We start from the raw sequence: 229,466 nt of genomic DNA on the forward strand, positions 1-229,466 counted from the left end.
TCTAGGTAGCCATAGGACCCTAGGCTGGCTAAACAGTTGCCTGATTCCTGAAAACACCTAGGTAGACATAGGATCCTGGGGCTGACTAAACATTTACCTGAGTACAGAAAACACCTGTGTAGAAATACAAACCTGGGTCTGGCTAAGCAGTTGCCTGATTCCTGACAATACACAGGTAGTCATAGGACCTGGGGCTGGCTAGGCATTTGACTGATACATGACAACACAGACATAACCATAAAACCCATGAGCAGGCTAAGCAGTTGCCTGATTCCTGACAATACATATATGAATATAGGACCCTGGGACTGGCTAGGCAGTTACATTTGGTACTGAAAACACCTGTGTAACCATAGGACAAAGGTGCTGGCTAGACATTTGCCTGATTCCTGATAACACATGTGTAGCCATAAGACCTTAGGGGCTGGCTGAACATTTGCCTGAGTCCTGACAACACATACATAGATATAGGATCTTGAGGTGGCTAAGCATTTGCCTGAGTATTGACAACCCATGTGTAGCCATAAAACACTGAGGATGGCTAGCTGTTTGCCTGATTCCCTATAACACATAGGTAGCCTTAGAACCCTGGAGCTGGATAGGCATTTGCCTGCATCCTGAAAACACATAGGTAGCCAGAGGACCCTGGGGCTGGCTAAACATTTGCCTGAGTTCTGACAACATATATGTAAACAGAGGACCCCGGGGATGTCTAGGCATTTGCCTGAGTCCTGACTAGACATAGGTAGTCATAGGACCCTGTGACTTGTTAAACATTTGCCTGAGTTCTAACAAAACATACATAGATATAGGTCCCTGCCCCTGGCTAGGCATTTACCTTTAGTACTGAAAACACCTGTGTAGCCTCAGGACACTGTGACTGGCTAGGTATTTGCCTAATTTCTGTAACACATTGGTAGCCAAAGGACCCATGTGCTGGCTAAACACTTGCCTTAGTTCTAACAAAACATAGGTAGATATAGGGACCCTGCGGCCGGGTAGGCATTTACCTGAATATTGACAACACATAGGTAGCCTTAGGACCCTGGAGCTGGCTAAGCATTTGCCTAGGTTCTGACAACACATGTGTAGCCATAGGACCTTAGGGGCTGGCTGAACATTTCCCTGAGTCCTGACAACACATACAGAGATGTAGTACCCTGGGGCTGAGTAAGCATTTGCCTGAGTAATGACAACCCAAGTATAGCCATAAAACCCTGAGATGGCTACGTGTTTGCCTGATTCCAGGATAGCACATAGGTAGCATTATACCCTGGAGCTGGCGAAGCATTTGCCTGCATCCTGAAAACACATAGGTAACCTGAGGACCCTGTGGCTAACTAAACATTTGCCTAGGTTCTGACAACACATGTGTAGCCATAGGACCTGAGGGGCTGGCTAATCATTTGCATGAATATTGACAACACATGTGTAGACATAGGACCCTGGGGATATCTAGGCATTTGCCTGAGTCCTGACAACACATAGGTAGTCATAGGACCCTGGAGATGGTTAGGCATTTTCCTGATTCGTGACAACACAGACGTAGCCATAGAACCTGTGGCCTGGCTAAGCATTTGCCTGAGTACTGACAACCAATGTGTAGCCATAAAACACTGAGGATGGCTAGCTGTTTGCCTGATTCCTTATAAAACATAGGTAGCCTTAGGACCCTGGAGCTGGCTAGGCATTTGCCTGCATCCTGAAAACACATAGGTAGCCAGAGGACCCTGGGGCTGGCTAAACATTTGCCTGAGTTCTTACAAGACATATGTAGACATAGGATCCTGGGGATGTCTAGGCATTTGCCCGAGTCCTGACAATACATATGTAGGCATAGGACCTTGTGATTTGTTAAATGTTTGCCTGAGTTCTAACAAAACATACATAGATATAGGTCCCTGCGGCTGGCTAGGCATTTACCTTTAGGACTGAAAACAACTGTGTAGCCTCAGGACACTGTGACTGGCTAGGCATTTGCCTGATTTCTGTAACACATTGGTAGTCAATGGACCCGTGGGCTGGCTAAACACTTGCCTTAGTTCTAACAAAACATACGTAGATATAGGCACCCTGGGGCTGGGTAGGCATTTGCCTGAATATTGAAAACACATTTGGAGACAGAGGACCCTGGTTATGTCTAGGCATTTGCCTGAGTCCTGACAACACAAAGGTAGTCATAGGACCCTGGAGCTGGATAGGCATTTGGCTGATTCCTCACAACACAGACATAGTAACAGAACCTGTGGGCTGGCTAAGCATTTGTCTGAGTACTGACAACCAATTTGTAGCCATAAAGCCCAAGGCTGGCTGGCTCTTTGCCTGATTCCCTATAAAACATAGGTGGCCTTAGGACCCTGGAGCTGGCTAGGCATTTGCCTGCATCCTGAAAACACATCGGTAGCCAGAGGAACCTGGAGTTGGCTAAACATTTGCCTTAATGCTGACAAGACATATGTAGACATAGGACCCTGGGGATGTCTAGGCATTTGCCTGAGTCTTGAAAACACATAGGTAGTCATAGGAACCTGTGACTTGTTAAACATTTGCCTGAGTTCTAACAAAACATACATAGATATAGGTCCCTGCGGCAGGCTAGGCATTTACCTTTAGTACTGAAAACAACTGTGTAGCCATAGGACACTGTGACTGGCTAGGCATTTGCCTGATTTCTGTAACACATTGGTAGCCAAAGACCCATGGGCTGGCTAAACACTTGCCTTAGTTCTAACAAAACATACGTAGATATAGGGACCGTGGGGCTGGGTAGGCATTTGCCTGAATAATGACAACACATGTGTAGCCATAGGACCCTGGAGCTGGAAAAGCATTTGCCTAGGTTCTGACAACACATGTGTAGCCATAGGACCTTAGGGGCTGGCTGAACATTTCCATTAGTTCTGAAAACAAATACATAGATGTAGTACCCTGGGGCTGAGTAAGCATTTGCCTGAGCAATGACAACCCAATTATAGCCATAAAACCCTGAGATGGCTAGGTGTTCGCCTGATTACAGGATAACACCTATGTAGCATTAGACCCTGGAGCTGGCTAGGCATTTGCCTGCATCCTGAAAACACATAGGTAGCCTGAGTACCCTGGGGCTGGCTAAATATTTGCCTAGGTTCTGACAATACATGTGTAGCCATAGGACCTTAGGGGCTGGCTAAGCATATGAATGAATATTGACAACACATGTGTAGACATAGGACCCTGGGGATGTCTAGGCATTTTCCTGAGTCCTGACAATACATATGTAGTCATAGGACCCAGAGGTGGTTAGGCATTTGCCTGATTCCTGACAACACAGACGTAGCCATAGAACCTGTGGGCTGGCTAAGCATTTGCCTGAGTTCTGACAACACATATTTAGACATAGGATCCTGGGGATGTCTAGGCATTTGCCTGAGTCCTGACAACACAAAGTTAGTCACAGGACCCTAGAGCTGGTTAGCATTTTTTTGATTCTTGAAAACACAGACGTAGCCATAGAACCTGTGGGCTTGCTAAGCATTTGCCTGAGTACTGACAACCCATGTGTAGCCATAAAAAACTGAGGCTGGCTAGCTGTTTGCCTGATTCAGTTTAAAACATAGGTAGCCGTAGGACTCTGGAGCAGGCTAGGCATTTGCCTGCATCCTGAAAACACATAGGTAGCCAGAGGACCTTGGGGCTGGCTAAACATTTGCCTGAGTTCTCACCACACATATGTAGACATAGGACCATGGGATGTCTAGGCATTTGCCTGAGTCCTGACAACACATAGGTAGGCATAGGACCCTGTGACTTGTTAAACTTTTGCTTGAGTTCTAATGAAACATACATAGATATAGGTCCCTGCCCCTGGCTAGGCATTTACCTTTAGTACTGAAAACAACTGTGTAGCCTCAGGACACTGTGGCTGGCTAGGCATTTACCTGATTTCTGTAACACATTGGGAGTAAAGGAAACTTGGGCAGGCTAAACACTTGCCTTAGTTCTAACAAAACATACATAGATATAGGGACTCTGGGGCTAGGTAGGCATTTGCTTAATATTGACAAAACATTTGTAGACAGAGGACCCTGGTTATGTCTAGGCATTTGCCTGAGTCCTGAAACACAAAGGTAGTCATAGGCCCCTGGAGCGGGTTAGGCATTTGCCTGATTCCTGACAACACAGACATAGCCATAGAACCTGTGGGCTGGCTAAGCATTTGCCTGAGTACTGACAACCCATGTGTAGCCATAAAGCCTGAAGCTGGCTAGCTGTTTGCCTGATTCTAGATAACACATAGGTATCCTTAGGACCCTGGAGCTGGCTAGGCATTTGCCTGCATACTGAAAACACTTAGTTAGCCAGAGGACCCTGGGGTGGCTAAACACTTGCCTGAGTTCTGACAACACAAAAGTAACCATAGGACCCTGAGACTGGCTAAGCATTTGTCTGAATATTTACAACACCTCTGTAGACATAGGACCCTGCTGATGTCTAGGCATTTGCCTGAGTCCTGACAACACATAGGTAGTCATAGGACCCTGTCACTTGTTAAACCTTTTCCTGAGTTCTAACAAAACATGCGTACATATAGGACCCTGGGGCTGGCTAGGCATTTGCCTGATTCCTAATAACACATTGGTAGCCAAAGGACCTGTGGGCTGGCTAAACACTTGCCTTAGTTCTAACAAAACCTATATAGATATAGGGACCCTGGGGCTCGTAGGCATTTGCCGGCGTCTTGACAACACATGCATAGCCATAGGACCCTTAGGCTGGCTAGGACCTTGAATGAAGCCTGACAAAATATGTGAAGGCTCATGACGCTGGGTCTGGCTAGGCATTTGCCTAAGTCTTGACAACATATAGGTAGGTATATGACTCTGGGGGCTGGCTAGGCATTTTCATAGGTTCTGACAGCACATAGGTAGCCATAAGACCCTATGGTTGGCTAAGCATTTGCCTGAGTGTTGACAATACATTTGTAGCCTCAGGACCCTGGGACTGGCTAAGCATTTGCCTGAATATTGCCAACACATGTGTAGACATTGGACCCTGGAGATGTCTAGGCATTTGCCTGAGAACATGTTTAGCCATAGGACCTTGGGTTGGCTAGGCCTTTGATTGAGTATTGACAACACATATGTACCCATAGGACATTTGGGACTGGCTAAGCATTTGGCTGTGTCCTGTTAACACATGTGTAGCCATAAAACTCTGGGTCTGGCTAAGTCTTTGCCCAAGTCCTGAAAATACAAGGTAGCCATAGGACACATGGGCTAGCTGAACATTTGCCTGAGTCCTGACAACATATATGTAGACATAGGACCCTAGGGGTTTCTAGGCATTGGCCTGATTCCTGACAACACATGAGTAGTCCTAGAACCCAGGGGCTGGATAGGCATTTCTCTAATCCTGACAATACGTATGTGGCCACAGGACACTTGGGTCTGGCTAGGCATTTGCCTGAGTCCTGACAACACATAGGTAGCCTTAGGACCCTGGAGCTGGCTAAGCATTTGCCTAGGTTCTGACAACACATGTGTAGCCATAGGACCTTAGGGGCTGGCTGAACATTTCCCTGAGTCCTGACAACACATACAGAGATGTAGTACCCTGGGGCTGAGTAAGCATTTGCCTGAGTATTGGCAACCCAAGTATAGCCATAAAACCCTGAGGTGGCTAGGTGTTCGCCTGATTCCAGGATAACACCTAGGTAACCTTAGGACCCTGGAGCTGGCTAGGCATTTGCCTGCATCCTGAAAACACATAGTTAGCAAGAGGACCCTGGGGCTGGCTAAACATTTGCCTAGGTTCTGACAATACATGTGTAGCCATAGGAACTTAGGAGCTGTCTAAGCATTTGCATGAATATTGACAACACATGTGTAGACATAGGACCCTGGGGATGTCTAGGCCTTTGCCTGAGTTCTGACAACACATAGGTAACCATAGGACCCTGAGGCTGGCTAAGCATTTGCATGAATATTGACAACACATTTGTACACATAGGACCCTGGTGATGTCTAGGCATTTGCCTGAGTCCTGACTACACACACGTAGTCATAGTACCCTAGAGCTGGTTAGGCATTGGCCTGATTCCTGACAACACAGACGTAGCCATAGAACCTGTGGGCTGGCTAAGCATTTGCCTGAGTACTAACAACCCATGTGTAGCCATAAAGCCTGAGGCTGGCTAGCTGTTTGCCTGATTCTAGATAACACATAGGTATCCTTAGGACCCTGGAGCTGGCTAGGCATTTGCCTGCATACTGAAAACACTTAGTTAGCCAGAGGACCCTGGGGTGGCTAAACATTTGCCTGAGTTCTGACAACACAAAAGTAACCATAGGACCCTGAGACTGGCTAAGCATTTGTCTGAATATTTACAACACCTCTGTAGACATAGGACCCTGCTGATGTCTAGGCATTTGCCTGAGTCCTGACAACACATAGGTAGTCATAGGACCCTGTCACTTGTTAAACCTTTTCCTGAGTTCTAACAAAACATGCGTACATATAGGACCCTGGGGCTGGCTAGGCATTTGCCTGATTCCTGATAACACATTGGTAGCCAAAGGACCTGTGGGCTGGCTCAACACTTGCCTTAGTTCTAACAAAACCTATATAGATATAGGGACCCTGGGGCTCGTTGGCATTTGCCCGAGTCTTGACAACACATGCATAGCCATAGGACCCTTAGGCTGGCTAGGACCTTGAATGAATCCTGACAAAATATGTGAAGGCTCATGACGCTGGGTCTGGCTAGGCATTTGCCTAAGTCTTGACAACATATAGGTAGGTATATGACTCTGGGGGCTGGCTAGGCATTTTCATAGGTTCTGACAGCACATAGGTAGCCATAAGACCCTATGGTTGGCTAAGCATTTGCCTGAGTGTTGACAATACATTTGTAGCCTCAGGACCCTGGGACTGGCTAAGCATTTGCCTGAATATTGCCAACACATGTGTAGACATTGGACCCTGGAGATGTCTAGGCATTTGCCTGAGAACATGTTTAGCCATAGGACCTTGGGTTGGCTAGGCCTTTGATTGAGTATTGACAACACATATGTACCCATAGGACATTTGGGACTGGCTAAGCATTTGGCTGTGTCCTGTTAACACATGTGTAGCCATAAAACTCTGGGTCTGGCTAAGTCTTTGCCCAAGTCCTGAAAATACAAGGTAGCCATAGGACACATGGGCTAGCTGAACATTTGCCTGAGTCCTGACAACATATATGTAGACATAGGACCCTAGGGGTTTCTAGGCATTGGCCTGATTCCTGACAACACATGAGTAGTCTTAGAACTCAGGGGCTTGATAGGCATTTCTCTAATCCTGACAATACGTATGTGGCCATAGGACACTTGGGTCTGGCTAGGCATTTGCCTGAGTCCTGACAACACATAGGTAGCCTTAGGACCCTGGAGCTGGCTAAGCATTTGCCTAGGTTCTGACAACACATGTGTAGCCATAGGACCTTAGGGGCTGGCTGAACATTTCCCTGAGTCCTGACAACACATACAGAGATGTAGTACCCTGGGGCTGAGTAAGCATTTGCCTGAGTATTGACAACCCAAGTATAGCCATAAAACCCTGAGGTGGCTAGGTGTTCGCCTGATTCCAGGATAACACCTAGGTAACCTTAGGACCCTGGAGCTGGCTAGGCATTTGCCTGCATCCTGAAAACACATAGTTAGCAAGAGGACCCTGGGGCTGGTTAAACATTTGCCTAGGTTCTGACAATACATGTGTAGCCATAGGACCTTAGGAGCTGTCTAAGCATTTGCATGAATATTGACAACACATGTGTAGACATAGGACCCTGGGGATGTCTAGGCCTTTGCCTGAGTTCTGACAACACATAGGTAACCATAGGACCCTGAGGCTGGCTAAGCATTTGCATGAATATTGACAACACATTTGTACACATAGGACCCTGGTGATGTCTAGGCATTTGCTTGAGTCCTGACTACACACACGTAGTCATAGTACCCTAGAGCTGGTTAGGCATTTGCCTGATTCCTGACACCACAGACATAGCCATAGAACCTGTGGGCTGGCTAAGCATTTGCCTGTGTACTGACAACCCATGTGTAGCCATAAAGCCTGAGGCTGGCTAGCTGTTTGCCTGATTCTAGATAACACATAGGTATCCTTAGGACCCTGGAGCTGGCTAGGCATTTGCCTGCATACTGAAAACACTTAGTTAGCCAGAGGACCCTGGGGTGGCTAAACACTTGCCTGAGTTCTGACAACACAAAAGTAACCATAGGACCCTGAGACTGGCTAAGCATTTGTCTGAATATTTACAACACCTCTGTAGACATAGGACCCTGCTGATGTCTAGGCATTTGCCTGAGTCCTGACAACACATAGGTAGTCATAGGACCCTGTCACTTGTTAAACCTTTTCCTGAGTTCTAACAAAACATGCGTACATATAGGACCCTGGGGCTGGCTAGGCATTTGCCTGATTCCTGATAACACATTGGTAGCCAAAGGACCTGTGGGCTGGCTAAACACTTGCCTTAGTTCTAACAAAACCTATATAGATATAGGGACCCTGGGGCTCGTAGGCATTTGCCCGAGTCTTGACAACACATGCATAGCCATAGGACCCTTAGGCTGGCTAGGACCTTGAATGAAGCCTGACAAAATATGTGAAGGCTGATGACGCTGGGTCTGGCTAGGCATTTGCCTAAGTCTTGACAACATATAGGTAGGTATATGACTCTGGGGGCTGGCTAGGCATTTTCATAGGTTCTGACAGCACATAGGTAGCCATAAGACCCTATGGTTGGCTAAGCATTTGCCTGAGTGTTGACAATACATTTGTAGCCTCAGGACCCTGGGACTGGCTAAGCATTTGCCTGAATATTGCCAACACATGTGTAGACATTGGACCCTGGAGATGTCTAGGCATTTGCCTGAGAACATGTTTAGCCATAGGACCTTGGGTTGGCTAGGCCTTTGATTGAGTATTGACAACACATATGTACCCATAGGACATTTGGGACTGGCTAAGCATTTGGCTGTGTCCTGTTAACACATGTGTAGCCATAAAACTCTGGGTCTGGCTAAGTCTTTGCCCAAGTCCTGAAAATACAAGGTAGCCATAGGACACATGGGCTAGCTGAACATTTGCCTGAGTCCTGACAACATATATGTAGACATAGGACCCTAGGGGTTTCTAGGCATTGGCCTGATTCCTGACAACACATGAGTAGTCCTAGAACCCAGGGGCTGGATAGGCATTTCTCTAATCCTGACAATACGTATGTGGCCACAGGACACTTGGGTCTGGCTAGGCATTTGCCTGAGTCCTGACAACACATAGGTAGCCTTAGGACCCTGGAGCTGGCTAAGCATTTGCCTAGGTTCTGACAACACATGTGTAGCCATAGGACCTTAGGGGCTGGCTGAACATTTCCCTGAGTCCTGACAACACATACAGAGATGTAGTACCCTGGGGCTGAGTAAGCATTTGCCTGAGTATTGGCAACCCAAGTATAGCCATAAAACCCTGAGGTGGCTAGGTGTTCGCCTGATTCCAGGATAACACCTAGGTAACCTTAGGACCCTGGAGCTGGCTAGGCATTTGCCTGCATCCTGAAAACACATAGTTAGCAAGAGGACCCTGGGGCTGGCTAAACATTTGCCTAGGTTCTGACAATACATGTGTAGCCATAGGACCTTAGGAGCTGTCTAAGCATTTGCATGAATATTGACAACACATGTGTAGACATAGGACCCTGGGGATGTCTAGGCCTTTGCCTGAGTTCTGACAACACATAGGTAACCATAGGACCCTGAGGCTGGCTAAGCATTTGCATGAATATTGACAACACATTTGTACACATAGGACCCTGGTGATGTCTAGGCATTTGCCTGAGTCCTGACTACACACACGTAGTCATAGTACCCTAGAGCTGGTTAGGCATTTGCCTGATTCCTGACAACACAGACGTAGCCATAGAACCTGTGGGCTGGCTAAGCATTTGCCTGAGTACTGACAACCCATGTGTAGCCATAAAGCCTGAGGCTGGCTAGCTGTTTGCCTGATTCTAGATAACACATAGGTATCCTTAGGACCCTGGAGCTGGCTAGGCATTTGCCTGCATACTGAAAACACTTAGTTAGCCAGAGGACCCTGGGGTGGCTAAACACTTGCCTGAGTTCTGACAACACAAAAGTAACCATAGGACCCTGAGACTGGCTAAGCATTTGTCTGAATATTTACAACACCTCTGTAGACATAGGACCCTGCTGATGTCTAGGCATTTGCCTGAGTCCTGACAACACATAGGTAGTCATAGGACCCTGTCACTTGTTAAACCTTTCCTGAGTTCTAACAAAACATGCGTACATATAGGACCCTGGGGCTGGCTAGGCATTTGCCTGATTCCTGATAACACATTGGTAGCCAAAGGACCTGTGGGCTGGCTAAACACTTGCCTTAGTTCTAACAAAACCTATATAGATATAGGGACCCTGGGGCTCGTAGGCATTTGCCGGCGTCTTGACAACACATGCATAGCCATAGGACCCTTAGGCTGGCTAGGACCTTGAATGAAGCCTGACAAAATATGTGAAGGCTCATGACGCTGGGTCTGGCTAGGCATTTGCCTAAGTCTTGACAACATATAGGTAGGTATATGACTCTGGGGGCTGGCTAGGCATTTTCATAGGTTCTGACAGCACATAGGTAGCCATAAGACCCTATGGTTGGCTAAGCATTTGCCTGAGTGTTGACAATACATTTGTAGCCTCAGGACCCTGGGACTGGCTAAGCATTTGCCTGAATATTGCCAACACATGTGTAGACATTGGACCCTGGAGATGTCTAGGCATTTGCCTGAGAACATGTTTAGCCATAGGACCTTGGGTTGGCTAGGCCTTTGATTGAGTATTGACAACACATATGTACCCATAGGACATTTGGGACTGGCTAAGCATTTGGCTGTGTCCTGTTAACACATGTGTAGCCATAAAACTCTGGGTCTGGCTAAGTCTTTGCCCAAGTCCTGAAAATACAAGGTAGCCATAGGACACATGGGCTAGCTGAACATTTGCCTGAGTCCTGACAACATATATGTAGACATAGGACCCTAGGGGTTTCTAGGCATTGGCCTGATTCCTGACAACACATGAGTAGTCCTAGAACCCAGGGGCTGGATAGGCATTTCTCTAATCCTGACAATACGTATGTGGCCACAGGACACTTGGGTCTGGCTAGGCATTTGCCTGAGTCCTGACAACACATAGGTAGCCTTAGGACCCTGGAGCTGGCTAAGCATTTGCCTAGGTTCTGACAACACATGTGTAGCCATAGGACCTTAGGGGCTGGCTGAACATTTCCCTGAGTCCTGACAACACATACAGAGATGTAGTACCCTGGGGCTGAGTAAGCATTTGCCTGAGTATTGACAACCCAAGTATAGCCATAAAACCCTGAGGTGGCTAGGTGTTCGCCTGATTCCAGGATAACACCTAGGTAACCTTAGGACCCTGGAGCTGGCTAGGCATTTGCCTGCATCCTGAAAACACATAGTTAGCAAGAGGACCCTGGGGCTGGCTAAACATTTGCCTAGGTTCTGACAATACATGTGTAGCCATAGGACCTTAGGAGCTGTCTAAGCATTTGCATGAATATTGACAACACATGTGTAGACATAGGACCCTGGGGATGTCTAGGCCTTTGCCTGAGTTCTGACAACACATAGGTAACCATAGGACCCTGAGGCTGGCTAAGCATTTGCATGAATATTGACAACACATTTGTACACATAGGACCCTGGTGATGTCTAGGCATTTGCCTGAGTCCTGACTACACACACGTAGTCATAGTACCCTAGAGCTGGTTAGGCATTTGCCTGATTCCTGACAACACAGACGTAGCCATAGAACCTGTGGGCTGGCTAAGCATTTGCCTGAGTACTGACAACCCATGTGTAGCCATAAAGCCTGAGGCTGGCTAGCTGTTTGCCTGATTCTAGATAACACATAGGTATCCTTAGGACCCTGGAGCTGGCTAGGCATTTGCCTGCATACTGAAAACACTTAGTTAGCCAGAGGACCCTGGGGTGGCTAAACACTTGCCTGAGTTCTGACAACACAAAAGTAACCATAGGACCCTGAGACTGGCTAAGCATTTGTCTGAATATTTACAACAACTCTGTAGACATAGGAACCTGCTGATGTCTAGGCATTTGCCTGAGTCCTGACAACACATAGGTAGTCATAGGACCCTGTCACTTGTTAAACCTTTTCCTGAGTTCTAACAAAACATGCGTACATATAGGACCCTGGGGCTGGCTAGGCATTTGCCTGATTCCTGATAACACATTGGTAGCCAAAGGACCTGTGGGCTGGCTAAACACTTGCCTTAGTTCTAACAAAACCTATATAGATATAGGGACCCTGGGGCTCGTAGGCATTTGCCCGAGTCTTGACAACACATGCATAGCCATAGGACCCTTAGGCTGGCTAGGACCTTGAATGAAGCCTGACAAAATATGTGAAGGCTGATGACGCTGGGTCTGGCTAGGCATTTGCCTAAGTCTTGACAACATATAGGTAGGTATATGACTCTGGGGGCTGGCTAGGCATTTTCATAGGTTCTGACAGCACATAGGTAGCCATAAGACCCTATGGTTGGCTAAGCATTTGCCTGAGTGTTGACAATACATTTGTAGCCTCAGGACCCTGGGACTGGCTAAGCATTTGCCTGAATATTGCCAACACATGTGTAGACATTGGACCCTGGAGATGTCTAGGCATTTGCCTGAGAACATGTTTAGCCATAGGACCTTGGGTTGGCTAGGCCTTTGATTGAGTATTGACAACACATATGTACCCATAGGACATTTGGGACTGGCTAAGCATTTGGCTGTGTCCTGTTAACACATGTGTAGCCATAAAACTCTGGGTCTGGCTAAGTCTTTGCCCAAGTCCTGAAAATACAAGGTAGCCATAGGACACATGGGCTAGCTGAACATTTGCCTGAGTCCTGACAACATATATGTAGACATAGGACCCTAGGGGTTTCTAGGCATTGGCCTGATTCCTGACAACACATGAGTAGTCTTAGAACTCAGGGGCTTGATAGGCATTTCTCTAATCCTGACAATACGTATGTGGCCATAGGACACTTGGGTCTGGCTAGGCATTTGCCTGAGTCCTGACAACACATAGGTAGCCTTAGGACCCTGGAGCTGGCTAAGCATTTGCCTAGGTTCTGACAACACATGTGTAGCCATAGGACCTTAGGGGCTGGCTGAACATTTCCCTGAGTCCTGACAACACATACAGAGATGTAGTACCCTGGGGCTGAGTAAGCATTTGCCTGAGTATTGACAACCCAAGTATAGCCATAAAACCCTGAGGTGGCTAGGTGTTCGCCTGATTCCAGGATAACACCTAGGTAACCTTAGGACCCTGGAGCTGGCTAGGCATTTGCCTGCATCCTGAAAACACATAGTTAGCAAGAGGACCCTGGGGCTGGCTAAACATTTGCCTAGGTTCTGACAATACATGTGTAGCCATAGGACCTTAGGAGCTGTCTAAGCATTTGCATGAATATTGACAACACATGTGTAGACATAGGACCCTGGGGATGTCTAGGCCTTTGCCTGAGTTCTGACAACACATAGGTAACCATAGGACCCTGAGGCTGGCTAAGCATTTGCATGAATATTGACAACACATTTGTACACATAGGACCCTGGTGATGTCTAGGCATTTGCCTGAGTCCTGACTACACACACGTAGTCATAGTACCCTAGAGCTGGTTAGGCATTTGCCTGATTCCTGACAACACAGACGTAGCCATAGAACCTGTGGGCTGGCTAAGCATTTGCCTGAGTACTGACAACCCATGTGTAGCCATAAAGCCTGAGGCTGGCTAGCTGTTTGCCTGATTCTAGATAACACATAGGTATCCTTAGGACCCTGGAGCTGGCTAGGCATTTGCCTGCATACTGAAAACACTTAGTTAGCCAGAGGACCCTGGGGTGGCTAAACACTTGCCTGAGTTCTGACAACACAAAAGTAACCATAGGACCCTGAGACTGGCTAAGCATTTGTCTGAATATTTACAACACCTCTGTAGACATAGGACCCTGCTGATGTCTAGGCATTTGCCTGAGTCCTGACAACACATAGGTAGTCATAGGACCCTGTCACTTGTTAAACCTTTCCTGAGTTCTAACAAAACATGCGTACATATAGGACCCTGGGGCTGGCTAGGCATTTGCCTGATTCCTGATAACACATTGGTAGCCAAAGGACCTGTGGGCTGGCTAAACACTTGCCTTAGTTCTAACAAAACCTATATAGATATAGGGACCCTGGGGCTCGTAGGCATTTGCCGGCGTCTTGACAACACATGCATAGCCATAGGACCCTTAGGCTGGCTAGGACCTTGAATGAAGCCTGACAAAATATGTGAAGGCTCATGACGCTGGGTCTGGCTAGGCATTTGCCTAAGTCTTGACAACATATAGGTAGGTATATGACTCTGGGGGCTGGCTAGGCATTTTCATAGGTTCTGACAGCACATAGGTAGCCATAAGACCCTATGGTTGGCTAAGCATTTGCCTGAGTGTTGACAATACATTTGTAGCCTCAGGACCCTGGGACTGGCTAAGCATTTGCCTGAATATTGCCAACACATGTGTAGACATTGGACCCTGGAGATGTCTAGGCATTTGCCTGAGAACATGTTTAGCCATAGGACCTTGGGTTGGCTAGGCCTTTGATTGAGTATTGACAACACATATGTACCCATAGGACATTTGGGACTGGCTAAGCATTTGGCTGTGTCCTGTTAACACATGTGTAGCCATAAAACTCTGGGTCTGGCTAAGTCTTTGCCCAAGTCCTGAAAATACAAGGTAGCCATAGGACACATGGGCTAGCTGAACATTTGCCTGAGTCCTGACAACATATATGTAGACATAGGACCCTAGGGGTTTCTAGGCATTGGCCTGATTCCTGACAACACATGAGTAGTCCTAGAACCCAGGGGCTGGATAGGCATTTCTCTAATCCTGACAATACGTATGTGGCCACAGGACACTTGGGTCTGGCTAGGCATTTGCCTGAGTCCTGACAACACATAGGTAGCCTTAGGACCCTGGAGCTGGCTAAGCATTTGCCTAGGTTCTGACAACACATGTGTAGCCATAGGACCTTAGGGGCTGGCTGAACATTTCCCTGAGTCCTGACAACACATACAGAGATGTAGTACCCTGGGGCTGAGTAAGCATTTGCCTGAGTATTGACAACCCAAGTATAGCCATAAAACCCTGAGGTGGCTAGGTGTTCGCCTGATTCCAGGATAACACCTAGGTAACCTTAGGACCCTGGAGCTGGCTAGGCATTTGCCTGCATCCTGAAAACACATAGTTAGCAAGAGGACCCTGGGGCTGGCTAAACATTTGCCTAGGTTCTGACAATACATGTGTAGCCATAGGACCTTAGGAGCTGTCTAAGCATTTGCATGAATATTGACAACACATGTGTAGACATAGGACCCTGGGGATGTCTAGGCCTTTGCCTGAGTTCTGACAACACATAGGTAACCATAGGACCCTGAGGCTGGCTAAGCATTTGCATGAATATTGACAACACATTTGTACACATAGGACCCTGGTGATGTCTAGGCATTTGCCTGAGTCCTGACTACACACACGTAGTCATAGTACCCTAGAGCTGGTTAGGCATTTGCCTGATTCCTGACAACACAGACGTAGCCATAGAACCTGTGGGCTGGCTAAGCATTTGCCTGAGTACTGACAACCCATGTGTAGCCATAAAGCCTGAGGCTGGCTAGCTGTTTGCCTGATTCTAGATAACACATAGGTATCCTTAGGACCCTGGAGCTGGCTAGGCATTTGCCTGCATACTGAAAACACTTAGTTAGCCAGAGGACCCTGGGGTGGCTAAACACTTGCCTGAGTTCTGACAACACAAAAGTAACCATAGGACCCTGAGACTGGCTAAGCATTTGTCTGAATATTTACAACACCTGTGTAGACATAGGACCCTGCTGATGTCTAGGCATTTGCCTGAGTCCTGACAACACATAGGTAGTCATAGGACCCTGTCACTTGTTAAACCTTTTCCTGAGTTCTAACAAAACATGCGTACATATAGGACCCTGGGGCTGGCTAGGCATTTGCCTGATTCCTGATAACACATTGGTAGCCAAAGGACCTGTGGGCTGGCTCAACACTTGCCTTAGTTCTAACAAAACCTATATAGATATAGGGACCCTGGGGCTCGTAGGCATTTGCCGGAGTCTTGACAACACATGCATAGCCATAGGACCCTTAGGCTGGCTAGGACCTTGAATGAAGCCTGACAAAATATGTGAAGGCTCATGACGCTGGGTCTGGCTAGGCATTTGCCTAAGTCTTGACAACATATAGGTAGGTATATGACTCTGGGGGCTGGCTAGGCATTTTCATAGGTTCTGACAGCACATAGGTAGCCATAAGACCCTATGGTTGGCTAAGCATTTGCCTGAGTGTTGACAATACATTTGTAGCCTCAGGACCCTGGGACTGGCTAAGCATTTGCCTGAATATTGCCAACACATGTGTAGACATTGGACCCTGGAGATGTCTAGGCATTTGCCTGAGAACATGTTTAGCCATAGGACCTTGGGTTGGCTAGGCCTTTGATTGAGTATTGACAACACATATGTACCCATAGGACATTTGGGACTGGCTAAGCATTTGGCTGTGTCCTGTTAACACATGTGTAGCCATAAAACTCTGGGTCTGGCTAAGTCTTTGCCCAAGTCCTGAAAATACAAGGTAGCCATAGGACACATGGGCTAGCTGAACATTTGCCTGAGTCCTGACAACATATATGTAGACATAGGACCCTAGGGGTTTCTAGGCATTGGCCTGATTCCTGACAACACATGAGTAGTCCTAGAACCCAGGGGCTGGATAGGCATTTCTCTAATCCTGACAATACGTATGTGGCCACAGGACACTTGGGTCTGGCTAGGCATTTGCCTGAGTCCTGACAACACATAGGTAGCCTTAGGACCCTGGAGCTGGCTAAGCATTTGCCTAGGTTCTGACAACACATGTGTAGCCATAGGACCTTAGGGGCTGGCTGAACATTTCCCTGAGTCCTGACAACACATACAGAGATGTAGTACCCTGGGGCTGAGTAAGCATTTGCCTGAGTATTGACAACCCAAGTATAGCCATAAAACCCTGAGGTGGCTAGGTGTTCGCCTGATTCCAGGATAACACCTAGGTAACCTTAGGACCCTGGAGCTGGCTAGGCATTTGCCTGCATCCTGAAAACACATAGTTAGCAAGAGGACCCTGGGGCTGGCTAAACATTTGCCTAGGTTCTGACAATACATGTGTAGCCATAGGACCTTAGGAGCTGTCTAAGCATTTGCATGAATATTGACAACACATGTGTAGACATAGGACCCTGGGGATGTCTAGGCCTTTGCCTGAGTTCTGACAACACATAGGTAACCATAGGACCCTGAGGCTGGCTAAGCATTTGCATGAATATTGACAACACATTTGTACACATAGGACCCTGGTGATGTCTAGGCATTTGCCTGAGTCCTGACTACACACACGTAGTCATAGTACCCTAGAGCTGGTTAGGCATTTGCCTGATTCCTGACAACACAGACGTAGCCATAGAACCTGTGGGCTGGCTAAGCATTTGCCTGAGTACTGACAACCCATGTGTAGCCATAAAGCCTGAGGCTGGCTAGCTGTTTGCCTGATTCTAGATAACACATAGGTATCCTTAGGACCCTGGAGCTGGCTAGGCATTTGCCTGCATACTGAAAACACTTAGTTAGCCAGAGGACCCTGGGGTGGCTAAACACTTGCCTGAGTTCTGACAACACAAAAGTAACCATAGGACCCTGAGACTGGCTAAGCATTTGTCTGAATATTTACAACACCTGTGTAGACATAGGACCCTGCTGATGTCTAGGCATTTGCCTGAGTCCTGACAACACATAGGTAGTCATAGGACCCTGTCACTTGTTAAACCTTTTCCTGAGTTCTAACAAAACATGCGTACATATAGGACCCTGGGGCTGGCTAGGCATTTGCCTGATTCCTGATAACACATTGGTAGCCAAAGGACCTGTGGGCTGGCTCAACACTTGCCTTAGTTCTAACAAAACCTATATAGATATAGGGACCCTGGGGCTCGTAGGCATTTGCCGGAGTCTTGACAACACATGCATAGCCATAGGACCCTTAGGCTGGCTAGGACCTTGAATGAAGCCTGACAAAATATGTGAAGGCTCATGACGCTGGGTCTGGCTAGGCATTTGCCTAAGTCTTGACAACATATAGGTAGGTATATGACTCTGGGGGCTGGCTAGGCATTTTCATAGGTTCTGACAGCACATAGGTAGCCATAAGACCCTATGGTTGGCTAAGCATTTGCCTGAGTGTTGACAATACATTTGTAGCCTCAGGACCCTGGGACTGGCTAAGCATTTGCCTGAATATTGCCAACACATGTGTAGACATTGGACCCTGGAGATGTCTAGGCATTTGCCTGAGAACATGTTTAGCCATAGGACCTTGGGTTGGCTAGGCCTTTGATTGAGTATTGACAACACATATGTACCCATAGGACATTTGGGACTGGCTAAGCATTTGGCTGTGTCCTGTTAACACATGTGTAGCCATAAAACTCTGGGTCTGGCTAAGTCTTTGCCCAAGTCCTGAAAATACAAGGTAGCCATAGGACACATGGGCTAGCTGAACATTTGCCTGAGTCCTGACAACATATATGTAGACATAGGACCCTAGGGGTTTCTAGGCATTGGCCTGATTCCTGACAACACATGAGTAGTCCTAGAACCCAGGGGCTGGATAGGCATTTCTCTAATCCTGACAATACGTATGTGGCCACAGGACACTTGGGTCTGGCTAGGCATTTGCCTGAGTCCTGACAACACATAGGTAGCCTTAGGACCCTGGAGCTGGCTAAGCATTTGCCTAGGTTCTGACAACACATGTGTAGCCATAGGACCTTAGGGGCTGGCTGAACATTTCCCTGAGTCCTGACAACACATACAGAGATGTAGTACCCTGGGGCTGAGTAAGCATTTGCCTGAGTATTGACAACCCAAGTATAGCCATAAAACCCTGAGGTGGCTAGGTGTTCGCCTGATTCCAGGATAACACCTAGGTAACCTTAGGACCCTGGAGCTGGCTAGGCATTTGCCTGCATCCTGAAAACACATAGTTAGCAAGAGGACCCTGGGGCTGGCTAAACATTTGCCTAGGTTCTGACAATACATGTGTAGCCATAGGACCTTAGGAGCTGTCTAAGCATTTGCATGAATATTGACAACACATGTGTAGACATAGGACCCTGGGGATGTCTAGGCCTTTGCCTGAGTTCTGACAACACATAGGTAACCATAGGACCCTGAGGCTGGCTAAGCATTTGCATGAATATTGACAACACATTTGTACACATAGGACCCTGGTGATGTCTAGGCATTTGCCTGAGTCCTGACTACACACACGTAGTCATAGTACCCTAGAGCTGGTTAGGCATTTGCCTGATTCCTGACAACACAGACGTAGCCATAGAACCTGTGGGCTGGCTAAGCATTTGCCTGAGTACTGACAACCCATGTGTAGCCATAAAGCCTGAGGCTGGCTAGCTGTTTGCCTGATTCTAGATAACACATAGGTATCCTTAGGACCCTGGAGCTGGCTAGGCATTTGCCTGCATACTGAAAACACTTAGTTAGCCAGAGGACCCTGGGGTGGCTAAACACTTGCCTGAGTTCTGACAACACACAAGTAACCATAGGACCCTGAGACTGGCTAAGCATTTGTCTGAATATTTACAACACCTCTGTAGACATAGGACCCTGCTGATGTCTAGGCATTTGCCTGAGTCCTGACAACACATAGGTAGTCATAGGACCCTGTCACTTGTTAAACCTTTTCCTGAGTTCTAACAAAACATGCGTACATATAGGACCCTGGGGCTGGCTAGGCATTTGCCTGATTCCTGATAACACATTGGTAGCCAAAGGACCTGTGGGCTGGCTCAACACTTGCCTTAGTTCTAACAAAACCTATATAGATATAGGGACCCTGGGGCTCGTAGGCATTTGCCGGAGTCTTGACAACACATGCATAGCCATAGGACCCTTAGGCTGGCTAGGACCTTGAATGAAGCCTGACAAAATATGTGAAGGCTGATGACGCTGGGTCTGGCTAGGCATTTGCCTAAGTCTTGACAACATATAGGTAGGTATATGACTCTGGGGGCTGGCTAGGCATTTTCATAGGTTCTGACAGCACATAGGTAGCCATAAGACCCTATGGTTGGCTAAGCATTTGCCTGAGTGTTGACAATACATTTGTAGCCTCAGGACCCTGGGACTGGCTAAGCATTTGCCTGAATATTGCCAACACATGTGTAGACATTGGACCCTGGAGATGTCTAGGCATTTGCCTGAGAACATGTTTAGCCATAGGACCTTGGGTTGGCTAGGCCTTTGATTGAGTATTGACAACACATATGTACCCATAGGACATTTGGGACTGGCTAAGCATTTGGCTGTGTCCTGTTAACACATGTGTAGCCATAAAACTCTGGGTCTGGCTAAGTCTTTGCCCAAGTCCTGAAAATACAAGGTAGCCATAGGACACATGGGCTAGCTGAACATTTGCCTGAGTCCTGACAACATATATGTAGACATAGGACCCTAGGGGTTTCTAGGCATTGGCCTGATTCCTGACAACACATGAGTAGTCCTAGAACCCAGGGGCTGGATAGGCATTTCTCTAATCCTGACAATACGTATGTGGCCACAGGACACTTGGGTCTGGCTAGGCATTTGCCTGAGTCCTGACAACACATAGGTAGCCTTAGGACCCTGGAGCTGGCTAAGCATTTGCCTAGGTTCTGACAACACATGTGTAGCCATAGGACCTTAGGGGCTGGCTGAACATTTCCCTGAGTCCTGACAACACATACAGAGATGTAGTACCCTGGGGCTGAGTAAGCATTTGCCTGAGTATTGACAACCCAAGTATAGCCATAAAACCCTGAGGTGGCTAGGTGTTCGCCTGATTCCAGGATAACACCTAGGTAACCTTAGGACCCTGGAGCTGGCTAGGCATTTGCCTGCATCCTGAAAACACATAGTTAGCAAGAGGACCCTGGGGCTGGCTAAACATTTGCCTAGGTTCTGACAATACATGTGTAGCCATAGGACCTTAGGAGCTGTCTAAGCATTTGCATGAATATTGACAACACATGTGTAGACATAGGACCCTGGGGATGTCTAGGCCTTTGCCTGAGTTCTGACAACACATAGGTAACCATAGGACCCTGAGGCTGGCTAAGCATTTGCATGAATATTGACAACACATTTGTACACATAGGACCCTGGTGATGTCTAGGCATTTGCCTGAGTCCTGACTACACACACGTAGTCATAGTACCCTAGAGCTGGTTAGGCATTTGCCTGATTCCTGACAACACAGACGTAGCCATAGAACCTGTGGGCTGGCTAAGCATTTGCCTGAGTACTGACAACCCATGTGTAGCCATAAAGCCTGAGGCTGGCTAGCTGTTTGCCTGATTCTAGATAACACATAGGTATCCTTAGGACCCTGGAGCTGGCTAGGCATTTGCCTGCATACTGAAAACACTTAGTTAGCCAGAGGACCCTGGGGTGGCTAAACACTTGCCTGAGTTCTGACAACACAAAAGTAACCATAGGACCCTGAGACTGGCTAAGCATTTGTCTGAATATTTACAACACCTGTGTAGACATAGGACCCTGCTGATGTCTAGGCATTTGCCTGAGTCCTGACAACACATAGGTAGTCATAGGACCCTGTCACTTGTTAAACCTTTTCCTGAGTTCTAACAAAACATGCGTACATATAGGACCCTGGGGCTGGCTAGGCATTTGCCTGATTCCTGATAACACATTGGTAGCCAAAGGACCTGTGGGCTGGCTCAACACTTGCCTTAGTTCTAACAAAACCTATATAGATATAGGGACCCTGGGGCTCGTAGGCATTTGCCGGAGTCTTGACAACACATGCATAGCCATAGGACCCTTAGGCTGGCTAGGACCTTGAATGAAGCCTGACAAAATATGTGAAGGCTGATGACGCTGGGTCTGGCTAGGCATTTGCCTAAGTCTTGACAACATATAGGTAGGTATATGACTCTGGGGGCTGGCTAGGCATTTTCATAGGTTCTGACAGCACATAGGTAGCCATAAGACCCTATGGTTGGCTAAGCATTTGCCTGAGTGTTGACAATACATTTGTAGCCTCAGGACCCTGGGACTGGCTAAGCATTTGCCTGAATATTGCCAACACATGTGTAGACATTGGACCCTGGAGATGTCTAGGCATTTGCCTGAGAACATGTTTAGCCATAGGACCTTGGGTTGGCTAGGCCTTTGATTGAGTATTGACAACACATATGTACCCATAGGACATTTGGGACTGGCTAAGCATTTGGCTGTGTCCTGTTAACACATGTGTAGCCATAAAACTCTGGGTCTGGCTAAGTCTTTGCCCAAGTCCTGAAAATACAAGGTAGCCATAGGACACATGGGCTAGCTGAACATTTGCCTGAGTCCTGACAACATATATGTAGACATAGGACCCTAGGGGTTTCTAGGCATTGGCTTGATTCCTGACAACACATGAGTAGTCCTAGAACCCAGGGGCTGGATAGGCATTTCTCTAATCCTGACAATACGTATGTGGCCACAGGACACTTGGGTCTGGCTAGGCATTTGCCTGAGTCCTGACAACACATAGGTAGCCTTAGGACCCTGGAGCTGGCTAAGCATTTGCCTAGGTTCTGACAACACATGTGTAGCCATAGGACCTTAGGGGCTGGCTGAACATTTCCCTGAGTCCTGACAACACATACAGAGATGTAGTACCCTGGGGCTGAGTAGCATTTGCCTGAGTATTGGCAACCCAAGTATAGCCATAAAACCCTGAGGTGGCTAGGTGTTCGCCTGATTCCAGGATAACACCTAGGTAACCTTAGGACCCTGGAGCTGGCTAGGCATTTGCCTGCATCCTGAAAACACATAGTTAGCAAGAGGACCCTGGGGCTGGCTAAACATTTGCCTAGGTTCTGACAATACATGTGTAGCCATAGGACCTTAGGAGCTGTCTAAGCATTTGCATGAATATTGACAACACATGTGTAGACATAGGACCCTGGGGATGTCTAGGCCTTTGCCTGAGTTCTGACAACACATAGGTAACCATAGGACCCTGAGGCTGGCTAAGCATTTGCATGAATATTGACAACACATTTGTACACATAGGACCCTGGTGATGTCTAGGCATTTGCCTGAGTCCTGACTACACACACGTAGTCATAGTACCCTAGAGCTGGTTAGGCATTTGCCTGATTCCTGACAACACAGACGTAGCCATAGAACCTGTGGGCTGGCTAAGCATTTGCCTGAGTACTGACAACCCATGTGTAGCCATAAAGCCTGAGGCTGGCTAGCTGTTTGCCTGATTCTAGATAACACATAGGTATCCTTAGGACCCTGGAGCTGGCTAGGCATTTGCCTGCATACTGAAAACACTTAGTTAGCCAGAGGACCCTGGGGTGGCTAAACACTTGCCTGAGTTCTGACAACACAAAAGTAACCATAGGACCCTGAGACTGGCTAAGCATTTGTCTGAATATTTACAACACCTGTGTAGACATAGGACCCTGCTGATGTCTAGGCATTTGCCTGAGTCCTGACAACACATAGGTAGTCATAGGACCCTGTCACTTGTTAAACCTTTCCTGAGTTCTAACAAAACATGCGTACATATAGGACCCTGGGGCTGGCTAGGCATTTGCCTGATTCCTGATAACACATTGGTAGCCAAAGGACCTGTGGGCTGGCTCAACACTTGCCTTAGTTCTAACAAAACCTATATAGATATAGGGACCCTGGGGCTCGTAGGCATTTGCCGGAGTCTTGACAACACATGCATAGCCATAGGACCCTTAGGCTGGCTAGGACCTTGAATGAAGCCTGACAAAATATGTGAAGGCTCATGACGCTGGGTCTGGCTAGGCATTTGCCTAAGTCTTGACAACATATAGGTAGGTATATGACTCTGGGGGCTGGCTAGGCATTTTCATAGGTTCTGACAGCACATAGGTAGCCATAAGACCCTATGGTTGGCTAAGCATTTGCCTGAGTGTTGACAATACATTTGTAGCCTCAGGACCCTGGGACTGGCTAAGCATTTGCCTGAATATTGCCAACACATGTGTAGACATTGGACCCTGGAGATGTCTAGGCATTTGCCTAAGAACATGTTTAGCCATAGGACCTTGGGTTGGCTAGGCCTTTGATTGAGTATTGACAACACATATGTACCCATAGGACATTTGGGACTGGCTAAGCATTTGGCTGTGTCCTGTTAACACATGTGTAGCCATAAAACTCTGGGTCTGGCTAAGTCTTTGCCCAAGTCCTGAAAATACAAGGTAGCCATAGGACACATGGGCTAGCTGAACATTTGCCTGAGTCCTGACAACATATATGTAGACATAGGACCCTAGGGGTTTCTAGGCATTGGCCTGATTCCTGACAACACATGAGTAGTCCTAGAACCCAGGGGCTGGATAGGCATTTCTCTAATCCTGACAATACGTATGTGGCCACAGGACACTTGGGTCTGGCTAGGCATTTGCCTGAGTCCTGACAACACATAGGTAGCCTTAGGACCCTGGAGCTGGCTAAGCATTTGCCTAGGTTCTGACAACACATGTGTAGCCATAGGACCTTAGGGGCTGGCTGAACATTTCCCTGAGTCCTGACAACACATACAGAGATGTAGTACCCTGGGGCTGAGTAAGCATTTGCCTGAGTATTGACAACCCAAGTATAGCCATAAAACCCTGAGATGGCTAGGTGTTCGCCTGATTCCAGGATAACACCTAGGTAACCTTAGGACCCTGGAGCTGGCTAGGCATTTGCCTGCATCCTGAAAACACATAGTTAGCAAGAGGACCCTGGGGCTGGCTAAACATTTGCCTAGGTTCTGACAACACATGTGTAGCCATAGGACCTTAGGAGCTGTCTAAGCATTTGCATGAATATTGACAACACATGTGTAGACATAGGACCCTGGGGATGTCTAGGCCTTTGCCTGAGTTCTGACAACACATAGGTAACCATAGGACCCTGAGGCTGGCTAAGCATTTGCATGAATATTGACAACACATTTGTACACATAGGACCCTGGTGATGTCTAGGCATTTGCCTGAGTCCTGACTACACACACGTAGTCATAGTACCCTAGAGCTGGTTAGGCATTTGCCTGATTCCTGACAACACAGACGTAGCCATAGAACCTGTGGGCTGGCTAAGCATTTGCCTGAGTGCTGACAACCCATGTGTAGCCATAAAGCCTGAGGCTGGCTAGCTGTTTGCCTGATTCTAGATAACACATAGGTATCCTTAGGACCCTGGAGCTGGCTAGGCATTTGCCTGCATACTGAAAACACTTAGTTAGCCAGAGGACCCTGGGGTGGCTAAACACTTGCCTGAGTTCTGACAACACAAAAGTAACCATAGGACCCTGAGACTGGCTAAGCATTTGTCTGAATATTTACAACACCTATGTAGACATAGGACCCTGCTGATGTCTAGGCATTTGCCTGAGTCCTGACAACACATAGGTAGTCATAGGACCCTGTCACTTGTTAAACCTTTTCCTGAGTTCTAACAAAACATGCGTACATATAGGACCCTGGGGCTGGCTAGGCATTTGCCTGATTCCTGATAACACATTGGTAGCCAAAGGACCTGTGGGCTGGCTCAACACTTGCCTTAGTTCTAACAAAACCTATATAGATATAGGGACCCTGGGGCTCGTAGGCATTTGCCGGAGTCTTGACAACACATGCATAGCCATAAGACCCTTAGGCTGGCTAGGACCTTGAATGAAGCCTGACAAAATATGTGAAGGCTCATGACGCTGGGTCTGGCTAGGCATTTGCCTAAGTCTTGACAACATATAGGTAGGTATATGACTCTGGGGGCTGGCTAGGCATTTTCATAGGTTCTGACAGCACATAGGTAGCCATAAGACCCTATGGTTGGCTAAGCATTTGCCTGAGTGTTGACAATACATTTGTAGCCTCAGGACCCTGGGACTGGCTAAGCATTTGCCTGAATATTGCCAACACATGTGTAGACATTGGACCCTGGAGATGTCTAGGCATTTGCCTGAGAACATGTTTAGCCATAGGACCTTGGGTTGGCTAGGCCTTTGATTGAGTATTGACAACACATATGTACCCATAGGACATTTGGGACTGGCTAAGCATTTGGCTGTGTCCTGTTAACACATGTGTAGCCATAAAACTCTGGGTCTGGCTAAGTCTTTGCCCAAGTCCTGAAAATACAAGGTAGCCATAGGACACATGGGCTAGCTGAACATTTGCCTGAGTCCTGACAACATATATGTAGACATAGGACCCTAGGGGTTTCTAGGCATTGGCCTGATTCCTGACAACACATGAGTAGTCCTAGAACCCAGGGGCTGGATAGGCATTTCTCTAATCCTGACAATACGTATGTGGCCACAGGACACTTGGGTCTGGCTAGGCATTTGCCTGAGTCCTGACAACACATAGGTAGCCTTAGGACCCTGGAGCTGGCTAAGCATTTGCCTAGGTTCTGACAACACATGTGTAGCCATAGGACCTTAGGGGCTGGCTGAACATTTCCCTGAGTCCTGACAACACATACAGAGATGTAGTACCCTGGGGCTGAGTAAGCATTTGCCTGAGTATTGACAACCCAAGTATAGCCATAAAACCCTGAGGTGGCTAGGTGTTCGCCTGATTCCAGGATAACACCTAGGTAACCTTAGGACCCTGGAGCTGGCTAGGCATTTGCCTGCATCCTGAAAACACATAGTTAGCAAGAGGACCCTGGGGCTGGCTAAACATTTGCCTAGGTTCTGACAATACATGTGTAGCCATAGGACCTTAGGAGCTGTCTAAGCATTTGCATGAATATTGACAACACATGTGTAGACATAGGACCCTGGGGATGTCTAGGCCTTTGCCTGAGTTCTGACAACACATAGGTAACCATAGGACCCTGAGGCTGGCTAAGCATTTGCATGAATATTGACAACACATTTGTACACATAGGACCCTGGTGATGTCTAGGCATTTGCCTGAGTCCTGACAACACACACGTAGTCATAGTACCCTAGAGCTGGTTAGGCATTTGCCTGATTCCTGACAACACAGACGTAGCCATAGAACCTGTGGGCTGGCTAAGCATTTGCCTGAGTGCTGACAACCCATGTGTAGCCATAAAGCCTGAGGCTGGCTAGCTGTTTGCCTGATTCTAGATAACACATAGGTATCCTTAGGACCCTGGAGCTGGCTAGGCATTTGCCTGCATACTGAAAACACTTAGTTAGCCAGAGGACCCTGGGGTGGCTAAACACTTGCCTGAGTTCTGACAACACAAAAGTAACCATAGGACCCTGAGACTGGCTAAGCATTTGTCTGAATATTTACAACACCTCTGTAGACATAGGACCCTGCTGATGTCTAGGCATTTGCCTGAGTCCTGACAACACATAGGTAGTCATAGGACCCTGTCACTTGTTAAACCTTTTCCTGAGTTCTAACAAAACATGCGTACATATAGGACCCTGGGGCTGGCTAGGCATTTGCCTGATTCCTGATAACACATTGGTAGCCAAAGGACCTGTGGGCTGGCTAAACACTTGCCTTAGGTCTAACAAAACCTATATAGATATAGGGACCCTGGGGCTCGTAGGCATTTGCCGGAGTCTTGACAACACATGCATAGCCATAGGACCCTTAGGCTGGCTAGGACCTTGAATGAAGCCTGACAAAATATGTGAAGGCTCATGACGCTGGGTCTGGCTAGGCATTTGCCTAAGTCTTGACAACATATAGGTAGGTATATGACTCTGGGGGCTGGCTAGGCATTTTCATAGGTTCTGACAGCACATAGGTAGCCATAAGACCCTATGGTTGGCTAAGCATTTGCCTGAGTGTTGACAATACATTTGTAGCCTCAGGACCCTGGAACTGGCTAAGCATTTGCCTGAATATTGCCAACACATGTGTAGACATTGGACCCTGGAGATGTCTAGGCATTTGCCTGAGAACATGTTTAGCCATAGGACCTTGGGTTGGCTAGGCCTTTGATTGAGTATTGACAACACATATGTACCCATAGGACATTTGGGACTGGCTAAGCATTTGGCTGTGTCCTGTTAACACATGTGTAGCCATAAAACTCTGGGTCTGGCTAAGTCTTTGCCCAAGTCCTGAAAATACAAGGTAGCCATAGGACACATGGGCTAGCTGAACATTTGCCTGAGTCCTGACAACATATATGTAGACATAGGACCCTAGGGGTTTCTAGGCATTGGCCTGATTCCTGACAACACATGAGTAGTCCTAGAACCCAGGGGCTGGATAGGCATTTCTCTAATCCTGACAATACGTATGTGGCCACAGGACACTTGGGTCTGGCTAGGCATTTGCCTGAGTCCTGACAACACATAGGTAGCCTTAGGACCCTGGAGCTGGCTAAGCATTTGCCTAGGTTCTGACAACACATGTGTAGCCATAGGACCTTAGGGGCTGGCTGAACATTTCCCTGAGTCCTGACAACACATACAGAGATGTAGTACCCTGGGACTGAGTAAGCATTTGCCTGAGTATTGACAAACCAAGTATAGCCATAAAACCCTGAGATGGCTAGGTGTTCGCCTGATTCCAGGATAACACCTAGGTAACCTTAGGACCCTGGAGCTGGCTAGGCATTTGCCTGCATCCTGAAAACACATAGTTAGCAAGAGGACCCTGGGGCTGGCTAAACATTTGCCTAGGTTCTGACAATACATGCGTAGCCATAGGACCTTAGGAGCTGTCTAAGCATTTGCATGAATATTGACAACACATGTGTAGACATAGGACCCTGGGGATGTCTAGGCCTTTGCCTGAGTTCTGACAACACATAGGTAACCATAGGACCCTGAGGCTGGCTAAGCATTTGCATGAATATTGACAACACATTTGTACACATAGGACCCTGGTGATGTCTAGGCATTTGCCTGAGTCCTGACAACACACACGTAGTCATAGTACCCTAGAGCTGGTTAGGCATTTGCCTGATTCCTGACAACACAGACGTAGCCATAGAACCTGTGGGCTGGCTAAGCATTTGCCTGAGTGCTGACAACCCATGTGTAGCCATAAAGCCTGAGGCTGGCTAGCTGTTTGCCTGATTCTAGATAACACATAGGTATCCTTAGGACCCTGGAGCTGGCTAGGCATTTGCCTGCATACTGAAAACACTTAGTTAGCCAGAGGACCCTGGGGTGGCTAAACACTTGCCTGAGTTCTGACAACACAAAAGTAACCATAGGACCCTGAGACTGGCTAAGCATTTGTCTGAATATTTACAACACCTCTGTAGACATAGGACCCTGCTGATGTCTAGGCATTTGCCTGAGTCCTGACAACACATAGGTAGTCATAGGACCCTGTCACTTGTTAAACCTTTTCCTGAGTTCTAACAAAACATGCGTACATATAGGACCCTGGGGCTGGCTAGGCATTTGCCTGATTCCTGATAACACATTGGTAGCCAAAGGACCTGTGGGCTGGCTAAACACTTGCCTTAGGTCTAACAAAACCTATATAGATATAGGGACCCTGGGGCTCGTAGGCATTTGCCGGAGTCTTGACAACACATGCATAGCCATAGGACCCTTAGGCTGGCTAGGACCTTGAATGAATCCTGACAAAATATGTGAAGGCTCATGACGCTGGGTCTGGCTAGGCATTTGCCTAAGTCTTGACAACATATAGGTAGGTATATGACTCTGGGGGCTGGCTAGGCATTTTCATAGGTTCTGACAGCACATAGGTAGCCATAAGACCCTATGGTTGGCTAAGCATTTGCCTGAGTGTTGACAATACATTTGTAGCCTCAGGACCCTGGAACTGGCTAAGCATTTGCCTGAATATTGCCAACACATGTGTAGACATTGGACCCTGGAGATGTCTAGGCATTTGCCTGAGAACATGTTTAGCCATAGGACCTTGGGTTGGCTAGGCCTTTGATTGAGTATTGACAACACATATGTACCCATAGGACATTTGGGACTGGCTAAGCATTTGGCTGTGTCCTGTTAACACATGTGTAGCCATAAAACTCTGGGTCTGGCTAAGTCTTTGCCCAAGTCCTGAAAATACAAGGTAGCCATAGGACACATGGGCTAGCTGAACATTTGCCTGAGTCCTGACAACATATATGTAGACATAGGACCCTAGGGGTTTCTAGGCATTGGCCTGATTCCTGACAACACATGAGTAGTCCTAGAACCCAGGGGCTGGATAGGCATTTCTCTAATCCTGACAATACGTATGTGGCCACAGGACACTTGGGTCTGGCTAGGCATTTGCCTGAGTCCTGACAACACATAGGTAGCCTTAGGACCCTGGAGCTGGCTAAGCATTTGCCTAGGTTCTGACAACACATGTGTAGCCATAGGACCTTAGGGGCTGGCTGAACATTTCCCTGAGTCCTGACAACACATACAGAGATGTAGTACCCTGGGGCTGAGTAAGCATTTGCCTGAGTATTGACAAACCATGTATAGCCATAAAACCCTGAGATGGCTAGGTGTTCGCCTGATTCCAGGATAACACCTAGGTAACCTTAGGACCCTGGAGCTGGCTAGGCATTTGCCTGCATCCTGAAAACACATAGTTAGCAAGAGGACCCTGGGGCTGGCTAAACATTTGCCTAGGTTCTGACAATACATGTGTAGCCATAGGACCTTAGGAGCTGTCTAAGCATTTGCATGAATATTGACAACACATGTGTAGACATAGGACCCTGGGGATGTCTAGGCCTTTGCCTGAGTTCTGACAACACATAGGTAACCATAGGACCCTGAGGCTGGCTAAGCATTTGCATGAATATTGACAACACATTTGTACACATAGGACCCTGGTGATGTCTAGGCATTTGCCTGAGTCCTGACAACACACACGTAGTCATAGTACCCTAGAGCTGGTTAGGCATTTGCCTGATTCCTGACAACACAGACGTAGCCATAGAACCTGTGGGCTGGCTAAGCATTTGCCTGAGTGCTGACAACCCTTGTGTAGCCATAAAGCCTGAGGCTGGCTAGCTGTTTGCCTGATTCTAGATAACACATAGGTATCCTTAGGACCCTGGAGCTGGCTAGGCATTTGCCTGCATACTGAAAACACTTAGTTAGCCAGAGGACCCTGGGGTGGCTAAACACTTGCCTGAGTTCTGACAACACAAAAGTAACCATAGGACCCTGAGACTGGCTAAGCATTTGTCTGAATATTTACAACACCTCTGTAGACATAGGACCCTGCTGATGTCTAGGCATTTGCCTGAGTCCTGACAACACATAGGTAGTCATAGGAACCTGTCACTTGTTAAACCTTTTCCTGAGTTCTAACAAAACATGCGTACATATAGGACCCTGGGGCTGGCTAGGCATTTGCCTGATTCCTGATAACACATTGGTAGCCAAAGGACCTGTGGGCTGGCTAAACACTTGCCTTAGTTCTAACAAAACCTATATAGATATAGGGACCCTGGGGCTCGTAGGCATTTGCCGGAGTCTTGACAACACATGCATAGCCATAGGACCCTTAGGCTGGCTAGGACCTTGAATGAATCCTGACAAAATATGTGAAGGCTCATGACGCTGGGTCTGGCTAGGCATTTGCCTAAGTCTTGACAACATATAGGTAGGTATATGACTCTGGGGGCTGGCTAGGCATTTTCATAGGTTCTGACAGCACATAAGTAGCCATAAGACCCTACGGTTGGCTAAGCATTTGCCTGAGTGTTGACAATACATTTGTAGCCTCAGGACCCTGGAACTGGCTAAGCATTTGCCTGAATATTGCCAACACATGTGTAGACATTGGACCCTGGAGATGTCTAGGCATTTGCCTGAGAACATGTTTAGCCATAGGACCTTGGGTTGGCTAGGCCTTTGATTGAGTATTGACAACACATATGTACCCATAGGACATTTGGGACTGGCTAAGCATTTGGCTGTGTCCTGTTAACACATGTGTAGCCATAAAACTCTGGGTCTGGCTAAGTCTTTGCCCAAGTCCTGAAAATACAAGGTAGCCATAGGACACATGGGCTAGCTGAACATTTGCCTGAGTCCTGACAACATATATGTAGACATAGGACCCTAGGGGTTTCTAGGCATTGGCCTGATTCCTGACAACACATGAGTAGTCCTAGAACCCAGGGGCTGGATAGGCATTTCTCTAATCCTGACAATACGTATGTGGCCACAGGACACTTGGGTCTGGCTAGGCATTTGCCTGAGTCCTGACAACACATAGGTAGCCTTAGGACCCTGGAGCTGGCTAAGCATTTGCCTAGGTTCTGACAACACATGTGTAGCCATAGGACCTTAGGGGCTGGCTGAACATTTCCCTGAGTCCTGACAACACATACAGAGATGTAGTACCCTGGGGCTGAGTAAGCATTTGCCTGAGTATTGACAACCCAAGTATAGCCATAAAACCCTGAGGTGGCTAGGTGTTCGCCTGATTCCAGGATAACACCTAGGTAACCTTAGGACCCTGGAGCTGGCTAGGCATTTGCCTGCATCCTGAAAACACATAGTTAGCAAGAGGACCCTGGGGCTGGCTAAACATTTGCCTAGGTTCTGACAATACATGTGTAGCCATAGGACCTTAGGAGCTGTCTAAGCATTTGCATGAATATTGACAACACATGTGTAGACATAGGACCCTGGGGATGTCTAGGCCTTTGCCTGAGTTCTGACAACACATAGGTAACCATAGGACCCTGAGGCTGGCTAAGCATTTGCATGAATATTGACAACACATTTGTACACATAGGACCCTGGTGATGTCTAGGCATTTGCCTGAGTCCTGACAACACACACGTAGTCATAGTACCCTAGAGCTGGTTAGGCATTTGCCTGATTCCTGACAACACAGACGTAGCCATAGAACCTGTGGGCTGGCTAAGCATTTGCCTGAGTGCTGACAACCCATGTGTAGCCATAAAGCCTGAGGCTGGCTAGCTGTTTGCCTGATTCTAGATAACACATAGGTATCCTTAGGACCCTGGAGCTGGCTAGGCATTTGCCTGCATACTGAAAACACTTAGTTAGCCAGAGGACCCTGGGGTGGCTAAACACTTGCCTGAGTTCTGACAACACAAAAGTAACCATAGGACCCTGAGACTGGCTAAGCATTTGTCTGAATATTTACAACACCTCTGTAGACATAGGACCCTGCTGATGTCTAGGCATTTGCCTGAGTCCTGACAACACATAGGTAGTCATAGGACCCTGTCACTTGTTAAACCTTTTCCTGAGTTCTAACAAAACATGCGTACATATAGGACCCTGGGGCTGGCTAGGCATTTGCCTGATTCCTGATAACACATTGGTAGCCAAAGGACCTGTGGGCTGGCTAAACACTTGCCTTAGTTCTAACAAAACCTATATAGATATAGGGACCCTGGGGCTCGTAGGCATTTGCCGGAGTCTTGACAACACATGCATAGCCATAGGACCCTTAGGCTGGCTAGGACCTTGAATGAATCCTGACAAAATATGTGAAGGCTCATGACGCTGGGTCTGGCTAGGCATTTGCCTAAGTCTTGACAACATATAGGTAGGTATATGACTCTGGGGGCTGGCTAGGCATTTTCATAGGTTCTGACAGCACATAGGTAGCCATAAGACCCTATGGTTGGCTAAGCATTTGCCTGAGTGTTGACAATACATTTGTAGCCTCAGGACCCTGGAACTGGCTAAGCATTTGCCTGAATATTGCCAACACATGTGTAGACATTGGACCCTGGAGATGTCTAGGCATTTGCCTGAGAACATGTTTAGCCATAGGACCTTGGGTTGGCTAGGCCTTTGATTGAGTATTGACAACACATATGTACCCATAGGACATTTGGGACTGGCTAAGCATTTGGCTGTGTCCTGTTAACACATGTGTAGCCATAAAACTCTGGGTCTGGCTAAGTCTTTGCCCAAGTCCTGAAAATACAAGGTAGCCATAGGACACATGGGCTAGCTGAACATTTGCCTGAGTCCTGACAACATATATGTAGACATAGGACCCTAGGGGTTTCTAGGCATTGGCCTGATTCCTGACAACACATGAGTAGTCCTAGAACCCAGGGGCTGGATAGGCATTTCTCTAATCCTGACAATACGTATGTGGCCACAGGACACTTGGGTCTGGCTAGGCATTTGCCTGAGTCCTGACAACACATAGGTAGCCTTAGGACCCTGGAGCTGGCTAAGCATTTGCCTAGGTTCTGACAACACATGTGTAGCCATAGGACCTTAGGGGCTGGCTGAACATTTCCCTGAGTCCTGACAACACATACAGAGATGTAGTACCCTGGGGCTGAGTAAGCATTTGCCTGAGTATTGACAACCCAAGTATAGCCATAAAACCCTGAGGTGGCTAGGTGTTCGCCTGATTCCAGGATAACACCTAGGTAACCTTAGGACCCTGGAGCTGGCTAGGCATTTGCCTGCATCCTGAAAACACATAGTTAGCAAGAGGACCCTGGGGCTGGCTAAACATTTGCCTAGGTTCTGACAATACATGTGTAGCCATAGGACCTTAGGAGCTGTCTAAGCATTTGCATGAATATTGACAACACATGTGTAGACATAGGACCCTGGGGATGTCTAGGCCTTTGCCTGAGTTCTGACAACACATAGGTAACCATAGGACCCTGAGGCTGGCTAAGCATTTGCATGAATATTGACAACACATTTGTACACATAGGACCCTGGTGATGTCTAGGCATTTGCCTGAGTCCTGACAACACACACGTAGTCATAGTACCCTAGAGCTGGTTAGGCATTTGCCTGATTCCTGACAACACAGACGTAGCCATAGAACCTGTGGGCTGGCTAAGCATTTGCCTGAGTGCTGACAACCCATGTGTAGCCATAAAGCCTGAGGCTGGCTAGCTGTTTGCCTGATTCTAGATAACACATAGGTATCCTTAGGACCCTGGAGCTTGCTAGGCATTTGCCTGCATACTGAAAACACTTAGTTAGCCAGAGGACCCTGGGGTGGCTAAACACTTGCCTGAGTTCTGACAACACAAAAGTAACCATAGGACCCTGAGACTGACTAAGCATTTGTCTGAATATTTACAACACCTGTGTAGACATAGGACCCTGCTGATGTCTAGGCATTTGCCTGAGTCCTGACAACACATAGGTAGTCATAGGACCCTGTCACTTGTTAAACCTTTTCCTGAGTTCTAACAAAACATGCGTACATATAGGACCCTGGGGCTGGCTAGGCATTTGCCTGATTCCTGATAACACATTGGTAGCCAAAGGACCTGTGGGCTGGCTAAACACTTGCCTTAGTTCTAACAAAACCTATATAGATATAGGGACCCTGGGGCTCGTAGGCATTTGCCGGCGTCTTGACAACACATGCATAGCCATAGGACCCTTAGGCTGGCTAAGACCTTGAATAAAGCCTGACAAAATATGTGAAGGCTCATGACGCTTGGTCTGGCTAGGCATTTGCCTAAGTCTTGACAACATATAGGTAGGTATATGACTCTGGGGGCTGGCTAGGCATTTTCATAGGTTCTGACAGCACATAGGTAGCCATAAGACCCTATGGTTGGCTAAGCATTTGCCTGAGTGTTGACAATACATTTGTAGCCTCAGCACCCTGGGACTGGCTAAGCATTTGCCTGAATATTGCCAACACATGTGTAGACATTGGACCCTGGAGATGTCTAGGCATTTGCCTGAGAACATGTTTAGCCATAGGACCTTGGGTTGGCTAGGCCTTTGATTGAGTATTGACAACACATATGCACCCATAGGACATTTGGGACTGGCTAAGCATTTGGCTGTGTCCTGTTAACACATGTGTAGCCATAAAACTCTGGGTCTGGCTAAGTCTTTGCCCAAGTCCTGAAAATACAAGGTAGCCATAGGACACATGGGCTAGCTGAACATTTGCCTGAGTCCTGACAACATATATGTAGACATAGGACCCTAGGGGTTTCTAGGCATTGGCCTGATTCCTGACAACACATGAGTAGTCCTAGAACCCAGGGGCTGGATAGCCATTTCTCTAATCCTGACAATACATATGTGGCCACAGGACACTTGGGTCTGGCTAGGCATTTGCCTGAGTCCTGACAACACATAGGTAGCCTTAGGACCCTGGAGCTGGCTAAGCATTTGCCTAGGTTCTGACAACACATGTGTAGCCATAGGACCTTAGGGGCTGGCTGAACATTTCCCTGAGTCCTGACAACACATACAGAGATGTAGTACCCTGGGGCTGAGTAAGCATTTGCCTGAGTATTGACAACCCAAGTATAGCCATAAAACCCTGAGATGGCTAGGTGTTCGCCTGATTCCAGGATAACACCTAGGTAACCTTAGGACCCTGGAGCTGGCTAGGCATTTGCCTGCATCCTGAAAACATCTATTTAGCCAGAGGACCCTGGGGCTGGCTGAACATTTGCCTGAGTCCTAACAACACATACATAGATATAGAATCTTGGGGCTGGCTATGCATTTGCCTGGGTACTGACAACTCATGTGTAGACATAAAGCCCTGAGGCTGGCTAGCTGTTTGCCTGATTCTCGATAAAACATAGGTAGTCTTAGGACCCTGAGGCTGGTTAGCTGTTTGCCTAAATCCTGAAAACACATAGGTAGCCAGAGGACCCTGGGCCTGGCTAAACATTTGCCTGAATATTGACAACACATGTATAGACAGAGGACCCTGGGGATGCCTAGGCATTTGCCTGAGTCCTGACAACACATAGGTAGTCATAGGACCCTGTCACTTGTTAAACCTTTTCTTGAGTTCTAACAAAACATGCGTACATATAGGACCCTGGGGCTGGCTAGGCATTTGCCTGATTCCTGATAACACATTGGTAGCCAAAGGACCTGTGGGCTGGCTAAACACTTGCCTTAGTTCTAACAAAACATACGTAGATACAGGACCCTAGACTGGATAGCCATTTGCCTGAGTCTTGACAACACATGTGTAGCCATAGGACCTTAGGGGCTGGCTGAACATTTCCCTGAGTCCTGACAACACATACAGAGACGTAGTACCCTGGGGCTGGCTAAGCATTTGCCTGAGTACCTACAACCCAAGTATAACCATAAAACCCTGAGATGGCTAGGTGTTTGCCTGATTCCAGGATAACACATTGGTAGACATAGGACACTGGGGCTGGCTAGGCAGTTGCCTGATTCCTGACAACACATAGGTAGCCATAGTACCCATTGCCCGGCTAGGCATTTTCCTGATTTCTGACAACACATAGGTAGTCTTAGGACCCTGGTGCTTGTTCAACATTTGCCTGAGTTCTAACAAAACATACGTAGATACAGGACCCTGGGTTTGGCTAGGCATTTACCTGAGTACTGAAAATAACTGTATATCCATAGGACCCTGGGGCCTGATAATTGTTTGCCTGTATCCTGAGAACACATGTATATCCATAGGACTTTAGGGGCTGGCTGAACATTTGCCTGAGTCCTGATAACACATACATAGATAAGGACCCTGGGGCTGGCTATGCGTTTGCCTGAGTACTGACAACCCATATGTAGCTATAAAACCCTGAGGCTGGTTAGGTGTTTGCCTGATTCCTGATAACACATAGGTAGTCATAGAACCCTGGGTCTTGTTAACCATTTGCCTGAGTTCTGACAAAACATATGTAGCCATAGGACCTTTGGGCTGGTTAGGTATTTACCTGAGTACTGAAAACACCAGTGTAGCCATAGGACCCTGGGGCTGGCTAGGCATTTGCCTGATTCCTGATAACATATAGGACTCATGGGATGCCTAAACACTTTTTTTAGTTCTAACAAAACATACATAGATATAGGACCCTGGAGCTGGGTAGGTATGTTCATAGGTCCTGACAACACCTAGGTAGCCGTAAGACCCTATCACTGGCTAAGCATTTGCCTGACTATTGACAATACCTTTGTAGCCAAAGGACCCTGGGGTTGGCTAGGAATTTCCCTGAGTCCTGACAATTCATAGGTAGCCATAAACCCTGGGGGTTGCTAAGCATTTGGCTGATTCCTGAGAACACATGTGTAGCATAGGATGCTAGGACTGGCTAGGCATTTGGCTGATTCATGACAACACATAGGTAGCCATGGACCCTTGGGCTCGGTAGGTATTTTTTTGACTCCTTACAACACATGTGCAGCCACAGCACCCTGGCAATGTCTTAGCATTTGTCTGAGTCCTGACTACACAGTGTACCCATAAGACCCTGGGGTTGGTTACGCATTTACCTGAGTCTTGACAACACATAGGTTGCCATAATACCCTGGGCCTTTCTAGGCATTTGCCTAAATCCTGACAACACATGAAGAGCTAAACCCCATTCTTCCACTGTTATCCAATTACAAGGTCCTGCTAAGTACATTACCCAAGCTCAGTACACCCTCTCTCTCCAGAGCCTTAGGGGCTTAGTGTATTTTCTGTGACCTTGTACAAAAAATACTATTGTGACCCCCTTTAATACACCTATACTTGCTTTTAAAAAAAACTAATGGAACGTATAGCCTTGTTTAAAACCTCTGACTCATTATCTCTACAGTGGTTCCTCTTCATCCTGTGTGTCTAACCCTTACACTACAGGATAATCCTCTAGGAACCTCTGACTTTTAGTTCCAGAACTCAAGGGTGCTTTTCTCTCTATTAATATCCATTCTCAATCTCAAAACATCTTTGCTTTCACCTGGACTGACCCTGAAGTTCACGTCTCCACACAGCTCACATGGATGTCCTTCCCTAGGGATTCTAGGATAGCCCACACCCTGTTTGGTCAGACTTGGCTTCTGATCATCTCTCAGTGTCTCTCCCTCAGTCTAAACTCATACAGTATGTGGATGATATTTTACTTTGCAGTCCATCATTGGAGATCAGCATAACTGGTACCTCTGCTCTTTTAAATTTATGTCCAAAAGGAACTATAGAATCTCACCTTCTATGGCCCAACTGTCTACCCCTCAGGTCATTTACTTTGCATTGACTATTACCCCAACCCTAAAAGCTATTATCCTAGACAGAAAAAAAAGCTAATTCAATATCTAGTAGTTCCTTCCACAAAAGAAGAGGTTTTATCATTTCTAGGAATAGCTGGCTTTCTGCATTTCTGAGCCCTTCTTTTTCTCTCCTTGCCTACCCCTTAAACAAGGCAGCTCTTGGCTTTCTGCATGAGCCCCTTCTCCATCCCATTACTAAACCCTTGCAGAGACTCCAGCAAGCCCTTATCCAGGCCCCAGCTCTTCATCTCCCAGATTTAACTTGTCCTTTCTCCCTCTATGTAATGGAGAAGGAGAGATATGCATTTGGGCTCCTAGGACATCAGCTGGGACCTTCTATTGTACCTGTAGCATGCCTGTCAGAGAAGATGGACCTCACCACTCAGGGCTGGGCACTGTGCATATGTGCTTTAGTGGCCATTGAGATTCTTGTTCGTGAGTCAAAGAATTTTTGGTTGCTGATCACAGTCTTCTCCCACCATTTTGTGTCCCATTCTTAACTTACAATGGTTTCCAAACCTTAGCCCTTTCCTGTCTTCTTTCCCTCCAGGTAGCACTAGTAGAAGATGCCACACTCACTTTCTTATGCTGCCCATCCCTTAATGTCTCAAATCTCCTACCTCAACCTAGCATTAATTATTCCTCATCTCACTCCTGCCTAGAGACCTTAGAGGATCTACTGCTCCACCCCTCACACATACAGGAGGGCAAACTGTCCCAGGCCACTTATACCTGGTACACAGTTAGCACATCCTTTTTATGTGATAGGACGCATAGAGCAGGCTATGCCATAGTATCAGATACTGGCGTAGTAGAGACACAGGCACTCCCTGCCCATACCACTAATCTGCAGGCTGAGTTACTAGCTCTTACCTGCACCTTCCAGTTAGCAAAGGGATACTCTTTAATTGTTTACACATACTCCAAATATGCCTTTCATAACCTCCTGTCCCACGCAGACTACTGGAAGAAGCATAGGCTTCTTATGACAAAAGAAGAACCCATAAGTAACCCAGGTTACATTATAAACCTGTTAAAAGCCTCCCATCTCCCCAAAGCTATAGGATTTATTCACTGTTGGTCTCATCAGACTGAAGTTCCATTATTTCCAAGGGAAATAACTGGGTTAACAAGCAGCTAGATCAGCAACATTCCAGAGCCCAAACCTACCTCAGTCACCTCAGGTGGTTCATACAGTACAGCCCACATTCTCGCAGACACCACCTGATACCCAGCAAATTCTCTCTTACCTACATAAGCTCTATCATCCTAATAGCAAAGCTCTATTTCCTTTCCCCAAGGCTCACCTACAACCAACACACCCCTGAGGACTAGAGTTCTTAAAAGCTATCACTGCCTCTTCTAAAATCTCTTGAAAGTCAGATCGAAGACAAAATATCATAGCTTCCCTTTTCCCACCCACCAGGCCAGAGGCTCCCTTCCAGGATCTGACTGGCAGCTGGATTTAACTCATATGCCCACAGTCTGAAGAGCTAAATATCTCCTGGTTTTGATGGACAATATGTCTGGATTGATTGACGCGTTTCCCACCCGTAATAAGAGGATCCAGATAGTTTCTGATGTTCTCTGAGAACTCATCCCCCAGTTTGGAATCACAACCTCTCTGTAGTCAGATAATGGCCCAGAGTTTACTTCCCAGATTTCCCTAAATTTGTCTAAAGCTCTTAACGTTCCCTGACATTTTCATATCCCATACCACCCTCAGTCTTCATAAAAGGTAGAACAAACTAAAAAATGTTCTTGTTAAAATGTCACAGGAGTATCATCTTGACTGGGTAAAAGTTTTGCCTCTGGCCCTTCTAAGGCTTAGAGCTCTTCCCAAAAGCCCCCTTTCCTTCTGGCCCTTTGAACTCATGTATGGGCAACCAGTTTTAACCCCTGGCCTCTCACCTAAAACCTCTCTCCTTCCTGGTCATCTGCTTACTCTGCTGTTATCCCATCTTTGCTCGTCTTATGGGATTGTAGCGACTACTAATTACCTCAACCATGTGCCAATTCAGACCCGCTGATTATTAAAATTAAGGATCAGGAACTATTGTATTCCCCAGACCAATGCCCCTCACCCTTTTTCCCTAAATGGCAGGGCCCCTTTAAAATAATTCTTGTACCTCCCACTGCTGCCAAGCTCAAGGGACTTCCTCATTGTATTCACCTGTCCCATCTTAAACCATTTACCCCTCCAGCTCAAGATACTCCCTTGTGTATGGTAACTCAAACAGGGCCCTGTTCCCTTAATTTTCAAGGGCACCAAGATCATCCACTCTTTCTCCAGTTCCAGAACAAAAAAATTCTCATCTTTACTCAACTCTCCTGTGCCAAAAACTCCATACACTCTCCCTCTCTCTTTCTCCTATATGCTTTACCAACTTCTCCATATCTCCAATGTCATTCTTAAATTTTCAGTTAACCACTCAGCTGTTATACAGGGACCATCATTAAACATAGAGCCAGAGGTACAAGAACTGTCAAAAGCCCAGTTGGTAAGAAACAATAATGAGTTTGCAGGCCAAAACTCCAAAGAAACTCTTGAAACAGACTTTAACATAACAGTTTTATCCCTGACTACAGCAGTGTTTCCATGATGCTAAAGAAAAACTAGTGCTTTAAGATTCCCTTCAGGTAAAACATTAAAGGGTCTAATAATTATCCTTTTCAATAATTTCCTTCTTCTTTCCCCATCTTTCATTCTATCATCGTAATATTAAACTTTTAATATGTCTAAAATTTATTTCTTTACATAGATTTTTTTTCATAAGCTTCAGGGAGTCAATTGGACATACCTAAATGGACCAGACTTCCCCAAAGTCAGTATCATTTAATTCTTCCCTTATCATTCCTGGTCTCAGGAACCCCTGTGAAATTCTGTTTTCCCCCTGAAAGATTCCTCCCTCTATCTTTCATCTTGGGACTCTTCTCTCTTAGTCACCAGGTTATAAAACTTTTTCCAGAAATAATTTTCTGCCTTTCCAGTTTTTGTGAGATCCAAGCTGCCAGCCAGCCAGTTCCTCACAGCCTGGAAAAATACAATGGTAATCAGCTACCCCAAGACATGGTCAAGCATCTCAACTCCCCGACACCCACAAAATCAGCAACAAAGCCCACAAACTCAGCATGAAGCAGTCACGAGAGACCTTATGATGCCCCACTCCCACCCATTAAGACCCCCAAACCTGAAAATTTTTGTAATAAACAAAAGGGTGGAATGTAATTATTCAGCCAAAAATAAGGCACACTTCCAGGTTCTAAAGGCAAGCACATGCAGACAGGACCTCAAGCATGGATATACCTGAATGTGAAAGGGCCCCATGAGAAACACATGCACACATGCGGGATTCCATCCATGTATGACTCAGCTAAACCCTTACACTCATGCGAAAGCCTGTCATTCTGCATATGACATAGTCGCTCAAGCCCCTGTTTACCTGCGCTAGCATGTTTTAAAAGCTGGATGTGCCATCTTTCTCTCTCTCTCTCTGCACTCTGATTCCTCAGGCCTGTACATACCCCCTCTAATAAACTCCTATGTGGGATTGTTGCGTGTTCCATGTGTCCTTCTCACTCGTGCACATGTAATTTCATGTAGCGATAGGGTCCAAAGGTGGGCTAGGCATTTGCCTGAGTACTGACATCACATGTGCAGCCACAGGACCCTGGAGCTGGCTATGGTTTTGCCTGAGTCCTGAGAAAACATGCACACTCACAGGACCCTGGGGCTGGCTAAGCAATAGCCTTAGCACTGACAACACATGTACAGTCACAGAACCCTGGGGCTGGCTAGGCATTTTCCTATTTCCTGAAAACACATATGTAGTCATAGGATCCTGGGGATGGCTAAGCATTTGCTTGAGTACTGACAACACCTGTGCAGTCATAGGACCCTGGGACTGGCTAGGTATTTGCCTGAGTCCTGAAAACACATGCACAGCCATAGGTCCCTGGGGATGGCTGGGCATTTGCCTGCTTCCTGATAATGCATAGTTAGCCAAGAATCCCAGGGCTGGCTAGGCATTTGCCTGAGTACTGACAACAGATGTTTAGCTAAAGGACCCTGACACTTTCTAAGCATTTACCTGAGTCTTGATAACTCATGTGTAGCCAGGACACTGGGGCTGGCTAGGTATTTGCCTGAGTCCTGACAACACATGTAGCCACAGGATTCTGGGACTGGCTAAGAATTTGCCTGTGTCCTGATAACACATGTGTAGCCATAGGACCCTGGGGATGGCTAGGTATTTGCCTGAGTCTTGGCAACACATGTGTAGCCATAGGACCCTGGGTATGGCTAGGTATTTGCCCGAGTCTTGACAACACATGTGTAGCTATAGGATCCTGGGGCTGGCTAAACATTTGCCTGAGTTCTGACAACACATGCATAGATATAGTGAAAGACCTCAATAAATCCAGACCCCTCTAGCAGGAAAAATAGAGCCAATAATCTAGCAGAAAAAAATAGAGCCATAAATCTAGGTTAGCTGGTTCAGTGACTCTGTTTCCAGCACTAGCTGAAGATAAAGTTAGATTATAATCTTGAGAATAATCTTGAGAAACAGGGAGTTACCCCCTTGTGATGATCACTGGTATTTTCTGAATTTTCCAGTGATGCCCTCCCTACCCTCTTTGGATTACTGGGTTGTGGTTTCTTCCCTTAAATACCCCTTCTCCAGCTACTCGGATTGAAGTCTCTATCCCTGCATGAGAAATGAGTTTTGGCCCCAGGGCACTGGTACCTGTCCTGTCAATAAACCTCTTGTGATTACAGCAAGGATGGTCTCTCCTGAGTTCCTGGGAGTCCTGTTATCCCAAGACTTGAATGAGAGTCTCTTCACTCCAGAGGTCTTTCAATAGGACCCTGGGGCTGGCTAGGCATTTGCCTGATTCCTGACAACACTTGTATAGCTATAGCACCCTGGTCCTGGCTAGGCCTTTGCCTGATTCGTGATAACACATACATAGCCATAGGATGCTAGGGCTGGCTAGGCAATTGCCTGAGTACTGAAAACACATGTGTAGCCATAGGATCCTGGGGCTGGTTAAACTTTTACCTGAGTCCTGCCACACATACGTAGATATATTATCCTTGGGCTGGCTAGGTATTTGCCAGAGTCCTGAAACATATAGTTAGCCATAGGACCCTGGGGCTGGCTAGGACTTTGCCTGAGTACTTATAACACATAAGTAACTATAATGCCCTATGGCTGGCTAAGTATTTGCCTGAATATTGACAACATATGTATAGCCATAGGACACTGGGGCTGGCTAAGAATTTGTGTGAGTATTGAGAACACATGTATAGCCATAGGACCCTGGGGCTAGCTAGGCATTTGTCTAATTCCTAACACACATAGGTATCCATAAGACCCTTGGGATGTCTAGACAGTTGCCTGATTCCTGACAACACATAGGTAGCCTTAGGACCCTGGGGCTGGCTAAACATTTGTCTGAGTTCGGACAAAACATATGTAGATATAGGACCCTGGGGCTGGCTAGGCATTTGCCTGAGTACTGAAAACACCTGTGTAGCCATAGGACCCTGGGCCTGCTAGGTGTTTGCCCAATTTGATAACACATTGGTAGCCTTAGGCCCTGGGCCTGGCTAAACATTTGCCTGAGTTCTGACAACACATACATAGATATAGGACCTTTGAGTTGGCTAAGAATTTGCCTGAATACTGAAAACACAGAGGTAGCCACAAGACCCTGGAGCTGGCTAAGCATTTGCCTGAGTACTGACAACACATGTGCAACCATAGGACCCTGGGGCTGGCTAGGAATTTGCCTGAGACCTGACAATACATAGGTAGCCATAAGACTCTGGGGCTGGCTAGGTTAACTTGCCAATGAGCATTAGGGCAGGAAGGCAAAAGGAAAAGGATCCTCTTCCATGTCCTTTTATGTGGGCTGCTACCAGAAGGTGTGACCCCGATTTAGGGTGAGTCTTCTGATCTCAAATGATCTGAATTTAGGGTGGGTCTTCCCACCCCCAAATGAATCAATCTAGGCACATCCAGCAGCTTGGGTTTTAATTTATTCCAGGTGTGGAAGCTAATAACAAAAATGAGCCATGAGAGGACTTAAACTTGATATAGACCTCAGGTTTCTCTTGAATCCCTAGTCTTTAATCACTTTTCATCCATTTTACAAGACAAGGTATCTCACTAACCTGGAGGTCACCATTTCACTTGAACTTCTTGACCAAGAAGCTCCACAGTTCAGCCTGCCTCACCTTCCCAGTGCCAAATCATTGGCATGCTACCTTGCCCTTTCTTTTACGTGGGTTCTGGAATCCAAACCCAGGTCCTCATGTTTGTGTAGCAAGCAGTTTTCAGACTAAGCCATCTCCTCAACCCACTACCCAACTCTTTCAAGCTGGTACAATATCTGTAACCCTCTCCTACAATCCTGCTTATGTTCACGTTTCAGGAACTGCTTTCTCCAGGACTGTTGCCATTTGCCTCTTTATTTCTCCGATCATCTGCTCTCCCCAGATTGTAATGATTCTTGGCTTAATAACTAGGATATTTCAAACAGAATAGGAAAAAACGGGCCTGGAGATGCAGTTCTATAATCAAATAGTTGTCTGGCATGTGGGAACCTCAGGTTTCATTCCCTGCACTGGTGAGAAATGAACAACAAAGCCCTAGGGATATAGCTCAGTTGGTAGACTGACTAACATGAACGAACACTTAAATTCAATCACCCAAAACCAGGAAAGGAGGCACATGCCAGCAATTCTAGCACTCAGGAGGTAGAAGCCAAGGGATCAAAAGTTCAAGATTATCTCTGACTAACACAGTGAGCTTGAGGATAGCCGAGGTAACGTGGGACACTTTCTCACAAATTTGAGATGTGCAGGTAAATGGATGGAACTAGAAACAATCATCCTGGGTGAGGTAATTCACTCAATAGACAAGTGCTGCATGCATTCCCGTATATGTGGGTGTTAGTTTTTAAACTTTAGATAGATGTGCTTCAATCCACATAATCACAGAGGTTAGGGGCCTAGTCAGGGACTAGGGAGAGGTGGGATTCTTCCAAGGGAGGGAAAACAGAATACAGTGTTATAAAGAAATAAATGGGGAAAGAAGAATAAGAGGATTAAATGGGGAAGGAAATGAGAATGCAGGGTAAAGGAGGGAATATAAGGAGGGAGAATCAACTCCAAAGGCCTTGTGGGAACCTACTACTATAGAAGCTTTCTGTGATGATTTGAATAAGAATGATCCCTATAGGGTCATATATTTGAATGTTTAGTCAACAGAGAGTGACACTATTTGAGAAGGATTAGGAGGTGTGGCCTTTTAGAGAAAGTATGTCACTGGGGGAGGACTTCTGGAGAGTTTCCAGAAGCCATGCCAGGTCCAATCTATGTGTCTGTGTGACTGTCTGTCTCTCCCTCTCACCCCGCCTGCCTAAGGATCAGGATGTAGATCTCAACTACCTCTCCAGCACCATTGTCTGCCTGCCTACCTGCCTGCCACCATGCCCCCTGTTGTGATGATGATGGACTAAGCCTCTGAAACTATATGCAAGGCCGTAATTGAATGTTTTGTTTTATAAAAGTTGCCTTGATCACGGTGACTCATTACAGCAATAGAACAGTGACTAAGAAATTTGCCACAATATATACATAAATAAAAGGAATTTAAACGGAGTCAGCATATAATGGGGAATACAATGCCCCAGCTAGATATCATATGCCAACAAGTAAAACCAGGGCCAGGAATGGGTTGCAGCTATTGATTCTTTGGACAAAGGGGTCCCATAGACAGTCCCACAACACCACAGGCTATTGTCAAAACCATTAGTTATTCTCCACAACCTAACAGAAGGCTCTATTGCTGAAGACAACACTTACCTATGTCATTGAACATGGAGAAGTTTACCAAGTACCTAACTAGAAGCTTCACTCCTATTATTCATAGTGCTAGAAGGCCTCTGTGTGAGACTGGGGGAGCAAAGTGATCATGAATATCACCCAGCTATAAGCTCTGCTACCTATAATAGTGACTTTTCCAAAAGATACACTGGTGCAATTGTGGCACAAATGTTATGGAAGTAACCAATTACTTCAAAAATTGGATTTAAGGACCACTCTAGGAGATGGAACCCACAGCTGATACAACTAAAGTGACCTGGAACCTGAGACTAGACAGGTCGTGGATCTAGGGCAGCACTTCTCAACCTGTGGGTCATGACCTTTTGGGGGTCAAATGACCCTTTCAAATGAGTCACATTGAAAACATTAGATATTTACATTATGATTCATAACAACAAAAAATTACAGTTATGATATAGCAATGAAAATAATTTTATAGTTGGTGGTCACCCCAACATGAAGAACTGTATTAAGGGCTTGCAACATTAGGAAGGTTGAGAACCACTGGTCTAGGGGAAAACCAAAACCTAATTCTGTTATTATACTAAAGCAATAAAATGAGTACTAATGACATACTGCTATATCATAGGTCAGGGCATAGCTCAATCCTCATTAAAGAAGCTTCTTTCAGCAGATCGTGATTAACACACAGACACACAACTGGACAGCATGCAGAGTGTGCAGACTTTGGAGCACTCAGTCCTAAATGGGAGGTCTTCATTAATCCCCTCTTCTCAAAACTCAGGAATTTATGCAGAGGAAAAGGTCGAATGATTGTAAGAGTCAAAGGTCACGGATGACTCCAAGGAAACAGGGATGCAAATTCACAGAGTCTGTGACAGTATGCAGAAGACATGCCAAAGTCCAAACCAGTCAAAATCCCAGCACAGAAAATGCGGAATAGACACAAAGTTCCACCTTTGATCCAGGAGCTATTTGCAATTGGTACCTGCTGGGAAAGAGAGAATCAGTTTTCTCCAATGGAGTGTGACTGGCAATATCAACCACCCTCCAGGATATGCCCCATTCCCAGGAGGAAGTTGACCAACACAAAAGACTCCATTTGTGTGTGTGTTTGTATTTCTCTCTCTTTGTGTGTATGTGCTTTTTGTTTTGGTAATTTTTGTCTTATTGATTTATGTTGTTTGATTTTTGGTTTTTGTTGTTTGTGTTTTGTTTTTGAGAGAGAAAGAATATGAAGTTGGCCGAGTAGGGTGGTGTGAAAGGTCTAGGAGGAGTTGGCAGAAAGGAAGAATATGATAAAAAATATATTGGGCAAATTTTTAATGAAAAATAAACCTTTTAAAAATTAACATTAGAATAACAATAAATAACTGAACAAAAAACAAATAAGGCATTCCTTATATGGTTTGAATATTTGAATCCAGACTTTTAACTTTATGATAGAAAGATTAGGGAGTCATGGTTTACCCCGGGAAAGGGACAGATGTCAGAGAAACACTTCAGAAAATGACTCCAAGTTACCTGCAAAGTAGAAGCCAGCAGGTAGAAGTTCATTTGGAACAGTCATTTAGCATAAACTATCTCTGAGTACTACCACAATTTAACTAACACTTGAAACACTTGTTGGTATTCATAGAGAACTGGAAAATTGATGTGGACACTCACTCACTTGATGCCAAGAAATATTGTGAATAGATTTATTTTTCTGAATACACTCTAAATACATTTAAGTTATTATTTGCAAATATTATATGACACTATTAAGGTAATTTTTGTATGTGCTAACCCACAAAAATTAAGAAATCAGAAAAAATGATCATCAACACATAGAATATCAACAAATTTTGGAAGGTGGATACTACATGGAAGAGAAGGAAGGAAAGAAGGAAGGAAGAAAGGAAGGAAGGAAGGAAGGAAGGAAGGAAGGAAGGAAGGAAAGAAGGAAGGAAGCCAAAGGGCAGCATGGGCTGAATGAACAGTATCTCCAAGGAGATTTCTGTCCCCTTTGGGGTCCAGGCACTCCTGGAAAAGGGAAAGTGAAAAGAAGGATAAGAGAGAGGATTAACTGGGTCTGTGCAGGGGACATCAGTTTCCTCGGCCTCACTTCCATCAGCTATTTCACACAGATGCAAACCCGAAGGCCCCAAATAAGGTAATCTCGCAGCTTCTCTCCCCACCTGACTAGGGCCTAGGGAACTAGTGTGGACCCTGGCCACCCTCACTGCCCCGCCAGCCCAACCCCCAGGCTTCCTGCCGTCCAGGAGAACTAGAAACAAGACCCCCTACACAAAAGTTCTAAGCTTACTTAAAGCATTACGAGACTGTCCCGTGACTTGTTTGCATTTGGTAACTGATCCTGTAGTTCTTCAGCATGACCTTTGCGGAGGTCAATGTCTGTCACAATACTCATTGGGCACAGCATCTCTAACAGGCCAGACAAGTCGGGTATGTTACTTCCATTTTACAAATGAGTAAACCCAGACAATGGGGTTAAAGAGTAACCAGGCAGCCTTGCGAGTCTGTACTTTGAACCCACACTGTGCCACACGAGGGCTGCATTTTAAGGAAGCATGAACTCTGGGGGCCCAGGTGCACACTTTCTTCTCCTGGGGATACTTTAGCGAATGTATTTAGTAGCATTAGTAAGGCTTCTAGCTGTTACTAGCAGCAGCTCTGGCATGTGAACTCAGATTATCTGTCTAGACCTCAAAGGTCACTTTTCTTACCAGAAGCCACCATGGTCAGATGACCAGGTTCCACTAGGCCCTGCTGATTTCTGTGTTTAAGGAGCTGTGTCTTTTGATGTTCTTTCCATCCTGTATCCAGCTGTTAACAGCCCAGTTTAAAACCATAATCTCTTCAGCTAGTATATAAAATAATGAATCTCACAATGTTTCGATGTATATTAGTATCCTGCTGGTATCTGCTACCTCCACTATTGTTCTTCATCAAGGGCCCCTTCTTCCCACCTCTGATTTCCTGTCCCCCACCACACACAGTGTGCAAGCGTGTCAGGGTTGAGGGGGATTCTGGCAATCTCACATGTGTTGACAGTACTCAGGCTAATACCTAGCCAGCCCCAGGGTCCTGTGGCTGTGCATGTGTTGTCAGAATTCAGGCAAATGCCTACCCAGCCCCAGGGTCCTGTGACTACGCATGTGTTGTCAGGACTCAGGCAAATGCCTAGCCAGCCCCAGGGTCCTGTGATTACACATGTGTTCTCAGGACTCAGGCAAATGCCTAGCCAGCCCCAGGGTCCTGTGATTGTACATATGTTGTCAGGACTCAGGCATGTATTTTCAGGACTCAGGCAAATGCCTAGCCAGCCCCAGGGTCCTGTGACTACGCATGTGTTCTCAGGACTCAGGCAAATGCCTAGCCAGCCCCAGGGCCCTGTGATTATGCATGTGTTCTCAGGACTCAGGCAAATGCCTAGCCAGCCCCAGGGTCCTGTGGCTACATGAAATTACGTGGGTGTGAGTAAGAAGGAAACATGGAACACACAACAAACCTGCCTAGGAGTTTATTAGAGGAGGTGCATACAGGCCTTTGGTATCAGTGTGCAGAGAAAGAGGAAGATGGCACGTCGAGCTTTTAAAAGCTGCCTAGTGCATCTGTATAGGGAGTTGGCGTGATTACGTCATAAGCAGATGACAGGCTCACACATGTGCACAAGGATTTAGCTGAGTCATACATGGATGGAACCACACGTGCGTGCACATGGATCACCCAGGCCCCTTTCACATTCAGGCAACTGCACACCCAAGGGCCCGTCTGCATGTGCTCACCCTTAGAACCCGCAAGTGCAGCCTTATTTTCCCCTGAATCATTACATTCCACCCTTTTGTTTATTACAAAAAATTGGGGCTTTGGGGGTCATAATGGGTGGGAATGTGGCGTCATAAGGTGTCTCGTGACTGTTTCATGCTGATTTTGTGGGTGTCAGGGAGTTGAGATGCATGACCACATCCTGGGGTGGCTGATTACTGTTGTATTTTCTGGGCTCTGAGGAACTGGCTGTCTGGCAGCTTGGACTCGCAAGATGCTGGAAAGGCAGAAAATTATGTCTGGAAAAATTTTAGATCCTGGTGACTAAGAAAGGAGAGTCGCAAGGTGGAAGATAGGTGGTGGTGGGGGGATATTTCACAGGGGTTTCCGAGACCAGGAATGATAAGGGAATAATTAAATGATACTTATTCTGGGTGAGTCTGGTCCGTTTAGGTAGGTCCGATTGACTCCCTGGTGCTTAAGAAAAAAAATATTTGAAAAGAAATAAATTTTAGACATATTAAAAGTTTATGATTACGATGATAGAATGGAAGATGGGGGAAAGAAGGAGGAAATTATTGAAAAGGATAATTATTAGACCCTTTAATGTTTTACCTGAAGTAAATCCTTCAGCATCATGGTATTACCTTAACATCCAGGAAACACTGCTGCAGTCAGTGATAAACCTGGTATGTTAAAGTCTGTTTTGTGAGTTTCTTTGGAGTTTGGGGCTGCGAACTCATTATTGTTCCTTACCACCTGGGCTTTTGACAGTCCTTGTACCTCTGGCTCTATGTTTAATGATGGTCCCTGTATAACAGCTGAGTGGTTAGCTGAAAATTTAAGAATGACATTGGAGATACAGAGAAGTTGGTAAAGCAAATGGGAGAAAGAGGAAGAGGGAGAATGTATGGAGTTTTGGCACAGGAGAGTTGAGTCAGGATGAGACTTTTATTTTTCTGGAACTAGAGGAAGAGTGGCTGATCTTGGTGCCCTCTGGATCTTAAGGGAACAGGGCCCTGTTTGAGTTACCGTATACAATAGACAGCACAGATTGGGTGCTCTATCACCTCAGCCATTTGGGAGGCCATGCTCAGCATGTGACAGTGGTTGTGGACTTTGGCGTTCCTTGCACGGTACACCTCGAAAGCCAGCTCTAAAACTTCTGCCTGTGGGGTCAAGGGCCTTTCTCCAAATGTCTAAATTTAGCCCTAATGTCAGAGTAGCACTGAATTAAAAAATCAGTCATGAGTAACTGTCTGCCTTCCGTGGCTTCTGGATATAAATTAGTATAATGTAACAGAGCTTTTGTGAGGTGTTCCAAAAATGCAGAATTTTCCTTCTTATCTTGAATGCTCTCTGAGAGCTTAGTATAGTTTACTGGCTTGAGGGCAGCCTTACAGAGACCTGCCAGGAGGCAAGTCAAAAACTGGTCCCTAGCTAAAATCCCGCCCATAGTATTACAGTCCCAGTGAGGCTCTTGCTCTGTCTGGGACTGTCTCTGCCCTTGGAGGGTGGGTTGCAAGAGTTTCCTGAATCTCATCTGCATATAGTCTGGCCTGCTCCCAAACTCCCCTGCGCTCTTCAGGAAGTAGGTTATTAGATGAGATCATATAGATGTCATGAAAGGTGAGGTTATAAGACTGGGTAATATATTGGAATTGTTTTATGAAAGTGGTAGCATTAGATGTATAGTACCCCAGTTTTTGTTCTATTTGGGAGAGTTTTAGGAGTGAGAAGGCATCGTGTACCCTGATCATCCATCTACGCCAGCCACCTTTCAAAATGGGAGAACTGTTTCGGGCTTGGCTTGGTTAGGGTTGGGTTCCATAGCAAAATGCGAGCGTAAGGGTAAAGGTGGGTGCCAGTGGTAGGCGACTACTGAGGCCAAACATCTGATAGGAAGAATGATTCAGCTGCCGGAGCAGGTAGTGGGAGGTGGGGGAGACCTGAAGAGCAAGCAGAGGAGGTACCAAGGCAGCAGGAAGTAAAGGAGTGGAAGTATCTGCCTGTTGAGGTCGCAAAGATGTGGATTCCTTAGCGGGGTTTGGAACAGTAGCTAAAGGAACTGGCATAAGAACAGGAGTAGGAGCTAAAGGGACAGGGGTAGAAGCTGGGGCTCAAGGAGCAGTGATAGGGGCTAAAGGGGCAGGAGTAGGAACTAGGGTGGAAGGAGCAGCAGCTGGAGCTAAAGGGAGAGGAGTAGGAACTGGAAAGATGGGGGTGGCTGCCTGCTGAGGTCGAAAAGGCAGGCTTCATTAGCTGGGTACAGAGTGGAAGTGGAGCATTCTTCAGGTACAGATGGCATAGCCAGCAACATTTGAGCAGGCAAACAACTTGCAAGGACAGAGGGCTTAGGTTTAGAGCCTAAATAGTAAAAGGCTTGGATGTAAGGAAGCTCTTTGTATTTGCCTGTGTGCTGACAATAGTTAGAAAGCTCCCATAAAATATCGGGATCAAGGGTGCTGTTAGATGGACACTTTAGATTGCCATCTAAAGTGTTATTTGAACAAATATGGACAAGTGTGGGAATCTGTAGGCAGGGAATTAAGGCCTGGGGTTTCAGGGCCTCTAACAGGCATCCCGGGGCGGGGGGGGGGGGGACTGAATTGACTGGATGGCTTGATACCCATAGCTGAAACTGTGAAAACCCACGAAACAGCAATACCACAAGGCGCACAGTCTCTTGACTGTGAGTGGGGTGTGAACCAGTGTGTGACTGTCACAAGAGCCACGGGAGGGCATTCGCTAGAAACAAGTGGGACGTTAAGGCCTGGCTGGATCTGGTTGGGGCGACTTGGGACCCAGAGACCCAGAGGCTGCTCCAAGTGGACTTTTACAGCAAGGGAAAAAAAGAAAAGAGCAAGAAAAAAAGAGAAGGAAGAATCTGAAGGACCCTGGGCCCCCAATCACTGATGGATTGGCCCTGGGCCATTCCAAACACAATTTCAACTAAAGGAAGCAATGCAGAGATGAATGTCAGCGAAGGGCACAACCTTAGCCTTAAAGATTATGGTTGGGGCATTTCCCCAGTTTCTAGAAATACCAGAAGATTGCTGGAGGTCAAAGGTCAATTCCTCAGGTTCGAAGAAACCATTAAGATGACCAGAATGGGGAAACTCAACAACTGAAGCTGGTGTTGTGGGGAGAAATTGTGCTCAGGCATATGGAGCATGTGGTTGTTGTGAAGAAAATCCGTGGTTCTGGATCCTGACCCCGGGAAAGGGGCTCAGGGTGGGACAGTCTCTAAAGTGTCATGGCACCAATGAAATTCCAAGGGTGTGAGTGAGAAGGAAACACGTAACACACAACAAACCTGCTTAAGAGTTTATTAGATGGGATGCATATAGGCCTGAGGAATTGGTGTGCAAAAAGAGAGAGAGAAAGATGGTGTGCCCAGCTTTTAAAGGTGCTTAGCACCCGAGCCCAGGGGATTGGTGTGACTATGTCATATGCATATGACAGACTCATGCTTGCATGCAAGGGTTTAGCAGAGTCATATGTGGATGGAACCACACACGCACATGCGTGGGTCATGCTGGGCCCTGTAACATTCAGGCATCTCTGTGCTCAAGGGCCTGTCTGTACATGCTTGCCTTTAGAACACAGAAGCACATCCTTATTTGTGGCTGATTATACTACACATGTGTTGTCAGTACTCAGGCAAAAGTCTAGCCAGCCCCAGGGTCCTATGGCTGTGCCTGTGTTGTCAGTGCTCAGGCAAATGCCTAACCAGCTCCAGGGTCCTATGGCTGTGCCTGTGTTGTGAGTACTCAGGCAAATGCCTAGCCAGCCCCAGGGTCCTGTGGCTGCATTTGTGTTGTTAGTGTTCAGGCAATTGCCTAGCTAGCCCCAGGGTCCTATGGCTGTGCCTGTGTTGTCAGTACTCAGGCAAATGCCTAGCCAGCCCCAGGGTCCTGTGGCTGCACTTGTGTTTTCAGGACTCAGGCAAATACCTGGCCAGCCCCAGGGTCCTGTGGCTATGCATGTGTTGTGAGGACTCAGGCAAATACCTAGCCAGCCCCAGGGTCCTGTGGCTATGCATGTATTGTCAGGAATCAGGCAAATACCTAGCCAGCCCCAGGGTCCTGTGGCTGTGCATGTGTTGTCAGGACTCAGGCAAATGCTTAGCCAGCCCCAGGGTCCTCTGGCTGTGTATGTGTTGTCAGTAGTCAGGCAAATCCCTTACTAGTCCAGGACCGTAAGGCTGTAAGTCACTATGTAATCTATGCTCTTGTACTGCATGACTACAGAAGTCTCTGTCTGAATGCATCAAGGCCCCCTTTAAAAGCAGGCTCTGCCCACTCCTCGCTCTCTGCACCACTTCCTTTTCCAAGGCAGGCCTCCCTATGGACTCCTTTTCACCCCCTATCAATGACACACCACGTGTGTTTGTTATACATTGTGGTTCATTCACTGCCTCTAAACTGCAACACCCACCCTCACTGCTTTTCATGATGAACAGGGAACTGGGAGAGAAAGAAACCCTTTCATCCCCAAGTTGCTTAGGTCATGGTCTTTTATGAGAGCAATAGCAGCTCACACTAAGACGTGTATATATACACACACACACATACAAACATGGACACACACACCAAGATTTATAATCATTTTTCAGGAGAGAAAGAAGATGACCAGGAGGAGAGTGTGGGAAGAGGCATCCACACACAGTCCCCTATGCTGTAACCTGTTCCATAGCCGTGGCCTGCCTTGACCTATGTCCCCTGTGAGACCAGAAGAGAAGCCCGCATTGCCCTGACCTATGTCCTCTGTGAGACCAGAAGAGAAGCCTGCACTGCCCTGACAGCCAAAGTTCTGTGCTCAGCTTCCCGAGTTCTGCTTCCTCCAAACTGCTTGCGGTTTGACCGGGTGGTTCCCTGTCAACCAAGCAGCTCTTTAGTGCTGTCTAAGAACAGTCTCTAAGACATCGTGTTCAGAATGTCCCACTTTCGTCGTCGTGGTGTGGGAGTGGTACCAATAACGTGTCACCATTATTGAAGTCCTTAGGATTTTGTTTTCATTCAGACCTTTCCAGAGATGCTCTTCGGTGTTTGCAGGGCTTCTGTGCACTCACCAGTCTCGGTGTGGCCATGCTTGTTCACACCATCTCTCATCCATGGCCAACGTGAGGAAGAAATTGACCCAGAGAAAACTGATTTTGTTCTTGAAGCTTTTGAGAGTTTTACATGTATTGTAATAGCCTTAAGTTTTTCTTTCTTTTTCCTTTCTGTCATTTTGAGACAGGGCTTCACTATGTAGCTGAGGTGATGTCCATGGATCCTGCTACCACTGAGGGCTCTTCAGATACCGAGAATCTGGTCAGCCACCTGGACCATGTTGGTATCAGAAGGCCATGTTGCCATCAGGGCCACACTGATCTGGGTGCCCTGTGCTGCCACCGGGTCCATGGTGATGTCTGGGCTCAAGCTGCTGCCAAGGGCCATGTCTGGGTCCATGGTCCTGCTACAGTTGGGGTTTGTGATGATGTCCATTGCTCAAAGAAACCACACCTGTAGAAATCTGAGGGCTGCACTGAACTAGCCCCACCCTCCACTGGCCCTGGGATGGATGGTCCCGCCTGTAGCTGGGTACTGAAGCAGGAGTGCTGGCCCCACCTCTCAGCACAGGTATGCATCTCACCTGGGCAGTACACTAGAGCAGACGGACTGTCAGGGATGCAGGCGAGCTGACTCTGAGGGCATGAGAGCAGGAGAGCTGGCCCAACCCCGTCCCTGTCTGCCATGTGGTGGCATATGTGAGTGAAAAATGACCTTATCGCTCTGCCTTTTGCTACCTGCGAGAGAGCTGACCCCAGGGTCGCAAGAGTGGGAGAACTAGCCGTGCAGCGCACCAGATACAGCACACAGGAGAGCTGATCACACCCGCCCCCCATGCTCCTTGTGGAAGTCAGAGAGAGGCCCCTGCGAGTCACCCCGACAAAACAGTAGGGCTGGCCCTAGTGGTGTCCGTGTGAGTGGGCCAGGTCTGGGGACCTGAGGGCGGTAAAACTGGCAACACCCATTCCTGCAGGATGCCTTGGGTGAGCTAGCCAAGGCAATGCTGGAGAGCTCACCTGGGTAGTGGAGACAAGGGAAAGCTGGCAGGGTGATCAACCCAGCTACCAGGCCCAGAAGCAGGGCTATGAGTTAGCCCACCCCAACATCCACCACTCTATGAGCTGTTGGAGCACGTGAAGGGGACAGACCTACAGATCCAAAACTACAGGATCCCCACAACACAGAACAACAGGATATCCAAGAGGAGCCCCAGGGAGAATGTTGTTGATAGTGTAGCAGAAGCCAGAGACCTCAAACCAGACCAATGATTCAGAGCAAGGAACTCTTACAAGTGAAGATGAATGGACTGAAGGGAAAACTGTGGCTCACTGGGCCACAACACAGCTTCCACGACAAGATTCTTCTCCCCCCTCTTTTTTTTTTGGTTTGGTTTTTGTTTTTGGGGGGAGGCTGCACGGGTAGATGGCAGAAAGCGAGGGCACTGGGAGATAAGTGGGATCCGGATGTATATTGTGAAATCCACAGAGAATAAATGAAAGTTGAGGAAAACACTTGCAAATAATTTTTTTTAAAGAAACCAGTAAAAACCAACCAAACAAACAACGAAACAACAAATAAATAAATAAAATGTACAATCAATGCAATGTCAGCAGGGTTCACAATCCCAACACCTATATCAACATTAAAAGCTCACCTGAAGGAAAATAAAAACAAAACAAATAAATAAAAACAGAAACCCAGAGAACCAATTTTCTTGGAAGAGTTCTTCAACTGTAAATTATTTTCATTTGAGTTCCCCCCTCCAAGCTTTAACTCCCCCGTTCCACCATAGCAGCTCCTTCTGTATCACCAGCGACCTCCACATTGGTACAGCCAGTGCCTGGGCTGCAGTCTTCAGCCAGCCTGTCCTGTCACCAGAATTGAGCTAGGGATGGGCTCATCACTGCCTCTGTGAAACACTTGCTTCATCTGCCCTTAGGGCATCTCTCCTGGTTTCCCTCAGAGAGCTCCAGCTCAGCCCTCTGCTGTTTCTCTTCTAACCACTGGGGCCTGAGTTCTCCTGAGTGTGTAAGTGCACTTCCTGGAAGACCTCATTTACCTGAATGGCTTTATGTTCTCAGTCTCTACGTCCCCATTTCCAACTCTAAACAAGACACAGCTCCAGAACTCCATTCCTATCTGTTGGGTCTACAGGGCTGCACAAAGATGAGGGACAGACCACCAAAGTCTATTAAACCAGAAGCAAACTCTATTCCAGTAAAAAAAAAAATTAAAAATTAAAAAAAAAACAAATCTCCATAGAGCACAAAAATCTTATCAGCTAGCTGAGACCACAGCCAGAGATGGACTTGTAAGGCTATGACAATGGACGGTTTCTGAACTCCCCCTTCTTATAGCAAGAAGCAACAAGCATTAAGCATAAACAAAGGAATTTTTACAATCTTGAGGTAAAACTCAGATACAAATTGCATTTTCTTACAATTTCCATTTACAGAGATTTTCAGCTAAACTAATGTTTGTAATTAGTCCACTGTTTTTCCCTGGGGCTCCCCGATGGTGGAGCTCTTTACCAAAGCTCTGCACTCCCCTGATACTGCCAGCTTCACACAGCAGGGAAGGCTATAGAAAAATGCACAACCAAAAAGTCAGGTAGACCCATCATGTAAAAGTTAACTCAGCGCACATCCATTGCTGGTCATGAGTGGCGGGGGTTATCTAAAAGCTGGACCTGAGTTTGCAGAGGCTGCTTCAGCTTTGCAGGCAGAGCTATCAGTTGTAAAGCACAGTAGCCCACTGTTAACAGTTGATCCTTAAATGCTGAGAAAGCTGCTGACAGCCTGCTCCCATTCCCCTGATGTTTATTACATTCTTATTTCTGGAATCTACGTTTCTGTGTTTTATTCTCAGACTCTTCACTCCAGCTCTTCCCAATGGGCGTTTCCTTTTTCACCTCCACTGGAGCTTGAGTGCTCACACCTTTGAAGAAAAAAAAAGAATGATTCTTCCTCCTCCTGCAGCTGTCAACTGCTCATAGCTCTTCAGTAAGGAATGGGGCCTGGAGAAGACTTCATTTACCCATGAGGGAATTTTGTCTGGATTGATTGTGTCCATCTTGTACAGTTAACCACAAATGGCGTGAGTCATGGGTGCAATGGTCACGTCAAGCCCAGCAGTTTTCACCCCACAGCTCTCCTCCCCATCATTCCTGTCACATTCTTTCTGCCTCCTCTGCACATCCTTCCTGAGCCTGGGTAGCACAGGGGAAGGCACTGGGAGGGACGTCCCATTCAGGACTCAGCTCCCTTGCTGGGATGACTGATCTGGCTGTCTTACACCATGAGATCAAAAATCTGGTAGTTGTTCAGTCTCCAAGGCTGGATGTCTCAGCAGCCCCAGTCTGGCGCTGGAGCCCTGGAGGATCCTGGAGAGCTGCTGCTTTTCAGGCTACATTTTAATCATGAAGAAGTTGGCTCTAGTACCAGTGAAGGAATGCCATGGTGGCAACAGGATAGATGAACTTGCCAGAGAGAGTGAGGGCCCAAGTGAAAAGCAGCTTCCTTCTTCCATGTTCTTTTATCTTGTGCTGCCACCAGAGAGTACTGCCCCCTTTACGATGAGTCTTTCTGCTTCAGATAACCTGATCAAGAAAACCCTTCACAGAAAAGCCCAGAGCTTGCATTTTACTTGATTCCAGATGTGGTCAAGTTGAGAACCAAGATTATCCATCCCACTGTGGTTTGAGTGTTCTGCAAAGGGTCCTGTTGAAATGGAATGCTTGTTGTAAGAGTCAGTCAAGGAGTGGGAATTTTATTGTGTTTTGAGGTACGATTGTGAGGACCTGACTTTGCAAACTCCATTTTAAAGAAAGGGCTTCATCTTAAGTCATATAATGAGCAGAGGGGCCGATTTCAGCTTCAAAAATGTGCTGTGATAGCAGAATTTGAACAGATACCCTGAAAATAGTCAATTAAGAAGCCAGGGAGCAGAGCCATAAAATTTAACGAAGTCCAGATGTCCCTAGGAAGCATCATGTTCTTGAATATACCTTGTCAGTTATTAATAGCTCTTTGTTAGGGTCTTCACACCCAATGACCCAATCGACCAATGGTTTCAGACACTACCTTACTTTATGCCCTCCTTACCCAATCCCAAGACAACTGGACATAAACTCCCCTGATTAAGGCTTTCCCCATTTAAGAGTTCGCCCCTTCCCTGGGCTCGCCACTACACTTCCATCACCCACTGTGTTGGTATGGTGGAGGAGTAGTCCAAACTCAAGTTATATAATTGAAAACCCTCATGTCATTTGCATCGGGACCTGGAATTTGTGAATTTATTGGAGGACCAATAACTTGGACATAACAGGATCTAAGTAAGGTGATTAGAATTAAGTCATTAAGGTGAAAATTCCATTGGATCCTGGTGGCTTCCTAGGATAGATCAAAAAATAGTCCATTTGCACAGACACATGATCAGTAAAATCATTTTAGAAAATTAAAAAGAAAGAAGACAAGGAGGAGAGTGTGGGAAGAGGTATTTACACAGATGTTAGGGGAGGGCGCTGTGTCTGGTGATGCTGTGGTCTGAATGCAAAAAGTCTCCTATGAACAGCTCACGTGTTTGAGCATTTGGCTTCTTGCTGGGCTGCTATTTGGTAAGATTTTGGAACCTTTAAGAGGTGGAGCCTGGTGGAGGAAGTGGGTCACTAGGGACAGGCCTTGAGACTTTATAGCCTGGTGCCATTTCCCAATCATTTTCTCTGCTTCCTTGCTGTTGATGCTCTGTGATCGGCTGGCTTCCTGCTCCTGACACCAAGTCTCCTGTGCCACGGTGGAAATGTATCTTCAACTGTAAGACAGAACAAACCGTATTTTCTGTGAGCTTCTTTATCACGGAGTTTTATCCTAGCAACGGTAAGTACAGGTTGTGCTAGTGAAAATGAAAGCAACTAAGCAAAACCATGGGCTGCCAAGTCTTGGCCAGTTCCTTCTAAAGAAAAGGAACAGGATGCAAGAGTTGAGCAATTGTGTCTATAGAAAAGAACATGAACTTTGTCTCATGATCCCCAAGCAGACTGTAAGAGGGTGGGGCTATCCAGAGACAACTGTAAAATCACAGTTGTTGAGCCACATTGTCAAGTGTCCTGAGGACTGACAGAACTCCAGAAGGACCACTGCAGAACATTTCTAGTGACGAGGTTGGATTTTTTTCTCTTTATTTTTTTATTTTTTACTTTTATTGATATTTTTATTGATTGTTGAGTTCTAAATTTTTCTCTGTTCTTCTCCCTGCCTCTCCTCTCCCCTTCAACCCTCTGCCAAGGTCCCAATACTCCCAATTTACTCTAGAGATCTTGGCTTTTTCTACTTCCCATGTAGATTAGATCCATGTATGTCTCTCTTAGGGTCCTCATTGTTGTCTAGGTCCCCTGGAATTGTGGTTTGTGGGGTGGTTTTCTTTGATTTATGTTTAAAAGTCACTCATGAGTGAGTACATGTGATAATTGTCTTTCTGGGTCTGGGTTACCTCACTCAAAATGTTGTTTTCTAGATCCATCCATTTGCCTGCAAAATTCAAGATATAATTTTTTCTACTGTGTAGTACTCCATTGTGTAAAAGTACTACATTTCCCTTATCCATTCTTCGGTTGAGGGACATTTAGGTTGTTTCCAGATTCTGGCTATGGTGAATGATGTTGCTATGAACATAGTTGTGCACATGTCCTTGTGGCACAATTGAGCATCCTTTGGATATATACCCAAAAGTGGTATTACTGGGTCTTGAGGAAGGTTTTTTTTTTTTAATTTTCTGAGAAATCACCACACTGACATCCAAAAGGGTTGTACCAGCTTGCATTCCCAACAGCAATACAAGAGTGTTCTCTTTTCCCCCACAACCTCTCCAGCATAAGTTGTCATCAGTGTTTTTGATTTTGGCCATTCTTACAGGTGTAAGATGGAATCTCAGAGTTGTTTTCATTTGCATTTCTCTGATGACTAAGGATGTTGAGCATTTCCTTAAGTGTCTTTTAGCCATTTTCTATTCCTCTGTTGAGAGTTCTCTGTTTAGGTCTGTACTCCATTTTTTAAAATGGATTATTTGTTCTTTTGGTGACCAATTTCTTCAGTTCTTTGTATATTTTTTTGTATATCTTTGTCCGATGTGGGGTTAGTGAAGATATTTTCCCATTCTGTAGGCTGTCATTTTGTCTTGTTGACCATGTCCTTTGCTTTCCAGAAGCTTTTCAGTTTCAGGAGGTCCCATTTATTAATTGATTCAGTTCCATTGGTCCTCCTGTGTGTTCTTATGCAAATACCAGACTATATTCAGTACTAAGCTCTGTAGTAGAGTTTGAAGTCGGGGATTGTGATGCCTCCAGAAGTTCTTTTATTGTACAGGATTGTTTTGGCTATCCTGGGTTTTTGCTTTTCCATATGAAATTGAGTACTGTTCTTACAAGGTCTGTGAAGAATTTTGCTGGGCATTGCATTGAAACTGTAGATTGTTTTGATAAGATTGCCATTGTTACTATGTTAATTCTACATACCCAAGAGAATGGGAGATCTTTCTACTTTCTGGTGTCTTCTTCAATTTCTCTCTTCAAAGATTTAAAGTTCTTATCAGACAAGTCTTCTACTTGTTTGGTTACTCTGAGATATTTTATGAGTTACTCTGAGATATTTTATCCTATTTGTGGCAATTGTGAAGGGTGATGTTTCTCTGATCTCTTTCTCAGCACATTTATCATATGTGTACAAGAGGGCTACTGATTTTTTTAAATTAATCTTGTATCCTGCTACATTACTGAGAGTGTTTATGAGTGATAGAAGTTCCTTGGTAGAATTTTTGGTATTGCTTATATAAACTATCATATCATCCGTAAATAGTGAGAGTTTGACTTCTTCTTTTCCAATTTATATCCTCTTGGTCTCCTTTTGTTGTCTCTTGGTCTCCTTTTGAGGTCTCTAGCTAGGACCTCAAGGACTATATTGAATAGATATGGAGAGAGTGGACAACCTTGTCTTGTCCTGATTTCAGTGGAATCACTGGGAGTTTCTCTCCATTTAGTTTGATGTTGACTGTTGTCTTGCTGTATGTTGCCTTTATTATGTTTAGGTATATTCCTTATATTCCTGCTCTCTCCAAGACCTTTATCATGAAGGGATGTTGTACTTTATCATAAGATTTTTCGTTATCTAATGAGATGATCATGTGGTTTTAATTTTTCTTTTTGTTTATATGGTAAATTATGTTGACAAATTTTCATATGTTGAACCATCCCTGAATTTCTGATCATGGTGGATGATGGTTCTGATGTGTTCTTGGATTCAATTTGTCAGTATTTTATTTAGTATTTTTGCATCAATGTTCATGAGTGAGATTGGTCTGCAATTCTCTTTCTTAGTAATGTCTTTATGTGGTTTGGCTATCAGGGTAATTGTAGCTTCATAAAAAGAGTTTGACAATGTTCCTTCTGTTTTTATTGTGTTGAACAATTAGAGGAGTATTGTTATTATTTCTTCTTTGAAAATCTTGTAGAATTCTGAGCTCAAACCATCTGGAACTGGGCTTTTTTTTTTTTTGGTTGGGAGACTTCTGAAGACTGTTTCTATTTCTTCATCAGTTATAGATGTGCTTAATTTGCCTATCTGGTCTTGATTTAATTTTGGTAAGTGGTATTTATCCAGAAAGTTGTCCATTTCCTTTAAGTTTTCCAATTTTGTGAAGTACAGACTTTTGAAATATGATCTGATGATTCTCTGTATTTCCTCCATGTCTGTTATGTCCCACTTTTAATTTCTGGTTTTGTTATTTTGTATATTCTCTTTGTGCCTTTTAGTTAGTTTGGATAAAGGTTTCTCTATTTTGTTGATTTTCTCGAGAACCAACTCTTTGTCTCATTGATTCTTTGTATTTTCCTTGTTTCTATTTCGTTGATTTCAGCTCTCAATTTGATTATTTCCTGCCGTCTAATTCTCTTGGGTAAGTTTGCTTCTTTTTGTTCTAAAATTTTCAAATATTCTGTTAATTCACTAGTGTGGGATTTTTCCAGCTTCTTTGTGTAGGCTTTAGTGCTATGAACTTTCCTATTAACACTGCTTTCATTGTATCCCAAAAATTTTGGTATGTTGTGTGGTCATTTTCATTGAATTTTAGGAAGTCTTTAATTTCTTTCTTTATTTCTTCCTTGACCCATTGATGATTCATGTGAGCATTGTTTAATTTCCATGTGTTTGTGAGTTTTCTGGAATTAGTATTGCTGTTGATTTCTAGTTTTAAAGCATGATGATCTGATAAGATACATGGGGTTATTCTGTTGAAGGAGCTGCGGGCCTCTTCCCACAGCCTGGCTCCCGGCTGCCTAGCTAGCTTATGCCCCGAAATAACAACACACACACAAATTGTATTCTTTTTTCTTTTTCTTTTTTTTTACAAATTGTATTCTTTTAAACACTGCTTGGTCCATTATATCTAGCCTCTTCTCGGCTAACTCTCGCACCTGGACTAGCCCATTTCTAATAATGTGTGTACACCCCAAGGTGCGCTTACCAGGAAGATTCTAGCCTACATCCATCCTGGGTCGGAGCTTCATTGCGTCTGCCCTGGACTGGAGTGGCAGGGCATCTGACCTCACTTCCCTTCTTCCCAGCATTCTATTCTGTTTACTCCACCCACCTAATGGCTGGCCAATCAAATGGGCCAAGGCAGTTTCTTTATTAGCCAATGACCTTCCTCCATCATTATTCCATATTTTTTTTGTATTTGTTGAGTTTTTTTGTTACTGAGTATGTGGTCAATTTTTGAGAAGGTTCCATGAGGTGCTGAGAAGAAAGTATATTCTTTTATATTTGGATGTAATATTCTATAGATGTCTGTTAAGTCCATTTGAGTCATAACATCTGTTAGTTCCCTTCTCTCCTTTTTTTGTCTGACTGACCTGTCCAGTGGTGAGAGTGGAGTGTTGAAGTCTACCACTATTAGTGTGTGGGGTTTAATGTGTTACTTAAGTAGAAGTATTTCTATTACATATGAGGGTGCCCTTGTATTCGGGGCATAGCTGTTCAGTATTAAGATTTCCTCTTGATGGATTTTTCCTGTGACTTACATGAAATGTCCTTCTTCATCTCTTTTGATTGATTTTAGCTTGAAGTCTATTTTGTTAGATATTAAGATAGCTATACCAGCTTGTTTCTTAGGTCCATATTATTGGAATATTTTTTCCCAATCCTTTACTCTGAGATGATGTCTATCTTTGAGGTTGAGGTGTATTTCTTTTTAAAAAAAAAACAAAACTTTATTTAACCTTATTTCGTGTACATTGGTATAATGATGTCAGATTCTCTGGAACTGGAGTTACAAACAGCTGCAAGCTGCCATGTGGGTGCTGGGAATTGAACCCCGGTCCTCTGGAAGAGCAGTCTGTGCTCTTAACCACTGAGCCATCCCGCCAGCCCCAGAGGTATATTTCTTGTATGTAGAAAAAAGATGGATTCTGTTTTCACAGCAAATCTGTAAGCCTGTGCCTTTTTATAGGTGAGTAGAGTCCACTTATATTAAGGGATATTTATGACCAGTGATTGCTATCTCCTGTTAATTTAGTTTTCATTGTTGGTGATGTCAATTTGTGTGGTTTTCTCTTTTTTGGGATTTGCTGCTATGAGACCATCAATTGTCTGTGATTTTGTTGATATAGCCAACTTCCTTGGGTTGGAGTTTTCCTTCTAGTGTTTTCTGTAGGGCTGAGTTTCTGGCTAGGTATTGGTTAAATCTGGTTTTATCATGGAATATCTTGTTTTGTCCTTCTATGGTGATTGACAGTTTTGCTGGGTATAGTAGTCTGGGCTGGCATCCATGGTCTCTGAATGTCTACATAACACTTCACCATGATCTTTTGATTTCATTGTCTTCAATGAGAAGTCATATGTAATTATGATAGGTCTGCCTTTATATGTTACTTGGCCTTTTTCCTTTGCAGCTTTTAATATTCTTTCTTTATTTTGTATGTTTAGTGCTTTAATTAGTATGTGGCGAGGGGACTTTTTTTGATCCAGTTTGTTTGGTGTTCTGTAAGCATCTTGAATCTTCATAGGCATATCTTTCTTTAGGTGGGGAAAGTTTTCTTCTATGGTTTTGTTAAATATATTTTCTGTGCTTTTGATTTGAACTTCTTCTCCTTCTTCTATACCTATTATTCTTAGGTTTGGCCTTTACATGGTGTCCAATATTTTCTTGATATTTTAGGGTAAGCCTTTGTTAAATTTAACATTTTCTTTAACTGATGAGTCTGTTTCCTCTATTGTATCTTCAGTGTTTGAGATTCTCTCTTCCATCTCTTGTATTCTGCTGTTCATGCTCACGTTTGTGATTCCTGATCATTTTCTCATGATTTCTGTCTCTATAATATCCTCAGCTTATGTTTTTTATTGTCTCTATTTCAGTTTTCAAGTCTTGGATACTTTCTTTCATATGTATAATTGCTTTTTCTTGGTTTTCTTTAAAGGATTTGCTGATGTCTTTCAATTTTTTGTTTGTCTTTTCCTCAATTTCTTTAAAGGAATTTCTCATTTCCTCTTTAAGAGATTCAATCATTCTCCTGAAGTTAATGTTTAGGTCATTTTCTTCTGCTTCATCTATATTTGGTTGTTCAAGTCTTGCAGTTGTAGGGTCTTTAGGTTTTACTAGTGTCATGTTGCTATTTGTGGTGTTGCATGTGTTCTTACCTTTTCTACTCATCTTTTCCTCTAATAGATATAGTTTGGGCTGTCTGTGATTCTGTTGATTAATCTTCTAGGTGCCAGTGAATCCAAGGCTCAGATGGCTGTTCCTTATGGTACAGTTAGTGCCACAGTTCATGGAGGTCCCTCAGCACTCCCAGGCTTTACTCTGCTCCCTTGGAGTTGTCTCAGGCCTGCTCTAGCCTAGGTTTTTGGCTCAGACCTGTTTCTGTAAATATCCCTGGACTGGATCCATTCCTGCAGAGGTCCCTGGCTTGGGATTGGTCCTGTAAAGGACTCTGGCTTCGGTCTACTCCCTCAGAGTTCCCTGGCTTGGGTGTGCTCAGATGCAGAGGACCTAGCTCAGGCTTACTCCATCAGAAATCCCAGGCTCACCCTTGGACGTGCAGAGGTTTTGGGATCCTGCCTGTTCTCTTTAATGTCCCAGACCAACACCAGGAACCACAGAGGTCCTGGCTCAGGCCTAGTTCATTGGAGGTCCTAGACTCATGCCCAGACCCACAGGGGTCCCGGCTTAGGTCTACTCTCTCGGAGGTTGCAAATTCACATCCAGACCCTCAGCAGTCTCTGGCTCTGGCTCACTCACTCAGCGGTTGCTTCCTTGTACCTATTCCTGTGGAGTTTGTTGTCTCAGGTCTGCTCTGGCCCAGGTTGCTGGCTCAGTCCTGATCCACAAAATGTCCCTGGACTGGATCCGATCCTGCTCCCATGGAGCTTGCTTTCTCAGGGCTACTCCAGCCTAGGTAGCTGGTTCAGTATCACTCCTGTGGGATTTGTTGCCTCAGACCTACTTTGGCCTAGGTTACCTGCTTTGCAAAGGTCAGCTCATAAGAGTTGCTTGCCTCTACTTACCATGAAGGTTGCAGGGGAGCCAGCTGAACTCACTGGGCTTGTGGCAAGCCCCTCTATCATTGAGCTGTCTCTCTAGCCCTGAGACACACACTTTATAATAAAAATATCACAGACACCAATCATCCGCTTTCCTTTCTCCATTAGAAATGGCCACCCAGGGAGAAGCCTTTGAGGAGAGGATTTGTGAATTCGATGATGAATCTGCCTCCGAGTTATCTGCTCTTCTGGGTGTGGATGCACTTCAGGTTTTAAAAAGACAACAAGAAGAAGACCATAAATTACAAATGAAAATGAAGAAAGGTTTTAACCCACAGATGCGCAGTGAAGCCAAACGATTAAAGACTTTCGTGACCTATGACACATTCAGATCATGGACGCCACAGGAGATGGCAGCTGCTGGGTTTTACCATACTGGGGTGAAGCTTGGGGTTCAGTGCTTCTGCTGTAGCTTAATCCTCTTTTGCACCAGACTCAGGAATCTTCCCATAGAAAACCACAAGAGATGGCGTCCTGAATGTGCGTTCCTTTTGGGCAAAGATGTTGGGAACATCGGCAAGTATGACATAAGGGTGAAGAGTCCAGAGAAGCTGAGGGGCGGCAAAGCAAGGTACCAAGAAGAGGAGGCCAGACTGGAGTCCTTTGAGAACTGGCCGTTCTATGCCCATGGGACATCGCCACGTGTGCTCTCAGCAGCTGGCTTCGTCTTTACAGGTAACTGGATTCCATTGTGTGATGTGTTTCTGTAAAATATGAAGTTTAGTTTCCATTTTTTAAAAAAAAATATCTGTAGTTATGTGAGGGGGTGGGGGATTGTCACTTGTGAGTACAGGAGGCCATAGGGTCCAGAGAAGAACATCAGACCCTGGGAGCAGTAGATTGCAGTGGTTGTGAACTGTCTGAAGTTGGTGTGGGGAACCCAACTCCAGTCCCCTACAAGAGCCCTATTAACCACTGAGCCATCTCTCCATCCCTTCATTTCTCTTTTCTTCTTCCTCTTCTCCTTCTTCCTCCTCCTCTGCTCTTCCTCTACCTTCTCCGACTACTCTTGCTCCTTCCCATCCTCCTCTTCTTCCACTACCTCTTGTTAATCATTCCTTATTTGTTAATTTTGGCAGAGGAGATCTGGTTAATTAAACATCCACTTTAATAGTTTTCCTCTCTCTTTAAATTACTTTTAGTGTAGCACTATTATCTTGCCACATATGTGTAAAACACAAGGATCTTTTCTGTAAATGCGGGCCTGAGAAACTATGAACCTGAAGTTGAGGGTGTAGCTCATTACAAGAGGGCTAACTTAGCCATTGCTTAGTGCCAGCAATTGAAAACAAAGCTAAATAGGCTGCAGAAAACCTTAGTTCAATTCATAAGGTGCTGAAAATGGACCATGAGATAGACCAGTCCCACTGTCCTCTAGTTTCACGAATACTATTAATTGTGTATTTCCTTGATTTATTTCATTTCTTTAGTTTTGGAAGGATGCTCTTTGTACTTGTTTAACCCCCATCCAGAGGCAAGCTGCCTTTGACAACACTGCACTTTGAAATGCCTTAGCCACACACCAGGTGTTAGGAGAGATGTGGATGACGTTATAGCAGCGTCTGTGGTGTGCTGGGGACCCACTTATGTAAGCTGTGCATTGATTGAGCACTAATTCTAATTCGACCAGTTTGTCCTTTCCCACATTTCATAGGTGACTTCACTGAGGTTCAAAGAACTAATGAAATGTTCCTGTTTCCATAGACACAATGCAGCAAACGTGACACTTAGGCCTTCTAATGGCATCATTTTAGCAAATCCTAGCATCTCCATCCCTTTGGTCCTGAAAGCTAAAGAGTGGCTTCTGTCTGCGAAGCCATAGTGTGAGGGTGGTGTATATGGAGGAAAGCCATGCTGGGGACGGAGGTCCAGAGCTCAGAAGGGGTCATTTAGGGCAGTGGGACAGGGATCCAGCCTGAGGGGTCATGGAAGAACAGGCATTCTGGGGTCTGTCTGTTCTGCTACAATATGATCAGCTCCAAGGTCGCACCTGGTGCCATTGCTGGCCAGTCAGAACATGTCACTGCATTGTAGGTAAACGGGACACCGTACAGTGTTTCTCCTGTGCTGGATGCTTGGGAAACTGGGAAGAAGGAGACGATCCTTGGAAGGAGCATGCCAAGTGGTTCCCCAAGTAAGCAAACACTTCATTTGTATTTTCAGTTTTTATTTTTGGTTTGGTTTCATTTGTTTGTTTGTTTGTTTTTAGCAAGATGAGCCTAGAGAGAAAAGACCAACATTGTTGGAGTACCACATGAGTTCTGATGTTTCTCATATCTAAAACGGGATCATCGCAGAATTTTTCAAACAAGGAAGATCTGCTCACATAGTGAAAACTTTAAAATCACATGAACTTAAGTGGTTCTTTCTCTTTTATGTTATTTTTGCTTTATCATTCTTTCAGTTTTATACTTTCTGTGATGTGTGTTGGTGTGTATAGAGTGTGTTTATGTGTGTGGTGTGTTGGTATGTAGTATATGAATGTGTATTCATCCATGTCTGTGGGGAGGTCACATGTTGGTATAGGTTCCTGCGCTCCATCATTCTCTGCCTTATATTTTGAGATAGGCAACCTGGGATCTGCCTGACTCCATTCCTCCAGGGTTAGGGTTAGAGACATGGTGGACTGGGTCCTGAAAATACAGAGTCAATACAGATTCAATATCACACGTTTGTGGTTATGCTGAGGTATTTTACCTACCAAGGCATCTTTCCAGGTCCAGCATTTGTTTTTAATTATTCAGGGGACAGTGTGTATGTACAAGTTAGTACAGGTGCCCATGGAGGCCAGAGGTTTCAGAACCTTAGAGCTGCAGTTCCAGGTGGCCATAAGAAGTGGGTGCTAGGTGCTGAACTCACGTCTCTGCAAGTATGAAGTGCATGGTCTCCATTCCCTTCCAGCCGTTACTAAATGTTTGGTTTTGTTTCTACCCAAAAAGGGTTTCTCTGAGTAGTCCTGACTGTCCTGTATCTCACTCTGTAGACCAGGAAGGTCTCAAATTCACAGAGAGCCGCCTGCTTCAGCCTCCTGAGTGCTGGGATTAAAGGCATGTGCCACCATCGCCTGGCTAAATGTTGTTTTATTGTCCCCAATACTACAATATGTTTCATCAAGTAGCAGTTTCATGGTTTCCCTTAACTAACAAATGAGTGAATTGCAAAGGGGTGGAAATGGAAATAATAAGTGATAAATAAATAAAGGAAAATAATAACACTGTTTAAGATATTGCAAGTGGTTTCATTACTGCAGAACATGCACGAAGAAAACACTAGCTGGACAAGGTGGCAGACACCTGTAATCCCAGCATGACCAGGGTAGAGGCGATAGAATCAGGAGTTCAAGGCCATTTTCTGGTTTAAAAAAAAAATGACAAGGAGACCAGATGCCTAGGTGACCACACAGCAGCGCCAAAGGAGGGAAAACAGGTGTATTTTATTTCAGAGATTCGGAGTATTTGTAGTTACAGTGGTCTTTCACCCTACTTAGGGAAGGAACATATTTTAGTTATTTTTCATAATGTGTTCAGTGGTGTTTTTTTTGTGTCTATTGTTTTTGATTGTGCAACATACAGGTTCATTCCTGTACCTAGTTTCCAGACTTTCATCATGTTATCTCGCAAAGTAGAGAGCACCTGCCCCGGCCTACTCGAATCAAATTTCTCCTGTGTCTTTCCTGCCATCTGCTGGGAATAGTGATGATCAGGTTATGTCAAAGCACATTCCAGCTAACGCATGGTTCCATTTGTTATTCTTTTAGCACATGCCTTTAAATTATGACTAATAAAGAGAAAAGAACCACAGTGTCATTATGGCTCCTAAAAAGATGAGCTTTAATACCTAATGCCATTAAATATCTTAGTCAGTGTTCACAGGCTCTGCTTCTTCCAGCCCTTGGGATTCTTTACATTGTGTGTGTGTGTGTGTGTGTGTGTGTGTGTGTGTGTGTCCCACACTCTACTGACTGAGAATCACTATCTTTGATTCTCTTGCCTATTTGTTTCAAGAAGAGAACAGCGGCTGCAGCAGTGTAGGCCTGCAGTCCAGGCTGTGCTTGAGCATGACATCACCACCGCAACAGAGGGAGAGCCTGTGTTGAAAGACAATTAAAACAAGATGAAGGTTTCCTATTGTTTTCTTTCTGTTGCTGTTGATTTCTGCTGGACCGTGACCAAAAGCAGCCTGAGAGGGAAGGGGTTTATTTGGCTTACATGTCCAGATTACCATCCACCGTGGAGGGGCATCAGGGCAGGAACAGAAGCAGGGACAGACAGACGCCATGAAAGAGCACCGCTTACTGCCTTGCTCCAGGCTCATGCCCAGCTGCCTTTCTTAGGCTTCTCAGGACTCCTGCCCAGGGTGGCAGTGCCCACAGTGGACTGGGTCTTCCCACATCTCTCATTAATTGAGAAAATGCCCAGACTGGACTACAGGCTAATCTGATAGAGGGATTTTCCCAACCGTGGCTCCCTCTTCCCAGATGACTCCAGCTTGTGAAAAGACTAACTGGCACAGGTTTGATTTCAAATATTTATATATCTTATCAGTAATATGATTTAAATGTTTCTAGCAGCATGATGTTAATCGTCATGAGGAAGCTGTCAGGAAAATTATGACAGTTTTGTTGAAAGCTCAAATTCAACAATTTGATAGGATTTTAGCAAATATTTATTGTAATACAGAAAATCTTCATCATAGTATTGAGGTAATTTTAATTATGTTTTTAATTATAGGTGTGAATTTCTTCGAAGTAAGAAATCCTCGGAGGAAATTGCCCAGTATATTAAAAGCTACGAGGGATTTGTCCATGTTACGGTAATTCACAGCAGCAAACTCTTCCCACTGGTGTGGAGTCATTGAGGAGTTTTATTTTCTCATGGATTCAAGCTCCTGCATCTCATCTGCAGAGTGGAGCCGCAAATCTTGTCTTGCTGAGCTGAAACCATGTATATGTGAATTTTCAGGCTGCCTTTGGGTCCTTCAGCTGCCTCCTTCCTCCTCCCTCACTGAGCTGGCTGCCCTTGCTTCCTTCTGCTGCTTCTGTCTGGATGCCCGACCCAGTCTTCTGTCCTAGCACCTGGCGACAGCAGGGCTCTCAGAGCTGGCTCCCGCCCCTGGTTGTCTAGGGTCTACACTAGTAGAGACTTCCTAGTGGTAAGCGGTGGGAAACTTAGCCCACACAGAAGCCAAAGGAGAATGGAATGGCTGATGACCCAGAGGCTGTGTCTGCAGAGAGCAGGGCTGAGAGTCTGGGCGCAGTTTTCTCGCCCAGAAGGGAGAGTTGCTCAGTTGGAAAGGTCCTTCTGATGGGAGCTTCCTTCCCATGGCGCAGTTCCCCCTGAGCCAACTGCATCTGTGTGTGTGACTGCAGTTCTGTTGCTGAGCTGCATGTCTGTTGAGAGTGACCCCGAGAAAGCTCCCATTTGCACAGGAAAACATTCGCTGCTGTCTGTACTGCATAAAATTCCCGAGATCAACAGAAATCGGACTAAAGGTCTGCTTTGCCAACACTTCCGCTGCTCTAGTGAAATGTCGCTTTAGTGCTGGGGGGCAGGGGAGTCCTTCAGTTGCAGCTCACAGACAGACGTCTGTTTTATAAATCAGTCAGTAACCTGAATTTCTTTCCCTCAGGGAGAACATTTTCTGAATTCCTGGGTCAGAAGAGAATTGCCTATGGTGTCAGGTAAAACCTCAGGCACTTTCTAAATGCTTTGTTTGTTTATTTCCTTTTTTATGCCCTGTTCTCCCCCATGTCTGTGTGTGCACATGTTTGTAGGTGATTTTGGAAGCCAGACGAGGATGTCATATCCCTTGGAGCTGGAGTTCCATGCATTTGGGAACATTTGTGATGTGGGTGCTGGGAATTGAACCTGGGTCCTCTGGAAGAGCAGTAAGTGTTGTTTGCCACTGAGCCATCTCTCCAATCCTCATCAACTTGCTTTAACAATTACTTTCATGAGTGATTCCCTGCTATGTAATGACTGGATTGGTTTTTGCTTTTATTTTATGGGTGGCAGAGATGGTTCTGGGCTCAAGCTCACTTGCTCTCTCATAAAGAACTTCGTTAGGTTCCCAGCACCCGTACGGCAGCTCACAACTCCCTAAGTCCAGTTACAGAGAATCCAATGCCCTCCTCTGACTTCCATGGACACTGCACACAAGTGGTGCAGTCAAACACGCAGACAAAACACATACATCAAAAATAAAAATAAAAGAATCTTTAAAAGAAAATTTATGTTCAGTTACTAACTTAGTGGGTCCCATGTGTGAAGGTGCAAAAGTCATATGAAAATTTACAGGAGTTGGTTCTCTCCTTCAACCAGGAGGTGTCCAGGAGTTAATAAGGAGGTTCACCTTTAGTGGCAAGCATCTATACACCATGGCTACTGCTGAGTAGCTTAGTGTTTATTGTAGGTAACCATAGTTAACATAGTATGGTCTCTGCTGTAAGTGATGTTTCCCTTCAAACAACTAAAATCTTGGATAAAATGTTTTGGAAGCATTTTCAGAATCTTTCCTATCCCAGACTGGCCTCAAACTCAGATAATCTTGACCTTCGACCTCTTCCTGTTGAGTGCTGAGACAGAGTTCTCGGGTGCTGGGGAGGGAACCCACCGAGGTCTTCCTGGATGCTGAGAGAACACTCTGCAAACTGAACTACAACCACAGTCCCCAAAGCATTCTTAATTGGCACAGTGCACTGTTTGGAAACTGAGAAACATTCACACTGAGATGAGGTGACAGATCTGAGGACATTAGTCACTTGGCTACCTTGAGCAAGGTCCTTTGTTTCCACTCCAGCACCCAAAGAAAACAAGACCTAGTGTTAGGGTTTTAGCTCAGTTACAGAGCATCTGTATAGCAGTTAGGACATGCTCTGAGTTCAGTCCCAGCAAATTCAGGGACACGGGGACAAGGGCAGTGGACAAGATGGAAACAATCATAATATAGCAAGAATTCTATGGTCAACTGAGTTTTGTGGCTCAGTCCTGTGATCCCTGCTATTGGAAGGGGAGAAAGGAGCTCAAGTCCAGGCTTGACAATGATATTGGATTAGAGGCCAGTGTAGGCTACATAACATCCTGACTCACAAAACTGAGAGGAATACATTCCAAGGTTAGCACCAGTGTAGAGATCCATGCTTGAAATCCCAGAAGAAAGAAAATTGAGTAAGAAATAATCACAAGCTTAGGCTAAACATAGCAAAACATGGTGCTCCCCGCCCCCATAAACATGGAGCTGAAGGTGTCTCAGCTCTTCAGAGTTTTTGCTGTTCTTGCAGAGGAGTCAGGTTCAGTCCAAAGCACCTACATGGTAGCAAATTACAACAGGCTCTAACTCCATCTGGACAGGATCTTACAACCTCTTCTGGTCACCTGGAGCCCCAGACACACATTTCGTATAGATGCATAAGTGTATGAAACATACTCACACACGTACACACACGTGCACAACCCTCGCCCCCACACACACACCACACAAAACATCCTCCGGCTGGAACCTCCATTGTCCAGTAACATGCTAAAATGTCAAACACAAAGGAAAAATAAAGGCAGCCAATGTTTGTTTCTAGGCCTTTAGAAAGCAGCGCTGTTCCTTTGGCCACATATGCAAGAGTCTACAAGAATGGTGATATTGTAGGCATAGGGAATGAGCTGTTCAAAAAGAGGCCGCTCATGAAAGTTTCCATAGCAAAACTTAAGTAGTCTACTTTGTTACCCGGCATGCTCTTGCCACTGTTAAACAAGCAACTTAAGGTTATGATTCCTGGGAAGAAATTTACTGAGTATTTCTTGAGTGCACGTTAAGAACTATAAGGGGAAAGGCCAGAGCAATATGGGCAGACTGCTTTCCATGCAAACAAAAGGATTCCTGTTCTGTCTCTAGAACCCATGTGACAAAAGCCAGGTGTCACTGTTGTGCATTTGAAATCCCAGGGCTGGGAAGGAGAAACACTTGGAATTCTGGGGTTGGACAACCTAGCCAGGGAATGACAAACCCTCCCTAACAAGGGAAAACTAGTGAAGGGTGTCCTCTGACTTTCCCAGTGTGAACCGTACATGTGCATGTCCCTGCACACACATGAACACACACAGAACTGTGAGTCCTCAGTTAGCTTCCTGATATAGGGAAGGAAACAATCAGATAAAGAAGGAAGCCAAAGAAAGTCCGAAATGCCAGCCTGCTCCAGAGAACCCACGGTGTGGGCACTAAGAAAGCAGTGGGACCTACTCCCTATAACCTTGTGTCTTAATAGAAGTCAAAAGTAAAATAAAAGGTTTCTAAACTGTAAATATCTTTTTCTTTATTAAATCTAAGTGTGATGTGCTTCCCCAATGAAGTATGTAAAGCAGCAAAATCAATAACAAAACCCTAATCCTAGGATTAAGTGTGAACACAGCCAAGCTTTCATCTTGAGAAACTTGTCAGAACCAAGTTAAGGGCAACTTAATTTTCAAGTCCTCACAGCATGGAGAAGACTTGTAATTGTTCAGAGTAAGAAAAAGACTTGTAACAGTTCAGAAGCCAGGATGAGGCAGAAATCTAATGGACACCCACAGTGTGGTCATCTCAAAGAGCAAGCCATAACAATGACCGCTTTTCAGGAGCCCCAGGGGAAATTGCCTTTCTCAAATCCTGACACTGACTCTGGAAACAGAAATCTCCTCTCACTTTTGTTCTGTCCTGATGCAAGATGACCAAGAGACCATCTTAAGTTACAGTTTGGCACATGGGTCACAGGCAGACAGGAATAGAATGGACGGAATGCCCCAGCTTTTGCCCCTCTGCTCCAGCAGCTCTGACGTGCTCGCTCTTGGGTCTTTTCTTCCTTGTGTTTTCCTAACCTCCCTCCTTTTTTCTGACGTGAGCACAGCACATCATATCATTCCAGCTACCCATACCACAAACTTGAACTTTGTGATCAATCCAGTTGCGCTCACCTGCATCTGTTTTCCCAAGCTTACTGCAATGACAGTGTCTTTGCTAATGAAGAGCTAAGGCTGGACACTTTCAAGGACTGGCCCCATACGTCACCTGTGGCTGTTGAAGCTCTGGTCAGAGCAGGCCTTTTCTACACAGGTGAGCCAGCTTTGTTTTTATTTGTAAGTTTATGTGTAAGAGTGATTGCCTGTGTGTACATGTGCACATGCCTGTGTGGTGCCCTCAGAGGCAGACAGGGGAGGGGGTTGGGTCCTGTGGAACTGGAGTCACAAGTGGCTGTGAGCCATCATGTGGCTGCTGGAACCAAAGCCAACTCCTCTGCAAGAGCAGCAAGTGCCCTAGTGCTGAGCATCTCTGCCACCTTAGTCAGTGTTTGCATCACCACATTCTCTAATCCTGCTCTTGTATCTCTGTCTATGCTTCGACATTTGTCATGGATCTCTTTGGGAGCCCATACACCTTCAGTTTTCTGTAGCTCAGCCTCTGAACTTGTGGCCTCTCCACTGCTTCAGCTAACAGCCATATTCCACTGGCACAGCTGGTCTTGTCACATAGTCTTAACCCTTCGTCTCTCCTTGCCTGCCTTCCTCGAGTCTCACGGATGTCATGCTGGGAATGGTCTTGCCCAGTGATTTACTTTTGCCACAAAGAAAGTAAGCTCCATGTGGAATTTCTTTGATGCCCATTATCTTCTCTGAAGTAGATTGGTGCTGCCAGGAGCAGACATGACTCAGTCTTATAAAAAAGAGCCTATGTGGGGCTGGAGAGATGGCTCAGTGGTTAAGAGCACCGGCTGCTCTTCCAGAGGTCCTGAGTTCAATTCCCAGCAACCATATGGTGGCTCACAACCATCTGTAATGAGATCTGGTGCCCTCTTCCGGCGTGTGGGCATACACGGAGGCAGAATGTTGTATACATAATAAATAAATAAATCTTTAAAAAAAAAAGAGCCTATGTTATTAAAACATCTTAAGTGCCATATTCTGTAGATCTCTGAAGTGTTTGAAGATGACCTGTCTATCTAAAATATAACTTTGTTTGACCTTGAAAACATACCTAATGTGACTACGGGTTCAGTTATATTAGGTAACTAATTACTAACTGGAATTTCCTTATTATCTGAAACAGTTGGTAATGACAACATTCAAAGACTAGAAATTTGCCTTGCATTGTTGATGAGCTGTCTAGGTAAAAAATATTTAACAAGATTAGAACCATATCTAGTATGATTTAACAAAATTAATCTCAACTTTGTATCAATATACAAAATTTGTATACAATATACAAAGTTCAATCCAATGTAAAACATTTAGAACTAGTAGTTGCTTTTTAAAAGTAGATTCAATAATCTACCTTTTTATTTTATCATATCTATATCCTCCCTTTTTTCTTTCTGAGTAGTCTCCATAATCTATCCTTTTATCCTATCCCATCTACATCTGTCAAAGCCTGCTCCAAGAAAGTCAGCCAGGGCTCGTGGAAGGGGGCGCTGAGGCTAAAGATTGAGATGGATTCGGGGGACTTCCAGTTTACTCTGGACAACCCTGAGTTTATTTCAGAGCCTGCTTATATCCAAAAACAGAACAAAGCCAAGCACAGCCAGTCAGCATCTAACCACAGACCATTCCTGTCCTTGAGCAAGCACTTTCTTTTATCTGGATGTGCCCTAAGGTTTGGCATCAGCAGTATTCTTTCACTAGTGAGTGTCTTCTTCTCTCATTGGCAAAATATTCTTTCCCATGGGCGTAATCAGAGTTTTCTAATAGCTCTCAAGGATACTGGAGCAGGCAGAGCAAGAAAGCTTGAACTCAAATAACTTTGAAGTCACAAATGACTCTAGATGGAAACTGAGTCACAAGTGGGCTCCCACATATATCCTCTTTTTATCTTGTCAAAAAAAGGACCTTGAATATAATTTTCTTTGTTTAGCTTTTTTCCTGATCATTACCAATAATAAATTATAACCAACCACCCTAAACAATGACAAATATCCATAATCCATTGAATAAGCAAAAAACTACCACCCCACCTCTTGGAAATGTGGGCATCGTATTCTTAAATTTACTTCCTGCTGTCTGGGGATTATGGCATCTTTAGCAGATCCTGAAAAGAAAAATTTGGGTTAATTGTCAAGTCCAAGGAGAGATAGTTGTATCATTTTTTTTGGTTCAGTCTATGTGTAATGGGAAAGTGCAGGGTTTGTCTCAAGTCCTGGCTAGAATAGTCTTTGAAGCTGGATCATCTCAGCTAGCCACCTCAAAATCATTCTGAGCAGTTTTTAGTCCAAAGCTGATCTTTAAGTGGTGCTATCAGCAGAATGACATTATATAAACCAGGTTTCATCATTATTGTAGGGCCCCATCTTTTTCCTGGAGACTTCAGAGATTATTGTAGGTAAATTTATTGTTCAATGTGGTAAACTTAAACATTATTTACATCAAATGGAAAGTTTGAATTTTGAATTTTGAGAGACCTGTATTCAAAGAAAGGCACCACAAAGACAAAAAATAAGTAGAATTTGTGAAAGCAGAGTTTGATAACATCAGTCCCTAGATTTTTTTCTTCTGTCTCACACCAGGTGTCTCTCCTAATATGAGACAGAAAGTGAGTTTTTCTTTTAACAACATGCTTGGATTTAGAGAAGGAGAGAATCACAGTCCAACTCCAAAGCCAGCTATGATTTTTGAGTTGGGTCTCCTCGTATATTGAGAAGTAAGGTGGTATGTATGTTCAGGTAGTGAGATTTTACAAATTTAAGTGGTGTCATCAGTCAGATTTTACTTTGTTTGGTGATTATTTTTGGATAGCTATTTTTTTTCTTCTTTAGGTTCCACCACATTCCTTAGCTTTCTGAGAGTCTAGCTTCATGATGGAGGTACTGGCAGGAGCCATGTTTATTGCCACAGCTCTGTAGGTCCCTACTACCACCAAGAAGCAGGCTGCCAGCTCAAAACACCATTGAATTGTTTAGTGGCAGGACCTCTTAAAAGAGCTGTAAGGTGTTTGCTAGTAAAGCTGAGTCAGGAAGCCTCTCTTAAAGGAGCTATACTTCTGATTGTCTCTAGCAAACAGAGCCTACCAGAGAAAAGATGGTTACCAAGAAGCTGTGCTTGACTCTGTTCTTGTCTGTCTAGAATTCTTTTTGTTAATCTTTCTCCGGCTTTATGTGGAAATTCTTGCTCCATTTTGGGCGCCATTTGTAGATGAAAGTTTTTGTCCTGCCTGTCCCACAACCATTCAGTCCTCCCAAAAAATGCAGAGGCTTATATTAATTATAAATGGTTTGGTCTATTACTCAGGCTTGTTACTAACTACCTCCTACCTATTAAATTAGCCCCTAATTCTTATTTATGTTTAATCATGTGGCTTGGTACCTTTCCTCAGTAAGGCATTCTCATCTTGTTTCTTCTGTATCTGATTGATGACTGCCTCTCTGCCTCTCCTCTTCCCAGAATTCTCTTAGTGTGGTTTCCATACCTATACTTCTTGCCTGGCTACTGGCCAATCAGTGTTTTATTAAACCAATATGAGTGACAAATCTTTACAGTGTACAAAAGCTTTATCACACAGCCCAATAATGTGAGAAGAGACAAGTGATTCTTCATAATATAGCTTACATAGAGGCTTTTACATTTGTTCTTCTATCTTATCCACAGCTACTAGTATATTCTTTCTGACTAATTCATTAAACAAATACTTATTGATTGCCAATGTCTGTGAAAGTCACTGGTGTCCAAATCAGACAGAAATCTTGGCTCTCTTGGAGCTTCTGTTTCAGATTCTGATGGCAAATCTTTCAAGGTGGCTGATTTGGGAGAGGGTGTTCATCAAAGCACATTATACTCAGGAGCATTCAGTGACTGCTGCTGACCACCACCCATTGAAGGACCAAAGTCCTGTGTGAGCTTTGCCCCCTGGTGACCTGTGCATGACTTTGCCACACAATCCAATTGGAGATGCAATTGGGATTTCACTAGAGAAATCTGAAGCTATGTGCTTGAGAGTTGACAGGTGTATGTGCTGTTGAACTGACCATATTCCCTTATTCTAGGCAAAAAAGACACTGTCCGGTGTTTTTCCTGTGAAGGATGTATGTGTAATTGGGAAGAAGGTGACAACCCATTAGAAGATCACACCAAGTTTTTTCCCAAGTGAGCAAGATGAATTCTATTGACCTTGAATTCCCTCCTTGTCTGTAATTTTCCTGTGGATAGTCTCTGGACACTCCTCTGGTTCCTGTTGTGAAGGATTCATGCTCAGATCTTCATCTCTTTCCTCCCATGACACCCTTCCAGAATACCTTTTTTCTCATCGTAGTTAGATATCGGTTTTGGTTGTGTTCATATACACACTTCTAAAGACAGGATCTCTCTATGTAGTCCAGACTATTGTAGAAATGCTATCTAGCATAGTAGGAATGGAACCCATGATCCTCCTGCCTCAGCTTCCCAAGTGTTGGCACTAAAGAGAGGTACCAACGTGTCTGACAATTCCCCACTTTTCTGGTTATTTTTGTTGTAAACTAGTTTTTCTATTCTTCTCCTTCTATAATCCTTTAGGGGTTTCTATTGCTATTGTCTAGGATTTTCCAAGTTGTTTTCTTTTCCCAGTGTTGGGGATGGAACCAATGATTTGGGCACACTAGGCAATCCCTTTCCTATTGAGCTACTCTTGTCCCCTTTTCTGTCAATTTTGAAGTTTTTTATTTCTTTTCTACACATAAATAACTCTAGAAATGTTTAATTGCAAAACAAAATTTGTTGTTTTAACTCAGTAATTAGAATTTTCAGAGATAAATATCAAGATATACAGATTGAAAAGTGAATATTTTTGGACACAGTGGCAGACACTTGGAATCGTAGGCTCAGAAAGCTGAAAAAAGAAAAACTAGCTTTGTTTTATATTAAATGCTTTACTATGAATTGTGTAAAATCAATCTATTTTAAAAACCAAACATTTGTAATTGAGAAATAAGATCTTTTGCTATGGTATCATTTTGAAGGCATGAAAATCTGTAACAGTGTTATGTCTCTGCAGTCTTTGTTCAGTTGCACAGTTGTGTCCTGTGTGCATTGAATGCATACCTGAAATTGCACTAAATTGTCTTTGCACTAGAAATATGTAAGTCTAATTATTTAACTTTTAAATGTAAAGCTTATTTTTAGTTTGAGTTTTTTGAAACGGGGTTTCGCTATGTAGCCCTAGCTGTCCTGGAACTCACTCTATATATCAGGCTAACCCCATACTCACAGAGATCTGCCTGACTCTGCCTCCCAAGTGCTGGGATTAAAGGCATGCACCACCTCCCCGCCCAACTTAAATGTAAAGTTTTAAACAATTATTTAGCCTTTAAATTGAGTAGGAATAATATCCCAAATTCTTTAAAATATTTTATTAGCATATGTTAATTATATAAAATAATGGCATTTTCATATACATACATTATGACTTTTACGTATATACACACACAGTGTATTGCAATCACATTCAACATCATCCTCCAATTACCCTGTTATCTCCCTCTAGCTCCCCATAGTCCCCTTCCTTCTGAAATCACATGTTTGGGACCAACCCAGAGCTACTTAACAAGACCTATCCTCAACATAAATAAATAAATAAATAAATAAATAAATAAATAAATAAATAAATGATGATTTCCATCTAATTTTGAAATTAGAAGATGCTCAAACACATTTCCCTTTTTCTTTTACTTATTTTTAAAATATTTGCTTTTATGTGCATGGATGTTTTGCCTGTATGTATATCTGTGCACTACTTACATGCACAGAGGTCAAAGAGGGCATTGGATCCCCTCGAATTAGAGTTGCTGGAGGTTGTGATCTATCTGATATGGGTGTTGGGAACCAAACCTGGTCCTCTGCATGAGCAGCAAATGTTCTTGCACTGAGTCATTTTTCCAGACCCCACTTTTTTTCTTTTTATTTCTATATGGATTGTACTAAATTGTTGGGAACATAGGGACCTTCTTTTTAATCCCTGTGATGGTAAATTGGGAGGCAATCTAGTTGTATTTAGAACTTGCTCTAGACTATCAAGAGAGTTTTGTTTTTTTCAAGTGTTGTAGGGAGATGCATGGAGGGAGAGGTAATCTGATTCATTGGAAAGTCAGGCTATACCTGGAACTGTGAAGGGACAGCTCTGGAGGGAAAGGTATCCTGGCTTGTCGTGAAGTCAGGCTATACCTGGAGCTGGAGTGTGGAGGGTCCTGGTCTCCTGCAGGGGGTAGCAATCCTGCTCCTCCCCATGAGAAAGCCAGTACAGCGGAGCTCTACTCTGTTCCCCGTAGGGAACATCAGAACAGAACGATCCATTTCTTCTGCTCTGCTCTGCTCTGGCCCAAGATGTTACTTCTGCTTTGCTCTGCTATAGGGAACCCACTGGAGAAATGTAGCAATCTCCTCCGGCTCTGACAACACTTAACTGTTCTTGCTCCACTCCTGAGGGGGTTTCCCAGAAGATGAACTCTTTCTTTCTCTCTCTCTCTCTCTCTCTCTCTCTCTCTCTCTCTCTCTCTCTCTCTCTCTCTCTCTCTCTCTCTCCTCAGACTCGCTAAGGGAACATCTTGGCAAAGGTTCTTCTTCTTCTTCTTTTTTTTTTTTTGCTCAGCCCCCTCCCCCACCCAAGGGAAGCTTCTCAGCAAGGTTCTTCTTTTTCTGCTCAGCTCCCTAAGGGAACATCTCAGCAAAGGTTCTCCGCACCAGCAAAAGATCTTCACCCAAACCCTTTTAAGAGATTTATTAGGGAAGGAGGAATTCAGGATGGTGGGTGCCTCTGCCAGGGAGGAAAAGGACAACCAGAAATGAACTTGCAGAGGGGTGTATATAGGGCTTTTTAGGGTGGAGTTTTCCCAGGAAGAAGATTTTTCTGCTTAGGAATTCATTAGTTTTCCTGATCAGGGATTGGTTGGTTTAGTTGGGCAGGGGCAGAGTTGCTTCTGGTTTCAGGGCCAAACCGTGTTTCTTTCGCTGGAGCTTTTTTAGCCATTTGACTCTATTTTCAGGACTAAGACATATTTCTTTCACTAACTCTGGTTCTAGGGCCAAAGTGTGTTTCTTTGACTCCAGTATTAGAGTAAGGGTGTGTTTCTTTGGTTCTGGGTTCAGGGCTAAAGTTTTTTCCACTGGTTCAGGTTTCAGATCCAGGATGTATTTCTTTGACTAGCTCAGGGTTCAGGGTCAAGGTGAAAGATTTTGTTTTCAGGGACTTGTTAGTTTCCTGTTCAGGGATTGGTTGGTTTTCCTACTCAGGCGTTGCTTGGTTTTGTGTTCAGATAGTCTGGGACTGAGTTGGCTCCGGTTTGAGGGTCAAACTGTGCTTCTTTCATTGGCCTTTTTTAGTTTTTTCGCTCTAGCTTGGGGCCAATGGCTTAGGTATATTCCTAGCTAGCTCTTATATCTTACATTAACCCATTTCTATTAATCCCTGTATTGCCACTAGGCTTTGGCTTACTGGTGTTGGCATGTTACTTCTTTGTCGGTAACATGGCATCTGCTGACTCTGTCTTCTTTCTCCATGCATTCAGTTTAGTTTTCTCACCTAGCTCTATTCTGCCCTGTCATAGGCCAAAGCAGATTCTTTTTTAACCAATAGTAATAAAACATATTCACAGCCTACAGAGGGGAATTCCACATCAGCACTGCAGAATAAAGCTTATTTAGTTAAGGCTGAAAATCACATCCATCTGTGTATATGAACATAAATATTTAGAAGAAAATTTGATTTAACCAGACAACATTGGTAGCCCCACCCATTTCCCCCCACAAACACACTAAGACTTTAGTGACTTCCTGGGCCATGTGCTTTTGGCCAGGTTTAGTTTAGGGTTTTTGTTTCCTTATTCTTTTTGAGATAGGGTCTCACTAGGTAGCCCTAGCTGGCCTGAACTTGCTATGTAGATCAGTCTGGCCTGTAGATCCCAGAGATCTGTCTTTCTGTGCCACCCAAGAGCTGAGATTACAGGGCTGCACCACCGCACCCAGCTTGACCAGGTTGAGAGTGCCAGCATGGACTCTCCTGGGAAACAAGCTCAAATTCAAACCAAAACCGGTTGCTTGCCCCCCAACCTTCACATCACATTCACCATGGGACGCACCTTGCCTGGCATGATGATGTTATCGCATGCAGGGTTTGCTAACGGGTGATACCAGTGATGGCCTTTCTCCCCAGCCGACTGCAAAGCCTCTTCCTGTGCTATGGAAGGGAGGCAACAGGGAGGAAATATGAAATAAATTCTGCTTGATTTCCCTCTATCCTGAAAGTTTATTGTGTATTCAGCAGTGGGGCTTAGCATCTAGTTCAGTCCGACTTACTTTGTGAGAAAGGGTTTCTCATAAACCTGAAGCTTGCCAATTAGACTGGCTTCTAACCCCTGGGTTCTTCCTGTCCCTCCGTCTCCAGCTCTAATATTAAAGGCATTCTCCTCAATGCCTAGCTTTTACATAGGTGCTGGAGATCTGAACCGAGGTCCCCACGGCTGTCTAGAAAGTATGTGCCCACCACATGGTGGCTCACAACCATCTGTAATGAGGTCTGCTGCCCTCTTCTGGTCTGCAGACACACAGAGACAGAATATTGTATACATAATAAATAAATAAATATTAAAAAAAATGAAAGAAAGTATGTGCCCACTGTGCTATCTTCTAAGCCCTGGGTGGTAAATTTTTAAGAAACATGTTTAACCATGTGATATCTACATTTTTATAGTTAACATGAATTTTATGTAGTTGGTAGACTTGAATCTTGTGGGGTTTTTTTTTTAACAGTTTGGCAATGATTGATAACAGTAACAAATTATTATTATCTAAACTCTAAATTGCATATTTTGTTTAGATAATTTTCTGTCATTTGTTGTCCTTTATGTGAATGTATAGAATTTACTCTTTAAATTTTCTATTTCTTTTTACTTTGTTTATTCTGTTAATGTGTGTTTATGAGTATGTGCAAGTATATACATTGTGCATACTACATAGAGAGCAAAGGGAGACATGGAACACCCCAACCTCTAATTTTTTTTTTGAGGCAGGGTTCTCTGTGTAGCCCTGACTGTCCTGGAACTCACTCTGTAGACCAGGCTGGTCTTAAGCTCAGAGATCTGCTTGTCTCTGCTTCTGGAATGCTGGATTTAAATGTGTGCGCCATCACCCTCTGCAAGCTTCCTCTTCTTTAAGCCCCATCTTGTTCCCCTGAGACAGGCTCTCTCACTGAACGTGAGCTAGCTAGCATCCAGCAAGCCCCAGTGATTCTCATGCCTCTACTCCCACAGTGCTGGAGTACTGTCTTTTATTCTTCAAGCTCACTTTAGCTGGATTCATGCACAGGCAGTAACTGTGTGCCCATCACAACACATTCCCTGGCTATCCATACCATTACTTTACAAACCACTTTCATCATGTTATTGAAGTCACAGTGTGAATGTCTCATGTGACCCAACACTGACAGAGTCACTGAAAATGTTAGTTTTCTACTTCATTCTTGGCCACGGATCTTCATGTTTCTTAAAATCCTAATACAAGCACTTAATTGCATGGAATTGTTTTATGACTCTTATCTCCTCTGTTTAGCTGTGTCTTTCTCCAAAACCTGAAGTCCTCTGCAGAAATGAGTCCAGCCCTTCAGAGCCACTGTGCACTTCTGGAAGCCATGGTAATAGACCCCGTCCCTTCTCAGAATCGGCAGAGTATGATCCCGTGATTGAACACTGTTTTGATGAGCAATTGGCAATTGTAAATGTGTCATAATTAAATAAATTCTACAGCTATCTAATAAGCATTAGCAAGTGATAAATGCACACAGGAACTTCGGGTGGACAAGGGACACACTAGCTAGCTTCGTGAAACGCACAGCCAACCCCTTCTCCTATGAGAAGTCTGTTGTTGAAATTCTTTTAGAAATTCTTACTTCTGTTAACATCCAGACTAACTGCCCCCCTGTGATCATTGGAAGGCAGTAGGCTTGACTTTTTAACTTCTCTTGGGATTCGCAGGCAAGTTTTATTTTGTTTAGTTGCAATTATTTTGGGACCTAAACTGACTTTGAACTTACTGTGTTCAAATCCAAGACTGGCTGTGAACTTATAATCCTCCTGCCTCAACCTTCCAAATGCTGGAATTACAATTGTGTGCCACCATTCCTATTTATCTTCTGTTCATTACTGCAATTCAAGAGATCAAACCCAAGGTCTTGTGTGAGCTACGCAAGGAATCTGTGTGTCAGCTGTATCCCCGGTCTCCAGACATTTTTTTTTTTTTTGGTTTTTCGAGACAGGGTTTTTCTGTGGCTTTGGAGCCTGTCCTGGAACTAGGTCTAGGCTGGTCTCGAACTCACAGAGATCCGCCTGCCTTCCGAGTGCTGGGATTAAAGGCGTGCGCCATCGCCTGGCTAAACTTTTTTTTTCGAATTAATTATGCACGCAGACGTCATTCACACATAGCACAGAGACACAGACAAACACACAGTACAGTACTCACTTACCTGGGACTCGAACTGGCGACCTCGGGCTCTGCGGGCAGCGCTCCAATCCTCTTAGCCAGCTCTCCGACCATTTCCAGACATGTTTCTTTAACACATTCAAATGCTCAGCAAAATCATGAAGTCAAACGATGGTCTGATCCCAGATGCTTCTCTGATACTGTCAGTTCATTGCTGACACAAACCACCTCACATTGTTGTAATGAGTACGCAGTTTCTCATCCCACAGAGAGAGAACAAAGCCGGGCATGGTGGTGCATGTCTGTAAGACAGCAATCTGGGATCTGAGGCAGGAGAATTGTCAGGCATTCAACATTAGCCTGGACAACAGTATAAGACATCACCTCAAAAAACAAAACAAACACCAACAAAATAACAGAAGAAGAGAAGAGGAAAACAAAACAGCAGAGCGATTTCAGGTTCACTTAATAAAGATCTTATATTTGGAAATTTGAAAATGGTACTACAAGTGCAGGGGATGTAGCTCAGTTAAATGTTCACCAACACACACACACACACACACACACACACACACACACACACACACACAATCTTCAACACTGAACAAAACTGAGAATGGAGAGGCATGTTTGGAGTCCCAGAAAATGAAAAAAAAAAGGACAATGAAGCCTGGGGTGTGAGAGGCACATGATTAGAATACCAGATTTGGGAAGCTGAAGAAGGAGGATGAAGAGTTCAGCGCTACCCTTGGCAACATATGGAATTCCAGAACCAGCTATACCACATGAGACTCTTTAAATACGAAACAAAACTCCAAAAATAAGTGTGTGTGTGTGTGTATGATAACCTTTCTGCTTCCCAGCGTTGATATGAAACATGCAGTTGCTAATGACAAAGAATACAGGCAATACTTAATGTTTTTGCAGGACCATTCTTGTTCTAGACGCTACAATTTTGATTACCCCCATAGCAATCACCCATAGAGAGGATGTATATCCCATGCATGCACCATCTAGGAACACACTCTTGCAGATGTGTGAGATTAACTCTTTCACATCTGGAGCACTCTTCCTTCAGTCAGCACCGAGTGTAGGCTGTGTTTAGAAGATGTTGGGCTTTGATTGATTGTATTATCAATTTGCTTGATAATATTGATTATGTTATCAGTGATAACATAATATCCAATCTTGATTTAAGACCTAGTTTTGATTTAATGATGGATTCTCATTCAAAGGACAGCACACGGGAAAGCAATCATGGGGACCCAGTGGCAGTTCACTCCACCATGGCCGGTAAGCACTGGAAAGCAACATGGGATTGTGTGTGTTTGTACCTAGGGATTTGAGAGGAAAGTGTATTTGTGATTGTCCAGGGAGCTCTAGAGAGGAAAGAACAGACACGGAGAGTACTGTGGAGGAGAGCGTGTCAGCATTCCTGTGACATCTTGAGAATTAAGGACTAATGACACAGTCCTTGTGTCAGGTCCCAACCAGACAGCGTTAAAGGCTTTGTGCAGCAAGCCGGTTTCCTGAGATCTTAAATGGAAAATTAGAATGCCAATAATTCGGAGTTCCCAATAAGTACACATTATGTCTAAGTCCCCAGGTCAAATAGGGCCTTGACACATGATCCCACATTTTGGTACTGGGAATAGGTCTGATATAATACCAAGGGCAGCACATGGGCGGTCCATCCACAGCCGACAGGCAGGATCAAATAGCAGAGCTAACATCATTGCATCAGGATTGCCAGACTTTGATAGGCATTGTGGCATATTCCTTAATCTCATCACTTGGGAGGTATATGCAGGCAGATTTCTGAGTTTGAGGCCAGCCTGGTCTACAGAGCTAGTTCCAGGACAGCCAGGGATACTCTGGGAAGACATGCCTCAAAAAAAAAAAAAAGATTGTCAGACTTCAATGTGTTTTCCACTGTGCCTCCCTCCTCTCCACAGACCTGGCTCTCAGGGAAGCCCAGTGGTTTCAAGAGGCAAAGAGTCTGAGTGAGCAGCTGAGAGGAGCCTACACCAAAGCCACTTTCCGCCACATGGATTTGCCAGAGGTGTGTTCCAGCCTAGGCACTGACCACTTGCTTGGGTGTGATCTGTCCATCGTCTCAAAGCACATCAGCAGGCCAGTGCAAGAGGCCATGATGCTTCCTGAGGTCTTCACCAACCTCAGCTCTGTCATGTGTGTGGAGGGGGAGACCGGCAGTGGGAAGACAACCTTCCTGAAGAAAACAGCTTTCCTCTGGGCATCAGGATGCTGTCCCCTGCTGAACAGGTTCCAGCTGGTCTTCTACATCTCCCTGAGGTCCACCAGACCAGACCAGGGGCTGGCCGACATCATCGGCACCCAACTCCTAGAGGCAGGAGGATGCGTTAGTGACGTGTGCCTGAGCAGCAGTATACAGCAGCTAAGGCACCGGGTGCTGTTCCTGTTGGATGACTACCGTGGGATGGACTCACTGCCCCAAGCCATACAAACACTGATTACAAAAAACTACTTGTCACGAACCTGCCTATTGATCGCTGTCCATACAAACAGGGCCAGGGCCATCCGCCCATACCTAGACACAATCCTAGAGATCCAAGAGTTTCCTTTCTATAATACTGTCTCTGTACTAAGGAAGTTCTTCTCACATAATATAATCCGTGTGCGAAAGTTTATAAATTACTTTGGAAAGAATGTGGATTTGCAGGGAATTCACAAAACCCCCCTCTTCGTGGCAGCAGTCTGTACTGACTGGTTTCAAAATCCTTCTGACCAGTCCTTACACGATGTGGCAGTTTTCAAGTTCTATATGAACTATCTTTCCTTACAGAACAAGACTACGCCTGAGCCTCTCAAGGCCACTGTGTCCTCGTGTGGTCAGCTGGCCTTGCGAGGGCTTTTCTCATCTTGCTTTGAGTTCAGTAGTGAGGACCTCACAGAAGCAGGAGTCGATGAAGATGAAGATCTGACCAGCTGCCTGATGAGTAAATTCACAGCCCAGAGACTGAGCCCAGTCTATCGGTTCCTAAGTCCTTTGTTCCAAGAATTTCTTGCTGCCATGAGGCTGACTGAACTCCTGAGTTCAGAAAGGAAGGAAGACCAAGATCTGGGACTTGATTATTTGAGACAGATTAACTCACCCTTGAAGGCTATGGGTGTTTACAACAATTTTTTGAAGTATGTCTCCAGCCACCCTTCATCAAAGGCAGCGCCAATGGTTGTGTCTCACTTGCTTCAGTTGGTGGATGATAAAGAGTCGCTGGAGAACATGTCTGAAGATGAGGATTACAGGAAGCTCCATCCAGAAACTTCTGAGAGGATAGAGTTGATTAGGGGATTGTGGCAGTTATTTCCTGAGTCTTTCTTTTCCTTTATATCAGAAAATTTATTGAGCGTTGCTCTAAACTTTGCATATGAAAGCAAGGCGGTCGCTGCATGTTCTCCATTTATTTTGCAATTCCTTCGAGGGAGAACACTGGCTTTGAATTGTCTGAATTTTCAGTACTTTCGGGACTACCCAGAAAGTCTACTGTTACTGAAGAGTATTGAGGTCTCCATAAGTGGAAATAACAGGGTAAGGGCAATAGATTTTTCACTCATGGAAAAAGGTTTTGCCAAAGTACAGCCACCAACTATTGATGAGGACTATGCCTCTGCCTTTCAACCAATGAGTGAATGTGAGAAAAATTTAGCTGAAAAAGAGGCGATAATAAAGAACTATGTGGATATCCAACACCAGGCTCCACCCAACATCAGTGCTGGCTATTGGAAACTGTCACCCAAGCAGTACAAGATCCCTAGGCTGGAAGTTGCAGTGGCCAACATGGATCCCGCAGACCAAGCACTGCTCCAGTTCCTAATGGAAGTCTTCTCAGCATCACAGAATATAGAACTCCATTTGAACCACAGCAGCGGCTTTCTTGAAAGCATCCGCCCTGCTCTGGAGCTGCAGAAGTCCTCTGTCACCAAGTGCTCCATGTGTGGACTGGAGCTCAGCGCAGCAGAACAGGAGCTGCTTCTTACCCTGCCTGCCCTGCAGTCTCTTGAGGTCTCAGGAACAAACCAGTTACCAGGTAACACTGAGTGTCACATAACCATTCTGGCTGACACTGTGTTTTCTCGTTCTTGGTTTTCGATGAATGAAGCTTCTCAGGCACAAGGTCATAAATGTGTCTTGATAGAAGAGATCTGATCACTTTCACTGTTTGGGGCAGTGTATAAATCAGTGAAAGGCCCTGAATCACAGGATGGGTTTAACATAATTCCAGCAGAGTTGGCTTAACACTGACATCAATATTACCTTGCTTGAGGGGCTTTTACAGGTGTTTAAATCACTCGTTATTAGTAAATGGTGCACTCTTTGTGAGATGAGGCTGGAGAATCATCTGTTCCTGGGCTATCAAAGTAGGAGGGTGTTTAGCTTCTCCACAAAAAGGAATTCAATAGTGGGAACAATAAAGTCTTACTTAGGTTTCTGTTGCTATCCTCAAACATTTTGACCAGAAGCCGCTTGCAGGAGGCAAGGGGTTTTCCCACCTTACAGCTCCCAGGTCTCATAGTCCATCACTGAAGACTGCCATGACAGGAACTCAGGCAGGAAACTGGAGGCAGAGAAGAGACCAGGGAGACATGTTACGTGCTGGCTTCGTTCTGTGGATGCTTTTTTTTTTAAAATATTTATTTATTTATTATACAATATTATGTCAGTGTATATGCCTGCAGGCCAGAAGAGGGCACCAGACCCCATTACAGATGGTTGTGAGCCACCATGTGGTTGCTGGGAATTGAACTCAGGACCTTTGGAAGAGCAGACAATGCTCTTAACCTCTGAGCCATCTCTCCAGCCCCCTGTGGATGCTTTTACAGCTGACTTCTTATTCAGCTCTGGCCCACCAGCCCAGGGGTACTGTCCCCACTAAGCTGGGCCCTCCCTCAACTGTCATTATTCAAGATGATACCTTACAGACTGGCCCACAGGGAACTTGATAGGGTCATTTTCTAAACTGAGGCTCCTCTTCCTAGATAATTCTAGCTTATTTCAAGTTGACAGAAACCAACCAGGCAAAAATTTCTCCTCTTAGTTTTGTCTTCCATTAAGTAATATATAATATTTTTCAGCACAAACTTTACCTTTTATTAAAATTGTTTATAAGTACTTATGAGTTTTGATAATGCTTGGTTTTTAAATTTTTTTATAATCATAACGAATCCAATCTTTTGTTTTTAACTATCTGTTACATGCTTTGGAATGCTTTGCTTGTCTATATCTGTGTTTTACATTTTTTAATTGTGCAAGGTGCCTGTGTGTGTGTGTGTGTGTGTGTGTGTGTGTGTGTGTGTTTGCAAATGTGTACATAGGTACATGACTATGCCACAGCATGTATCTGGAAGTGAAGGGACAAGTGCAGGATTGCCATCTTCCCTTCCACCATGTGAGGCTGGCAGGCTTAGAACAAGTGCTTTTTCTCTTAGAGTCATATCCCTGCGCCACACCCTACTCCTGCGTAGGAGAAGGTCTCATATAGCGTAGACTAGCTGTGAATTCATTGTGTTCTTGATCATTACCGTGAACTGCCTGAGCCTTTTACTGCCAAGTCTTGAATGCCAGATTACAGGCATGCTCCAATATCTGGTCTCTGTGAAAATAAAACTATTTTTGATTCTGATAATAAATATCATCCCATAGATTCAAAAAGGACATTGCTTGCCTTGTGTAAAAGAGAGACAAGGCAGGGCTGGCATGTCACTTGGTCAGTAGGGTGCTTCCCTACAATGCACAGAGCCCTGTGTTCAATCGGCGGCCCTGCATGAGCTGAGCGTGGTGATACATGTGCAGTCTGAGCAATCGGGACGAGAACAGGGTCAGGACTTCTGTAGTCAATAACATTCCACTGGGTGTGGGCATGTGGGTGTGTCATTGTGTGTGTTCCATTCTGCTTATCCTCACAGCCATTGATGAACCCTGGTCGTTTCCATTTCCTGGGTATTATGCGGGATAATGATCATTTGGGTTAAAAACGTCTCAGTTGTCTTGGGTATATTCTGGTGGTAGAATTTCCTGTTTATATGGCTAGTCTTGTGTTTTGAGACAAGGTCTCCCTCTATAGCCTAGGCTATTCTTGGAACTCACAATGTAACACCAGCTGGCCTTAAACTCATGAAACTTTTCTTCCCTCAGCACCCCCAGCCACCAGTGTTCCATCTGTGAGCCACCACATCTTCCTTGCATTTAACCTTTTGAGGAAATTCCCAGGTGTGTTTCATGGCTACACCATTTACCCTGCCACGGGCCGTGTGCAAGTCCCCATGCTCTCTGCCCTAGCCTCATTTTTCCTTTGCTTTGCTGTACGAATCAGGAACATATTCTAATAAGTCAACATTATCCTATGACTGAATGAGACTGACTATATTTTCAATAGCTCATAGTGATCTTTTATTTTTAGTTTTAGAGATGTCTATTTAAATTCTTTGTAATTAAAAAAAAATTTGCCTCAAAAGATTTGGGTTGTTCTTTTGATCTTGACACTCCAAAGGCTGAGATGGGAAGATTGCCATGGTCTGAGGCTAGCTCTAAAAGTGAGTTCTTGACTAACTTGGGCAATAGAGTGAGATCCTTTCAAAATTATTCTGTTATAGGAGTTCTTTATGTATTGTGAATATTAAACTCTATTTTACAAGGGAAGTAGCTCAATGGGAGAACACTTGCCTACAGATGCAAGGCCTTGGGTTTCATCCCTAGAATGGCACTGGCTCTGGGTTCAGGGTCAAGGTAGGTTTCTTTGACTGGCCCTTTTACCCTACATTACCTGTTTCCTTCTAAGAGTTCTATGGTTTTTTTTAATTAATTTTTGATCCCAGTCATTTCCCCGACCCCTCACATCTGCCTTCCACCCTGTACTCCCGTCCCCATAAAAAAAAAATAGAAGAAAAAAGGAAAAAAAACCAGAAAATTTAAAAATCTTGTCATGAAAGCTGCAGTGTGACACAGTGAGACACACTGTCAACCCCTTTGTCCATATATCTTTACTTGCAGGTGTTCGTTGAAGAAAGTCATTGGTCTGGTGTAGGCGGAATTTCTCTGTAACTGCTCAGCTGCTCCCAAATAACCACCCAGAGACTCATTAATTATAAATGTTCAGCCAATAGTTTGGCATGTTATTAACTAGCTCTTACAACTTAAATTAACCCATTTCAATCAATCACATGCTACCACATGGCTCATTGCTGATTGCCTCATTTTGTATATATCCTGTTCCCTCTGCATCTGGCTGGTGACTCCTTTGACGCTACCCTTCTTCTTTCCAGCATTCTCTCTGCCCCCAAAATCCTGCTTAGCTATCAACCAATCAGCTTTTTATTAACAATAAGAGCAATTCATATTTGCAGTGTACAAAGATTGTTCCCCAGCAGTCTTGTTTGAGGCCTCTGGTTTCTACTGTACTACGGATACCAGGTCTTTACTAGGACTCTTCCTGGGTGTCCTGCTGTTGTCCTGTGTCATGGAGATCCTACAACTTAAGGTCTGCAAGTCAACTTCCTTCATGTGCTCTAGCAGGTCAGATGGGGTGGATGTTGGGCTGCCCAAGTTCTAGCCCTGGATCTGGGCCTGGGAAGCTGTAAGGCTGTTCTGCCAGATGAGAAATGGGGCTAGTTCTCCCATGTTTATAACTTCAGGGCTAGTTCACCCACACCACCGTTTATAGGGTTGGCTCTCCTGCATGACCACAGGTCAGCTCTCCTACCTGCCGAGACGTTGATGTTCGCTCTTATATTTGTCATTAATTCGTTCTGAGTTATCTTTTATGAGTTGGAAGCAAGAATCTAGCTGTGGGCCAGGCGGTGGTGGCACACACCTTTAATCCCAGCACTCGGGATGCAGAGACAGGCGGATCTCTGGGAGTTCGAGGCCAGCCTGGTCTACAGAGCTAGTTCCAGGACAGGCACCAAAGCTACAGAGAAACCCTGTCTTGAAAAAACAACAACAACAACAAAAAAAGAATCTAGCTGTGTCCTTTTTCTTGTGCAAAGCCATTTGTTCTCACACTAGTGGCTGGGGAGGTGTTGAAGGGATCCCTCCAGGTGCCATACAGGGAAGTTGACTATGAAAAGAGATAAGAATGAAAACCCCATCGGCATGGATCAGACTTCGGGAGTCTAATAACAAGCAGTTTATTCCCAACTATAATTTGGCAAAAAAAAAATAAAAGTTTTCTGGTCTAATACAATCCCCACTGCACACGAAAGCATAATTACATTGAAACTCAACTTAGGGCACATGTCATTTCTTCCTAAATGATGGGTTCTGGAGATGGGCTACCAGTACTAGCTTAAGGGCCTAAGGGTCTTGCCTGGTCTTAGTCATAGGGATAGCATAGAGGTCATTTGGGCTATTAGCTACCTCTGGTCCTGGTTGTGGAAGGTTGGGGGAACCTCTGGCAACTGGGTCATTTAGAATACTATCCACTTCCAGTCTTGGCTATAGGAGCTTGATATGGCCTGGCCCAACAGATGACACAGACAATCAGGCTATTAATCACTTCCAATTACCAGATTTCTGAATGAAAGAAGGTTTTACACCCTTCCCATTAGAAAGACAGTCCTGTGTGCTTAACATTCCTGGTTTCTCTAGAGATCTCTGGGAGCAAGATACTTCATGCTATGCCTCCAACAAGATGTCTTATTTATTTTGTGAGTCTAGTGAGCAACATAGGGCTCCCCCTATGCTCTATGATCTTCAGATGCTGCTGATGGCAGGATCTTCGTGGGTGTGCTTTCTAAAGAGATGTTAGGACCTCTGAGAAGGTTTGTTCTGAAACCATCTAATGATCAAAGCACACTTGAGAACTCTCACTTGGGATTCTTGAGTGATGGAAACTATTGATGTGGAATGTCCTTCCGTATATGTGTTGCTTTTATTGGATAATAAATAAAGCTGCTTTGGCCTATGACAGGGCAAAATATAGCCAGGTTGGAAGAGATAGAGAGAGAGAGTAGGTGGAGTCAAGGAGATGCCATGTAGCTGCTAAAAGAGAAAGACTCCTGCCGGTAGGCCACAACCTTGTGAAAATACATAAATTTATAGAAATGAGTTAATTTAAGATGTAAGAGTTAGTTAAGAAGAAGCCTGAGTTAATAGGCCAAACAGTGCTGTAATTAATATAGTTTCTGTGTTATCATTTGGGTCTGGGTAACAGACGAGCATTCTTTGCTTACAAACAATGTGTTGCTTTCCAGACCAGCTCTTCGCTAACTTGGACAGGTTCCCGAACCTGAAGGAATTGTCAGTGAGTCTAACTGGCAAACCAGATGTACTTTCAGTCATCCCTGGAGATTTCCTAAGCCTCCACCACATAGAGAAGTTATGCATCCAGACTTCCACAGAGTCTGACATCTCCAAACTGGGTAAGGATGGTGCCTGGATCTCCCAAGGTCGTGTTTCAGCTGGAAAAGCTTCTTAGCTGATAATTGTTAGAATCATTAAATCATAATTAGTTGGGATGGAGAGATGGCACCGTGGGTAAGAACACTAATTGCTCTTCTATTAGACCTGATTCAATTCCCGTCACCCACATGGCAGCTTAAACCTGCTTGTGATTCCAGTTTCAGTGCTTCTGACACCCTCACACAGACAGAAATACCTGCAAAACACCAATAAACATTAAATAAAAAAATAAATTATTAAAAAATAACTAGATCATCATTAGTTAAAACATCTGTGGGCCTGACAGCATGAACCACGTCCTTGGGAAGGTGTAGGAACAGCGCTCTTCCTCATGAAGAGGGCAGACAATCATTTGTAACCCTGAGTTCTTGACATGACTGTGACTGCCCTGAGCTCTTCACAAATGCTAACTCACCCTTCATCCCCTTGTGAAAGAAAGCACAATGATTATTGCTAGTTTTCAGCTGGGAAATTGAGGTCAGCCACTGCTCATGTTTGTCCAGCTGAGAAAATGCTTCCTCAAAGGAGAAGATTTGAGTCCACGGCCTGAGCTTTAAACTCCCAACACACTTCCTCTCCACGGCAGTTTGTGGGGTTCTTTTCTTTTGCTGTTGTTTTAGTGGCACTTGCAGATTTGCCTGCTGAGGAGAAGGAAATCTGAACTGCGGCCACCTGGACCTTTTCTCCATTTCCCTCCATCCCAGCCTCCTGTTGGTGGACAGCTGTGCAGCCATCTTTCTAGAACACGGCATTTAGCAAGTGACTCAGGCACCCTCAGATCCTTCATTTAGTAAACTCTGTTCACTGAAGACTAAAGAAATATAAACCTGGAGCTGACAAGCAGGCCAATAGCGGTTGAGGCGGGGCTTGGTGGCGTATGCCTGTCATCACAGCACTTGGGAGGCTGCTGCAGGACTGCCACAACTTCAGTGACAGCCTAGCCATGTGATGATTTCCAGGGCAACATGACCCACAGAAACAAAACCAACCAAGAAGCCAAAAAAAAAAATCTGTCCAACAAGTTGGGTCAATGGGTGCTTGCTGCCAAGCTCAATAAGAAGTGGGGTCTCTGGGATCCCTTAGCAAAAGGATAGAAGAGCTTTCTCCCAAAGTTGTTCTCTGGCAACTGCTTGTGGGTTACGGCACTTTTGTGTCTTTCCGTGCGTGCATGCGTGCGCACACACACACACCAAATTATTACATTGAAAAATATTTTTAAGTTGTGCTTCAGAGTTTCCTCTCTTTTACGTTCCTCTGTGAAGAATTCCTGCTGTTTAGGACAGTGTGCAAACACAGAGACGTTAGGGTGCTGATACTGCAGGTGAAATATGGAGAAGAGAAAACGGATCCAGAGAGGGCCAGGAACTTGCCCAGGTCATCTGCTCTCTAGTCAGCTGCAGAAGCTGAGCACACGCCCACCATGGCCTGAGCACTAGATCACTGCGTCACTGCCTGTTTAATTGGTGTGGCTGGGATATGGATTGAGAGGTCAGTTTGGATAGGAATTTGTAGCCTTCTCTAATTTCTGAAACTCCTTCATCTTTTCCAGTTAAATTGATTCAGAACTCTCCAAATCTTCATGTTTTCCGGCTGAAAGATACTTTCTTTTCGGATTTTGAGTCTCTTGTGACTGCGCTTGCTTCCTGCAAGAAACTCAGAGAGATTGAGTTTTCTAGACAATGCTTTGAAACCATGCCATTTGGTAAGAATGATACAGTGTTGACTTCAGGTGCTCCTGTGTACAAAGTCATTAAATACTCTAGAGTTCAGATGCAACTAATGTCACAGAAACCATGACAGCACTGACTTCAGTGAGGCTTTCCCAGCAGTGATCTGTGTCTACAATGTAAACATTCCCTGTGCCTAGTCATAGTAATTCAATCGGAATATCATGTCACCTTTATCACTTTGAGATACTCTTATTTCCACAGTATTCCTCCATGTCACAGGAAACGTATCTGAACTAACTAAATTTATTTTCCCTTTCCTAGTCACTATTTTGCCAAAATTTGTTTCACTGAAGATATTGGATCTTAAATGCCAACAATTTCCAGATAGGGAAACATCAGAAAAGTTTGGTAAGTTTATAAAACAGTGTTTCTTAATGTGTTCTTTATCCTCCCTCCTCGTCCTCCTTCAGTGAACTCATGACAAAGTGAGCTGTGTACAGCTGTCCCTTGACATTCACGGCAGCTGGGTCCAGGACCTCTGCTAATGTAAACACTAGAAGATCCTTCACTCTGTGGTATAAAATGGTGCCTTTTTAGCCATAACCCCACATATCCTCCATATACTGTAAAACATCTCTCAACTGCTTACAGTGCCTAATGCCATGTAAATGCTATGTAAACAGGTGTTACTCTGTGTTGTTCTGGGAATAATGATGAGGGAAAAATATCTGTACATGTTTGCCACAGACACGATTTTTAAAAATTGAACCAGTGGTTGGTGGAATCTGCTGATACAGAGGGTCAGCTGTACCAGCCGTGCTGGTCCTTAGGAGGACACCATAATGATGCTCAATATCACTATTGACTCCTTAGAGTCACTAACTTCTTAGGAGAGAAATTGACCCTGACCTCTATGCCAATTCATCTGTCCCTCTCCAAATATTCTATATCCTGTTTGTTCCAACGGTTTCAGAATACATACTAAGACTTCTGTTTAGTTCAAAAAAAAGTAATCTGTAATAAATCATACTGAGCAAAATGATAAGTGTAGAGAGATTATAAACTTTTTTGAGTTAAAAAAATCATTTAGAAAAGTAATGTGCTTCGCTGGCAAACATGAGCAGGGAGACAGTGGTGGTATGGGGTAGACAGCTCTGTCTTCACAGCGCTCCCAGACTTTAGTGTGCATAAGGAGGGCCTGACCCCTTTCTCTTCCCTTCTGTAGAGGCAGCTGATGTGTGTTTTCTTCGGTTTTGGAGGTGCTGGTAATCGGGTGTGGTAAAGCAGCAGCGACAACATCAGGTCACTGTCATGTGTCACAGGTTGACTGCATGCTGGCTATAATGAGAGGTTCCCCAAATATTACAAATTATTATTTGTAATAATTTACAAACATTAAAATAGGAGGCTGGTTAGCCCAGACAGAAGGAAGCAAGTATTTGGCTTCCGGTACCCAGCTTGGAATGAATCCTTAATGAAGCAAATTATTTTTATTTCTTTAAAAATGAGTGCATATATATTGTTGCAAAGTGAAGTTGAGAATTTTCCTCAGAGAGCTCTGCCAAAAATATAGATTTTTTTCACGAAAAATGCACGGGAGGTGCCCAGCAAGGAGAAACTTGGCTCCAAGGTTGACAACCTGAGTTGGATCCCTGGGACCCATATGATGGAAGGAGAAAGATTCCACTTCTGCAGGCTGTCCCCTGCCTCTAAACCCCTAAACCCATACCATGCCACACACACACACACACACACACACACACGATAAATACACACAAATGTAATTTAAGTTGTTTTTTAAATGTCAGGAAGAAAGAATCACAAGTTGGAAATATTGGTGCAGACTCAGTTTGTTAGCTCGTAAACATACATACATCCATATATGTATATAGAAATCTAGGTTTCTCTACACAGGAATCTCTTGGGATTGTCACGCGAGAGACCAGAATGTGCTTTACTAGTAAAAGACACCAGTGCTCAGCTGCTCACTTCTTTCCTGTTTTCCATACACAGCGCTAGGATCATTTCTTTCAGTGAGTAGATGGCTTAAGTAACCCATTTGAGAAAGAGCACTTACAACCTGGGAGTGGTGGCACATGCCCGTGATCCCATCACTAGGAGATTGAGGCAGGAGGATTATTAGTTCCAAGCCAGCCTGAGCTGTCTTTTAAAAGCCCAAAACAAAGCATTCAACCCAACTGATGAATCTTATGTCATGCATACTGATATAAGTGCTGTTGGTACATATGGGAACTGAAATTGTATAACCAGATTTGCTGCTTTAAGCAGATATGGCAAGAACAAGAAAGTCCCTGAGTTTTCATAGGTGTCTCGGGCTCGGGAGAGCTGCTGGCTACCATTCTTGCTTTTATAGAAACAATAGCGTAAAGACAAGGCTCAGTTATTGAGTACGTTTGTGACTGTGTGCCTGTGTGCAGGTCAAGGATGTGGGGATGGAATCCAGGGTCTCAAGCATGCTAATCAAGCACTGACTGTGTCACTCTGTCCCTGCCAAATCCCTGGACTCGGTTTCTTTCTTTCTTTCTTTCTTTCTTTCTTTCTTTCTTTCTTTCTTTCTTTCTTTCTTTCTTTCTTTCTTTCTTCCTTTTGGCTTTTTTGAGACAGGGTTTCTCTGTGGTTTTGGAGCCTGTCCTGAAACTAGCTCTTGTAGAACAGGGTGTCGCTGGAATTAAAGGTGTGCGCCACCATCACCTGGCTTTCTTTAAAAAGAAAAAGATTTATTTTATTTATTATGTATATAGTGCTCTGTCTGCATGTATAACTGGAGGCCAGAAGAGGGCACTAGATCTCATTACAGATGGTTGTGAGCCACCATGTGGTTGCTGAGAATTGAACTCAGGACCTCTGGAAGAGCAGCCAGGGCTCTTAACCTCTGAGCCATCTCTCCAGCCCCACCTGACTTGATTTCTAAATACCCAGTCTTAAAAGAATCGGAGTTCTGTGGAGACGTGATTCATTCAAGAACTGAAACAGGAAAAGCCAAAGATAAATCTAGAACATTGGTCCATGATAGAAAGTTTTCAAAAATAGTTTCTGTGGGGCCTCAGGAGTAGAGTAAGTGATCATGTGACATACAGTGTCCTGCTAAGCAAGAGGGAAGAAAGGCTGCCATGGTGGTGGACCATGTTTTAATGCCCAGTGTGGGTCTTCTCAGTGTGCAATCACTAGGGGGGTGGCGGGAGGTGGGATGGTGAAGAAGGGTCTGGGGTGGAGGCCTTGTAGAGTCAGTGGTGTGACCTGAGACCAAAGGAAGCCTGGTTGTGAGAAAGGAAGTAGAATGGAGAGACAGCCTGGACTTGTGCTGAGAGACAGGTTAGGGAGGACAGAGAAGCCAGCTGCAAAGAGCAGCAGGAACAGCTGTGTCCTGACCCCTTCTCTTTTCCGTGAAGAGGAAGTGACCAGGAGGGTGGGGCTCCTAGGCTGCAGATGTCCAGGTCATAGCTGCTCACGATGGGACAGCTGCTGAGGATGGCTTTGTGGTGTCTCCCTCAGCCCAGGCTCTGGGTTCTCTCAGGAACCTGGAGGAACTGCTCCTTCCCACTGGGGATGGGATCCAGCAAGTGGCCAGACTGATTGTCCGGCAGTGTCTGCAGCTTCAGCGTCTCCGAGTTCTTTACTTCGTGGAGACCTTGGATGACGACAGCGTGATGGAGATCGGTGAGTTTCAAAGGCCAGCGTCATCGCTGAGCTGCCTGCTGCAAGTGTCTATGAGAACACCCGACTCCCATAGTCCAGTGTCCTCCCTCACTTCCGCTCTCAGGCTGCTGCCTCTTCTGTCCTTCTGCACGGTTTGGGTTCATCCTGGTCAGACTGGGCAGGCCGACAGCCTCTTTGGGGCAGCTAGAGAAGCTACCCAGTCTGTGGGTTTGCTTTTCCAGTGCTACGGCTCACTCATGCATGCTAGGCTAGTGTCCTACGCTTCACCCCAGCCCCCACAAATCTGTATGGTGTTTCACAAACCTGGCAAGATACTCTTTTTATTAGGTATGTATTTCCAATATGTATAGAAAGCTGTAAGAGTCTGCAGTGAAGAGCTGTTACCATTTCTTCTACTCTGGGTCAGCTGGGCACGACTTTTCTCCCCTTTCAAGGACGTGGAAATGGCTTTTGCCTTTATCTTTTCAATTCTTTCCCAGCACATTCTGTTTTGAAGTCACTCTCACTTGGGTTTCTGCCTGCATCGTTTCTTTTGTTTAGTGCCAGTTCTCAGTGTTTTCATGACATGATGTCCTTATCCGTGAGGGGTCTTTTCCCCAGCTCAGTAGTTCTTAAGATTTGCTTTTTTTCTCTCTCTAACAGAGTCTCACTATATAGCCCAGGCTGGCCTAGAACTCCCGATCCTCCTGCTTCAGCATCCAGAGAAGCCAGAGCTAGAACCTATGCTTTGTGGCAGTCAACATAAACTTTATTTTGTCTTCCCAAAGTCCATAGGTTGAAGTCCGAACCCCAAAGTGACTGCACTTGGGCATAGTCATGGCCACCAAGCCAACTGAAACAGCAGCTGTGCCCAGCTGGGGGCCTGTGGAACTGATGGAATCTGAGGCTGGACAGCTTTTTGTTGGTTTTAGTCAATACATTTGCCAAATTATCCTTCATTGTTTCCTTCTGCATACAGCAGAACTCAACCTGATTTGGGGCCAGCGAGGTCTGTGGATGTGAGGTTACTGCTAAGACCTTAAATAAGATGGTGGGAGGCATGGTTGGGAGAGGAGGCACTGGGACATTTTTGAATAGTAAAATCACTTGTGTCCTGGAACCAGGTCCATTTGAAGAACTTTTAAAACTAAGCCTAGAAGCCCGACAGTGGTGGCCCATACCTTTAATCCCAGCACTCGGGAGGCAGAGGCAGGTGGATCTCTGTGAGTTTGAGGCCAGCCTGGTCTACAGGACAAGTTCCAGGAGAGGCTCCAAAGCTACACAGAGAAACCCTGTCTCAAAAAAGAAAACAAACAAACAGCCCAGAAGTGTCAGGAGTTCTAAAACAGACTGGAGAAGAAAGGAGAGGTTCTGCTGGGGTGCACTTCAGGGGTGTGTTAGAGAGGCACACACCTGTAGTCTCGGCACTCAGGAGGCAGAGGCAGGTAGAGCTCTGTAGAAGTGCACGGCCAGCCCAGTCTACACAGTGAGTTCCTTACCAGCCAGAGCTCCATAGTGAGAGTCTAAAAAAGTCAATGAGCCGGGCGGTGGTGGCACACACCTTTAATCCCAGCACTCGGGAGGCAGAGGCAGGCGGAGCTCTGGGAGGTCGAGGCCAGGCTGGTCTACAAGAGCTAGTTCCAGGACAGGCTCCAAAGCTACAGAGAAACCCTGTCTCGAAAAACCAAAAAAAAAAAAAAAAAAAGGTCAATGAACAGAGCAGGGAGCAGAGTTTTGATCTGACAATTAAAACTGAAGCAAAAGCACTGCTAGGTCCCCACTCCCCACTCCCAGTCATGGACTCGGGCTGAGACCTTACCCTGTCTTGCATTTTCTACAGAACTCTAAGTAACCAGGAAGTCATTTGGGCAAACCGAAGAGCAGTTACAGTCAAAGGACAAGCTTTTAGGACTGTCACCTTCCCTGCTCTGCAGAAAGGGAGACACTGTTGGCACAGTTTCTCAGTCCCCTATGCTGTAACCTGTTCCATAGGCGTGCCCTGCCCTGACCTATGTCCCCTGTGAGACCAGAAGAGAAGCCCGCATTGCCGTGACATATGTCCTCTGTGAGACCAGAAGAGAAGCCCGCATTGCCCTGATCTATGTCCTCTGTGAGACCAGAAGAGAAGCCCGCATTGCCGTGACCTATGTCCTCTGTGAGACCAGAAGAGAAGCCCGCATTGCCCTGACATATGTCCTTCTGTGAGACCAGAAAAGAAGTCCACATTGCCCTAACAGCCAAAACTCCATGCTCGACTTCGTGGTTTCTGCTTCCTCCTGAATCAACCAAGCATCTCTTTAGGGTTTTCAAAGAATGATCTTTAAAACATATTTAAAGTCAAGCATTTTAGCGCATGCCTTTAATCCCAGATGTTAGAAGGCAGAGGTAGGCAGATGTGAGTTCTAGGCCAGCCTCATCTACATGAGTTAGTTCTAGATGAGGTTCATCTACATAAGTGAGTTCTAGACCAGCCTCATCTACATAAGTGAGTTCTAGACCAGCCTCATCTACATAAGTGAGTTCTAGACCAGCCTCATCTACATAAGTGAGTTCTAGACCTGACTCATCTACATAAGTGAGTTCTAAGCCAGCCTCATCTACATAAATAAGTTCTAGGCCAGCCAGGGCTATGTAGTAGGATCTTGGCGGAGGGGGGGGGGAGATAGGTGGGTAATAACTTTGTAAACTTTTTTTTTGTTTTTTTTTTTTGATTTTTCAAGACAGGGTTTCTCCGTAGCTTTTGGTTCCTGTCCCAGAACTAGCTCTTGTAGACCAGGCTGGCCTTGAACTCACAGAGATCCACCTGCCTCTGCCTCCCGAGTGCTGGGATTAAAGGCGTGCGCCACCACCGCCCGGCTAACTTTGTAAACTTTATCCAAGTCCTTGGCATTTAGTCTTCATAAATATTTTGGTTTGCTCTCTTTCCAGCCAAGGGAGCAACCAGCGGAGGTCTCCAGAAACTTGAAAACTTAGATCTTTCAATGAATCACAAGATCACAGAGGAAGGGTACAGAAATTTCTTTCAAGTCCTGGACAACCTGCCAAACTTGCAAAACCTGGATATTTCCCGGCATCTTCCAGAACGCATCCAAGTTCAGGCCACCACTGTCAAGGCTCTGAGTCAGTGTGTGTCCCGTCTGCCCAGCCTCACCAGGCTCGGGATGCTCAGTTGGCTCCTGGATGAAGAGGATCTGAGGGTGATTAATGCTGTGAAGGAAAGGCACCCTCAGTCCAAATACTTGATTGTTCATTGGAGGTGGGTAGTACCCTTCTCTCCTGTCATTCAGAAGTGAAGGATGCAGCCGAAGATTACTGTCGGGTCTCAAAACTCAATTTTTGAATACATTTCACTCTAAACAAGCATGGTGTATCCAGTACTTAAGAGATTAAGACAGTAAGATCAAGAGGTTGAGTCCAGCCTGGATTGCTAGCAAGACCTAAGCAGAACCTAACTATTATATACAAGTCTACTCCTAAACTGCATCAGGCTGGTAACTGAAAACCTGCATGCCCATCACTAAACTTAGGAGCTATGAAAGCAGGCCTTGTCCGTCCTCCTGTCTAAAGACTAGAGCCTCACTCAAGTTCACACCAAGAATCCCTCACTGCCAAAGTCAACCGGAAGGGCGGGGAAAGAAACACTGATCTGTGTAAAAGTCACAGCATGGAAGGCATATTTGATGGAGGTAAGGAATGTCCAGTTTAAGGATGAGTCAGTCCCACACACGATGAAGCACAAGTCGACTTTACCACAGGACGCAGACGACTCTTTTCAGAGATGCTCTTCAGTCTTCTCAGGGCTTCTGTGCACTCAGCAGCCTCGGTGTGGCCTTGCTTGCTCACACCATCTCTCATCCATGGCCAACGTGAGGAAGACTTTGGACTTAGAGAAAACTGATTTTGTTATAGAGGATTTGGGGGAGTTACATATATCATGATAGCTTTTTAATTTTGTTGAGAATCCACTCTGCTTTATGTGATTTAATTTTGTAAGGATTTCTGGATATGTTGACTTGATTGTGGTAATTGTCATTTCATAATTGCCATTGCTCTAGAGGTGGTGGGACCTGGGAGAATGGAGCCAATAAATGAGGTGTACTAAAGTCTCATACAATAGCCAGCTTTATTCAGAGCAGCAGACAGTTTATACTCTGAGGGTTAAGAGAGGTCACCTAAGTAAAGTTCTCTTGAGTTTAGGCTGTATACAAGGACAAGCTATACATAGCAAAAACATGGTTTTCTATAAAGCAGCAATTCTCAACCTGTGAGTCAAGACCCTTTGTGTGTCAAACGACCACTTTCACAGTGATTGCCTAAGACCATTGGAAAACACAGATATTTATACCACGATTCATAACAGCAGCAAAACTAGTTATGAAGTAGCAATGAAAGTAATTTTATGGTTGGGGCACGACATGAAGAACCGTGTTAAAGGACTGCAACATTAGGAAGGCTGAGGACCACTCTAAAGAGGCAATATAAAGGATGGCTTAAGCATTTAATTGAATAACAACGCAAGCAATAATGAGTAATCCGAAGTAAACTCACTCCTATCTGCTACACCTGGGAGGAGCATGCAATCACATTCCAAAAACAATTCTGTGTTTTGAAGAAACAAACTGAGGTCACGAGACTCGTGTTTTCTTGGAATTTTCTCATACTACATATATAATCTGTTGACAAGTCCTGGCAATTCCACTTGCAAAATGCAGTGGATTTCACAGGGTTAGCCACATCTGTGAAAGCTGCAGCACATTTTCGCCATGCAATCAGAGCGCCCCCTGGAGGTCGGAACACGCTCTACCTCACTATTCTATTCTTCAAAATTTTTCAAAAACCTTGAAAGAACGGTACTCAACTTCATTTGGAAAAGCAAAAAACCCACGATAGCCAAAACAATCCTGTACAATAAAAGAACTTCTGGAGGCATCACAATCCCTGACTTCAAACTCTACTACAGAGCTACAGTACTGAAAACAGCCTGGTATTGGCATAAGAACAGACAGGAAGACCAATGGAAACGAATAGAAGACTCAGATATCAATCCACACATCTTTGAACACCTGATCTTTGATAAAGAAGAAAAAAATATCAAATGGAAAAAAGAAAGCATATTTAACAAGTGCTGCTGGAATAAGTGGACATCAACATGTAGAAGAATGAAAAATAGACCCATATCTATCACCATGCACAAAACTCAAGTCCAAATGAATCAAAGAACTCAATATAAAGCCAGCCACACTGAACCTTATAGAAGAGAAAGGGGGGAGTACACTTGAACGCATTGGCACACGGAACCACTTCCTAAATATAACCCCAGCAGCACAGACACTGAGAGAAACAATTAATAAATGGGACCTCCTGAAACTGAAAAGCTTCTGGAAAGCAAAGGACATGGTTAACAAGACAAAAACGACAGCCTACAGAATGGGAAAAGATCTTCACATCAGACAGAAGTCTGATCTCCAAAATATACAAAGAACTCAAGAAATTAGACACCAAAAGAACACATAACCCAATAAAAAAAATGGAGTACAGACCTCAACAGAGGAATCTAAAATGGCTGAAAGACACTTAAGGAAATGTTCAACATCCTTAGTCATCAGAGAAATGCAAATAAAAACAACTCTGAGATTCCAGCTTACACCTGTAAGAATGGCCAAGATCAAAAACACTGATGACAACTTAAGCTGGAGAGGATGTGGGGTAAAGGGAACACTTCTGCATTGCTGGTGGGAATGCAAGCTGGTACAGCCCCTTTGGATGTCAGTGTGGCGATTTCTCAGAAAATTAGGAAACAACCTTCCTCAAGACCCAGTAATACCACTTTTGGGTATATATCCAAAGGACACTCAATCGTGCCACAAGGACATGTGCTCAACTATGTTCATAGCAGATTTGTTTGTCATAGCCAGAACCTGGAAACAACCTAAATGTCCCTCGACCAAAGAATGAACGGATAAGGAAAATGTGGTGCATTTACACAATGGAGTACTACACAGCAGAAAAAATAATGACAGCTTGATGATGGAGGAAGGTCATTGGCTAATAAAGGAACTGCCTTGGCCCATGTTATTGGTTAGGACATAGGTAGGTGGAGTAAACAGAACACTGGGAGGAAGAGGAAGTGAGGTCAGACTCGACAGCTCTCCTCTCTGGAGCAGACGCCTCAGATAGACGCCATGCTCCCTGCTCCAGGGAAGATGCACGCTATGAAGCTCTGACCCAGGATGGACTTAGGCTAGAATCTTCCCGGCAAGACCGGTGCTATACAGATGATAAGAAATGGGCTAGTCCAGGTGCGAGAGTTAGCCTAGAACAGGCTAGGTAGAAAAGGGCCAGGCAGTGATTAAATGAATACAGTGTCTGTGTAATTATTTCAGGTAAAGCTAACCGGGCAGGCGGCTGGGGTGTTGGGGACGCAGCCCCGCCGCCGCTCCTTATTACTACAGCTTGAATTTTGCAGGAAAGTGGATGGAGCTAGAAAACATTTTGAGTGAGGTAACCCAGACCCAGAAAGACAATTGTCACATGTACTCTCTCATAAGTGGTTTTTAAACATAAAGCAAAGAAAGCCAGCCTACAAACCACAAGCCCAGAGAACTTAGACAACAATGAGAACACTGAGAGAGACTTACATAGATCTAATCTACATGGGAAGTAGAAAAAGACAAGATCTCCTAAGTAAATTGGGAGCATGGGTACCTTGGGGGAGGATTGAAAGGGGGAGGTGAGAGGCAGGGAGGGGAGCAGAGGAAAAAGTAGAGCTCAGTATCAATTAAAAAATATTATACCTGATTCAAGCTCAGCACACTAGGCAAATTCATCAGCCCTGAACTTTCAGAACTATGAGCCAAAATTAATATGGGGTGCGGGGCAGGGGTTCGAGACAGGGTTTCTCTGTTGCTTTAGAGCTTGTCCTGGAACTAGCTCTTGTAGACCAGGCTGGCCTCAAACTCAGAGATCCACCTGCCTCTGCTTCCCAAGTGCTAGGATTAAAGGTGTGTGCCACCACTGCCCTAACCAACCCTATTTCCATTTTGTTTGAGAAAGATAGAGCGCATGTGTACACGTGAGTATGGATATGCCCATGCCCACACGCGGAGTCTTTTCGCTGTCTGTGTTTATTCCCTTGAGAACCTAGAACTTGGGGGTTTGGCTAGGCTAATGGCCAGCAACCCAGTAGTCCTCTTGCTGTACCTTTCCCCTGCCCCTTCCCAGGGAGCCATCTCCGCTGCCATTTTCTTTAGTTCAGCCTTTTTCTCTGTTGTTACTGTATTAGATGTGGTCTCGTTATGTTGGCCAGGCTGGTCTTAACTGCTGAATCCTGCTACCTCAGTTTCTCAAGTAGCCTGGACTGCATCATATGCCAACAGAGAATGTATCCTAGTTCCAGCTAGAGCAAGTCCCAGCATTTAAAAAAGGTGAGCACTTGCCGGAATGAATAACCTCAGTCCAAATAAATGTGTTAGCTACTAAAGGGAAATAAAATTAATGTTAATGTCTAATATCTGGTTAGAAGTTAACTGGATAGATTAATAATTAAATTTAACCTGAAAATTAACCAATGAAGTTGTACCCAATCTATAACAGCCAATAGTTGTGAAAGGTAATAGTCCCTTCTGAAAGCTCACGTATTTGGCAAAGCTACTTACTAGGTACTGACTGTTCATTAATTGAATAATACTTACTTGACGGCTAATATACTAGGCACATAGGGAGCTTATTAACTTTGTTTATCTAGCCAAAACTTACTCTGTTTCTACGGTAGTGGAGATGAAACCCAGGGCCTTGTACAAGTTCTATGGACTCCATCTGAACAGAGGGCACATACTGATCTTTTCCTCCAGAGGTGACTGATCCAGGGAGAAGCCCAGGTGCATGACACCAGTCCTCATCACCAGAACCTATGAAGGTGCACATGGAACTGCATGGCTATGGGGAGAGTGGTGGGCAACGGGGTTAGGCAGGATACACAATGAGGTAAGGGACATCGGGGTAGACAGGGAGACTAGGAAGACAGACAGGAGAAGGTGCAAAGAGAACAATACACTTCTAAAAGACAACACAGTTAGGTGTGGTGGTGTCTGCCTGTGATGTCAGCATTTGGGAGGCTGAGTCAACAGAACTGTAAATTACAGGAAAGCCGGGTTACAAAACAAGCTGGAGAGATGGCGCAAAGGTAAAGGTGCCTGCCACCTGACAACCTGAGTTCAACCCCTAGAACCTATATAGTAGACAAAGAGAAGGCTTCACAGGTTGTTCTCTGACCTCCAGATCTGAGCCATGAAAGATACACACACACAAACCAGAACACACCTTGGTTACCGGCTGGCAGTTGAGTCCTTGTGACATGAGCTAGCTTTTGTTCCCCAACCTTCAATCTGTCCTACAAATTACCCTTTACCCAGGTAGTAAGTCTGAGGAGTTTTCTTTCTGTATCTTTACAGACTCAACTTCACTGTATATATCCCAAAGGAAAGTATTTATAGAGTCAAGAGTTCAAAAAAGGACTTTTATTTTTTTGTAAAGGCATTAATAAAAATCTTGACACACTAAGAAAGTCACAGTTCTACAGTTGTGCTCAGTCACAGCTTTGGCAGACTGACTTCCACGCACTCCATTTCCACCGCTGGGTTCCTCAAAGTGTGCTCCTATAAACACACTCCACTGGCGAGTGAGGCACAGAGCCCAGACTGGGAAAACACCGGTGATAACATCACTCAGCCAAGAGTCCGCGAGATGACAGTGAGACTTCTGTTCACCGACACCAACACACCTTCTCTGTGGGAGAGAGCTGAACCTGAATTTGAAAGAAAAGAGTCTAGGCAGTCATACATAAACAAAAGAACAAAGGCAACGCTGTGAGTTCAACAAGGTCAGTTCTACAAGACCTAGTTCCAGGACAGACTCCAAAGCTACAGCAAAACCTCCCCTTGAAAAACCAATAAACAAACAGCTTCCATTTCAGAGCTGTTTCCTGCCACGGTGGTTGGTAATCTTAGACTAACCCTCTAAAATGGTAACTAAGCCCCCAGTTAAAAGTCTTCATTTATAAGAGTTGCCTTGGACATGCTGTCTCTTCACAACAACAGAACAGTAATTAAGACAATAGAAAATGCCATATATTGCACACTGCATATTTATTAAAGTGTGGGTGTGTGTGGGGTGTCCTGGAGAGGTGGCTCAGTGGTTAAAACACTCACTTACTGCTCTTGTTAGAAGAATCAAGCAACTTACAACCACTTGTATATAACTCTAGTTTCATGGGAGCCAATGCACTTGTCTAGCCTCGAGGGCACCAGGCATGCACATGGTACATAAGCATACATGTAGGCAAAACCTCCATATACACAAAAAAGCTTAATTTAAAAAGTACACGTGTGCCGGGCGGTGGTGGCGCACGCCTTTAATCCCAGCACTCAGGAGGAAGAGACAGGCGGATCTCTGGGAGTTCGAGGCCAGCCTGGTCTACAAGAGCTAGTTCCGGGACAGGCTCCAAAGCTACAGAGAAACCCTGTCTCGAAAAAAAACCAAAAAAATAAAAAAAAAAAAAGTACATGTGTGACTGGTGATATGACTCAGTGGCAGAATATTTGCTTACTATGTGTGTGAAGCCATGGATTCAATCCCTAATGCCCCCTCCAAAACAACAACAACAACAAAAACAAAACAAAACCCAAAAACCCAAACAGCCAAGCCCAACTGGCCAATGACACTGCAATTATCCTCACACCCTAAACCAGATTCTAAACTAGGTGTGATACTGTGTATCTATATTCCCCGCACTACAGAGACTGAGGCTAGACAATATGGACTTGAAGGATCTTTTCTCATAAAAGCATGGCTTGCCCACATAACCAAAGCAACCAAATATTTGGGAGGTAACACTCTGACACCATGAGAATTTCATGAAGTGAGGATAGTTTGATATTTAATCTAATTTTGCCAGTGTTTCATGGGGCTGGAGAGAGGGCTCAGCAGTTAAGAACACTTGCTATATTTCTACACAACCCAAGTTCAGTTTCAGCACCATGTCAAGCAGCTGACAACTACATGTAACTCAAGTTCCAGGGGATCTAACACCCTCCTCTAGCCTCCATGCACCCACACATATTTGGCAGAAACACACAGAGTTTTAAAAAATAAAATGTCTTCAGTATAGTTTTATATAAACTTTTTGACATTTTAATTTTTAAATGTTCAAATCACTCATTTCCCACATAATGAAAGTTATGCAAAAGTTAAGATTAACTCTTACAATAATAACAGACTTACTGCTTAATTTGCATGTGAGCACTTCCCTTCTTTTTTATTTTGTCTGAAACCCTGTAAAAAGAGCAAATAAAAAGCTGAAAGCACAGGACACACCCTAGACAAATGTGTGAGTGAACATTTCAAGCCTAGTCTAATGGTAAGCACAGGGTGGGGGTGCAGAGAAAGGAGGATCAGCAGTTCAGGACCGGCTTCAGTTACACAGGGAGTCTAAAGCCGGCCTCCTGCTGGGTGTAGTAACCCACACCTTTAAATTCAGCACTCAGAAAATAGAGGGATCTCTGTGAGTTCAAGGCTAGTCCGGTCTCTCATTTTAAAAACAAAACAGAAAATAAAACAAAACTCCTTAAGCCCAACAAAGTGAAACACACCTGCTGATCCCAGTGTTCAGGGTCTTGACTTCAAGGCCATCCTGGGCCAGTGCGAGGCTAAACTATATAGTAAGATCCTGCCACAAAACACCATGAGAGTGGGAATATAGCTAGGTGCTAGAGTATTTGCCTAATGTGCAAGAAGGCACTTGGTTTGATCTCCAGCACTACAAGAACAACCAAATGAACAATCTGTTTCACATGAGATGCTGTACTAATTTTATTTAATAGAATACCATCAGAAAATAAGTTTATAGTATTCTAGTATGCTTTAACAGTGACTGAGCCAAGCCTGGCATGGTGGCACACACCTCTAACCCCAGCAACTGGAAGCTAAGGCAGGAGAACTGCTACAATTTGGAGGCCAGCCTAGGCTATATAGTGATTCAGAAGCTTGGACCACAGAGTGGGACCCTGCAAAACAAACAAACACACAACCCCAAACAACAGAAACAAATCACAAAGTAAACACTAAGCTGCAGTTAAGTTTTTCTTCCTTTATAACCAGTGATCCTCCTGACCCCAATGATGTACATCTATCTCACTCACTCACTAAAGCTGAGGGTGTAGCTCAGTAGGACAGCACTTGTCTGCCATGTGAAATGTCCTATAGTCTGCAACCCAGCCAGCAATCATTAAATACCAAAACTCACTAAACAAAAGGGCTAAAGTTCAAGAAAATAAGTTCTCAAACATTTTATTGTTTTTCCTGGTTAGACTAGCACAAATACCCTCCTTTGTTACATAAATGCCATCTACATTTATCTATATGTGCTCTAAATTCACATCCAAAGTCACGAGATGTACTGAAAAGTGATGTTTCCAATGAAGACCACCGAGCCCATTTATGTTACTGCAATAACAACTCTCACTCATTCTCATTCTGCTTTGATTTCTACAAGACTGAAGAGGTGAGCATAGTCACTAACAGCAGAATGGATAAACAGATCACTTTCCTATTTATATAATGCAAGGTAACACAGCTACAACTATACACAAGAATGTAGATTAAGCTTACCAACAAAATGCTCAACTTCACAAAATGAACAGGCTGGGATTCAGCTCAGTGGTAGGGTTTGCCCAGCATGTGCAAGGCCCGGAACGTGATGATATCTAGCACTCAGAAAATCCAGCCACAAGAGTCTGTGTAAGAACCCATCCACAGCAGTACAAATACATCCAGGCGTGACAGTGCACACATGCAGGCCCGGATCCTCAGGAGGCTAAGGACATTATACGAACCCAGGAGTTCGAGACCAGCCTGAGGGATACAATAAGCTCCAATCCACAAAGAAAAACAAAACTTATTATCCTCAAAGCAGAAAAACTGAAATTGAAAACTACCTTAGGTGTCACTTAAATTCTAGCTTTCTGAGTGGCAGAACTGCAGTGTGCACTGCCATTAAAGAAGTTTGAAATGAGCCAGGTCGTGTCAAATGCCTTTAATCCCAGCTCTAGGGAGGCAAAAGGAGATCTGAGTTCAAGGCCAGCCTGGTCTACAAAGAGAGTTCCAGGACAGCCAGGGCTACACAGAGAAACCCTGCCTCAAAAAAAGGTAAAAAAAAAAAAAAAAAGAACAAAAAAGACCCCCGCACATAAAAATCAGAAGTTTGAAATCAACTCCAGCCATGCTCAGGAAGGCGCTGAAAGAGGACTGTCAGTTCTTACACTCTAAGCAGTCCTACAGCTACAAAACTACCTTAACTTTTAGTCTCCACAAATGAAACTGGTTGTAGTCACCCAGGATCCGGCTCTAGGTACAGAAGTCGTACAACTGCGAAGAGCACACACATCAAGAAAGTTCCAGGCAATCCTTACCATGTAGTAGCCAGTATGGTAGCCACTCATGTACCAAGAGATCAGCATACTTCCCAGGGCATCAGTGTCGTCCATACAGTCTGGAGATATGGGAGGGGGTGGAGGAATTATCTAGAAATGGAAAAGAATCCAATTGGAAAATATTGAAATACAGGAATTCATTTTACACAGAGATAGTGGATATTAACTGCATCTATTTCTACACCCCATAAGATGACTTCTATTTAATTTTTTAAAATTCTAGCACTAGACACCAGCCATAATAGTAAAAGATCAACAAGTTTAACAAAGATCAGAAACAGTTCACACAATAAATATGCTTAGATTATTTTTGTTCCATTATGAAGCTGTGCATAGGAGACAAAACATAGGTACTTAGCTTTTCCACAAGTTATGCACACATGCATGCATGCGCGCGCACACACACAGAGACACAAACACAGCACCACTACCACACACCCCACACAGCATTCTCAAGGCCACTGCAAGGAACAATTTGAGGTAGAACATCTGCCCAAATCCCACCCAAATACAGGGTGTTCAAAAGTATCTTTTTAACTACTAGTTAATATCTTAAAAAAACCAAAAAACATTAAAACTCTGTTAGGGCCAGTTGGTGCATGCCTTTACTTCTAGCACTAGGGAGTTCAAGGCCAGCCTGGTCTACAGAGCAAGTTCCAAGATAGCCAGGGCTGCTATACAGAGAAGCCATATCTCAGAAAACAAACAAAAAAACAAAGGGAAAAAAACCTCCATTAGGGAAAACAAAAGACAGAAAACACATACACGCACACCAACCAAAACCACCCACAAGCACAAAGCAACAACGAAAGAGATCTACCACGAGAAATTACAGGGCTAGAAGCTAGCATCCAAGTACTTCAGGAGGCACACAATCTCTTATGTATGGTGAGGAGGCACAGTCCTTTCTAACAGTAGCTACCACCTCAGATTGGATACCAACTACTGCAGGAAACACAACAGAGCGTGGAGAAGAGACTGGGAGACCACTGGGTCTGAGTAACAGAGGGGCCTTCAAATCTAAGATCTGAGGTTTAAGTTTTTACCTGCTAGAATCTAACCTTGGGGGTAGCCTAAGGTAACATACTCCAGTTCCCTATGTTTTACAAAACTCCAAACTGCATATAAAAGCTGTTTAACCTAAACTCTTTTTTACTTACTGGTGGTCCTGAAGGGAATGGAGGCATCCAACACGGCAAGAAGGGAGGAGGGGGCGGGGGCGGCGGTGGTGGGCCATTGAATCTTAGACCTGGCTATAAAGAATATTTCAAAGAAAGTTAATATTTTAAAGGAAAATTCCTTCCTTCACTGAAAGGAGGAGTATTAGAAAACAAAGTAATAAAAACAGGAAGTGAGAGATGGCACAGCAGTTCAAAGCACTTGTATCCACACGCACAAACCTACACGCAGATAACACACACATACACAGAAGTAACTAAATGGTAGCCTCTACGTTCTTTTCATTTCTTTTCTCTACACATTTAGTAAGTAAAATCACAGTAAAGATTTGTAACTGCCTAACAAATAAAAGACAATGTATTTACCAAGATAATTTCATCTTAAGGTGATAGTCTTCCCCCACTATCACATAACAGTTCTGTAGTTATCCTATTACTGGGTCTACACAATGGTTCAGCAGAGAAAGGGCCTAAGTTTGATTCCCCAGGCCCACCGGGAGGAAGAGAACCAAGTCCCACTGCCTGTCCTCTAACCTCCGTATGTACACGGTACCCGCCCAAATGGGAAAATGTTTAAAAACAAAACAAGTTTTGGAGGTTCTATTACTTATATAATCTAATTTAAAGTACACTGTAAAAAAAAAATACCAAAAAGTGGGCTGGAGAGACGGCTCAGAGGGTAAGAGCATTGCCTGCTCTTCCAAAGGTCCTGAGTTCAATTCCCAGCAACCACATGGTGGCTCACAACCATCTGTAATGAGGTCTGGTGCCCTCTTCTGGCCTGCAGGCATACACACAGACAGAATATTTTATACATAATAATAAAAAAAAAGACCAAAAAGACAAGGTATACATTAAGAGATTTGATCATTTCAGATTAGAAAACTTAGAAAATCCTTTGTTGTTTTTTAAATTTTCTAAAACATAATTTATTTAGCTGTGCATGTGTGCGTGAGTGAGCATGTGCCATGATGCTCATGTGGAACTTAGAGACAACCTATGCAACTTGCTTCCCTCCGGCGAGTAGAGCTCAGGTTAGCAGGCTTGTGGCAGATGTCATCACCCCCTGAACTGCCCTCTGTCCCTTGTTTTCATTTTAGGCTCTAGTTTTGGTTTTTCTTTTCTTTTTTTTTTTAAATCTGCATCACTAGGTAGCCCAGACTAGTTCCTAATTCAGTAGTCCTCTCCTCCAGCCTCTCCAGGTGAGAGCTGACAGGTGTACTGCTATGCTCATCTCTCAGAGAAAATCTTAAGGAAAAGTGTTAAATCATATTTGATTTTTATAAATTATTATCTGGGGTTAGCGATGACGATCTGGCTGGTAGAGTACATGCCACACAAGCAAGAAACCTGAGTATGGGTCCCCAGCACCCGCACAGCAGAACCAGACAAGGCAGCACACAACTATAATCCCAGCACTGGGGAGGCAGAGGCAGGATCCCTAGGACTCTCTGGCCAGTCATTCTAGCTGAATCAACAAGCCCCAAGTTCCCTGCCACACTCTCTTCCAGAAAACAGGGTGGAGAGGGATTGAGAATGATACTCAGTGTAGAGTTCTGGCTACCATAGGCACAAGTACCCACATACAACATGCATATATACAAACATGCATACACACACATGAATTATCTAAATACCATATTCTCTGAGGAAAAATACAACCGTTTGGTACAAAAGAACCAGCTAATGAAGGTTCTAGCCATAACCTAGCCTATAATAAAATTCTTTTTAAAGTTGACTTCTACTAGTTACAACCAAAGAACCATAAGAAGAGTGTTTCCACTTTTTTTTTTAATGCTGTAATATGAACTGGGACAAACTAGGTGTGGTAGATGATACACCCCTGTAATCCCACAGCATTTAGCAGGTGGAGGTGCAAGAATCTGACATTTAAGGCCATCTTCAGCTGTGAGAGACCAGGACTCAAAACAACAACAAAAACAAAAACAAACAAAAAACCTCAAAAAACAAAACAGAGAGCAAACAACAATAAAAACTGGGAGCTACTTGAGATCATGCCCATATTATATATGAATCCTATAGGACTCTTTTGATTACCATAAATGTAATCAAAAGCACGTTAGAAAGGAAAGTACACTAGTTAGCAGTCTACTACCCCATGGCAATCTGAAGACTCTTAACTCCACTATTACCTTTCCTTTTTTTTTATAGATTCTGGCCTGAAAAAAGTAGAGTTTCATATGAAAGCTATAAATTACTTAATGGAAGAGTTAGTGTTCCAACATGAAAAGTTACCTTTCCTGGTCCCAGTCCTGACCCTGGCATTGGGGGTGGTGGCGGGAGAAATGAAGTCCACGGCGCAGCTTTGGACTTGCTCTGTGGTTTACTTCTGAGAGATCTGGAGGAGTTTTCACTTTCGTCTGTTGAAGCTGGGCTTTCATTCTTTAAAAGGAAGAAACATTTTTGTTATGTGTACGGCCCTGGTGTTTCTTTCTTAGCTAAAAGACAATGAACAGAGAACAAGGGAGGATGGGGAAGAATGTTGTCTAACGCCTTAGTGGGTCAAAATGAGAACTGATTATAAGGCTTTTTCCTTATTCAGTCTCTGTTTCGGGAACAGACATATCCATGACCTTACCTCGTGAGTGCTCTGTCCTGTATTATTAGCTACTTCACAGGTTGGGGAAAGGAGATCAGACAGGTTTTGTTCCTCTCTGTTTCCATATCCAGTATAAACCACAACACAGGTTTCTCTCTTAAAATCAATAGAAGAAATGGTAGCTGGGTAAATGCAGCCGTCTTCTGACCAAACGGCAGAACATTTGTCGCCGACTTTCCACTACAAAAGAAACGAAAGATGCAGACATCTACATGTTACTTCTTTTGACAAGAACAAACCATAATCCAGCTTTCCAGCTGCAATTCCAACCCTCCCATCTACTTAATTACGGACCCCACTCAGTCCCCTGCATCTTCTCTTGCCAGTATGACGAATGGCTGTAATGGCCTCTACCGCCCAATCTGTCATGAAGAACAAAACAGACCACAAGTGTATGACACATCCACCACTCAGGACAGAAAAAAAGCAGGAGTTCATCTAACATCAACACCCTTTCTCTGTGGTAAAAATGAACTGACTAATGAGGCGTCAAAATATTTATTCTAAAAAAAAAGCTAAAACAAACAAACAATGTCACCTCATCTACAGGGCTTTGTTCTGACAGTGTGGGTTTGATGCTGGGACACCCAAGGCTGGGTGTGTACAAGGTGCTTTACAACTGGACTATACTCCCACCTCAGACCCTGCTTTTACATTAGCAGACCTAGTTACCCAAAACTTTTGTTTTCCCATAATAGTTTTTGGACTGTTGAACGCTGGGGGGAGGAGGAGATAGAGTTACTCATCAACTACACAGCATATACCCAGAATGCAGTAAGCTATGGATTTAATACCCAGAATCACAGGAGAAAAATATATCCATGCCGGGCGATGGTGGCGCACACCTTTAATCCCAGCACTCGGGAGGCAGAGGCAGGCGGATCTCTGTGAGTTCGAGACCAGCCTGGTCTACAGAGCTAGTTCCAGGACAGGATCCAAAGCCACAGAGAAACCCTGTCTCGAAAAACCAAAATATATATATATATATATATATATATATATATATATATATATATATATATCCATGCATACCTGTGTATACACGTGCCTGCGTGTGTGTGTGTGTGTGTGTGTGTGTTTGAGAGAGATCTCGCCATCTTGATCACCTTAAGAAAGCAATACTGGTGACTCTGCTTATAGCTCTCATTCACTCTAAAATAGCGCCATCCACCCTTTCCCCCAGGTTGAGCAAGACCTTGTTTAAATAAACACACAACCTGTTTCAAGGGAGCTGTGGCATTCTTCTTTTGGTTTTTATTCTTCTTAGGGGGTTTTCTTCTAGCTGTGACTTTTGGCTTATCTGAAGTTTCGCAAATGTCGCCATTCTTCAGCGCATGCTATGGAAACAGTAACAGAAATAAAAGCACATGTTATGGAGGGACACGTTGTTAGAAAGTCGCCATAATCGTTACACTCTAAGACGGTCTCACAGTCCAGTCACGTAAGAAAGTCCCAAGTTACTCAGGCCCCCCCACCACACAAAATGTATGAAATGAGAAAATGAAGAAGAGTGATTAAACATTTCATACCTTAAAGGAAGCCACAGCTTTATCATAAGCTTTTATCAATGCTGTATCATCCCAAATATCAGAATCATCACTCTGAAGTGAAAAAAGAATACAAATAATTTATGGACAGTTAAGATTTAATTAAAAATATATAGTAGGAGCCAGGCAGTGGTGGTGCACGCCTTTAATCCTAGCACTTGGGAGGCAGAGACAGGCGGATGTCTGTGAGTTCAAGGCCAACCTGATCTACAAGAGCTAATTCCAGAGCATGCTCCAAAGCTACAGAGAAACCCTGTCTCAAAAACAAAAAACAAACAAGCAAAAAAAAAAGGGGGGGAAGAACCAGACCACCCAGTGTACACTGAGGCCAAAAGTCAAAGTTTTCCTTTAGGAAATGAACTGCTGGGCTGTCCCCAAGAGAAGAGAATGATGGTGCAGCACTGCCGAATGCTGCCTTGAATTCTCTTCTCCCACCCTACACTGCAGGCAGCGATCACACTTAGCATATGAAGACTGAGCTCCTAATATTTTAAACTTTTTTTAGATGGAGCGTGTTCTATTTCCCACGCTAGCCTCAACCTCACAATCCTCCCTCGGCCTCTCAAGTAGCTGGGACTGGTCACGGGGACGGCCCATCAACCTGGCTCTGATTTAACCCTCATGCTTAAAAGTGTTTATTTTAGGGGCTGGAGAGATGGCTCAGAGGTTAAGAGTACTGACTGCTCTTCCAGAGGTCCTGAGTTCAATTCCCAGCAACCACATGATGGCTCACAACCATCTGTAATGAGATCTGGCGCCCTCTTCTGGTGTGTGGGAAGCAGAATGTTGTACACATAATAAATAAATAAATTAAAAAAAAAAAAGTGTTTATTTTACTCTCACAGAGTCCCGCTGTAGTTTAGGCTGGCCTCGAGTTCACTCTGTCAGTAAGGCTTATCCTGAACTCCTGACCCTGCTGCCTCCATCTCCCAAGGGCTTGTGACTGTAACATGCACCACGAAGCCTGGCTCTGATCTTCCGTCTCACCCACTTGAAACACTAGAAGCCTTTCTCGTCTTCCCCGCCTCAGCGCATTGCAATAGGTAGCAACTTTTCAGCTACGCAGGGCACTTCAGTTACCCTTCTCTCTCAAATTCTCTTATCCACAGTTACCCGCGAAACTAGGTCCTTCTAATGACAAGACTGTATCTAGTCTAAACTCACGCTAACATCTGGATGGTAACCTAAATTTGAAACATTTCAATGACTCCTAACTGGTTTCATTGCTTCCGCCAGCCGGTCCCTGTTCCCGCACATCCCTCACAAGCTCCCAGGACCAAAGCGTGGCTCAGAGCTACTCAGGAGCCAGAGCCGCACCGGAAGCCTCCTGCGGAGGGGTAGCAGCAAGGGGCCCGAGCGCGCACCGGCTCGGTCCCGGCCGGCATTCCGAGCTCATTCGCCGCTAGCGCCGGGGTGCGCCGCCACCCGCGACCTCACCTGGCCGGTGCCACGCCGGAAGAGCACCGAGTCTTCCTGTTCCGAGACCGCGCCGCCGCTGCCCATCGCCATGGCGAGCCACCACGGACGCTGCCGGCTCGCCCACTGACGACTTCCGTCGCAAGGGGCTTCTGGGACCGGAAGTGCACGGTGGCCGGGAGGCAACGAGAGATGCTCCGCGCGTTTTAGGCGAATGGCTAATCGGCTTCCCACTCCTGTCACGGCTCTCTCGTCTTTCTTCCTTTCGCTTTCTTCTAGCTCTTTCTCTTCTTTTCCCCTCTCTTCTTCCAACTTATTTTCTTTCCTCCCCCTCCTTTTTCGTTTTTCAAGTCAGAGTCCCACACTTGTAGCTCAGCCTCGCCTTATAGCCCGTGCTGAGCCGGCCGGTGGTGGCGCACGCCTTTAATCTCAGCCCTTGGGAGGCAGAGGCAGGTGGATCTCCGTGAGTTCGAGGCCAGCCTGGTTTACAGAGTGAGTTCCAGGAAAGGCTCCAAAGCTACACAGGGAAACCCTGTCTAGAAAAACCAAAATAAATAAATGAATAAATATAGCCTATGCTGGTCTTTACTATCTCAGCTTCCCGAGTTTGCGGATTACAGATTCTGTCAAATTTGTTTTCCTTTTTAAACAATAGTTTTACTATTTAGTATTAACAATGGCACGTAACCCGATAGAGCTGCACAATAAAGGCATTGTTACGGTCCAAAAGAAGCCCCCAAGAGAAGACCAAGAATCACGTATGTAATAAACAAGAGCGCTGTATTAATTCCAGCGTTGGGGTGGCTCATGGCGACCCCCCCCCAAGAAGGTTGCAAGCTCCTTTTAAGCAGAGTTAGAGGAAATCCAAGGAGGAGGGATTAATCTGGTACTGATTGGTGGAGAAAAGTTAGTCTCGGGGCTGATTGGGGTCCTAGTGGTAGGGACCTTTCAACAGCAGGGTAGGGAAAGCTATTTGCTGAGACAGCAGAAGGCCAAGGGGGCGCCCGGTGATTGGTTGCCCCTCAGCTGTGTTCCCACCTCCTACCCCCGCCCCCAGAACTGTTTGCTCACCTCCAGCCACCTCCAGTAAACCTAAACTAAGGCCTGGTCCTGGCAGGGGCTGTTAGAAACCTGTCATGGCTCTGGTCTCTATCAGGGCTACTAGGAGTGCCTGTCAAGGCTCTGGTTTGACCCCCCCCACACACACACCCTTTCAGGCATCCTCTGCTTGTTGGTTCTTGATGCACACAACACATAACTGTATCAGGTGATGGATTGGTGGTATAGGGCTTTCCATTGCAGTGTTACCATTTCATAACGGGTCCCAGGTGAGGGGCTGACCATTTCCTTGGTCTGGTGTGACTGATAAGTTCTTGGGCCTGGTTTTCCTGATAGGATTTTTTTTTTTTTTTTTTTTTTTTTGGGTTTTTCGAGACAGGGTTTCTCTGTGGTTTTGGAGCCTGTCCTGGAACTAGCTCTTGTATCTGATAGGATTTTGATATACACTTGTGACCCCATAGTTAGTTTCCCCTCTCTCTCTCTCTCTCTCTCTCTCTCTCCCTCCCTCTCTCTCTCCCCCTTCCCCTTCCTTCCTTAATTTTTGAGACAGGGTATCTCTGGAGCTTTGGAGCCTGTCCTGGAACTAACTCTTGTAGACCAGGGTGGCCTCGAATTCACAGAGATCTGCCTAGTTCTGGCTCCCAAGTGCTGGGATTAAAGGCGTGTGCCACCCATAGTTTCAATCCCAGAAAATTTACAGATTGACTCCCATCAAATTTACATTTTCGACTCTCAGGAATAAGTCACTTACCAGTCTGTACTGGATGGTTCCCAACAGATGGTGCATGGTGTACCCAGAGGCTGCGGTCAACCTCCCCCTAATGGAGTCAGAAACTACTTGCAGGATGGAGTTTCCAGAGGCAAGCAGGTATGAGTTGAGGGCCAGCCTGGTCTACATATAGGAAGTTCTAGGCCAGTCAGAGGTCCACAGTGAGACCCTGTCTCAAAGTAAAATGGAGCCTCCCAGGACAGGGGACAGCCCGGCAATAACAAACATATTTTATATAATATGGGACAACTTAGAATAGGGCATAGCCAATAGGGCAACCCAGTAGTGCCCAATGAGATTTCTGGGCTTTTTGTCCCAGAATAAAAACATTGGAGCAAGGACACCAATAATGATGGTCATAGACAGCATTTGTTAAGAATGAATGCTCCCAGCTGTACAAGCAGGCAAAATATCTGGGAAAGGTACCCTAGTGCCCTGTGACAATCCCCAGGCCTCTTTCTGAGGAGCTCAAAGATGATCAGTCTTCTACAAATTCTATGCTAATGAGGACATAGCCCCTGCCCAAGAAGGACCATAAATCCCCCTTTATCAATTGGCTGGAGAGGAGGCTTTGGTTCCCCTGTAATAGGAGCTGGGATCCTTATATCATAAGGATTTAAAAATATCATAGCCAAAAGGTAGAAATTTTATAAGACTAAAAACATGATGTTTAAGCAAGAGTAATACAATACCACCAATGTCTCCAGAAAGGGCCAGAGTCAGAAAATCCATCTCCATGCTTGTCCTAGGTTGTGTACTACATGCTCGTGCAGCTTGCTCTTTGGGGTATCAGCCCCCAAAAGAGGAAGTGGTGACGTGGAGAGCAGTGAAACTTTCACACATTCATGGTGGGATTGTAAAATGTCTCGGTTATTGAAACCAAACTAAAACAACAAAATACAACACGAAAGTTGTGTGGGAACTATCAGATGGCCTAGCTGATTAAGGCACTTGCCACCGAGCTGAGTTAAATTCCCTTAGAGCTCCATGGTGGATGGTGAGAAATGGCTCCCCTGTGTTGTTCTCTCATCTCTATGTGCCTCTGTACCTCGCATATACATGCTAAATAGATACTCAAAATGTAAGAAAATTTATAATAGACAAAAACTTAAAGATCCACTTTAGGCTAGCATTGTGGCCGATGGGGGAGGTCCTTCTGTTTATTGTGTTACTTTTATTGGCTGATGAATAAAGAGTTTTTGGACAATGGACAGGCAGATTAAAGCTAGGCAGGAATTCCAAAAAGACAGAGAGATGACAGAGTCAGGGAGAGACCATGTAGCTGCCAGGGAAGCAAGCTATGAGGTAAAGTATAAACTAATAGAAATGGGTTAATTGATAGTTAGAGCTAGCCAGGAGGAAGCCTAAGCCATTGGCCAAACAATTGTAACTGATACTAAGCCTCTGAGTGGTTACTTGGAAACAGGTGGGCAGAGAGAAACTGGTCCAGTGGGAGACAGGTGAGAGGGAGAAAAGTCTCCATTCTATACATACAAATACTAAATAAGTATTTAAACTTATTTAATACTAAATAAGTATTTAAACATTTAAGAAAATTTTTAACAGACAAAAACTTGAAGATCTATGTTAGGCTATCACTGTGGCCACACAATCCCAGAACTCAGAAGGTCAAGGCAGGAGGACTGCTATATATGTAAGACTAGCGTGGGTTACAGAATAAAATTGTTTCAGAAAATAACAAAAACAAAGTCAAACTACTAAATGAAGTGTATGACCAAGATTCCAGATTTATGGGGCTGGAGAGATGGCTCAGCAGTGAAGAACACTGGCTGCTCTTCCAGAGGACCCAGGTTCAATTCCCAACACCAACATGGCAGCTCACAGCTGTCTCTAACTCCAGTTCCAGAGTACCTGACATCCTCATGCAGAAAAACATCAATACACATAAATAAAAAATAATAAAAGTATAGTGAATATTGAAAATATATTCTGGATTTATATAAAAGATCCTACTCCTGAATCACATGACCCATTGTTGCTCACCTCTGAAATATCTCCCAAAGCTCATAGTTTGAATGCTTATTCCCACCTGGTGGTTCTATTTGGGGAGGCTATGGAACTTTTAGGAGATGAGGCCTAGTGGAGGGACGAGGTCGTTAAGGACAGGACTTTGAACGTTAGCCAGGTTCCTGTCCAGGCTTGGACTCCTCTGCTATGTGCTCTTCCTACCATGAACTGAGCTGCTCTGCTCTGCTCTCCTTTCTATGAAGGAGAGAAATCCTGAGACCATGAGCCCATCTGTTCTGCCTCAACTTCCTTCCCCTTGTCAGGCACTGTGGTCCTAGCAAGGCAAGTGTACATTGCCTGTTTAATAAATTACATAAATGTTCTCTACTGATAAAAGTAATATTCACCAATATGTTACATGCATGGTCAGTGTTTTATTCTTTGAGAATGGTCTTAAAACATAAGTAAGGGTGAAAAGTAAAGTTTAAAATAGACAGTTTTATAAGGATAAGTAATAACACAGGTAATGATTAGTCACTCTGAGGAATTTTGATCTTAGAGCTTATGATGCACCCCACTGGCAATAGCACCCAGGTTTGCCAAAAAGCCAGTCATCACTTTTCTCTTGTCTGCATGGACTTCTTCTCATTGGCTATCTTCTGCTTTTGTTGCATGATCTCAGAGTCCCTGGAAGAGAGAGAAGAGTATTATGTTTTCACAGGAAAACCGCTTTCATGCTGCCACTGCTTCTCTACATGACCTTTTTGGTTCATTAAAAGACAACGTAAAAGAAGACAAAAACAGCCATGTTTTCTACAAATAGAAAAGCAAAGAACGGAAAGGCAGTTGAACACCATGTTACTGTTATCATGGCCTTAGGCATTAAATATCTCAAAACACTTTCATTTCAATGGGGAGAGAAGAAAGTGAGGAGACAGAGTCTCACTGTGTAACCATGGCTGTCCTTGAATTCACGGTGTAGACCAGACTAGCCTCAAACTCACGGAAATCTACCTGCCACTGCCTCAGTGCATTTAGGTAGTCTCCTATATACCCTAACAGACGCCTAGGGCTCCAGTAAAAATATTATAATTCTTTTCTGTCTTTTTGTTTGTTTTTGTTTTGTTTGTTTTGAGAAAGGGTCTCATATAGCCCAGGGATGGCCTTCAAACTGATACACAGCCAAAAAAGACTTTCAACTCTTGATCCTCTTACCTTCACTTCTCGAGTGTTGGAATTACAACAATCCAACTTTTTAAAGCCCCAAATAAAATGATCAACACTTAACATTGGATTATGATAAAGAAATACATGGTATTAGAAAAACTTTCATAACCTTTGTTATCTCCCTGGTTGAATCTTCACGTCATGTAACTATGAACTACAGCCAAACTACCTTAGCTAAATGATCTATTTGCCTCAAATCACATAAATACCAAGGTCTGGCTAATTTCAAAATCATGAATCTTTTCTATGTTGTTAACACTTAAATTCAGAATTAGGTTTTAATTCAGTATTGGCTAATTCTCTAAGAGGACACTTTTATAAGTACAATTGAAAAAAAAGGAAAAGCTACAAAGATATTAATTAATTGGAATTCACTAAGTGGAATTAAGAACAAGTAAAGTTATTTTTATGCTTCAAATCAAGCTTTGGTATTTGCTATATGACTTTAGTAATATCACTCAAATTCAGAGCCACAAGTCAGATGTGGTGGCTAATGCCTGGCACCAATAATTTGCAAAGCTGAGGCAGAAGAATCCCAAGTTCAAGTGTGAGCTATAATGAGACTTTGGGCTTCAAACAACACCAAACCATAACCTCACTCTTCTATTCTTCACCCTGGTGTGAACACCACTTTCAGGGTCATAATGGGTAGAGTGTATGTCACATGTAGTACATTTGAAGGGAGTGAGTATTAGCTAAACAATGCTTTTTCTGGGACAGGCTAGAATAGATTCTCCAATAAAAAGGACATTTCAGATCCCTGATGTATACTCGTTTCACTCCAAGGAGAGCTAACAGAAACCTAAGGCAGGTTTATTGCTCTATCAGTCGCTGTCACTGGGCCTGTGGGGATGTCTCTACAGTTCCTGCTGCACAAGCAGGAGGATCCACAAAATCCATGTACAAAGCAGGGCCTGGCGGTGTGTGTCTAAAACCTCAGGCTGGAGGGGCAGGGCTTAGACAGGCACGTCTCTCAAGTTCATTTGGCCTGCCAGCCTAGTCAAACTGGTGAGCTTCATATTTAGTGAGAGACCCTGTCGAAAATAGTGGAGAGTGACGGAGGAAACATACTTGATATCAACTCTGGCCTCCACATTCACACACATGTTTACACCCTTATAAGCACCTGAAGCATGTACACACATAAACAATCATGAAACAAGAGATAATTAAGGTGTGGGGGTCTCTGTGACCACTAAGGCCAGCAGAGAGTAATGATCACATGATATAAGAAGGCTGTTCAACACTGAACCTCATAGAAGAGAAAGTGGGAAGTACCCTACAACAGATGGGCACAGGAGATCGCTTCCTATGTATAACCCCAGCAGCACAGACATTAAGGGCAACATTGAATAAATGGGACCTACTAAAACTGAGAAGCTTCTGTAAAGCAAAGGACACTGTCACCAAGACAAAAAGGCAACCTACTGACTGGGAGAAGATCTTCACCAACCCCGCAACAGACAAAGGTCTGATCTCCAAAATATATAGAGAACTCAAGAAACTAGACTTTAAAATGCTAATTAACCCAATTAAAAAATGGGGCACTGAACTGAACAGAGAATTCTCAACAGAAGAAGTTCAAATGGCCAAAAGACACTTAAGGTCATGCTCAACTTCCCTAGCAATCAGGGAAATGCAAATCAAAACAACTTTGAGATATCATCTTACACCTGTCAGAATGGCTAAAGTCAAAAACACCAAGGATAGCCTTTGCTGGAGAGGTTGTGGTGAAAGGGGTACACTCACCCATTGCTGGTGGGAATGCAAACTTGTGCAACCACTTTGGAAAGCAGTGTGGCGGTTTCTCAGGAAATTCGGGATCAACCTACCCCTGGACCCAACAATACCACTCGGGAATATACCCAAGAGATGCCCTATCATATGACAAAAGCATTTGTTCAACTATGTTCATAGCAGTATTATTTGTAACAGCCAGAACCTGGAAACAACCAAGATGTCCTTCAATGGAAGAATGGATGAAGAAAGTGTGGAATACATACACATTAGAGTACTACGCTGCGGTAAAAAACAATGACTTCTCAAATTTTGCATGCAAATGGATGGAAATAGAAAACACTATCCTGAGTGAGGTAACCCAGACCCAAAAAGATGAACATGGGATGTACTCACTCATAATTGGATTCTAGCCATAAATAAAGGTCACGGAGTCTATAATTGGTGATCCTAAAGAAGCTAAATAAGAAGGTGAACCCAAAGAAAAACATACAGTTATCCTCTTGGCTATGGGAAGTAGACAAAATTGCCAGGGAAAAATTGGGATCTTGGGGGTGGGGTGGGGTGGGATGGGGGTAAGGGGAGATGGGGAGAGAAAAATGAGAAGGGGAGGATGGGGGGAACTTGGGGAAACAGGATGATTGGGATAAAGGAAGGTTGGATAGGGGAGCAGGGAAGCACAAATCTTAGTTAAGGGAGCCACCTTAGGGTTGGCAAGAGACTTGAACCTAGAGTGGCTCCCAGGAGCCCAAGGCGATGTCCCCAGTTAATTCCTTGGGCAGATGAGGATAGGGAACCTGAAATGACCCTATCCTATAGCCATACTGATGAATATCTTGCATATCACCATAGAACCTTCATCTGGTGATGGATGGAGATAGAGACAGAGACCCACACTGGAGCACCGGACTGAGCTCCCAAGGTCCCAATGAAGAGCAGAAGGAGGGAGAACATAAGCAAGGAAGTCAGGACCACGAGGGGTGCACCCACCGAGACAGTGGGGCTGATCTATTGGGAGCTCACCAAGGCCAGCTGGACTGTGACTGAAAAAGCATGGGATAAAACCGGACTCTCTGAACATGGTGAACAATGAAGGCTGATGAGAAGCCAAGGACAATGGCATGGGGTTTTGATCCTACTTCATGTTCTGGCTTTGTGGGAGCCTAGCCAGTTTGGATGTTCACCTTCCTGGATATGGACGGAGGGGGGAGGACCTTGGACTTTCCACAGGGCAGGGAACACTGACTGCTCTTTGGACTAGAGAGGAAGGGGGAGAGGAGTGGGGGGAGGGGGGAGGGTGGGAGGAGGGGGAGGGAAATGGAAGGCTGGGAGGAGGCGGAAACTTTTTTCTCAATAAAAAATTAAAAAAAATAATAATAATTATAAAAAAATCAAAAAAAAGAAGGCTGTTCAGCTCAAGAGGACTCAGCAGCTGGTGTTGGTTCAAACTTTGAGAGTCTAGAACTGGGTACTTTGTTTTAGGCATATTTAAGCACAACAAAATTTGGGAAAAGTTTCCTGGTGATAATTAGTTCAATCTTGCGTGCACAACAAAGCTTAAGACATGACTACATCAAAACTCCTAGTGATCTACAAGTGACATTTTCTATAGGGTAGGTTCTATAGATTAACCAAGGAAACAGGCTCAAGAGAAGATCACAATAAAGATCTAGGGAAGGAGAGAGCTACAGATTGACCGAGATAAACATGCTCAAGATAAGGGTCTACAGGAGCCACTGTGTCCTGGCCACACAGACAGCACAAAGGTCCCTGCTATGTTCTGTTCCCAGCCTTCTGGGTTGGAGCACAGGTTATACATCTCTCCTTTGAAGTGACATCTCTGTGTATTTAACATTCCTGGTTTCCCAGTGCTTCTCTGTGAGCACAAGGACCTACGTGCCTCTTCCAATAAGGGATTTGATCTCATTGACTAAGAAGTCTCAACCATGGTTTAACTAAGATAGGTATAATAAAACTTGTTTGGTGTGCTTTGCGGGAAAGAAGAGGCAGAGGAGGATCAAATTCGGAGCCTCATATATGTTAGACAAAGGCTCTACCAGATGATGAGTTTCATCTTCAGCCCTAGCATGCTCCCATCCCATAACCACAGAGGGTCTCACCATATGGGCTGGCCTTAAACTTGATGCAAACTGAGGATGATCTGAGCTTCTGATTTTTCTGCTTCCACCTCCTAAGTGTTGGGATTACAAGCGTGTGTCACTCCTGGTTTTTTGCAGAGCTGGGATTGAACCCGAGGCATTGTGTTTTTATTTCTAACGCCCAGTCTCATCTCATCACAATTAAATTAGAACAGGATGCGGAGAAATGGCTTTGGCGGTTTGCAAGATGACCCCTATGTAAAGGATTGTGTAATCAGCCACACTGAAGCACACCTAACCTCCAACTTCCTTAAGATCAATGAAATCTCACTTTAGAATATGCAGTGTATGTAGCTCAGTGACAGAGTTAAGTGAAAAAGATCCTCAATGAAATAAATCCCCAGCACAGGGGAGTAAACCCAGGACTTCAGGCATGTGAGGCACGTGACACTGAGATCTTTCTCCAGCTAAGATCCTTGTCCTCATGGAGCTCGCCAGGAGGATGAGATTCACGTGCTCCGGTTCCCTGTTTCTCTTATTCTATATGATGATAGAACTTATAACTTGAATTTCTTGTTATGTATGTGTGGTTTGGGGATTGAACCTGCAGCTCAAGTATCCAAAGCATGTGATGTAACACTGAACCATGCTCCCAGTTCGTCCACTCCCCTTTGAACATGGTAATCTGCAACCTCATTAAAGATTTTTCTTGGGCCAACAAGACACACACAATAAATGTAAAAGAAAATTGTAAAGCATTTATCATCTGTTGGGACTACCTTGTCACATAGTCTAGGACAGGCTCAAGTTCCTAATTCTCTTGCATCCGCTTCCTGAGTTCTAGGATTACAACTGAGCGACACTATGCCCTGGGCATTAAAGTGCTTATGGGGCAGCTATGTGTTACCTGTCATACCCAGTCATCTCAAGTGCTGTACAGCTTGATGGAACAGCTTGATGGAACAGCTGTACAGATGTTAGGCAAGTGTTCCCTACTGCTGAGCTATACCCTCAGTGCTTACCTCCCACTTTTTTTTTTTTTTTTGAGACATGGTCCGTAGGTCTCTGTAGCCTATGCTGGCCTCTGAGTAGCATAAGGTCTTCTTTTTGTTTTCTTTTGGTTTTTCAAAACAGGGTTTCTCTGTGTGACCCTGGCTGTCCTGGAACTGTCTTTGTAAACCAGGCTGGCTTCAAACTCACAGAGATTTGTGTGCCTCTGCCTCTGCCTCTGCCTCTGCCTCCCCAGTGCTGGGATTAAAGGCCACCGCCACCAGCACCTGGTGCACAAAGACCTTATATCAATCCTGTGTCTGTATCTTCACTCCAAACCCAATGGACCTCCAGAAGCCCGCCAGAAAGCCGATCTCTGTAACTGAGCCACTTGTTATTCTGACTCCTTGGGGCAAGCTGTCTGCTTTGGAGACATTGTATCCTATTCATCTAACACACTTACATAGGGAGGGGGTTTGCTGTTTTCTCTAATAAAGTCCTTACAGTTTATAGGAGCTACAAGAGAGTCTCTGCAAACAGTTGACAGCTTCAGGGCTTGAAATTCCTCATCCACAGGCTGGGACGATGACGCCAGTGCATGGTTTTAGTAGACTTAGGGCTACCCAGATCCGCAGTGTTAACCCTTAGTGTAGGCAAGGCTCAGTTCCAGCAGGGGTTTAAGAATGTTCTTCACTCATTCTAGAAACCCGGCAGTCAAACCACCACTGACATGAAAGTTCTCTCAGGACCACTCACCGCTGCTTTCTCTGGGAGGCAGTCAAGCAATCCTCTTTCCTTTTTCCTTTGCTAATCTCCTGGGTTTTCTTCATATTTTTCTGGCGGGCAAGTTCTCTTTGATTTCCACCTACAATGATAAAAAGCCATGTTCTTTTCCCATCCTCAAAATTATCAGTAACTAAATTAAAGGGTCTTTATTAATGAGCCTTAAAGTTTTATTTATTGTTATTACTAAGAAAGCAGAGTATCGCATAGTTATTCTGAGATTGACAAGGAGGAAGCTGAAGTGGAAACACTCAAGAACTAAAGTATATTATGGTACCAATATAGGTGTCCACTAGCAGCTTTTAATCCCGGCACGTGGGAGGCAGAGGCAAGTGAATCTCTGAGTTCAAGGCCAACCTGGTCCACAGAGTGAGTTTCAGGATGGCCAGGGCTACAGAGAGAAACCTTGTCTCGAAAAACCCAAATAAAATAAAAATAATAAAAACTTTTAAAACTAAAAATAGCCATTCCAGTGGTTATGTACCCACGCCAGACACAAAGGAAGTTCTGCCTTTGTTGGGTATGTGTGAAGAGAGATGGTCAGATGTCCCGTGTCGTTCGCCCCAGATCGGTTCAGCCCATTGCAGTTCGCCTGTCACCGCCAGCAGAGGCTGAGCTCAAGGACCGCCACCTTCGAGGACCAAACAAAAGAGCTGGAGGGCACCGGGGCTCCCCCGAGCCTTTCCGACCTCAGGAACCCTTACAGGTCCTGCTCCCGCCGGCGCTCGCAGACGCTCTCGGTGGGTGCGGTCCCCACGCACACCCACACCTGGGGGGCGGGCACCTGTCATGCCTGCGCGCGAGGGCGTGTGTGTAAGTGTGCGTGTATGAGTGTGCGTGTGTGTCCCGCCCTCTCCCCCCGCTGGGCGCCGACCCCCCCCCCCCCGCAACCCCCGTGTCCCTCAAACGGTCCGCACACTCACGGGCCATGCCGACCACCGGCCGGAGCCTGGAAGACAGCGACTCAGAGAAACAGCGGCCGCTGGCACGCTTGGCAGCCGCCCGCGCCCGGCGCTGAAGAAGCTGAGCCCCGCGCGAGCCCACGGTGCGGCCTCGCTCTGTCAGCCAGCCGCCCCGCCCACCGACCCACAACAGCCGCGGCGTGGACGGAGAGCCACTGCGCGTGCGCGCCCGGGACCTCTCGCTCCCCCCGCGACCACGCCCCGCCGGCCTAAGAAAACGTGACCAGCTCCTGAAGATGGCACCTAAAGTTGTCCTTTGACCTCCATGTGCACTGTGCACACATGAAGACACACGTGCATATACATGTGCAAAGAGAGAAATACTTGGTCAAGTGCAGTATGCAGTCACTGTGGTGCTTTGAAAGAAAATGCCAGCTGGGCGGTGGTGGCGCATGCCTTTAATCCCAGCACTTGGGAGGCAGAGGCAGGCGGATCTCTGTGAGTTCGAGACCAGCCTGGTCTACAAGAGCTAGTTCCAGGACAACCTCCAAAACCACAGAGAAACCCTGTCTCGAAAAACCAAAAAAAAAGAAAAAAAAAGAAAAAAAAAGAAAAAAAAAGAAAATGCCCCTCTAGGGAATGGCACTATTATGAGGTGTGACCTTGCTGGAGTAAGTGTAGTCTTGTTGGAGGAAGCCTGTCACCGTGAGGTTGGGCTTTGAGGTCTCCTGTGCTCAAGCTATGCCCAGCGTTGCAGTTCACTTCCTGTTGCCTTTGGATAAAGATGCAGAATTCTCAGGCCCTTCTCCAGCACCATGTCTGCCTGCACACTGCCATTTCCCACCATGATGATGATGTACTAAACCTCTGAACTGTAAGGCACCCAATGGAATATTTTCCTTTCTAAGAGTTGCCGTGGTCATGGTGTCCCTTCACAACAATAGACACGCTAACTAAGACAGTATTGCTCCGTATGTTACCTTCTATGTATTGTTCTTTTACCCCAGAGAGCCTTGCACACTTCTTGCCCTTCTCACATCACACACTGTCCTGTTCAGAACTGCTCAGATCACGTGTGTGCTTCTACCTAGTGAACCCTTCCTGAGTGCCCAAGGAGGAGAAAAGGCTCTCTGGCTCAGCTGTATATAGCGACAAGAGATGATCTGGGGATCAGGAATAGAGTTCAGTGGCAGACACTTATTTAGAGTATGCAAAGCCCTGGATTTGAATCCCCACACACAATATTCATAGTAAGAGGGCAGGAGGAAGAGGAAGCCAGAGTGGTGGCATGTGACTGTACTCCTCATGCTAGGACGACTGAGGCAGCACTACACGTTTGAGGCTGACTTGAGCTGCACAGTGAGACGTGTCTACCTCTTGCTTAAAAAACAGGAAGCTGCTGCACGGTGGTGGTGCATGCCTTTAATCCCAACACTCGCGAGGCAGAGACAGGTGGATCTCTGGGAATTTGAAGCCAGTTCCAGGACAGTCAATGTTGTTACACAGAGAAATCCTGTCTTGAAAAACCACATACGCACAAAAGATATATAGTTGGTTTGGGGTTTTAAGTGTATTTCCTCTTGTCTACACATAAGAATCTCATACAGCTACCTCCTGAGCTTCATGTATGGATTCTTTGAATGAATATGTGCCTGAAGTTATATTTTTTGAGTTGTGAGGTTACAAGAATATTCCCTATACACGCAGAATACATTGAGTTTCTTCCAGAGGGCTGGGAGCATGTCTTTAGTTTCAGCACTGCAGAAGCAGAGACAGGCAGGTCTCAGTCCTGATAAATTTGAGTTCGAGGGCAGCCTGCTCTACATTCCAAGCATAGTTCTAGGACAGTCAAAGCTACACAGTGAGACTCCAGCTCTGTTTCAGAGAGAAATGTTGGGAGAACATTAGAGAAAACTAGAACATTATTTATTTTGTGCGCACACACACACGAGAGAGAGAGAGAGAAAGAGAGAGAGAGAGAGAGAGAGAGAGCGCCCTCAGAAGCAAAAAGAGGATAAGAGGATGTTGGCTCCTTTGGAGCTGGACTTACATTTATGAACTACCTGACGAGGATGCTGGGATGCAATCTGTGGTCCTCATGATGGAGCAGCAAGTGCTTAACTGCGGAACCATCTCTCCTGTTTCCGAAGTGTGTGTGTGTGTGGGGGGGGGGGTTCATGTAGCCCAGGCTGTCTCGGAACTTTTTTTTTTGGTTTTTCTTTTTTTAAATATTTATTTGTTTGTTTGTTTTTTATTATGTATACAGTATTCTTCCTGCAGGTCTCATTACAGATGGTTGTGAGCCACCATGTGGTTGCTGGGAATTGAACTCAGGACCTTTGGAAGAGCAGGCAATGCTCTTAACCGCTGAGCCATCTCTCCAGCCCTTTTTTGGTTTTTCAAGACAGGGTTTCTCTGTGGCTTTGGAGCCTGTCCTGGAAATAACTCTGTAGACCAGGCTGGTCTCGAACTCACAGAGATCCGCCTGCCTCTGCCTCGGCTGTACAGCTGAGGACGACCTTGAACTTACGATCCTTCTACCTCTGTTTCTCAAGTATTGGGGTCAAGGCACTTTCAACCACACCCAAATAGGATGTTCTTACAATATTTTCCTTTAAAAAAGATAGAGATTTATGCTTTTCTGTGTCATGGATTTGTGTCTCCAATTCAATGAGTATTGTCATTCTTCAGTTCTACAGAGTAAATCTTAGGGCTGCCTATTTTTTCCTTCCATCATAAAGGCCTTACTGCCAGTGCACCAGGACTCCTATTGTATAACCCTTGAAGTCTCTTTCATCACATTTAATTTTTTTAAAAAAGATTATTTATTAGATATACAGTATTCTACCAGCTTGTATGCCTGCAGGCTAGAAGAGGGCACCAGATCTCATTATGGTTATGAGCCACCACGTGGTTGCTGGGAATTGAATTCAGGACCTCTAGAAAAGCAGGCAGCTTTTCTCTGAGTCAGCTCTCCAGCCCACATTTAATATTCCTAATTATCTTGTTCATTTGTTTTGTATTTTCACCTCTGTAGTACAGAATGTCTTACTTATTGTTGTGTTAACTATCTCTGGAAGCAGATTAAGAATACTGACATGAATGTGTAAAGTCAGAGGATAATAATATTTGATAGGCACTATGCTCACATTAAGGTGTACTAAAGCAGGTTTAGTGAATGTCTTCCTATGAAGTATTTCATAGCTTCTCTTTCAATAGGTAACCATTTGCCATTTCTTCACACAAGAATTGTTTTACTCAATTTAAAATTTCTCAGTAGAGGCGGGGAGTTAGAGAGATGGCTCAGTTGTTAGGATCATTTTCTGCTGTTCCAGTGGGCACTTTTTGGTTCCCAGCAGCTACATCAGGAGTCTGAGAAACACCGGTAGCTCTCTGGCTCCCCTGAGCACCCACACACAGCACAAACCCTCCATACTCATAAACTTCTTTTTCTTTCTAGCAGGGCATGGGTAACACATGCATGCCTGTAATCTCAGCACTCAGCATGTGGAGGCAGGAGGACCAAAAACTGAAGGCCAGTCTTGGCTATAAGAGGCCCTGCCTCGGGGCTGGAGATATGGCTCAGTGGTTAAGAGCTCTGACTTTTTTCCCAAAGGTCCTGAGTTCAATTCCCAGCAACCACCTAGTGGCTCACTACCATCTATAATGAGATCTGGTGCTCTCTTCTGTTGTATAGGTACGCATGCAGGCAGAACACTGTACCTAATAAATACGTTGTTCTTTTTTTTTGTTTTTTTTTTTTTTTGAGACAGGGTTTCTCTGTGGCTTTGGAGCCTGTCCTGGAACTAGCTCTGTAGACCAGGCTGGTCTCGAACTCCTGAGTACTGGGATTAAAGGCGTGCGCCACCATCGCCCGGCTTAAATACGTAATTCTTAGAGAGAGAGAGAGACAGAGAGAGAGAGAGAGAGAGAGAGAGAGAGAGAGAGAGAGAGAGAGAGAGAGAGAGACAGAGAGAGACAGAGAGAGAGAGAGAGAGAGAGAGAGAGAGAGACAGAGACAGAGAGAGACACAGAGAGAGACACAGAGAGAGAGACAGAGAGAGAGAGACAGAGACAGACAGAGAGAGACAAAGACCCTGTCTCAAAAACAAAACCAGTGTCTATCTATGCTCTGGGTACGAGTTGGTGGTAAGGCACTTCTCTCAAACTATTTTATTGTCTTTTTGAGATATGGTCTTGCTAGATAGTCCGTGCTGACCTGGAACTTGTCGTGACCTTCCTGTAAGCGTTAGAGGTTGTGTACAAAGGGAGTACAAAGGGTACTCCTGGCGGGAGCCAGGGAGTACCACAACGTTACTGGAACTGTAGCAGTTTACAGCTCTATTCCAGGAAAGTTTTCCCCAATGCAAGGGTAACAACTAGACTAAGTCTCCCAATGCACCACCAGGCTTTGTATTTTTGCACACTTTGCCTTTCTCTAGAACTCCTTAATAGTCCATAAAAGATTCTGTTAAGTGGGCTGGGCGTGAAGTTCTGTGGTACCGTGCATACCGATTATGCTAGGGGCCTTGGGTTCAAACTCCAGCACCTTGCGGGCGGGGTTTGTGAGTTGGGGTGTTTTACAAGTTTGAGTCTGAAGATCGAGCTGCTTCCCTACTCTTTTTTCAACAACCCCCGCCGTTTTACAGAAGGAGGAATATCTAGTTGAGTTCAAAATCTCTGCTTCACAGGTAACCGAAGCTACAGAGCGTTGCAGTTGCTATGGTTCCCGGCGCCCGCAGCGTGACGTCAGCCGCGGCGCAGTTTGATTACGCTATGATTTCCGGCGCCTCTTTGCGAGCCGGGCCGCGGGGAGGAGAAACTTAGCTATCAGTGTGGCAGGGTCATGAAGAGGAGGCGGTGGCGGGAGAGCGGAGGAGGCGGAGGGGGCGCGAAATTGCGGTAGCCAGCGCTGGGCTGGTGATTGTGGCCGTGTGGGAGGGCGAGGGTCCGAGCCCTCGGGCAGCGGCCGGGGCTCTGGGCTGAGCGCGGCTGTGGAGCCGCCGCTCCCGGCCCCCTGGCTCCGCCATGTTCCGCAGGGCACGCCTTAGCGTGAAGCCGAATGTCAGGCCTGGTGGAGGCTCCCGGGGCTCCGCCGCTCTTAATCCCCAACGTGTACCGGAGGTTCCCAGGCCTCCCGAGCCTGCCACCGAGTCCGCTCCGAAGCCAGCGGAGCCCACAGATGTGCCTGCGCCTGCGGTGGCTTCCGGGGGAGCGGAGCCCCAGGAAAAGGCTCCCAGGAGCAGGTATGGTCTTCTAGAACGAGCATGAAGCGGAGTACCTCGTCTGCAGCAAGCCTTTGGCTTGAGCTGGACGAAACCACTCCTAGCTGCAGTTTAATTCCCTGATCAGAAGGTGTGACTGCTGATTCTGTCATGATTCTCGAGGAGACCCCCCCTTTTTTTTTTTACAGGGATGGGAATTCAGGTTTCACAATTCTGAATTCACGAATAGGCACACTATCACTAGGAATTTAATTCTCCTGGAGCACTTTACTCGGAGAGCAGTTTGGGATTTTCATTTTGTGAATATTTATTTTTAAAAGGAGAACACCAATGTTACTTGAATTTCTTTTTCCCCCTCCACGCGGTGATGCAGTTGAACCCCAGCGCCTCATGCGTTGTCAGGCAAGCGCCCTGTCAGAGCCACACCTGCAGAATTTGTCAAAAACTCAGGTTGCTTATTTTGGTTTGAGTGTGTACTCCTTTATAGTTACAATGTTTCCCGAATTAAGACGCCTCGCTTTAGCGTCAAATGCCATATTTGAATGCAGGACTCTACTTCTTAGTTTAAGAATTTAAAGTAGGCCGTCCTCAGTGAAAATTTATTCCTCTCTTAGATGTCAGTAGTACCTCCTTTGGGGCAGTATTTTGAGATCAGATATGATTTTATAAACTGTTTTGAGAATGACATGGAAGAGTAGTTCCTCCAAATTTACTAATTTCAAAAAAAGTGACAAGAACCAAGTGTAGTCCACATGCATTTAGTCCTAGCAATCGAGAAGCTGAGGCAGGTGGATCTCTGTGAGTTCGAGGCCAGCCTGGTCTACGGAGTGAGTTGTAGAACAGTCAGGATTATGTAGACGCTGTCTCAAAAAACAAAACAAGGAAAGGTGATGGTACAATGATTGCAGTTTTTCTATTACACAGAGGAAGAAGCCAGTAAACTGCTAATCACGTTGAGTGACAGGGAGATGGTACAAATTACGTTTGCATAGCAACAGCGTTTCTTCTGTGATCTGAGTTGGTGCTCTGTGTTATTTTGATATTTCAATGATTCTCCATATTTCCAAATTTCTACTTAGAATGAAAATACTAGTGTTGGTCATTACTCAAAGTGGTTTGGATATTTTTGTTAGCTGTGAATGCATGATGATTGATTGTTTATAAATTGCCCTTAGGCCATGGTCCTAAGATGTCTAGATTATTTACACACACACATAAATTTGTTGTTGGTTTTTGTTTTGTTTTGTTTTTTTAGGCAGGATTTCACTATGTGGCTTTGACTTGCCTGGAACAAAGAGATCCATCGCCTCTGCCTTCTGAGTACTGGGATTAAAAGCATGTGCCACCATGTCCAGCAGTTTTTCTTTCTTTCTTTTTTTTTTTTTAAGAGAGAATTTTCATGTAGCTCAGGCTGGCCTAGAACTGACTGTGCATGAGGAGATGCCCTTGAATTCCTGATCCCACTGCTGTGCCTTCTGAATGCTGAAGTGGCAGATGTGTGCAGCTGTGCCTGGTTCCTGTGGCACAGGCGATGGAAGCCAGGCCTCTATGCATGCCGCCCAAGCACTCAGCCAGCTTAGCTACATCCCAAGTCCTTTTTCCTTATTTGATGAGACCATTTTGTTCTGGGTTTTTGCTAGTTGTAGAAACCAACAGAGTATGCATTTAAAGTAGAAAATGCCAGTGGTTGATGTGTTACATTGTTTTAAGGGTCATAGTTTTTGCTGAACCCCAGGGCTTTGTGCATATTAGACAAGCAGTCTACCATTGAGTTTTATCTGTCTTCAGCTTTAGGAAAAGAGTTTAAATTAAAAGTCTTTTTAGAGAGATTATACCAGAGGTTAAGATAGCTTCAACTTTATATAGAAGTAATGATAAGATAAAAATAGACTTAAAATCTTGATTTATATCTCCCCCTAAAGTCAGTCAGTCTATCTATCTATCTATCTATCTATCTATCTATCTATCTATCTATCTATCTATCTATCTATCTATCTATCTGCATTAGTGTTTTGCCTGTATGAATGTATGTTTATGTGAAGGTATCAGATCCCTTAGAACTGGAGTTACAGACAGTTGTGAGCTGCCATGTGGGTGCTGGGAATTGAGCCAGGGTCCTCTGAAAGAGCAGCCAGTGCTCTTAACCAATGAGCCATCTCTCAAGTCCCTATACCTCCTTTTCAATGTTAAATGATAGTACTTATTTATGGAGTATGATGTGTTATTTTAGTATGTATTTGGAATGTGTCATGGTATGATATATCACTTTAAAAGTTTATTATTTCTTTGTGTTGATCATTCCAGATCTTTTCTATAACAATCTTGTGATAAAAATTGTCAACCATAGTTATCCTGCCTGCTCAAGTGCGTTATTAGAAGTAGATGTTAATGCTATTCAACTTCACCTCTGGTTTCTTTCTTTTTTTGCTTTTTGAGACAGGGTTTCTCTGTGACTGTCCTGGAACTCTCTGTAGAGCAGGCTGGGCTTGAACTCAGAGATCTGCCTGCCTCTGTGATGTGACTGAAGGTGTACGGCTTTTTGCTTTTAAGAAATTTTATGCATGCGGGTGTTTGGCTTTGTGCACCACTTGCATGCCTGGTGCTCATGGAAACTAGAAGAGGATGTTAGATACCCTGGAACTGGAGTTACAGACAGTTGTGAGCTACATCTGGGTTCTGGGAATTGAACCCAAGCAGCCAGTGCTCTTTCTTAATCTTGAATCGTGACGTCAGCCCATTTCTGAGAGACTTATATCTGATCTGTACCATAGTCAATATGACTAGTTCTTTTTTTTTTCTCCTGTTTTTTGAGCTAGGGTCTCATGTAGCCTAAGCTAGCCTCAGCTCGTATGTTGAGGATGATTGTAAACTTTTCTGATCCTTCTGCTTCCACTTCCTCAGTATTGCGATTACAGACATGTAGCAAAACAAAAATGTCCAAACCTCTCAGCTGTTTATTTATTAAAAATTTGCTAATTAAGCCTTGTATTGTCTTAGCTGTTGTTTCGTGCTCAGCATGTTATTAATGTTTTATGTTGGGCTTAGGGATTGAAGTTTGAAAAAGATTAACTTAAACAGACTTCTTAGAATTTACATGCACAAAAACTATTAATTTATTTTTTGTCGTTTGAAGATTTTGTGTGTGTGTGTGAGTATGTGTGTGAATGTCATGTGTGTGCAGGTGTCCATGGAGGACAGAAAGTGTGGGATCTATAGAGCTAGAGTTCCGGGTGTTTTTGCGCCATTCTGGTCCTGGAGGAGTAAAAGTACATTTATCCCTCTCAGCAGCCCTGCTTTGTTCTGAGATAGTCTTACCTGGTAGGTAGCTCAAGCTGCTTGGCTTCAGACTCATGGCAGTCTGTCTGCCTCAGCTTCCCTTTGCTGGGAATAGTGTGTGAGCTCTCACATCCGGCTAAGAAAGTTTTAAACAAGTCAATTGCAACTCTGTTTTAATCAACATAAATCCGAGAAGTCATGTTTTTATGCATTTTTTTCTGTCTGGAGACCTTACTATAGTTTTAAAACTAGCATAAGATTCATGACGTCCACTCTTTCTTTTATATTTCAACAGTGATGCAAAGACTGGTGATGAAAATAATGTTGAAGAGTCCAGCAAACCATCCTCTACTGTTTCTCAGAGAAGAAAGCGAGTGCCAAGCACTTCTAGTCTTGCGAAGCCTACTGTCAGTGTTCCTTCACAGTGTCAACCCTTGTCTGCAGTTAACCACGATGCTCTGCAGCCCAGCCCTGCTCCAGCTAAAGACAAGCCCCCGTGTTCAGATAGATACCGAATATACAAGGCCAGGAAACTGAGAGAGATGCTGAAAGAAGAGTTGAGAAAAGAGAAGGTAAGTTGAAGAAATGCAAAATTTAGATGCTGCCTGCTAGATTTCTATATATAGCTTTAGAAGAAAAAGAAGTATGTGTTGAAATGGATGGGAAAATAATACCAGATAATGACTCGTGTGTAAAATAACATCTTGTGTAATACAAAGTAATAGAGTGGTATATTATTTGTGTTTTAATAAATAAAGCTTGCCGAAGCTCAGAGGACAAAGCAGCCATACTAGTCAGCTACGTAGCCAGGCAACAATGCACACACCTTTAATTCCAGGACTCGGAGACAGAGGGATCTCTCTGAGTTCAAGGCCACCCTGGGCTACACGAGATTGAATCTGTGTAAAGAAGAAACAGAGCTCACACAAAGGTGATTGCAGCATTTGGGATCCCATGCCTTTAATCCCAGCATTAGGGAGGTGGAGACAGGAGTGATATGGCTGGACAGAGAGAGGACTGTAAAGGGGAAGAGACAGGAACTCAGGATAATATGGAGTCTGAGGATTCGTGGAGACAGAATCTTGCCTTTTGGTCTGAATTTTTGGCAGAGGTAAAAGGTCTCTCCAGTGGTTGGCTGCTTTGCTTGTCTGATCTTCAAGTTGAACCCCAACTTGTCTCTGGGTTTTTATTATTTGTGCTTCAAAGTAAACCTTGTAAATTTACTTTTTTTCAACTGATAGACTTTATTATTATTACTATTTATTAATTTTCAGGGTTTTTTGGGGGGGCAGTTGTGACTCAATGTAACTCTCTGTAGTCAAGACCATCTTACTGACCCAGCCATCCATATCTTGTATCATCACATTTTCCTTGATAGTCATTTTAAAATTATTTTATTCATTTAAATTTTTCACTAGTTTTGGTGATAATAAAAAGTAAATCTTTTATGAACATGCAGATAGATACACAAGCATATGAAAATAGTTTCCATAAAAATGTCTAAGCGTTGTGGAGTAATTTGAATTAAAATAAGTATAATCAAGCAAATGCGAATGTTTTAAATTGAACTGTGGCCAAAAAACTTACGCAGTGCATATAATAAGAGTGTGTCCCTTTTAATGAGGCACGGTATACAGTGGAACAGTGATAAAGCTGGCTTTGGAGTTAGAAATGTAGGCTTCATCCCTTACTAGCAGTGTGGTGTTGGGCAGCTTAGTCTTTTTTTGTATCTCTGTTTCTCCTTCTCTGTAGAATATTACCAATAATGATACTAAAACCTCACTGGAGGATTTTGAAGATTTATTATTCATGCATTTGAACTAATGTGTTTTAGTGTTTAGAAAGTTGTGAACAACAAATGTCAGCTGTTTTAGCTAATTATAGAACACCGCATTTTGGTAGTTTTGGGGATTGAACTCTGGACCTCATATATGCGAGGCAGGTGCTTTAACACTGAGCCACATTCCTAGCTTCGATAAACAGAATTGTATACGCTGAGCTTTTTATCTAGTGCCAATTTTTTGGATTTTTTCTCCCTTCCTTCCTTCCTTCCTTCCTTCCTTCCTTCCTTCCTTCCTTCCTTCCTTCCTTCCTTCCTTCCTTCTTTCGATGTATATGAATGCTCTATCTGCATGTATGACTTTATGTCAGAAGAGGGCACCAGATCTCACTATAGATGGTTGTGAGCCACCATGTGCTTGCTGGGAATTTTGAACTCAGGACCTCTGGAAGAGCAGTCAGTGCTCTTAACCGCTGAGCCATCTCCCTAGCTCCCAACTTCTTGGATTTTAAAAATTGTTAAGAGGTGATTCATCTTTGAGAAACTTTTCTCCATGCTCTCTTAGGTTTGGTAACTGTCTTCAGAGTGCCTCTCCATCTTAACTCTTGCTGTGAAGCCCATGGTAAAATATCTTTAATTAAGATAAGGGTTTGGAGAGGTGGTTCACTGGTTAAAAGTGCTTGCTTTACGATCTTGGATCCCAGCACCTATGTAACAAGTTGGGCATCCCACAAATGGCTGTAATCTCACCTCTGAGACGGGCTAGGATCACTGGGTCTTGCTGATTTCTACTCTAGCTAAGATGTAAGCCCTTGCCTCAAAAGACTTAAGTAGAGAGTGATATAGGGTGACACTCAGTGGCCTTTTCTGGCCTCCCTGGATCATGGACACATCTACCCATGCTCACACATGCGTGCATACACACAAATCAAATTACATCATCATAAAACATCTATAATAAAACCTCTAATTCTGCTTTATTTTAAAATGCTACTAAGGAAAAAGAAAAATACTAAGGGTATTGTATAATACAACATTCAGGTTATAAATGATTTCTTAAAATTAGGTATAATTATAGTAATATTAAAGCACTTTAAGTCAGTGGGTTGTGTATTTGAGTTTACTGTGTCTGAAATTATTTTGTTCATAAAATCTCTGTATATAGAAACAGTGGAAAAACAAATTTGCTACAAATGAAAGCCAGAGGCCACCAGATCGTTCAAAAATGACCATGAGAGACTTCATATATTACCTGCCAGATAACAATCCAATGACGTAAGTAGAATTTATTTGTGCTTTAATTTCATTGGGTATGTAGTGATATGGCACTTTTAGAGTACAGTTTCATGTTTTTTAGAAGCTTGATGATAAAATAAAATTTCTAACAAAATGAGTATAGATACATTTTTCTCCTGGGGTACTGAGGTCTAAGCTGATGCTCTTCCCACGTGCGGTACTCAATCGTGCTCTATCAAGTGATACTTTCTGGGATGATAATGATGCCCTTCCTTTATCTCCAAGATGAAAAGGGGCTCCTTTATTGTTTTAATCATCAGGATAGAGTGTAACTTCTATTTCTTATGTACTATAATGCTATAGAAAGGAATCTTTAGTTTTTATGCCCTATACATTAGTAACGGTACAGTTTGAGTAACAAGTCCTTCATGAACAAAGCTTTAATTCTTTAATTAAAGTTAGCCTGAGATAGAAGGTAGAAATCCTGGAAATCTGTTCATTGTGATTTTGGTGGTGTAGGATATGGAATTAGTGTATTTCTTCAGTATAAGTGTCTTTTACCTTTACCCGGTCTTTGTTGGCCTCATTGAAGGAAGGGCGAGAAACATAAGTTTGAGTTTGACAGCTATTGGCTGGAGATGAGCCACCTAGGTTGCTTCATTTCCTAGAGCTGAGAGTCTCTCTTCACTAAGGAATTAGCGGGTAAAAACATTTCTGATTTAGGCCACAGCAGATATTGGTGCTTGATGAGTTTTTTATCTATTTATTTAGGTTGGGATGTGTGCTGGGAATCAAGTTAATTCTCAGCCTTCACTGAGCTCATTTCCCAGGCACAGGGAAAAATGATTGCTTTAACATTTTAATGAGATGTTTTAGTATATTGTATTAAAAATAGGGGGGCTGGAAAGATGGCTCAGTGGTTAAGAGCACTGACTTCTCTTCCAGAGGACCTGGGTTCAATTCCCAGCACCCACACGGCCGCTCACAACTGTCTGTAACTCCAGCTCCAGTGAACCCGACACCCATGATAAAACAATAATGCACATGAAATAAAAAGAAAACATAAAAATAGAAGCTAATATATTTTTTTGGTTATAGATATAATTGATATAATTATAGATATAATCCTATAGATAGAATTGATAAAATATCAGTTTATTTAAAAGTATTCTTTTATTTGCACTTAACAGTTCTTCAGTGGAACAAGAAAAGAAAACTGAAAAATCCTTGGCTCCTACCCCGGCAAGAGAGTGAGCATCTTATCTTGCTCTTTTACATATGTTGTTTAGGTGCCTTTCGGTTGTTGCTGGGCACCAAATTGGGACTACACACAGGTGCCTCACCACTGAGTTACACCCACCATTGGATACACTTTTAAAATGAAGTCTAATGTCCTTCCTTCCTTTTTTCCCCTTTCTTTTTCCTTCCTTCCTTTCCTTTCCTTTCTCCTCTCTCTCTCTCTCCCTCTCCCTTCCCCTCCCCCTACCTTCCTCTCTTCCTTTCTTTTCTTACAGGCACAGTGTGTTGTGTGTTTATACATGTGTGTCTTGTATAGGCACATGTACTTGTCTTACTCAGTTACTCTTGATTGAGGCAAGGTCTCTTCTGATTTTGACTTGTCTATCTAGTCAGCTTATCATCGAAATCCCTTGTCTACAATTCCTCATGCTTCTGGATAAACAGTTTATCCACGGAACACCCCTACCCCCAGCCTCAAATGAATCTTTCTGTTGTACTATTTATATTTGATTGGCTCCTGAAAATAGACTCATTTAAGAATAGAAGCTATTAGGGTAGCCAAGGCTAATAGAGAAACTACTCTCTCAAAAAAGAAAAAATAAAAAAGAAAAAAAAAAGAAATATAGAAGCTGTAGCTGCTCATGGTAACTCCTATGTCTAACCTCTGTCCTTGAGAGGCTGAGGCAGGAGGATCTCAAGGTCAAGGCCAGTGTGGACTACTGACTAGTGACATTCCTGGAGAGATATGAATAAATGTCTACTTGTCCCAGATAAGGGGCTGGTGACAGACTCATAAGGGTACCAGCTTGGTTAACCAATGAATTTTATGGGTGTTCATTGTGGGGAATACGAGTGAGAGGTTATTCATTGGATTATAAGTTATTTCAAAGACAGCTGCATCATCAGAGCCCAGCCCAGCTTGGACGATGACTCATGAAAGCTGGGAACCTGGCACTGCACAGCTTGAAGGCAGTTCAGCAGGTTGGAGAGTGTCTTTTAGACATCACAGCTCCATTGCTCCACTCTCTTCTAGGTGGCTTGGCTTATCCAAGAGGGTTTCTCAGAGTCTTTACTGCTTATATGCACTTGGAGAGGGAAGGTCGGTTTTAGGGACTTCCTGAAGTCTTTGAGTTGTTAGCTCCTGAGCTTAACAAGCTTCTTTAGGAACATCCCATGTCTTAAGCTTCTCATCCACTGAGAAGGTTCTATAGGAAATTGCCACACAGCAGGTACATAGGGAGAACCTGTCTCAAAACCTCTCTCTCTCTCTCTCTCTCTCTCTCTCTCTCTCACATACATTTAGATTCTTTCATAATGAAAGGGTTATAGTATTTGTGGAATATATATGTAATTGACTGATATTATGATTTACATTTGTGCCTGTGTGTACATCTGAGTGCCATAACTTGTGGAGGTCATAGGACAGCCTGAGGATCAGTTCTCTCCTTCTAACTTTTGGGTTCCATGTATTGGACATAGGTTGTCAGGCTTGGCATCTTATCTCACTGGCCTCACGAGTTTTATATTAAAGATGTTCAAATTGGGAATTATGAGACAGGGTCTCACTATGTAGCCTTGGCTAGTTTAGAACTTGCTATGTAGATCATGCTGGGCCCTGAACTCTGAGTGCTAGGACTAAAGGCCTGCACTGCTATGCCCAGCAAATGGAGTTGTTGTACAAAAACAGTAGCTTTAAGCAGTAAAAACCTCAAATAAGGTGCTGGAGAGATGGCTCAGAGGTTAAGAGCTCTGACTTTTCTTCTAGAGGTCCTGGGTTCAATTCCCAGCAACCATGTGTTGGCTCACAGCCGTCTGTAGTGAGATCTGGTGCCCTCTTCTGGTGTGCAGACATATATATGAAGGGAGAACACTGCTCACGCAATCAATCAATCAATCGATCAATCAATCAATCAATAAATGCTTTTTAAACGTTCAAAAGAGCAAAGGGAATGTAGACAGTAGTCTTCCCACCTTTGTTTTTTCATGGTTTAAAAGTCTGTGGTTCTCCCTCTTACCCCCTGAAGCAACAAATGTTAACAATTACAATAATGCATTTTTTTTATTACATGTATTTATTGTGTGTATTTGTGTGTATATATGCGGGCACATGCATGCCCTGGTGAGTGTGGAAGTGAGAAGATAGTTTGTGGGAGTCAGTGTGTGTTCTGGAGACTGAAGTCAGGTTTTCAGGCTTTGTACAAGAGACTTAACCACTGAGCCATCTCATCAGCTCACCAATTTTTATTTATTTATTTTATTTTTATTTTATTTTTTTTTTTGGTTTTTCGAGACAGGGTTTCTCTGTGGCTTTGTAGCCTGACCTGGAACTAGCTCTTGTAGACCAGGCTGGTCTCGAACTCCTAGAGATCCGCCTGCCTCTACCTCCCGAGTGCTGGGATTAAAGGTGTGCGCCACCACCGCCCGGCAGCTCACCGATTTTTAAATATATCATTCCAGATTTATAATTTATGTGTACTTCAATAAAATATTAAGCTGACATTGTGGTGGAAAGTAAGATTTGAATTCACCTTTTAAAAAACCAAGTTATAATTGGGTAGGAGCAAGAAGTTCTGGGCTTTTGCACCGTAGGCTGATGGAATACCTGAGAGCTGGACAAGGTAGTGTACCCTTGTGACCCCAGCAGATGAGAGACTGAGTCTGCAGCCAGTGTGGGGCCACATGGTGGGCACGAGCACCAGGCTACCTAGGGCTTCATAGTAACATCCTATCTCATAGACTAGGAAAATAAAAAATACTACAAAAACATACACCAGGAAATATATTTCAGAAAAATAGATTTTGCACATTTTTATCACATGCATCGAGAAATGTTTGACATGATAGAAATGCTCAGCTTAAGATACCGTTTATTCATTTTTTTTTTATTATTGGCCTCAAACCCAAGATAGACTATATACCAGTGAGTTACACATCTGGTACCATTTGTTTATTTTAAAAGCGAGAAAAGATTTCTTATTATTATGTTTTTAGATTCCTTATTAAATGCTACCAAGTATCTGAGTGGTGGTGGTGAACACTTTTAATCCTAGCCCTTGGGAGGCAGAGGCAGGTGGATTTCTGAGCTAAAGGCCGGCCTGGCTTACAGAGTGAGTTCCGGGACAACTAGTGCTGCACAGTGAAACCCTGTCTGAAAGCAAACAAACAAAAGCTGCCAAACAAAATTTGAAAGAAAATCCTATAACTTCTCCCTTCTCTGTGTATTTATCCATCTGTCCTTCTGTTTATTTTAGTCAGGTTCTTAATGTAAACTCCATATTGACCTAGAACTTTTGGTCCTTTTGTGTCGGCCTTCTTAGTGCCAAGATTACATTGTGTACCAACATGCCTGGCAGGTTATCTTTTTCAGTTAAGTTATAGGGAAAGTTTGAAATATCTGAGTTACTGCTCATTAATAACTTGTTTTGAATTCAGACTTCTCAGGAAATGCTAAGTTAATGACTGTTTACATTCAGTAGGCAAGACAATCAGAGCACTCAAGATGCTGATGATAATGGAGATGTGGAAGAGAAGGCGGATGATGGGCCACTGCTGGTTCCTCGAGTAAAAGTGGCAGAAGATGGTTCTATTATTTTAGATGAAGAAAGGTGAGTTAAAGAGATGGGGGGAGATGATGGCAGAGAACATATCACGTTGTTGAGGAGAGGTTCTGTTTCTGAATCTGTCAGTATAACTTTATAAACCCCCGTATATATTCATATCATGAATAGTGTAAAAAGGAAATCAAACTAAATTAATATGTAATTTTAGTATGTTTTGCACGAGATGGTATCGCTCTCCTATTTTCTGTCAACCTTTTACTTCTCCTCTTGCTGCTAATCCAGTCCGGCTGCTGAGCCAGCTGTGTGCTATTGTCCACTGAGGGTGGATTTCTAGGATTGACTTAGTTATGAAGTTGGTATTTAGGTTTTATCAAATGTAGTAGTTTCACTTTGTTGATATTTTTGAGACAGGGTGTCACTGTGTAGCCCTGGCTGGCCTGGAACTCACTTTGTAGTCCTGGTTGGTCCCTAACTTTACAGCTATTCACCTTTCTCTGCTCCTGAGTGCTAGGATTAAAGTTGAGTGCCACTATACCTCACACTAATTTTGTATTTGGGTGTATGGTTGTAATGGACAATTCCTTGAAAATTGAGTTATGTGTGGTTGTAAGCTTTCTGGTGTGGGTGCTGGGAGCTGAATTTGAATCCTCTGGAAGAGCAGCAAGCACTTTTTTTGTTAAAAATGCACACGTGCGCGCACACACACACACACACACACACACACACACACACACACACAAGCATACACATCTTGTTTTTTAATTCTTTGAGAGTTTCCAGTTTTGTGCATCATGTTTTGATCATATTTCCAGATCCACTTTCTTCCTTTGTGACCCTTTTTTTTTTAAATAAACCCTTCAAGACCAGTGAGTGCTACTCAAATATTCTTGAATGTATGGTATTCCACTAGAGCATGGTCAGCTTTATTAGGTCAACTTTATTATTCTTAGAGAAAAGTATCTCTCTTTTACCAATAGTATCGGTTGCTATTTGGTGCACAGGTAGGGGTGGGATTTTGTGCTCAACTCCCCTGTCCATGCTGGAATTTCTTCTAGTTCGGGGTTGTAAAGGTTCTGTACATTCTGTTACAGTCACTGTGAGTTCATATGTGTAGCTGCTACCTTGCTGTGTGTCCAGAAGCTGTCTCTTTGTAGTTATCCTGCCTCTTAAAGTTTTTTCACCCTCCCTTCCCATAGTGATTCTTGAGCCTTGGGAGGAGTATGTGTTAGGACTTAGATTTTGTAGTCTCTTATATTCACTGCACTTTGGCCTTGTGGGTCTCTGTTAATCATCATCTACTGCACAAATCAGTCTCTCAGATGAGACTGAGGGTTGCACTGATCTACAGTATAACAGTATACAGTATATACATGGTATAACAATAAGTCATTAGAAGCATCAAGCAATTCTTAACTGCTTATCTCTCCAGCTCTAAAGTGTCTATTTTATAAGGGATGAGTTAAAAAAGAGAAATGAGAGGTTTTGAAAGTTTAGTTAGTAAAAATGTACATGACATTTAAATTTGATTATAATAATCATAGATGTAATACTGATAATAAGTTTTTATAGTTGATGGTGATTTTACATGTCATTAACCATTAAAGAAATATTAGCCCAGGGGCCATATAGAAACTAACAAAACAAACCCAGTTGTGGTGACACATGCCTGCAGTCTCATGAGTTGAGGTAGATGAACAGGAATTTTAAGCTATCCCCAGCCACACAGCGAGTCCTCTAGCCTGGACTAAATAAAGCCTGGTCAAACAGACAGACAGACAGGAAAACAAAAAAGGCAATAGAAGTGTTGTTTCTTAGGTAGTCCAAGTTATTTTGAAACACTGTAATGAAAACAGGTTGGCATTTATGTCTGCTGCTTAGGAATAATGTTCAGAAAATTTGTATTTTGAATTTAAATATAATTTTTTCAAATTATGTTTTATATTTTTGATATTACTGATATGATAAGTTTTAAAATACAGCCAGTTAAGTCTCATCATCTGTTTTTTTTCATGCTTGTTTTTAGTGTGACTCTTTGAAAATGTCTTTCTTTCAGTTTAACTGTAGAAGTTTTGAGAACAAAAGGTCCCTGTGTTGTTGAGGAAAATGATCCTATATTTGAGCGTGGCTCAACAACCACATATTCCAGCTTCAGGAAAAACTATTATTCAAAACCATGGTCAAATGAAGGTAACTAATTCTCATTAAAAGTTGTATGCTGATTTCTTTTTTAATGAAGTGAACTATTTTATGTTATCTTTTTTTTTTGTTTGTTTCTCTCTCTCTCTCTCTCTCTCTCTCTCTCTCTCTCTCTCTCTCTGAGACAGGGTTTCTCTGTGTAACAGCTCTGGCTGTATTGGAATTCACTTTGTAGACCAGGTTGACCTCCAGTTCATTGAGGTCTGCCTGCCTCTGCTTCCAAAGTGCTGGGATTAAAGACATGCACCCCCACCTCCTGGCTCATGTTTTCTAATTAAATCAGACTTGTAAATAAAATGTCAACTGACATGTTGTCTTTTATCCATTTAATTTTATTGGTTCCCCACCCTTTATTGTCTTTGACTTTACCCTAGAAATCATTCTAAGAATTAGCATTCTAAGAATCCATTTTCCTGGGTTCTTAAGCTTTTTCAAATTCTATAGAGAAACAACATTTAAGTGACTAATTGACAGTATTTCTGTGTAAGCACGATGTGTGCCCGTAGAGCATTCTGCTTCCAGCGTTTCTAATCATCATGTCCTCCTTGAAAACATGGTCACCTAGCATTTCTACAGCTGGTCCCCTGCAGTGAAGTTACTTACCTAGAATGTAAGTATCGAGGACTCTTAGGCCAGACAATCATTAATTTGAGACCAGTCTGGCCTATATAAAGAATCTTACCTCTCTTGGTGATGCTGGCGCACCCCTTTAATCCCAGCACTCGGGAGGCAGAGGCAGAGGCAGGTGGATCTCTGTGAAATCGAGGCCAGTCTGGTCTACATAGTGAGTTCCAGGACAGTCAGGGCTACACAGAGAAACCTGTCTTGACCCTCCCCCCAAAGAATTTTACCTCAAATAAACAAACAAAAAAACCATACAACAGCAACAAAATGTACTTAATATATGTTTCATGATGGTACTTACTGCTTTTTAGAATATAGTTTGCAGAAAACTTTTTAAGCATGGCAGAATATAGGACAAAAAGTAAGATTCTGTACTTCCCTTCTGACTTATCAATTCTGTGGGGTTTTTTTTGTTTTGTTTTTTTGAGATACCTTCTGTCTGGCTTGTCATGTTTTCCTCACTTCCTCCCTCCCTCTCCTCAACATGTTAGAAAACACCACAGCCCCTTCAGTCTAGTTAGTATTTTTCTAAGTGCTTTTTCCTTCCTTCCTTCCTTCCTTCCTTCCTTCCTTCCTTCCTTCCTTCCTTCCTTCCTTCCTTCCTTCCTCCCTCCCTCCCTCCCTCCCTCCCTCCCTCCCTCTCTCTCTTTCTTTCTTTCTTTTTTAAAGATTTATTTATTTGTTTATTAGTTTCCATGTCTGCCTACATGCCAGAAGAGGGCATCAGATCTGTGAGCCACCATGTGGTTGCTGGGAATTGAACTCACGTCCTCTGGAAGAACAGTCAGCATTCTTAACCTGTGAGCCATCTCTCCAGCCCCCTGCTTTTCTTTCTTTCTTTATTTTTTTTTTGCCAGTCATTGAGTATTTTATTTCTTGTAGGTGGCCAAACACAGAAGCCCTAACAATTTATACTTTTACCAATTGTCTTTAAAAAGTATTATTTTACCATAGCTTTGCTAATAATAATTTCTAAGTTTTATTAGCTTATGGATATCTAATATTCCAAAATACTTCTTTATATTATGTGCAGTTGTTTGATAGCAATAAGATTCAGTATCTACTATATTTAGTATTTTTGTTTTTTAATTCTTATTTAAAACAATTTCTCAATTTAAATATATTTGATCATATTCTTCCTTTTCCCACAGTTCATCTAGATCTTCCTACCCATCCAACTTTAAGTTCTTTCTCAAAAAATAAGTGAAAAAAGTCCAATACAACAACAAAATGCCCCAAACCTTGAAAGCAAAATGCAATGTTACCCAAAAAGGGGGGAAAAAAAAAGCCCAAACAAAAAACACCAAAACCCACCAAACTGTAACCAAATAAAAACGCACATGCACACACACAAATCTGTGGGATCTGTTATTTGTTGGTCAGTAACTGAACATGAGATCTAACCTGGAGTGGTTGATAAACTACTGTCATTCCATTGAGAAAACTGGTTTTCCCTCTCCCAGATATAAATGACAGTTCTATTGTTTGCCTGTGCCCTGCTGGCTAGGTTTATATTCATTCATTCATTTTTTAAAAAATACAACAAAATATAAAGATAAAACGAAAACAGCCACATTAAAGTTGTGCAAGACAGACAACCTGATGGAAAAGCGCCCAAAGAGGGCACGACAGTCAGAAACCCACTCGTTCGTGTGCTCAGGAATCCCATAGGAACACTAAGCTGGAAGCCATAGTGTAGGTGTAGCACCATGCAGACCCTCTTCCTGCCTCTTCAGCGTCTGAGTTCATCAGAGCTTTCCTCGTGTTGATTTAGAGGGCCTCGATTTCTTGGTGTCCTACATATGCTCTGGCTCTTAGATTCTGCCTCCTTTTCCATGGGGTTCTCTGAGGGAAGGGATTTGATGGAAACATCCCATTTAGGGCTGACTGTTCCAGGTTTCTCACTCTGTGAGTAATATCTTGCTGTGGCTCTCTATATTTGTTCTTATCTGTTGCAGGAGAAAGCTTCTCTGATGATGGCTGGCTGAGCAAGGAAATGATTTATGAGTATTGCATCATTAGGAGACATTTTATCACTACTTTGTTTTTGTTTTTTTTTTCTTTTAGACCATATTATTTGATTTTGCCCTAGGTCCCTGGATTATCTAGACTCAGGTTCTTGGTCACTCAATCAGTGTTAGAGATGGATTCCATCTTTTGGATAGGGCCTTAAGTCCAATCAGGTATTGGCTAGTTACTCTTTTCAGTGTGCTGTGGAGCTGTGGCAGCTCTGCCAGCACTGGCTCTTTGTTTCTGGCTAGCAACTGCTTGAATTCAGAAAGTCTATTTTCAGAGACCTCTTTGTCTCAAGTTTGTCTCAAGGTTGGGTGGCCCTCTTTTTGTTCCAGCAAGTACATGTGATCAATCCTCAAGCTTTTAGGGATACTTTGGAGTGGGAGGATGAACTTTTTAGTTGTCTACTGGGTGGGTCATCTACTTCATTTTCAAAGTTGTCCCTTTTGGGTACAGAGCAGGAGTCCTTGTTACCATAGCCCCCTGAGTTCTGGAATTATGGAATGTATCATCACACTTACCTATGGAGATTTTTCCCAAAAAAATGTATTAGGGTGTTTAAAATTCTTTGACGTTCTTTTCAATAAAGTTAAATATTGTCTAACTTATTTTTAACTAATATTCTTATGTCATTTTGTCTGAACAGAAAATTAATTTTCAGTTAATCTTTTGTTTTTACAGAAACAGATATGTTCTTTTTGGCCATCAGTATGGTAGGAACTGACTTTTCTATGATTGGACAACTTTTTCCTCACAGAGCAAGGATAGAAATTAAGGTAAAGTATACCTATAACATTTATTGGTTAGATAGGGTCAAAAAATTACTAAGATATTTTTCTTTTAACTTAATTCATGCTCATTTATTTCTATTATGTTTTGTGTGTGTGCGCGCACATGCATGCGTGATAGAGAGAGATTGAGAAATCTTACAAGAAACACACACACACACACACACACACACACACACACACACACACACACACACACACCGTGAGTTCTAGGATTCCTGAAGTGTGTGGTGTAAAATTCTAGGCCTGGACTCTGCCTCAAACCTGGTGGGATATGAGCCAGTTTGAACTCCATTTATCAGGACCAGATTTCCTGGTAGTGCCCTGCCCTGCCTAATACCTTTGACTTGATCCGGACTTACCCAGGCAGGATTTGGATTTACAGTGTAAATAGACTTCCCTCTATTATACTTAAAACACTCTGAAATAATAACAATGGATTAAGTTAGTGTTAGCTTAATTGACTGTACATTTTATCTGTTTAGTGTGAGAGTCAAATTTTTTTTTGTTAGTTTTTGTTTTTATTTTTATTTTTTCTGACTTTTTAAGACAGTTTCTCTGTGTAGCCTTGGCTGTCCTAGAACTCACTTTGTAGTTTAGGCTGGCCCGAATCTCAGAAGTTCACCTGCCTCTGCCTCCTGAGTGCTGGCACTAAAATCGTGCACCACCATTGTTTGGCTTAGTCAACTTTTATTCTTACAATCTAGCATATTTACATGTCTGTGTGTATGAATATGTATGTGTAAAGGGCCACTCATACCCAATGAATATATACAAGTAATAGGATTACTCAGTGGGAGTTGCTTCTCTTCTACCTTTCTATCAGTTCTTGATGTTGAACTAAAGCTGTCAAGCTTGGCCCATGACTACTTTCTATATGCTGTAAATCTGGCTTTCATTGTTTATTTCTGCTATTGATAATAAAGATAGGATGAGGAAAATTTGTGTGAATCTTTCATCCTCATTACAAAAAATTTATTTGGAGTGTGTGTCCATGTCTGTGTGTCCATCTATTTGTACACGTCTGCCCACACATCACATGTGTACGATATTTGAGGAGGCAAGAAGAGGGCATTAATTCTTTGAACTGTAGTTAGAGATGTCATGAACCTCCACGTGGCTGCTAGATATTGAACCCATGTCCTTGGAAGGGCAGCCAGTGCTCTTTCCCATTGGGCCATCTTTGTAGCTGTCTATTCTCATTTTTAAGAAACTAAAGCTTTAAGTAACTTAACCTGTTGGCAATAATATACCATTTAATACAAAATACTGTGCTTTGTAGAATTTCATATTATTGTTCACTAATTAATCCTTGTTTAATGGCAGAACATTACTATAGATCTTTTTGTTGTTAACAGAATAAATTTAAACGTGAAGAAAAAACAAATGGATGGAGAATAGACAAAGCCTTCCGTAAGTATTAAAGAATTCCTTCACAGAGTATTGTTTGTAGAGGTTGATAATGATCAATTCTTTGTCTTTGGCTCTAGTGTTTTAGACTTGTCCTTGTATTGGCATAAGACTAAGGATGAAACCTTTTCATTTTTTGTTTTTTTAAGATAAGGTCTTGTATATATTCCAGGCTAGTCTGGAACTTTTGTTTTGTTTTTGTTTTTTGAGACAGGGTTTCTCTGTGCCCTGGCTGTCCTAGAGCTCACTTTGTAGACTAGGCTGGCCTCAAATCACTGAGATCCGCCTGCCTCTGCCTTCCAAGTGCTGGGATTAAGGGCATGTGCCACCACTGCCCTACTTAGTCTGGAACTTTTAATTCTTTTGCCTCAGCCTCCAAGTGCTGGAGTTACAGGTGTGCACCACTGTGCCTCAGTTGTTCTTTGTGTGTTTGTTTTTTTAGACAGGGTTTCTCTGTGTAGCTCTGGCTCTCCTGGAGCTCACTTTGTAGACCAGGCTTGCTTCAAAATCATGGAGATCCACCTGCCTCTGCCTCCTGAGTGAGTACTGGGATTAAAGGCGGGTGCTACCATTCATTGCCTTGCAGCAAACAGAGTGTTAAGTCCATGAATTTATACAGTAATTGATAATAAAAATGGGCTTTTTCAAATTTCTGTTCTGTGCATATGTGCATGGATGTGCACAAACACTTATCAGAGGACAAGGTGTAGGAGTTGGTCTTTTCCTTCCATCCTGTGCTTCTGCGCTACACTTAGGGTGTCAGGCTTGGCAGTAAGTGCTTTTATAAACTGAGCCCTCTACTGGCCCCTGAGTGGTTTTTTTTATTGGGAAGGAATTATGTTCAAGAGATAGTTCACGGAAAATAGATTGCGATAGTAGACTCTGTTGTCAGCCAGTCGTTGAGTCAACAGCATTGACTCCCTGCTGTGTTCTGGGTGCTCTTGAAGATGTGTTGTCAAATAAGGCAGATGAGAAATCTGATTGGAGAGCCCTGAATTTAAATAGGTGGGGGATATTGTTATGCAAGTTTCAAGTACTGATTGAGTTCTTGGAAGAAAAAGGAATTGGGTCTTGATGCTTATTGAGCCTCAATGAAGTTCTTTAAGAATGGGTAGCATTTAAATTTAGATCTGATTTAGAGGAGAGTAGGAACCAGCCAGTTTCTAATACCTTCATTAAAATTATTATCATTTTTCTTTTTGTAAGTCTACAGAAAGAGTACAAGAGATCTATAAATAAAACCAAATTTATGTTTGAAGTAATTTTTTGTTTTAGAAGGTACATACTTTTCATGAACAAATATCAACATTTCATAATTAATATGTTAGTGTTAATTTAGCTATGAAATTACCTGTGTTGCCAAATTTAATTCTAAATAAAATTTAAAAAAGAGATGGGGAAACAGAAAAAAATATGTAGCGAAAAAAAAAACAATTAAAAAAAAAAAGAAAGTAAAAGGAGACAGGGCCCCACTGTTTAGCCTTGGCTGTCCAGGAAAACTCTGCATAGACTAGACTAGACTCAAACTCACAGAGATCCACTTGCTTCTGTCCCTCAAGTTCTGGAATTAAAGGTATACATCACTGTGCCTACCCAATTTTTTTAAAAGGAGATTTATTTATTTTATTTTGTGTGTATGCGTTGAGTGCTTGCATATATGTATGTATGTGTGTCATGTGTGTGCTTGGTGTCCACAGATGATAGAAGAGGGTGTTAGATTCCTCAGAACTGACGTTAGCAGGTGGTTGTGAACTGCCATGTGGTTTTTGGTAACTCAACCTATCCCTTTCCAAGGGCAGGAAGTACTCTTAATTGCCAAACCATTTCTTCAGCTTCAAAACACAGCTCCTATCTCCACCCTGTCTCTGTATAGCCCTGGATTGCCTAGAACTCAGTATGTAGGCTAGGCTCCTGGCTTCAGATTCAGAGATTCATCTGCCTCTGCCTCCTCAGTTCTGGAATTAAAGGTGTGTACCACCATGCCCTGCTCAAAATGAAATTTAATTAAAGTTAGCCATAAGGCTGATGTTAGGGAAAATAATTCATATGTGATTTAGAGAGTATCCACTGTGTAGCTCGTGAATTCATGAGAGACACCCATGGTCGACAAGTGGGGCTGATACCCAGTGTTCTGTCTTCAGTTGAAAGCGTTTCCAGGAATGGCTCCTGTAAGATCTGGAATATTGTGAATAGAGAAATTTCCATTTTAAAAATGGAGAAACTTTCCACTGGGCTTAATAAATTATTAGAAAATAATTTATAGATTCTATAGTTTTGTTTTTTTGTGATTTTCTTATCCTTTGTAATAGGAAATTAAAAATTAAAAAAAAACCTCCTGTGGGTTTTTTAAAGATTTATTTTATGTGTATGAATGTATGCACAGATGTGTGTTGACCACATGTGTATATGGTGTCCCTGGGGGTCAGAGGGGGCACTTGATCATTTGGCACTGGAGTTATGGATGGTTGTGACTCACCATATGGTGCTGTGCTGAGGACTGACCCTGCATCCTCTGAGCCATCTCTTCCACTCCCTTTGTGGATGGTTTGTTTTTGTTTAGGACGGGTCATATATTTTAAGTCCTTTAGAACCGCCTATAGATTCTTTCTGGATTCCTGGGGTGCTGGTTCTTTGTTGTGGAGAATTAGAACAAATTATTTTAGTTAAATTAAATTAAAACAGTATTTTAGTGTGTTCCTTTTACTGAATCATTTTTGTGATCTTTCTGTATATCACCAGAGTTTAGATGTAAAGTTTAAGGAAGCATTCCTTTGTAGATTCATTCCTTGTTTTTTTTTACTGATTGTTCTTTCTCTATTATACAGTTGACAATGGAAGTATTTCTGACTTCATTGGACTGTTTTATTTTACTGATGGCTTGGAAGAATACATAGTGAAGTGGTTGTAATGGAAAGAGGGTGTTGTAATCATAGGCTCTTAGAGGATATCTTAGTTATCTTCATATATGTTTGGGGGCTGAAAATTAAACCCAGGTTTTGTTTTTGGGTTTTTCGAGGCAGGATTTCTCTGTAGCTTTGGTGCCTGTCCTGGAACTAGCTCTTGTAGACCAAGATGGCCTCGAACTCACAGAGATCTGCCTGCCTCTGCCTCCCAAGTGCTGGGATTAAAGGCGTGCGCCACCACCGCCCGGCTAAACCCAGGCTCTTGTACCAGCTAATTCATGTTCTGTACCACTGAATTATCTCTTGGCCTTATCTTTGCCATTTAAAATAATTGATATGGTAGTTCAAAGTGTAATTTGAAATTTTAACAAAGAATATACCCTATTAACCAGTGTCTTAAATTATGTGTAGAATATTTTCATAAACTAAGAAGACTGTTTGTTTGCTTTCCTGTCAAGCTTTGTAGCCCAAGGACACTGCTGTTTCCATTTAAATTATCATGGTCTAGTTTAACATGTTTTAGATCATCTAATTGGATCAATAATAATGCTTGGTGTTGGTTTCTTTTACTTTTATTTTTGAGATTCACCCATTTTATTGCTTGTATAAATAGTGTAATCCTTTTATTAGGTTGATACAAAAGTAATTCTGGTTCTTGCATTGTTAAAATTATTATTTTATATGCTTACATTCTTAAATATAGTTATTATGCATTATTAATGCACACTTCTCACCTTAGGATCTTGTACCACTGACTTATTACCTATTTATATTAAGGAAATCATAGACAAAAAGCAAATTCCAGATAGTCTTTTACATATTTTTTTAGATTATTTTTTATATGTCTGAATGCACATCTGTGCAGCCCATGGGTGCAGTACCTACAAAGGACAGAAGTGGGCGTCATATTCTTTGGAATTGGAATCGCACATGGTTGTGAACTATCCTGTGGGTACTTGTAATTGAACCCTCGAAGAGCAGTGTCTTAGGGTTACTATTGCTGTGGTGAAACACCATGACGAAAAGTACTTGGGAGGAAAGAGTTTATTTGGCTCCACATCACTGTTTATCATAAAAGGAAGTCAGAACAGGAACTCTAGAGGCAGGAGCTGATGCAGAAGGCATGGAGGAGAGTTGCTTACTGGCTTGTTCTTCATGACTTGCTCAGCGTGCTTTCTTACAGAACCCAGCACCACCAGCCCAAGGATAGCACCCCCCACCATGGGCTGGACCCTCCTACATCAGTCATTAATTAAGAATATAGGCTTGCCTACAGCCTGATCTTTTGGAGGCATTTTCTTAGTTGAGTCTCCCTCCTTTTTGGATGACTCTACCTTATGTCAAGTTCATGTAAAACTAGCCAGCACAAGCAGCCAGTGCTCTTAACTGCTGAGCCAGCTCTTTTGCCTCTCAAGTATTTTCTTATTTGAGTTCAAAATGGGTCATATATATGAGGAAAGTTTGCAACAATAACAATGCATTTGGTCCAGGAGGAACTGTTACATGTATTGTTAGAATAATGGTTCAAGAAGGTTTGCAAAGAAGAGGGGAGCCTTGAAGGTGTGGAATGTAGCAAACTGAGCAGTTGTTGAATCTGCTCCTTTTATAACTCAAAGGTTGCTGTAGAACTCAGTGTGGACCATTCACTGGTCATTTTGCATTGGAAGTAAATTCGAAACATGAAAAAGCTCGAATAAAAAGCCATTTTGAACTATTGTCCTGATTCTACACACAACATTGTCTCGTTTCTGTATTGGGTTGTGATGTGCAATGAAAAGTGGATGTGTAAGACAGCAGTACCCAGCAGTGCTTGGGCTGAGAAGAAACTTCAAAGCATTTCTCAAAACCAAATTTGAACTGCCCACAAAAAGGGATGGGGTCATGATTACTGACTGGTGGTCTCTTAACAGTCTGAGCCATTGCTTTCTGAAATCTGATGAAATTATTACACCCGAGAAGCCAACATTGGTCAAAAGAAAGGGCCTGATTTTCCACAATGCCCAACCTTATATCACACAACTAATTCTTCACAAATTGGAACTTGAACAAATTAGGTTACATAGTTGTGGTTTTGAGTCAGGGTCTCACTGTAAACCCTAATTGATGTAGAGCTCGATATAGACCAGGCTGGCCTTGACCTCACAGAGATGCCTGCCTTTGAAATCAAAGATGTGTGCCACCACACCTGGCTTAGGCCACAAAGTTTTTCTTTATCTGCTATGTTCACCTGGCCCCTTGCCAGTTGACTGTGACTTCTCCAAGCATCTCAACAGTTTTTTACAAGTAAAATGTTTTACACCAGAAAGAGGCAGAAAGTGCTTTCCAAGAGTCATTGAATCCAAGGGATGGACTTTACAGTGACTAAAACAAAACACCTTACTTTTAATTGGCAAGAATATATTGATTGGAACGGTTTTTATTTGGTAAGAAAGATGTTTTTGAACCTATTTATAATGACATAAAACTCATGGTCTAAAACAGCAGTTCCTTTTGCACCAACCTAATAATTTAATTTATTTTTTTGGATTGGGACTTGAATCCAAGGTCTTGTGTATTCTATAAGTGCTACGTCACCAAGCTCTTACACATTTAGCCCATACTTGTTAAGTTACTTTTTTGTTTTATTACTTAACAGTGCCATCTTTGTTTATCCATCCTTTGCTTTGGATATTGTCCTACTTTGAAAACTAGAGAGCTCTTCTTCTTTTTTTTTTTAAATAAAAACTCTAAACTTTCCCCCTTTCTTTAAACAGAGGAAAAACGCCCCTTTGACTTGGATTTTTTTGCTCATTTGCTTCAGAAAGTTCTTGCTGAAGAAGAAAAAAGAAAAAAATCTACTAAATGTCAGAGTTCAAAGGAAAAGTCTTCCAAACCACGGAAAAACGTGCAAGGTATTGTCTGGAGTTTCATCTAATGGTGAATTTACAGTATTGCCATTATGAATTGAGATGTTATTCAGGTAGTTGACACCATCATAGCACATAGTTAGAGGGAAGTATTAGTATCATTGCTTTGCCAGTTATCTGGGGCAAATAACAGCTCCCTTTTAATGATTTGTTTCTGTTTGTGTATTACCTGTATAGTGTGTGTGTGTGTGCGTGAATTTGTGCTTTTTTGAGAGGCCTGATATGAGCTGGAGAGGTGACGCAGAGGTTAAGAATGCTTTGTTGCTTTTAAATTGGGCTGGTCTTTCGTTCCTAGCACTTGTGTTGGTGTGACTTACAATTGCATTTGACTGCAACTCTATGGCATTTGATGCCATCTTGTAGACTCTCTAGATACCACATACTGTGTGTGCACACATATATTTAAAAGGAAAACAATGTTTCAGTCTGGGGATGTAGTTTAGTACTTGCCAGGAATGCAGAAAACTGCCTGGATTTGATCCCCAGTACCACAAAAATGATGAAAAAGATCCTTGGTTCAGGCAGGGGACACAAGTTCATGCCTACTTTCAGTTATATAGTACAGTTGGAAGCAACCTGGAATGCACCAGACCTTGTCTTAAGCAATCAAAATGATACAAAAGTTACAATTCTAGAACTGTTTGTTCTACCTGATGTTCAGAGCAAATTCTTTAGCATTCTTAGGAATAACTTTAAGATTAATTAAATAATTTAATAAAATGAAAATGTAATCTCATAAATATTTCTGCCATTTGAAGTTTTTATATCGTAATATACTTTGAATCCCATCACATTTCTACATATAAACTTACTTTTATTGGTAATTGGCATGCATGTATCTTTTTGTTGTTGGGGGCGGCAGTGCTGGGCATTGAACCCAGGGCTGTGTATATGCTAAGTAGGATGTGCTTTACTTCTGAGCCACCCTAGCCTGTACCTGCGTGAGCTTATGGTGCGAGTGTTAGAGCTGATCTCTTCTCCTCTTTAAGTCTGTCTTCAGTTTTTCACAAAAAGGACATGACAGACAGAATATACTTTTGAGTATTTATCATCTTCCCTTTCAATAAGTTTTCTATACATATTTCATGTGTTTATAACAATTTCTCTTGTTTTTAGCAAAAAAGGTAACTAGTGAGGAAGTGAATGATGATCCAGATGAATCTGTAAATAGTAACAGTTCAGATCTAGAAAGATCTCAGAAGGATACTCAGACAGTTGCTGAAGAGGAACCACCAACTTCATCAGGACAGGATTTAGAACAAACCGTGTTAGAGCAAGATCAAAAGCAAGAGAAAAGGAGGAGGAGGAAGAAGCAAAATGGAGCTAATAAGCAGGAAGCAACAAATCTTGTAGGAAATGTCCTCGTTCAGTCAAGCTCTCCTGAAGCAGAAATACACAAGAGTAAGTTTCAAACACATTCTAAGATCCTTGGTTTTATTAGAAGGGGCGTGTACAGTAATATATATGACCGATGCTACCGTTGTGGAGAACAGCAATTCCTAATGTTTGTTAGTGGTTGTCTGCCCAGTACTATGTTACATCTTGCCATCTTAATTTTAGTTAAAGAGAAAAAAACAGCTGTAGAAAACAAAACAAAAAAAGTGAAGCAGGGAGAATTTTCCCCAGATTGTTCAGAAGTTGAATTATTTCCCTTGTGTTCCCATTAACAGTCATTGGTGATCATATATCTGTAACGAATCTCAGATTTTTATGATCTGCCTTCATGGAATACCTCTGTGAGTCTGTAAAAAGAGCTAGTAGAATTTCCATTTCTTTTTTTTTCTTGTATTCTTAGAATGCAAGCATACTGTAATTTAAGTGTTGCTGGAAGACAAAAACCAAAACTTAAGAGGAAACTGGGGCCTTCTTAAGAGTTTGCTTTAAGAATACTTAAAGTGAAATAGTAAGTTTGGAGGTACTGCTCAGTAGTAGAGCATGTGCTAGCACCCGCAAGTTCCTGGCTTTACTACTTAGGAACCCCTTCTGCCTGCTTCCTTAGTCCCTTTCCAGACCCTCCCCAATGTATCTTCCAGCTTCATGTTCTTTTTAAAGAACCAAACAAAACAACCCACTGAGTCCCATAAGTGTTGCTCTATGTGCACGGGAGTGGGGTCATCCATACCTAACCTAACCAGAGGCCACACCCCTTACAAAACCGACTATCCCTTCCCCAGTAGCCATCACCTGCCAGGAGCACCTCAGCTGAGGATAGGCGCTTGTGTCCTTCCCTGACCCAGGCTGGACGGTTGACTGGCTTGATCTTGTGTTTGTAGATATATTTGTTATGAGTTCATAAGTGAAGTACTTCTGTCACGTCCAAAAGACTGATTTTCAGAAGTTCTCCTCAACCTCTGGTTCTTACAGACTTTTTATGACCTCTGTGATGTTTCCCAAGTTCACGGGTTAGGGTGGCTGGTTGGTTTAGTTGTTCGTTTGAGACTGAACACTCAACAGTCACTTTCTGCAGTTTGACCATTTCTGAGTCGTTGTAATGACTATGTTAACTACAAAAAGAAGCTTCTCTAATCCTTAGCTGTGAAGACAACTGTTTAGAAGGCAGTTGATACTGTGCCCATTTAGCAAAGCAGTAGGATATTCCCTATGGCTTAGGACATCATGGTTTCTGGTCCGGGCTTTCTTGCTCAAGCAGAGGTTCCTCCTGTGGATCTGGCTAGAAATCTAATCAAGAAGCAGTTGTTACTTCTAGCATTTGTGCCACTGTTGCACCAGTGGACATCTCCTGTCAGTTGAGTTGCAGTTGCTTGCAGTGTTCCTAAGTGGTAAGGCAGTTAATGACTTTTTCCTTCAGTAGCTTGTATAACACCGTCAGCACAATGAGAGCTAGATAGCAGAGAGGAAGTCATAGTAGTTTAATAGATCAGTTCTGGTAGTTGAAGTAATAAAAGTTTTCTTTTTTTTTTTTTCCTTTTGAGATAGGGTCTAATATAGCCCAGGCTGGACTAGAACTTGCCTTGAAGTCAAGGATGATCTTGAACTCTTGCTTCGCCAGTCTAAGAGCAGGGATGCATGTATTTGCTCTTATGTCCTGCTTATGGCTGTCTGGTTTTTGTTGTTGTCTGAGACAGAGTTTCTCTTTGTAGCCATGGCTGTCCTGGAACTTACTCTATAGACCAGACTGGCCTTGAACTCAGAAATCTGCTTGCCTCTGCTTCCCAAATGCTGGGATTAAAGACGTGTGTCATCATGCCCAGCCCACAGTTATCTGATTTATAAGCATTAGAATATTATACTCTTGTTGTTTACCATTATAAGAATATTACATGTAGAGGCTTGTGAGATAGCTCAGTGGGTAAAGGTACTTAAGTTTGATCCCAGGGATCCACAAAGAAGAAAACCAACTCCTGTTAGTTGCTTTCTGATGTCCACATGGGCACTGTGGTAACACACATACACCAAGTAAATGAATTAAAAAATGGAAATTATTTTTTTAAACAGAGATTATATAATAAAAGAAAACTGGGTAAACTGGCCAGTGCCTGTAATCTCACCACTTAGGTGGTAGAGTAGGTAGATAAGTAGATTCAGAAGTTCAAGATTATCCTTGGCTACCTAGTTTGATGCCAGTCTGTTACATTAGCCCCTGTCTCAACCAAAAGAAAAAGACATGTTTTACAATGTAAAGAAGAATAGCTTTATAGTTCTAGTCTTTTACCATCTAAAATACTGATGCGTCATTTATGATGTTGGAATTAAGGTGGTTCTTTATCATAGGGTAAATATTAGTGCTTTTTATTACACATTTATTTTGTGTCCTTTTGTGTGCCTGACATGACTCAGCACTTGCCTGCAATCCTGACAACTTGGATTCAATCCCCCAAACCCTCAAAGGTGAAAGGAGAGCACTAGCTGCACGGAGTTGTCTTCTGAACTCCGTATGTGTGAAACATGTGGGCACTCGTGCACACGCATACATATGCACACAAATGATAATAGTAAATGTAATAAAGTTTAAGGGATAAAAGCGCTAGAGAGATGGCTTAGTTATTAAAGGATAAATCCGGACTAGCTGAACATAGAGGACAATGAGGACTACTGAGAACTCAGGAACAATCGCAGTGGGTTTTTGATCCTACTGCACGTACTGGCTTTGTGGGAGCCTAGGCAGTTTGGATGCTCACCTTAGGAGACCTGGATAGAGGTGGGTGGTCCTTGGGCTTCCCACAGGTCAGGGAACCCTGATTGCTCTTGGAGCAGATGAGGGAGGGTGACTTGATCGGGGGAGGGGGAGGGAAATGGGAGGCGGTTGCGGGGAGGAGGCAGAAATCATAAATAAATAAATAAATAAATAAATAAATAAATAAATAAATAAATAAATAAATAAATAAAAAGGCTGAGGCTTAAACAACAAAACACAATGTTCAGGAAAACACCCTAAATCTTGAATGTTAAGTGGATTAATATTTTGTAGGAAAAGACAAGTTGTTGCATATAAATTCCTTATGCTTTACAATATTGCTATCTTTACTACTTTTTGGAAGAACATGTGTTTTATATTCCTAGATACAAGTCCTGAGGAAAATGAAGGCAAATGCAATGAGGAACAGACACCTTCTTTCCCACAGCGCGTAGACGACATTGCAGAGTCATTCTCACCCTCCAGTGAAACGGTGGAGCTGAGAACTGGCTCCAGCCCTTCCACATGGTATTTTCTGCCTCTTTACTGGCTTTATCTGCATCTTCTATGGAGTCTCCAGTTGTCATTGTGGATTTGTACTTCTTTTCCTGTTTGCTTTGCTTTATTTATTTTTGAACCTTTTTGTTAAACTTGAATATAACTCAGATTATTGTATTTTTATTAGCTTTTTAAAAAGATTTCTCTTTATTATTAATTATGTTTGCATGTGTATGTCTGTGTGGATATGTGCACATGAGTATAGATGCCCACAGAGGCATTGAATTCCCCTGGAACTGGAATTATAGGCGATTGTGACTACCTGGTATAGGTACTAAGAACTGAGCGTAAGTTCTGTCAAGGAGCAGTGTGTACTCTTAACTGCAGAGCTATTTCTATAGTCTCTTGGTTAACCATTTTCATTTTGTAAATCATTGTGTATTATCTTCAAGCTTGGTGTGCTGGTGCATTCATAAAATCCCAGTACTGAGGAGGCTGAGGCAGGAATACCATAAGTTCAAGGTTAGTTTGGGATATACCTAGCAGGTTCTACTAGTAGATTCTGCCTCCAAAACAAATAAGTACACAAACAAACAAGTCTCCTGTCATAGCCTCCCAGGTGCTGGGATTACATCATAGACCGCCATGATGTTAACGTTTAATTCCCAACACCCATATCAAAGCCAGGTGTAGTATTACACACTGATATCCCAGTATGTAGGAGGAAGAGATGAGATGCTTGGGCTTGCTCACCAGCCTTCCTAGGCTAATTGGTGAGCTTTAGGTCAATAAAAAACCCAGGTTCAAAAACACAAGAATGATGGCAAGAGGTTTCACACCATATCAGCAAGCATGTTTGTGTCCTTTAGTGGTATGAAAATTTATTTCTAGTAGTATGTTTCTCCTGATACATTTTCCCTTCCTTAGTAATCAACAAGATATCATGCCGCTAGCAAGTGAGTCCTCAGAATCAAATGCTGCAGATTTGCCTTTGTCAGAAGTTGCGGGTGCTGCCTCCTGTGAAGTAAATAATGCTGGAACAGAAGAAAGAAGCGTTGACCTAGAGAATAGACCACTGTAAGTATTTTATACAGTTGGGTTTCTTCTTAGGCATGTTCTAAAACTGTTAAACATTTTCTTTTTTGATTTGGGGATTAAACCTAGGACATTGCATGGAATAGGCATATCTTCTAAGACTGAAAGGCTGAGTTGTATCTCCAAGTCTCTAATAAACTTTGTTTTTAAAGATAGATATTTATTTTTTTTTAAATTAGACATATAGATAGTAGATAGATAAACAGACAGACAGACATATGCATATATGTACGTGGATTTATGCATTTGTATGTGCTCCAGATCCTCTTGGAGCTGGAGTTAGAGGCTGTTGTGAGCCATCCTATGTGGTGCTGGGAACCAGATCCAGGAGCTCTTAACTGCTGAGGCATTTCTCTATCCTCTTGATAAAGATCTTAAATAACATTTAGAGAGTAGAAGGGACTCTTCGTATGTCGATCACTTAGCAGGTGATTTTACTGCAGTCTCTCAATCACATGTCATCAAAAGATTTCACTTTCTGTTTCTTTCTCTTGGGATTCTGTTTTATTATAGAATGGAAATGGTGGGTCTGGCAGCCTACATATAATTAGCAAGCGCTGGGTTTGATTGAGAGATCTTACCTCAAAGACTCAGGGAATGAGTAATTGAGGAAGATTCCCAAGGTCAGTCTTGGGTATTGTATTAGTCAGGGTTCTGTAGAGGAACAGTACCTATAAAATGAATATGTATGTATGTATGTTGGTGGGAGCAGACCACTTGTTTGTGCCGGCTGCCCAGCTAGCTTACACCCGAAATAACCACACAGAAACTGTATTAATTAAAACATTGCCTGGCCCATTAGCTCTAGTTTCTTATTGGCTAATTCTTACATCTTAATTTAACCCATTTTTATTAATCTGTGTATCGCCACGTGACTTTGGTTTACCAGCAAGATTCTAACTGGCGTCAGTCTTAGGAAGAAGATCCAAGGCATCTCTCACTCTGCCCTTCTTCCTAGCGTTCAGTTCTGTCTTTCTCCGCCTACCTAAGTTTTGCCCTATCAGGCCCAAAGCAACTTCTTTATTCATTGACCAATGAAAGCAACACAGAAGAACCTCCTACACCATATGTATGCGTGTATGTACACACATGTATATACAAACACGTGCATACACACAGAGAGATACTGATATACATAGAAGGGGAATTTATTAGATTGGCTTACAGGTTGTAGTCCAGCTAGTACAACAATGGGTGCCTACCAATGGAAGGTCCTAGAATTCAGTAGTTGTTCAGTCCATGAGGATGGATGTCTCAACTGGTCTTCACTGTGTGCTGGAATCCTGAAGAAGTAGTCTCCAAAGCCAGTGAAAGAATGAACTTGCCAGTGAGAGCAAGCAAGCAAAGAACAAAGCGCTTCCTTTTTCCATGTCCTTTATATGGGCTGATGCGAAAAGGTATGGCCCAGATTAAAGGTGGCTCCTCCCATCTCTAAAGATCTGGATTAAAGGTGTGTCTCCGTACCTCAAAGACTCAGGATAGAAATGTGTCTACCCACTTCAAATTACTAATTAAGAAAAAAATTACTCACAAGTGTGCTCAGTCCTTTGGATTTTAGTTTGTTCCAGGTGTAGTCAAGTTCATAACCAAAAACATCCATTACAGGCCTGCACAGCCACCCACATCCACACATGAACACGAGCACACATGTACATCACATGCACACGAAAAGAAGAAAAAGGAACAAAATCTGTTCAACTCATGAATGCTGATTTTTAATGGAGCACACCATATTGAGAATCAAAATTTTAAAATTAATTTTTGGAGTAAACTCTGTATTTTTTTGGTTAAGCATTAAGAAGCAAAGTCTCCTCCACCCTGTCTTCCTTCTAAAGAATGAGTAGTGTTCTTTCAGGGACTGTAAGTGTATGCTGAAGCAAACCTAAATGTGACATACTCATACATAATGTTTTGCAGGATCCTCCCCCATACTTTTATATAAAACATATCTTTTATTTTTATAGCTTTATAGTGTTTCATCATTTGAATGTTCTCTAGTTTGTGTGGTTTGTTCTCCACTCATGGCCTTATAGGTTGTTTTTACAAATACTTACAATCTTTGCTTTCACTTTTATGCCAGTTTGCAAGTATGTTTTTCATTGAAGGTTTAAAAATGGAAGTGCTTGCTTAAAGAATATGTGTGTTTGTTTGTGTGTGTGTGAGCGCACGCCATGGAACACATGGAAAGGTCAGAGGACAACTTGAGGAGATTTTGCTCTCCTCCAGGGGTCAGAGTCTTGATGGCAAATTCCTTAATCTACTGAACCATCTCTTCAGCCCCCAGGTTTTTATTTTTATGATATCTGATTTCTAACTTTTTCCTACTTTTTATGAAATCTTAGATTTACTCAATCTAAATTAAAGTTTCTAAGGTTAACTTTCTTTCGTTGTTTCTGCCTTCATTTTAATGTCTGATCCACTTGAAATATATTATCAGCATAGTGCAATGGATGGAACTCTCTCTGTTTTGTTAATCAGTTTTCCCACTAGAAGTTTGTTTTGTGTAATGTTTATTTTTATTTTTTTGCTTTTTTTTGAAACAGGGTCTTGCTATGTAGTCTTAGCTGTCTTGGCACTTGCTGTGTATTTTAGGCTGGCCTCAAACTTAGAGAGATCCACCTGCCTCTTCCTCTTTAGTGCTGGGTTTAAAGGCATGCACCTTCAAACATAGCATAACATTTATTTTTTAAGTATCCTGTGTTACACATTTCAACTTTTCTATTTTGGGAGATGATCTTTAGTATGTTCTAAAATCAAATCTGCTTTGGAATTATTTTCTGTTGTGTTTCATTTACATGTTCTTTTGGTACCACTTTAAATCTTAATTACTGATATTGATATGTTTTTAATATCTGATAGAGTAAGTCTCTCAGCGTCAGGGCTTTAAGGAGCTCTTTGACTTTTCCAATTTTTTAGAGTTTTATTTGATCTTGACTACATGTTGGTTGCAATTCAAATAACATCCCTTTTTTTTTCTTTCTTTTTTTAGAGAGACTGAACAAGCAGAAAATGTTAAACCAAAATCCAGAAGTCGACTGCAGAGACCTAAACCTAATCTGTCCAGGGCAGTTGGGAAGAAGTCAGTTGTTTCTCAAGATACACAAGATGAAAGGAGCAAAATCTCACCTTCAGAAACTTCAGCTGAAAAGGTGCGGCCTAAGAGAATTTATGGAAAAGAAAGCTATAAACATATTTTCTAAGTAATTACAAATAAAATATTTAGCTTGTAATTTCAAACTTGTAACTGATAAGAAAACACAACTTAAAATTAGATCTGTGTTTATTAGTCTTTTTCATGTGTTTACTTCAGCAAGTGGGCTATAACAATTGAAAAAAATCTCAATGATAAATTTGATGTGTGCTCGCGCATGCAATTAGGAATGAACCTAGACCTTGGTCATGCTAGGCAAACAAACATTCTACCACTCACCAACATCCCCCAGCTCACTTTTTAAATTGTATAAAATGTTTATTCAAAATATTTCTTGTATGTTTGATTTCATATTTGTGTTGCAATCACATCTGTGGGTACATATATGTGCATGTGTGTAGAGGTCAAGGGTCAGTTTCAGTGTTGGTTCTCAGTAGCCTTCTACTTTGCTTCTTCAGCTAAGGTTTCTTTTCAGTCCGAGGCTTTCCAGTTAAGCCAGAATGACTGGACAGTGAATTCTAGACTTCTGTTAGGTTTCACCTTCCCATCACTGGGATTATAAATACCCCCCCTTTTTTTTTTTTACAATTTATTTATTTTATGTGCATTGGTGTTTTGTCTGTATATATGCTTGTGTGAGGCTGTCAGAGCTTCTGGAACTGGAGTTACAGTTTGAATTGGCATGTGGGTGCTGGGAACTGAACTCAGGCCCTCTGAAGAGCAGTGCAGTCATTGCTCTTAACTGCTGAGCCATCTCTCCAGCCCCATAAGCACCCTTCTTACTGAGTCATCTCTCTGGCCCCAGGGCTATTTGGTTTTGTTTTTCAGATTAATAAATAAAGTAATTTTGTAAGTAGGGTTTTGTTGTTTTCAAGTCAGATCTCATTGTGTAGTCCTGGTTGGCCTGTAAATCATTACGTAGACCATGCTGGCCTGGAACTTGCAAATATCCCCCTGCCTCTGCCTCCTGGTATTGGAATTAAAGGGGATGATGTGCCACCATGAGTGACAAATAGGGCTTTCTAATGGAAAAAAAATTTTCTGTTAAGTGTTGTGATTATTTTTCAGAGTATTCAAAAAAAATTTTTTTTTCCAAGACAGGGTTTCTCTGTATCTTTGGTGCCTGTCCTGGAACTAGCTCTTGTAGACCAGGCTGGCCTCGAACTCCCAGAGATCCGCCTGCCTCTGCCTGTTAGTATGCATTGTTAAAAGAAAGTCCCTATGTTATGATTTTCATTGACTAAATGACCCTAGGCAGGGTAGATGGCTCAGCAGTTAAGAGGTCATGCTGCTCTTTGATTGGACCTGAATTCCATTCCTAGTCTTCATATCAGATAACTCATAGCCTTCTGTAATCGCAGCTCCAAGGGCGTCTGACTTCTTTTTCTGGCCTCCCTAGGCACCTGCATACACTCACACATAGGCGCACAATAGATAAATAATAAAATAAATCTTTCAAACATAGATCCTATTTATTCATATTTCTGGGAGTTACAGTTTTAAAATTGTTTTGAGTGTGTCCTCAATCACTTTTAAGCTGCTCTTTAGGTTTCCTCCCTCATTCATTTATTTGAACTGTTTTGCATACAGGACTCAGAGTCTCAAGTGCTGGTAAGTGCTCGGCTGCCGCCCTTCCTCCTGCCTCTGGGGAAGTCCCTTTGTTATTAGATGGCTTTCTTTGGCATCTGTGACAAAAGCCCGAGGCCTTGCACACAAACTATGTCTCCAGTGCTCTAACCCTTTTATTGTTAAATCATAATCTAGTACAATTGAAGCTTTTCAAAACAATATCTAGTTGATTATTTGTGGAGGAGGGTGGCATGCACATGCCACAACACACACACACACACACACACACACACACACACACACACACACACACACAAGTCAGAGAACAGCTTGCAGACTTGATTTTCTCTACTTTGTACCATTTTGGGAGATTAAACTCAGATCATTAGGTTTGGTGCAAGTTCCTTGACCAATCACGCTAGCCCAAATTTAATGTAGAAATTTTGGAAATACAGATTAATTTAAGAACCAAAGCAAAAGTTGTAATTTTATTATCTATATGCAGTCAGTCTTTTCACATTTTTCTCTCCAAGTTTGTTTTCCTTCCCTTGCTGTCAGGATAACCACCAGGGCAAAAGCTATAGACTGTGAGGCGAGGAATTCCCCAGTGAACCACATTCTCTACCTTTCAGGTTTTATTCATTTTTTTATCCTTTGGTATTTAAAATTTTGTAAATTTTTCAGTGTCATTTAAACACATTTAGAAAACATTTTAAAATAATACTTTAGCAATATAGTATAACTGCATTTATTTAAATATTGATTTATTTTTGGAAAACTTATGTTAGCAATGTAGGCCATTTTACATAATATTGTGGTGAACATTTTAGTGCTTACATGTTTTTCAATTACTTTTGTTAAATTTTAAAATAATTACATATTGTGTGGAGGTGCAGTGGGCCTGGAATCAGAGGATAACTTGCCAAGGAGTGGTTTTCTTTTTCCATTATGTGGGTCTTAGAGATTAAAATTATACAATTATGCTGTAAGAATTGGTGGCAAGCATCTTTTCCTTTCCTTTGGACCCCTCAATTCTTTTCCTTTTTTTTTTTTTTTATTTTTGGAGACAAGGTCTTAGTGTATAGCTTTGGTTTTCCTGAAACTCCTGGCTGGACTCAACCCATAGAGATTTGCCTACCTCTGCCTTCCATGTGTTGGGGTTAAAGGCATATGCTGCCATTCCTGACTCTTCAGTTACTTCCTTAAAATGCAGTTTAAAATTATATTAGTAGTCAGTGAATATGGACACTTTAAAGACTGTTCATATTGGCAAGGTCCTTCTAACCATGTATAAGATTGTGAGTTTTAGCTGAGCAGTGGTAGCGAACGCCTGCAATCCCAGCACGCAGGAGGCAGAGAGAGGCGGATCTGAGTTTAAGGCCAGCCTGGTCTACGGAGTGAGTTTCAGGACAGGCTCCAAAGTTACACAGAGAAATCCTGTCTTGAAAAAAACAAGCTAATAAACAAACAAAAAAGATTGTATGATTGTGTGTTTTATAATACTTTGATCTGCTCTGTATTTAGAATTTTTAGTTTTAATTCTCATTCAGTGGAATATTTTATTGTAAGTAACTTTAGTGTAAAAAATTATATTTATAGAATCATGTGGAAAAAGAGAGATTGAATGTACCTGAAAATTTTGGGACAGAGAATACAGAAAGAGAGAACCTAGGTGCTGAAACTGTGTCTGAGTAAGTACTTGGGAAGAAATGACCTTCAGGAGTGGTTGCAATTGTTAGTTTTCTTCTTAATAAAGTCTGAATTGTCAATGAGGATACTTTAAATCTGTTTTCACTATAGATAGTAGCAAGAAATTTTGCTAACACGCGGTGTGTTTGGTGTTAGAGATAGAAATGATGGTACGGGTAGGCCTAGGGTCATATCTGATTCGAATGTGTGAAGTCTCATTCACTCAGGAGCCTCACATAAACCAGGTGTGGTGGCATGTGCTTGTGATGCCAGCGCTGCAGATGTGGGTGAGGGAATTGGAAGTTCAAGATTATCCTCTTCTCAGGTGATTTTGAAGTTCTCCTGTGGGACAGGAGAACCATCTCAAAAAAAGTAAATAAAAATCTTAGGGCTTTATTTATTTATTTATTTTGAGGCAGGGTGTCTCTGCATAGCTGTCCTGGAACTTACTCTGTAGACCAGGTTGGTCTCTTGAACTTAGAGATCTGCCTTTTGAGTGCTGAGATTAAAGGTATTCACCACCACCATCTGATATAAAATTTTTAAATGAGCATATGAATCTATTGAGTTAGCAGTTTTGTGCGTCCTTCAACTTACTAATATTTTCTAAGAAGTCTTATCAGATAAATAAATGATTAAGATATGTTTGTGAATGGTTGTATTTGTAGGAAGTGATTTCTAAAGGAATATTTAACTTGATATGGGTAGAAGACTGGCTAGCTCCAAGTATGGTTGTAAGCAGTAGATTCTGGGCTATTCAATGGGATGCTGTTCTATAAATTGGCACTGATTCCCTGACGTTATATATATTCATTGATGTCCTGAGAGAGAAACAATAGTGTCACATATTGGGTAGATAAAGGTTTTTCCATTTTTAAAATGAGATTTTGATTTTTTTTTTTAAAGACATAACTTAGGCAACACTAATGGATATTCCAATGGGAAATGAAGCACAGGATAACATTCCTCTTGATTCTTCTGCGTCACCTATTTTTTAGAGGATTCACTTTCTTTCTATGTCTTTGATAATTATCAAACAACGCTGTTTACCAAAGAACGTTTTGCTAAGCTGTTTATCAAGGTCTCACTCAGGGTGTTCATCTGTTTCTTCTAATGTGTTTTTAACACTTTAAAAAGTGCTTGGCTGTAGGTTTTTTCCAATTTTATCACAGGATTTGACTGGGGATATGTTTTATATTTTATGTGGACTGTCTGGAGAAGGGTGGGGATAGCATATGGTTTTCTTCCATTGGCTGTCACAGGAAGTTCTGCTGTGCAGTTACATTTTTGGAGGGATTTTAGTTCATCAGTGATGGGGAAGGCATCTTGCCAGAGGCAGATTTGTCTCTTGGGAGGGTGCTGAGGTGGTATTTTCATGAGGTCCAGAATTGTCTGTTTGAAAGAGTAGAGTGTAGATGTGTAGTAATTATCTTATAAGATGTTCTTGTGGATACTTGAAAAATGCTTCCTATTTAACATGACTTACTTATTTATATAGCCAAACAACTTTGTGACTTTATTGTAATCATACTGTTATTTCTTTGTAATTATAGTTTGAGTGAAAAGTCTTGTGTACAGGAAGATGGTAAAACAAAGGTCTTAAGACCTGCACGTCTATTGAGGGGCCGAATGCAAAGACCAAGGCCTAACATACAGAAAGCTACAGGAAGAGAAGAGACTCCTATACCACAGGGAAAAATTGGGGCCCATGTAGAGAAGAATGAAGATGAATCCTGTGTTGATAGAGAGCAAAGTGAATCCTGTGTTGTGGTATGTTGATTCTGATAACATTTATTAAGCAAGTATATAAGCCTTTATGTAAGCTCTCACCTTTTTAAAATAACCTTTTGTGTGTTGTTTGTTGCATTTGTGGACAAAATCTTATAGTGAGGAATTTTATTGTTAAATCATTTTAGATATTTGAGCATTGTATATGACTCTTGGTTGCTCTCATCTTAACTCATATTTGGACTTGGTTTTTCCCCTGTGCTTCAGATTGAGCCCAAGTTCTCAAGTATGTTAGGCAATCACTCTACCCTTGAACACATTCTCAGCCTCCTTTCGGAATGATAGTCATATATGTGAATTTTAATACTGGCTTAAACAAAATATTAAAAGTACGCCTTTCAAGTATAATTCCCAAAACAGATAATGAAGTAAGTGTGTGTGTGTGTGTGTGTGCGTGTGTGCGTGTGCGCGCATGAATGAGAGAAAGAGATGTAGAAGACCGAACCTAAGGCCTCTTTCATTGCTAAGAAAGCACTCTTGCCTCTGAACTATATCCCTGGCTCATGGAGTTTTAGATTATTTATATAGTTGTTAGAAGAAAGAGTTAGCTTGACTTAACATTTGGGTTCTTTCTGCTATAATTTTATATTTTAGATAGAGTCTTCCAACTCTTTAGATAGTGGCTTCCAACTTACTGTGTAACTGAGAATAACCTCGGAACTCTGATCCTCCTGCCTCCACCCACGTGCTAAGACTGTAGGCATGTGCAACCATACCCGTTTTTATGTGGTGCTGTGGATTGAACCTTGCAAGGGCTTTGAGTATGCTAGGTAAGCACTCTTACTACCTGAGCTACATCCTTAGCCCTGTCTGTTGTTATAGTTTTTACAGTCTCTAAAGTACTTAAAGAGTAAGAATTTAGAAATCTGAGCACCATGGAAGATTCTGACAAATGTGATGGAAACAGACTGAAGTAGATGAGTCTGAAACATCGCTTTCTGATGGCACAGCAAAGACTAGGGCTTTGAGACGTGGTAAATATGTGACTTATGGAATTTCTAAGATAGTGAAAGGAAAAACACTAAAATGTGGTTTTTGACTGTTATTTTATAATTTTGACTTTTTTTTTTTTTACCATTTTATTTATACTCAAATGAGATGGAATATTCTGTAGTTGGATTGTTTTCAAATTCCCTCAAAAAACCTAGGTTTGTTTGGGAAAGTGATCTGCATTTACCTCCCAAGTTCCAGAACGTGCATCATAATACCTGGTTACAATAGATTTTTCAGTAAAAAAGTTTTAAAGTTTTGTGTTTTGTTGTGAAATCTAAAATACTACAAACTTTGTTATTAAGATTCCTGAACAAATGGAAAATGAGTCACTTAAAAACCTCCAGTGTGAAGATGTCACATCACAGCCTGAAGAGAAGGATGCTTCAGCAAATGTGCACTCTGATGAGCCCAGTGTTCTTAATGAATGTCCAAGGTGAGCATCGTTTATCCAGTTATATAATTTTCAAGTTTTTAATAGGATTCAGATTAGTTATATTTATTTATTCTGTGTTATAAGACAGAAATGGGGCACGCATGCCATGGAGGTCGGTTCTCTTCTTCCACTGTGCCTTCTTGACCTGGGAATGGAACTCTGGTCATAAGGCTTATAAGGAAGCATTTACCTCCTGAGCCACTGACCCACAGAAACAAACTAAATGGCCTCTCTGTCTGTGTGTCATCTATTATGGCTAACAATGTATAAGATGTTAGAAGGCTCAGCTGTTCACATTGCTTACTGGTTTTGCAGATGGGCCAGGCTTGGTTCCCAGCACCATACCACCTAGCTCACAACTGACTGCTCTAAGGCATCTGATACACTCTGGCCTCTGATGCTTGTGGTATGTGGTATATATAAACACACATACACATAAATTAAAAAATAGGTCTTAAAAAACAAAACAAAAATGTAAAGGGTTGACGAGATGACTCGCTGGGTAAAGAGGCACTTTCTCTCAAGTCTGACGACCTGCATTTGATCCCACGTGGGGCCACAAGAGAACCAACTTCCACAAGTCGTCCTCTGACCTCCATATGCATGTGCCCCACCCTCACATTAAATACATGTAAAGGGGAGCCGTCATTACTATAGCTTTATTTAAAACTGTTTAGGAATTGCTCTTTTCAAGAAGTTTATGTCTTAGCTTTCATGTTAGTTCCTAAGTTATAGGTGATTTGAAGAAAACTATTTAATATAAACTAAGATCTGAGTTAATAGGAGCAGTTTTTTCACTTAGCAAGCGTATTCGCTGGGTGGTGGTGGCGTACGCCTTTAATCCCTGCACAGGCAGATGGATCTCAGTAAGTTCGAGGCCAGCCTGGTCTGCAAGAGCTAGTGCCGGGACAGGCTCCAAAGCTACACAGAGAAACCCTGTCTTGAAAAAGCAAAAACAACAACAACAACAACAACAACAAACCCACAAGCGTATTCATTAGATGTCTACATCCAAATAGAAATGCTATTTTTTGGTAATGTTTTTCTAAATGGTAATGATTTTCTAAAATTAGGTCAATTATATGTAGAACCCATCCTCTTCATAGCCAAAGTTCCTGTTTATTATTTTTACCAAACCAGACTGATGGAATTATTAGGATGCTTATAGCTTGATAATGTTTGAAGCATGTAGATGCAGAGATAACAGCCTAGATTTCCTGTATCTGTTCTCTTAACATTCGCATTTAAAGGCTGGCTGTGATCTATTTATAGACCTATTTTATAACATCTAACTTGAAAGACTGGGTTTCTGTCACTTGAAGTATTCCTTTATTTCTTGCTTCATCTATTATTGTTTTTCTTTCTAGTACCCCTTCAGCTGTTTACTACTAATGTGTCCTATAGAACTACCTTTGTAATTGCACATCTCTGATAATAGATTTTATTTGTAGCTATCTGGCAGATTGGTTATATTTATTTATCTAGGTTTAAATGAGACTTCTTTAATTATGGTATCTTAGAAGAAAATTAAGTTTTTTGAGTGTTTATTGGGTTTTAGAACCCTGATTAATTTTTAAAATTCATTTAGTTTGAAAGAGAATTCCATGTAGCTTAGGGTGACTGAACTCACCACGTAGACGAGGATGACCTTGAACTTTTTCTTTTTTCTTTTTTTTTGACCAGAAATACTCTTATTAATTTGAACTTGAAATTTTGCATTTCACATAAAAGCAAAAACAATTGTTTTGGGGTTTTAAAAATTACATATTTTAATTACATAAAATTAATTAAAGATATAATCACTCAGATGTCATTTTGAGTGTATTGGATATTAATTGCACATTTTTTCTCTTTTTTATTCTTTGTGTCTCTCACCTCTCATTCATTTTTCTGTCCTTTCTCCCCAAAATAAAATAAAATAAAATTTAAGAGAAAAAAGAAAAGACAAGAAAGAGAAAAAAAGGGAAAAAAAAAATCAGTGTTTTCATGGAAGCTGTAGTGTGACACAGTGAGTCATGCAGTAAACCCTATTATCCATGTATCTTTACTTGCAAATATTCATTGCAAACAATCAATGGTCTGGTTCGGGCCTCTGGTTTCTGATTCAGTATTGATGCTGGGGCTTTTCTTAGTTATCCTGATGTTGCCCTGTGTTATGGAAATCCTGCACCCTGGGGGTCTGCAGGTCTTTTCACATGCTGTAGCAAATCACAGATGGGGTGAATGTTGGGGTGGGTCAACATATGCTCGGGCCTGGGCAGTTGCATGGTTGGTTAGCTTGCCATCTTTCTCTTGTCCTCACCACCAGGGTGAGCTTCCTGGCAGTTGTCCTGGCAAGTTCACCCTTTGCAGTGATGAGCAAGGGGTGGGGCCAGTTCTCCTATTTTCATGTCCTCAGGGTTAGATCTCCTTCACCTATACCTTGAGGGTCAGTTTTTACTGTGTTGCTTAGGCATGCAGTAGGGGCCACTATCCCAAATGCTGTGGATGATGAGGGGCAGGGGCCACTCAACTCTCCTGCTTTTATGACCTCAGGGCAAGCTTTCCTACCTGCCTCAGGCATTGATGGTCTGGGGTTGGGAGTCAGGGGAAGGCATCTCTCTTTCCTGCCCATGTTACCACATAAGTAATGGGGACTGCTCTCCCATGCTCACAACATTGGGGCTGGCTCACCCACACCTCTGTCAATAGGATTGACTCATTTTGCCACCCTGGCGTGGTATAGAACCTGCTCTCCCTTCTGTTTCAGTAGGCGGGGGTTGGGGAAGGAACAGCTTTCCTTAGCTCACACTGCCCCACATCTTTGGGGCTGACTCACCCACTCCTCCTCCAATGGGGTTGGCTCTATTGTGCTGTCCACTCAAGGTGCAGGGCCTGCTCTCCCAAGTACTGCAACTGGTGGCAGGCGGGAACAGCTCTCCTGAAACTTTTTCCTAATCCTCTTGCCATCACCTCCCATGCAATTGGATTATAGATACATACCATAAAGCCTACTTTTTGGATATTTGTAACTAATATCCAGTCTGACTTTAGCAACTTTCCTTTGTAAAGGCAGTGTCTTTACTGTAGATTTACCTGTGATATTTCTGGCCTTTAAATATCCAGGAGCCTTGGAAATAAATAATTCTGAGTTTCTGTGTTTTCTCTAATTTTGACCAGTGTATGGATAATAGACAGTTCCCTGAGACAGGGTTTCTCTGTGTAGCTTTGGAGCCTGTTCTGGAACTAACTCTTGTAGACCAGGCTGGCCTTGAACTCAGAGATCCTCCTGCTGTGCCTCCTGAGTGCTAGGATTAAAGGCGCTGGCCACACCGTCCAGCTTTTTTTTTTTATTTAAATTTGAGAGTTTTTAGTGTTTCTATAGGAGTTCCTTAACTGTCATCTGTTCAACTGGTAGTCTGGATTAGAATTTGTCTTTCTCTCTCTCTCTCTTTTAGTATTCAAGAGGACAGTAAAGCAAATAAACTGAAGCAAGCTCCAGTTCTAAGGACGCGATTTCAGAAACCAAAACCCAATACAGGAAGAAAAAGAATGACCTCCAAGGAAGGGGTGTCAGAAGAGGTTCCTATTTCTGGAGAAATAACAACTTTGGAAGGAACTGCAAAACCAGACTCTTCGCCAAGGAAGAAGATGCCAATTGTGACTATTACTGTTACTCCTGCCACTAACGAATTGGAATCCGGTTTAAAAGACACTGGAAAAAATGACATATCTTCTAACATGAAGATGTCAGAAATGACAGAAGTCACTATGGAAATGGAGATAGGTTTGGAAACAATAGAGAGAGAGTTTTCCCCAGGGGAGACGGGAGCAGAAATGATTGACATCCCTATGGAAACAGAGATAGGTTTGAAAGCATCTTTAAATGAGATTTCTCCTATGGAGAACGTGTCAGAGTTGATTGATACCACAGAGGAAATTTATACAAATTTGGAAGAAACTGGAAGAAGAGAAACATTTTCACAAGAAAATGGCCCCAAGGAGGTTAGTCCAATTAGTGAAATGGAGACAGTCTTGCAAGAAACTGGAAAGGATTTACCCACAAGAGACAGGACGACAGATATGATTGATAGCACTGAAAAAGGGGAGGCATGTTCAGAAGACACCGAAAGACGAGAAATGTCTGTGCCCGTAGAGGAGGCAGAGGAGCCCAAAACCATGGGTGAAATGGAAACACATCTGGAAGAGTTGGAAGAAAAGGCAGTGGGATCCCCAGCAGAGCAGCGGGCTGGTGAGCTGGATGTGTGCAGTAGCACACATGAAGAAGAAGCGGGGGTGGAGTCGAGTGCTGTGGAAGAAAAGAAGTTTGACCTGAAGGGAACTGGAGAAAGAGACATTTCCACGATGGTCATGGCATCAACAGAGATGACTGCCACTGAGGAGAGTAGTGGAGAGCTGAAGGAAACAGGAGAGACTTCCATCTCTTGGGAGAGAAGACCTGGAGAGATCCGTGTTGGGAAGCACATGGTGGCAGACTTAGAAGAAACAGAAAAAGTAGATATTTCTCTAAGAGAGCATGAACCAGAGGAACATAGCTCAAGGCAGCTCATGGCAGATGTGATTCAGAGCAGCAGTAATGACAGCAGCCCCGGGGTTTCAGTGGATAGAAAAGTATGTATTTCTCTGTCTTACAATGATTTAAAAACATTTCTCAGCAAGGTTACTAAAATAATTTATCATTATTACCCTTAAGTCCCAAAATACTTAAAATTGCAAATAAAAATCTAAAATCTTTTTCAGTCCTAAATTTTTTCATTTCAGATTATTGAAGAACTTGCGTATTCACTTAAAAATTTAAAAAGACTATTTTTTCTAATTGTGGGAGAATTACTAATCATAATAACAGTTTGAAGTTACTCGTTTAGATAGCAATATATTTAGGAAATTGGACTAAATTTGTGCCAACCTGAGTATAAACATAGGCTGAAATTATTTCCTTTGGTCATAAACACCTATATATGTTTTTATTCTTCCTGACATCAAACTGCCTCCTCTTTTAAATCTTTTGGTGAAAGTTTCCTTTCGTGCAAAGTTCATACTCATAATAGCATTTGTGAGGATTTCTTCTCTTTGTGTGTGTGTATAATGATATTTGTGGTTAGGAATAGTCTTAATATACAATATGAAGGGAAGGCATTCTGAATTTTAAGTTTTAATATTTCTGACTTTTATATTTAACAGTTAAAAACTTATGTATTTTTAAATCACTTAGAAATAAACTTGTTTAAAATGTATAAAATACTTAGAGAATTTCTGTTTATGATAATGTATTGCGATAACTTTTCTCTAGAATATTAGCAATAAAATATCAGTGATACCTACATTTGAGGAACAAAACGAAAACTCTGACATGGAAGTATCAAGTCCCATAAGTCATGTGAAGTCTTCCCAGAATTCTGCAGACCATGAAACAGTTGCAGTGATACAGCCTGCAGATGTCCTGGAGCAGTTTTCCGGTACTAGCCTAAGGTACAAGTGTTTGGTCTGTGTGCCTTCACAGAAAAAGAATATAAAGTTACATTCGCAGATTATTCTAAAACAAGTGAACTTTCAAGCCATGACATAAATTGGATAGTGTTACAAATTTTGAGATAGCTTATGCAAGATTGGGAGAGAGGATTAAGGCCACTCTGATAGCTATTGGTGAGATTTATTACCAAATTTCATGTAACACATAAGTCAACATGGGTTTGATCAGTATTTTCTTTATGCAAAAAAATGATAGGTTTATACCTGGATTGTACAACTTAATGTTTTTCATAATTTAATGGATAGTTCCATTTTTTTTTCTTAAAAAGTAGAATCAGACAGATATAGATAGGATGGTACATGCCTGCAATCCTCACACTTGTGAGGTAGAGGCTGGAGGAAAATTGAAGGTCATCATGGCCTAATAGAGCAGGTTCCAAGCCAGTCTAGGTTACACAGAAAGACCCTGTCTAAGAACAAGTAAAAGCTTACTGCCACTCTCTAAGATTGTCCTAGGTTCACTCACTTCCACATTTCTTCTAGTCAAGTCTGGTAATCCCTCTTCCAAAAGCAGATCTCTTCCTCAAGAACAGAAGCTACTCGAAGTTAAACCAGCTCCTTTTCTGAGAAGTCGATTCAAAAAACCAAAACCAAACTTGTCAAGAGCAGCCTTAAAGAGAGCAACCCCAGAAGCAGAGTATCGTGTACCTGGGAAGAAGTCAGAAGCAGACACAATGGAGACAGTCGCGTTACAGCAGGACAGTGAGCAGTCCCATTCTCTCTCTTCTCAGCATGTGAGTGATGATTCAGGAGAGGGTTTCTGTTGTTGTTACTGTGCTTATTAAATTATTTCAAGTTCATATAATGAATAATGTGTATAGTATTGTTCTAGGCTTAGTGTGCCTCATTAGTCCGTATAGTTTATGTTAAAATATTTGATGTTTGGTAGGCAAGTGTGAGCAAATGTGTATCTTGGAAGCATCTAAGACATTTTAGGTTCTACTTGGTATTCTGGTGAAGTCACATTAGCCAAATGACGTATCAGATTCCTCAGGAAAAATGGAGTAATAGTGTCTTACTTTATTGTTACTAAGATAAATAAGAAAAATGCTAGATATGAGTTGAAGTGGATTTTATTTCCTTCATTAACTTAGTCGTAACAGATTAAGATTGTGTGTCAAAAACTCTAAAATGGAATGTCAACATTCAGCTTGGTTTTTAGTTTTTGCTTTGACCTTGTAGTCTTGGGTATTAACCCTTAGGACCTCACAGATGTTGGGAAGCTTTCTTTCATTAAGTTGTATTCTCAGCCTTCTTCACTTTTAAGATAGGTACTCATTAAGTTTGCTCAGGTTGGCCTTGAACTCACACTATAATTTAGGCAAACCTTGAACTTGTCTTCCTGTTTCCCAGGTAACTGGAATTACAGGTCTGCATACCAGGCCTCACTAAATTGAATGCATTTTAAAGTACTTTTTAGAATTAAAGTTCATATTTTATACTTTAGAATAATTCTTTGTATATTTGTACTTTCTCTAACTTTGTGAAAGTTAAACTGCTTTTCTTATTTTATGTGTGTGAGTGTTTAGCTTCAACGTATGTCTGTGCGTGCCATGAATACAGTACCCACAGAGCCCAGAAGAGGGCTTCAGGTGCCCTGAGATTAGTTACAGATGGCTGTGAGCTACCTTGTAGGTGCTGGGAATAGAACCTAGGTCTCCTGGAAAAGCAGCCAGTGCACTTAACAGCTGGGGTATTTCTCCAGTCCCATAGAAAAACTACTTTTATTTATTATTTTTCATTATGAAATCCATAATTTTGAAAATTATGTCTGTATTCTAAAACACATGTAGATGTGTAAGTATTATATGCCTAAATGCCATCATCCTTTAGTATCTGATATTTCCACTTAACATAATATTTTAAACATCTATTGGGTTCAGTACAAAGAAAAACATTTTTTTAAAGATTTATTTATTATGTATATTGTTCTGTCTGCATGGTATGCCTATATGCCAGAAGAGGGCGCCAGATCTCATTGCAGATGGTTGTGAGCCACCATGTGGTTGTTGGGAATTGAACTCAGAACCTGTGGAAGAGCAGGCAGTGCTCTTAACCACTGAGCCATCTCTCCAGCCCAAAGAAAAACATTTTAAATGTGGTTTTATACTAGAATATGTAAGGCTAAGCTTAGGTGTGTTATAGTCTGTATGTTATAGTCCTAGCTATTTAAGAGGCTAAAACTGGAGAGCTGCAGTCAAGATTAGCTCAGAAATAGGCAGCAGAATGAGACCCTATCTCTTCATTGTATGAAAATTCAGGTGTCAGGTGCTGGGTGGGAGGTGGATAGTTCCAGGACAGCCAAAACTATACAGTGAGACTCTTAAAAAGAAAAAGGAAGGAAGGAAGGAAGGAAGGAAGGAAGGAAGGAAGGAAGGAAGGAGGAAAGAAAGAAAGAAAGAAAGAAAGAAAGAAAGAAAGAAAGAAAGAAAGAAAGAAAGAAAGAAAGAAATTCAAGTTTAGTTCTTTGGTAGGGTATTTGCCTTGCATGCATGAGGACCTGATTTCAGTGCCAACAATGTCTTCCAAAAAATATGAAATTTAAATTGAATATCCTATTAAAATTAATCTTTTTTCCAGTGTTTTATTCATCCTTTATGTGTTGAGGATCTCCCTGAAAGCCTGTTGTTGTTTATGCACATTATGTGCTTGTTTACAGTTGCAGGAGATGAGTTTCTGCAAGTAGACGTGCTAGGAAGCGCACCTGTCCCTCATCTACAGGAATGGGTCAGTTCATTCTTGTACTAATAACTTGTGAATTTTTCTTCTTTCTAAACTTTTAGGAGGTGCCTCTTCTAATGACATCAAGAGAAAATGATAACCCCCGTCAGGAGGAGGTGGATGCTGTGATACTGCCGAGCATGCAGACTGGGAAGGACTCTTCCATACCCGATTCGTGCGAACCCAAAGAGGATTCTCAGTCAATACAAAAGCAGGAAAATGGCTTAGTTGTTCCTGTTGGGTAAACAGTGATATTTCCTTAAAAATATAAAACAATAGAGGCTTTTCTTTGAAACATTTCTCTATTTTTTTTTTAAAGTGCTTTGGAGAATAATGGGTCTAATTCATAGGGCAAACCCACCTAAAATTGAAAATTAGATGGAATTGAACATCTTTTAGTGATTTATTTATTGTTGACTGCTTAAGATTTATGTAAGGTAACATACTAAAAATACATATATATATATATGTGGTATAAGTCCTTGTCTTTTAAAAAATTGGCAAAATATATACATAAGATAAAATTTTTCATTTTTAGTTGTACAAAACTAGTGACATAAAACATTGTCTCATTGTTTTATAGGCAACACCACCGTCCATCCTCAGAACACTTCCTTTTCATAAACTACTAATGAAACTTCGTGTTTACTAAATAGCAACCTCCTCTTCCCACTTTCCCCCTTTTCTTCTGTTCTTGGCACCTACCATTCTATCATCTGACTTTTATACATTATTTTGGGCACATCATGTCCTCCTTCCATTTGGATACATCCCCAAACCTGAAATAACGTTTTTCTTTTTCCTATGACTCCCCGAACTTTTATAACATATTTTTGTAATGAGAAGATTTGAAAAAAATGTTTTCATGAGAGTTTAGTGGAGGAAATTCATGTTCTTACAGTTCCCGACTTTTTATAATCAACCTCTCCTTCCTTCTTGTCCTTTTTTTCTAGGACTCAGAAGATGAACATGGTCACACAGGAAACAAAGCAAAGTGTTGGCCATACTCTCCCAGTGAGAGGTCGACTTCAAAGACCAAGACCAAACGTACAAAAGGCCAGACAGAGGCAAATAACAGAAAAAGGTGAAGCTGAAGGTGTAGCTAAGAATGAAGGATCAGAGCTGCAGAAAGATGAAACGAAAAAAGTCCTGACAGTGGTGAGAGGCTGGATCCTTAGCACATACTAAGACAACAAATGACAGCTCAACCTGCCTTGTCCTCACCTTCTGGTTGAAGGCAGCTCTTTGCTAGTGAAGAGTTTTGTAACTTTCCCATAATACCACAGTAACAAATTTCTTTATCAAAAACAGATAGCCGGGCAGTGGTGGCGCACGCCTTTAATCCCAGCACTCGGGAGGCAGAGACAGGTGGATCTTTGTGAGTTCGAGGCCAGCCTGGTCTACAAGAGTTAGTTCCAGGACAGGCTCCGTATCTACAGAGAAACCCTGTCTTGAAAAACCAAAAAAAAAAAAAAAAAAAAAAAAAAAGAAACAGATATATCATTTATGCTGCAAAACAGTATGCTGTTTTGAATGACAGTTTAACCTTTTTAAGAACCTTTCTTACTTACCCTTTTTTGTGTCTCATTATTTAGCTGAGACTAGCCTTTATCCTCTCGTCTCATCCGAGTGTTGTAATTACAGAATGTACCACCATTCTATTGTGTTTAGCCAATTTCTTGGTTTTTCTTTTGCATTCAGTGTGTGGCTGAGGTTGGCCTTGAATTTCTGATTCAATTGCCTTTGCCTCTCAAATGCTGTAATTATAGAAGTGTGTTAGCTCTATTAGTTTCTTTTTTAACATTTACTTAATTTATTTGTGTTGTATGTGTGGGGTATGTGCATGTATGTACATGTGTATGTACACATATCACAGCACAAGTGCATGATCAGAGGGCAACGTGTGGGAGTCCGTCCTCTTCCCATGTGAGTTCTGAGGACTGGAGTCAGGGTGTCATTCTGGTGCTTTGATTCTCTGAGCCATTTTGCTGGCCCTTAGAATCAACTTTTTTCAAAATAGGGTTTCTCTGTAGCTTTGGAGCCTGTCCTGGAACTCACTTTGTAGACCAGGCTGGCCATAAACTCACAGAGATCCTCTTGTCTTTATCTCCTGAGTGCTGGAATTAAAGGTGTGGGTCACTATCTCCCGGTTCTTTATCAACCAACATCTTGAGTCTTTTGATACTAGAAAAAAATATCTAAGTAGTGTAATGTCCCAAAATGTTAATCGCAAGTAGTCTTTGCTTTTGTGTTCTTTTCTCTGGGTATTAAGATAAAACCTAGATTAAAAGTCATGGTGATCCCCACTTCGACAAAAATACTTAAAAAAAAAATAGTTAAACTTTGGTGTTGGGGATCAAACCCAGAGCTTTGTGCATGCTGAGCATGCAGTGTGCAGCTGAACAGTGATCAGTGCCAATTAATTTACGTTCTCTATTTTATAACCGATGGCTCTTAGATTGGTGTGCACAGGTGTGGTAAATGTACATATTTATTTGTATGTGCACATATGTATGTAGGTATATAGGGTGTTTTGCTTTATTTTTTCAGACAGGGTCCTTCCCTAAACTTGGAGTTCATTGCTTTAGGTAAGCTAGTGAGTGGGGGGTGGGAGTGTACATCTTTAATCCCCAGCACTTGGGAGGCAGAGGCAGGCAGATAGATATCTAATTTCGAGGCCAGCCTGATATACAGACTTGAGTTCCAGGACAGTGAGGGCTGTTACACAGAGAAACCCTGTCCTGAAAAACATAAAAAATATCAGTCCATCACATTAACCAGTTTTGTCTTTGCAGGCTAACACTCACATTGAAGGTGAAGTTGAAGCTATGTCCCTTGGAGTTTCAGGGTACACAGTGAAAGAAAGTCACAGACACGTGGTTCCTGTAGATGAACAAAAAAGGTGAGTTTGCTTTTCATGAGAAAAGCATAAACCCCATCAAAGACAGTTTCTCATTATTACACAATTGGTTTTATGTAACAGTATTCTGATTGTTTTTTAAATATGTGTTTCATGGTGCTATTGGTTGAACCCAGTGCTTTTTACATGCCAGACAAATGTTCTAGTATTGAGCTGTGGTTCACAACCCTTTTTAATTTTTTCTGAGACAGAATTTTGCTAAGTTGCCCAGGCTGGCTTTAAACTTGCTTATAGGCTAGAGATAGGCCATGATTTTGTGATTCTTCTGTTTCAGCCTTAGTAGTTGGGATGAAGCTTGTGCCAGCAGGCCCATTTAAATAAGATTTTAAATTACCTCATTCTTGGCCCTGGCACATGTCCTTCAACTCAGGATTTGGGAGGCAGAGACAGGAGGCTCTCTGACTTCAAAGCTTTCAGGACTATGTAGAGAAACTCTGCCTCAACAAAACAAAACACACACACACACACACACACACACACACACACACACAAATTCTTACTCCTATTTTTATGCCCATAATTTTGGTGCCTCCTTTGAACTTAGTAATATTTTTTTTTGACTAACTTTTAAATTTATTTATGGTTTTGTGGTAGGGGACACATACTCCTATGGGTTTCTGATCAGACACCAGCTTTCAGGAGTCGGTTCTTCCTTCACCATATAGGCTCTGGGGATCGAGCTTGGTTTGTCAGGTTTAGTGGTGAGTAGCTTTACCCACTGAGCAACCTTGCCATCCCCTATACGTAAGTATGTTTTCAGAGTCCCTTGTGATGACATTTTTCCTTGGAGATTGAATCTATTGACTCTACTAGTAGCCATACCCTCAGCCCCATGTGATAGCTTTTAATTAAATTGTTTTCTCCAGACACTCCAGATCCTGAAATGTATAAACCAGCATCATAATCATATTAGAACTTGCTATTTTCCCAGCAGAATGCTTAGTAGGATTGGTTCCTCTTTTCTGTGTATTTTGAGGATGGGTTTCTAATAGATAAGAACTAATATGTGTATGTACTTATATGTATGTACACACATACACACACACACACACACACACACACACACACACACACACACAATTGTTTGCTTTGTATCTGTGCGTTGAGGATTGAAACCAGTGTCTTGCAGTGCTAGCAAGTTATCTGCCACAAAGCTACATCCCTATGCCTATATCAGTATTTTCAGCATCCTAATTTAGGTCATATCCATTACTGAGATACTTCCAGAAGTTCTTAGGTAGCTATTCCATCTATCTTAGTAGCTTTGCCTTTCTTTGAATGTTTAAACCTTATTTTTTTGTCTGAAATGGATTATGTTAAGAACCTTAAGATATTTACTGTTAATAAGACCTTTCTATGACCTTTAAGGAATGTAGTAAGATAAACTTGCTGTCAAGCAAGACCATTGTGTGTGTGCTGATGTGTTGTAGCTCAGTTGACGCTTTTGTTTAAAATGTTGTTATAAAATCTCTGTTCAGCTACTGTGACAAGTTTGGAGTGCCTTATTATTCTCTGAAAATTACGAAAGTGATATAACATCAACAAATTCTAGTGCTAGTGAGTGAAAGTAGAGAAAGATTAATACTATGAACTGTTCCACAGGTATGCAGAAAATGGATAATACAAAGCTTTTGTATTTTTTGTTTCACATGTAAAATGCAATGTTTCATTTTTACATGCTTGGTTTTATTTCCAATTTATATATAATCCTTTGAACTTAGAATCTGTTTGAATCCAGGATTGTTTAATGTTGCATTGATGAAGAGTTCTGGTCTTCACCATAACTTGTGCTTTATTTTAGGCATGAAAATGAACCTCATGTCCCTAGTCCAGCACAGTTGTTAAGAAGACGATTCCAAAAGGCTAAACCAAATTTAGGAGGAGCACACCATAGAAAAGAGCAACCAGTTGTAGAAAAAGGCACAACAGATCAGAGCACAGACCCCAAACCAGAAGACCATGAGCCGCAGAAAGGAGACATCCAGCTTCCTCTAAAAGTGAGAGAGAAAAAATAGTATTGTTAGTCAGTCTGTCATGTCAGTGTCATGAGGGAGAGCTATGGGGAAAGTTTTTGCTTTTTGAAAAGCCAGCTTGTACACATTTGAAAATTGATCACCTATGACTTTTTAAGTTTAGAGGTCTAGGCCAGACTGCTAAAACTTATTAATAAAGATTGTTTTTATGATAATATTATGCTTTGTTTTTCTTTAAGGAAAAGACAGAGATTCTAACGCCTCTGGAGGTTTCAGCAGGAAAAGATTGTATCGTTCCTGAAGCGTCAGCTTCTCCCACTAATGATGCTCAGCTGACAGCTGTACCATCAGGAGGTGCAAGGGACGAGATTGTGGAGGACCATCCTACATCATCTTTGGGGCTTGAAGAGCAGGTTCTCAGTAAACAAATTAGGTAATATTTTATTTTGAAGACTCAGAATAGGAGATAAAAAGCACTTATTTGTTAAGTTCCACCTTAATGTAGTATTCTTCATTTACAAGCCTGTTTTATTTTTATTTGTAACAACGTACATTCTTTTACCTGCCAAATGATATTGTGCATTACATCAATAATTAGAGTGCTATTGAGTTTGGCTGTGAACAGTAGTGAAGGGCACTTCCATAATTTTCCACAAAGTGGGAAGGAACCTAAGTTCTTGAAAAAGAACCTTATTTTTCTAATCTGTTTACGCAGTAAGATAAACAAGTCCCACTGTTTGATTTCATATTCATTATTGATTGGTTCCATGTATTTTGTCTTTTAATTATTTCCAATTTTGTGTCTATCTCAATAACCATATCATGGCTATAGGGCCAGTATTAAAAACTTACTATGCAGCCTTTATAGATATACAACTAAGAGTTCACTCCAAATAAGATACTAAGTAGTAGTTAATTCCTTTCTTATTTTCATGACATATGTTTTTCAAAGAATAGGTGGAGTTAAGAATAGCTCATGAGCACATTTGTGTAGGACTTTTGAGACTTAGGTTCAATTCTAGCATCATAAAAGGAGTATCTATCATCATCATCATCTTCTTCATCATCATCATCATCACCAGTGCTGGGAGTTGAACTTAGGGCTTCACATGTTGGGCAAGCACCCTGCCACTGAGTTGTCTTCTTAGGCCAAGATCTTTATTTTAAAGGTTGGAACTGAGATTTTACTATTAACAGTTTGGCTTTCATTGAGATAATCCTGGCACATACATGACTATGTTATTTTGGTTCAACACCCAGCAGTCCACAACTATTGAAAGAATCAAATTGCTCCAAAACTGCTGCGCATCGAAGAACACCTCTCTCTTCTGCCTCTGAGTGTGAGACAGATCACAGTGGGAAAAGAGCACATAGAAAGATGAAATCAAATGTGACCAAAGGGCGAGGACCCAAACGAATCCGAGGTAAGACTGCTAAGAAGGAACCTAGAGCTTCCAAGTCCATGTTGGTGACTCTTCGGGCTTCTCAGAAAGAGGATGAAGAGGATGCTGAGGATTTTGATTCTGACTTTGAGGAGGAAACCTGTCATCTTGCCCCAGAAGAATTAAACAAAGCACCAGTGTTTGTACCTGTTGGTCTCAGATCCCCTGAACCAGTGTCTGCTCAGATCGAAGAAACAATGGAAGAGGTAGTTTGTGTTTCGTTTTTTCAGTTTTCCCCACTTTCATCCCCTTTAATGAATGATTATTTCTTTTCTTAGTAATTGTGGTCTGAAAAGTCCTTTCTCTAAATGTCTACTGTCAAAAGTAGTTTATTTGGGACTCAGTGTGACTAGCTTAAGCAAATCAACAGAAGTGGCCTGTATGGCCATCACTCAGTTGTCATAGTCTTTCCTCTACAGGGGTTAACTATGATAGAAACTTGCTTATCTGTAAGCTGCTTAATCTACACTTTGACTAATTTAAACAAGATTTAGCAGGTGTTTTTTCTATTAACTCTGTAATAAGCTTTCTGTGTTGTGGTTGGTAGAGAAGATAGAATTAATCTTTTTTCCCACCCCTTTTTTGTTTCTTTTTTTGTTTTTGTTTTGAGGCAGGGTCTCATGTATCTCACATTGCACATTGGCCTTCAAACTTGCTAACATAGTCAAAAGATGACCTTGAATTTGTGATTTTCCTGTGTCCATCTTCCCATGTGTAGCCATTTGCTGCTACACCTGGTTTAAGAAATGTTGAAGATAGAACTTACAGCTTCATGTATATGAGACAAGCACTTTACAACAGAACCATATCCTCAGTTGTTCCTCCCTCCTCCTTCTCCTCCCCCTCCCTCCCTCCCTCCCTCCCTCCCTTTAATCATTACTCTTCATCCAAAAGAACTCCTCATCTTTCGAAACTGAATATATATATATAGCCTAGGGTGACCTTCCTCTCTCTATCTCGCAAGTGCTCTAATTACAGGTATATGGTGCTGGTGATGGAGCCCAGTGCTTTTACATACTTGGCATGATCTCCACCAACTGGGAGCCACATCCCCAGTCCCTGCTTCTCTATTCTTAGTTCTTTTGAAGATAAAAACAGAAATGTATTTTTTAGTATATATGGTAATTCTGTATTTGAGGATTTTAAGAAAAAAAAAAGAAAAAAGTTTTCCACAGTGGTTACATCATTTTCTTTTGTCACCAGTACTGTTCTAAAGTGAATTCTCCCTATCGTTACCACTATCCATTTCTCCTCTCTTTACCTGTTTTCACTCCCTCCTGCCTTTCTTTCTCTTTTCCACTCCCTGACCCCTTGTTATAAGTGCTTATTCTCCAGCTGCAGTGTGCCCCACTCTTTTTCAGTAGTGATACACACCTTTAATCCCAGAGCAGGTGGATCTCTGAGTCTACAGAGCAAGTTCCAGGACAGCCAGGGTTACACAGAGAAACTCTATTTCCAAGAAAAAAAAAAAAGGAAAAGAACAATAGCCATTCTAATGTGAGCAGGTGTGAATTAGAGTGCAGTCTGCTTCCTTGTTTCTGGCCTCACATTCCAACTCTGTAGCTTTAAAGTTTCCTCTTCTTGTTCATTTCATCGTCACTTAGCTGGTTTATTGAGCATAATATCTGAATCAGGACTTAAAATACTTTCTGAGTCATTCGAAACAGAATCAGGAGTTTGCTAAGATAGTGATGATAGAAAAATAATTCAAAAAATATGCTACTTCTGGTTAAGAAATGATACAATTCTTGAATCTGTAAAGATACATTTGTTAGTAGAAAGGAAAACTTACCTGTAATTTACTTAGGATTAATAATAGCATTTTAAATGTCTAAAAGTAAATGAGTTAGTAGAATTCTTGAAATTAACTGAATAATACTGAAAGTTCAAAGTAAGTATACTGAATGTAAGTTTTAGTATATGCCAAGAAAATAGCAAAGAGACATTAGTCTTGTGGAAGGACAACTGATTATTACTGCACAGAGTTTGATCTGTATCTCCCTGCCATCACTACTACCAGCACTTTGCTAGTGAAATTAACTTTCAATAATCAGGCTTTAGGATATGTCTTTGAATAATACAGAGTATCTTCTTCAGTGGCACTATCCTTCCCCTGTTCTGGCAATCAAAGTTAGGGTCTTGTAGACATGGACTCTGGATTATAATGAGCCTGTCATGATAAAATTTTCATAGTTGAACAGGGAACTGGCTATTTGTATTTCCTTTAGGCTGGAAAGATGACTCATCAGTTAAGGGTTCTTGTTGCCCAATCATGAGGACCATAGTACAAATCCTATCTTCCATGTCCAGCAAACATCTGTAACTCTAGCTCAGAGGGATCCAACACCTTTCACTGGCCTCTTCAGGCTCACAGATGTGATCATCTGTAGTGACTCCTACATATATAAATAAAATAAACCTTTTTTTTTTTTTTTGGTTTTGGTATTTTTGAGACAGGGTTTCTCTGCGGTTTTTTTGGATCCTGTCCTGGAACTAGCTCTTGTAGACCAGGCTGGTCTCGAACTCACAGAGATCCACCTGCCTCTGCCTCCCAAGTGCTGGGATTAAAGGCGTGCGCCACCACCGCGCTCCTTTAACCAGCTGTTAAGTGAAGAGTGTGAGTGAACCTGTTACATTGAGTGTCAGGATTCATGTAACTATGGGGGTGGGGAGAGGATTGTTTCACCAGGAGTGATATTAAGTCATCACTACTGTAATATTTATGGTACTGTACAGTTTTGTGTATAGTTAAGTTGTTTTTCTTAAAGTATGAGTCTGTTGAGGGCAGGGACCTAGTGTATAATTAGGATTTGTATGTTTATGCTCATATGCTTGTGTTTTTTAAACTATTATGTAAATGTTAGCAAATGGACTAAATTGAGACAAAGGAAAGGGAATGGGGAGTGAAATGCCAGCAGCTCAGCAGATTAGCTGTAGAGATTTTGAGTAGTCATTGTAGTAGACTCAGACCCCTCGGTAAAGTAATGTTTTACTTTTGCTAAGTTGTTAGTCCCTAAGAATTACTGTCTTAGTTTTTTAGCTGTGTAATTGTGGCATGTTCCTCCATTTTAATGTTTATTTTGGATTATTAGTGTGAAAAAATGAGATGTTCTAACGAGTCTATTGTCTAATTGAAATAATAACACTTGTTATGACAGCTTGAGATAACCATGGATGTTGCAGACATAGGATGTGTAACGGTTGTTGAACATCAGCTTTCAAACACAGATGCAACAACTGAGGATGTGCAACCAGAAGATTTGCATTCCCCAGCATTTGTGAGTACCTTGTTCATGTTTGCCTTTCCCTGTTTACCTCCCTCAAAAGTACCGGATTATTTTCATAATGGTCTTTATTTTTCCTTCTCATGTGGGGAACTGGTTTATGAGTAGTTGGAACATATGAATTTTCATGGATTTTACTTTTGATTGTAAAACTTATTTTTGTGTTTGTTTTCTAAAGCTCTGAATATTATCATAGAATTTACCCTCAAAATTCTTGGCAGAAGTCTTCGTTAAATAAACTTTACAGCAACTACACAAAACTAGCTACACTATTATAAATGTATAGTAGAGATGGTTTTTAAAAACCAACAAAGATTATGTTTGTTTTTATTTTGTGTATGTGTTTTGCCTACATATGTATGTGCACCACATGTGTGCAGCCACTTCAAGTAGGTTTCTCTAGTGGATCTGAGGAAGAAACCTTCTGTTTCCCTTCTTCCTGCTTTTCTGGAAGTTGCTAGTGCTTTATCATTTCTTGGTATTCTAACCTTGGCTTCCATTGCCTTCTGATATTCTTCCCATTGTTTATGTTTGTGTCTTTTATTGATGCATTGAATTAGGGCTAATCCTGTGGTTTGTTTGAAACCAAGTACATTTATAAAGACTTTTTCTAGGGAAGATACACTTACAGTTTTGGAAATTTTGAAATTCAATTTATATGTAAATTTATAATACTTTCCAATATGAATATGTTTTATTTCTTTTTCTTGTATGATTGCCTTGGTTAGAGCCTCTTGTAAATCGGCTTCTAGGCACAGTACAAGTGGACGTCCTTGATTTGGTCATAGTCTTAGGAAAAAGCAGCTGATCTTATGTCCCTAAGTAGAATGGTGGCTGTAGGATTTCTAGGATGGCCTTTATCAGGCTGAAGAAACCCCCTTCTGTCTGTGCTGGTTTGTTGTGAAAGGATTTTAGACTTTGTCGTGTGTAGTTTTTACGGTTTTAATTTTTATTCATGATACAGACATATAAATATTTTTGTTACTGTATTGACAAGTTGCAGTTCTTTGGTGTTGAAGAAAACTTATTTCCCTGAGATAGTTAGTTCCTCCTTGATTATCACATATGATTTTTTTATACTTCTACATTGTTTCCTAGTATTTCTTTTTTTAAATATTTATTTATTTATTTATTTATTTATTGTGTATACAATATTCTGTCTGTGTGTATGCCTGCAGGCCAGAAGAGGGCACCAGACCCCATTACAGATGGTTGTGAGCCACTATGTGGTTGCTGGGAATTGAACTCGGGACCTTTGGAAGAGCAGGCAATGCTCTTACCCTCTGAGCCGTCTCTCCAGCCCCTCGTTTCCTAGTATTTCAAGTGTATTTATGTCCATATTCATAACAGATATTATGAGTTTTTGCTGCTGCTGCTGATGGTGGCATTAGGTGCTGGAGTCTTGCTCCTCCAGGACCTATGGTGGGGAGAGTGCTGACCACAGCTTAGGAGAAAGTCTTAGCCACTTAGCCACTGACAAAAGGGCCATTGAGCAATTGTGGTTCACAAATGCTTGTTTTAGCTACCAATTTTTATAGATTTTGCTCAATAGCTGTTTCTCATTTGTTTTTGCACTTAGGACCAATTCTAGAGGTTATAAATGTTTGCTTTTTAAGTCATGTTTGGCATCTTACTGGACAGCAGGTCAGTGGAGCTCATGACACCTCTCTGGTCAGCTGTCTCCTGTGCATCATTAAAATGTGCTGTATTTAAGTCACTCAGTGTAGGAAGTCTTCTCCCAGATTTTAGGTTTTTTGTTTGTTTGTTTTCTTTTTCCCCCGAGATAGGGTTTCTCTCTAGCTTTGGAGCCTGTCCTGGAACTAACTCTTTTTTAGACCAGGCTGGCCTCGAACTCACAGAAATCCGCCTACCTCTGCCTCCTGAGTGCTGGGATTAAAGGTGTGCACCTGGCCAGACTAGTTTTTATTGGGTAAACTGGTAGCATATCTGACTAAGAGTTGAAAGGGTTATGATTGTGAGGCTCTAAGAATGGTTAGATATACATAGTAATGATGAGGAGACAGAAAATCATGTGAGATATAAAAGAATTTGGTCTTTATGCTTTTCTGTTCTTATTTGTGAAGCTTTATGATCAGATATAAATTAAGAAAAGTAACTATTATAACTAAAAGCCTAGAAAGACGTGTACCATGTGATACTTAAAAACAACAACAAAAGCATATCATTTGTTTGGGGGAAACACTTAGGATGTTCTTATCTTTTCCATTTTTTTTTAGGAAATGGTCATAGGTGAACAGACCCCAGAAGAACCAGGTAACTGTTAACAAAGAATTGATTAAAATTACTTGGTTAACTGTAGCTTGGTGATTAGCAGTGGCAGCAGGTAAATAGGACAGCTTGTTAAAGTGTAGAACAGTGGCATTAACCTGTCACCTTGATAGGAAGCTGGGATTCTCCAAACCTAGCTTTAGAAGCTGAGCCTAGAGTTAATGTTAAATAATGAAGTTATTTTATGTTTCCTGTGGAGCTGCCCAGAGTTAGTCTAATGTGAGGGACGTGTTTTCAAGAGTTAAGAGTCAACACTGATGGTCTGTCTACCCTGGGCAGTGTGACACTAGTACTGGGTGGTGGGAGGAAGGCTGTTGAAACTGGTTATAGATGATGAGTGTCTGAGTGAGGTCTTTCTAAGTAAGCAGACCTGTTTTAACATTGGTGTATTTATTCAAGGTTCCAGTGATGGAAGTGCCGAAGCTGCCATAACTTTGCTTACAATGGGAGACATAGTATTGCAGTCGGAGATTATCACTGAACAGGGTGATGGTAAGAATGAAGACAGTCTCTCTAGATGTAGTGCCAACGCTTTTGAGATGATGCAGTTGGCTTATTAAGAATAATTTGGGGCCTGGGGTTGGAGAGGTGGCTCAGCAGTTAAGAATACTGGCTATTCTTCCAGAGGACTCTGGTTCAATTCCCAGCACCCACACGGCTGCTCATAATTGTCTGTGATTCCAGTTCCAGGGGATCTGACACCCTCACACATACATGTAGGAAAAACACCAATGTACCTAAAGTAAAAATAAATAAATTATTTAAAATAAAAGAATAATTTGAGGCTGGAGAGATTGGCTAATCTGTTAAAAAGGGTAGGCTCATAACTAAAAATAATAGAATAATAATAATAACAAGAATAATAATAACAAGAATAATTAGCCTGGGCTTGGTGGCTTTTAATCCCCAGTCATAGGGCTGCAGACAGAGGTAGGCAGATCTCTGTTAATTTGCAGTGAACCTGGTCTACATAGCGATTTCCAGGGCAACCAAAGCTTGTTGCGGGGAGGGGGGTGTGTGGGATTTGTATTCATGGACTAGTAGTTATCTAGTAAATCCTCAACCTGTGTATCTGTAGCTTGTAACCATCATAAACATCATTGGCTAATGGAGGTCACTGGCCACTGATCACTGTGTAGACATTTATTTAGTAAAGGGGTTCCAGCTTGAGATGATGTTCATACTCTGATAAATCTGTGAAGGGGTAAATAGTAGTTACTGAGATGATTTATTCTAGTTTAACTGTTCTGGTAGTGAAAGGGACCAAAGGAAAGGCCAATCTAGATCTTTAATACATTAAGCAAACTTAGAAACTGTACAGTTGTTTTAATTTTTATTTTGGGGGAATGGGGTATGGAACCCAGGACCTTGGACTTGTTGGCAAGTATTCTGTAACTGAGCTAAATCTCCTGTCCCAGAAGCTGTGATCTTGATTCATTATCTTTAACTACAGCTAATTTTATTGACTGGTAATGGATGATCTGCCATTCATATTAGTTAGACTTGTAAGTTCATAACTGATTCAGGGGATTCTCTAATTTGTGTTACAGATAGGGCTTCTTTCTCAGTGGCAGAATATACTGGAACCTGTCACAAATTTCTAGTACATACAGTACAGTTTTCAAAAATTATTAAATGATGATGACCTGTCTTGAGATCTATGTAGAATAGTATGTAGTTATTAAAAGTTTACTAGAGTACTCCAGAATTTTAGTGCTAAGAATAATATGCTTATTACAAGTCAAGTTTTTAAATGAAATGCGAGATAATGAATTTAAATTTAGATCATAATAGAATAAACTTTAATACTAAAGTTAGACAGTTAATTGAATGTTGAGGAATTCATTTTATTCAGGTAGCTATTAATATTGGGTCAATTTTAATTTCCTATTTTTTTCTGCAGTAGGAGTATGTGTATTTCCTGATGTTCATTCAAAGGATAAAAGTCATGTTCCTTTTAGCCCAGATAATGTAAATCACAAAATTGTTCATGAATATCAGGAGGTTTCTTCACCTGTCATTAGTATGTCGCCTGCATCGTTTGAGGAAAACAAGATTGTATCGAAGGAACAAAGTACTAGAGAAGAAGAAGCTGATGTCATGGGGGAAATAATGGAGAATACTCTGTCAACCAGGTTATTTTAATATTCAATTTAACAAGTACAGTTAAACAGCATCATCAAGTTAGTTATTAGCTTCTAGTAATGCTTGTATATAAATTTAAAGTAGACGATGACAATTTTTCACACATTAAAGATTAACTGATACTGATATTGGTTTATTGGTTTTACATATAAAATCACAGCAGTATATTTTCTGTGTCTTTGAAACTTGAGTGAAATAGGTTTATATAAATGTAGTTTGTTTTACAAACATGGTTTCTATTTTCTCAAGTGTCGTAGTAACTTAAGCACTTCATAGTTTTAGCACTCAGAAGCAGACGTCTGCCAGATGTGGTGGCGCATTCCTGCATTTAGCTTTCTGGAGGCTGGAGCAGGAGATAGCTTGAGTTTTAGGGGAGCTCCTTGTGTGTTGATATTCTATCCCAACAGACAAGCAAACAATTACATATAATGTGCACCTGGGTGGTGGTGTATTAGCTGTCTCGGCACTAGACATGACACCACAAAGGGATTCTTACACAGCTGATAACTTCTCATTCCCTTTCTTGTAGGAGCACAGCTCCTGCAGTGACCAAACATGTGGGAATGGAGAGTCATTTTATCACAGCCAAACCAAGTCCTGAGAAGATCTTAGGGGTCTATGGGCTTGAGGATCATCAGGAAGTTGCCAGTTTTTGTTTAACCAAAGGGACAGAAGTGGAAATTCAAAAAGGTGAGTTTAATTTTTCTCTTACAAAGTTCCATTGACAGAAGATACTGTAGGGTGAGATGGCTCGTCTGTAAAGGCACTGCCACATAAGCCTGTAGACCTGAGCTTGACCTCTGACCTTTACATGCTCACTACAGCATGTGTGACTCCTGTAGTGATAAAGAGTTTTATCACTACAGGAGTGATAAAACTCACTGGGTGAGTCAGTGGCCTCTAACACAAAAAAAAAAAAAACCTACAAACTGCCCAGCAGTTAGTGCAGGAACAGCTGGATAGTGGACATATTTCACCATCCAATTCTCCATGGAACTCTCCAGTTTTTGTTATTAAAAAGAAATCAGGAAAGTGGAGGTTAATTCAGGATTTAAGAGAGGTCAATGCAACCATGCAGCCAATGGGAGCATTACAATCAGGGCTGCCGTCTCCAGTAGCCATTCCAAAAGGCATGCATAAGATTATCTTAGATTTGAAAGATTGTTTTTTATACAATTCCTTTAGTGCCACAAGATTGTCATAGATTTGCTTTTAGTATTCCTTCATTTAATTTCAGAGAGCCAACGAGGAGATATCAGTGGAATGTTTTGCCCCAGGGCATGTTGAATAGTGCTACTTTATGCCAGAAATTTGTAGCTCAAGCTATACAAGAAGTTAGAAATCCACAGGTCTATGTTATTCATTACATAGATGACATTCTGCTGGCTCATAGAAATGAGGATACTTTACTAGAGACATGGATTGTTACAACAGAATCTAAGCCTTTCTCCTGAGAAAGTACAGAGGCACCCACCTTTTCAATATCTAGGTCATATGTTATACTCCAAAGAAATTAAGCCTCAGAAGATAGAAATCAGGAAGGATGACTTAAAAACTCTTAATGCTTTCAAAGGTTGTTAGGAAATATACAATGGCTAAGGTCTTATTTAAGGTTTCCTACAGAAGACCTTTAGCCTTTAAATGAAATACTTAAAGGAAACAGTAATCCAAATTCTAGCAGGCAGCTTTCAGAAGCTGCCAGACAGACTCTCTCATAAATAGAGCAGGCTATACAGGAAACAGCAGGTGTGCTATATTGATTACAGCCAGACTTGACAGAAGGCCATTCACCTGGTTACCTAGCAGACAGCCTAATGTATTTTCCTGCTCAATTGATGTGATGGTATATAAGCTGTTTGGATAATAAACGCTGGAGATGGTCAGGAGAAAGAACCCTGAGATGCCCTTCCATGATGACTGTGTAAGTTGTGTCTGATTATTCTCCGTATCAGTCCAGTTAGGGAAAATAGTTACCTGTGTTGGAGCGACACGGGCTTTAACAGTGTGCCACTACCACCTGGCAATTTTGAACTGTATCTTAAATGTATTTTTCTTGTTTTTTGTTTGTTTTTAAAGAGCCTGAGGAAAATGACTCCAAAGCAGTAGAATTAGAAGATAAAAGCCTTGAGCCAGCAGAAACGAAGGAGCAGAACCAATTGCCATGTGTCCATGATGTTGCAGTTACCAGTGTTTCTCAAGAAGCACTCCCGAGTGCAAGGTAAAAGGGCAGGAATACTGGCATTTAATTTATATTGTGCCTCAGCTTCTGCTGCAGGTAGTAGCTGGAAGAATTCTATTGTAGTAAACACTTTTAAAGCTTGAAAATATCACATTAAATGATAATACTTAGTCTTAAAAAATAATTTCATGTTTGGTTAGCTAATTTAAAATAATGTACTGAAACAGTTTCAGAAGTGAAGACCAAGAGGAGAACTTGGAAGAGGTTCAGATGTTGGGTACTGCAGTTGCTTCATCTGCGATCGGGATTCACACTCTTGATTCAGGTCAGGGTCTTGGTGAGAGTCCTCCTGAAGAGCCCATCACAGAAAACTCTAAAGGCAGCAGCATACTCATGCTTCCTGTGCCAGAGGTAAAGGAATCTAGAGTGTAATATGGGTAGTGGTTTCTCCATTTAGAAAAGCAGTTACATATAGTAAACTCTGTCCTATCCAGTTCAGTAGGCCTCTTATTAATATGTAAATTCAGCCTGATCTATGTAGAGGCTCAGACTTGTAATCCCAACTCTTAGGTAGAAACAGGAGTATTCAAGTTTCAAGGCAACCTGGGCTATGTAACAAGAGCTAGTTTAGCCTGAGTTACATAGCAAGACCTTATCTCATTTTCTAGCACTCTTTGGTTAGCCCCTTTCTGCTTCCTGCCAGCTCCTCACATCTGTGGTCCTAGTTTGACCTCGGCCAGAGTATACTGTGGGCAGTATGTGGTGACCCTTGCCTGTGCTGAGGGAAGAGGATCCCTGGAGCCCTGAAGCTTGAGGCTCTGTAAAAACCTGTCTCAAAGCCAGACGGTGGTGGCTCACGCCTTTAATCCCAGCACTCGGGAGGCAGAGGCAGGGGGATCTCTGTGAGTTCGAGGCCAGTCTGGTCTACAAGAGCTAGTTCCAGGACAGGCTCCAAAGCTACAGAGAAACCCTGTCTCAAAAAACAAAATAAAAACCTGTCTTAAAACCAAATAAAAAAACAGGACGTGGTAGAACTTGTGCTGTTTTTGGTGTCTTGACCCCTCTAAGACCATAGAGCAATGGTTCTCAACCTTCCCAATGCTGTGTGACCCTTTAGTACAGTTCCTCTTTTTGTGGTGACCCCAGCCATAAAATTTTTTCATTGCTACTTCATAATTGTAGTTTTGCTATTGTCATGACTTGTAAAATAAATATCTGATATGCGACTCCACGCATGCGTTCTACCCCCAATTGTTGTGATACAAGTTATTAGCCAGATTTGTTATAAAAGCTTGAGAAATTAATTTCTTATACCTTAGGTCTAGATCTCAAGAATTCATCCACAAAACAAATGTTTAACATGGCTGACACCGAGTCACTGGGATACAAAGCTTTGGAAACATGAGTGAATGAATGGATTGGCCTGTTTTGATAGGTGTTGTGATAGACGTTGGAACAAGACTCTTGTGTATCCTTCACTCCCAGTTTAATCTCTGGAAATGAGAGTCAGGAATTATTATTGTCTTTAAAAACTTTCTTGGATAGAAGAATGCTTAAGTTTTGAAGGAGAGAATAAATTAGCTTGTTAAAGGGAAAGGAACATTTTAAAAAATAGGTGTAGCATGCCTTTAATCCCAGCACTCAGTGTAGTAGGAGCTGCGGGCCTGCTTTTCATCCCGCCCGGCTCCCGCACAGCTAGCTTTACACCAGAAATAGCAACATACAAACTGTATTTTTTTAAACACTGGTTGGCCCATTATATCTAGCCTCTTCTAGGCTAATTCTCACATATTAATTTAGCCCATTTCTAATAATCTGTGTAACACCACTAGGTGCGCTTACCGGGAAAGATTCAGCATGTCTGACCTGGCGGCTTGCTTCATCGCATCTGCCTGGGAGAGGGGAGCATGGCCTCTGAGCTCACTTCCTCTTCCTCCCAGCATTCTGTTCTGTTTACTCCGCCTACCTATGTTTTAACCTATGAGGGCCAAGCAGTTTCTTTATTATAATTAACCAATGACCTTCCTCCATCAACTCAGGAGGCAGAGGAAGGCAGATCTTTGTAAGTTCAAAGCCACCCTGGTCTACAAGAGCTAGTTCCAGGACAGGCTCCAAAGCTACAGAGAAACCCTGTCTCAAAAAACAAACAAACGAAAAAAAAAAAAAACCAAAAAAACAAAACAAAAAGGGTATAGAACATTGTGATACGTTAAAGGAAGTAGAAAATAAGGAGTTTGTCTATAACCAACATTATGAGATTTCTGTTGCTTCCCAAGTTTTTAATTTTTTAAAATCTTTTTCTTTTGAAATAATTTCAGTCGAGTAAAGTTAAAAAAATCTTGTAAGAACTTCACATACTCTGTTTCTTTGGAGTCATTGTTAATTTCATTTTTTTGTTTGTTGATCTGGCTCTACATCATTGTAGATACTTTAATTGTGTGAGTGTGTGAGAGTGTGTGTGTATGTTTACACACATAGGCATGCATGCAGATAACCATGTTGCTTGCTGAGATGTCAGAACACAGTATTTGGGATTTTGCTATGATCTTCATACACACATAGTGTCCTATGATCTCCATACACACATAGTGTCCTATGATCTCCATACACACATATAGGTTCTGGGGATGGTGAACTCAGGTTAGCTGCTGAGCCATCTCCTCAGTGATTGATGGCTGGCAAGATGGCTCAGTGGGTAAGACACTTTCCACCAAACCTCAAGACCTGAGTTTAACTAAGACCCACGCAGAGAATGGGCTCCCTCAAGTCTTCCTCTGACCTTTACAAGTGCTCCCAACACACACACACACACACACACACACACACACACACACACACCATAAATAAGGGCTAGAGAGACAGCTCAGCAGTTAAGAATATGTACTCCTAAGGATCCAAGTTTGATTCCTAGTACCCATGTCAGTTGTCTCTGGCTTCTTAAGGGCACCCGTACACATAGCATATACAGATACAGAAGTAAAAATAAAAATCTTTTTTTTGTTTTAATTTAGAGAGTAATGAATGCTAATGCTCAACTATTTTTCTTCTTAGGAATTAATAGGTACAATAAGACTTGGTCTGTTTAAGAGTAAGTTACAAATATGAGTTGTAATCATAAATAATAGCTTTAATTAAAAAAGGTTGTGTCTCACAGAGAATGTCAGTGAGTGCTGCATTCATAATTAGTATGACCATACTGTACAATTTTAGGGCTAGATCAGTAGACAGGCAATGCTGTGTCATTCCTTTTGTGTGACATAATGTCATTTTGACCCATTAGTGGAAATACTTCTAATCACTTGGCTAGGATGCTATCAGTGAGATTTCTTGGTTATAAGGTTTGTTTGTTTTTTTCTCCTTTATGTTAGAAATTGATTGGTCTAGTGAGACCCAGCTCTTGTTACCCACTGTCTTTGGTATCTATTGACGACCCTTACTTACTTGAGTCGATTGTTGGCATTGTTGGTTTCAAAAATGAAATCCTGGAGATTTTTAACATTAGAGAATTGCAATCATATATTGGTAGTTTGTGGAAAACAGGAGGGACCTCAGTGGAGGCAAGGAAAGTAGTTTATCTCCATTGCAGTGTTACCTACTCAAGGGTCTGCTGCAATGGGAACATGGACCTCCACCCTGACACTTCAGAAATGATGGAATACTCACATCTGACAACTTAATTGGGATATTTAAAGCTTATGTAAGTCAGATGTTCATTGACACAACCAGAAGTCTTAAAAACACTTAAAATTGTACGTTTAAGATAAGCCTTTAAGTTGGGAGATACTGTCTTTTTACCATATGTCAAATTGTCAAATTTTCTCAAGCTCAGTATCTTTTCAATTTCTTTTAAATGACAGAGCGTACCATCTAATATTCTAGAAGTCCAACAAGAAAATATGATCAATCCTCAAGACGTAACAGGTATGAAGACTGCTTCCAGCAAGTATCATGGATAATGCACTGTGTATAAATTTATTTATTTATTCATTTATTTATTTATTTTTGGGGACAGGGTTTCTCTGTGTAGTCCTGGAGCTTGCTATGTAGACCAGGCTTGCCTCGAACTCACAGAAATACTCCTGCCTCTCCTCCTCTCAGTGCTAGCATTAAAGGTGTGTTCCACTACATCTTGCTTTCATGTAACTATGGAAAAGCACAATATAGACTTAATAATAAGCCATTGGCAATGGCAGTCATAAAATATGCGTGAAGTTTACCCATTTTATTAAAAATTATAAATGCTTCCCACAAAATATCCTGTCTATAATTTTGGGGTAGGGGGTTGGAGGATGTATTTAATTTTTTTATTTAGGTTTGGCATTGTAAGTCATGAGACTCTTTTTAGAGATGAAATAATGATTTTTGTCTACCTATTGGTTTGGCTTTTCATTCCTGTTTTTTAACTTTACAGTGAATCTATTTGCTAATCCAGAGCAAGATGGAGAAGATGAACAAGCATTCATTTTAACTTTGGTGGAAATCCCAACTAATACAACAGAAGGATTTACTGATGCCTCCATGCAGTTAATGCCAAGCTCTCTACTGCCAGCACCTATATTGGTCAAATCTGGAAACACAGTAGAAAGAGGTGACCACAGGTAAAACAAAACAAAACAACAAAACAAAAGAGCTAAACTGTTTTCCCAGAAGGAAAGGCACATCATGAATCAAGTATTGAACAAGTGAACTATACACTGCCGTTTCTTTTTATAAAATCACAACTATTAATTTGTTAATGCCTCTCATTGTGCCATTTCCATGTATACATGTAGTGTTTGGACCTTGTCTGTTCTCTGTTCCACCCTCTTCCACTTTCTGGACTGCTCCTCTCTCTCTTTTTGTGCCCTAAAGTCCTGCTGCTCTTGTGAGATTCTTTGTTTGTGGTTTTTTGTTTGTTTGTTTTTAATGTCTACATATGAGAGAAAATGTGATTGTTTTTCTGTTTATGGATTATTTCACATAGCACAATATTCTAGTTCTGTTCATTGTCTTGTTAGTAATAAATTTCAGTTTTCCTTTTAGTTGAATAAAAGGTGTGTGTGTGTGTGTGTGTGTGTGTGTGTGTGTGGTATGTTCCCAAACATTTTCTCTATGTACTCATCTGTTGATGGGCACTTAGTCTGATGCCTTAGTTTCTATAACTTGACTGCCATTAATAGTATCACAAAAAGCCTGGGTGTTTCTTTTATGTGCTGACTTCATTTCCTTCAGTTCTGTGTATATGTGGATCATGAGGTAGATGATCCTATCTTTATAATTTTCCCCCCCACTTTAAGAGTTTATTAAGAGAGAGAAAGACGTGCGCAAGCCTGAGGAAGTTGGTGCAGGGAGACAGGGAGAGAGAGAGGGAGAGGAAGGCAATAGTTATCTCTTCAGAAGGGGGATAGAAAGAGAAGGCCTATCTTCAGATTTTTGAGGAACCTCCATCCTGTTTTCTGTAATGACTGCTCTGATTTTATATTCAGTGATATACAAGGGTTTCTTCTTTCACATCATTGCCAGCATTTTTACTTTTTGTTTTGTTTTGTTTAATATTAGCTATTTAGACTGGAATAAGGTAGAATTTTGATATAACTGATATTGCATTATTTAAAAGTTTATTGAATAATTGTGCTTTTGAGAATTTGAGATCAGTTGTCCATTTTTAATTTAGTTTTAATTAGTGTATTGGTTGTATAAAGAAAGGGTTTTGTTCCAGCATGTCCATATGTGCATTTGTATGGGTCTGCCATTGTAGCCTGGCTTTGCTTAGCTCTCAGTCTTTTTCCTCAGCCTCCTGAGTACGGGGATTATAGGTGTATAATACATACTGCCTTTTAAAAAATTCTGTGTGTGGACTGGCAAGATAACACAGCAGGTAAAGCCACTTGTTTACTTGCCTCGTGACCTGAGTTTGCGCCCCAGAATCCACATGGTGGAAGAGAGAAAGAACTCTTACAAGTTGTTCTCTGAACTCGAACATATGCTGTGCACACTGTGTCTTCCCCAGCACACAAATTAGTTTTAAAAAATTATTTTTATGTTTTTGTATTAATCTTTTTTTAAATTTGCTTTGAAATGTTTTTAATTTTTTTCCTTTTTTATTTATTTTATTTTATTATTATTATTACAAATTTTCACCTCCTCACTTCCTCCCATTTGCGTCCCCCTCCTACTCCCTCTCCAGTCCAAAGAGCAGTCAGGGTTCCCTGCCCTGAGGTAAGTCCAAGGACCTCCCCCTCCATCCAGGTCTAGGAAGGTGAGGATCCAAACGGACTAGGTTCCCACAAAGCCAGTACATGGAATAGAATCAAAACCCAGTGCCATTGTCCTTGGCTTCTCAGTCAGCACTCATCTTATTGCGATAAAGAGCTGCAAACAATTTCCTGCTTTTTTGATTTCTGTAGGTTCTTTCTACTCTGTCTCTTTCTTTTCAGAAGCTCTATAATTTGGTTTAATTCCATTTGTTCATTGACTTTTTACTTCCCAAGCTATTGGAGCAGGATGTTTATCTTGTGTTTCTAATATTTTCAAGGTTCCAAGTCTGAGGTTAAGATTTTTGATTCATTTGGAGGTTTCTGTGTGTGTGCACGCACATGCAGGATGAGACAAAGTGTCTAGGTTTTTTTGTTTGTTTGGTTTGATTTTTGAGAGTTTTTATTTTGGTTTGTTCTTAGATTTATTGTATATGTATGAGTATTTTGCTTGCATGTATGTATATGTACCATGTATATGCATCTGATTCCCTTGGGGGCTGGAAAGAGGGCAACTGATCCCCTGGAATGGGAGTTATCAGGTGGTTGTTTATGAACTACAGTATGGAAGCTGAGGACTGAACCGGGATTTTCTGCAAGAGCAACAAGTGCTTTTAACTGCAGAGCTATCTCTCCAGCCCCAGTGATTCTAGTTTTAAATCTATATGTGGGCATAAGTTTTCCCAGCACTATTTATTTAAGAAGCTGTCTATTCTACAGCTGTAGAACCTGTGCTAAGAATTAGCTATAGATATATGGGTTTGTTTGTTTGTTTATTTATTCTGTTCTTTTGACCTGTATTTCTTTTTTATGCTACTGTCCTGCTGTTTCTGTTACTGTGGTTCTTTTGATATATTTTGAAATAGGTATTTTGATACTTAATGCATTGCTTCATTTTCTCAGGATTGCTTTGGCTGTTCAGACTTTCTACTTCTGTCTGAATTTTTGTATTGTATTTTGTAGTTCTATGGAGAATGAATGCCTTTAATATTCTGTAAAGAATTACATTGACTTTTGATGTGGGATGCCCCTCTGTATACTGTGAATATGTTTTATTACCATTGATTAATAAAGAGGCTGATTTGGCATATGGCAGAACAGAATCTAGTTAGACTGGAAATCCAAACAAAGATACAGGGGAAAAAGAAGGCGGAGTCTAGGAGATGCGAGCAGCTACTAGAGAAGTAAGATGTGAGGTAATGCCACAAGAATGTGGCAATACATAGATTAATAGAAATGGGTTAATTTAAGATGTAAAAGCTAGTTAGTGATAAGCCTGAGCCATTGGACAAACAGTTTGTAATGAATATTAAGCCTCAGAGTAGTTATTTGGGAACTAGCAGGAGGGAGAGAAACCTTGCTGTGACTAAACAGTGTGATCAAAAGCGGCTTGGAGCGAGGAAAGGGTTTCTTTTTTACCTTCCAAATGACACGCAAATCCATGAAGTGTTCCGTATTTTTGAAAATGTGGTACATTTACACAATGGAGTACTGCACAGCAGAAAAAAATAATGACATCTTGAGTTTTGTAGGAAAATGGATGGAGCTAGAAAATATTATTTTGAGTGAGGTACCCAAACACAGAAAGATAATTATCACATGTACTCACTCATAGGTGGTTTTTAAACACAAAGCAAAGAAAACTAGCCTATAAACCACAATCCCAGAGAACTTAGACAACAATGAGGACCCTAAGAGAGATTTACATAGATCTAATCTACATGGGAAATAGAAAAAGACAAGATCTCCTGAGTAAATTGGGAGCATGGGGACCTTGGGGGAGGGTTGAACCGGGTAAGGGAGAGACAGGGTGGGGAGTAGAGAAAAATGTAGAGTTCAATAAAAATCAATTAAAAAAACCAAATTATAGTCCATCATTGAGGGAAGTCAGAACTGGAGGAAGGGACAGAAGGGGAGGCCATGGAGGAATGCTGCTTACTGGCTTGCTTGGTTTGCTTTCTCCAGGGACACTGGCCCAGAGCTGGTACCATCCCTGTGGCCCGGGCCCTCCATTATCAATCATTAATCAAGAAAATGTTCCACAGACTTGCCTACAGGCCAGTGTTTGTGAGTTATTGTCTCCATTGAGGTTCCACTTTCCAGGTGACTCTGACTTGTGTCAAGTTGACAAAAATCTAACTAGGATAATTGCTTTAACCAGTTCAGCTGATGTAGCAATTTTAACTTCCCTGATCTATGAACCTGGGTGGTCATTTCATCTCATAGTGTCTTCAAATTCTTCAGTGTTTGTCATTTCAATCACTAAAGTCTTTTACTTGCTGTGGGATTTTTGTTTTGTTTTTAAGGCTCTTATGAATAGGATTCTTTTCCTGGTTTCATTCTCAATGAGTTTTTTATTATTATTATTATATAGAAATATTGTTTTTTGTTGTTTTGTGTTTTTTTGTTTTTGTTTTGATTTTAGTTTTTTCAAGACAGGGTTTCTCTGTAGCTTTGGAGCCTGACCTAGAACTAGCTCTTGTAGACCAGGCTGGCCTCGAACTCACAGAGATCCGCCTACCTCTGCCCCCTGAGTGCTGGAATTAAAAGCATGTGCCACCAGCGCCCAGCTGACTTTTGTATATTTTTATATCCTGCCTTGTTGCATTTATTTACCTGTTCTAAGAGTCTTTGGGTAGAATATTTAGGGTTTTCTATGTGTAGAATCACTTAGGAATAATTTGACTTCCTTTCCTTTTTCTGTCTTTTTCATCTCTTTTAATTGTTAAAACTAGAATTTCAAGTATTATATTAATCAGAGTGGAAATCTCTAGCTTATTTCTGATCTTAGATTAAATGCTTTCATTTTTGTTCCATTTGTTATCTGAATTTGTCACATATGGCCTTTATTGTGTTGTAATACCATCTTTCCATATATACTTATTGAAGAGTTTTTAACATGGAGGTATGTTGAATTTTATCAGAGACTTCATTCTTCATCTATTGAGATCATTATGTGATGTTTATTCTTGATTGTATTTTAAGCTCAGCTATAGATTTGTATATGTTAAGTCATCCTCACTCTTTGGGATGAAATCAACTCTATATGATATATGATCTTTTTAAGATACTCTTTTTTTTTTATCTGAGTAAACATAGATTAAGGAAAAGTGAGAAAGACCTCAAGAGAATGTGAGGAATTACAAGGGAGGAATGCTTATTTAATTATTTCTACAAATATTTAATTGAAGATTTCCACATTGTATTCAGCAAGAATGTTGTTGATCCATAGCTGTTTTTACTCTGTCATCAGGTTTTGTAAGGCAATTTGAGTAATTTACTCATGGAGTAAATTTGAAAGAGTTTTGTTGATTTTCTTTAAGTGTGGTAAAATTTGGTAGTGAATTCTTCTGGTTCTGAGCTCTTTATTGAGTGACTTTTTATTACTACTTCAATTTTAATTCTGTAGTGATTATTACTCAGTTTAGTTTTTTTCCCCCTTTCCAATATACTCTTGTTTCAGTTTTGGTCATAAATACCAGACATTTATGAATTTATTTTCGAGTTTCCAGTTTATTGGCTTATGGTTTTCAAAGTATTAATGATCCTTTTTATTTCAATGGTACTGTAATATCTATCCCCTTGTCACCATTTTGGGGGCAATGTTCTCTGTTTTAATAGGTTAACCGTCTGTCTAAGGCTAGTTTATTTCATTCTTTCTTCCTATTTTCTTAAACTTCCTATCTATCAAGTTTGGATTCAGTTACTGCCTTTTTAAAGCTTTGATTGCTCACTATATCTTGATGTTTTTCTTTTGTGTGTAGCCTGTGTGCATGGAGGCCAGAATACAGCTTTGGATGCCACCTTGGTTTTGAGACAGTCTGTTAGTGGCCTGGACCTCACTAGATGGGCCAGTCTGGCTTGTTAAGAAGCTGCAGAGGTCAGCCTGTGTCCACCTCCCTGACTGTGGAACACGTGGCATGTCACCATGCCCAGCTTTTGTTAATGTGTGTTCTGGACACAGACCTCATGTTTTTACGGCAACTTCTCTACCAGTCCTGCTTTCGCCCCAGCCTCATTTGTCTTTCCAATGTTAGTGTAGCTGTCTTAGCTATAAACTTCCTACTTAGCACAGCTTTTCTGTGTGGGATCTGGTGTTACAGATGGTTGTCAACTGCCATGTGGCCGCTGGAAACTAAATCTGGGTCTTCAAGAACAGGTCCTCTTTCTTCTTTATCTTTTAGTTTTTGGTTTTTCGAGACAGGGTTTCTCTGCGAAATAGCCCTGGCTGTCCTGAAAGTCACTTTGTAGACCAGTCTGGCCTCAAACTCAGAGATCCTCCTGAGTTACTTTGCTTCCTGAGTACTGGGCTTAAAGGTGTGTGCCACCACTGCCCAGCTCTTCTTTCTCCTCCTTCTCCTCTTCCCTTTTTTTGTTGTTGTTTTGTTTTTGTTTTTTAGACAGAATCTATGTAGCCCCTGCTGTCCCAGAACTCTTTATGTAGATCAGCTGACCTCAAACTCAGCAGAGATCCACTTGCTTCTGCCTCCTGAGTGCTAGGATTAAAGGAGCTTACCATTACACCCAGCCAAGAAATAAGAACTCTTAACTGCTGAGCCATTTCTCATCCCTTACTCCGTATTTTTCTTCAGACAGGCGTCTCCCTGTTTTAGTTAGACTGGCTAGCCGATCTCTCACTGCCCCTTCCCCTGTCAGTCAGTCAGTCTGTGAGGTCCCAGGCACACAGTGCTGCCCTGGCTTTCATGTGGGTCTGAAGGTCTGAACTCAGGTTCTCATTCTCATAGCAGCGCTTGCTGACCGGGCATTTCTCATATCCTTTGAGTAGAAGGATTTTTATTTGCATTTGTGATTTCTTTAATCAAACTTCTGTGTGGGTGTTTTGTTAAATGGCGCTGTGTATAAATCTATTTGATCTTACTGAAACTTTATGTATTTGTGAGTAGGTATTTTGTCTGTCTGATTGATTGACTGATCTATATTGTTGAGAGTTGTATATGGGAAGATACTGTAACATATTGGGGCCTATATTTTTCTTTCCGTGTCAATGTTCTTTGCTTTTTAAAATTTAGTACTGTGGCATTCACATTATATATATTCCTTAGATTTAATTCAGTATTGTTGAATTGTGTGAGCCTTTAGGTATGAGTGCATCCCGAACTGCTATTTTTGCTGCTGGGACCATTGTTTACTAGCTTGTATTTCTGATCCTCAGGACTCTCATTGCAATAGTTACTTCATAAAGTAGCTTCTGATTCATTGGTTTTTTTATGTGTTGTTTTTTGTGCAGTGAGAGTTTACAAACAACTTCAGTTGTTCAAGATGCCATATGCTTGTCTCCTTCTGGAAGTGGTGATTCTGAAAAGCCTCCTCCTAAGGTGGATCTTATATCTAGGAAGAGAATTCACTGCAGTCCTGATGAAAACATTCTTGTACCTCCTGCCAAAAAGTCCTCAATTTCTCCGGGAGTTGATGGTCAAGAGTGTGCCTCTGAGGTGAGATTATTAAGCAAGTGCCTTGGCTATATTGTCAAGAATCTGTTTATTCTTCACATCTATCCCAGAACTTTTACACATATGTACGTATGTACACACACACACGCGCGCGCATGCACACACACACACACACACACACACACACACACACACACACGCATGCTCACACGTGTGCACACATATGGACGGACTGACGAACAGATGAAAAAATATTTCTGATACTTCTCATCATTAGTATTCCAGCTGAAGGTAGTTTGGGGTGACCATTTTTAACCAGTTCAAAAAATAATTGATGAACATTAATCAGGAAACTTACAATGACTGAAAATAAGGCCAATAATTTCATGTCAATCAGGATCTTCACTCTGCCACCCACTTAGTAACAGTGGGCAGTAGAGTAACAACTTCATACTCTGGATTCAGAGTTTTCTGATGCATGAAAAATAATAGTAATTTTTTTTTTTCGAGACAGGGTTTCTCTGTGGCTTTGGAGCCTGTCCTGGAACTAGCTCTTGTAGACCAGGCTGGTCTCGAACTCACAGAGATCCTCCTGCCTCTGCCTCCTGAGTGCTGGGATTAAAGGCGTGCACCACCACCGCCCGGCAATAGTAATATTTTCTTCATCATGTGTTAACCTTTCCTTTGCTCTCGGGAATACAACCAGATCTTCTGAGCCCTATATGTTCCGTTCTGTCTTCTGAGCCCTATATGTTCCGTTCTGTCTTCTGAGCCCTATATGTTCCGTTCTGTCTTCTGAGCTCTATATGTTCCATTCTGTCTTCTGAGCTCTATATGTTCCGTTCTGTCTTCTGAGCCCTATATGTTCCGTTCTGTCTTCTGAGCCCTATATGTTCCTGTCTGTCTTCTGAGCCCTATATGTTCCATTCTGTCTTCTGAGCCCTATGTGTTCCTGTCTGTCTTCTGAGCTCTATATGTTCCGTTCTCTCTTCTGAGCCCTATGTGTTCCTGTCTGTCTTCTGAGCCCTATGTGTTCCTGTCTGTCTTCTGAGCCCTATATGTTCCTGTCTGTCTTCTGAGCCCTATGTGTTCCTGTCTGTCTTCTGAGCCCTATATGTTCCGTTCTCTCTTCTGAGCCCTATGTGTTCCATTCTGTCTTCTGAGCCCTATATGTTCCGTTCTGTCTTCTGAGCTCTATATGTTCCGTTCTCTCTTCTGAGCCCTATGTGTTCCTGTCTGTCTTCTGAGCCCTATATGTTCCTGTCTGTCTTCTGAGCTCTATATGTTCCGTTCTCTCTTCTGAGCCCTATGTGTTCCTGTCTGTCTTCTGAGCCCTATATGTTCCTGTCTGTCTTCTGAGCCCTATGTGTTCCTGTCTGTCTTCTGAGCCCTATATGTTCCTGTCTGTCTTCTGAGCCCTATGTGTTCCTGTCTGTCTTCTGAGCCCTATGTGTTCCTGTCTGTCTTCTGAGCCCTATGTGTTCCGCTGTCTGGTGGCATTCTGTACTAGTCTCGATCTCACTTGCTAGCCACATTACATTGACTTTCAGTTCCTCAACTGCTCTGTAATCCTTCACATCCTGATACATTTCGTTGGTTGTCCCATCTGTATGGAGCATTTCCTTAGGAAACATCACTGATTTAGCTCAGTCATTGCTACCTCAGGGAGTCCAGTCAGACCTCAGAGATGCAGTCCCTATTCACTGTTAGTTTCCTAGTACCCTTTTGTTTTTGTTATGTTTCTGATATTCATAATTAGTTACTTTACTGTGAGAAGTCAATTTAAAATATGTTCTCCAAAAAAAAAGTTGAAGGACAACAGTTGTTGGTAGTAGACAAAGTATCACTGTTACTTAATCTGATAGGAAAGTTTTGTATTCCATATTCTTAATTTTTCGTGTTTATTGGTAAAATTAAGCATCTTTCCATGTGCTTAAGAATTACTTATTTCTGTTTCTTTTGTTGTGAAACAGCTTCTATATTCTTATTTATTTATTTACTTATTTACATACCACTCCTAGTTCCCCCCTCTCCTCTCTTCCCATTCTCCCCACCCCATCCATCCACTCCTTACTGAGGCAGGATCAAGTGCTCCTCCCCTCCCTCCTAGGCTGACAAGGTATCTCTCCATAGAGAATGGGCTCCACAAAGTCACTTCATGCATTAGGGTTAGGTCCTGGTCCCACTGCCAGTGACTCCACATACTGCCCAAGCCACACCATTGTCGCCTGCTTTCAGGGGGCTTAGTTTGGTCCTAAGTAGGTACCCCAGTTGTCAGTGAGCTCCCACTAGCTCGGATCAGCTGCTTCTGTGATTTCCCCACTGTGGTCTTGACACTCCTTCTTTTCTTCAGTGGTACTCTGGTAGCTCAGCCCAGTGGTTAGTTGTGGATCTCTGCATCTGCTTCCATCTCTTTGTGGAAGAGGGTTCTAGCTTCTCTGGAGTTGTGGACTACAAACTGGTTATCCTTTGCTTTATGTTTGATATCCACTTATGAGTAAGTACAGTAATGTTTGTCTTTCTGGGTCTGGGTTAACTATTCAGAATAGTTTTTTTTCTAGTTCTATCCATTTGCCTGCAAATTTCAAGATGTCTTTTTTTTCTTATTACTGCTGAATAGTGCGCTATTGTGTAAATGAACTACATTTTCTTTATCTGCTCTTTGACCGATGAGCATCTAGGTTGTTTCCAGGTTCTGGTTGGCTATTACAATAAAACTGCTATGAACCTCGTTGAGCAAATATTCTTGTGTTGTGCTTGTGCCTCCTTTGGGTATATGCCCAAAAATTGTGTTGCTGGGTCTTGAGGTAGATTGATGTTGTCCTCTTGTTTAGTGGTTGCTGCCTTTTAAGCTACAGCTATCCTAGTCAGCAACTGCAACAAGAGCCGCAGCCTGAAGAAATTCCCAGTCTAGGCTTATTGGTAAGCACCAGGGCGATGAGTGACTTGTCTTCAAAGGGGTGATTAATATTCCTGAGGATAATAACACCAGAGATTGTCTTTTGACCACCCATTACTCCTCTCCATTGACTTAAAATTGTAAAATGCAAATGAAAAATACACAATGCTATTAATATATTAAGAAAATATGTATGGGGCTGAAGACTTGGCTCATCAGTTAAAAAGCACTGTTGCTCTAGCAGAGGACCTGGATTTGATTCCCAGCACCCACATGGCGGTTCACTACTCTGTGACTCCTGTCCCAATGGCTCCGATCCCTCTACTGACCTCACATTGTGCAGAGACACACATGCAGACAAGACATTAAGATACATAAGAATAATAAGATTTAAAAAAAAAAAAAGAAAAATGCCTGCTAGCCTTATTTGTCAATATATTTTATAAGCTTTTATTTTATAAATTTTGTTTTAACAATAAAATATTGTATATACAAAGTTTCTCTCTGTCTTTTTCTTTTATTTTGAGGCTGGACTCAATTCAGAATTACTTTGCCTCTGCCTTCCAGGTTGGGATTCTAGATAAGCACTGCCACAGCCAACTTTCTCCTGCACTGTTCTAGCCCAAAGTAGCCATAGTGTACACTTTGTGTGCTTGAATCCAGGAATTTGAAATCAGCCTGGGCAGCATTGCAAAACCCTTAGTCTTTTTTTACTTTCCCCCTAAAGTATGAATAGCTCTGTGAATGAGGATAATTTTCTTCTTTTGAATTATATAACTTTGTAAAGTTATGAAGTAGACTTTTATCATATTGATTCATTTTTACATTTCTGAAATGGACTACTAATTGACCATGATGTAGTATTTTGTTAATTGGCTTTTTAAAGGTGTTTGAGTTGAAGGGCCAGAGATGCACCTCAGTGGTAGTGCCTTGCTTAGCTTGTGTGCGACCATGACTTGGATACTCATGAAACATGGAAAGTTATTTCATTTGATATCCTCTCTCTCTCAAGATTTGGCAGTTGGTATCAATATTATTATGCCTGAGATAAAAGACATTTGACAACTTTTATTTTTCTACTGTGCTCTAGAGCAGTTTAATATCAGCAATGCACCGTTTTTGCAAATGTTTAATTGGTGGTATAATTCTGACTCAAGAGCTTTCATTATAGCATGATGGAGGGGATAGAATCTTAATTTTACTTAATAAGTTGAGTTCTAAAACTTTGTATATTTTCTTGAACAGGTATGTTCAAAGGAATTCAATGTTTTTGAGAAAACAGGTGAGATCAATTTAAATATGACTTTATTTTTGCTAAGTACCACTGATTATTTCTGATGCATCTTGAGCTTGAAATAAATCCTCACTCATTTTTATCTAATATCTCAAACCACTGACTCTCTCTTTTGAAACTTACTCTCTAATATTGCACTACCAATAATTTTTTAAAAGTTTTTTAAGAGCCATACCTTGTGTAAAAATAGGTATCTAACAAACCTCAGATACACTAAATTTGAAGAGGAATAATATCATTTCAAAATCCCTCATCTATGCTTGATTTCTGAAGTGTTTTTTTTACATTACACTCCCGGTATTTCAGATTTATAGTAAGGTCTTTGATATATTTTAAATTGAGTTGTTTAAGCCGGGCGGTGGTGGCACACGCCTTTAATCCCAGCACTCAGGAGGCAGAGGCAGGCAGATCTCTGGGTGTTCGAGGCCAGCCTGGTCTACAAGAGCTAGTTCCAGGACAGGAACCAAAGCTACAGAGAAACCCTGTCTCGAAAATCAAAAAAAAAAAAAAAAAAGCATAAATTGAGTTGTTTTTTTTTTTAGATTTATTTATTATGTATGCTACATTTCTTCCGTGTATGCTTGCATTTCAGAAGAGGGCACCAGATCTCATTACAGATGGTTGTGAGCCACCATGTGGTTTCTGGGAATTGAACTCAGGACCTCTGGAAGAAGAGTCAGTGCTCTTAACCTCTGAGCCATCTCTCCAGCCCTTAAATTGAGTTTTATACAGAAGAGATAGCTAATTAGCTTCATTCTGAATGAGAGTAACCAGCATGCACAGTGAAGTTTCTCAGCACTTCATTGAAGAGACTAGGCTCTCTTTTCTTCATTGTCTTAGTTCCTTTGTTGAAAATCAGGTGGCTGGCCGGGCAGTGGTGGCGCACGCCTTTAATCCCAGCACTCGGGAGGCAGAGGCAGGCGGATCTTTGTGAGTTCGAGACCAGCCTGGTCTACAAGAGCTAGTTCCAGGACAGGCTCCAAAACCACAGAGAAACCCTGTCTCGAAAAACCAAAAAAAAAAAAAAAAAAAATCAGGTGGCTGTAGTTGCATATTTATTACTTTTCCTTTATTCTACTGAATTACATATTTATATCTACATACATACATGCTATTTCTGTTACTACAGTTCTATGTTATATTTTGTTATTATCTTTGGGAGAGAGCTGTTCTGGTCTATTGTTAATGCTTTCTCACTATGGTTTTAATTTGATTCACTTTGTGATTTTCAACACTTTTATTTGTGTTCTATTCTTTGCCTGTCCCTGCTCTCCCCTACCTCTATTCTCATCTCTCAAAATCTGGTTACATCCATGTTGCTAAGTCTTCTCTGGGTCCTGAATTGATTACTTTATTTATTTACATGTTTGTGTCTTTGAAATCATTGATCATTTTTACTAGTAGACTTGAGTTCTTCGTCCTGCATTTTCCTAGTTCTGGTGCTGACTTGCCTTTTAATGGTTTTTGTGTTGCAGTTTGCCAATTTGCACATTGGTGGGACAGATAATTCTGGGTTCTATTTGTTTTGTTTTTTAAGACAGTATTTCATTGTCTATTCTTAGCTGTTCTTGAACTTCTGGCAGTCTTTTTGCCTTCGCCTCCCACCTGCTGGGATTCTGGGCATGTATAACCACACCCAGAGATACAAGATGTAGCCCTGGTTGGCCTGGAACTCACTGTGTTCAGTAGGTTGGCTGACTTCACAGAGATGGGCCTCTGCCTCCTAAGTGTTGGCCTTGGTTCCTTGTTTTTGTTGCTTAGTCTTTCTATTATTGCATGCTTTCCAGCTGTCCTATGTTCTCTTTTTTGCTTGCTCGTGCCCTCGCTTGTTTTCTCCTTGGGGTATTCCATACTTTCTTTTCCTGACTTGTCAATTCTGGTGTAACACATAGACTGTTGTTGGTCTACTGTTTTGGCAGCCTCCAGTTCCCCAAATCATTTTTCTTTTCTTTTTTTAATATAGGGTCTCACTCTATAGGACAGGCTGGCCTAGAACTCCCTGTATATCCCAGGCTGGCCTAAAACTTATGCAACAGTCTTTTTTTTCTTTTTTTAAATTTTCGAGACAGGGTTTCTCCATAGCTTTTGGTTCCTGTCCTGGAACTAGCTCTTGTAGACCAGGCTGGCCTCGAACGCAACAGTCTTTTTATATTAGCCTTTTGAGTGCTGGGATTACAGGCTTAAACCAGCATGCCCTACTTCAACTGGTAATTCCTTGTAGTCTACTCCACTGATATAATACAGATTGTTTTTGCTGAGCTAGGTTTATAGAACACCATGAATACCTCAGATACTCCTATTTAATTGACTTTTAAAATAATTCAATATGCTCTCTTTCTCTCTCCTCTCTTTTTTTTTTCTGTCTTTGAAGAAGAGTCTTGCATGGGACAAGGCATTTTCCCTACTTCAGAGAGCACACATACAGCTCCTAAACCTCAAAAGGAATACAGTGAACCAACTTCTCAGAATGTAGGATCGAGATCTCCTGATGAAATAAAAGATTCCTGTGTGGAAAAGACCATGACTCAGTTGCCTCAGGATGAGATGGTGTCTGATAAAGAAGAGAAGACTGGTCCTGTTTCCAGTTCAGAACAAAGGGATAGCATGACGTCATCCTCAAAACCTCCTCTGACCAGGTATTGTTACAAATTCTTTAGTGACTTTCTGTCCCCAGGTGAGTATGTGACATGCATAACAGAGATGAAACCCAGAGCCTAGTACTTTTATAGATGTAGCCTCTATCAGTTATATGTCTATGAGGCAACATAGAGTTGGTGTCCAGTTGCTCTGGAAGTTGTTTTATTCAATTTCCAAATACTATGTCATTTTTTCCCCTTAGGCTTGTAGTATTGGTTTTCTGTAGGGTCATACCTACTGCTACCACCTTGTTTCTTTAGGGTAATTGGTAATAACAGGCTTTAACCTGGTAAGTGGAAGACAACAGGCACTAGCTTCCACTAAGGGGAGAAGACATGAATGTCTTTAAAAGGCTATGTCAAGCTGGGCTGTGGTAGCTAACTTCTTTAATTCCAGCACTTGGGGGGACAGCAAAGGCATCTTGGGGAGACAACTCAAAAGGATTTTTGAGTTGAGGCCAGCCTAGTCTAGGGCTTCATAAAGAAATCCTATTTAGCCAGGCAGTGGTCACTTACACTTTTCATCCCAGCATTTGGGGGCGGAGGGGGCAGAGGCAAGCAGATCTATATAAGTTCAAGGACAGCCTGGTCTATAGAACAAGTTCCAGAACAGGTTCCAAAGCTACACAGAAACCCTGTCTCAAAAACGAACAGAAAAAGAGACCCTGTTCAAAAAGGGCTTTTTCATCTATTACTATTTTTGTTATTATCTTTAAATGCAGAAAGTAGAACTCATTAATATCTTTTCTAACCTTTAGGGTTTACTGAAATTAGAAAATAGTAAGAAAGTACTACCAGGTTTAAAACAAGTTGAGAAGCAAAAGGGAGGGCAGAGTAATAAACTTTTATCAGAAAAGCTCCTACAGGATCTACTTAGGCTGCAGGGCCATGTGGTTTCTACCGCAGCTGTCCTACTTCGTTTGCAGCACAGAGAGGCTGTGCCGTGAACACTGCACACCCTAAAACTTACAGTCAGAGTGCTTTTGCACTGTAGACACTGCATACCCTAAAACTTACAGTCAGAGTGCTTTTGCACTGTAGACACTGCATACCCTAAAACTTACAGTCAGAGTGCTTTTGCACTGTAGACGTCATTTGATCGGGCTGCACTTGTTTCAAGTTCTGAGTTCGATTTGTAATAGCGCCCCAGGTGACCCGTATGCACTAAAGCTTGGGCAGCCTTGCCCTTGTTGTAGATAGACATCATAGCACAGTGTCATTAGTACTCAGTACAGTACACCTCTTTAGCATTAATGCAAATAAAGTTACACTAAGACCGTGTCTTTTCTTTGTTTTAGTTCTTTTTGTTTGTTTTTGTTTTTTTTGAGACAGGGTCTCTGTGTAGCCCTGGCTGTCCTGGAACTCACTCTGCCTCTGCCTTCTGAGTGCTGTGCACCATTACATAGGAGTGTGCTTCGCTGAGTGTGCTAACACATGCGTGTAGCATCACAGGACTCGGAGGCTGAGTCCGGAACATCCTGACTGCATAGATAGAGAGACCTTCTATGAGAGAGAGAGAGAGAGAGAGAGAGAGAGAGAGAGAGAGAGAGAGAGAGAGAGTGTTTTTGTACATACTTGTTGAATATCTCTGTATTTTCATTTCTAGACCTGGCAGAAGACCTTTGGGATTTTTGTCTTTAATATGTCCAAAAAATAGTTTGGACTCTGATGAAGCGACTCAAACCCATAGTAAGAAGCGCCTAAAGCCTCATATACCTGCATTACGACGAAATTTGAAAAAACCTAATCTACTTAATACAAGCCAGAAAAAAAGTGAACAATCTTCTTCTGATCCCCTCCCATCTCCAAGTATTACTGATCCTCAGTCTGATGATACTGGAAAGTCAGCAGCTCAGGTATGTGAGAGCTGTTGTATTCTATATGTCATCTCAACTAGGGAAAATGTAGCAATTTATTTTCAGTTGCAGGTCAGAAATTATTTCAGTATAACTTCCATTTACTACGAAAATGCAGCTAATTTAGTGTAAGCTATTGAACAAGCCATCGATGGTATACTTAATTGTCATTCCTTCAAATCAAAGACTCTGCTGACCTATAGAAGCAAAATGAAGTACTATTTGTAGTTTTATTTGTCTTAGGAGGAATGTTCTGGCACATAAAAATTCAAAGAAGCATAATTGTAGAATGTGTATGCCATTTCTGTGCATTCTGCAGCTGTCTAAGGGCAGGGACCAGCCAGCCCCCTACAGTGCTGAGGATTTAACTTGGGGCTTCATGCGCTCTAGGAACATACTACCAGTGAGCATTTGTCTAAATAGAAACAATAACAGAACCCCCGTATGTCTTAGACCTTCGTTAAATACAGTGCAGCTTTCAGTCTCACTCCCTTTCTCACAGTTTCCATTTGTGAGACATACCACAATAAATGAATGAATGAATGAATGAATGAATGAATGAATGAATGAATAAATAAATAAATAAATAAATACATTCGCCTTTCCCCCAGTTTTCCTCAGTGCTAACAACATTTTGCAAAATGCTGTTCCAACTCTGGCAGTGGCCCAGTGACAGTCCAGAGCAGCTGCCAAGCCCCTTGTGTTGTCCATCGATGCATACGGGCCTGCTTCCTCCTCCACTCCCTTAACCGTCTGTTCATTGAGTCTGTCATCTCAGAAATGTTGCATACATTGTATTACACATTTCAGATTAGGTTCCCTCACCAACAGAGCTTCCTAAATATCCATTCAGATAGTTTTGTATATTAGTAATTTGTTGATTTTTCTGGCTTACCTGGAGATTATGCTGTTTCTGTCTATCTCTGAATCAGTAGCTTGTTACTTTTTGTTGCAAAATAGTGGTGTGGTGTGAATGTATTACAGTGTGTTTTTGTTCTTCTGTTTTTATTTGAATGAGGTTTTTAACATTAGCCTGGAACTCACTCTGTAGACCAAGCTATCTTTGAACTCAGAGATCTGTCTGCCTGCTGGGATTAAAGACTCAGTCTTTTTTTTTTTTCCCTTTAAATGTCCTTCTCTATAGAAAGACATCTAGTTGTTTTAAGTTTCTTACTTTTGTGAGCAGAGGTGATGTGAACACTTCATGTTTGTATACATATAAACATTTTTATTTTTTAGTGGTAAATGTCTGAAAGTATCCTTATTGTTGATGTTTTTGTTTTGTTTTCTTCCTTCCTTTCTTTTTTCTTTTCTTTTTTGAGACAAAAATCTCAAGAATGAAGCTTAATGAAGCTCTTGATTAAGTCTTCTGAGTGTGGGAATTACATGCTTGTGCCACCACACGCTGGCCTGTCTGTAATGACTGTATGGCTTTTCATTATTGGGTTGTACTACTTAGTAATACCAATTTTTTATTAGGCATTTAGGATGTTCCTAATTATGTTCCATGTCAAACAGCACGGTAATTGCTGTCCTATAAGTAAATTCTGTTCATCTGTAACCCTAATAGATAGTGGTAGAACAGTGTAGAGTACGGCTATCCAGTGAGTTCTACAAATACCTGTTCTATTAAGAGACACAGTTGTAAATGCTTTGCCAAAAGGAATGATAAACGGTTGTTCTTTTGATAGATACTACCTGCTCTGTCTCTATAGGGACCACGCCTGTTACCATGCTATCAGTTGTACACTTCCAATGTACTCTCTGCCCCCACCTTGTACACACACCTTTGTTTTTTGGATTGAGGTCATGATCTTGGTTTGTAGCCCAATATGGCTTTTAGCTAGAATCCCAGGATTTAAGATTATAGAAGTGTACCACCATGCCAGGTCATTCTCCTTAGCCTTTATGAGCAGATAGTCTTACTGTGTGAGTTTTAACTTCTATGTGAGTCATTCATACTGTTTTCTAGGTATTTGACTTGTCTCATTTAAGATTTATAGAGATGTTAAGAATAGTAAGAGAAGGGTGTATTTGGTGATAAAGGCTGTAGTTTTTTCTATATGCCATGTATGTTTTTATTTTGTTTATTTTTGCTTTTACCAGGCAGACATTTTTTAGTTTTTTTTTTTTTATTTCATGTGCATTCATGATTTTTGCCTGCATGTATGTCTGTATGAGGAACTGGAGTTACAGGCAATTGTGAACTGCCAGGTGGGTGCTGGGAATTGAACCTGGGTCCTCTGGAAGATGGGCTAGGGATTGAGCCCAGGGCTTCAGACCAGCTAGGCAGGCATTCACTGTACCACTGCTCTACAGATGCAGTCCTCACTGGCAGTGTATACACACTGTATTACATTTAGTTCTCCTCTCTTCCTAGGTTTCTTCTGATCAGCCATCGCTAAAAGAGAAATGTAAAAGTGGGCCAAAACAGGCATGTGAGGAGGAGGCCACCACAGTCTCGGAGTTCGTCTTCAATGACATCTTCATTGAAGTGGATGAAACAGAATAAAGCCCTCTTCTGGGATCTTCCTTTCTTCCTTTCTTTCTATTTTTGTAATAAGTGTGAAATTTCCAGAGTCACCGATGTCAGCAAAACAGTGTTGAGAAAAGCACCACTGCCTGTTTTTATTTAGGTCAATTTCGAATATTTATTAAGCTTAATTTAAAGCTTTTATAATCAGTGGAAACCATTTCATTCTGAAATACCAAGCAATTAAGACTGCTCTCTCTGACAGACATTTTAACTTGTTTACATTTGACTCGCCCTGTGCTGAGCACAGCTGGACTTGTGGACTGCGTGGATACGCGTCTGTATAAATCATAGCGCTGACATACTTGGAGCTTGATTGTATTTAACATTAGTGACTGTCTTCTGTAAATGTGGTTTTGTTTCAGTTGGTGTGTGTGTATGGTTTTTTTTCCTTTTTGTTTTGGAGGGTGATGAAGGTCTGTTTATTTGCCTATAAGTATATGAAAGCAAGTTGTGAAACTCCACTTTGGTATGGTAAAGGTAAAACTTTTCTATTATTAGCTATTTGACTGAAAAATGTGTATTTTTCTAATTCATGGTGATGTAACATTAGTTCTAATTGAAGATCTAGTATTTAAACTTGCTATTTATAAAGATTGAACATCAAAGAGATTATTTATTTTTAAATTTTTTTATTTAAAAGCATATCCCGATTTAATTATTTTCACTTATCAGATGTGGGCAAAGAAGGCATTAACAAATAATTTGTCTCCTTTTCCTCTTTACTTTTAAAGCTATTTTAAAATGTCATAATTAAAAATGTTTAGGTGGTGTCTGTATTTTGAATACTTTTCTCATACTTTATTTAGTACATTGAATTTATACTGTGAATTTTTTTTTGCTTTTCTTATTTCTTCTATTATCTCAGGATTTTTGTTGGAAGAAAAAAACTTAATGTTAAGAAACATGTTGTATAAAACAATCTTCTACACACACACACACACCTTAAAAAAAAAAAGAAGAAAACAGTGATAGATTTTTCCCCTACTAAATTCTGCTTGCAGGATGTGTAGGCTTTTAACCACAGAACATGATTCTTCTGCTAAAGCAGAAAATACGACAGGAAAACTTTGCAAAGCCGTGATCGTCATCATTATGAACTTAGGTTTTTTTTTTTAATTTTGAGACTTAGTGATTTATATAAGTGTCTTAATTCTCTTAACAGATTTTCCTTGTTTCAAATTAATCTGAAAGACCAAATTTATTGATTTTTATTAGAAAAATCTCATAGCTCAGTACATTAACTCAGTAGTTAGAAACTGTAGACCAAGGGGTCCTAGTGGCAGCTGTGTGGCCCTGCTGGTTCAGGAGGAGCAGGAACGTGCCTGGGCTATTACTTCGGCGACATGTCTTCGGCTATAGCTCCGAGCTCCCCTCTCCCGCTATAAACAGGGTTGTGTGTCCCAGACTAGCCCTGGACTGTAGATGATGGTGTTGTTCAGTGTGGTCCTCCAGTCTCCACTCCCAGAGCTGGGTTACAGGAGTGCAGCACCATGTGCATCTTAATGCCGTGCTGGAGTAGAGCCACGGCTTCCCACAAGAGCGCTGCCAGCTGAGCGTCCTGAAGGTGCTGATGTCTCTGCTTAGGAGTTATTTGTCATAGACGTTGTAAAATGTGCCTATGATTTAGAAAACTGTGTTGAGTGGATTATGAAATGATCAGTACTTCAATTGGAAAAGTATTTTCACATCTAGCTAAGTTTCATCTTTATATATTGATAAAATGATGACCACTTTTCAAGTTAAGTGAAAAAGAAAGTTTTCACTTTGGCTTTCTAGCCTAAGCGGGAAAGGCTAGTAGGGCTCAGTGAGTCTAGAGTGAAGCTAGTCCATTGAAACCTACCGTGAGCATATTTCTCATTCTGTGTCTTAGGGTAAAATGTATGATTTAACATCTTGATTATAAAGGAAGATCTATAAATTAGATGGAAATTCTCATGTGACTAATGTCACAAAATCATGGGTTAATTCACAGTGCTATTTCAATGCCGTTTGTAAATTTAAAAGTTTCTGTTTTGTAAAGGTTTTTTTTTTTTTCTTAATGTTACTTGGGTTAGATCACCGCAACTAAACTATTATTTATCCCTGTATAATATTTATTTTTTTAACATCTGTCTCTTGTTCGTCTGTAAAACTGATTTTATGGAAGATGTAATTTATTGTATAAATAGTACAAGGGCGTTCGTTGTATAGAGAATCAAGTCAGTCACAAATTGTCCAGCTGTTACAGCCTCAAAACAGATGTTGGGAAGAGAAACACAATCAGTGTACTTAGCTTTAAGGCAGAAAGATCCCTGGTGGTGTAAACATGCTTCCAGGAATTTGTTATAAATCTGACTTTTTTCCTCCTGAACACTTAACATCTAAGCAGGTGGCCAGTCATGGTTTAAAAGTCTAATTGCTGATAAATGATTAAGGCATAGATAAAAAAAATGAACATCCACTGTTTACCACCATATTCTAAATGCAGGTGACCATGTATACTGCCTTGCTTGAAGGAGTTTTTGATAAAAGAAACAATATCTGTCATTTGTAAATTTTCTTGTTCTAAAGAAAGCAGTTATGTTCTGTTGATAAAAATTATGTAAATAAAAAGTTATTTTATATCATTTTCGTTTTGTCCTTTTCAAAACAACAAAAGATATTTATGCTCCGTTAACTAATTTCAGTTTTCAGTTATCATCTATACTTTATAAAAATAGTATTGCCAGGTATGGTGGTGTCTCAAGTCTGTAATCCCATAACCCACTAGCAGGGGCAGGAACAGTGTGGTTTGACAAAGTGAACCCTTCGCTCTCAAAAAATAAAATAAGAAAGAAAAGAAAATGTACATAGCATAATTAGAAGAATTCTTGATACTTCTTGTGAAGGATTCTTTTAATTTGCAAGAATAAATGATGGGCTTTCCTGCATATTTAAAGTTTTGTTTACTCTTATTTGTTTTCTAATGAATTTTATATAGCTCAAGACCTTTTGCTTCTTCCTCCCTGGCACACATGCTTTGTTTTCTTTGTAAGAGAGAAATTGAAGCTTTAGTCTCAGAGATAATTGAAAACAAACAAAAAGGATTTTGAATTGTTTATTGGCAAGTATTGGTTGCCCACAAGTTTTTGCTGAGAGAATTATCTGTAGTAACCTGGTTAGCATGGCCATTTCTTTAGTTACATAAAAGTTGTGGATTTTGTCTCACTGTCAAAGAAATATGTATCTAGCTAAACTGCTCTGTCTGTTTACTTTTAGAGATATGGTGAAATAGAAATTTTTATTTTTCTTATGATGTTGTAGGCATTGACTATATCATCCAACTTATAAAAACTTACATAGACGTGTGTGGTGCTACCTGAGTGGGGATTTGGGTTCAGCCTGGATGCGTAGCAGGATCCTGTCTTTGCTGATTTTTTTCCCCCCAACTTGACACAAGCCGCGATTGTTTTGGAAGAGGGAACTTCAGCTGAGAAAATACCGCCTAAAAGTCGGCCTCTCGATGAGTCTGGGGCATTTTCCTGTTGATTGCTGCAAGAGGATCCAGTCCACTGTTGTGAGTCATGTGCAATGGGAGCCGAGCAAGCCGGGGAGCAGTGTTTCTCCACTGCTCCAGTTCCTGCCTTGAGTCCGGCTGATTTCCCTTAGTAATGGACTGCCATCAGGACAGACAAGCAAAACTGAAACAGTGTCTGGGAACAGCAAGAATAAGGAATTGCTCAGTGCTTGAGCACTATTGCAGAGAACCTGAGTTTGGTTCCCAGCACCCTTGTTGACAAATTCAGCCACCTGCTGTAACTAGCTTGAGGGCAGCGCTGGCCCTTATCTGGCCTCTGGACAACTGCATTCATTTTTATATTTGGTTACAGTCACTGATGCATACACATAATTAAAGTAAATCTTAAGACCCTAATAGTTCAATCCCAAATATTCAGTCCTACCTACAACATATGTAACACACATCAGTTTGCATTCATATATTCACACACACTCATACATATTTAAAGAACAAGATGAATTTGAGAAGGAGTGGGATGGGGTGGGAATTCATGAGGGGTGGGAGGGGCAATTGATACTTATTTTAATTAAATTAAAAAATAATTTTTGGACAGAGTTTTGTGTAGTCCAGGCTGGCTTCAAACTCACAAGTACCCTGGGCTAACTTTGAACTTCTCATCCTTGTCATTTGCCTCTTGAGTGCTGGACTTAATAGAACATTTTTCTTTTGGCCTCAGGGATAGGAATAAATGCTTCATTCAGGTCAACTGCTCTGGTTTGTTTTCTTTTATGTTGCTTGTATGGCTGCGTGACTCTTTAGGTTTTCTTCTGCATTGCAAGACCTTATTTGGGGTCAACTTATATAGCAAGGTAGAATACTTAATGTCATATTGATAAACTCACTTTGAGTTTACTTAAATGCCCACATTTCCCTTAGATTTTTAAAACCTTGTCAATTCTGGAGATATAGAGGGCTTAGGCCATAAGAGCACTTGCTGCACAAATATAAGGACCTAAGTTTGGATTCAGCACCCACATACAAGCTGGGAATTACTGCATGTGTGTGTTAATTCCAGGACTGTATAGGAATGGAAGGATCGCAGGCTTTTTAGCTGCAAACCTCTAGCTCCAAGTTCAGTGAAAGACTTGATCTCAAAGGAATAAGACAGGGAGGACACCTGGCGTTCTCTGGCTTCCACGTGTGCACCTGCACACACATGCACGTACATCACACCACACATGTATGTATGTGCACAAAGTGTCACTCCTTCAAAATAAGCACCATTTAATATAGAAGACATTCATCTCCCCCCTTCTCTCTCTTCTCATGTGTGTTTGTGTGTCTGTTTATGGAGCTCAGAACCTTTTGCATCCTAGGCAAGCGTTATACCCCTTAGCTACACCCCCAACCCAACACTATTTGTATGATCGTTGGAGAATATTATTCTAAGGTGTGACTTTTGTTTATGCTGCATTTGTTTAACTCTGTGAAGTTGTGATTCTTTGCCTGTCTAAAACACCTGATGGTCTAAAAAAGAGCTGAATGGCCAAGAGCTAGGCAGGAGCAAGGATAGACGGGGCTGGCAGGCAGAGAGGATAAATGGAAGGAGAAAGGGAGGGAAGAGCAAGAGAATAAGGAGAGGAGGACATCAGAGGGCCAGCCACCCTGTCATCCATGGAGTAAGAGTGCAACTAAGATAAATGGAAGGAAGAAAGGGAAAA

At 42.4% G+C, this 229,466-nt stretch overlaps 4 protein-coding genes across 13 annotated transcripts; 2 read left to right on the top strand and 2 right to left on the bottom strand.

Annotated features, from left to right (window-relative positions):
• The first annotated feature begins 60,596 nt into the window (after positions 1 to 60,596).
• On the top strand, positions 60,597 to 108,354 carry LOC142851964 (baculoviral IAP repeat-containing protein 1b-like). 4 transcript variants are annotated; one of them, XM_075976214.1, is made up of 15 exons: positions 60,597 to 60,708; positions 67,591 to 68,157; positions 69,517 to 69,616; positions 72,213 to 72,294; positions 73,111 to 73,162; positions 76,441 to 76,560; positions 80,474 to 80,573; positions 86,004 to 86,085; positions 88,106 to 88,163; positions 88,826 to 90,937; positions 96,099 to 96,266; positions 97,856 to 98,008; positions 98,298 to 98,384; positions 101,490 to 101,654; positions 104,562 to 108,354. In XM_075976214.1, exons 2-15 carry the CDS (start codon positions 67,593 to 67,595, stop codon positions 104,924 to 104,926), a joined length of 4,209 nt encoding a protein of 1,402 aa, XP_075832329.1. In that variant the 5' UTR covers positions 60,597 to 60,708; positions 67,591 to 67,592; the 3' UTR covers positions 104,927 to 108,354. The 4 variants fall into 4 exon arrangements, with proteins under 4 accessions (XP_075832329.1, XP_075832330.1, XP_075832327.1 ...); XM_075976215.1 differs by having other exon boundaries at positions 60,603 to 60,771; positions 103,626 to 104,649; XM_075976212.1 differs by having other exon boundaries at positions 60,604 to 60,771.
• A 1,780-nt stretch (positions 108,355 to 110,134) lies between these two features.
• On the bottom strand, positions 110,135 to 121,026 carry LOC142851967 (survival motor neuron protein). Of its 4 annotated transcripts, none has more exons than XM_075976217.1 (9): positions 120,901 to 121,026; positions 119,446 to 119,517; positions 119,134 to 119,253; positions 117,896 to 118,096; positions 117,553 to 117,699; positions 115,279 to 115,371; positions 114,098 to 114,208; positions 111,912 to 111,962; positions 110,135 to 110,417 (listed from the first exon to the last, which is right to left on the bottom strand). In XM_075976217.1, exons 1-8 carry the CDS (start codon positions 120,970 to 120,972, stop codon positions 111,915 to 111,917), a joined length of 864 nt encoding a protein of 287 aa, XP_075832332.1. In that variant the 5' UTR covers positions 120,973 to 121,026; the 3' UTR covers positions 110,135 to 110,417; positions 111,912 to 111,914. The 4 variants fall into 4 exon arrangements, with proteins under 4 accessions (XP_075832332.1, XP_075832331.1, XP_075832334.1 ...); XM_075976216.1 differs by having other exon boundaries at positions 110,135 to 110,436; XM_075976219.1 differs by having other exon boundaries at positions 110,135 to 110,436; positions 120,781 to 120,914.
• A 4,063-nt stretch (positions 121,027 to 125,089) lies between these two features.
• LOC142852821 (small EDRK-rich factor 1) lies at positions 125,090 to 132,605 on the bottom strand. The gene is made up of 3 exons (XM_075977844.1): positions 132,435 to 132,605; positions 131,485 to 131,593; positions 125,090 to 125,362 (listed from the first exon to the last, which is right to left on the bottom strand). Exons 1-3 carry the CDS (start codon positions 132,439 to 132,441, stop codon positions 125,290 to 125,292), a joined length of 189 nt encoding a protein of 62 aa, XP_075833959.1. The 5' UTR covers positions 132,442 to 132,605; the 3' UTR covers positions 125,090 to 125,289.
• A 4,586-nt stretch (positions 132,606 to 137,191) lies between these two features.
• Bdp1 (BDP1 general transcription factor IIIB subunit) lies at positions 137,192 to 226,875 on the top strand. 4 transcript variants are annotated; one of them, XM_075976222.1, is made up of 39 exons: positions 137,192 to 137,659; positions 141,210 to 141,486; positions 143,860 to 143,969; positions 145,121 to 145,180; positions 148,643 to 148,774; positions 150,783 to 150,916; positions 154,244 to 154,338; positions 155,709 to 155,763; positions 161,417 to 161,554; positions 162,686 to 162,970; positions 166,091 to 166,232; positions 167,130 to 167,279; positions 170,287 to 170,446; positions 173,617 to 173,708; positions 175,260 to 175,476; positions 176,790 to 176,920; positions 180,358 to 181,531; positions 182,211 to 182,389; positions 182,961 to 183,183; positions 185,233 to 185,411; positions 186,124 to 186,328; positions 187,966 to 188,072; positions 189,892 to 190,087; positions 190,303 to 190,496; positions 191,324 to 191,711; positions 194,664 to 194,783; positions 197,027 to 197,063; positions 197,478 to 197,570; positions 198,982 to 199,213; positions 199,753 to 199,913; positions 201,300 to 201,441; positions 201,630 to 201,813; positions 205,260 to 205,323; positions 205,814 to 206,000; positions 212,884 to 213,088; positions 217,191 to 217,227; positions 219,611 to 219,875; positions 221,482 to 221,731; positions 224,112 to 226,875. In XM_075976222.1, exons 1-39 carry the CDS (start codon positions 137,442 to 137,444, stop codon positions 224,241 to 224,243), a joined length of 7,350 nt encoding a protein of 2,449 aa, XP_075832337.1. In that variant the 5' UTR covers positions 137,192 to 137,441; the 3' UTR covers positions 224,244 to 226,875. The 4 variants fall into 4 exon arrangements, with proteins under 4 accessions (XP_075832337.1, XP_075832339.1, XP_075832338.1 ...); XM_075976224.1 differs by having other exon boundaries at positions 191,327 to 191,711; XM_075976223.1 differs by having other exon boundaries at positions 182,964 to 183,183.
• Positions 226,876 to 229,466: the final 2,591 nt, after the last annotated feature.

The sequence above is a fragment of the Microtus pennsylvanicus genome, chromosome 6 (genome assembly GCF_037038515.1).
Source record: "Microtus pennsylvanicus isolate mMicPen1 chromosome 6, mMicPen1.hap1, whole genome shotgun sequence".
Lineage (NCBI taxonomy): Eukaryota > Metazoa > Chordata > Mammalia > Rodentia > Cricetidae > Microtus > Microtus pennsylvanicus.

Coding starts and splice junctions, on each gene's coding strand:
- LOC142851964 (XM_075976214.1), top strand. CDS start 67,593: ATGGCCACCCAGGGAGAAGCCTTTGAGGAGAGGATTTGTGAATTCGAT. Junction 88,164..88,825: donor AGTTCACTCCACCATGGCCG/GTAAGCACTGGA, acceptor TCCTCTCCACAG/ACCTGGCTCTCAGGGAAGCC. Junction 101,655..104,561: donor CGACAGCGTGATGGAGATCG/GTGAGTTTCAAA, acceptor CTCTCTTTCCAG/CCAAGGGAGCAACCAGCGGA.
- LOC142851967 (XM_075976217.1), bottom strand. CDS start 120,972: ATGGCGATGGGCAGCGGCGGCGCGGTCTCGGAACAGGAAGACTCGGTG. Junction 115,372..117,552: donor CAGGACTGGGACCAGGAAAG/GTAACTTTTCAT, acceptor TATTCTTTATAG/CCAGGTCTAAGATTCAATGG. Junction 114,209..115,278: donor CATTCCCTTCAGGACCACCA/GTAAGTAAAAAA, acceptor TTCCATTTCTAG/ATAATTCCTCCACCCCCTCC.
- LOC142852821 (XM_075977844.1), bottom strand. Junction 125,363..131,484: donor GCCTCCCAGAGAAAGCAGCG/GTGAGTGGTCCT, acceptor TCTCTCTTCCAG/GGACTCTGAGATCATGCAAC.
- Bdp1 (XM_075976222.1), top strand. CDS start 137,442: ATGTTCCGCAGGGCACGCCTTAGCGTGAAGCCGAATGTCAGGCCTGGT. Junction 170,447..173,616: donor CAGAAACTTCAGCTGAAAAG/GTGCGGCCTAAG, acceptor TTATATTTATAG/AATCATGTGGAAAAAGAGAG. Junction 194,784..197,026: donor ATTTGCATTCCCCAGCATTT/GTGAGTACCTTG, acceptor ATTTTTTTTTAG/GAAATGGTCATAGGTGAACA.